This window comes from Bemisia tabaci, chromosome 5, assembly GCF_918797505.1.
Source record: "Bemisia tabaci chromosome 5, PGI_BMITA_v3".
Lineage (NCBI taxonomy): Eukaryota > Metazoa > Arthropoda > Insecta > Hemiptera > Aleyrodidae > Bemisia > Bemisia tabaci.
The window spans coordinates 34,424,110-34,712,467 of NC_092797.1; the positions used below are offsets into that span (position 1 = coordinate 34,424,110).

The 288,358-nt window shown below is 42.9% G+C and overlaps 1 protein-coding gene across 3 annotated transcripts; it reads right to left on the reverse strand.

Annotated features, from left to right (window-relative positions):
* Nucleotides 1-3,121: 3,121 nt before the first annotated feature.
* Nucleotides 3,122-225,211, reverse strand: Eip75B (Ecdysone-induced protein 75B). Of its 3 annotated transcripts, none has more exons than XM_019052057.2 (7): nucleotides 223,769-225,211; nucleotides 52,404-52,492; nucleotides 23,935-24,079; nucleotides 13,290-13,531; nucleotides 8,971-9,189; nucleotides 8,470-8,644; nucleotides 3,122-8,150 (listed from the first exon to the last, which is right to left on the reverse strand). In XM_019052057.2, exons 1-7 carry the CDS (start codon nucleotides 224,175-224,177, stop codon nucleotides 6,589-6,591), a joined length of 2,841 nt encoding a protein of 946 aa, XP_018907602.1. In that variant the 5' UTR covers nucleotides 224,178-225,211; the 3' UTR covers nucleotides 3,122-6,588. The 3 variants fall into 3 exon arrangements, with proteins under 3 accessions (XP_018907602.1, XP_018907603.1, XP_018907601.2); XM_019052058.2 differs by lacking the exon at nucleotides 223,769-225,211 and adding an exon at nucleotides 106,388-106,718; XM_019052056.2 differs by lacking the exon at nucleotides 223,769-225,211 and adding an exon at nucleotides 52,928-53,603.
* Nucleotides 225,212-288,358: the final 63,147 nt, after the last annotated feature.

Here is a 288,358-nt window from a genome sequence, read left to right on the forward strand (position 1 = left end):
ACTCATTATCAGGTGAACCCTATCATCGATACCATCTCCATATTTTAGCATGTGATTACACTCTTTTGTCAGAGGAACGACGATGAGAGCTTGTTTAGGAACATTGAACAGTCCCAAAATCTGTCGTAACGTCAAATTTTTAAATAAGCCATAAGTTGGGGAGAACTGAGGGGCTCGGAGGACAAGGCGCATACGTGCAGTTTTTGGAAAAATTGAGATATAAATGATTTCGAGTAAAACTGATCTTAATGCATGTTCCGCGGAAAATTCGCTCCCAAAGTCCAATTTTTAAGCATCAAAAAGTCAGTTTGAACTTTCTTTTCACCATAAGGGTCCATATAATTTCGAAACTTTAAACAAGTATTCCTCGGAGCAGGGCCGGATTTACCTACTTGCCGCCCATGGGCCGCTAGTATTTTGCCACCCCCTTCTCATTCGTTTTGAAACATCAATGAAAACCATCAAATGAACGTGCCAGCGGGGGAGGGGTGAATAAGACGCGTTTACTGGTGTTGAAAACATTTTTTTGGGAAAGCCCTGTCAACACTACTAGCAAAAGTTCACGGAACTTTGCGCGAAAGTTAAGTTTCGTAAACCTATCTCTGTGTGGACAAGGCCTTCCATTCATAAGAAATGAACGAAAAAATTATGAAAGAACAAACATAAATGTGGTTCAATGATTTCAACTTTCGCCGCCGCACCGCGCAGACCGCACCGTGTTGGACGCAATGCGTGAAGTATTCACGCAGTCTTGTAGGCGCTATGCGTCTCACGCTGATTGCACTGTGTTTGCCGCAATGCGTGAGGTATTCATACATTCTGGTAGGCGCTAATATGTGTTACATGCCGATCGCCGCGCAGAGGGCTTCTCCTTTTCATTTCAAGTCCTCGTCATCATTTCTCTCTAGGTAAGTCGCGCCGTGCCAGGCCAAATTGCGTGTTTGGTTTCTCTCTTAACTCGACTAATTAAAGGTGCTGCCTCTTGTATCACTGAAAGACGACAAAATTAGAAATTACTATACTCTCAGAAAATTAGAGATTTTGTCGCCTTTTTTTTTTTTTTTTTTTTTTTTTTTTTTTTTTTTTTTTTTTTTTTTTTTTTTTACAACGTTCATTTTTTTGCGTAGAGACACTCCCTTGTCTGACTGTTGCGCAGTTTTTATCGTCTCCTGAAAATTGTCATTCTTCCGAGATGGGTTGTTTTCGAACCGAGAGATTCGATTTCGCATTCATTATAAAAGTTCTTGAATAAATATTCCGTTAAATTTTGTTTTCTTTCTTTATTTTTTGACTGATGGATTGTTCTAAAGTTTTTCCTCCAACTATCTTCCATTAAAATATTTATTCAATTTTTTCAAGGAATGAGGTCGGAGTTTTGCGATGCACCCTGAAACCTTGTTTAGAGTTCCTCGCGTGCGTTGAAATCCCCATACTCAAAAGGTATGTCACGGAGACTTCAAGTCAAGAAATAGCCTCCAATAGCGTCTTGATACTTCGGCCGCAGGCTACTCGATCTATGCCTACATCGCTGCCATGATAGCGAAGAGAGCCGTAAGTGCATTTTTGTATGAGCCATGGTTATTACTTGCTCTTATGTGTCTCGAGGCTCATCCCGGTCTCCACTTACGGCTCTCTTCCTTAACACGGCAGATTGGATCCAGTTTAAGAGAAACACACCAAGTCGCATCAAGTTTGAGCCAAAAAAGAAAGGTTTGAAGCTTTATTCTTCCTTCAGACCCAATGCAATGTTCAGGACAAAGTTCGACGACTCAATTCAAGTTCGACATATGTTTTCTTAGCTTTAAATTTTTTTACAGGAGGAAGTAATTTACGTCCAGCTGAATTCAAAACTACTAACTCACGAATTGGTGCATTGCTGATATACTCAGTCCAGTTGATTAAATGCAGCGCATAAATTCCCTAAAGTGAAAACTTCTGAAGTTGCATGGCCGGAAAATGTTTGCCAGCTACGTTCTCTGTTCTCTTTATTTTCTGTCTCTTTAAACTTTCCATAGTTCCCTAAGTTTCATGAGTCTGCCGCTTGATTAATGTTCATGATAAGAAATTACAATTTTTCTAGAAAGTTTATTTCTCTTATGTTCAGTAATCTCATGCGGTATCGATTATCGATGGCGAAATTGCAAAAATGAGTTTCTCGGTTCACGCCGTTGCAGACTCCCTGTCAGACTTAATTTTCTCCATTTGTAACTGCTAATCGTAATTTTTTGAAAATTTCAGTGATATTTTTTCTTTTCATAGAGAATATTATGTGGAAACTTCAAGCCATGATGTTGGTTTGGTATAATTGTAAAAAATAAAATGGGAGCGGAGATTTCGAAATACGTACTGCATCCGAGATACGTATTTTCGCAATTTCACCTTCGATATTTGCCTTAAATGAGTGCTGATGTCACCATGAAAATTGTTTCATTGTAATTTTCTGCAAAAATAATAGATTTTGATGAGCCACTTAGAATTGTAATTTAATTGAATATTTGCAAACCGAATTAAAGGTTTGAGACTTCATCAATTTTTTTTTTCTTCTTCGCGAGCTGTAGAAAGTTTGGCTCACGGCATCGCTACTAAATTCTACGAAAATGATTAAATTTTAAGTTTCATTGTAGGTATGCTTTGGAGTTTTCAAATTAAAGAGTAAATTGAAAACATTTGCAGTGAAAATTCTCAGATTTTCAAGGCGAATAACCCTGAAAACAGGGGAAAGATGTAGAGGGATATAATGGACTTTTCTTTAACTCCTTTCAATTCTTTAAACTTTCAGGAGATAAGGACAGAGAAACTGTCCTGAATTCATCAGTGTAAAATCTTAGATTTTTGAGCTAAAAAAGAGGGTAGGAAATCAATGAGCTCTGAGAATAGTAATTTTGATAAGATGTAAATTCTTTCAAAATGAAATAAATCTTTTGTACTGTGTTCGGCTAAGATAAGTATTATTTTGCTTGAGTAGTAAATGCAATAGATAACTCTTTTAATTGCTGAGTGATATTTGGATATTTGTTAATTTTCAGATTTTCAAAAATGAATCTATTCTTACTCTCATACTATGAGGCAGAATTGATGCTTTTGTTGTGAGAAGGATTGGTAAATTGAAAATAACGAAAAATGCATGTTATAATTCATTTTTTAATATATTTTACATTATTTCAGACAAAAAGAAAGAAATATTCATACTTGTCAATACACATGAAGTTTTTAACACGGACAACCTACCGAAAAAATATTCATTCCAATTTTAGTTAACATTTATATATGTATATGTGTAATTTTGTTAAACTCGAGATTTTGGACTTAAAGAAAATGAAGGCAACAGTTTCACAGAGCTGTCCCCTGTAGATGGATTGAAAAAAACGGTAGATACGAAACAAGAGAGTCTTGAATGAAAAGAGGTTGAAAAAAAAAGAAACAAATAAAATGCTCTGCAACAAGTAGTGCATGTTCAGCATAATACATTATTACTAAAAATTATCACGGGGCTTAACAATTTAGGACTCATAGAATACTTTCACTGAACAACTAAAATCAATCATACAGAGAGGGATGAAATTGAAAGATGTAAAAACATGGAAGTAAAATCATTCCGAGTCAAAAGAGTGTCGAGTAGATTTTAAAAAGTTGATAATTTGTTTTTTCCGCCTAATATATGTTTTCATGTATAAGTGTAAAGGGATTTTGGTTTAATAATCTTTTTTACATAATTTTCACAACAAATGTGATGACAAAACGGACAGTAAGAAAATCTACACATTGTGAGAGCATTAATTAAGTGCACCTTTTAGGTTACCAGTTTTGGGATGTGGCAAAAAGGGCTATTTCTGAACTGAACAGCTCTGCAATAATTTTGATTCAGACATGCATATTTATAGTAGATAGTTCTGAATTAATGAGAGATTTCATCAATACATGGAAATTCGATCAAAACCTAAAAGGTGCATTTATAATAAGCTTCATAAATTAGACAGCATCTGCAATACTATTGTAAAAAATGCAGTTTTTTCGCATTGAACAGCACTTTGTAACTTTTGAAATGACATATGACTGACAAAAGAAGGAGATGTTATCGATGAAATTTTTATATAAGTTGAGACAGAAAAATGGACTATCACGATTTCTTCCAAAAACTTTGTTTTTTCCCACCGCAATCAGGAACTTTATTGAAGTTAAAGTTTTTTATTAATTAAAAAAAAGAAAATAAATTGGCAAGTTATACAAAAAATACTTTAAAGGAACGAAACAGCGTGTTAAATGGTAACTAAAAGAATCAAACAGTGTCAAATATTCCTAAAATGAAACTTTACGAGGTAATTCGCACCTCGTCCTTGGTTCAAGGATTTTTCGAGTTTTAAGTTGTATGATTCCTTATAAAACAAAGTGATTGGAAGATGCTGAAAATAGGTATTATTAGTAGAGGTAAATTATGTAGGGTATATACACACATATACATGCATACACACACACTCACGAGAATATAAATGGTAAATAAAATTGAGAACTAAAATTGGTTATGAAAGGTCAACGACTGGATGAATTATTGAGAAAAGAGGACAAAATTGTCCTGAAATTGTTTCCATCAATCAATTAACAAGTAGGTATGATTTTGAACTATACATAAAAATAATTAAGTCTTCATTACTTGACATTTTTATTTCATTTTAAATATAAATTGCAACTCAATTTATACACATTGTACTTAAATAACTATCTTCCTTTCTTTAATTTCAGTCAGTCTCATGTCCTTAATTAAACAAACTAAGTTACATAACAATAAAGCTAATGCAAATACGTACAATAACTATGAAAGAAAATGAAGAAAACAAAGAGATGAAAATTGAAGGAGTTGTTTTCTTGTTCACATAAATATTTTTTTTGTCTGTTTTTCTTTTTTTTAAAATGATTTTTTCAATAATACACAAAGGGGTTTTCAAACATATTTACAACAACAACAACAAATGGTTTAACTACAGGTATCAATTTTTCCACTATTTTAAAATTTTGTTTTCAACTTATCCTTTATTTTTAAAATAAAGCAAATTGAAAAACAAAATAATAAATAATTATAAATAAATTTTTTACAGGACTATTTTTCTTAATTATTTCATTATTACAATCAGTGCGTTTTGATGCTCCCATTTGATTGAATAAATTTCTAGGAAATTTACTTCAATTAATATTTACAAAGAAAAAAAATTGGTAATTTTGAATTAATTTTTGCAATGGACAAGAAACAGCCAAACACAATCATAATTGGAGGATATTTTATATCCTCTTCGAAAGGAGGGAAGGATAATCATATTACACACAAATAACTATTTTATGACTAACTGGGTTTGCACCCACAATGATCTTAATTAACGACTTTCAAATGGTTTTTTACAAGGAAAGAAATGAACACGGAATTTGGGATTCCTGTTCTTCAGATGAAAGAGGAAGTCAGATGGCTGCATCAAATCCGGTATCATTTTAGAAAGAAAATGTATGTACATGAAAGTTCATTTTTGAATTTCAAATGCTGAAACAGCATGGAGAGAGAATTGAAAGTATTTGGAGACTAATGTCAATAGTAATTGAACGAGAGGTTTAGGGTGCTTGAAGCAAGATTGAGGAAAATTTCAAAGGCAAGGAAAATGTCGATAATTATCAACTATTTTCAGACCAGGAGGTGGTTATTCAATTTTGTTTCGATTACAGGACAGTATCGATAGTTCTTTATATCATCATGCCATTTGTAATATAATTTTCTTCCCCTCTCCAAATAATCAAAATCGATGCAAAAAGAGACCTTCATATTTGGTAATAAATTAGGATAATTAATTTTGGTGGCACACTTACTCTCATACAAACACACATACACAAACATACTAAACGCAACAATTACCACATACTTAAAAACTAAACTTTATACAAATAATGTACAGTGTTGCAAATTGGTCCTGAAAAACGTATTTTTAAGTTAAAATTTCATTCTGGTTGTCTTGCTTCACTAAAGCTATCCTTTAGTTACAATCCAGTTGTTACTTCATTTATATCATCACTTTAGTTTAATTGGAGATTTTAAATTCAATGTACATCTTAAAATTATTAATTTTCCTACATACGTTTTTCAATCGAGATCGAAAGCAACTTTATAAATTATACATAATCAAAATTAGTTCATGATTTGTACCCACTTATTCATTGAATTTGAAACTGAAAAGTTCATGTTCTTTAACAACAGTTAACTTTCCTCGTTTTAATTCATTTTTAATATACATGCCATGATGGGCTTTGTACTATCATACAAACACAATTTAGAAAACGATTACACATGTAAATCAATTATTCATGATACATGAAAAAATAAAGTAAAGAGATTGATTTCAAGGGAAATGCAGAGAAAAATACCAATCAACAACAAAATCATGATTTAAAATTGATAATATTTTAACCATGAATAAATAAAACTGATATGAATGAGTTTCTGTATTTAACTCTGCGAACTTCTAGATATGTCAATACAGTGTTACTTTGAGCATAAGTACCACATGTATTCTTCACAGCAAACCAAGGAAGTTAAAAGTTATACAGATTTAGCGCCTAGGCTTCCATCTTTACAATTTTGTGCGAATTAGCAGATGGAGGTCGAGGGGATGACGGAGGAGTTTTCTTTGATAAATTTAAGGGTTGCTGAGAGTTAGCAATTCCAACTTGCAACTCAACAACGTTACTTGGGGTAGGAGATGCTGCTGGACTTGACATCCGCAACAAAGAGGGTGACGTTGAGGATGGAGAAATGGGTGCTGACACAGACTGAGGATGCAAATGTCGTTGAGATACAGAAGAATGTTCTATACTGGGTAAGGAAGATGCTGAGGACAGAAGATGATTGTATGATGGTGATAAGGAGGAAGGAGTTGAACCACGATTTGTTGTTGTAATTACACTTGTGTTGTTACTACTACCCCATCTACTTTGATGTGGAATGTTGTATACATTAAAATTAGCACTAGGAGCTTCACCTCGCATGATGAAGTTATGAATGATATCTGTCCTTTTTAGCTGCTCAGGTGTCATTCTTGGCCCCTCCATGAGGGACTTTGCTAAGGTTGAGTGAGTTGATGACAATAGTGACGACGATGAAGAAGATGTAGTTAAATGATGGTGTAGCTGTGATGATTGGTTTTCACTTGGATGAGAGTGACCATTTATAATGATCATGGGCTCAGCTTCTGCTGAATCTCTTGCACCATTACATACATTGTTCCTTAGAGCACGGAATTTCTTGTGAGGTTTGTAAGCTTCGTCCATTAATGAGTTGGTATCATACAAGGGAGGAGCTTGCAAGACTCTCTTTAAAACGGGCATATCTTCTACGATATGATTATGGTTCTGTTGATGATGGTGATGGTGATCATCTTCTAACGACGATCTAGGACTTGAACAGACGGACGTAGGAGCACTATTCGTTAATTTATCTATTTTTTCCGTGCCGGATTCGATTCCTGAGTCACTAGGAGAATCTAATTTCCGGAAAGAAGTTCGGTTATTGCTACTATTTACATTGTTACTTACATTACTACTGTTAATGATGTTGACGGATTTGATGGTTAAAATGGTAGATTTGTCATCTTCTCCGGAGGTTGATCCGGAGTTTGCTCTATGCCTATGAGGACAGATATTACCAGCTAAGGTTGCGGCTAACAGAGGAGCGTTGGCTGCATGTTGGCTTGTTACATTATGGTGAGGATAGTCGTTCATCTCTCCGGAGCACATGGATTCTGTGCTGGAGACAGAGCCTAGTGGACTCTTAACTTCGTCCATTGTGACGTCACTGGAAGAGGACCACGAGGAGGAGCCTACGGGGCTTTTGCTGCAGTTCTCTTCCTCTGTAATGGAAATTCCCCACAGCTGCTGCTGTGCTTGCTGTTGTTGCTGCTGCTGCTGCAACTGCTGCTGTTGTTCAGTCATTTTAAATGCTAATAACTTTTCTGAATGTAACGTATTTAAAGTTCGGAGATCAGCGATTTTCTTCATTAGTTCGTGGTACAAATTACCTGTTTGCATTGTCGAGTGATTTTGATTGACTACTATTTGTAATGCCATCTTCAGTTTATTTTGCATTCTTTCTATCAGTTCGACGTTTCTCAATCCTGGTCGATCTGAAACAGAAAAAAAATCACACTTTCATTAGATTTTAATCTTGATAACAAAAAAGAAGACATAAAGTCCAAGAGGAGGAATTCGTAAGCTATTAAAGAAGAAATATATTTACTGGGATAAGATTATCAACTCACCATTTGAAAATATTCTGCACGAAGGATTGAAATAAAATCTTGGGAAAACATTTGATTGAACTTCTTAAGAAAACGGTAAATTTTTAGTTTAGGGGATTTTCGTGATTGAGATAAAAAAATTAAAAACTTGAAAGGCAAAGAAGATTAAGATAAAAAATATTGCAAAGAAAAAATGTAAACTTACCAGGAGCAATAACGACGATGGAGCTAAATAGACCGATTTCAGCATCAGACAAGTGTAAGGAATTTAGTCTTTCAGCAAAATCGAACATACTATTCATAAGAAACCGCGCATTAGGACTGTTGTGGACAGATTCTCTTCTTAGGACTTGTCCATTTAGGCAAATCATACTGTTATTCTGTAACAGAAAATAAAACAACACAATTAGCATTAATTGAGAAAATGGATTGTACTTGACTTTTTTGGACGACAGGTGATAGAAATGCAATCATTTGGAAAGCCAGTGTAAAATTGAAGTCAGAGGAGAAAATTGATGAAAAGCACGTGGTAAAAAGGAACTGGTAAAACAGAGTGGGCTTGCATTTCGAATTTTCTTTTGAAGTATTTTTCGTGTTTTCTCAATGCTTTTTATACTAATTTTCGATTTTTTGATGGAATTTATGGATATTTGATAGTAGGTATGAAAAAGATAGGAACAATAAAGAAAAAGAAATTTCAATTTACCTGAGCATTAAACATACAAGCGAGGCGAACGAGTAAGACCTCGAAGACGCCTGCTTTGAGGAGTGTGACTTGGTCATCTTGAGGTAGCAAAGCAAATCCAGGTATTCTTTTGGCAAACTCTACGACACCTCTGATGGCAGGTGAGAATCTTTTGGAGAAGTCCTGAAGAAGTTCTTGCTGACCAGTCAAAGGTTGAGGATTAGGATTTAGCGGACATGCCTGAAACAAACAAAAAATCGAAACCGTCAAGAAAAGAAATTTCAAAACATTCTAAAAACGCACAGCTACAAGTTAAACAGCGTTGACAGTCAAAAATTATCCACTGCAATGAGCAATGAACCACGTGGCTTGTCGGCGGTGTCCTGACGCGAATCGTTCGAGCCGGAGCGCTTCACCTTGAATATGATTTCCTCTCCAAGAGCAAGGTCGACAGGTTTATTGGGACCTTCTCAGACGGCTCAGAGGTGAACGCCGAGGGATTCTCATGCCACCCGCACGGGCCCGGGGGCCCATAACATTGTTCACGCACCTTGCGGGCTGCATTGACCCCATGTCTAGACTACGGCACGCCAATTAATTCCCCTCCCCCCGTATAACCTCCTCCTCCCACCGCCTACCCAAGAGTCCCTCGCCGATCCAATAGGCCCTCCGTTCCACTTAGCCCCGAGGGCTGGCTAATACTCTCTGACGCTTGTCTCTATCTTTCGAACAGAGCAATCGATTCAGTTGGCGTAGAATTAGAAGCTCTAATACATGCTCATTTCGGATAAGTGGACCGAGTTTAACAGAAAGGAACCAAGCCACATCAGCTGTTGCCAAAATTACCTGGGCAATTCATTTTTTTATGAAAGAACGTTTGTGCGGATTTCTGTGAAAATGATAAGGAATTCGCTTCATAGCATGGAGAAAATTCACTGAAATTTGCACGATAATCCGCTCTACCGTTTTCATGTAAAAAATTAAATTGCCCAATTAAATTTGGCAATAACTGATGTGGCTTGGTTCCTTTCTGTTTAACTCGGTCCAAGTAATCAGAATGATGATACGAATTAAAGTATGGTTAAAATACTGCAGATACGAGAATAAACCCATTAACTTTGTGTGCTTCTATTGGAATCGAAACTGTGATGTTGCATGAGGATTTGAAGCGTATTTATCATGTGGGTGGTGAACGAGATTGTGAGGGTAGGGATAAAAGAAAACCCCGAGGAAAATTGTTCGAAAATAATATTTAAATTACCAGGGAATCGTACAAAAGTACTATTCATTTCTCTATTTTTTACTTGAAAAGAATGCAGACATGTTAAAAGGCGTTAATCGGATTTTTTTTTTATTTTCCACATTTTTTCTTCTTTTTCGGTACACGATCTTACAGGATTTTATTCGTCTCATTCAAAACAATGATAATCCCTAAAACTCAGTGCAAGCCTTGTCAAATAAACCAATTCCCAAAGCGAAAGAAGAAAAAAATAATACGAATTGGCAACGTTTGAAATAAAATGACTCATTTGGCAACACTGAAATGAACTGGGAAACTTTTATTCTCTTTTTACCCTTTTTTTCAGAATTCAAAAGCATGTATAAATATGCATGCAGAGAGACAATACTGACTCTACCGATTTATTTTTTGGGGGGGTTTACTTCCCTATAATTTGTCCCTACGAGCCTACAACCAAAAAAATTCCCCATATAATAGTTGTTTACACTCCCCCTCCCCCGCCTTTCCGATTCCAAACGAACACCTAAAATTAATTTTTCTTCCTAACAGAGGGACATTTTTAATTCAATCAAAATTTGACAAAACGAACCTTAGCGTGTACGTGAGAAGGCACCTTATATCACTCACACACACATATACACTACGTTCACGCGGGCACTTGGACGGAAGCGGATCAGACCGGACTTTCCGGACACGGGATTGGCAACACAACCGATGGGAAAACTACACGAAAAAACTGAAAAAACCAAGAAAAAGGGACTCGAAGGAGGGAAAACGCCGAGCAGACGTGTATCGGGGAAGCGACGGCGGAGCACTGACTACTGCATAGCCGCGGATGACAATGGCCAAGGCTTCCTCGATATTCCTCGATAATCGCCGAGTTCGAGACTTGGAGCCGCGAGCAGGGGGAGCCGGCGCGGGCGAATATCGCACGGATCGCGGCGAGCGGGCTGAAAAATGGTAACTTGAAGAATTAGGGCAAGGTGAATCATCGAGCAATTTGAGTTGAGCTGGGTGTCAAGGGCTCGCGGCGCGCGGCGGCGGCGCGGCTGGGCGTCCCGACGCCGCGCCGAGCGTCGACACACCGACTTGAATCGATCGAAGCTAACCTTGCAACGCCGAGCCGAGGTCGTTCTTTCCTTTCCTGAATCGCGTAAGTGAATCCGGCCGCGGTTGCATTGCCGCGCTTTTCTGCTACCGTTTTCACATGCCCACACTCGGCGCGGCTCTTCCGCCAACCTAACCTCACGCATCTCGACCGCGACCTCCTCGAAAAACGCCGACGGCCGCGAAAAACGATCGAGTGGGACAGTGGCGTGGCGTGAATTGCGATACATCGATTTTTATGCCATTTGAACCTACGGTGAAGAATCGATTATTAAGGTGTTCGCTGCGAACACCCTGTTTATCGATCCTTTTCCATAGGTTTATACTGCATAACAATCGATATATCGCAATTCACTGGAGTGGGACGGACCCGCGGATCGAGCTAGGATCCCACCGGATTTCCGCTAACTGCACTCGTAACTCGGTCACTCCACTCCTCACCTTTCTCGTCGATGACTCTATTGAGGTTAAGTGTAAGGCTAAGGTTACACCCTTAACCTTCCTAACCTTAGAGGCCGTCCGTTAGTGACGTCAAGGACTGAGGGGAGGGGGAAACTACATGAAAATTGTTTTCAAAAGATGGTGGGAGGGATAAATGGTACCTGACATACCGCCGTGCTAAGGAAGAAAGGCGTATGAGCCTTCAGATGTTGCCAACTTTCATTCGATGGATCACGCATTTTCTTGGAAATTTGGGAACATTTTTTTTTTATTTTTCAGGGAATTTTGTTCGTAAATTGATCTGAAGTGTCCGAAAATTTTAAAAAAAATATTCTCAAGATTAGATATTTTCTAAGAGGGAATTCGGCAACATTCGAATGTTCTTGCGGCGTTTTTCCTTAGCACAGCAGCATAAGGGAAGGAAGAGTAAAAATATTTTTATTCCAAGAGAGGAGGAAAATTACTAACTGGGCGCATGCATGAGAAAATTTAAAGTAAATTGTCCGAAGAGAAGGATGATCAAACAAACGTACCCAGAGAACAAAATTGTCTGAAGAGGGAGAGAAAATTGGAGACTGAATTGAGTTTTGCGAGCGGGCGGGCGAACGAACGAAATGGCCGGGCGCGAAGGAGAGCAAACGCATGAATGGCCGAACGAGAGAAAACAAAAGTAAAATCGAGGGAAATAGAAAGTAATGAACTCATTGAGAGCCGGAGAGCAGCGACTCTCACTGCGACCAAATTTTTACCACTGCCCATTTGTCACAAGCGTAGCTTTCTATAGGCGCCGCATTATTTCCATCGATTTATCACGGCCCACACGATTCGCTGCTCTGGACATTTTCCTAAAAATGCGACGGGTTAGGAGGAAATTCGCTGTGACTCGTTGCGATAATCGGCGCTTAACACGAGGGAAAGGGGCACGAAACCGAAGTAAAGTGAAGGCAAACCGCAGTAAGAGTGCGTTGCGAACGGAAGGCGCAATGAGATAACTATTCGTGCTCTCCGGTGCGTTTTTGGCCTACACTGTGGAAAGGAAGGCGCGTCCGAAAGACGAAAAGAGACATGTTTTTCGTGGCATTCGTTTCTCGTATTCCACGTTGTTTTCCCAGATTTTTCTGGGCATACAGATTTCTTCTGATAAGTCTAGGTTTTTCTCAAATTGCTAGACACCCTGCTGGGCAAAAAAGAGGGCAACTCTGACATTCTAGAAGAAAAAAAATTGCTAAAACCAACCAATATTGCTTTCACTGGAAAAAAGTCGCTTGGATCTGGAGTCGAGTCTCTTAATAACATTGACAAAAAAATAATCTTGATTCAATCCAATTTTTCATTGAATCGAACAGCCGAGCCTCTTGAATTAGCCGGCTTTTCTTTGGATTTAAAAAAGTCCGATTGAATAAAGAATATTTTTTCTTGTCAATGTTTTTAAGAGCCTGGACGCTAAATCCAAGCTAATTTTTTTCCCGTATTGGCAGAGGACCTTTCAGATGCCCTTCCTAAAATAACGCCCCGAAATCGAAAAAGATAATATGATAAAATGTGAACTCACCAGAGTGGGAGGACAGGCGGTGTACTCGGGGTCGTCGCGCGCCCTCTGGAGGAGAGGCGCCACCTTTTCCCGGGTGAACTCGCACGTGTCCAGGTGGGCGGTGACGACCGTGTTGAGGAGGCGCTGCTCGTCTTCCAGCTCGGCGGCGACGGCTTTTTCCTGCGACCGCGAGTTGGTCGACTGCTGCATCGCCGCCAGGATCCGCGCCTTCTCCCGCTTCGGCACGCGACCAAACCGGACAGCTGCAACACACAAAAATAAACAACGACGTCAGAAAAACACGCAAGGAAACACAACACAAAAAACATTCAATTTTCTGTAAGCATGGGACGAATAGTTAGGGAGCGAAAGAATGCAGAGAGGAGGAAAAACCTCAAGGCGCAGTGAGATAACTATTCGTGCTTTCCGGTGCGTTTTTGGCCTAAACTCCTAATTGAAGGCGAACCGGAGTGACAGGGTCTGGCATCCTGCGTCGCGAACGCAAGGCGCTTTGAGATAACTATTCGTGCTCTCCGGTGCGTTTTTGGCCTATAGTCTGGAAATGAAGGCGCTTCCGAAAGACGGAGAGAGAAGTATATTTCGTTATTCAAAATCGTTCAAGTTCTGTTATAAACGAGAGCTTGAAATTACCTGAAATTATTTTCCAGCGTTACAATTTTAAAAGGTGATGATATCTAATTAAATCATTACAAGAAGGTCCCCGATTTGGATTTGTCGTTCAGTGCGGCTTCATAAAGAATATTAAAATGGTATTGAGACCAATATTTACTTTTCTTGAGACTACTCTTTGGAAAACTGTCAGGACTAGGTTGGTTTCTGTTCAGGGACATGGGTATAATTCAGAGCGTTTAAAACGCTTTTCAAACGCGATTTTCGTTGCATTACTCGTCGTAAAGTGACGTTTAACCGCGTGGGCATCGCTTAACTAGACTGTATCCGTTGATGACACGGAATTTTCGAATCGCTGCCAAAATCAATAACCGGCGCAAACAAAGCGGAACCTCGTTGCATTATTCCCAACGGTTAACCCCAAGTTTATTGCGTCCCCCGCGGGGACCAGGGGGCGCTGCGACCCGAGTCGATACACGCGGCCGCGGAGGCTGTAAACAATATTCGCGCAATCGTTTCTCGATAAGGTCTAAAAATACGCGCCACAAGTTTAATGCCATAATTGACCTTCGATTAGAGCAAACACTCGGGGGAGTACGCGGCTTTCAAAACGGCCCTGTTATTTTCGATCGAAAAGAAACGCGAGGCCTGCCTCCGACGAATCGACGGGCCTACTCGAAACAGAATTAAAAAGTGTCGATTGAATATTCTCCGTGAGGAGGTTCTCTCCAGACGCGACTATAAATACCGGATATGTAACCTCGCTGGGGAAAAAACGATTGCAATGACCTAATACGCGCTTTTACGGACGGCTCTACTGCCAAATTTTAATTTCTGCTCCAGAGCCCAGACTCCCGCCGCACGGAACGAATCGGATATAATTGGGAGCTTTTACGTACCGCATCGAGATCGACAGAAAGTTTCGTCTCGCCGAGTTTTCTCTTCGGTGGAATTAAAGACCGCTGCCGAGAGAAAGGAGGGCTCCCCAAGTGCCAGCGTTTTAGTTAGCAGCTAGACACTTACTAGTCATCTTCCCTCCTCGTCCTCCACGCGAAAAAACATTCATTTCAAAAAAAAAAAAAAAAAAAAAAAACATTCGCTCTACCTTTTACTCAAGGGGCAAATCTACGCCATATCCTTGAAATAGTGGAGAAACAGAAATTGCCAACATTATTACCCGAAATAAAAGGATAGCTACTGCGGATTTTATGGATATAAATCGGCGTTTAAAGGATGTAAATTGTATGATTAAAAAAATCAAATGGACCGATGAGATTTTGGATGATTCCCTCGCTCCGATCCATGGGGAAGCTTCAGGCCGCAGCTGAAGATACTATCCACACAAAATTAGATGTCAACCAGCGCTACCGATCCCCATCTATGCGCAGCGATTGCATTTTCTCGGAACGGACCCGAAACGGGGGAGAAATAAGGACAATCGCGGGACGAGAGGTGGCTCCCGCGGGAGTTGTAAGGACAACAGGAGCATTCAAGAGGCTGATTCGAATCGACTGGTGCATTCACGGTCTGGTTGGGGATTAGGATTACGAGGAGGACCTCTGTCTGCCGGGCGGCGGGGGCGGGGGGCCGGGGGGTCGCAGGCGTTGGGCAACGGGCAATATCCGGACTGGACACTTCAAGGACGCACCCGAAAAGAGGATCCGGTTGCATCAGCCACCTCAAGGCTGCACGAAAGCGATCGGGGAGCCTCTCAGGGTCTTCCAGCTTTCTTCTTCTTCGCCAGGGGCCACCTGGGCGCGCGCTGCACCGCGACGACTGCTATTAATCGCGCTTCTTCGTCGTTGAAAAATTGGAGCAATGCGAGTTGGAATCTCCTTTCGGTTGCTAGAATCGAGGGGGCTCCGCAGAGACGAGAATTTAGCCCGTGTAGCTGAATTTTTGTCCAGCCCGTTCAAAAAATTCGGACGAAACTCTTGCATCTACCTTTTCCTCCCTCACCCAACAATAGAGGGAAGATTTCTAGACGTTCTGAATCGTTGCAAACTCGAAATTCCTGATGAAATTTTCAAGATTGTTGCGAGACGTTTTCTAATTATAGGGGTTTATGTCAAAAAAGAGGGGGTTGTATCAAACTTTAAGGTAACTTTCGTCCGCCATAGTGTTTTTTTGATGGGGAGGGGATAGATGCAAGGGGTTACTATGTACTGACAACTGATTGTGAGAGAAACTCACGAAATATTTCCAGGGCGTGAAATCTACCGACCGCAAACCAAAACAGAGCCCTTTCCGTATCCCCGACCCAAGACTCCGGTCCGAACATGGACCACAGCTCGGTCGTGTCGTCTTAAGAAGGTCAAAAACGAGATCTGCACCCACGAGGGAGCGACACGGGCGGAGGCGGCGGGCGCGGGGAGGGGGGGCGGCTGGAAGAAAGTGAAACGGCCGGCATGGAAAGTAAAGTTAAAGACGAAAGAGATAGTTCTGCCGATTGTTATTTTTATTATTTTAGTAGGTCATGTCATGCGGCCGCTCGCTCGCTCGCTTTGCGTTCGTGGAGAAAGGACCGCGCCGCGACCAGGTGTCGAGGCTCGGGCGCGCATTTCGCTTTCACTCGTCCTCCGCGTTGCCGGATGGATCCCGACCTCCCATGCAAGTTGACAACACTGTTTTTCGTCCATTTGGATCCATGGTAATAATCGATTTTGGACAAGACAGCTGGGTTCGAGAGATTTTAATGCATTCAAATGGAAGAAAGGCGGTGTTGTCGACTTGCATGAGTCATGGAAGAAGGCTCATACTGTCCCTCATGCTGAATAGGACAGTATAACGGAATGATCCGTTACAAAGGCGATTTGGAAACGGTTTTCCTGCCTTACGGCGCCAAAACTGGGCAATTCGGGAATTGCATCGCATTTAAAACGAAGGATGCACGCAGCAACGGGATATAGCAGCTGGTATACGTGCCTGCACTGAAAAGTTATATTGTCTAATGGAAAATCGCTTAAAATTCTTGTAAGAAAAAAGGTTTATGAGATTTGTATGTCCACAACAGTTTAAATCAGTAACAAATGGCTGATGCCTACGTTATCTAATGTTAAAAATATTTAGTATTTCAACCATATTTTGCGATGAGGAATCGCTTTTTCTGGCTCATTGAAAAAACAACTTAAGTGTCATTAATATCCCGATCCAAATATGTGCTTCCTACGAGCTTTTTTTAATGATTTAACTTATTTTTTACTTTTTTTTTTTTACGCGCAGTCGTTACCGAGGGGTTCTGGCAGGAAACAGACGAGATGTACTCTTTCACATTTTTTCGTATTTTTTTCTAATTACATTCTCTCTCAGGGTTTCGAACAGATAAGATAAGTACCGGACGACCGCATGATTAAGCGGGCGCCGTTGTTATCCCCACTTCGGAGGTCAGTAACCGCGCAGGACACTTCTGAAGATAAACACTTCGACTTAAGGGTGACCTTTCGCTAGAGTTGATGCGCGTTATTTCTTCAATTTTTTTTATTTTCTATTATCTTAAATGGAACTTTCAAGTGAGTAGCTCATTGCCAGAATGCTCTCGAGTGTCGAACTGTTAGATGAGCACTTCATGCACTCCAATCGCGGGAGTCATCTAATCGAGTTCCTGAACGCGCTATTGAAAAAACTCTAAGACTCATGGAGAAGTGGCACAGGGAAAATCGCAGATGCTGGGAGGAAAAGCGGAAAATCGGATGAGAATGTACAGCGAAAGTTTCAATGGCAAAGCGCGGCGAGATGGATGCAGAAAGGAAAACAAACAAGGAGGAAATGACGAGCTGCTAACAATTGCACCGAACAATCATGTGGATACTCGCTAACTGCATGCAAACGCAACGGCCTTGGATTTGCAATTTTATCGGGCGAGGCGTAAAGACGTGATCGAGAAGGGGAAAACTAATCGTGAAGCGTATGGAGGCCTGTGAGATTTAAGACCATGATGTGCGATTAAAAGTGATAAAACTTTGACTTCAATTTTGTAATTTATGGCACAAAAATTTCCTTAGATGATTTCTGAGGAGTGATAATACACGTCGAAGGCACGGGCATGTAAGAGCGCAGAAGTATGAAACCAGCAACTAGAGCATGCTTTGAAGGAGAGGGAACATTTTAAGACAGAATTTGCGCAAAAAAAATCGAATATTCATTTTTAATGGTCGCATTTTAGATTCGTCCCTAAAAGTTTGGCGGAGAGCTTAATGATAAACGTCAGTTCACCTTCAAATTTAACGTAAAAAGGGGAAGTTAACCCCTGAAATTTGTTTAGCATCTTCTATACTTGTAAAAAGTTAAAAATTCAAAAGCGAGGACCTGCATTTTTAGGTAAATGTAGGAACAGCAATTTGAGGGCGAACTTTCGTGTCTTTAAATGTGGATATGAGATAAACTGAAAAAAATAATAAGAAATACGTACGGGCATTATGGTAATTAACGACACCATTTAAGATCCCTTTCAGAATGGGCAACTCCTCATCCATTTCATAAACACTTTTCAATTTTGGAGTAATTTTGAATGATTTGAAGAGAAAAACGAGAATGGAACTAGACGGAAATTGAATTTGAGAGAGAACTATTCTCAAAAGCGATAGACAAAATAAAAAACGCAGGAGAAATAAAACTGGTAAAACGACTCGAAAATCAATGTGGTGTGAGAATGAGGGATGAACTTAGCACGAACTTGGAACTTCCGAACGAAAAATTTCCGTCTAAGCAAACAACAATAATTATTACACTAAACACATATCACAGAAAAGAGACGAGAGAAAATCAATATGAACCTCCAGTTACGACGGCGAGGGGTTGGTAGTTGGTACCACACGGATTTCGACACAGGTAACAACGCACAACGATCAACAAAATATTTTTGGTAAGAGGAGCTTTCGGAACTCGGTCTCCGCCGCGGCACAAGACCTCGTCGCACACACGAGCTTTCGAGAGCGGGGTATCCAAAGAGTGCACAGATCACACGGGCATTCCTGGCGAATCACAAACACCCGAAACCGACGCGATTTCGAAAAAAATCCAACCGTAAAAAAAAAAGTCGTTCGGGACGCTAACGAAAATTCACAACGTCCAAATTCGCGGGATCGCGGCGCTGAGAAATCGAAACGCAGGAACTCTCGAATGGTTATCCAAAGTGAACATAGTTGGAGCGACGAAATTTCGATTCACGGTGCACTACGGGCTACTGATAGAAATCCCGCGGTGGCACCATCGTTGTTGCGGCACCGACAGCGACACTGACGGCAGACGGCCTATGGCTAGAGGAACGTAAACCGATATTCGTGACGTCAAGCCGTGGCGGGAAACGACGCCCCCCCGCGCTCCGCCGGCTCGCCCCTTCCTAACCTTGAACTTGGCTGGCTGTGCCCGCGCCGCCGACCGCCCCTCCCCGCCCCACCTAGCGCCACCACCGCCGCCCGCCTACCATCGCCTGCAACTGTCTCACTCTCTCTTTCGGATTATCGACCTATATTGCAACTCCTCTCTCCTCTCTCTCCGTACTCTCTCGCCCCTCCCCCCGCCGATTCATACGACATTCATTCATTACTCCATCAAATAAAACTGGCCCTCCGCAAGGGCCTCCGATCCCAGGACCTCGTGGGATTGCACCATAGTGCCTCAATTTGCGAGATGAGCCGACATCATATCCAAATTGGGCGGGGTGGGTGCTCGCCTCACCAATGGAAAATCACGGGTTAATCATCGCGCCGAATTTCGAGAGGACATTCAAGGAGACGCGATTCAGGTGGTTTGGAGAAGTTTCCGAAACTTATCTCGAAATTAAACAAACAATATCAGAGCGAGCCGCCGATTGTGAGAATGCATCGCGGTGGTTGTGAGGATGATTCAGCTGGTGCTCGTCCTTAATCCAAGGTTGGGGTTTCTTATCTACGAAACATGAGCAATCGCAGGAGCATTCAAAACGGAACTGCGCGATGATGAAATGCGACGTCAGTATCGGTTTAGAAAAAAACAATATCGTCATTAGGGAAACTCATGAGAAGTGCCTAAGAGGAATTTGCAGAGCGCTAAAAATGATCGCCAATGGATCTAACATTTACGTTTTCGATGGAGAAAAAAAAGTGACCACACTCCAGATAAAAAAATCAGGAGTGGGAGAGATAGGTCCAAAAAATCCCTAAGCTGATAAAATAGCGTAAGTAATAGAAAAAAATTATGGAAAGGAAAAAATAGTTTTGAAATTACTGACAGACTGAATAGTTAGAAAAATGTCATCTTGAAATTTTGATTTTAGTATGCATTGGTAAAAGCATTCGCTCAAAATGAACTGAAGCATTCTTAAAAAGGGAGGGAAATGAAAGTAAATATTCAACGCAAAGAGCGCAAATTGAGGAGAGCAAATCAAAATGCTGGCAAGGAACATTACGCATTAATTCTCCATACACTCACTCGAATGAGAGAGCATGAGTGAATTGAGAGCGTGTAGAGTACAGCGCTCGCCGCGAGAGGGCGCTGCGATCATCGCGACGAGAAGTTAGTTCAGCGCTTCGTCGACAGAGCGCAGGAGATGCCTGAATCCTACCGCGACGAGAGTGATAACAGCGTGCCGCGCCGCGCGCCGCACAGAATCAATGATTCAATAATCACAAGGTGCTTGCAGTGTGAGCACACTGTCAATATCAAAAACTCGATTAGTTTCGATGAAAAATGACACTTGTCTAGAAAATTATAATTTTACTTTTTATCATCTCCTTACTTCAACAAGCTAACCTCTTTTCGAACTGAACCACTAAAATTTAGGCAAGTGCTTGATAGAGTTCAAATTGAATATTAATATAATGGCAAAAGTGCCATTTAGGTAATGCAAATTGAAGCCCTCAATTTTTAATTTTATATAGCCCAACAGCCAAGCACACATGAAAAAAGATAGATTTTTAGATACATGATTTTTTCAATATTGGCCAAAAGTTATCAGGGGATCTGAGAAATAATTAAAATTATCAGAATGCTGTGGGGTTAAGCTTCATTTACAAAAAAAGTAACTATATACAGCAAAAGATAGAAAAAGCGTGATCAATTAAAATATTAGAGGCAATTTAATTTGAGAAGAATCATAATAAAATTATTTGCAGGTCTAAATCAAGGCAACAATTAAAACTTGAAAAATTCAGGTTGTTACTGGCTCTGAGAAGTGAAAAATAAGCTTTAGAATTTCGTAAGTTAGATGATAACAAAATTTCAAGCTCAAAACAATTGATCCGATATGAAAATCGTCGGGAACTTGAACGCACAAGTAGAACGAGTGCCGCGCCAATGAGAAGCGCCTTCAAGGCGGCGTGGATACCACTAATCGTACACCTAGATACATTTCGATATACTTTGCTGTGTTTAGCGCATAAGCGTTCAATTGAAGGCGTTTTTAGTGCCACGCGCGCGCCAGCTGCTCTATCATTCCGTTTCTATCCCAGTACGATACCCTTTTGAATTTTAAACGTTCGTTATTGTGTTGGCGGAGGGGATTTCTTGTTATACCCTTTTTTTTCTCTCTACCTCTTTTACTAATTCTATGAAAATGGTTCCGATAACGATGAAAACGATATCATTGAAAATGAAATAGATCAATGCTGGAGAGAATTTTAAAAAACTGAATTTACAACTCTAATACTTTTTTTCACTTTTTTTCTCTCCACCCCTTTTACTAATTCTATAAAAATGGTTCTGATAACGATAAAAACAATATCATTGAAAATGAAATAGATCGATGGTGGAGAGAATTTTTAAAAACCTGAATTTACAACTCAAATTCTGCTGATACCAGACATAAAGTGATACTTATAAATTTATTTACAGAGCGACTTGAAGAACTTTTCCGCAGTTACGGATGAATTTTAATCCTTTGAACACAAGAAGGAGCATCCTGTATGCTTGTAGATTTCTATTACATTGAGAGTGTTTCTTTTTCAGCCGCAACCTCTGTTTCAATTTCCTACTTTGAGCCACGTAACCGCTTTGAACAGAGGGTCATAATTGGATCAAGGGGGCACTTCCCAGGTGCAGTACGGGCCGGAGACCATCCCGAAGATGCAGGAAGCAACCGTTCGCGCCGCGCGGAGAAACTCGAGCGAGAAAGCTCGAAAACGCGACCGCGCTCGTGACGAAACCGCGCGGGAGAGAAAATCCCGGAACCCGCGGAGAAATCGGGCCCCCCGAGATCCGCAAGGTGAGGGCGAGCCGCGGAAAGGTAAACAGAGGGCGATGATCGATTTACGGGCGCCCCGACCGAACCGGACCGGACCGTTTCCTGCTCCATCCCGGCCCGGGACCCGGAGAGATTGAGGAGAAAGTGGGCCCGCTTCTCCGCGACATGACACGGCCGCGCGTTACATCACGGCGGCGCGGTTACATTACTTCCGTCACTTTCACTCCTTTACCTAATACATCTTTGCCCCTGCGCAATGCCCCCTCAGCCCCCCCCCCCCTTCGGCGAGTCCCCCTTTACCCGGTCGCGTCTGCTAATTGCAGCGGCATCCAAATTCGAGTGTCCGACTTGGTGTCTCGTTTTACATGTGCACATAACGCGTCAGCCTCCAATGAGGAGCACGGGGGGAGGGGCGGAGGGCGGAGGGGGGGGGGGCGGGCGAAGGCTCCGGCCCGAGCGGCGCGCGAGCGCATTTCGTTCGGCTCGCGAAGTAGTTCACCAGTTCGTTCACACCGGCACATATTCCAACTCTTACACAACGCTTAACGAATAACCTCCAATCTGTTTGCCACTCTTAATTGCGGTCGAAGGCAGCTCGGCGCCGCCGCCGCCTCGCCACCCCCCCCCCCCCCCCGCCTACTTTGAGCCTTCCCGTGTCCCAGTCTGAGTCCAGCGCCCTGAGCCCGTTTCGGCGCGGATAACGCCCTTTTCAGCGACCTAACCGTCGTCTTCCGCTGTGGCGCTCGCATTATGTCTCATCACCAACCCTTTGGAAAGACACCTTAGATGGTTCTTTCGATTTGCATTTTGCGATACAATGGATGGGAAAATGACGAAAGTTAGACCGGGGGGGGGGGGGTGACTTTTATAATCGTCCCGTTTTGCTTTGTTCGAGATTATAATTAAAATTATGAAAATTGATTATTGATCATGCCAAAATTTTAGGTTATGTTTACATTGCTATGGATCATAAACATGCGATAATTGGGGGGGGAGGGGAGGGGAGCTGTAAACATACAATATGCGGGGAGGCAGTTTTCAGATTCACGATTCCCATTGGTGATAAATGATTACGCTTTAATTACTGATGGTTCAGGGTGATTAAGAAAGAAAATGATTGAAAAGGGAGAGAATGGGGTTCCGACTTGATGACTCATTGGACTTTACCATTCTATCTTCAACGTAAATAAACAGAGCTAATTCATTTCCAGAGGCCCGCTAATCGGCCAGCACCAATCAAGGAAAGCATTCAAAAGCTTATCAAGTGAAGTGAGAAGCGTTGAAAATCGTTGTGAGATTGGTTGCTCCTCCACTTGGAAAATACACTCTCCTTAACTATTTATGTCGTGCTTAGAGAAAACACTTAAGGACTAATTGTGTTGCTCAAATGGATCATCTGTATCAAATATTGAACGTTTTATTATTTTTGAATGGTAATTTTTCATTGGAAACTCCATTTGTAATGTGTATTTATGGCTGATTCTGATGACTAAATATCAAAGGGATTGAATTCATCAGGGACAAATAAAGTAGAATTTACGAAGAGAATGAGTCAGGAGTAGTTTTGAGTTTAACTAACGCATTTCTTCTCCTGTTAAAAGCTCAAAGTTGAGAAAAATATTTTAAATTTGAAAATGGACGTGGAGCTTAATATCCATGATTGAGTATCATCGGTGAATATAACTCCGAACCTATTTTTCAGGATCGATCTTGGTTCCCCTAGGTTAATCTGAGTCCATATTGTAAGTTTTCTGACTAACGTATCTGATAATGCTAATAAAATGTTTCAGCCGTGCCATTGTTTATTGTTCAGGAGTAAGGGCGCAAGATGATCCAATTGCGCGAAAAATAAAAGAAATGAAGAAAATGATAACTCACCATCACGGCTCATCCCAACAGCGATGCATTTTTTCAGGCGGCAGTATTGGCATCTGTTGCGGTTAATCCTTAGGATGGCGCACTGTTGGTTCTTGGTGCAGGGGCGGTACTGGATCTTCTGCTGGATGCTCCTCCGGAAAAATCCCTGCGAACAACGATGATCCTCGTAATGACTGTCGTCCATACACAACTCGTTATCGGGCAACACATTTTCAATCTCGCGCCTCAGACGCGACACTTTCTTGCACCTGCCCACCGACCGGACGGGGGTTTTCTCGTCCGACTTAGGCGGCATCGCCAAAGATTTGGCCAACAACGACTCGTTAATGTTTTGCGTCAACTCCTGGTACTGTTCCTGACATGCTGGCGACATGATCAACTTGATGATACTATCGTACACGCATCCCATAACAGACGGATTTCGAGGTAGCACGACACGAAACGAAGGGGAACACTTAGAGGTACATGTCCACCGATGGCACTGGTTAGAGATATCACAGCGGATTTGGTAATTTGAGGGGGTGAGCTCTCGGGTTGAACTCAGCGGACGAACGCGCGAGGCGAGCGTACGAGCGAGCGAGCGAGCGTCGGGAACACGACTGACACTACAGGGAGCTTCGAGTCTGGCTACGTAAGTCGCTTGGAGTACAGTTAGCGCGGCTGCCCGGCCTGGCTCTGGCTGCCTATCGAGTGACCCAATTTCGGGCTATTCACCCGCCTCTCTGTTTTCTGTTGTTGACGACCTCAGGACGGCCCAGCTCCAGCGCAGCGCGGCTCATTTTGCGAAAGTGAGAGTCAATAACCCCTCGCGGAGCGGGCGCGCATTCGAGTGGGGGATTATGGGGAGGGGGCGACCCCGGCCCCCCCGCCTCTCTGTGTGTCTCCTTCTAGAATGATTCCAGAGCATTGCCCTCCCGCCAGAGTTGAACTTATTGCGTATGCTGTGTGCGGTAAGGCACTCGCAGTCACCGCTTGCCGTCCAAAATGCCCCAATTTTTCCAGTTGTATCCAATAATATCCCGCGCATGTGCTCCAACACGTTTATCCGGCTATTTATACCGTTTTCCAACACCTCCGCGCACACCCCCTTCCCTCGGCTCACACCTATCCGAAACTTAGGGATGCCATACTGTTTTTGGGTAAACTTCGAATTAACTGTAAATTAAAGCTTTTAAAGTAAAAACTGACCCCAAAAAACCCAAGTTGTACTACATTTTGCGATCAGGAGTCTCTTACTGACTTATTTAAGAAACATCATATGCGCCATTCGTTTTCCCCAGCAGATAAGTGCTTTTATGAATGGGCCAAAAATGGAGACTTCATAGCGTGAAATTTGGTCGGTTTAGCCATAAATTTTTTAAAAGGACTACAAAACTTGCGTACTTGCTTACTTTTCTGGTATCTCCGCATTTTCCTTTAGGGACCCTCGATTGGACATATTTATGCTAGAGGGAGCTATGCACAAATCGAAAGGAACAATGAGGCAAGCATAAGCTATGCATGTACAAAAGGTGTCATTTTCATTGTATTCATTTGTATATGGCTCCTTCCAGCATAAATGCATCCAATTTTACAGAGTATGGTGGAGGATTTTTTTCCTTTTTTTTTTTGCGTGTATTGAAGAGTTCCAAAGAAATTCTTACAGAAACAAGAAGATCCCAACCGAATTATCTCGTGGAGATCTAAACGAAAGGATTTAGCCACATCGTTAATTCTGAACGTAATTTTCGACAAGTCATTCTGTTGCTGTTACATTCATCACTTTCAACCGGGAAACAAAGCGGGACGGAGACAGGTAAAAACGCAATAGCATAAAAATGCAGGTAAGCGAAAACCGAAGATAAAAGTGAACAAAAAACAAAAATGGGACCGCGGTCCGTTTTTACAGGGTTTGCCGCGTCGCGTCAGTTGCTCGTCGAAACCCAGCTGTCGATTTCTCAAGGTCGATTTTGGATCATCCCTCTCCAACCCTCAAGTTTTTATCCGCCCTAGCGATCGTTCGGAACCTGCTTCCCTTTTGATTTCGATCGAAACTCGCACCACTCTCATTTTTATTTCCTTTCTTCGCCCTCAATATTTTTTCATCCCTCGATTTGATTTTTTTTCTACCCTCGCATTCCGCCCCTCACCTTTCTCCACCGATGAAAAAAAGGCAACATTTCGGATGGGGACTGCGCAGTTTATAACACCCGGTAAAGCACATACGATATGGGCTCCATCGATATTTTCTGATGTTTCTTGATGGAGAGGATTCGGAAATAAATCGATTAGGTTTAGTTCGAGTGCGCAACCCTGATGACACCTTTCGCGCCGAATGCCTTTCCCTCCCGGGGCAGAAAAAATGGTTTTGAATTCAGCAGTTGGAACTTGTTGACGCCCACTCATATATAGATAGGTTAGGGCTGATTTACGACTGTTGAAACTGAGCGGAAAAGAAAGTGTCGGAAACACAGGAATCTTCGGCGGCTCATTTTAACCTGGACAAGATTCTCACGTAAAAATGACGAATGTTCTAAATCGTTCAGGCTCAAAAAATATTGCAGTTCCCGAGAAGTATTGCAAAATGATGGCTGAAACCTTGAGCATTGTATGAATGGATGATCAGTCCAGTTTTACTGGTAAAATTTCGGAAATTTCTGCGATCAGCAATGCGAAAAAAAAAAAATACAGAATGAAATTTCTTTTTGCAGAGAATTTTGTAAAATTTCCAGGAAAAGAGTTTACCTCGAACTCGGATGCTCGACTCGTGATACTTTTCTTTTTGTTTCAAAATTCAAAATTTAGATTTTCTATTTCTTCTATGGGTTCCAGAGTTTATTGGATAAAGTAATCATGGAATTTAATATTACACAATTGCATAAAATTTTGCATCTGCAAGTGTCTTAAAATAATATAATATAATAATTAAAGTGCACGATTATGGCAACGGCGTGATGCTATCAATGCATTAATGTCCTGAATTTCCGGGCTCGATTTAGTTAGATTGTGAAACTGGCCAGTCACCGTGATGATAACGCGCCTACATCCATAATTTTAAGGAAACAATAAAAAATTAATGTCTGCAGGAAACGAGTTCTAAGTAGTCCTATTCTTTCGATCGATTTGATAGCTTCGGCTAGGAGTACTTGAAGTACGCAGGTGGTGAGTAATGTGCGCGGGAAATTTGGGTCACATTTCGGTCACTCCCATGGGTTCCACGAATCTTTTCCGAGCGACGTAATAAACGGGGCGTTTGTTTTAAGTATGAGCGAAGCCGAGAGTTCAGTGCTCTCTGAAAAGTGTTTTAAGTAAACACGCCGCATTGCAAATCGGCCTCGGGCTCCGAACGAAAACAAACGTCACTTGAAAACAATTTCTTTCCGCTCTCCTTTCCCCGTTCGGCAAAAATTTCGGGTGAGTGACTTCTCCGCTTCAGAGAAACGTTCAGCCCAACACTGAAAATAATCGGCGAACAGTCTCCTCCTTGCTCAACCGCGAGTTTCGAAAAAGCTTACGCGCTTGAAAACCTCGTGTTTTGGAAGTTCGGAAAGCCAGAACCGAGATTAGCCTAATTTCGCAATTCGAGAATTCGACCGACTACGAGAGATTTTTTCGTGGGAAAATGTTTCAGAACAAGAAAGCAAAAAATTTCGAACTGATGAGAAATTTTTCGACCCGCCGCGACGCTGACGAAGCATCGGGCACATTTTCGTTGTGTGCTTTGCGATGCATCGATTGATCTACCATTTAAACCTGGAAAAGGATCGATATACAGGGTATTTACACCTCGATAATCGATTTTTTACCCCAGCTTCAGATGGGAAATTATCGATAATCGATCATTCACTCCTCGCCACTGGTCAGGCAAAAAAATCCCGATGAACAAGCGACCAACGTGACGATAAAAAAATAGTGTATTTTCTTCGGAAAATACACTAAAAAGGAAAATTCCAAACTGTAATGTTTTCTGGCATCAGGTGCTGAAAGCTTTCGAGAATTTTGACTCAACGGTCATGATACTTCAAAAATGTCAATTTTTTTTTTTTTATGAAATCCCCTGTTTTCTACGAAACTTTTGCCTCATCTTTTCACAGTTTGACTTTTCCCTGTTCTCGGGGTTTCAAGTTCTGTCTGAAGCGTTGATAAAGCGACCTAATTCTGAAAACGCCGATGAGTTTCCAGCAGAATCCCGCTACAATGTAACAATGCGAGCTCGAATGAATCATTGCCCCCACCCACATGGAGCGTTATTTTCGACGAAAACCACGTTTAAAGGACAAAAGGAGGGAGCAGCTGATAACGCTGCCCCGAGAGAAGTGCACGGGGCGAACGAACTGGTTCATTGGTTCAAGTACTTGGCTCTTATCAAAGCCACATGATAGTATCAAAACGCTCATAAATAATCGAACTGGGTTGAGCAAGTAAGTTGAACGAACCATATTGAGAGATGATAATATTCCCTTTTTATCTCGGCTACCTCTCGACAGTCCGGCCATCGGCGCCGGATTTCTCGGATTAATCGAACTTTCATAAGTTGTCAGGTGATGCAGTGAAAGGACCATTTTCAACGAAAATTTGACAACGTTGCGTACGCGTTGACGAGGCGCGGCGCGCGGGTGGGTCATCGCTCGACTCAAGGCCCAATTCAACTGTTTTATTACTATTCTTAAAAGAGAAAAAGGAAAAAAAAATCTCTCACACACACTTACACACTAATGTCTTTCAGATATGTTTTCAGGGCTTATGAGTAATTTTCCATTCCATTTTTCTTTTGGCTGCTGCTCTTTCCACGTAGCCCTTGATCCGACTATTAATCCCTCCTTTCTAGGTAGTCATAAAAGCATGAAAGTGCAGGGGTTGATGGTCAAAGAGAAACTAATGAGACGACCAATACCTCGAAGCAGTGGGTCTACTTTAGTCCAAGGAGCTTGAAATTTTGTCATCCGATTTATTAAAGTGTGTAACAATTTTAGGTTTACGACACATCAAAGAGCAAAAATAAACCGGTGGATACGTTCCTCACCGATTTCAAAGAAGCCGATAGCCCATAAGATTTGGTTCGCATTAACGAACGATCAAAGTATAGATCGAATCAAGGTTGCATGCTTATCAAAGAGCAAACACGCCCTAATTGAGCACCGTTTTTGAAGAAGAGCATAATGCAACATAGAAACCCTGAGGCATTTACGTGCTTCTTCGAAGTAGCTTGACGTTCTAATACTTTGAGCCGTCACCGGATTGAAATGTCTGACAGTCTTAGCGCTCGCTTGCTCCGTGGTCGGATAATCCCGGATTCGAGGGCGATTCTTAGCACTTGGCAACGCTGGTTTCGTACTTTTCGATATAAAACAATCGATATTTAAGATAGAGAATTGCCTCTGTAAACGAGGTCCAACGCTTCCACTTTATACAATCTAATCGAGGGAGGAAAAAGTTTATTAAACGCTATTTTCCATCTAATGATGCTTGATGAGTAACTTGTTGAGCATAAAATCCGCCGATTGGTGAATGTTGAGCACTCAGCTAGGCGAGTTTTAGTAAATTAGGTTAAGATTTCTAAAACTACTGCTCAACCCTCATCATTTGGCAAACATCGGAGCTTTGGCCGTATACAACGTTTACCCTGTAGGGTAGATAGCAATGCGGTATCTCTAAAATGTATTGTTTTCCGTTTACAGTGTGAATGGATTTAAGTGGAGGAAAAATAGCAGTGGCGTGGCGTGAATTGCGATGTATCGATTGTTATGCCATTTAAACCTATGGTAAAGAATCGATTCTTAAGGTGTTCGCTGCGAACACCCTGTTTATAGCTCCTTTTCCATAGGTTTACATGGCATAACAATCGATAAATCGCAATTCACGCCACGCCACTGAAAAATAGTGCTGCCAACTTGGGAGAATAGCCACCGCGAAAGAGCGACGAGTCATAAAAGAAGACCAATGAAACGAATCGACGAGCGAATGGGAAAGGAGGAAAACTTCCGAGGGGACGGCAGGGGGAGGGGCGGGGGGTTTTAACGAGGCGAAAAGTCGCCGAGTTAGTGAGTTAGTCAGTCAGTCAGTCGGTGCAGGATTTTTCAGATAAGCGGAGCCCAGGTCATTCCACCCTGGCGAACGGCATGAAATAAGTTTACCTCCGCGAGTCGAGTCGGGTCAACTCGAGACAAAAGGGTGACCCGGCGGAGGTCGTCAACCCTGGATGCAGCGAACTTGCGCCGCCCGCCCCCCGGCCCGCTGCCGCCGCCCCCTTCGGCGAGTCCCACTGCATTCGCGAGTGGAGCCGCGGTTTCCTCGCTGGAGAGCTTGGCTCCCGTCCTGGCCACGTCCACGGGTAATCCGGATTAATCCGATGACTGATGGTCCTTGCATCTCCGAGCTGCCAGCAGAGCTCTTCACAAAAACCCGATCGAATATGTAGACTTGGGCTCGGAAATAGAGCCATTGGGGGTCAATCGTGTTGCTTTCGAAGCTCACGGACACGTAAGGCGAAAAGTTCGAAACGGATAAACCTTTATGATTTTAAACGGTGTCGAAAATTACAAATTTGGACGATTTTAACGCTTGAATCTTGAGAATTAGTAAACCAAACTCCATGACATAGTTTCGAAATTTCCACCTCGATTTTGTGCTTGTTTTTTTCAACGAAGACTGATTTCAATAAATTTCCTTAAAATTTAGAGAAATAAGGCATGAGAGAAAATTCTATGACATTTCAGTTAATCTCTCCTTATGGGAAATGCTTAAAGTTGTGCTCTGCGCATAACACTTGTAATCTCTATGCAGTTTCTTCGGCACCTTAGTGTTCAACGCCTTCCCGTAAGGTAAAGTCTAATTAATCACATCAAAGTTTTTGAAGTTGATTGAAGAACTTTTTACAGAAGGTGAACAAATTTATGAAAAGAAAAAATAAGTTGAGATTGTATTCTCGGAGCAAAATCTCCAAAATCGATAGAATCCTCCATTCAGACTTAACTTTGAGGCAGTTCGAGATTAAAGTTGCGGCACCGAGAATTCTCTTATGAACGGCGGTTTAAAAACATTTCCAGTGCAAGGAGTATCCATTAGAGGATCCGAACGAAAAATTTTCTCGGTGCGTCACAGGTGATAGCACGACACCGGAATGAACCCGGCCCGAAAGGTGTGCATCGGCCACGGCGCGTTTCCCGAGAAAGCATGAGCAACGCTCTCACCTCTCGGCATCCGTGCACCAGATGGGCCCGGCCGGAACTTCCGTCGCGGACGGTCCACCCTCCCGGGGCGCGGTCGTTGACCCCAGGTCCCGGGATCGGATCCCGGAGAGCTTGGAATTCCCGGAAACCGCCGCGGACTCATTCCGCGCGGCGACGCGTTATTAGCGCCGCCAAATCCGAAATCGCGGGCATTGCGCACATGCGAAAGGGCAATGCGCCACTAACAGGCCGTCGGCCCCGCCGGGGAGGGGGATGGGATTTACGAGAGCCGGGTGCTGCGTCACCGCGCCGACTCGTAATCAGCATAAGTTACATACTACGCCGGACGCGTAACCGTCACATGGTGCGACGCCGACGCTCATTGGTCGTCGGTGACGTCGGCACGGGACGGCAACGGCGCCGCGGCGAGGGAATTCCACTGCGCAGCCCGGTGACATCACTTCTGACTCTTGACTGCGGGCGGGCTCACCAGATCGCGCTTCGGAGTGACGTCTTTGGCGAGGCTCGACATTCTGAACATTTTCCGGGGTCTTCGGACTCTTGGGGGTGAGGAAGGTGAGAAAAGATAGGCAAAATTAGCAACTGTCCTGAAATGACGTCAGATACTTGGGGGAGAGGGGGGTGACAAAACTCTTACGCCGAAAGTGAGGGCGGAAAGGGATTTTTTTCAGAAGCTCCAAGAAAGTTCCGGAAAATGCAAAAGATCCGGAAAATTTCGAGAATTTCTCAGGTTCCGGGAAAAATTCAGGAAAATCTCAAAAGTTCCGGAATTCGGAAGTAGTTCCGGGAAATTGGAGCACTGATCTGACATGAATCGAGAGAGAGGGATTAAAAAATGGAAAAAACGCTGACGGCATTTACTAGTGATAAAAACTATCCAAACGTCAAGTTTGTACCAAACACACCATAGTTTTGATGTTTATGTACAGTACCTGATGGGTTCTCATACGAATTAACTTGATACAGTACGAGCAGGAAATCACGAAACGCTCGATAGATGACGTCATCCATCGTTTTTTTCTGAGGACCACCACACGCTTCAGAGTCGCCGATTTGACTCGTTGCGAAGACGTGCCAGTTTTGGTACCGACTTTGATTGACGGATCGAGGTGGGAGCGGTCCGCGTAAAGGCAGAGCGTGCCAATTTCTGCAACGATTCAGCAACGCCGATGGATGGTGAGTCGTGATGCAAACAGGAAAAGACTGCGTCCATCGATGACTAACCCGCTCCCATTAGCGCCGTGCGATGCGATGCCGCGTAACCCAACCGCGCCGACGGATTTGCGCCGCTCCGAAAAAGGACCAAGCTTATCATCATAGCAAAGCTCCCACTGGAGCCCAGTGGTGATGCTCGAAAGTAGGCTAAATTGATTTTACTCGCGTTTAAACCATTACAAATATCGATTCTTAGTGAGGCAGTCTAGCTCACCTAATTTCGATTGTTTTGTATACATTTCAATGGACGAAAAACACCGTTGCCAACTCTTGTGTATCACCCCTACTGAACACGAAGAGACGAGATCATAGACAGTGGAGTCTTGAAAGTTGGCAACAAGGTTTTCATCTATTTATATGTATGAAAAACAATCGATTATTGACGAGGCAGAAAATCGATATGTTCAATGTATTTAAATGGAGGAAAAACATTGTTGCCGACTTGCTAAGTCATCACTGATCAAAGTCATCCCGAAAAATCTCCCTTCATTTTTTTACCTAATTGTAAGTCCTCAAAGCGTGGTAATTTCCTCATCGAGCCCCAAATCTGCGACTTGAACATAAAATTTTCATCGATTAATGAAGTCATTGATAAAAGCCTGATTTCATACAGCACGCCACGGAAAATCCGTTGCCGAACGGCACGCACAAAAAATGAGGGTTGTTGACTCTTGGCGCGGGAAAGCAGGCTACGACTCGAATTCGTCGCTCTGCGTCATTCATTCGGCGATTGTTGACTTATTGTGGTGTAAGAAACCAGGGCATGGCTCGGTTTCGTTGCTCGCCGTCACTTACCCCCCGATCCGATACGTTACCTAGCCGTCACCCGTGCCGTGGCGCTAGAAACCGGGGCACGCCTCCGACGTGTCCCTTGACGTCATTAATCTATCCCCGACGTGGGAACTTCGATTCCGCGCCCGCTTTACTATAGACGCTATTATTGAAACTTCAAAGAATTGCGATATGTATCGATTTATTCTCATTGGTAGCATTGAAAGAGGCTTCGTTAATATTGTTTTTTGGATCCAATTCGATGTAATGGAGGATCCCTATGATGACGTCACTACAAACAGCGAAAAAGTGTGATTGTCGGCCAAAATATACGAGAAAGCTTGACAAAAACTGAGTTTGGAAATTGGCAATTAGAAAGGGCTCCACATGTCTAGATCTCTACCACTATCTCACCGGACAGAAAAGTCACTTGGATATGGAGTCTAGACTCTTGAAACTTTGACGAGAAAAAATACGATTGATTCAATTGGATTTTCGCTCAAATCGAGAGCGAAGACTCTTAATTTAAGCAGATTTCTTTTGGATTCAAGCAAAAATCCGATTGAATCAAGAGTTCTCCTTGTCAAATTTTTTAAGAGTCTGGACCTCGGATCCAAGTGACTTTTTTCCCCTCCAAAACTAGAGGTAGAGTGGCTATTGGAAGCCTAAAGACTTTTAATTTAAGCAAATTTCTTTTTGATTCGAGCGAAACTCCGAGTACTTCTTCTTGTCAATTTTTTAAGGTGTCCATACTCCGGATCCAAGAGACCAAAAGAAGGGGGGGGGGGGGGGGGGGCCAATACCAGGAAAGTCTATAACTCGCCGACCATTCAGAGAGCGGTGAACTTTTCCTCCAGTTAGAGGATCGAGATGGCGACACTCTTCCTATTTAGGTGTTCTAGGTCTCCATTTTCGAGTTCTAATTTCTCGCGGGCGACGAGCGATTGAGCGCGTGATGATCGGGACGCGGCGACGTTGACGCCGACGCCGACGGCCGATCCGAGTAATTTCGGTCGGATCTCCGATTCTGCGAATCCGCTCGGAAAGCTTCTCAGGGTCCGAATGTACCGGGGCGCTCGGGTTCTCGGAACCCGCGAATCCCAATTAATGCTGTTAGCCCGATGAATGGGACTCGACTTTGGGCGCCCCGCTGGATGTGCAGGTGCGGACGCCGCCGCCGCGCCGCATGAGAATGGCCCGACGCGACTCCTTTGTGCGTCGAGGACGTTGCTCCCACTCGATTTTGGCGCCATGCCGCTCAGACGCAACGTTGCGCCGTCGATCATCACTCAACGCTCGACGCTCGTCAAAGCTCCGCGAGACGGGAGCCGTCAACGATGCTCCGGTCACAAGACGCGCGAACACGGGACATCAAGTTCAAAAAATCTCAGACACTTTGTGAGCCACAGCTTCAAGTGATGAATTTTTCTTCTGTTTAGCTTGATGCACGAGATCATATCAAACTTTCAGACAAGACTTAGGAGCATCATTTTAGGCATGAATTTGGGAGCACTGGAAAAAGGTCTCTGGATCCAGAGCCCAGACTCTTAAAAAAATTGGCAAAAATCATCGTTGATTTAATCGGATTTTTGCACAAGTCAAAAGGAAATCCACTTAAATTAAGAGACTTGGCTCTCGATTCAAGTGAAAATCCGATCGAATCATTGATCCTCAAGAGTAATCTTTCATGCCGATTTTTTTAAAGAATCTGGACTGAAGATCCAGGAGACTTTTTCCAGTGCGGGCAAAATTTCACAAAATTCCTGAGCTACAAGAAAATTAATGAAAATTTACCAACTTTTTCAACTTTAAGTTGCAACGATACGGAGATCTATTATATTACAGCGTCATCTAGTCAACACGCTGTGCCTTTGAGATTCCTTTATTTTCGAAAGTTTTACAAAAATTAATGCCTCAAAGGGTATCGGTCAGGAAATATAATATAAAAAAGTGGTGCTTTCAATAAAATAAGTCGATACAAAGACTCGAGAAATCGAGCGAGATCGTGGCAGGCAACGGCGAGAAACCCGCGAGGCGTCAGCGCGGATCGCGACGAGGAAGCGCTGCACCCGGTCGGGCGGCGATGCAAGCGATCCATCATTGTTATGATTTTTCTTCTCCGCGAAAGGCCGTGTCGTCGTCGGGCAACGGCCGGCGCTCGGCCACGCACACTCCGGCGCGGCGACGCCGTCGCCGTCGGTGTTGGTGCGCGACCCGCCGAGTTTATTTACCTTTCTCGGAACCCGGGGGCCGCGGGCGGATCGCGACGTCGGATGACGCTCCTGCCGTTTCCGAACAATGAAGTGAAACCCGAGACGCAAGACGTCCGCCGATCGCCTTGACGTTAGCGCCATCGCGACAACGGGACCGCTACTGATTACTACGCTCCCAGCTCCAGTCCGAGCACGATTCCAGGAAGAAAAGTGAGCATTTCTCATGATTTGGACGAGTAGGCGCACGGCCTTTATAGGGACGTGCCTTATCGCAATTAATGGTTTTGCCTTGAAAAATTTATTATATGAGTAACATAGTACGCTGGAAAAAAAAGAAAGAAAGAAAAAAAAAAACATTGGATCTGGAGTCCAGACTCTTGAAAACATTGACAAGAAAAAGGACTGTTGATTCAATCAGAATCTAGCTTAAATCAAAAGGAAATCCGCTCAAATTAAGAGGCTTGGTTCTTGATTTAGGCTTAAATCTGATTGAATCAAGAGTATTTTTTCTTGTCGATGTTTTTAAGAGTCTGGACTCTAGATCCAATGTGTTCTTTTTCCAGCGTAGACTGCAATGCGCAAAAGAGGGATTTTTCCCCTTTTTTCTGGCTCATCCTCCCTTTTTAATCCTCGAATCGTCGTTTTACAGACGAAGGAACGATACTCGATTCCAAGGCTGTAAAATTCAATCGAACAACTCAATCTTTTACGAGGAAAAACGGCGAACTTTGTGACTAAAATTAAGGATACTTTTGACCGTAATCAAACGAGGAATCAGAGTTGTTTTTAATGCATGCCAGTTGTAATTTAAACGGAGGAAAATAACGGTTAATGGAAGACAATATGACTACAAAGTTGCAGTTGCAACTGACGATAATTAAAGAGACACAAAAAATATGCAAGTCTTGTTTTAACAATGCATGAGTCGTATGAACGTATTCCATCTGACTCAGACTGCACTTTTTTTTGCATAATTACAGTGAGAGAGGGAAAAATTATTACTTCTAACGTTTTTTTCGATTTTTTGTTGGTGAATATGTATACGTGCGGCACATGACATTTTTACAATATTCTTTTTCTTTTCGATGATTAATCTTTTATTGTTTTAAGCTTCTGTGTCTCCTTTCATGAGCAGAACAATGCTTGCAGATTACTCGAACCGATCCCGTTAGACCAGAACTGAGTGGGCTTAATCTGATTCAAAAAAACCAAGGCTGCCCACAATCTCGAGGTGGTGGAACAAAGGAGGAAAAAGGAAAACTCAACGGTTGCGCAATAATATAAAAACACCGAAATTTCACCCAAGGTCGATCGCTCCACCATGACGATCGATCAACCCTAGGATTGGCAAAAGGTCCGTTTTTACCCAAATCATTTCGGCGAATCAGATGGCGGCTAACTGTTTTTTAACCTCGATTAACAGGTCGTTCTCTCCTCCGATTGTTTCGCGAGGCGACGACTCATTGAACTGTCGGCCCGTGCCCTTGACGTAACAGGAGAGCTGTGTCCGCAATTCTTTTTTACCTCGTTTTGTGCTCACAAATAGACCTGTCACGAGTGGGTTTTGAAACGGGGAGAGCTCACTTCGATTCCGAGGAATCGTTGCGCATTTGTTCCCCGTTTTTCCCCCTGCGAAAAAAAAGGGAAAGGGCCCGAAGGCCGCGCTCGCGAAAATAGAACAATGCCTCGTGTTTTAGGACAGTTAGAGATCGCGCAACGGTAAACCCGAAACCTTTGTCACCGCCTCCATCGGGACTCGGGCCCAGGGACCTGCTTCCAGGGTTGTCGATTTTTCGCATTAAAATTAGCGACTGGGTTTCGACTTTAAACCACTTATTGTCAAACAGAGTGCATATGTAGGAGGAGTTCGAACATGTCAGAATATGGAACTCCTAGGGTCCAAAGGGGCAGCAAACCTTCTAAATCGAAAAATGTGACTGCCAATTTCCAGATCCCAATCTCAAATCAGCAGTGCCAAAAATGTTCATAAATGAGCTTGAGCGTCCTTCCACAAAAATGAGTGAATTTGTGCAAAAACTAAGTTAAATGCGTGCTTTACAAACGACGGTTCGTAAGAATTGTGATAATGAATCACTCTGGATCATTTGCATTAATAGGTTGGTTGCCCTTTTGGGCCCTAAAAGCTCCATGGCCTAATCTCAATTATCACCACTGGGGTTAGACCCTGGCAGAGCGAGAAAGTCGGGGCCGGTGGAAATGGGGGCCCGGGGGGGGGGGGGGGTCATCGAGACTATACCTGATTTTCGGTTTGTTTCTCCTTGAAAACATGCAACAGGGCTCTAATTTACATACGTGGATTCTTCGAAACGCTCAGAAAAGAGCTGGTTGTTTTTCCTTTCACACCCATAATCCTTTTCGATGCTGTTACGACGACGGGTCGAAGAACCAACAATGCCCCGTCCAGTCTGCGAGAGGAGAATCGCTCGCTCGATATTCGATAAGCGAGAGCCCGATGACTGGTGAACTGTGCGCTCGGCGTCATTATCTCTAATGGGCGATTAATTGCCTATCAAAAATAGTAATAAGCCGGGCGACGGGCTAATGACCTCTGCGGATACTCGTTATTCACACTTGTAGAAACTGGAGCGAGCCGATAATAGACTCGTGAGAAACCGATAGAACTTTTCCACGGAAAAAAAGTCCCTGTTTTCATTCGGATGAGCGTGCGAGACAAAAGTCGATGAGTCTGATCACTCCACTTACTCGAATCGCGTTTATGAGCTGGGTTCCAAAGATAGATAGATAAATATTGATCTTCGACGTTAAAGGAAAAAATATTACACATTAATACAATGAGAGATGATACAGTGAGCGCTATATTCCTCACATTCGTTTTGTGTGTATTTATCTGACTTTTAGGTTGGCTCTCTATTAAAATTCCATGCAAAGGGAAACCTTTGCGTAAGACCTAATTATTGTAGGTGCCATGTCCGCCGCAAGCTCCAAAAGGCAGTAGATTTTTTGAATGATTTCTTAGTCTGTATAGTATCGAATGCTCGATATGTATCGATTTAATCCTATTGAAACGATCGTAAGAGCTTGGGTTTTGCTGTAAATTCGATTTCGATTAAATCGATTTGGATCCAGACAATAACCTAACCTCTTCCAATCCTCGATCGAGACTCAATCGACACCGTAGTGACGACGCGTCCGATTCAATCAATGGACGAAGCTCAAAATCCATCTTAAACCTGACCGAAATTCAATTAATCCCGTTGCAATATCGATTGGGATCCAAACAATGCCCTAACCTCCTCCAACCCTAATAAGACTTGGTCGATTCCAAAAGTGACGTCACGTCCGAATCAATCAATGGACGCCTTAAAATCGATCTTTAAACTGACCGAAATTTAATTAATCCCCGTTCCAATTGTGAGGGAGCTCGAAAGGGGGGGGGGGGGGAGGACCCCGGGGATCACGTTCCGAGGCGCTGGGCGATAACTGGGGCTCGCGGCTGGCACAAGAGCCACAGACATGGAAATCCGAATCGGGAGCTGGCCGGAGTCAACGTCCTGTGACGTCACCCGTCCCAGTTAGCACAAGACAAGTAGAGCCGGCCCGCGCTTGTGTCATTCAACTTATCTCCTCGATTATTTCTGCGCGCGGCGCGGCGCGGTGCAATGCACGTTGCACGAAATGCAACCGGGCCCCCGCCCCCCAGATGCGCTTGCCAAGTGTTTCAGCGCGACGCGGAAGCCGCCCCCTCCCGTCGCTCGGGGAGGGTATTTTAAGAAAATGCAGTCTCCGGGATGGTGAGGAATGCGCCGGCTAAAAATGCCCCGGTGCAGCGTGACTGCGTGAGCGCCGGGAGAACTTGCGGGGTTGGAGCATTCTTCGGAATTTCCACGACTCTGATTTCATTTCGCTCTTCGTTTCCTGGTGCTCTGACCTGACGCGGGGACTGGAGGAAACTCGGGACGATGAACTCTCCGTTAGAGTGGTGATCCATTTTCACATACGTCAATCGAGTATTTAGACTAAAGTAAAAAGACAAAACTCTGGCAGGTATGGCTGGGAGAACAATGAAATAATACCCGACTTTTTCCATGATAAATAAAGAAAAGACATGCTTTATAAATAGTCTTTAAGAATATTAAACTTTTGGCAACCTTCGGGCATTCAAGTGGCACTTTTCCTGGTACGGCATTACAGGTAAGGGTGTTCCACATGGATGAGCTGTAAAAAAAGTTATTTCATGTGCTTCCCCTGCTAGAACCAAAAGAATAGGCTCAAAATGGTACAAGCAACTATTACTGCTCTAAAGACGATCACATTGCCTATCCAATTGTTGAAGGCGCTTTGGTCTGAGAGAGCGTAAAGCACTGTGTGCGGCAAACTCAACGTTTTCTCCTTTCACTTCCTAGCGTTTTTAATTAAGATCCTGCAAAACTCATTCCGAGATGACGTCACCGGTGGTCTTGGATAATCTCTGGGGAGATTCGCGAGCCGGAAGGAACGGCAGCGGAGCAGATTTCATTACCATCCGAAAGTAACTCGGCTGGACCGGAGATGACGCCGGAATGGACGGTGCGGGGCGCCGGCGTTCACGCACGGGTGAGCAGACCGTCCGACGAGAGCGAGACCGGAGCCAATAGCCGATAAAAGCGAATCGAACCAAGGACCATCAAAAACCGCGTAACGAGGCGGTTTTCCTGCGTGGAAGGAGGACCTCGCCGAAAGCAGAAGATCGACACGTCCGGAGAGAAAATTAACATTAGAGAACGTCTAGATCCGGAACAAATTTACTATGACAAAATAAGAGTTTCGACCATAATTTCAACATCATTTTTGAAAATTACAACATCAGTGGTTTGATTCATTGTTTCAAACAGAAAAATCCATATGCCATTTCACAATTTTTGCCTGTTAATACTAACATTAAAATTTGTATCAAATTCTCTCCAAACTCGTTGGAAGGTCTTAAAAGAAGCTCATTTATTCTCATCAAAAACTCTAGTTTATTCTTTTCTTCAGTGTGTCCAACCCTTACAAAAAAAAATAAGTCTTATTAATCTGTGCGTTTGATTTTTCGGAAGCATACCGGTCTGGAAGCGAATCTCTAAAAAACTAGAAGGTATGAATGTTAATTCTCGATCTGAGTTTTCGATATGCTCACAAAATCTCGCTCACACCATTGTCAGTACGATGTTGATGACCGGAAAACGAGAAAAAAATCAATATTTAGGGGAAAAAACCGTCAGACTCATTTCGAAAAGAATTTAACACAAAAATTGTTTGAATTGGAGCGTTGTCCGAGCGAGCTAGGGCATCGATTCTAGATCAGCACCGCATCGCACAGTTCGGAAGAATCCGACGCTAATGGAACATGAAAAAATCTCGAAAAAATCCATCAAACCCCTCATTTTGAACGTATCAATAACGAACTGCGTAAGGGCTTCGGTTAATGACTGATTATAGACCAGAAAAATAATCCTCGATGAGGCATCTCCCGACGAATTTTCGAATCCCGTTTCTGGGTCGTTAATTACCGACTGTGCGGCGGTGATGTTTTGCTAATCAGCGGTTGACGCGCATTCGCAAGCGGTGCTGAATTCGAGGAATGCTCGTTCTGTATCGGAGACTGGGTTTCTAGTCAGAAATCCGAGCGGATTATGTAAATATCTACGAATATGAGATTACTGTTTTGCGTACGCGCTGCGGGTTTCGAGCGTTTTCAAAACAGATCGAAAATCTCGACCCGAAACTGGACTAATGAACTCGCCGCCTCCAGAGTCGAAGTGGAAACTGCTGGCACGAGCCAAGACCGCGTTGCCATTCAATGGCCTCGAACAGCTTTCCAATTTATACAAGACATACAGTCTCAAACATCGGTCTATTGGAGACTGAATGTCGTGGGGACACCGCAACAATGTCCCCTTGGTTGCACCTAAACCCGGTTGAGAGAACGATGTCCTAGGAGGACAAAAATGTAGAATGGTACGTAACTTTGAGAAAAATAATTCACCACAGAAATAACGAATGATCGATTTTTAACGTCAAAATTTTGATCATGATCGCGAAGTTAGATCAGCGCTATTGTAGTAGACGACGGCTAGTTGCTGATTGTTTAAATAGAATAAGGAGTAGAAAATGGCAGACTTAGGGATGGGACTTCCAGAGAAACTCCAATCTGAACTACATTTTGCAATTAGGAGCTACAATTTCCAGCTCATTGTCAGTCTAGAAACAACGTATGTAACTTCATTTTTCCCTTGCACACAAGTGTTTTTTAAAGATGAGCATAAATTATAGTTCCTAACAGCAAAGTTTAGTTCAATTGGACGTATTTATGCTTAAAGGAACTATGTCACACGCAACTCCTATGCTCATAGTTCCTTTTAGCATAAATGCGTCCAATTGTTCCCCTGCAAAGGTTACAAATCATGAGCAGCACTGATAAGGGCTCATAGATTGTTCCATCAAAGAATACCTCGATTTCGCTGGGAAAAAGATAGCCGACTTGGCAATCCTGGAGACTAGTCAATGACCCGGGTGCCAAGATGCTCGATTTGACTCCGCGCAGGGCATCGGGTGTCGGCTATTAGGTATTCGGCCCGTATGTCGCCGGTCGCAGCAATGAAGAAATCGACCAAGTCGGACACAAAACGTGGAATATTAAATAAAAGACAACGAGACCTGCGACTGCGAGTCGCGGCCACAATCGACCGTTCCGATTGACTATGAGCCGGGCCGGGCCGGGTTGCATAAATGATCAGGCCTGCCAACCCTGCTCGAAAGTCGAAACCACTCGTGGCCAAGCTCTGCCGCCTTGCGTCACGGAAAATCCGGATCCTGCAGGTTGCCTAAGCGACCTAGTTGCGGTCCCAATTCGAAAGGAAGTTCACCACGCGTACGGCCCGGGGTCGGGAAACGGATTACACGGGGGACACCGAGTACGGTCCGATGATGGATCAACCTGTACGAAAATGTGATTCTTTCACTCTTAAAACACCGTTCGCTCGCTGAGTTTTGGACTGAGATTAACAGCGAAGGGCCGCTCACAGTGCTCCCTTGACACCATACCAGGTCAACGCGCTTTTCGGAGTTTGACCTGAGGAGAAATCATAGGGCAGAAGGATCAACTTGACAAAAGTTGGCTCGTGTCGCCACCTGATAGAGCACCTTCTTCTAATTAGCTCAGCCATCTTAGGCTACATATGGCCGAAAAGAGGCAGATTTTTGGCTGTTGTTGAGGCAGAAGAGGCACTTGTTTTGCAAAATGAAACGCTTTCAATTAATTTAAGAACTCTTTCAAGCGTAACATAGAGAACACCCTTTCTTGATCGGGTTGTTTCCGGCTAGGTAGGCAACAAGTGCAGCAAGGGGTGGCTGGTCATCAATTATTGGACTGCATTTTGCAATTAGGAGCTACAATATCTGGCTCATCGGAAAAAAAACACAAATGTGCATAGGAAAACTAATGGTATATACGTTGTTTCTAATCTGAGCCCGAAATTGTAGTTCCTGATTGCAAAATGCAGTCTAATTGGCCCTCAGAATGCAATTTGCTAAACATTTTCTATGAAACCTCAATACAAAATTCCATCGTAATGTTGCCAAAAGGGACACTCAAAACCTTAGAAGCGTGTACCTCTATTCAGTTTACATTGCTTCCATATCCAGAAGGCATTAGACTTACACCACGTGCCTCCAGGCTGGAGAAATGGACCTTGGAGGACGAGAGGACGAGCGCTCCTACGCTACACGTCGCAGAACCGAGGCGGGCGGGACGGGGCAACTGCGAGGGAGCCATTTCCCCGGGACCCATCTTTGATTTCAGCTGAAGGCCGGCCGGTCGGCCGCTCGGCGGTCGGGATCGGTCATCGGGATAAGTGGAGCTCGGACGCTGGACGCGGCGGCGACGTCGACGTCCGTCGGAACGGTGTAATTACCGCGTCCCTCCCCGTCCGCGGCGATGATACAACAGCGAGAGAAGGATCGAGAAAGAGCGAGATGCGCGGTCCGCGATACGGGGAAATAGGCAACGAGGAAGAGCCGACGCGGCGGGCGGCGGGGCGGGGAGGCGCGCCGCGCCGGGGCATACGAGTGCAATGACCCGTTTTACGATGAAACAGTAATATAACCTCCCGGCTGAAGTCTTGCATCTCAATATTTTTATGTTTTTTCATCGGTACCGTTAGCCACCGTTTGCAGCGCTGCATCGCCCCCCCCCCCCGCCCCCTCCCGCGCCGCCTGCCGCGTTGCACTCTGCACCTTTCCGCGCGGTGGCTACGACCGCAGCGGCGTCGGGGCGCGCTCCGACGGGGCGCAGGGATCGGAATCCGGGAGGATGACATCGCTCCGCGCCCCTCCCGCCCGCCCGCCGGTCGTTCGCGAGCGCTGCCCTCGTAAAAATTGTGCGGGTTGACCTGCGATAATATGGTTGCGGCACTGAGTGAGGGGCTCTCCTTGCGGCTGAACCGTATTAGGCGAGAGGATTTGATCTGCTCGGATCTACCGGGAACCGAGGTATTCTGGTTTAAATTGTCCTGCAATTTTTGGGTTATGGTAAATTTTGGCATTTTTGGGTGGTGAAAAATTAAATGGGCTGGTACAAATACGGACTTCATAAAAAGGAAAAGGTAATTGAAAGCAGAGAGAAAATTTTACCACGTGAAAACGTACGACTTGCGATTTGCACTCATCAGTAGGTTGTCCTGCTCCCTTCGAATATTTTTGGTACGTCCTTTTTATTGAAATAAATGGCCATATTGATGCAGAAAAATACTTTTTTGCCATGTAATAAAAAAACGTAATGCAAACATTTTGACGTTGCCAAATATCTTTATTCTTGGATAGAAATGTGTGAAAAAAATCTCTGAGAATCGGAAGAGGAATACCGCAACTTTCCCAGGAAATTCGCATTTCAGGAATCAAAGAACATTTAGAGGCTCTTAAGCCGTTCTTCCCAAACATGACAAGGTAGATAAGTGATTTTACAATCAAAGCTCATAACAATGCAAAGGAGAGCGGCAAGGAGGGGGGGGGGCGGCTAAGCGAAGACGCGGCCGGCCCCCGCTGGAGCGAGTTGGAGACGAAGATGATAATGGAGGGCAGGTCATAAGGTAACCGAGGCGACCATGCCCTCATTTCGGCGCGGATTCAGATCACACGCCGCGGCCGGCCGGGGACTTTCACACTCCCATTGGCCAATTTTTCGAGCGCGCCCGACCCGGCTCGTATCAGAAATCTGCGGATCGACTAATTATCCCGGTCCGCCCGTTGCCGAACGGCACCGCAAATCGCCCGCTCCGGCTGTCGTGTGGGCGAGTTCTTGGTGCGATGTGGCGGGCGCCCCGATCGGTCCGTCGCTCGGCCGTCGGATTTCCTTGAAAAATGAACCTTAATCCCTTGGGATTTGCTTTAAATTACGGGGCGATCTGGCAATTTCGTCCCTGTCCCTGCCGGCGCGGCCCGAGCAGAAGGTCTTTACCGACTGTTAATGAGTCGCTCTCGTTGTGTCCACAAGCTCCGTGATTTTTGCAACGGGTGGCGATTACTTCACGTGGTCGTCGGGAACGGCGTCGTGTCTCACGACGCTGCCCCGACCGTTGAACCGGTACGATCCACAGGGCCGCAACAACCTCCCGCGCTGAGGGAAAACGCCGTAAGAAACATTCGGGATTTGCCAAATTCCTCCTGGTAAAATATTCAGTTATGAGGAAAGTTCAGAGAATTTTTCTTTGAAATGTTTAGATAGGTGTGTAGAGGGTAGATAAATCGAGAAAAAGCTATCGGGATCTTCAAACTTTCATAAATCAGAGGCGATTCTTACCCTGACTCATCGTTCCTCCAACTCGCACATGAACATTGGTCTCTCGGGCCGGATGCCACGAGGATGTCCGCCCCAATCTCCCTCCCAGCGGACCGATTATTGAAATTGATAGACAAGGCGATAGACAAAGAAGACATAGGGAGTATGGAGCTATCCTATTGGTTGAAATGGGTGGTTCCTATAGACTAAGGGAGAAAATGATGGAAGAACTACAGGGTATCTCGTGGGTTGCCGTTAGTTAGTCTATTACCTACCTCCTTCGTCCATAGCGGCCACCCGTTTCCACCACTGGATCTCTCCGTATCTCTTTTGACTTCTTTGTCTATAGCTGTGTCTATCAATTTCAATAATCAGCCCGCGGGGGGATTAATCATTGGTTCGAGCAATGCAGATGAGATCAATCCATGAGGTAGCTGATAATCGACCGTCTGTTGGCGGCGTCGCTGAAGATCAGCTGGGAAAGCCCGCTATCCAAGCTGGGAAAACGATGCGATGCGATCGGCTCGTCACCGGCCGCGGCCTCGGCGGAGCCCAAGTTCTGGATCGCGGACGGGACAGCCCGGACGGCGGGCATTCCTGCGTTCCCGCGTCCGTGCCATGCCGTTATTCCCCGAGAGATCCTCGTCGACGATTGCGATAATGATTGTAATGGCCGGGATCGCGGGGATGCCCGCCGTCGATAACCGATCGGCTCCTCTGTTATTTGCCGTTTCCTCCGGGGCATTGTTATCACTCCGCTTATCTGCCCGTGTCGGATCTTCCTTATCGCGTCGACGCACTCCTTCCGACCCACGCCGCGGTTCCCGTGCAGGGAGAGTATAGCCGTGTCTGCATTGCTCTCCTATTGGTTAACCGGTTTTACACCTCTCGTGCGGCTCTAGGGACCAATGTAAACTAACTCGACTTACGGGAATCTGTGACTTTCAGGGAGAAATGAATGATAGCGTCAAAAACACGCTTAGTCTCCATCTATTTTGTATGCATTGGGCCCTATGGGCTCCATAAAAGCTTAAAATTTGCAGACCAATCAAAACGCGACAGTTTTTCTACATTAAAAGGATTATAAGTGGGATGCTCTTCCTATGGCTTTCACCCACGCTCACTGGACCCTTGATATAATTTTCACGCCAAGAATTCGATAGTGCGCTGCCTTTGATTATTGGGGATATGCAGCTATCATTCAAAAGTTATTTGACATTCCCTGGCGGTTTGGTGACTTTCCTGAAAAATTTAAAGCTCTCAGAATTGTGAGCTTTCTGGAGCTTTTATGGGTCGATACTGGGTCTTGGGGACGCCGACGGTACCCCCGGTTGACCTCACACGGCATTGCCCCCGCGCCCAGTCTAATGGAGCCGAGCCGCGATCCATTTTTCGGCCCCGCGAACAATCGCTTAATTAGAAGGTGCAGTTTCTTGAGCAGGTTTCATTGAGGGCGCGAGCCCCCGCAGTGCGTATCGGTTCTTTGATTGCTTGCGTTCGATCGAGGAGGCGCGAATGATTTTCATTGAGTCCCCTCGCTCGACGTCTGTGCTGTTATGTCGTGACAATGACCTCTCGCAGTCATTGAGGAGGCTCGAGGAGCGCGGGAAGAATACTCGCACGCTTGCAGGCTCGCACGTTGCCGTTTCTGGCCCGATTCGCCCTCACTAAAAAAAAAAATCTCGGTGTATTTACTAAGAAAAGGGTAAAATTACCAAGAATTCAGGGTTCTATTTGATCCCAGTTTTTTTTGGGTAAAATTACCAATTAGGGAATTGGTAATTTTACCGAGAAATCTCTGTAAAATTATTGAACTTTCTCGGTAATTTTACTGGACCTTGGTAAAAACGCCAATATTTTTTATCGACTATGGTAGAATTACCGAGATAAAATGGCAAAGTTACCGGGAATTGATTACCAGTAAAAGTGGTATTCTTACCTGGGAAAAACAGTAAAAATACCGGTTTTTAGGTAAGCTTACCAGTCTGTCTAGGTAAAATTACCAATAATTGGTAAAAAAAGTGAGATGGTAAATGTACCAACGGACCTTGGTAAAAACGCCGAGAATTTTTTTTCAATGCTCACAGACCGGGGATATTCGATGATTATTTGTCGTTTTGGCAACGTCGGGGGGAAGTCGAGTGCAGCGGGGGAGCATTCCGCGCCTCGAGGCGGCGTTTCAATGGGGATTCGTAATTAATTAAAAGGACTAATTCCGAGGAAAATAGAGACGGTGGGGATCAAGTAGGACGGGGCATGCAAAACGACGTGACGTGGGGACGTGATGGATGGCAGTGCATATCACTGAAAGCTCTTGAATACGTGGGTAAAATGATTCCTTGACATCGCGCATTTTTATTTAATTACTTGGTGATTTATTCATCATTACAAAATAGCGGTCATTCGGAGAGCTATATGTAGCACGCTTGAAGATTCAGTTCGGAATTCGATCAAAATTAATGAATGAGAAAGAGAGAACTCTCAATTTGTGATGGATAGGTAAATTCTATATTATTTCATTATTTTTTAATCATTTGGAGGAAATTGGTGATATATTTGGTCAAATTAATGAAAATCTTGGTTACGGGCTTAACTTGAATACCCTCAGGCTTGAAATAATACAGAGCATTACTTGTTAACAACTGATAACGAAAAATCCAGCCATCGCGCTGACGGTTGAGCTTCCACAGTTGCAAAAGAGCGAGTGTTCGCACAAAGAACGAATCGAACCAAGATTTTTCATCTGAAAATCAGGTTGTCCGGTTTCCGAGTTTATCAGAGCATTTTATGTTACCCAACGAATCAAGTTACGATTTCGGCAAACAAGGGCTGCCTGAAACTTATTCATGAAATGTCCTCCCTGCATGAAGCTAATAGCTGATTACGAGTTCTTCTTCATGAAAATCAGTTCAAATCTACTCGGGGAACAACAAAAAGAGTAGAAATGAAGTCCATCAGACGCAAAATAGCTGAACAAAGAACAAACGAACGCAGCGCTCGGAGAACAGGTTGCAGAGCGCCGGTCGAGATGAAGACAATACAGAAGCAAAAAAAAGGCACGCTTCGCAGGTAAGGGGTCGCACAGAGGTTCTTAAAATTTATCTTTCCGAATATTATCATATTATACGACGGTCCTTCTGGTAATGTTTCAGACATATTTTTGGAAAAATTCCAGTCGACCTAAAAGCACGGAAATAATGGTTGAGCTTGTCGGGCGACCAAGTTCGAGCTGGAAATCGCGGGGTCCCACTGTGCGGCTCCAGGTGAGTTGGCGAGGCGCTGAGCGAGCGGAGGGGGTACGAGGCAATGGCCTACAGTACCCGGCCATTGACATCGCCGCTCCCCCCTGCTGCCCCCTCGCGAGTGAGCCTCCCCCCCCCTACCCCACCTTCGCGCCGCGTGCAACACAAACAGCAGCCCCCCTCCCACCCACGTTTCACGAGAGGTTTCGCATCGGACTTCCAGCTCCAGATCTTCCTCGGCATACCGTCCGAGGAAAGTCCTCACATATTTGTGCTGGATTGAGGATATTTTCGAAAAAAGAGGCCATATCGCTAAATCGCGTGAAGGAAACATTTATATGAAGTTTCCGTTCAGACTTTCTGACCACTGACCAGACTGGAGTCTAAATTTCGATGTAAATCACTGACAGTGGCCAGAAAGTAATGATGGAAACTTCGAGTGCCTTGGTCTCAAACGTGATTTATCGCTAAGGGCCCTTTCCCCGGATAATTCGTAAGTTTTGAAAATATTAACACCCTCATTCGTTGCTTCAGTTTAAAGCAGATTTCAAAGGTTCAACTCATCTTTTCTAACTTCAGATATGGAAGCGATGGAAATGTTAATTTTTTTAAGCGTCCCTACTTTCCTAAGAAAAAGCAAACTGGCGTCATGAATGGCTCATTGTATTAAAGAAAACATGATGATATCCATACCCTCTTCAGCAATCTCTTATCTTGCGAGAGAAGTTTCAAAGCGTCCTCTAATACCATGTCTCATATCTGGGCGCAAATAATTTTTCAGAGCCGCAAAGACCGTGCAGTTCTCGCTAAAAGTTTTAAGAGGCCAACTGCACGTTGTTCAAAGATGAGAGGAGGGAAACTAGACTCAAAGTACCCCGATTTCCAGTCTCCTTACACTCATCTAACAGCCAAACTTAGGTTTGGTAAATTGTTTCATTTTTTAAACTTGATAAATAATTGATTCTATTTGAAGTTCAATTTAATTCATGACACCGATACTTCTCTTCCGAGTTCCAACAAGTCGCATGGTAACATTCACCAAAGATGAGACCACTTCATGATAAGGAATTCGGCGAAACATTAAATGAGTGCGATATCAGCAAGCTAACCGATTACAGGGTTGCCAGCCAAATTATTTTTTTCCATTCCCTGACTTTTCCCTGACTTTTAAGTATGGATCTGACACAGTCTGTTAAAGTGAAATTGATCCAGTTGATCCCGCAACGCAAGCCCGAGACCGCCCGCGCCTAATTCCACGAAAAATCAGAAAAATCCCTGACCAACACCGAAATTCCCTGACTTTCCTTGACTTTTCCCGGTTGATTTTTTTCCCCTGACTTTTCCCGGTTTTCCCGGTCGCTGGCAACCCTGCAATTATTTAAAAAAATAAAAAATTACCAGTACCGATCCGCTTTTCTATTCTGGGACAGCAACGGTCGAGCCACAAAGACAGGCAAGGAACGACCCGAGCGTGCAAAACGGAATGCATAGATGCACGCGAGGCAGCAAGGAAGCGGCGCGGAGACAGCGCGAGAGGGGGGGGGGGGGGCACCGATGCGGCGAATCGAGGAACGACAAAACGCCGGGTGAAATGCGAAAGGAGGGACGCGACGGAGCGGGAGCGCCGCGACGCCGGGCGCACGGATGACGTGCGGGACGCGGACGGCGAAGAAAGTAGTGAAAGCATTTCTCCGGCGGCGCCCCGCCCCCGAAGAAAGCGGTGCCGTAACGAAGCTGGCGTAACGGAGCGGCGAAGAAAGTATGACGTCACGCCTTTCCTCGCCGTCGCTTTGTTGCGCTGCTTCGCGGTGCGGCCCCGCGGACCGCTGCACGGTTGCGGCAACCGGTTCGGCTCGGCTCCGACGTCGTTACGTCGATCCGCACCCGCACGCAACCGCCGCGCAGCCTTGGCCTCAACCGGTTGCGACTGTCCTCGTCCTGGGTCTCTTTTTCACGTCTGCAAGACATTTTAAGGGATGAAAATCCTCATTTTAAGGGGAAATAGCGAACGAATCGACTAAGATGACTTGCTGGAATGGATATGCGCTTGAAACTTCCCTAGAGAAAAGTCTTTCGGACCTGAAGTCCAGACTCTTACAAAATTTGACGAGAAAAAATCCTCTTGATTGAATCGGATTTTTTCTTGAATCAAAGTAAAATCCGCTTAAATTAAGAGGCTTGGCTCTTCATTCAAGCAAAAATCCGCTTCAATCAAGAGTATTCTTTGGTGTCAAATAATAGAGGAGTCTGGACTTTGGATCCAAAAGACTTTTCTTCCAGCGTTCCATGTAAATCTCAGCGTCGATTAGACGTATTTGAAGTGAAAAGAAATATGAACAAATCAATTAGATCAAAAGGAACCGATTAAAGAAGATTTGCATGCTTCAGAGTTTCTTTTGATTCAATTCTTTTGCACATACTTCCATTTAGCAAAAATACGTCAATAAAAATTTTTGAAATTCTCTGTTCTAGATTTAGCGATTCGAATAGTATATTTGGACTGAATTTCGCAGCACTTTAGGAACTACAATTTCTGGCTCATAGATAAAAACACCTATCTGCATAGGGAAACCAATCGCACGTATATTGTTTCTAAGATAAGCCAGAAACAATAGTTCCTAGTTTCAAAATTCGGTCCATTTCATGAGGTAACTAATGCAGCCAAATCGCCTTCATCTAGAAAAGAAGGCGGTCCCCAAGTAAGAGAGTTCCAGCGTACGGCTTGCGAAGTAAAACAGTTGGTCTTGTTTGTAGCAACTAGACTGCTCCGAGGTACTCGTCTCGTTAAATTCGCTTGTAATTTTGTTTATTGACGTTGGAAGTTGTGCGCGTAGGACGTCACCGAGCAACTTTCCTGCCGTGTCGTTGACTCCAGACGTTGGCAATGAGAACCCGTCGACCAGTCACCTGCTCGAACGGTTGCCAAAATCGGCGAGTTGATCGCGCGTCAGAACCCGCTTCGACGACGATTTACGAGCGACTTTTTCCGACTTTCACGAGTCCCCGCCTCGAAACGAAAGTTACGTCACCATTTCTCCGATTACGCCTTGATGTAAAACGGCTCCCGATAAAAGATGCCGTCGGATATTGTGTTTCTGGCCGGCGCTGGTCGCCATAAAATACGACCAACTCGGGTTTCTAATTTGGTAAAAAGTTGGGCCGTAAAGGCGCGTCATAGCTGGGGTTGTATCTCATCAAATGAAGTATCTCATGATTTAAACTTGGGTGCCAATTTAGCACTTGTTTTAGCTACAGGGAGCTTTCATACTACAGATGTAACGGTGGTTACTTTAGAAAAGAAACTTGCTACTTTTTTTTTACTTATTCCATAGAAAAATAATGAAAAATTGGACGAGATGGAAGTGTTGCAATTCAAACAATTTGACAGTTTTGACGAGGAACACATTGGTAACTCAGTAATAATTATAACGGATATTTTTTCAGTGGAGTCGCAGTTTGAAACAAGCTTTTGGACTTCCGAAAGTAAAGTGAGCGTAAACGTTAAAAAGGATGCGACAGTTTGATCCAAATATTTTACAAGACTATGTATTTCGTTTGCGGCTTTTCTCAATTTTTGAAGTTTTTTAATCGGGAGATTCTTTTCTCTAATAATTTTACAGTTCGTCTTCTTCAGGCTGACCATAATCTGATAAAATAGAGTAGCTAAAAAGGTTCTTCACTTTCCATCGAGCCAATTAGTACTTGTAACTTGGAATTATAAGAGTAATATTAAGTGTTCTTATGAATTTAAAAGAAAAACATGCAATGCTGAAGCTAGTGGCGTTACAATTAGTTTCTATGCAAGTTTCAAATTTTGGAACGAATTAAGACTTTCAAGTCTAAATCTGAGGAATGAAAAAGTCCGTTACAGCAAAAATGGAAACTCACGACTCGCAACATTTAAGAAACTCAATTCGACCTAGACCTTTTCGATAACATTTCCCTTGCTTCATGTATCATTTTTCTGAAAAATTTGTTTCGACCGATTAAAGTTCTGGTGCTCTCTTCGGGATTTTAAAACACCAAAATTCAGCATTGCATGGACTGAGATCGCTAAGTTCGAAATCAAAGTAAAGGGTCTTACCTTGCAGCCCTCGCACGAATGGACGCCATAATGGAACCCTGAGGCTTTGTCACCGCATACTCGACATAAAACAGTTGTGCCATCGAATTCTGGAACAGACCAAAAATATTTCATTAAAATCTGACAGGAAAGCATATTTGCTACACTTGTATGCTGGAAAGAAAAAGTCCTGAAGAAAACACAAATCGTCTTTTACGGCTAGGTGATCTCCTGCTTCTATAAAAGCAGGCATACCTACATGCGAGGATAAAATCCACTCTTAGTGTTCAATAACAGGTTTGTTATGCATGAAAAACAACCACCAATGATAGTTACTTCTGGTACTTAACAGGGCGTATTGACTCCTCATATTGAGGATATTTAAAGGGAAAACAAGCATGAAAAAGTTCGTGTGAATTTCGCAGGGGAAAACCTTCTTCTGGAAAGAAACTTGATTCATCGCGATAATCCACGCATGACTTTAGGAAAGATAGCGCGATGAGATTAGAGAGAATAGATATTTGATTTTAGAAGAGGAAACACACCGATATTGAGGACAGGCTCGTTGGAGGACAGACACCTCGTGTCCATGAGCGAATCGGGGTGGACGGTGGTGTTGGGCTTGCACTCCTCATCGTCGGAATAACTGATGGACACGGGGATTTGCGGGATAACGTGACCTTTGAACCGAACGTTGGGCACCGGGGATTTGCGGACGGGGCACGATTTCATAAGATCCATCGAGGTCGGGATCTCCAGCTCGGGTGGGGACTCCTCGACCTTGATCCTGGCGAAATTGTTATCCACACAGCTAGTGTTGTTATTGAGGGGGCGCGCGATTCGCCCGCACGCACTGCTAACATCACAGTTGTCGCTATCACAGAAATCACTGGGGTTTTTCACGTAGTAAGTACACATAACACCCGGGGGCGACCTTCTCTGGGTCTCCCAGCTTCGATCCCCATTGACGTTGTTGTTCGAGTCACCGGGGTCAAGTTCACGCGGAGGAAGTCCACCGGACTGTTATGCTCCGAGAACAACATTTCGAAACACTATAATCCAACACCGGTAAAACTACCATGTGTAACGACGACACAGAAAAAAACACAATAATCCAAGAGGTTAGGGAAAAAGGCACTGGTAGATCGCACACACAAAACCACGGGGAGCGACGAGCTAACAGTAGACGGAGCGGACGCGTTAACAGTGAAAGTAAACTGCGGAGAGGATCGGACGAGTCGACGACGCGTACTGAGCGGAGAACACTGCCAGTCAGAATTCAAGTTCAAAATAACTACAAGGTTCACGGTCACAAGCGCTCAGCGCCGCTGTACGAATCTCGTCCTCATAGGTTGTAAACTCTGCCGCAACCCCCCCTCGCCGTCCCCCCCCCCCCTCCCATCCCCTTGGCCGCTTCGCGGCACCCGTCCCCCGCCCTCACCCCTACGCTTGCTTTCCGCGCGGCGTTGCCGGCTCGGGGGCGGTTTTCCGCCGGGAAATCCAAAAAGAACGGCGCGAGAGGGAAATTGCGTTCGTGTGAAAGCCGTATCCCGCTGGGAGATTGTTTCAACGCTCTACGAGCGTTGAATTGTTGCTTTTCAATGATATAACGTACTACACCCGATTTAAAACTCTTTGAGATTTTTCGGGATTTTTTTTTCGACGATGGAAATTATTTTTGAGTGAATGTTCTTCCATTTAATTGCTTCATGGTATCTTGATAGGCAAAAAAATTGCTGTTACTGGTTTAGGACTGATTTCAGCTTTCATCCCCACTTTCAATTATAACTACGGTGAAAAAGAAAGCTTTACACGAAACATTTTTTATCCATGTGACTATATGAACTGTAACTGCTGTAATACGTGCGTTTTTGCCTGAATATGAATCGATTTCAAAAATTTGCCCGAATATAGAGGCGTCACTTGGGGAGGGTAGAAAAGGCTGTTGTCTCATTCCCCAAAATTGTAAGTTGGCCTCAATGCAGGTCTATTTCGGCCAGTTTGGCTCAATTTCATGCCACTTTTTTTTAGATTTTCTGAAGTTTTGCCACGTCTTGTCTACACTCGTTGCCCTGCCCCAATGATGTGCCTCAAATATAACCCCCGTTTAGGATAGCATGCGAGGCTAGTTAAGGGTAGAGTCCCTTTATACTGAGAGTCAAGACAACACCCCCTCGTGGAGTCACAAACGGGAAACAGAAATTGAACGTTTTTTATAATCTTTGATCGGCCCATTCTCAAATTCCTTTCTCCGTTCCTTCTCTCATTCCGTTTGTTCCTTGCCGAACCCGTAATTTCCCGGTCCATTCCAGATTATAATCTTTGCAATCGGTGAAAATGTAATCTTTATTCCCGTTTGTGACACTGTGAGGGCCTAAAATACGGAAACCAATCAGAAATGGTTTCACATTGTCTTGACTCTCAGTATTAAGGGACTCTCGTTAAGGGTGACCGAGGCCTCCTCCCTTCTGGAGCCAGAAATTGCGCCTAAAAAGAGGAAAGGGAGGGGGTAAGTAGATTTTCCCGACTCGGCAACCGCGTATCCACGTTGTAAAAATCCACACAATATCAGTTTCCCCGTTGCCCCTCGATCGGCGGCCGGATGGTGGGGCAGAGCCCGCGATCCAGCCGCCCGCGGTGCCGCTGGTCTGCGGGGACCCGCAGGAGGCGGCGGGGCTCGCTCGACCGAGAAAAAGCCTCGATTTTCTCATGAAAACTAAAAACACCCATGCGGCTGGAAGGCGAGGGCCTCCCATTGGCCGCGGCTGGGGAGCCCTCGGTCTCCCCGCCCCCGCCGAAGCTGAGTCGCGCGGATAAACAAGCTCCGTGCCCCGGTCGAGTGCAATAACCTTGACTGACTGGAGTCGAACCAAGGACATTCACACTCCCGGGTTCCCCACCCTTCGGCGACCTATCTCGCGCTTTGTGCTTCGTTCGCGCCCTGCCCCCGGCCCCCCGGTCCGGTGTTCGTTGACTTCGAAAAATGGGTGGGGCGACTCCGCGACTCCTCGGCTCGATTTAGAATAATGATGCCCCGATTGTTATTACGCAAGCCGTCCGCGCCTCCGTCCGAAAGAAATCGAAATCCATACTTAGGACCGGCTCGGCCGCTGCCAAAATATCCTAGACCCACCTTCCTCTCCTTCCGTAAAGTACCTCCATAGCGAGAGTGCGAGCACTGGAGAAACCACTTCTGATTGGCTCGGCCACCCCCCCCCCCTTAAAAGAAAAAAAATGACCGACGTTGCATGCAATGCCAGGAAATGAGCTTTCGTTTGTGTGTATCACTGTTAATTTCAAGTACACGGGACGAAACCAATATTAAGTTTAAGAATAAGATTCGAACAGACGGATTCAAACAATTCGGACTCATGACGTCGTTCCTCTGGTGTAAGGGCGTATCTCAGTTTCCACGTTGGTCCTACTTCACAGATGAATCCATGCTTTCCAGGGCTCTTGTGGAAATCAAAATGCGCCCTTACGTCAGAGGAGCGATGTTGAGCTATTTGCTATTTGTTTGACAAACGAGATCCTATTGGACAAAATTATTGTGCAAGTCGTTCGATAAAACAAACAGCATTGACGAAGACAGGGCTGGGAATCTACTACGAAATGTTGAGCCCCCGAAATTAACTTCTATGCATTAATTTTTTTCATTCAGATTTTGAAAATGGATCCAATTGATAAACGGTTCTATAGATTTACTGTCTCGGCCTCAACCGCTTCGATCCAGAACAATGACGATGTTAATACTGTACTATTAATACTATAAACAAAGCAACACAAATTCGGTCGTTCACTTGAAGAGAGATAAGGAAGGTAAACATGCGGTTATCAGACGTCACGTGCTCCACGGAGCTCGAAGCTTTTTTGGGTTCACGATCCGATCAAACTAAATAGAGGGTAAAATAAATGAATTCATATTAAGTATGCCTGGAGATAAGTATACCAAGGATCCATGCATAAAAATCAATGCTTCATTCGGGACAGTGGAAGGGAGGAGGTCTTGAGAAGGAATGATGGGAGCCGTTTTTAAGCCTTCTTGAAGCTTCCCTGACAAAATGAAGATAAGAGCCAATTTGATCAAAACTGGATTTTAAAAAAAATTGATTGAGAAAAAAAAGACATAAGTTTATGGAGAGGGGCTGCGGAAGATCCTCAATCCCTTAATGAAGATCTACCTGGTTGAAGCTCAAAAATAGGTCCCCTATCAATCCGCGGGGAGGGGCAGCTCAGTGGCATGGCGTGCTTTGCGATATATCGATTGTTATGCCTTTTAAACACATGGAAAAGGATCGATAAACAGGGTGTTCGCAGCAGCGAACAATCGAACATCTTAATAATCGATTCTTTACCGTGCGTTTAAATGGCATAACAATCAATATATCGCAATTCACGCCACGCCACTGGGACAGCCATCCGACCGAAAGCTCGCCGTCTGGACGAAACCCAAAAATTCGATTTTCGGAACTAAGTTATGAGACCAGTGAGTCAGAGCTCGACCGAGTGGTGGTTTGATCTGGGTGGTGGTGGTGGGTCGGCGGGCGTTACAGGTGGTGAGCGGGGGCGGGGGGTGGGGGAAATGTGGATTCCGTGCAATTTAAGCCGGGGGGGGGGGGGTCGATGGGGGGCAGGAAGGGGGCACGCGGGCAGGACGCAGACGGGGTCAACGGGAGGCGTTGAACCACACAACCAGAATCAATGTGCGAGGCTTTTAGGTCACTCACCTACAATTCTTCATAGCTCACTCGCTCACTCGCTCGGATTCGCGGATGAGCGCTTATCGCCATCTCTCTCTCTCTCTCCCTCGTCCGCGGCAGGCGTGCGCCATACCTCCTCCCGATGCTATTTATTCCCTACTCCCATTCTAATTTTCCATCGCGTCCATTCTGATTCTCGGTCTCGGGGTCTGACCGCGGCGTCGCCCTCCCCCTCTCCCCGCCCACGGCACCACATCCACCGCGGAAGACGGGGGAGATGGGACCCGAAAGCTCTGAGCCCCTGGAATGCTTCCTGGGTCACGAGATTTCGATAGGAGCACGATTGCGTCATCCGCTTGCGGTCATCAATGGGTCATTAGCGCGCGTCGCAGAAAGCGTGTTTCGAGGATGAAAACTAAAATTGATGGAGTTTATGTCACTGCGTCATAAGATATCGAGGTGTGCTCGGAGGGAAAATCTGGATGGCGTCATTCACAGCATTGCCTGCCTTAAAATCCTGGAATTGCATTTTCCGGGAGATTCAATGTGCATCAGAGAAAAAACGGAATGACAAAGGGAATGGGTTGATGCAGTGACGATTTTCGAAAGTTGGCAACACTGTTTTTTCTCCATTTAAATGTATGTAGAACAATCGATTCTTGACGAGGAAGCTTGTCTCACCTGAGATCGATACTTATAATGGCTTTAAATGGGGGAAAAACAGTGTTGCCAACATTTGGGGATTGCGACAGAGTTGATGAAACATTGCGAAAAAAAAAACCCTGCGAACTACGCTACCTTCACGCCGAGTTGTGACTCGATGGCCCATCGTGTCTTAACTCTTCCTCTAGAGGAACTCCAGCCTTTTCACCGGAGTCTCATCAATGATTCGTGTGGATGGACCAGAAACTAAAGTAAAGCCCTCGAAAAGCACCCAGGCTCACTCAATTACATCCTAAAACGTACCGTCGTTAGACAGCCGATGGACAATCTCTTCAGCGCGAGACGGCCAAAAATCTCGCTCGGTTCCATCCTTGTTCCGAGCACCATTTTATTTTCGTTGGCCGCCATGCGCACGGAGCTGAAACCGTCGGCTCTCGGGTCGGGTTATGCAATGGAAGCGGCAGTTTACCCGAGTGAGCGGGGAGGGGGGGGGGGGAGAAAGATGGCGGAGGAAAACGCCGAGCGACAGGTAGTGGGGAGAATGACCGTAGTCGCGGTTCGCGAGCTCCAACAGTCACCTTGAAAACGGAGCACCAGCCACCAGAGCCGCTCTCAATTACTCCACATCGACGTCGAAACCGACTCGTTAATGGAGGGCTCTCGGGGGGCCGGGGGGGGGGGGGGCACCGGGAGGGAGGGGAGATCCTTTCAGGTCGATCTCCGGACGAAGGAAAGTCGGAAACGGCGCCGACGTTTTATGACGCCGTCCGCGCGGCAGAAAGACGTGAACTCCGATGGGAACCCGGGGGCGGATGGGCGGTTTAGGCCGCGGCGAGGTAGACGGTTTCGGCGGTGACGTCGCGGTTTCTGAGAACCAATAAAACTTCGCCTTCGCCGGGCGCGGATCGAGATGGACCAATTACGCGCCGGGACCGTTGGTTCTGTGAATGTGACGATGCGTTAACTTTTCCGGCGCCCATGAAAGTTGTTTATGTCGCCGATGAGCGACGGCTGCCCCTTCAGGGTGTCAAGACTGACGGTATTTTTATCATTGAGGAGCTGTTCTTTGAAAATTGGATGCTTTTGCTCTGGACACGGCGTTCATACAGAATGGGTCTCCACACAAAGTGTGAATAATAGCATAATGCATTACATAATTATTCTTTAAAATTTTACGTAAAAAGCGTTTCATGCGTCGAAAGATTTTAAAGTAGACTCGAAAACAAAATATTAAGGTTTTCAAGTAATACTAGTAAAATAGTATTGTATCGATCCATCACAATGGATTGAAATGGTTAAAATCACGTTGAAAAGTTGACTTCGAAGCTTGCCTAGATGTAAATCGTTACCTAAGTAAAAATATTAAAGTAAAGTCATGTGATTTATTGTTTTAATTCATACCCCTTCTTGACGTCTACTATTTTGAAACACGAATTCGAGTTCGTAAGTCACTGTATTATTAGAGAGAGTGTATGATCGGCATGAGCACAGCCAGGGAAAAATAAGTTGTCAGTTTCTGGGTTATAGTTAAGGCCACAAAAGAGGAGCGCAAAATGATATCATTATAAGACAGGAAGGGGCAATATAGGCCTAACATCGGACCTTGAAATTGCCTGCCCATTTGGGTACCCAAAGGTTCAAGTCAAGGACGAAAACTCGTGGTCAAAGGCTGCCGCTGACTGTTGTTTTTCAAAAAACGAGGCACGAAACACAACGAGAGAACGGGAGAGTTGCATCGATCTAGGTCAGCGCTAGGTCCCTTAAAAAAGACACGATCGTTTTATTGGCCGGTCAACCCCGAATATCACACGCACCGACTCGCTTTTCTAAAAAAGATATTTACAACCCCGGAGAGGTGTATGAATTATTGGAGACGCGCAGACAGACAGGCAAGCGAAAAAGGGCAGAAAGGGACCAGCGAGGGCGAGGGGCCTAGGAACAAATATTTATTAAAAACCTTGAAAAGAAGAAAGGGAAAGTAAAAAAGAAGGGAGGGTGGTGGTGACTTGTGTTGGCCTCAAGGTTGCCAGCATAATGTTACACTGGCTGTTCCTTTCACGGCCTGGCCTTTTCTTTCAGCGCGCCCTATTTAACGCTCCTCATAAACCCCAACCTTTTTCCGCTCTTTGGTCTAGACGCGCCCTCTTACTTTCGTTTGACCATCGCAACCTTTTTCGTCCCCTCCGCCGCGCGCCGCCCCCATTTTCATTACCTCTCGCCCTCACTTTTCCTTTCACTTTTCGACGGGCAGAACCGATGGATACCGACAAGGCCCTTTTTTATTTCGGGCTCGCCTCGCTGGAAAGTGGAACGAAACGGGGTCTTTGTCCGCGGTCAGGTCGGAGCAACAGAGCGGCCTTTGAGGCCAGCACTGCGTTGTCAGAGGGCTTTCTTCATCCCTCTGCCTCGGTGAAAAACCCCGCGTTTTAGGTCACCACTTGGAGACGTTTCGAGGGCACGGACTCTATCAATCTTCTGCGCCTTTGACAGGAGTGGTAAAATAGACATGTTTTCGCAAACAGATCATACCCGACGCTTTTCTTTCTCTTTCGCTCTGTTTGACTCGTGCCGCTAGCCCTATATTTTGCAACGGAGCGGATCTGTGTTAGAGCGTGGCCGTTTAAATCGATGCTCAAACGAGACAAATCAAATTTCTGATGAGCCCCAAGCTCCTCAGTAATGCTCCTGCGCCAAGGCTCATGGGAGAAGCGACATGTTTCCTTTCTGCACAGATTGTCTCGTTTAAAAGGCCTTTTCGGGTCGCTAATGATTGACAATCAATGCGACGTACGGTTCCACAACCGGTATTGGATCTTTGCGACTTAATGACGTAAAATTGGCCGAAATATCTTAGACAAAAAGACACGTCTAGCCAAAAGTGAGAGCTACAACAGTTTTGAGGACATCCTTATCGTTGACAAGATAATCAAAAGCAATTTGCACTACATTTTGTAACTTGGATCTACAACTTCTGGCCCAATTTAAAGACGACGAAAATGCCGGTTAGTTCCCCTCAGTAGGTAAGAGTTTTCTTGGATGAGCCAAAAATAGTAGTTCCTTGTTGCAAAATGAAGTCTATTTCTGAGTCGAAACACCGAAAGACACGGAAAAATCGTGTTAGTATCAGATCCTACGGATCATTTGAATGTATTTGTAATTACAAATAAAATGATTTACTACAAATAAAGTAAATAAAAAAGAGCTATGAGTTATGAGGCACAAAAATACTATGTACATATTCATTTTTTATTGAACTCGATCAGATCCAATAGTAGAAATACGGCTGTACGGCGTTGAAACATATTTTTAAGAATTTTAGACAACTTATTACATGGAAGTCGTGGTCGATGAGCAGGGCAGGAGAAATCTCAATACCCTCCAAGATTAAAGAGATCGAATACTTCAGAATTCTCAGTCCTCGTTACAGAGAGTCTTTCAATGAGAAGTCGATAAAATGTGCATAGAGGACTGCAGTGTTGCACAAATCACCGGCCATTCATGGGTTTAACATGAACTTTTCCGATAACTCATCGAACGCTGAGACCTGGCGCGCGTGTGATATGCCATCATGTCAAGCGCAGTCCAGGGCTCAAGCTCAGGGTTCAAAGCACTGGTATCACCCCCCCCCCCCTTCGAGAGCCCCCCTCAGCAGGGGAATTCTCTTGGCCCCCATCTGCCGACGCGGGGCACACATGCTTGCACATTATGATAGCCTCGGCCGTATGGCAATTCACGAGAAAACTCCGCAGAACTTGGCACGAGTTTGTATTCAAATTCAAATCCGAGGCCTAAAGAATTTCAAATTATAATTTCCATGTCCGTCATTTGCTTGCAACACGACCGGCGATCAATTCGAAATTCATCAGATCTTGTCAAGAGTCAACTCATCGATATCTGAGCATTTTGTACGCGACCATTAGTTGAAATTATGCACGTAGTCTTCGGTCGAAATTATGTATGCAACTATCGATAGATATAGATTATGCACGCGGCAATTCATCATAATTCGATGGGGAGGGGGCGGGGTAAAAATTAGAAAATCCTAATTTCTCTTGCTGTCAGGATAATAAACCGTGTACGAGAGGGGGGGGAGAGGCAGGGCAATGTTTGAAACACTGGAAACAAGTTTCTTGGATCAAGAGTCCAGACTCTTGAAAAATTTGACAAGAAAAAGTACTCTTCATTCAATTGGATTTTAGCTTGAAGCAAAAGAGTGTCCGCTTAAATTCAGAGCCTTGACTCTAGATTTATGTAAAACTCGAATTGAATCGAGAGCATTTTTTCTTGAAAATTTTTTTAAGAATCTGGACTCTGGATCGAAGAAACTTTTTTTCGGTGAATTTAATAAAAATGTTCTTTGCTTAAAACATGAAGCTTCATTGATGCTCAGTTCTTTATGGATAAACTTGATTCATTTTCTTTCATCCTTCATTGAAAACATTACATTTGGTGTTTATGGACACAGTAAAGGGTCCATAGAAGGGACGCAGTCTTTTAGTGGCCCGGTGTAAATTTTTTTCTTAAATCGCAAATTTTCCAGATAGACCCGTTTGAGTCATTACTCAGAGCAGACAAAGGTGCGACAAGGCCGTGACTCGTATCGGTTATGCAAGCCTTCACCTCACAGATATTTTTCTCTCTAGTTACGCGACCACTACATAGCCAGACAAAGCCAGATTCTACTGAAAATTTAAAAAAAGGCCGTCCGAAATGCTAGGCCTAATTAGCATTAATGTAACGCAGTAACGCTGCAACACCGGCGTTTTTTCGCCCGTTTTCCTGCGACGGCATCGGAACACCCACGGCGGGCTCTTTGTCGAACGTCGAGGGACCCCAGACAACGTTTTATTTCGAGCGGGCAAAGTAAGACAACCTTGAACCGGGCGAAAAACTCAGGAACGGGGGAAAAGAGGCGAAACTATGTGGCATTGAACGAGCCGAACTGCTCCCGGTTCGATCGAGAATAGAATGGGGAGAGAGGAGCGAGCGAGCGAGAAAAACCTACGCGGAATCGTCATAAAAAAAGCGAGTCGCGGCGACGCACAGTGGATCGAGTCAATTTATGACTAAAACTGCAAATTTTGATGTTTTTTTAGTCATATTTCAAATTTTGAGGGGCGCTTCTGGAAGAAAATTTTGAACCTTTTTTAGTACCTCAAGGTTTTGTATAAACGGAGTTATAAGCGTTTAAAGTTTCCAAATTTTGTCCGACCTCTCCTATTGACTCGATCCACTGTGCGGCTCGGCGCGTGGATTCGCGAATCGCGAGACCTTGATGCCGGAGAAGTTGGGTAGGAGAGCAGGCAGTCGCGAAATGGGGGCATTGACTTTTGCTTATTGCGCGGGAATCGAGTGTCGCGAAAACAAAATCCATATAATCTCCGGGCGTAGCGGAGGGGGGGCGGGGGGCTCTCGTCGGGTTCGATAAGACGGGGAGGGAAGCCCCCGCCCCCGGGGGCGAATCCAGACGAGTCTTTCCGATAATCCACGATGAGATCCATTCGAATTCGAATCTAATTCAATTATCGGCGGGGGGATAAATAATGGGATATCCGAGTGGTTGACGGAATAAATTGTTCGATCGGGTTAAATTTAGAAGAGGTCTTGATTTGTATATATGGTGGATTATGAGGGGGGCATAGGCTGTAAGTTGTAAGGTTATGTGGCCTAGACTGCAGAAACGCATCTTAATGATTTGCTGCGTGGGCTAAATGCATTTAAGAAAAAAAGTACTGAAACCAAGAATCCAACCGAAATGATGGATTGACCTGAGAGAGAAGAAGTTTTGATCTTGCGATCGTAATAGTTGCCTGCAGAGGGTCGATTATTGGATCGATATCGAATAAACTTGATCGATAAATCCCTATACGGGTAATGTTTTTAGTTACTAACTGAAGAGGAAAATGGAGGCAAAACCGCCAATGAACTCGAAAAAGACGCCTTTTAATTTTTCTAGGCAAAAAGATCCCTAGTTGGAAAATAATGGTGATATCTTTCAGAACAATGAGTACTCATCATTCACTTCTCAAATACTATTTTAGAAAGCATTCTGCTATCGGGTAGCATATGAAGAAAATAAATGAGACCACAAGATATTAACTAATTAAATGCTATTCAGTCTGATTTAACTCAGAAGTTTCAACATTTCAATGGTAGAACCAAATCATCAGCAAGGCAATGTCGGTAATTTCTCTATCATAAATGATAAAGAAAGATCAAAATAATGAAAACAAATCCAATTGTCGGTGTGTAGAGAGAAAAGAGGCAAGACGAGACACCGAGACGAGTGAACCAAAACTAATTCCAGTAATTCTGTAATTAGATCATGTAAAATTTCAATCCACTTTTCAAATGCATTCTCTGACACGGCCGTCAATTAGACGACATTTTCCGACAAGTAAACAATTTTACGGCAAAACTTAATCTCGGCGCAGGGCGCGAAACTCGGGGGGCACGAGACACGAGGACAAAGCGGCACGGGAGGGGGAGAAGGGGGGCAGGGTGGGGGCGCTGAGCGGTTTATGAACCCAACCAACACCGGCTAATTTTAGAATGGCTGGAAAACTGTTTCAGCGGAGCAGTCGGGAGTCGGGCGACTTAAGGGGCGGAGAACCGCCCCCTCCCCGCCGTCGGGCTTGTGCCCGAGGTTGACGAACGCCAAGAATTTCAGTGATTCATTTTTATTCATTTATTTACTTATTCGAGACTCGGAGAGACAAAGGGGGAAAACGCTCCGGCCTGAATTTTTTGCGTCCGCTTCCTACGAGACCCAACTGGACGGAGAAGGAAAAAAAGAAAAAAAAAGGTGATCGGCCAGCGGAGGTTTGATCGCTGACCGAATCGTGGCATGATCAATGATTAAGAACGGCGCGTTCCGATGAAATTATACAGGGCGTGTTCCGAGAGCCCGACCAACAAAACATAAAAGGAGAAAAAAGGGTTTTAAATCAAGTTGTTTTGAATAGAGGGTGACAAGGCTGAGCGATTCGATTGAGGAGGTCATCGGCTTCTCCGAGATCGAAAGGGTCCCGGGGGATGAGAAGAATGGGGCAGTTACGCAGAAAGTGAAGGCGGAATTCTTTCGGGGCTGAATTACGCGCTAATGATCCAACTCGCACCATTTACATCGACCGATTCATTAGGAACACCCTTCTTCGACGCAACCTAACGTCATTTGCCTTGTAAAGGTAGCCAGGACAACCTTGACCACTGGAGGGTGTCTATGCGACCGTGGCCAACGCTTTACACCCTTTTTTCTATCCTTTTTTTGTTTACGCTGGTTTTGTTTACACAAATACATGGAAAACAGGCCTTCCACGCGTTGTCCACTATGGCCAGAATCAACTTCCTCGAGGTGTTAGAACAAAAGGAGTGTGGGGGTACGATCCCTATTAAATCTTCCCCTTTTGAATGATTTAACAAACGGAGGACTTCCGATAGCCACCGATGTGACTGGACTAGGGAAATGTCACCCCTTTTTTTAAATTGGAATTAAAGAAAAAAAATGTAAACTACTGGTTCGCTGGTTTTACAGTTACACTGAACGGACGTGAATGCTTGTAAGCAAAACAAAAAAAGAACAGCAAAAGAAAGAGTCTGATCGATTCCAAAAAAAAAACACTACATGGAGTGTAAAACTTCATGAAAGAATCCGTTCATTCTCAATTAAGAGAATTGATTGGGGCAAGACGGGTGACAATGTGTAAATAATTGTTTACAAGAAAGTTAGAATGTAAAACTCTACCTTTCAACCAATTTTCTACCTGTCTACCAGACTTTTTTTCTTCTTTTTGAAAAGATTACGAAAGGTAAAGATGTTGAGGATGGAACTTCTAACTTGTGAAATTCCAACAAATGTTTAGAATTTTAAATGTTCGATACCTCAAGATTTAAACACTGGACTTTCTCAACAGCATAATTGGTCTACATTTTGTAATTCCGAACTACAATTTCAGGCTCACTCATAGAAGCACACACCCGCACAGGGAAACTTATGGCACATGCGCTGTTTCTAACGTGATCCAGAAATTTTAGTTTCTAATTACAAAATGCAGTCCAAGTAAATTTAGATCTCACTACGCTTTGTCTTACGACCAGGCCTTGACGAAGACAAGACACAATGCAAACCAGAAACGCTGTGAGGACTTTTCCAAGACTTTCCAGCGTCTTTGCGTCGTAGCTGATTAGAAACCTCTACCCTTCGCCGACAAGGCTTTGAGGGCATGAAACAGCACACGCAGACATTCACACGATCTTTGAAAACCCGCGCAAGTCGCAATTTTCTCAAAACCTTGCAATCGGCACGCTCTGCATTGAAACGGCCGACCAATGCTTACTCTCGCCAGAGCTCGATGCTTACTCCAGCCAACGCTCAATGCTTACTCTTGTTACACAGTACCGCTCTAGGAGCGAGGCTGGCACGGAATTTCCACGATGAACCAGTTCAACGCGCCGCTTCATCAACAACCCGCGGCCCGAAGAACGAGAAAATTCGACGCAGAAACGAAGACGACTCGTTAGGCACTTGGCAGGTGAGCCGTCGAATTGCGCAGAGCCAAGATGTAACCTCCGGACAGCGTTGTCGTTCACCCGAAATCCACCGCGGACGAAGGTTAGAATTTCGGGTAATTCTGCGACTGGGGACGGGAATGATGTCAGAGAGTGACGGTGCTGGAACCCTCGGCGCGACCTGACGATGCCGATGCGCGGTGGAAATTTCAGACGCAAAAAAGGGGGAAAACACCCCCCCCCCCCACGGAGAGGGGGACCGCTGTTGGCTGTGCGGAGCGTGAGGTCATCGGGGTATTAGCCACACCGGAGGAACAATGGGGCTTAGCGGGAACGGGGGCCGCGGACCGGGCGTTTCGGTCCGTCGCCGGTCCAGTTTCACTTGTTCCTCCGCCGAGTCCTGCCCGTTACGGTCCACCGAAGCTGCAATCGACAACCTTTCATGCTTTAATTCGCCCCCCACCGCCTCGCCGATACCCCCTCCCCCGTTGGAAAAACTCGAAGAGAATCCCCTGCGTCGATTTCCTGATTTTGTTGTTGGTCTTATTTTAACGTGAAAGGGGGAAGAGACTTGCGGGAAGCCGTTTTTCTGGTTCAAATGCCTGTTACCACGTGGGTAAAAAAAAGAAGAAAATACGCCTCTAAGAAAGCATTTATCTCAATGCTGTTCTTCGCCCATTCCCTTCACTTACCCCCACCCCCCTTCATTCCAGGGCATTTTATCAATTATTTACTTACTTTTCACTAACTTTTTATTAACTGATTTATTTAACATACGAGCTCATCAATTTTAATACCACTATTGTTTAGGGTTTAAAACTTTCCGCTTGTTGAGATCACTCGAAGTTTTCAAATATAGTATGCATAAACAAGAGTCTTTCAAAAAAATTATTAATATCAAAGAAGCAAAATTCGGTGCTCAAAAAAAGGCAGAAAGGAAAGCTTTGAGTTATTTCTTCATGGAATTTTTAAGGTTTTCTGGCGTCCCTCAGCTTTTCTTTTCCTATTCTTTTCAGAATGACTCTATAATTTAATTTAATTTTTAGCTCAACGAGTTGCGCATCAATCATTATGGCGCGAAAAATTGCGCAGCTCTCCAAACTTAACTTTTGCTTCGCCTGACTGAATTTCTTAGATTGTTAATACGGGGTCTCCTCTCTACTATACCGTCTCTGGACCCAACGCGGATTGTCAGAACGGTCCATGAACATAGGTGCGGGGCGCGCGCACCCCTGGACCAACTCCAGATGGTATCGCTCACACGAGGATATCGGCGCAGAAGTGAGGGAACGCTTTCCTCAGATCTCACAAACCGTTAACGAGCACCGGGAGCACCTTTCCTTTAAATTACCGACACTTCCTGGTGGACAGCTCGCAGGTCCCGTTATCCCTTGTCCGAGCTCCGAGGAGCACAAAAGATGAAGGTGGGGAGGGCGCCCAGACTCCGACAGACACGCGACCGGGAACACCCCGGATAGGGAGAAAAAACTGGAGGGAGAGTGAGATACAGCGAGGCGGGTGGATAGAAATCGAAATTGAACTTGAAGATCAACAGCGAGGGAGGTCGCGTGCCATCGGGGGGCGAGGACCTTAAGGTAACGGGACTTTCACCCTTCGGAGCGAGCCGGGCATTACATCACGGTTATCGTTCACCATCGGCCCGTGCCCGGCCCGGCATCTGCCGCCGATAAAACTCTTATTTAATACTCTCCGTCGATAGGTTAGGTTCGACGCCCCGAAAATCCCGGGACCTAACGGAAGTCGTACGGGACCGTATTATATTACGTAATATAACTTCCGTCACAACATTATTATAAAAATATGTAAGGAAAGCAGCCCCGAGACAATGAGTTTACTTTTTCTTTCCAGCTGTTGTTTCGGCGGCGGCGCGCTTGCTCGTGCCGCGGCAGTTGGCTGGCCGGCGCGTTTGTGTATCGGGTTTCAAGATCGCCCCCCCCCCCCCTCCCCCAGCCGGGGCCAACTGCAAGCGCGCACCGCACGGGTTCGATCACCCTAGGGGTCAGGCCCCGCGAATCCAGACGCCCCGCAAAAAAAAAAAAAAAAAAAAAAAAAAAAAAAATCAAAATATAAAAATCATCCCGAGAAAAAGGTCGGAAGTGTTCTCCTGCGTCTGGAGAGCGCGTCGGCCGGCCCAATTTACGGGGTCCACTATTGTGCGCGGGTAACTGTATTCCGCACCGATGGGATCCGAAATTGCATATACACCTCCGACTCCGTTATACCGTAAAAATGTCCGAGCAACAACTGGCGATGCAACAGGCTGCCGTGGTCAGCTTGGTCGATTTGCCCTTCAATTCTTTCTCATATTCCTTAATTTATTTGTTATTTCCTTTTTTTCGATCTAATTCAACCAGTGATCAAAAGGTTCAGAATAGCGGTTTGGGCCGAGGTTGGAATCGAAGGGAACATAAACCTGCTTCGTCGGGAAAACGAAATGCTCTCACAGCATGACTAGTTGGGTGGTGTATTCTTACCAGCCCCGGCGTATGAACTAACCTTAGTAGGTTCCAGCTGAACGATACTGATCTAATTTCCGAGTTTATGCTTGATTCTTCATGAAGTAGGATCCTTAGGAGAGGAAAAAGAAACGAGATTTGAAGATATTTTTACTTATTTTTTAATAAAACGTAAATTATGCAGACCAATCGAAATTAGTCTCCATGATAATAAAGGGAATGCTCACGTGAAAGATGGCATCTAAAATTAAACAGGCATGCACTTAAGTAGTACCATTACGGTATCGCGGGAGAATGAATGGCGTTCAAACGTGAGGGTAAGGAGTAGAGGCTTCAAAACCGCGTCTCAAAACACGGATTTACTTTTAATACTGTCTTAGTTGGGCTCAATTCGAATAAGTGACTATTTTGGCGGTAAAGTATGTTTGTAGTATACACGAAAAATTGAAGGCGAAATACTTTGAGGCAGATTTTTTTCATCTTAACTTCGCTACTCTTCTTTTTTGTGTTGTGAGGATGTCATAATTGGGATCAATTCGAGTTGGCGACTATTTTAACATGTAGGAATAATTGTAGCATACCCGAAAAAATGAAGGCGGAACCTTTTCAGGATCACTTTGGTTCGTAAAACTTACATTTGAAACCCTTGATGTGCCTTTTTGGCTACATTTTATTCATGAAACGTAAAGTTTGAAGCCTGTCGGGTCTCAGCGACTGTAACCTGTCGTTTGTTTACTAGTTCCCGACGACTTGGACTTCCTACTTAGGGCATTGGTATTCTATGCAAGACCCTGTCGTTTCCTCCCGTCGATTGGGTCCTCGGCTCCCGGATCGTGACATTTGACCGGAAACTGGTCTACCAGGGGACATTGAACGGAGTGCGAGCACCGGTGGAGCTGGACGCCCCGTTGCCGAATTTACGGAAAATCCCGAATGTCTCCCCGGGAATCATGCGGGGGTTGACGACGGGGTTCGATTCGGCGCGGGCACCGTGAAACCGTGATTCCTAGAGGAACGGCGACGGCGACGCGCGGCCGCGGACGGAGGCGAGCGTCGGGCGCGGACACGGCGCGAAGCCGAGGAGGAGATGATAAAGGAGGTGGAAAACAACAAACAAACGGCGTAGCTGAAATGATTGAGATAGGTCGTTAGCCTAAGACGGAAAAGAGAAGTAAATTCAGTCACACTTATTTCATTCTTACGCCGGATTTTTCGCTCTTGCCTCTTGCCTCATCCGCTCCTTCTGCCTTTCCCTCCGAGTCTTCGCTCTTGAGCTGGAGGCCACGGCCATCGCCCCGTGTCCGACGCAGTGTTGCCGAATTGGTCATTTTGGTGCTTTTCCAACCCAACTTATTATACCTACAATAATTTATGACCACTGAGAGAAAATTCGTGATTTCTACCAAAAAGTTTGAATTGACAGGAAGGACTCTTAAATGATCTTCACTTCTCTTGGCGGACCGAAATTTCGGGGCTCATCACTAGATTTCCATCTAGTGAAAAAAATTTCAAACTTTACTGATTTCCTCTGCCTCTAAAGTCGAAATCCCATGCCGTATTCCTTGCTTTGCTTGGCCTCCCGAAGGAAAAAGAAAACCATGAGTGCGTATTCCTTCTTTCCATGATTTTTCTCTGTTTTTCTTCGACTCAGCGAGAAATTCAACAGCCACGTGAATACGCCCATAGAAATACTCGTAAATACTAGTACCAGCTACTCATTTTCCTAAAGATCATATATTGCTGGACGGTCTAGTATTTACTACCATTCTTTTCATCTGTGTGGTCCGACTCAAGTGACAATATTCCCCGACCACGGTTGAACTTCAACGACTTTACGTTGAACTTTCCTAGTTTTTCTATGATTTCCTGACTTTCACAGTTTTCCTCTGCCACATGCAACCTCGGCCAGGTCAACGATGCCGTTGAACTTGCGAGGTCACGTCGAAACCTTCCCGAAGAGCGCGAATTTCCCGGAGAATCCGGCAATCCCAGCGTGAACTTCAGCCGGTCGCCGGTCGGCCGTTCTCCCTCTCCCGACGTCGGCGCATCGTCCGACCGACGCCATCATCGCGCGTCCTTTGTCGTTCCTTCGTTCCCGCGCCGGAGGCCCTCGTCCCGACGCCCCCTTCCCCGCCTCTCGCGGTTCCCGACTTCTTTTACTTTCCTCCGGAGCTCCGAATTCCTCGATTCGCGCTATCCCCCTTTATAACTGGTTCGCGCCGGCCGCGGTACCGCTACGGAGTAATGACGCCGCGGCGCAACGGCCATGTCGTGTCGGCAACGGCTCCGACAGGAACCCCCAGCTATTGGCTCGCGTGCATTTGTGGGGAAAGTATGGACGTTCCTCAAGTGCCAGTACATTGCCATGTCTGGGCCGGTCTCTGATTGGTTCATTATTTAGGCTTAACGTGAGGTTCGGAAGGACCGATGTGAACGGATCCAATCAAGAGGGATCCGTGTTACTCAGGCAGAAATGATTGATGCTGAAGGAAAAGAGTGCATGAAGGGTATACATTAGCCATCAAAGTTTGCTACAGAGTTTATTTTAGAAGTTGGAAGACAGAAAAACCTGATTTGTCACCATCTTTTTCGATCACCTCGGTCGAAAACTGGGAGGGAAGGGAATCTCTGAAAGCCTAAAAACTCGCCGTTTAGAGAGCAGCAAACTTTTCCTGTGGTAAACTGCCAACCGAAGATTGCTGAGAGGATTATTATTGATTCACGCAGCGGCCAGAAATTACTCAAACTGTATGTATAAGCCGGCTTTTACGGGGCGCTAGGGCGCTCTGCGACGCCTACCCGCATTACTCAAACTCCCTGGTTAAAAACATCCTCTTTTCAACTTTCAACTCTAGAATTCCTGTGCAATTTGACTTTCCTGAGAGAGAGCAGCAAAACCTTCAGTACGAATAAACAAGATACACCGGAAATAAATAGATGAGTCCAAATGACGTGCTTTTGGGTCTCATTTTGACGAAAATGTGGCAAATAATAAAATTACGATGGGTGACGTCATCCATTGCGTTAGTGCAAAGCGCGATTTCCTTCGCCTTAAATACCAAGCGTTGGACACCGCATTGGATGACGTCATCAACCGGGTGAATGGAATGACGATGTTTCCGTCACAATTGGTCGCAAAGACTTGGCGTTAGAATACGAGGTCTGTTAGATTAGAAACCGGATTTTGGTCATAACTAGCCCACAATGCGTCCGAATTAGGTTTTCTTGAGCTTTCCTGATAGCTGGAAATATACTTAAGAACGCTACGTTCACAGATTTTGTTTATTTTGATCAGTGTTTATTCTGTGTCATCTTGAATACGAGTAAGTCAGGTGCGTTTTGCGATTTTCAGCATGCGATCACTGATAGAGCAAAGACTCAACATTTAATTTTGTTTTAAACTCGGTATACCTTGTACCGAAACTTTTGGTATGCTAAGTAAAGTTTACCAAGATCATTGTATGAGATGTTCCCACTGTTTTGAGTGGGTTAAACGATTCAAAACTGGTCAGGAGTTCGTCGAAGATGAGGAGTATGGGAATCGACCCTCAACGGCAACTGACATTTGTCACGTGGAAGAAGTGCGGGCAAAAGTGCTCGAAAATGGTCGTTTCGAGCTTGTTGATCTTATGATCATGTACTGATTTCCAAGTTAAACAACCAAAAACCCAATTCTACGACGCACTAAACTGACCCATTATCTACGTTCCCTTTAGCGGGTGTCCCAGAATCAGCGCAGGTAACTGCGCAGTTGCGCAAATCGGGTGCGGGGCAACAGCTCCGCCAAAACAAACCGCAGGGTTGCCAAATAGTCCGAGAAAAACTATTTCAAACGCTAGGGATGACGTTCAATTCGGCAACACGGTGGAGGAACCGCGAAGAGGCGCGGGATTGGTCGCGGCGGCTTCGGGTCACGGAGCAGCGAAGAGAGCCGAAAGTGGAATGGGAGGACTCGGCCGGAAAATGGTTGTTTTTCGGGCACGGTCCGGCAACGCCGCGTGAGGACAGGGAGTCGAGGAGGAGCCGCCGAGGAAAGTAATACCTGTTACGTGGATTGCGCCACCACTTTCTCCGGAGTCCGCTTATTTGGTAACTCCCGCCCGCCGCCGCCGCCGGGACTGCCGCGGCGAGCCACTTTCTTCGGCGCGACCGCGCGGTCTGGCTCGGCGAGGCGCGGCATTTGCCCACTGCTCGCCCGGCGGCTTTTAATGAATTTTCTCCGCGCCGAGCGCTAATTAACTCGCCGGCTTGATAACGTGGAAATGGAAAACCTGCCGGAGACTTCCTGGGTCCCCCGACCGCATACCGCGGGTAATAAAGTTCGTCGCTAAGCAGGGAGGCATACCCGTGTTCGCTGTTGCCATTTTGCGGAATTCGTTCCGGAGAATTTTTCCGGAGCTTGCCCGATTAATATCTTTACCCCGACCTATACAGTAGCGTAGCGTGTTTTGCGATTTATTGATTGATCTACCATTTAAACTGATGGAAAATGATCGAGAAACAGGATGTTTGCAACGAACACCTGAATGGTCTATTCTTTACCATTGCTTCGAATGGAGAAATATCGGAAATAAATATTTTATTGGGGAAGTTCGACGACGTCTGAATAGGTTGTGCGGTTTTTAGGTAAGGGTGTAGGAGTAGCAGTAGGAGCTCTTCCTTATTGGCTCGGCAAAGTGAAAATGCCAAATTCTGAACTTGCTGCTGAACTTTCGCAAGTTTTATTGATCTTGCGAGACTGCCAAGTGTAGTTAAGTTCTTCCTGCAATAAAGATGGACACGTGTACTTTCTCCACTGGAATTTATGAGGAAAAATTTAAACCCTTTGCCTGATTTGTCTTGCAAATGCGGAAGTTAAGTGCAGGGGAGTTTTACCAGATTTTTTTGACGATGGATTTTAGGGACGCTCCGCAAAGTTACTGATAGCATGACCAATGTGTGTGTGGAAAATTTGGAATGGAGTTCAACATTTTTTTTTTATATATGTTTTTTTATTTCCTTTTTTTATTGAAATTTCGTTCTTTTTTTCACTTGCTAACGTGTCAGAACTGTCTGACTTTTTTAACTAAAGAAAAAAATACATGCTGATCAGTACGGTATGTTGAATTTTTTAAAATTTAAGCTCTCCTCAGAATCGCTCCATAAATTTCAGCTCCTGCCACTGCTCCGAACATGTGATTTTCGTGTGCCCCATTTCACTTCGCAATCGGAAGTTTTTACATACATTTTTTGTCCCCATCCCGTTGCGTCGAGACTCGTAATGTGTCGGCGAGAGAAAAAAAAAAAGATAGAAATCTGAACGCGACCTCATTAAAGTTTTGTGCCGCGATCGGAATTTTGCAGCATCGCGAAAAAACTAACCCAAATAAAGGAATAAGTGGAATCCATTTTGACTTTTTTCGTCGAGTCCCTAGTTTTTCTTTTCCTCGTGCTTTTTTGAAAAACGAAGGGCACATCACAGAAATTGAGGCCGCTTTTTGCGTGGTTCGTGGCAGGCGAGCAGTTGAACGGCAGACGTGTTAAGTGCGAGCGTAGAGAGGAAAACATGGCGGTAGTCAGTGTTTTCACGAAAGCTAGTAGCACGTATGAGAGGTCACAAGATTCATTGACCCGCCTATCTTGACGCGCACAATGCTTTTACTATTTACTACTAACCGTTCCGCTTAATCATTCGCCGCACACCTCGTGGAACATGAGGAGGACGGTAAAAAGGAACGAAAAACGAATGTGGTTCTCGACTTCCCGTGTGCGAGGGCTCGTTCGATGGGTCGACTCATAAGTGCCAATTTTCCTCCTTTCTTTCTCTCGTTTTCATTCTCGCTTTTATTTACTCGCCAAAACGCTGTACATCGCTTTTACCTATTTGTCTAGATTAGTGCACACTTAGGAGACTCGTGTTGTCTGTATTTGCCGTCTACTGATGAAATACATCCGATGCTGTAAATAACCTAGATAAGAGGACAAGCTGCGGTGTAGAGTACAGAAAACAGTGTTGAACTCACTCAAATGATGCAAATTTTAACTATTTTGATTGAAAATATTTCACTGACAGGGGACAATTTCTTTCGGTTCGAGCCGTATGAAAAACATTAAAGTAAGGAAACATGCCTCGATAACTGACACAATGTCTTACACTTGGCTACAAATTCTCGCCTTCAGAAAAAGTTTATGTTTTCTTCAAATTTGCAGACTTGCCACAAGGTGCAATCCCCAAAGAGTAACAAATGGACTGCATTTTGCAATTTGGAACTATAAATTCTGGCTCTTCTGGAAAAACACTTGTAGGCATAGGGAAACGAATGGCGCATACGTTGTTTTTAAACCGGGCTTGAATTTTTAGTTCCAAATTGCAAAATGAAGTCCAAATATAATTCTCAATTTAGTTCTGAAATCTGATTTTGTGTCCTATAGAAAAAACCCAATTCAACCCAGTTGTGACGGATTGGTCCAAAACGAGGTTTTTTTTTCATCAATTTTCTCGAGCGCTGAACGAAACAATCAACTGTCGGTCCCAACAGTCAACTTTGAGGGTCTTTTGCAAGAGATCGTTTTGAGGTTGAGGTAAAAGAAACGGTCGACAGAACGGAGGCGGTGAGCGTGGATTGAACTTTTCTGGTTGTTGAACGATAAATGTATTCGGAGGTTTTTTAGGCCACGGCCTAGAATACAGAATGTACCGTCAATGAATGCGAGGCAGTTGAGTCCGGCTGGAGAGCCGATTATTAGGCCAAGAGGACATTTCGTCCGCGGACAGCGCCGTATCTGCATATGAAGCTGGGTGACTCAACGCACCCGAGTCGGGCCTGAAATAAACGCCCCTATAAACCGAGACACGCTCAGAAAAAACCGCAGATTTACGCTAAGTTCCCAATCGAGGTAACGCGGTTTTCTACGGGCGTTAAGCCGGGATCGTTAAACGGCGGTAGCGTCGGTGGTGGGCGAGAGGTCGCAACGCCACTCCGCGACTCTACGGACGGTAGACAGTGACAAAAGATGATTTGTCGCCGACAGCCCACGCTCCGAGATGACAACACTCAATAACCAGTGGCGTGGCGTAAAGGATCGACTATCGATATATCGCCATTTGAAGCTATAGTAAAGAATCGATTACTAAGGTGTTCGCTGCGAACGCCCTGACAATCGATCTTTTTCCATAGGTTTAACTGGCATAACAATCGATATATCGCAATTCACGCCACGCCACTGTCAATAACTCATGCAAACAAGCGCATACAATGCGCGTGCTGAAAGTGCAACTTTCATCGGCATTTGAAACGTTCTGGAGATAAACGAAACGGGGACTCGAATAAGAAGTTCTGTTTGATCTATGGACCGATTTCTCTCGCGCAAGAATCAATGGAAGATAACAACTTCCGACACGATTTCATGAAGGTTTTTAGGCTCTGTTGAGAGACCAACACGAACCACAGAATACCATAACATTTTGAGTTGCCTTAAAATCCCGCAACACGGAGAAGAGTTTTTGTTCCGATCAAAAGGAACGTTCGGTGTGTAACATCTACACTATTGTACCTATACTATACTATAGTATTCTTTATTGTACAGTATAGTAAAGTATAGTAATCTATAGTATAGGAGTTACGCACAACTTTAATTACGGTTTATCCATGAGAATCCAGGTTCTCAAGTCGCAAATTCTTGTTAAAATTCGACCAAGCAGGAGCCGAGATATTTGTTGAGTCCAGGTCCGCCATCTTGGATTTTTAAATTTTGAAAAATTGACCAAATATACGAATTTTCCGCCCACAAATAGGTACCTCCTAGCTTCAAGTTTAAAATCGATCGATACGTGAGCCGAGGTAGCTTTTACCAACAAAACCTACAATGCGACGAAAATTCACCGAGAACTTCAAGACGGACAATTTCATGAATTTCCCTGTAGAGAATAATACATGCATGAAGAGTAATTTTGGAGCTTTGGACTAACTTACGTCATCGCTACATTGGAATATGCCCGCGTTTTATGATTCCGATCGATCACAAAGCTCGGGAACCGATTGCAACAGAGCCAGGGTTGGGTTAAGTTAGGTCACGCAACTAAACTAACTCCGCGGCGAAGCGAGAAGTATCACTCGAATTGAAGGTGCCCCAATCTTGAATTAGTACGCACTGTTTCTAAGACTTCGATCAATAGAACTTTCCGGGCTCTTGACATCTTTCGAGGTAGCCATGCTGCGATTAAAAACGCGTATGGATAATTTGATGTTGCCAAATTTCTTCTGATTAAATATAGATTTTCTGAGAAACTTGTGTAATTTTACGAAAAGGTTTATTTTCAATTATTTAGCGCGCCTTTTGATTTAGTTCAATTGTCTGCGCGCTTGGCAATAATTTCTAATTTAGCTTATTGCACATTGCTGGGCTCCTCGGTCTACTTTACCATAAAAAACCTGGGCCATATTCCCAGAATCTAAATAAAGCGGACTCATCTATCAAGTTCGACTGAAAATTAAAGTTGATGATTAATGCGAGAGAAAAGTCAGAGCTTATCTAGCCAGCTCGGTATGATGTGAAGTAAAGTACCTTGACTGGTCGGTAGAAAAGTGAACGACCAAAAAGTAGTAGTAGATATATAGTTCAAGAGAGAAAAACCTTAACAAGCGTTGGTGACAACCGTAACAATCAAATCGACAGTAGATGTAAAAGAAAAAAAAACAATAAAAGGCCAGATGCAGGAGTTAAATGTTAACGACAGTAAGATAAATGAATTGTGAATATGCGAGTGAAAAGTACGAGTGGGCAAGCTGATGCCATGGATTGCGTTACGCAAGTGTGCTGATACGGAGATGTTGCCAATTCTGAATCTGAGAGAGGCGGTGATTGCACTTGGACGCGATCGCACAGAGGATGAGGAGTTGAGTTTTGCAGACAAAATTGAACTCTACTCCATTGCGAATTGAAGTAAACTGGTGCAAAAGATTCCAGAAAATAAGGGGCTAGGTAGGTAACTATTCGCACATGACGGTAGGTTTTTAGTCTATACTCTAGTTTAAAGGCGAATCTTACGCTTGCTCACTCTCACAATCAGTAACAGTGTGCAACTCAAAAATTATTAGCACAAAATGATCCATTGCTGCGCTGAAGTAATGAGGGGTAGAGTAGGTAACTATTCGCGCACAACGGTTGGTTTTTGGTCTATACTCTAGTTCGAAGGGGAATTTTATGCTTGCCCGCTCTCAGCTACAGTAAAAACAGTGCGTACTGATTCAAGATTGGGGCGCCTTCAATTCGAGTGATACTTCTCGCTTCGCCGCGGAGTTAGTTTAGTTGCGTGACCTAACTTAACCCAACCCTGGCTCTGTTGCAATCGGTTCCCGAGCTTTGTGATCGATCGGAATCATAAAACGCGGGCATATTCCAATGTAGCGATGACGTAAGTTAGTCCAAAGCTCCGAAATTACTCTTCATGCATGTATTATTCTCTACAGGGAAATTCATGAAATTGTCCGTCTTGAAGTTCTCGGTGAATTTTCGTCGCATTGTAGGTTTTGTTGGTAAAAGCTACCTCGGCTCACGTATCGATCGATTTTAAACTTGAAGCTAGGAGGTATTTGTGGGCGGAAAATTCGTATATTTGGTCAATTTTTCAAAATTTAAAAATCCATGATGGCGGACCTGGACTCAACAAATATTTCGGCTCTTGCTTTGTCGAATTTAATTCAAACGCAAATCTTACTTTTTCATCCGTGGCAAATCGGATTCAGTTGCCCCCTAACTCCTCACTTTTCCTTTGGTTAGTAGGATCATTTTAGGAAAATCGCGGAGATAATGAAATGTATGCTTGATAGTATTTCAGTAGACTATATCCGAATGCACAGGAGGTATTTATAGCACCCTTCCTCAGTTTCATCACCACTCTGGGATGAAAAATTTCATGAAAAATGATGATTTGAAATTTCAGTCTATTTTTCACGAAATTACGGTAAATTTTTTCAAATTCGAGGCTATCTGATACCAAATTTATCCTCCAGCACAAATTTGGAGCATGTTGTTCGTTTGTGCGCAGCGGCCGCGGTCCGTGGAGTAAGAGGCAGCGTTGCCACATCGACCTAGTTGCGGTTCGCCAGCCCGACCCCCCTGCCCCCACCTCCTCTCAGAGCGCGACCGGAGCAGAGCAGGCCATTCAACTGAGCAGTGGGTCACTGGCCGGAGCTAGGTCAAATCACTTCACTTCTCATATCTTTTCGCCTCTCCTCTTTCGCTCGTTCGCGCGCCTCGCCTCGTCTTTCTCCTCTCCTCCACCCCCCTCTTTCCCAGAATCTGCATCTCTCTCCCTTGCTCGCTGCTCGGTCTCCTCCCTCTCTCTCGCTTTTCACGCGCCGTCCTTCTCGCTGCCTTGTTTGTTTCGCGCTCGAGACATCACCCTCTCTCCTCCTCTTTATCCTCACTTTCGTGCTCGTTATTGCTATGCGCCTCTCCTCTCGTCTCTTATTTTTGCACCTAATATTTTGTAATTTTTCCTGGCTCGTTCGTTTTCGCGCGTATCGGGCGCTTCAATTTATTTGCGGCTGCGAAAACATGGAGGCTCGAAAACGAAGTGGGTCTAAAAAAAACAACGCTAACACGGTGAGCTACATTCCTCCGTTGGTCGCGGGCAGACTCGGGGATAGATAAGCCAGTTTTGCCTCATGTTATTATTGTTAATATATAAACATTTCGCCTATTTAAATGGCACACCTTAAAGCTTAGTTGTAATCCTTTTCAAAAGGCGTTGGTTCCTGCGTATCGTGAACATGTTATGACTAAAAAACTTAACAACAAATACTCGACCAATTTGAAAAATTAAGTTAGAAGGTCGTAAATATCGGTAATCGATTTAACAGCCATAGGCTTGATGGTAGGTAGTTGCGCGTAGGACGGAGCTGCAGTTTGATTATTGATTTTTCAAGAATTAGTCAAAAAATAGTGGGAGATTTCCCGCGGCTCTGACATATCCCCGAAATAATTTTCGAAAGCATCTACAAACATTTTGAGTCAATTTCGTCACGAATAATTACTAAATACAAATGGCTTTCCTTCTTCTTCCCTCCGCCCCTTCCTTTTTTCTTCCTTCCTTTCTTTCTGCTTTTGTTCTTCCTGTCTCTCTTCCTTCCTTCCTTTCTTACTTTCTTTCATTATTTCTTTCTCTCTTTCTTCCTTCTTCTTCCTCATTTTCGAGCAACCGGGGAGGACGTTCGCCCTTAACGCCCCCATGTCCTCCAGGACTATATCGAACCGAATGACATAACCTCCTCCGATGCTACCGATTACCATAAATCGATTTCCACCGCTTTTCTGCGCGAGAAAAGTGAAGTCACCGGAATGGCTCGAGCACCGCATCGGAGTCGGAGGCCTAAACCGAGACGTGCCCGGAGCCCGGAGCCCGACGCCATAAACGGAGAGCTTACGGTCGACCTGGCCCGCTCCGCCACCACCACCGTTCCGACACGCAGAACGGTGGTCACGACTCGGGTTTTCGGCCACGCCGATCTTCACTTCCGTCAGGAATTAGCGACTATTGCGACGCAACAGCGAGCGCTCCGGCTCCAGGTCTCGACTCAATGGAACGACGGGCAACGACGTAGAAAAGTGAACTCTCCTCGGGAAAATAACAATGCCGCCGCGAGGCGGGAGCAGAGAGAGAAAGAAAGAGAGAGAGAGACCGGTGAAGGGTCGGTGAGAGCGAGAGAGATGGCGCGAGGAGGCGACGGCCGAGGGAAGGAGCACTCGACGAAGGGCAGAGTAACGGTTTGAGGTTAGTGCACTAAGAGCTGTGACGTCATTCGCAAGTTGGTACACAGCGGTGTGCTCTCCTTGCTCTATTCTTCGTTTCGACGACCTGCAGTTTTCCCGCTGATGCATCTGCACTGCATATCACCGAGAGAAAAAAGAGTCGTCGAACTAAACATTTTTAACGTCAGAAATTGGTTAAACATGACAATGAAATGTGCTTTCTTTGAGTTTTCCTCATTTTCACGAACAGCAGAATTTTTCCAATGATGTATGTCTATTTTTCACTGCGTTTCATGAAGAGAAACAAGAGTCGATAATTTAAATATTTACGACATCTGAAGGTAGCGAATGACTCCTTGGTCAATACCTTATGTGAACAACCTACAGTATTTTCCCACTGGTGCATCTCAACTGCATTATACGGACATAAAAAGTTGCATTGAATAGAACAGTTTTGACGTCACAAATTAGCAAAATCAGCGAGGATCTGGAATAAAGATTCATGATGTTTCATCGATGCATTATCTTCGATTGATTCATGCATATTGATGAATTTCGTCACTGATCTCGTCTCGGAAAAGGTTTTAATTCCGCGATAAATCAAAATTTTATCTGATGGGGGGTTGAATGATCGATGAACTCATGCGAGCTGATGAATTTACATTCACTGGTTCACAGAAATACACCGAGGTTCATCTTTCTTAATCGTTCTGAATCTATCATGATAAAATCTTCACTTGAAAATGAAAATTCAATCGAGGAAGTGACGTATAGGACTTCCGCGAAAGTGAGACCCGAATACGAAATTTCACTGAGGCACTGGTGTGGAAATCATGAGATCAGAAATCGGTATCAAAAATTATTTCCGCATATAGTTTTGCAGACATTTTTGTAGGAGTCCCTGATGATATATGGGACTTAGACGAATGACAGAAAAACACTTATTTTTTATACACTGTGAGTAATAATCACAGCGAGTCATTTTGTCCGAGTTAAGTTGGTTTTTTAACCAGTCAGTAGTACACACTGGGATCACATTGTTCGTGGAAATTGAGTATTACAGCATGTATCAGTGAGCTCGAGGAAGAGAAGAGTGACAGTTGAAATTGAATGGTCATCGTCTCTTTCCATGGCCTCCACGGCGCGAGAGATAAATAATAGAACCCAAGTGTGAAACGGACATTGAGAGGAATGGACTCCAACACCTTGCGCGAGTGAATCGTTTAGATAGCCAGTGAGATGAGTCGATTGCGATTAATCGATGGCTCGTATCGATAATTGGATATTACTCGCTAGTTGCACAAGTACATTGACAGTGTACAGAGATGCAATAACTGGACAGCAACAAGAGTAGTAAACAAGGATTGTGAAATGTAAACACGAATTGTTGCAGATTCGGCTCCGTTGTTTAAAAACGTTTACCAAATGAGCGCAGGGCACTGGCTCACTTTCGCGTTTCAGAAATTGAGTTAGCAGTAGTCGGACAACTGGTTAGACTCTCTGTCTTGAGATAAGAGATGCGGTAGGATTTATAAAAGGAATGAGATTATAAAATAGTTTTTGGGATAACGTTCCTCCGAAAGGACTATTCCGCTATCTTACTTTAAAATGAACTAAAAATTGTTTCGCACAGCAATCAGAGGACTTAATAGTATGCAAAATGATTATTGCTTGCTAGAAATTGACAGGATATGGTAGAAGCAAAGAAAAGAAAAGAAAGAAAAAACCATTCATAGTGCTTAAAAATTTAAGAGGCTGAATTCCGCAAGGACGAATTTCACTGAAAACATTTTCGGTTATAAAATTAACTTGTATGAAAGAGTGCAAAGGCAATTTTGAGTAAATCATGATTAAATTCTTCAAAAATTAGTCATTAGGCTGATATATTCTTGCAGGTGTAGCTATTCTGCCTTTTAGTGAAAACCGAACATTTAACATTAAATGTGAGGACCTCTCGGCACTAGGTAAATAAACAGATAAGCTTTTGGTTAAAAGACGTCGAACTACGAGAAAAAGCGAAAAACAAAGCAGAAGGAGGCTAGTTGGGGAATAACAAACAACAGGACCATTTGAAAAATAATAAAAAAACCGATAAAATTAGGAAAAAGCGTCATTAAAAGGATGATAAGACTATTGTTCATGACGTTCGTGGTATCGTCAGTCCACGTCCAGCAGGTGAAAGAGGTCGAGGAGTTCCATCAACATCGCGCGCTCTGCAGGCATTGCCATGAACTAAGCTACGTAGTTTCTTTCCGATTCCTACAGAGTGCACGTCGGATGCTCTGCAGACCCAGCAGCGGTCGCTCCGGCTCGCTCACGATGAACTTCCCTAACCTCTTTTGTTCCACATTACATGGATACAGTGTATTGCCGATTTTCGATACGTAACACAAAAAAAAGTGAACGATAATATGATGGTGTTTTTTTTTTCCACTATCTGGTGGAAATCTTCGATTTCTACTAATGCTTCAACTTTTCATAAATTATAAACTGTTCGCGTGTATCTGTGGAAAATACGAAGGAGGGTGAAGAATTTTCGACTCTTCTCGAAAAAATGTTGTACTCAGAGTAATTTAAATCCCTGCAGTTTTTCACATTTGGTTTCAATGATTAAGAGAACTATTGGAGACGTTGCTGATGCTGGTGAGTTTTGAAAATATTAAGAAAATAAAGATGATATGATTTAAAAAAATAATAAAAAATTAAAATAAAAATAGATAAATAAATAATAAATATAAAGGAAATATCTTTTTCTGGTAAAATGCGAGCACTTACTCACCATTGTGAGCTGAATATTACAGACAAAAAACCCAACGGAAATCGCATTTGGAATTTACCTGAAACAGATAAAAGAACGAAAACATTAGATTCAGTAAAATAGCATTATTATGCGGAAAAATTGAGATAAGCCAGACTTGCGGTTAACTATTAAAGAATATTCACAAATTTTCAAAGTTACTTGGGCGTCCGCAACGCAACCCCGAGATTTAAATGTGTCACTGCCAGCCTGATGAGAATTATCAAGATAATTTGAAGGAATGCAATCCAGCAAAAAATTGGAAGCACGCCGGCTTGATTATGAGAAGAGGATTGAACCATTGGACCACATTATCCAATGAGGATTTTAAGTACTCTGTTTTCTGTACTGTACTTTCTCTCTTATGAAGAGCTGTGTGTCGCGAGCGCGCGAGGGCCGAAGGCAGATCTCAGATTTCGCCCGCGAAATCTAGCGTATGCAACCCGGCCCACTGTGGAGTTCAAATAGTTGTATGTTGCGCCCAAACCCAACTTCGCACATTCTTCCATTGACATAAGCGTTGTTTAGAGTTGAAAGAGCGTTCCGTTATCTACGATGTTACAAAAAAGACTCAGATTTGATCACATTCTTTGCTCTTTCAAAAACAAACAAGGAGTAGTTCTCGTGAAATGAAAGAATAGAGAGTGAAAGTGAGGGGAGGAATTGATGAAGAGTCACAAGACCTTGGAGCTGGGTAAACATCAGTGTACCGCTACATCTATTTGTGATAGGGGGTTACAAATAATCCGTGCGATCAATTGTACATTTCCCGAAAAAATGCTTTGTTTTCTTAAGTCATTGTTATCTTCATTGCAAAAAAAGAACTCTTGCTTCAAAGAATTTATAGAGAAAGTGCATACTTATCTCTTTCTTTCTCTTTCGTTCCCATTCTTATCAGGAGCTGAAGATAAATACGAAAATTTGAATCCAAATATTTATTTCAAGGAAAAGAAAAAATAAAAGACCCGTTTCAAAGACGAAGAAAAAAGAAAAATTAAACCTCTCCCTCTAATTCAACTCGGGAATAGAATAGTGTTCCGGGATATCGCTTCTGCACAACACAATCTTAACTGATTACTAAATGGACGGTCTTTCAAATTCAGATTTAGTTTAATCATAGTATAAACTGATGAAATTGATGGCGAATCTCTTAGAACCGTAATTATCCGTTCCGCAATGAAACAACCGATTGAATCCTGAAAAGGCCCAAAAACACAATATTACATCTTACTGTAATTTTCAAGAAGGTAACAAAATAAGGTCGGCCTGGCTAGAATTTGGGTCTGTTCGTTGTGAGTCGAGAGTCAACGCACTGAAGGATATTGTCAAGGTTGTTATTATCTGAAGGGGGCTAAATATGCCAAGGACTTTCGGCTTGATTACGCTGTTCGTGAAAGAATGGAAGAAAAAAAATTCCAATTGTTGATGAAAGTTCTGATGCGTTAAAATGCAGACCGCATAGTAATGATATTTTCTTTTCTTTACTTTCAAAATGTTTGATGCGAGCAACTGGCTAGCGCTCACTGTTCAAGCAAGCGATAAACGAGCTTTAGGTACACGTTTTATGACGGGCGAAAAAATAAATGCATTTTTTTCAAAAACAAAGAGAGTTAGAGGAACGGGCATGACGTGTCTAGATGAAGTTTTCAAGCTAAATCATTTTCATGCAACTTCCGTCAGCCGCCCCCCCCCCCCCCCCCCAGTATCAGATCTTCATAGCAAGGTTTTTTCCCTTAGCTTTAAACATATGTATTTGATATTGTGTTAACATTTCGCCTATTTACTAATATTACTTTGTACCCTACAATAATCAAAGACCCGATCGTTATATGTTCGTTTCTTTCCTTCGTCGAAAAAAAAAAACCAAAAATCGACCCACATACCGAAGGCTCATGTATACTACGCTGTGCTGAGGAAGAACACCGTATGAAACTTCAGACGTTGTCAAATGTCTGATAATGTACAAATTTTCTGGGAAACTTATTAAAATATTTTTGTAAGTTTCCGGAGAATGTGGTACGCAATTTAATCTGGAGAAAAAACGCTAAAAAAATGTGGCCCAAACTGTGTGTGACAAGAAGGTTGATTAAGAAAAAAATTTGGGAGAAAAATACTCAACTCACAACTTTCCTCAAAATTAACATTTGACCGGGGAAAATTGGCAACATTGCGATGATCATACGGTGTTTCCCCCAGGACGAGAGCATAGATAGGTCACTCGGGGGGAAGGCTCCGGCGAGGAGTCGCAATGATTCAGCGTCAGCGGTGAAGTCATCGTCGCGGGGGTTAAACTCGAGGTAGCTAAACTGGGGCAGCATAACTGGGTCAATAAACTCTGTCTGACCGGAGCCAAAGCTCCCAAATCACAATAAGCGCCAGCGAGCAGAGGATCGACTCAGCCGCGCCTGTATTGACAAAGCGAAGCTCATAAAAATTCGATGATTTATGCTGAGCTAGGACGGAATAAAGATAGGAGCCAGAGAGAGACAATAAACGACTATGACGGAATAATTAACGTAAGAGCGCTCCGAGAGAGCGCGTCGCCGCTCGGGCGGCGCGGGTGCGAGAGAGACAGAGGGATGGCTTACGTTAGTGGCGCCGCCTGGTGGCTACGTTATGTAACTCCCAGAGGTTGACGACCGGCTGAACTAGGTCAACTCGGCCTTGAGACCTGGGCTAACAGCGCATGCCTGCTCTGACACCATTATGGCGAACTGACTTCTCTGCGTGGCCCGACGAGCAACCTCCCCCGGACCCAACGCTCATCCCCCTCTCCCCCTCCTCCCTCCCACCACCCTTTCGTCGCATCTCGCTCGTGTGCTCGTCATTGCTCTAATCTGCCGTGCTAAGGAAGAACGCCGTATGAGCCTTCAGACGTTGCCATATTTCCTTCAATAAAATTTGATTTTACCAAGAAAATTTTGAATATTTTCCTTTCAATTTTCAGACATTTTTTTTTGCGCAATTTAATGTAAACTATCTGAAAATTTTAAGGGAAAATATGCACGACTTTCCTTAAAAATACATGTTTTATCCGGGGGAATTTGGCAACTCTCGAGTGTTTATACGGCGTTCTTCCTAAGCACGGCAGTAATCCGGTCGTCACTTGAATAAATCACGAAATATGATTTTTTTTTTCAGCCAATTGCTCGGTGCGATTGCCAACGATCCTACGACCGCATGCGACAAGGGTATGCAGGACTGGATAGTGGGGAAAGACTACTTGACCCGGAGACAAAAGGTCGTTGACCCCAGCCCTATTTCCACGTTCCCGCGTCGAAAGCATCTTCAGCCGACGGTGTGGGCGACATTTGCAGCGAGGATTATGAAAAATATTTGCAAGTACGGAGCAAAGCCGATTACAACAAAGTTGTCGGGGCATCGTTCCAGCAAATTTTTTTCATACGCGACCAATCAGCCCAGGGGTGAATCGAGAAATCAACGGAGCTGAGGAAAGGAGCTTATGGACTGGAGGAGACTTAATTTTTGCCGTGATCTTCCGAGGCATCTCAAAAATGAGAGCATCGATGGGAAGAAATGATTCACGATATATTTTTAGCTAATTGCTTCTTTTTAAAGAGTAATGATCAAATTACTTCATTTTCCTCTTGTAAATGGACTGCATTTTGCGATAAGGAGCTACAATTTCTGGCTCATACATGAAAACACTTATCTATGCAGGGAAACTAATAGCACATACGCCGTTTCTAAACTAAGCCAGATATTGTAGTTCCGAATTGCAAAATGTAGTCCAAATTAACTCCTACACGGGATTCGCAATAGGAGACCATAATTTCTAATTCTTTTCAGGAGAGAAGAGTTTCCGATACGGATCGGTGGTTTGGTTACATAGATGAGCCAGACGGAGGCAAGGCGTGAATAATCGATTATCGATAATTCCCCATTTAAAGGTATGGTAAAGAATCGATTCTTGAGGCGTTCGTTGCGAACACCCTGTTTATCGATCCTTTTCCATAGGTTTAAATAGCAGATGAATCGATATATCGCAAAGCACGCCACGCCACTGGAGCCAAAATTAGTGGTTTCTTGCTGGAAAATTAAATCCATTCATGCAGCGCCGCAGCTTTTCTGCTCCCGGCTTCTCGATTTGCGTGCAACGAACTGTCAAGATTGGAAATGAGAGAGGTGGGCTCGTTACGTGGAGCGAAAGGACAGCATCATCGGATGAGTTGTAAAGGAATTCTATGAGCATCACTCATCGCTAAAATCATCACTTTCGCTAACGCTGAGGCTCCGGCTCCAGCGGTATAACGTAACGAGACCCACCTTTCCTTGCCGCTACGGCCGCAACGTCTCGCGTCACGCCACTTTCTCGACCGCCGTCTCAGCACTTCTCCTCCAAGTTGTCAAATTTATCAAATAAATAAATGAAAAAAGAAATGAAATAAACAAAACCAGCCTAAATTGAACTAGCCGTTTGGAGCAATGCTATATCTCTCCTGATCAAGGCTTGTTTGAAATTAATGACATTAACAATAATCACGGCACGCTTCTATTGGTTCAAAAGTAAAACGATTTATGCCGAAGAGTTGGATTTTGGACACGTATAGTAAGTGCGACGATACATCATTACAGCGCTCTTGTCGTAGTTTTCCGCGTACCATAACAGAATCTAAGGGGAAAATTGAGGAAAAGAAAATCATATTCTTATGAAATTTAGAGCTGCATATTAGACTCCATTTAAAGCCTACAGATAATCTTCCGGTGGGTTTGTCTTGAACTATAAGGAAGCATTTTCGAGCCGCCACCCCCCCCCCCCAAAAAAAAAACAGAGAAAGCTGGGTTGCGTCCAGCCAAGTGCTGGAAAAATAATCGTTCTAATTGTCATTAAAGAGCGATCTGGCACCGTATTGATTCAATGTGAAATGGTGAGAAAAGCTAGGCATGTACGATTCACGAAAGGACTACATTTGGCGATACGCGAAGCTCAAATTCTGGCTCAGTTTAAAAACAACGCATGAACCATTGCTTCCCCTATGCATATAAGTGTTCTCACGGACGAGCTAGAAATCTTAGTTCCCATCTTGCAAAGTGGAGTCCAACTATTCAGATCCTCGAGCCGACAGAGGCGTACAAATCTACCGGCCATTCGACCCGAAACCCGGTGCGATCCGAAAGAAGAGCAGGTTTTATTGGCAGCAATCGCTGGGCACCGTGCTTCCGCGCTCGAAAGCGAAGTTTATAGATCGGGCGGACCAGATTTGATGGGTAGCTACTCTGCCGCGCTGAGGAAAAACGCCGTATAAACCTTCAGGCGTTGCCAAATTGTCTTCAAAAAAAACACGAATTTCCTGGTAAACTTATGAATATTTTCCTTCTAATTTTTCGGAGAATATTGTTTGTATTTTGATCTGAAGTTCCCGAAAATCTCAAGGAAAAATGTTCATATCTTCCTTCAAAAATAACTATTTTCCGAGCGGAAATTTGGCAACCATCGAGTGTTCATACGGCGTTCTTCCTTAGGACGGCAGCACTCCTGGCGGTCGTAAAGCCCGATATTTACAAATGCGATCCGAGACAGCGTACCAAACTGTTGCGCGGGCGCGGTACTTGTTGATTCGAGGCGTCTTGGCGAGATCGGGACACGAGAAAGCTCCGTTTGAAAGGAAGCCAAACGAACGACATGCTTACAACCTAGGCCTCACGAAAACCCTTGTGCATGTGTAAATGCATTACATGTGTTCGCTCGTCGCTTCGGCGATTAGCGCTGCGATGACAGATGCCTTCCCTTCGCACTTAAAACATAGATACGGTTTTTTTTTCCGGTCTGGATACCGTCGTGACGTGCTTTGATACGATGTAAGTTCTGGCAAGAATAAAGTGTTTCCGTGAACTGTAATGATTTTTTTGCAGCTTGAGGCAAAGTTTATTCGATGACAGTTGATTAGAGAGAAGGAAAAACCATTAATAGAATGGTGATAAAAGAGGAGAAGAAGAGGAGAAAAATGCAACTGTCGTACATTCATCGTCGGGACTACTTTTAACTGGCTACTTTCGTCCTACTCTATTAATTGAGCGGAGAGACTAGAAAAAACGAAAATAGAACCGAGAACAGTTTCAGTTTTGTTTACAAAGTGAGCAGGTTTGATGAAATCATTCCGATGAGCTGATAAGTACTGATGATAAGGTTTAAGGAAAGATAAAATTCAAAGCCTACTTTTACATTTAAACTATTCTTTATCGACTTTGTAATATTGACAAAAGAAACTGTTGGGCTGGTAAAACTCATGAGCACTCCCTACTTACTTACTTTTTTACTGCCTTGCGGATAGAGGAAGTCAAAAACAAAAACAAAAAAAACAACAAAAAAAAATTCAAAATTTGACTTAGTTTTTTTCCTTTAAAGTTCATTTCAAGCTCAGTAGACTTACTGATTAAAAAACTAATGCTAACGAGAAAAATCGCACAATTTCCTCTTAAAATTTACTAAGATTTTTTAGTACGATTTTGCACTGAATTTTGTTCTTGAAACGTCCATTAATCATGGATACGCCAGGTGACAATTATATCAGTTAGATTATAAAACAAAGCGAACACTCGTGAAAATATTACTGGGTTGTAGAACATAGTCTATCTACCTACTTAAAACCGCGGATAGAAACACTACTTTCTAGATGCACCCAGGGCACTAATTTTAATACCTATGGCCAACCGATTGGAGCGCCCCAAAAATAACAAAGAAGCCCGGGTGGCAGAGGGAGGGGAGGGGGGGTGGCGAAAAGGAACTATGGAATATGGATCCGCGAGCCGTGTGACGTAAAGCACTTGCACAAGTGGGCGAGCGTGTGCTGCATCGCGGCGCGCGGTCGTTGACCCGTCTTTCGCGGCAACCCCCCCCCTCCCCCGCCAGGCTGCCGCTCCCAGCGCGCGATTTCTGCTACCCTCCGTGTGTCAACATCCACCCACCCTCGGCGCATGCCCCCTCCCCCGACGATGCGATGTGTTCGATCAACATATTCGCTTAAAATTTTTCTGGATCCTTCCTCGAGGATGCACTTAAAAATAGCGTCTTCGTTCGGGTCCTGATCGCGAATGCAGTTCATCTTCGTGGGTCTCCGATCCCTTTTCTATCCCCCGCCCCGACGAGGAAACGGGGACTTCCGCGTTCGGGGTCGTTGAACCCGACCCCACTTCACCGTTCGTAATTAGCGCGATAAGAGCTTGCAGTTTATTGGACTTCGACTCGCTTCGTGCGATGAGTTATGCGACACGAACACACTGCCAGAAGTAAAGAGAGCTGTGTGAGTAAAAGAGAAGAGAAATGACGCGTTGAACGCTGTATTTTTAGGTTATTTTTCCTCCGCAAGATACATTTTTCTTTTCCGTAAAATTTCTTTGGGGTATGATTTTGCGAAATATAACATTTGGAACCACAAGTAATTTTCCAAACCATCCAGGAATTGTCAACATTTTTGTTTGCTTCAAGAGAGATAAACTAATGCTTTCATTTCTATCGAAACAAGATCCTAATCACCCACAAATCCACTTCCCTACCAACAATAAGCTTAGTGTTTACTTTGTAACACGCCGCAGCTCTAAAAAAGAACAACATTTAGAAAAGAAGAAATTTATGGGACAATAATTGCTAGTTCGCTAAAGAAAAAAGCTCGCATAAACTTATTTTTTCGAAATTCAAAGACTGTAGCGATTGGGTCACACTTTTTGAAAGAATAAAATCACGGTGGAAGGCTTATCAAACCGAGTAAAAAATAGAAGAGAACACAATTTTACCTGCAACTTGCAGCTTTTCTTTCACTCCCATATATGAGACGTTTACTGGAAGCTTTGTTCGTGAAAAAGAAGAAGGGCGGAACTGATAATTTCAAGAAGGAAATTAAAAATATCGTTGCGAGCGAGGTAAAATTGAAAATGAGTCTACGGATTACGACGAAGTTAAATATCACAACAATCGAGCTGCAGTCGGAAAGTTCACGGCCTTCGACAGGAAAAAGATACAATCACTTTCCCCCGAACGTGGATGGGATATCACAAACAAGTTCCGATCGGCCGAGCGTCAACAAACAAAACGAATTTGTACTAAGAGATGAACCCGGGACGAATGCGCGCGAAATTCGAAATGGGCTCGCGAACGTACAAATATCACAGCGGTACCTTGAGAGATTTGGCCGACGAGGAGTTGTATTGCAACCTGGGAGCGTTTTGGCGGGTAACAAATCAAATTCAACAACTAAATAGACTTTGAGACGAACTTAACGAAACGCGGCTAAAAATCAACAACTATTTCCTTGTACTTGGCGATGTAAACAGTGTTTTTTTTTCGAAGGCGAACTACGGATAAAGCCACTTGCGGGATTGTATTGACGATTCTGGTAACTTTCGGGCGACACTTGTCGGAACGAACTAAGGCTAAAACGATAAACTAAAAGGTACGGATGCTGGCTGGACCGTCTCGCGCGGGAAATGCTGAACACCTAAAAAACGAGGAGAGCGCGGGATTTGTTTGGAGTCCTGAGCAGAGGTAAACGAACTGAGGGGCGAGTTCCTGCAGGATAGTCCAGGAAGGCAGGGTTGAGTTGAATGACCTCGCGGTCTGCTCGTGATAAGGTCGGGAATGCCGGCATGCCTCGTACATTCATAAAACGCGGTGACGTCACGGCTTCCTGCGCATGGATTTTGGAGCTTCGAGCTTTCCCTCTCTCGCCCGTCTTCCCGCGATACGTCTTTCTCTCTCTCACTCTCTCCGCTCGGGGCTCCTCCTTCCTCTCGCTCCCTCTCCCTCCCTCTCCGACGTTGCATCGGCGTTCGGTGCAGCGAATTTTATCGCGCGAGTCGAGTGCGATTGCGCCGAAAACGGGCGGAAATGCAATTAAAGAAAGCTCGACCGAACTCGCGGATAAAGAGCGAAAAAGGAGCGGGTAATGAGCGCTATGCGCTCCGGGCTACGGGGCTTAAAATGTCGAGCGGCTTTTGAGTCGGGATTAATTGGATTGCAATTAGAGAGGAAAATGCGCTGTCCATTATCGTGACCCCACGTGGAAGAATACTCGTTTTCTGCTTGAATGTGTCTATTTTAGATTGAAGAGAAAATCTGCTCCGAGGCTATTCGATTGAAACCCTTCCGGAAAGGTATTTACTCGTTCAAAAAGAGGGGGCTGGAAAAAAGAGGATTCCTTGGAAAAACGTCCGTAAAAAAAGGAGAGGAAAAAACCAAGATTTTTACGCTCCTTTGGACGTAGGAGCGTTCTTTCCCTATAAGACGACATTATTATAATGTGGTAGGATCGCATCTAAGAGTTTACGATTCAAAATGCGATTTTCCTCGATCGTAATCCTTCGTTTCCTTATCAGTTATTAGAGCCATTGAACGATCCAGAAGGGGTGTAAGAATCGACTTTTCCCACGAAAGTCAAACGCGAGGAATGAGAGCGCATGAGAAGTACAGAAAGGCTCCGAATGGCTCTTCAAGAAACCACGGAGTTTGGCTCATCGATAAAAGCATCTACATGCAAAGGAAAACTAATGGAGCATACGTTATTTCTACTAACTAGAGCCAGAAATAAGAGGAGAGGAGAGATTTATCGCAAATTTCAGCTAAATTACGCTAATTTTAAGTAAATTGGAAGTCTCTACGGACTGATAAGACCTAAGTGTATCTCCGACAAAAAATTTCACTCCAAATTCCAATAAAATGATAACAGAGCGTAGAGTGAAGCTAAAAAGCAATGAAGAGGGGGAAAGAAAGAACAAAGATGAGAGAAGCATCTCGAACAATTGGCCATAGGTAGTCGGGTAAAAGCGCTGGAAACAGAAGGCGGAAAGCACGGTGCAAGCGGGCTTGCCGACTTGCTCTAAAAAGGGGGAATTTCCCGGAGAGCGGGAACCCGGGACTCGGTTTTCCGGGACGAGAAGGGCGCGGCGGCAGCTAGGGGGTGCAAGTTCCTACATTGGCGCGAAAGTAGGTCCGAGACACAGGAGCAGCAGCAGCGCCCTCTTTCCGCCCCCGCCGAGCGCCCCTCCCGCTCGAGCCGGGGACGAAAGCGCGCCCGGTTCAGATCGCGGGGTCGACGACCTCGCTTCCCGCGCTATTTTCCGGAGGGTTTCCGATTTCAAAACAAACTCCGGTCGAGACAATGCACTCTCCACCCCCCCCCCCCGCCGCCGCCGCTGCCCTTGAATCGATAATCAGCCGTCCTCCTCTGCTCCTGCGCGCTCTTTTTGAAGCTGGGAAATCATCCGGGGCTATTTTTCTGCATTTATTAGGGGTGGAAAAAACACTCGTGATCTACACTGAGGGATTGAAAGCGTTAAGTGGAATATGGGATATGCTAAGATATTGAGTGTGACCACTCTCGAGACTACTTCAACCAATTTTTTCACCAAAATTACCCTATTTTTTCACAAAAATTACTCTATTTGTCACAAAATTACCCTATTTATTCACAATAATGTTCCTGTTTTTTTAAAGAAAAATGTCCTTATTTTTTCACAAAAATCTCCTTATTTTTGCAATAAAGTTTCGGTATTTGTTTTACAAAAAATTCCCAATATTTTCCGTTTCGCCTACGACAACTTTGACAGTTATCTGTTGCACCTCACTGAGATTTTTTTATCGCTGAAATTTTCTTGCAAGAATGAACGTTTGAGTTGGTACAAAATGCGGAAATTTAAGACAGTTTTTTTGCATTTTTTATACAAAAAAAAAGGAAAAAAAGAAAATTAATAATGAAATCAAGCTCCAGCAGTGTTGTTCGTGCGAAAAAAAAAAAACATCGTGGCGCAACTGATGTTCAGATCCAACGCCTTGAGTAAATACGCTCAGGCAGCTGCTGTGTACAAATCATCAATGCAGTTCATTCAGTTGAACAGACATTTCTGTACCGAACAGAATGTCAGAGTTGTTCAAATAAATTTTCAGGGTTAACGATGACGACAAACGAAAAAAAACGTAAATATTACTGAGATGATTTCTTTGAAACATTCCACAAAATTAAAAAAAATACATTATCGAGCTACTATAACATGCTGCACAAATGTGAGCGAGCGTCAATGTCGTACGTCACATGCAAGACCGAGGCTCATTTTTATTTGGGGCCCCCGACGGCCGTGCTTATGCTAAAAGGAACTATGTGTACAGGGTTCGCGTAAAACATAGCTCCTTTTAGCATAAATCCGCCCATTTCGCATGCAGTTTGAGCAGGACGTCTCGTCTAGCGAAGGACACACTCCCCGATAAGCGCGTGTCGAGCACATTTTTTCGCACGCACGACGCCCAATTGTACAAAGAAAAAGATAAAAAAGAAAGATTGAGTGATGGGGCGATAATTTCCCATTGACCTATAAATAGATGACATCCTTATAATACGCTTTCGCTCCTTGATCCACTTACGGTGCCTGCGAGGTTTTCGTCTCGACCACTCGAAGCCTCAAGTAGGCAATAATGAATCGAGACGATACCGCCGCTTAATTTGATTGATAACGCATCCGACCTCGGGCTTTGACCGATTGTGCGCCTCCTCCAAAGTCGAGAGCCTTTCGGCGCGTTAAGTCCCATGTTTGCCACTTTCGTCCGGACGCATGACGCATACTCCCGTCCTCGGCCAGTGGCGTGGCGTCCATAGGTCGCAGTGTTATACTGAGAGTCAAGACAATGTGAATCCATTTCTGAATATGGTTCCAGTAATTTAGGCCTTACAGTGTCACAAACGGAATAAAGATTACATTGTCACCAATTGCAAAGATTATAATCTGGCATCGGACAACGGCATGTACGGGTTCGGCAAGGAAGAAAATCCTGTGACGCTTGGTCCGCACCGGCTACCGAACCTGGATGATCTGCGTACGGTGAGGAGAGAGAACCTGGGTGCAATGATGAAGGGGCAAAGAGAACACGAGAGAGGAGAGGCACCGGCGCGCGGCGCAGAGCGGAGCGTGAGCATTGGGTTCGGAGACGAGTGCGGACCGCGCTCGCGGAGGGAACACAGCAGGGAGAAAAGGAAGGGGAAAAGAACGAGAGAGGAGAGCCGCTCATCATTCCAGCTGTTTCCTGTAGCAGTGGTCCGCAGGGGTTTGCGAACCGCCGAATTTTCTCTATGCCGCGATTCGCCCTCCACTTCCCCCCCTGTGCGGGACGCATCTCCCAGTTTCACAGTCTCCCTCTCCCACCTCTCTCTGCAGGTGCGTGTTGCGAAAATACGTTATCATTTGACAAAATAAATTACAGGAAAACGATCGGTAAAAAGATCAAAATTTCAATGACAATTTACCGGCAAAATTTTCACCAGAAAGGGTTAAAATCGTGTTCTTGCGGCTTCATTTTTTAAAAAGTTTCCGGGGGAGGCCCCCCGAACCCCCCTTTAAGGAAGGGGATTGAACCTTTCAATCCCCTAAAGTTGACAAAATTCCCCCAATAAAATATTTGTATTTGAAGGAAGTTACGTAGATTGCTCCTTGAAACTTTAAAATACTGAAGATCCGAATTGAGAGTAAAATTCTTCAAAAATGTTTATGGAAAGTTTCCTGGAAAATTCTTATTGTATCAAACAAAATTTGGCAACGTCCAATGACTAATAAAACTTTTTTCTTTGGCACGAGGGCATACGGGGTGTTTATTTTCACCGTGATATGAAAGTTCTGATGGATTTAGAGACGAGTTAAAACGCGCATCACGGTATAGTAATAAAAGTTACATAAAAAAAGAAGTAATTCTGCTATGGAAATTATCAATTCTCATGGTGGTGGAATTGAATTTCTGTCCACCCACCCTTTTCAAGAAACAACGTGTGGCACGTGGCGAAGTTAGAAAAATAGGTTTAGGAAAGTTTAAAAATAGGATTAGGTAAATATTAGAACAGCCTTGGTGAGGTCGAACCTTAGTGGACTAAAGTTGCTGAAAAAATCCAACGATATTATGAGGATTCTAAAATAGGAGTTTGATAACACACACAGGAACTAACTTTTACTCAGGTAATTAGTAGCACGTAACAAGAGTAATTGCGGACAGATTACAGAGTGGCTATATTTTATCAATATCCTTGTCTACTTTCCTGGTTACTTTACAAGTCCGCGATGACTTCGTTTTCGAAAAGCGTGGCAGTTCGAATTTCGCGAACCCTCCCACGGCTATTCTGTTATGATGAAGAACTTTTCAATAGGCTTTCCTGCGAGTGTCAAGAGGTCGCAGCAAAATATTTACCGAAAAAACGGGCGAGAGAGTTTCGCAGTGTTTACTCTCTTCACCGCGGCGCGAAATTCGATTAGTTCGGATCGCCATTATTCGCGATGAGCCACTGTCCGGGCTGATCGAGTGTGGGCGAGCTCGTATGAAAGGATTTGAGTTAGCCTTCGGGAAGGGATGATAGATATTGATGCGAAAACTGTGTAAGCGCCCGGCGCTGTTGTCACATCTTGACAAATTACTCCTTCGATCCTACATTCGTCATTTTCTTCGGGCTGTTGTCACATCTTGACAAATTACTCCTTCGATCCTACATTCGTCATTTTCTTCGGGCGAAATTTCGAAAAACTTGAGCTTCTAGGTCATTAGAAATGCCCTCAAATCTGGGAGCTAGGCATAGCATCACAATTAATCAGGAGTTCTACTTTGCCTGGCGCCTTGCACCGAGTGCCCATCGCGATTCGGTATCGGTGCCGGAGATTCAGAGGTACTGACCGAACGTCTTCTAGAAAAATTTTAAATTCTTTAAAAAGATGGCTGATCAAATTTAAAATTGGAATTTGCAGTTTTTTCTGGCCCGATTTTGAGAAAACTAATAGGAGACAGAAGTTTCTTGGATCCAAAATTTAGGCTCTTAAAATAACTGACAGGAAAAAATACTCTTCATTCAATCAAATTTTTGCTTGGATCTAAGAGACTTTTTATCCATGCTTCTCAGAGAGATGAAAAATGATTATTCTAAAACGTATCGATCCGGATATACAAGACGTGGCACGTAAAAAATTTCCACCCCATTTTTGGGCTATTTCGTCCTTTTTCTCTGACGTCCCCCGATGTATCCCTGGCCCGTTCATTCTCCAGACTTTCCAATTTTGTCCGGTTTCCCTGACTGTAGCCATCTTGAAAACCCCTTAGGGGGTAAACTTTCAGAAACTTAGACAGACGAGTCAAATCCGGCAACAAGGCCGATGACGTGAAAGGAAAAGCAACAGAGGCAAGTGGCCGGAGATGGTTTCGCTGCGCCACCACAGTTAGGGAACGCGCGAAATAATAATAAAACGCGAGCAGGGCGGCGGGGCGTGGGGGGAGGCTCGGCTCGACTCGCGCAGGGACGAAGACAGAGACGAACACCGCGCGAGCGAGCGAGAGAGCGACGGGTCGGGGCGGCGCGGAGGGTGAATTCGGGGCAGGGGGATGAGAGTAAATTGGTAATTGGTGATTCGTAATCCGGGCGGGCGTTTCGGGTGCAACGAACCCCGCGTCCTAACCCGAATAAAGTTCACGCCGGCCATGAGGCGTGCGCGCCATCCGCGATCGAGGACTCGGGAAACAGGGACACCCACGCATCGCACCGAGGTCGCCCCCGCCCTCCACCCGCTTCAACCTGAAGGAGTCGGCCCGACCACCACCCCCTGAGCGACCCGCGCGGCCCGGAGCCTCCCGACAGGTCAATCAACCCTCGCGAAATAGGTCACGATTACAATATCCAGCGGGATAAACCCCCGGCCCCGGTTTGTATCTTCCCCGTGCTCTGCTCCTGCTTCCCTCGCGCTTGTTTTTTATGATTATCATTTTTACGCCCCGGATCAGATCTGATTATATTCCCGGGCTGGCTCCTGTTGTGGCCTGGCGAGTCGGATGGATTAATCAACTCTCTTGCTATCCTCCTAGGCTACGGACTGGTGTTTTCCGCGATGGGGTGTAATGTGGCGATCAAATCAAATTATCCCTTTAATTTTTTTTTCCATCCCGCTGCATGAATTTTCGAAATTAACGCTGATACTGCGTTATTTTTTCTAGGCCTCGCTCAGCGCTCTGCGCTTTAATCAGCTCGCTTACTTACTCGTGCAATCGTGCATCTCCCTTTGTAAATGGGTTGTTTTTGTTTTAAGTTTTTTTTTTTTTTTTTTCATTTTGAAAGGTGGCCTACAAACGTGCGTTTATCGCCATATTTGGTAAAAACACATGCTATTGAAAATCAAAACATTGAATATAGATACATCGATGGTATCGATCGACTACGATGGATCGTGGATTTTTTGTTGTTGTTTTTTTTCCGCGCAAGGGTTAAAAAATCATCGGCTTATACATTGTAAAAGAAATGAAGCTAGACTACGTATTTCGCTATTTGAAAAAAAAAATAAAAAAAAAATATTTTTTGCGATTTTATCATTTATTTGTTTGTTCAAGTACCAGGACTGCGCATTCAGCACTCCAGGCAAAATTCACCGTTTCAATGCCTGATTCGGCATCGAAGCTTTTGCAACCTCAAAATACAGACGGATCTGTGTGTAGTGTTGTGTGCGTTTTGTACTCCCTACTTGTTGACAAGTCGAACTACAAACCACTGTTTCGCGTCCGTTGGCCGTGTATTCAATTAGATGCTACACTGCTACATTACCCAACTTTTGACGCAATACCTCTGACTCTGAAACAATATTTGAAGAGTCTTGCCTGAAATGTGTAAACGTCCTTCTCTTACGGCAAAATGGCTTGCCTCCAGATAAACGGGCCGCCAAAGCAACGTTCAGTCAAGTTACAGAAAATCGACTCCATCGAATCGAATTAATTCTCCCTCTCCTCCTACATATCTCCCAAAAATTGTTACTGTCCTTAAGTTGTTTTTACAAAGTTGTAAATGAAAGCAGTTAAAGGATAGGAGTGTTTTTCAAAGGAAGAAAGAAGCTCCCATGAGTGCATTAAGACTGAAGCGGAAGAATTATGATTAATTCTCTAGGGTGTCTTTAAGATACTTCAGAGTTTCATCCCCTAAATATTTGATGGCGATTCGGCTGAAATTAATATCCTCATGTTCTCCCTGAATTTTGAATGGTAGCAGATTAAAGATAAGGGTATTCTTTAGGGGGAGGGAAAAATGTCCACTTAAACATAAAAACTTGACGGATGTGAGACAGTTTTAATCAAATTTTCGGAATTTTTCTGTTACTAAAAATTTTCATCCCCTAAAAAATTCCAAAAAATTTCTACTTAAACATAAAAAACTTGACGGATGTGAGACAGGTTTTATCAATTTTGCGGAATTTTTGTGTTACTAAAATTTTCATTCCCTAAAAAATTCCACTCCCCCGGAGCGATTCAGCTGCAAAGAAGCGACTATCAAAGGAGGTTATGTTTCCAATTGAGCCTTTATACGGAGTCACCCCCTATGACGGGTTGAATCACGACTAAAATAGCCAATTCAGCCTTGGCACCGTAGCCCCCCGGCTGGGCGGGCGGGTCAACACCCCTTTCCCCCAATTTCCATACGAGCCCGACAATTTCTCGGAAAAGTGCACAAAGGAGCTGCTGAAACGAGGCGACAGCCGTCCTACGCTCCGATGCGACAGGTCCGTCGAAACGACGTAACGAGGCGGGCGGAGAGAGAATGATTAGCCGCGAGAAATGGCGGCAGGGCGCTCTGAGGGGGGGGGGGGGTAGCGCCCCTCCCCCCGCCCTCCCCGGCGTCCTCGAGCTGCGGCCGCGACCGAGTCGCGAGGCGCGAGGGCAACGCACTCGGGATCTAGATATATAGGTCAGATTGCTTAGGTCTCACTTCAGCTCGGCGCTCGGATCGACACAACCTCCGCAGCGCCCGGCCAAACCGCGTATCTCCAACGGGGAACCCGGCGGAGGTACGCGGTTTGTGATCGTCCCGCTCGCCGGCCACCAACCTAATTCAATTATCAGTTTAATTTTGGATCGCTCTCCGAAACATAAATGTGATTAATTGTTTGATTGTAGTCTTTTATTTCCTAATAAGATACGCAAACAGAGTAAATAAACGGGAACAATGGCTGGTGGGATCCGGGCCGGCCGAGAGCTCTCGAATCTTCCCGGGCGGGCCGGAGGCGGAGGCGTCCCTGATGAGGATATCTCCTTCGAATTGGCGGGATTTATTCTTGTTTTATGGGCGGTGGTGGGGATTAAGCGCGGGTAATCTACACCTGGTCATTAAAACATTGATGATGAAACAGACGTAGCGCAAGGTACTCTGATTTGATTTAAAATAATTGAAAATTTTCACGAGTGAATTTTTTCATTTTTCCTTCAAGGCAAGGTAACACAAGATCAGTAGGGCTAATCCTCTTAAAAAAAAAAAAAAAAAAAAAAAAAAAAAAAAAAAAAATCATAAATTTAAAAAAACCTCAAATTTGATTTTTTATTGAAAATAACATTGCAAAATGGTTCAACAACAAACCAAGCTGAAAAACACAAATCTACTTTAAAACGAATTGTTCAATTTCAGTTAACATTTTGCAATTTGGAACTACAGTTGCTGGATCAATATAGAAACAACGTATGTACCATCAGTTTCCCTATGCAAATAACTGTTTTTTACGGACGAGACAGAAATTCTAGTTCCTAATTGCAAAATGTAGTCCAAGGATCAAAGCTTTGGAGAGTCTGCCTTAACTCCCTATCGGGCCCGATCATGGGCTCCAGTCTTCTAAACCTGATGCTCCACAGGCCAGGATCGGCTTAGAATCGTGGAAAACTACTTGGAAATTTTCTAAACTTGATAAAAACTCTTACAAAATGATAAAACCATCAATTCTTCGAGCTTCTCAGACCCCGTAGACGCCCCGGAGGTTCCGGTGGCCGGGACCGGAGCCAGAATCAGCCGGGGCGGGGCGATGCGAGCGGGAGCAGGAGCTGATTCCGTGCACTTTCGCTTCGTCATCGACGCCCGACGCCCGGCCGCGAGGACCGAGGCGCACGTAACGGCACTTTCACTGGCGGCGCTATCACTTTCACTTGACCCACAATTTATTGTTCCTCGGATTCTTCTTGCACGCTCCGCGAGTCCACGCACAGCCTCGCCGCTCCGCTCCGTCCGGCCTCGGCCCGTCCCCGTCATCGGCCGCCCCGCCATCCAGGCCTCGGGTCGTTCACCTCCCGAGCCCGGATTCGGGGCACCGTGACGTCATAACCTCCGCCCCCCCCCCCCCCCGGTCGGGCGCTCGCTCGCGCTCCGAGGACTACCTCTATGTGTAATGACGTCATTATCGGGGTCCTTCGGTTGATCGGATTTCGATTCCATCAGTTTGGAAAAAAACTCGCTAGGTGCTAAAGAAGAGGAGTCTCTGGTTTTTCTTGTCTCTCTTTTTAGATGGTATTCCTTTTTTTCACACCTTAATGATACGTTTACTGGCTCCTCCTTACCTCTCTTCAAAGCGGACGAAAAATTTCATCCACCTTCGTTCTTACTCAGTGCTTTACTCACGAAATTTTTTTCGGTTGAGTGTAGATTGTACGCTTGCGATACAATTTATAAAAAAAATGGATGCAAATGGGTGAGTATAAAAAGTAGAAGAAAGGATACACAATGAAAGGACGAAAAAAGAGAGAGAGAGGGGAGAACTGTGGAATGCCTTGGGATATTAAAGAATTTTCCTTATTTTGTGAACATTGAATGTGCATACCAAATTCATCATAGAAAATCTTTATTAAAAAAAAATAAAAAAAAGGGGAAAAAATGATTGACCATGTAAATATGTCATTTCAGCAAAATTTTACAATGGTTCTTGTAAGGTGTAAAATTTTAGAATTCACGAAAAACTACTGAAAATTCATAAAATTGATAGAATGAGAGGCGAAATTTTAAATGGGTAGAACCCCCCACCCCGACATTTTTCTTGATGAGGACTCTGCTAATTTTGCAATAGAGGGTGGGGACAATGGTGGCAGGGCAGCTGGCGAACTCGGAGAAACAAACGGAGCAGCTTTGGGAGAGAGGTCAGAGCGAATTTCGAAAAGTAGGTTTAGTAGGTGTGAATTTTAAAGAGGGACAAGGCGACTGAGCGTAAAAATTAAAGGTAACCGAGTCGGGAGTTCAACGGACTGGGAATTGGTTCACGTTGCAATCAGCTAGGTCTTTTTTCTCTCTCTCTCTCTCTAAAAGGGTGAATTGCATCAACAGCAGCAGCGGTTAACTCCGTTTCGAGGTCAATCGTCGCTGCCAGATTGTGCAGGGATCCATGAACCTCACACAGAACGAGATACAAAATCTCGCGAAACATGACGGCGGCGCCTCGCGAGTTTCACACAGTTGCCAGATCACGAGACAAAAGATGCATATTTCAGGAGGAAGATGTAAGAATTTGCGGCACAATTTGGCAGCGGTATCGCTCCAGCACAGTGCTTTACTCATACCGCTTGGCTACATTTTGTCCTGAATTAAGGTTAGCGCCGCTTGAGCCAGGCTCCCCACCCAGCCCCCCGCCTGCCCCCTAACTCCAGGCTCCGTAAGCCTACGGTCGAAGGCCTCAGACTCGCTTGCATGATTCGAGAGGCGAACCCACGAATCATCGAACTTGAAAACCTCGGGAGGAACAAAAGGCACTGCGGCATGTGTAAGGTGACCTACTAATGTTAACGCGCTCAAGGAAACTTTCAAAATTTTAACCGGGGGTCGGCGCGCATGCAGGATGGTTTCGAAAGGTAGGATATTGGAAAAATAGGTCGGGCGTCATTCGTTCCCGGCAAAGTTCAGGCAGGGTAAAAAAGGTTAAAGAAAACTGCAAAGCAGAGCTCGTTTCAGCTACAGCTGCAGCTTGGAAAGGGAAAATTTCACTGAAGGGTGGAAGGGGGGGGGGAAGGAATCTTAAAAATTTTCAAAAGTTACCGGGCATCCTCTGAAAGGGTAGTTTCGAAAATGGAGGGGGGTGAGGGGCGGGCCGATTTGTTTTTCAACCCAAAATGACGAATACAAGCGGAGAACTTAGGGGGTGGGTGGTAGGCGGCCGACAGAAACGATGCCTTCCCATCCTGCTGTAGGAGATTCTAAGTCATAGGAGGTTCCTTAGTAAGGGTTGAAATGTAAAATCAAACTTTTGATGGGACTTTGAATCCCTCCCCTCAGTCTCTTAATTTAGAAGTAGGGAAAAGGAAATTGGAAATATATACAAATAGAAAAAAAAATACGATTGGACCATATGCCATTGTTGCCGACAAAATTGTTTGAATAATACTCTTTTGGAGGAATCTAAAGACCACACTCTCGTAAAACATGTACATTGTGGTCTTAAGATTATGATTCCCTCATCACTGAAAGAAAAAGAAAAAAAATATCACGATGTTTCCATCCGTGATATACTGCATTGAAATGTCTGAACAAAGAGGGCATTTTACCTCGCTTTGTGGATCATTAACAAAGTGCGAGAATTTTTGCTGGACATTTGAGGGTCTTGACGAGTTGGACGAAAGGACCATGAAACGAGAATAATTGACCAGCTCATTTGACGACCTGTGATCTTGGCTTGTAGGCCATGGAGGCATAAGCATTGAAATGATGTATCGGAGAACAAGGCTACCTCATGCCGCGCCTACGCATACGTTTTGCATGCCTCATTAAGAATTGGGCATGAGTCATAGGAATCAAAGAGAGACTGCGGATCTTCCAATCTATATGTAAAATGTTTGAATCTATAAGTAAACATAAAAAAAAAATTTTTAAAAAAGGCCTTCATTTAATTACTGGATACTATGTTATTCCACCCCTTCCCCTCTCCACTAATGCCACGAAGCGACTAAGCATCTTGGTGGTGATAACAATCCACAAAATGTTAAGATAATTTTCCCTTTCATTCGCTAAAAAAATTAAAAAATAATCTAAAAAGTGTGACCATTTTTTCTTAAAAAATATATATTTTTCAAAAATATAATTTTTTTCAAAAAAGTGTTAAAATGGGAGAAATTTTTAAGAATAATTCAGAAAATTGCAAAAAAAAATCGAGGAAAAAATTGACAGAAATTTCAAAACAAAATATTAAAAAATTCAATCCTCATAAACTTATTTTCCATTTTCTCCCCATAAATTGTAACTGAAAAACGAGAGGCGCCGAAAATATAGGCGGAATAGTCCGCTGCAAAAGCAACAGATCCCATCGAACATGGCGGGAAACATGCGGCGTACGTCGACAACACATCAAACTAAAGGGGTGGGAAGGGGGGACGAGACGGGGTTGGAGCGTTGAGTGGAACAAAGTTATTACAAGGAATAAAGGAATTGAAGGCAATAATCCGCAGGGATGCAATGACTCGAAAAAAGTGTAAGTGACGGGAGATTAAGAAGAAATGTTGGAACGGAGCGGAGCGGTTGAGGGAGGAAAAGAGAAAGAGAAAAACAACGGGAGAAAGACCGTGGAGGGACAAACGGAGGATGAACAGAAGCGCGAGAGGGAGCAAGCGAACGATCGCGAGCAATAAGAGCGAGAGAGAGGGAAGAGTAAGAGAGAGAAAGAGCAAAAACGTCCAGAGAGAAACCCCAACCTGAATGCCGTTCATTCACCTAGTGAATATTGAATATAATCTAGGTTAAAACATAAAAGTAAGAACGAATAGAAAATAGCCTCTTATCAAGGTGTTATCTTATTTGCACAACTGAGTTACAATATATCCCGAATTCAGGTCACATAGACCTCGCGACGAGGCTAGTTCATTGCACTGTGTTCTGTTTTTGGGGTCACCAAGTTAGTGTGAATGTAGTCTCTTGCGGGTTGCCATGGTTACCAAGATAAATGACGTACAATCGAGGCCATTTCACATTCGTGCGAGGCTAAGGGGCAATGACACCGCCACAGTATTTACCTATTTTTTACGCTCGCTTTTTCGGCGAATTCGTTCGCTTTTTTTCGCTCTCCTTTGTATTGTTGCTTTTCTTTTTTCGTGTAAACACTCGCACACCCCGTGTAACGTAGAGTGGGTGTACACAGATAATATCAAAATTGTATTGTAATAAACCGTATGAGACGCCAATCCAAGAGGTTGAAAATCGAATTGCAAAAAATTTAAAACCTCCCACCCCCTCCCCTCCTCACCCCCCGGACTTTTTTTTATTTTTAACTATTAATCATTTTAATAAGAACAAACAATAAAATAGTATTTGTTACATAAATGGGGAAGAGAAGGGTTGCACTCAAAGAAGGACAATATGCATGAATTTTTAATTAACTGGTGGTTGGTGGTAAAAATCTGACCAGCTTTTGACATTTAGACCCCCCCCCCCCCCCTCTAAAAACAACCGTTGATTTCGTTCGCGTGGATCGAACTTGAAAATTTAGAAGTTTTAGAAGCGGTGGCTGCATACCTCAGTTTAAATTTTAAATTAAATGCCCCAGGGATCAACCCTTCTTTGCTGCGCTTCTTCCCTTTTCCGATTACCATACTGCGTGAAAACATTGCATACATTAGTGATAAACACTACCCCTCCCTCGGAATATCCATTACAAGGGACGGCTGCGCAACAGGTATTCACATTTCTCATAGTACACAATTGAAAGGCGAGCGTGGGGATGGAAAATAACTTGAGGCTCGCTTTCGGCAATGTTTACTATTCACAAATTAAACTTTCCAGCGTATTATTCAAGAATTGGAAACATGCAGACAAATAAAAACATCAAAATCAAAGCTAATATTGCAGCTCGGGTTGTATCATAATCGAAATGAGTTTCAGGCCTGTTCAAATTCTATTAACTGCCCTGAAATCCTCCCTATTTCAAAAATAATGAAAAATAGTGCAATATTGAATTAAAAAAACCTAAAAAGACGGATTTGTGGTCAGAATAAGCTTTTGGGTTTTTGACACTTAGTCTAAGTATCTGCATAAACTTTGATTTCAAGTTTCGATTTGGCACCGCCCCTGAAGCTGTAAGTGAGAGTATTTACGTTACATAAATAGGATGCATAATACGCTATGAATGGGGGGAACGTAGGTCCTATTTCCTTCTTAAATAAACATAAATACACAACAAAAACTCAATGATGATAAAAGTTGAACAATAACATTTGTGTGATCTCTCATGCAGCTGCAATAGGATTCGAAAGGTGCAAAAGATGACCAAATGAACAAATCTAAATTTCATGGGCACTTCATCTGCACAAAATCAATGAAAGCTCATCAAAAAGTCCGTTTAAGAAGGATGGGGGGGGGGGGGTTTGCCAAAGCTTTCTAATGTAAAGCGGAGCGTTACCTGCTAGAACTTGGCCTAAGAGATTTTCACAGTCTTGAAATAGGAGAGGATCGGTATTATCACAGGCGTTTTCATCAGCTTCCGGCTTGAAATTGACGACGGTCATGTTGAGACCGGGGTTGATCCTGACCGAAATCCACTACGACAAGGGGGGGTCAGCGCTCCCGAGGAAACATTATCACTAGGAGGTAAACAAAACGTAACACTAGATCTCGGTAGGCGGTGAGATCGTTTAGAGACGAGCGACACTAAAGCTAAAGGAACACTTGGTAATAGAAATAATTGAGAGTAAACACTAACGGATCACTGGCATTGTTGCGGGTAACTTTGAGCGTGTTGAGCGGAGAGTTTTGAGGTTAGGATTCGGGGAGGCACGTGACCGAGAGCGGAGGATGAGCGACGTCACCCGGGCGAGAGGGACGGTAAGCCAATGCACTGTGCTTGGCGCGCCGTGCGCTGGGCTCTGCCGTGCCGCCGTGGGTTCGCCGCACAGTGGATCCAAAAAATCAGACATTAAATTTTTGACCAAAACTGCAAATTTTGACGTTCATTTCAGCACATTTTAAATTTTAAGGGGTGCTTCCAGACGAAAATTTCACGAGGAAACCAACTTTTATAACCTCAAAGTTTTCAATAAACGGAGTTACGTGCCTCTAGAGTCCCTTTATACTGAGAGTCAAGACAACACCCCTCATGGAGTCACAAACGGGAATAAAGATTACAGAAATTGAACGTTTTTCGTAATCTTTGATCGGCCCATTCTCAAACTCCTTTCTCCGTTCCTTCTCTCATTCCGTTTGTTCCTTGCCGAACCCGCAATTCCCTGGTCCATTCCAGATTATAATCTTTGCAATTGGTGAAAATGTAATCTTTATTCCCGTTTGTGACACTGTGAAGGCCTAAAATACGGGAACCAATCAGAAATGGATTCCCATTATCTTGACTCTCAGTATAGAGGGACTCTAAGTGGATCCAATAAATCAGACATTACATTTTTTAATATAACTGCAAATTTTGACGTTTATTCCGTCACATTTTTAAATTTTAAGGGGTGCTTCCAGACGAGAATTTCTCGAGGGAACCAACTTTTATAACCTCAAAATTTTTTATAAACGGAGTTATAAGCTTTTATAGTTCCCGAATTTTGTCAGATTCTCGTTTTGGCTCGATCTACGGTGCGGCGCTCGCCGTTCGCCGACCAGCGGACGTGCCCGTTGGGATCCCGCGGGTCGGCGGCTCCCCGGCCGAGCTTACGCGCTCCCGCAAAAGTTCTCATAACCTCATGCCTCCTTGCCCCCGATGCCGGGTCCTGCCGCGCTTTCCGAGGACGGCCTCGGCCAACGGCCCCTCCGCGGGTCGCGTCCCAGAAATCGGCAGCCCCGCTCGGGCGCAGACATACCAGGCCGTCCCATATTTTACTCCAGGGCACCAAAAAAGGTGTTTTTTACCTCGAAATTTTAGAGGCGGGCGATTTTTACTTTCTCGCTTCCCTCGAGTAGAGAGGAAGTAATGTTTTTCTCTCGGCAGCCCCGTTCGGGGGCAGATATACCAGGCCGTCCCATATTTTACTCCGGGGCACCAAAAAACGTATTATTCACCTCGAAATTTTAGAGGCGGGCGATTTTTTTCTCTTCACCAAGTGGCAAATCCGTTGTTTCCCTGACGAAGGAACGTAACCCCATTCCCGGGTTGCAAAATTGACCCAAAAAGTTCAATTTTTTGGTGGAATGTACCCGTGCAATTTTCGTCTAAATTTTTTTCGATTTTCCTCGAGATCAGAAGAAAAATCGGTGAAATTTTCAGTCAGAAATTCCCTAAATACTCCAAAAATGCAATTTGCGACGGGAAATTTGGCAATACTGAAAGGTAGTTACGTTCAATAGTGAGGGGAAACGACAACTTCTGCTCAGGCGATGCAATCGAAACCTCTAAAATTATAATAAAATTGACCAAAGAGGAGGCCAGAACAAAATATTCAAACTTCCAATGAGCAAATTAAAAGGAAGCAAGAGGTCCAGTTTGATACCCTCCACAAAAGGAAAAAGTCATCAAAGACGATGTGAAGGGAAGGAGCGCAATACTTTTGCTCCCCCCCTTCCCCTGCCTTCGAGCAAAATCCCTGATAAAACACCTCTACAAGTGATTTTTATTTTGAAGTAGTGGGCATTGTTAACCTGTGAAACTTGCTCCGAATTCATGAAACTTGCTAAGACGGACGAACGCTTCTGAGCAGAACTCAGCGCAAATACAATAATCCTGCGTGATAACAAAATAGCTCGCCTCGAATAGAATTTTCTCGGTACAGAAATATACTACCGCACGACGTGCGTATTTCCTTCATTGCGAAAGCAAAACTCGATGAAACCATTTTTATCTCCTCACTCTTTATTTATTTTCGCGCTCGCTCCGGGCGACTTTTAAACCGCACGTGCCGATGTGCGTACGTACGAAAATACACCGAATCTAAAAATGCAGCGGACTGAAGGAGGAAGGACATAAGAACCGTCCGACGTTGCCAAATTTCCTTCCATAAAATAAGTATTTCTAGGAGAATTTTAAAATATTTTTCCTCCAAATTTTTCGAGGCATTTCATTTACAAGTTAAGATAGTTGGTTGAAAAAGTACAAGATAAAATATTAATTAGATTCCCTAAAAATGAACATTTTACGATGGGAAATTCGGCAACAGGGGTGCGTTCGCACGGCGTTTTCCCCGTGGCGGGAGCATGCGAAACCGGAGAGAGGGACCTTACGCACGGCGGCGGCGGCGGCGTAAACAGCGCAAATGGGTCAAAGAGAGGTGTAGCAATAATGGTGCGATCTACGGCTAATGCGAGCGAGCAGCCGAATTGAGCGATCAAAGAGTAAAGTCGGTCAATGCAAAAAGAGCCAAGTAAACTAATTCGGAGCTGAATTCATTGACCCGAGACTGGGGCGGGGCGGCCGCCGGGGCGACGCGCCGCGAGACGCGCGACGAGGTCTTAGATTCGATTTTGAAATTACACACATCATGACCATGTTACACCGAGCTTATGACAAAGACGCCGGCCAATCAGCATAAACCACTGCCCGCTCAGCTTCTCATCTCCCCCCCCCCCCCCTCCTCCCACTGCCTCAGCTCAAGAGCACGGTTAGCAGGACGTCAAAGTTGCCGGAGACTTTAAAAGAACTATACAGGAGACTCTTTGCTTGATTTTACTCGTTTTCTACTAAATTGTGCTCAAAGGTCGTATCTGAAAAGTTGTCATTTCTCTCACTAAAGAACGTAACTTGCCGATTTTTAGACCCTACATGGCAATGCGACGCACAGCTCAGCTGTGTACATATCTTAGAAAAATATTAATATAACCTGTCTGATCTTGTAATAATTATCCATTTTTGCGCCTGTTATTCTGATATTAAAGGCGTAAATACACACGGCGATTAAAAGATGAAAGCCGATGAAGAGCCTGGATTTCCATATATCGACGTCAATGGATCGAAATTCAGGAATGGGTCGTGATGCTTGTAACAGAATTTTGTTTTGATGTTAAATCTTGCAGAATAGCAAAAACATAGCGAGCTAATTTTTTGACCGTGGTTAAACAATTGAAGGTCGACAATGAAACAACTAAGACGCTTTTTCAAATTTCAGAGTCTTGAAATTTCCACTGCTGACTTATTTTTCGACGAGAAAGTATGACCAAGCATTTTTTCATCGAGTTAGTCATAACATACGTGCAGCCGTCATCTACTTTTCTCGCGGTTTTGTTTTGTCACGAGGAAGTTCAACACCATTCTATTTCGACTATTTCGTAAGAAGATCCCTCACGCTCTGAGGAGAGTTTTACAAAAGGTTTGAAGATACAACGTTGCTCAGTTTTTGGTGAAAAAAATTAAATACGAGAGGATATTTTAAGGCGACAGAACATGTCGTTACCTACGTTGAACACTGTAGAATTGCGTCGAAATAATGGTGAAAATTTTGTAGCTCGGTTGAAATAAATTTTCATACCTCTGGTGAACGTGTAAATATAACATTTCATCCGAGAATATTTGAGAATAGAACGGACACTCACCTGAAACAAGCAAATAATAAAATATCGTTAGACCTGTGACAATAAAATGATAAATTACGAAGTTCGGGGAAAAAATGAACATCACAGGTTCTGCTCGTTTAAGACGTGCCAAAGCGCATCGTATTGCTGAGGGGCAATTACGTGCATCAAGAGACGTGTCAAGAGAACGAAAACAATCGTAAATTCTACATGCTTCGAAATAAACTCAGTTCCGGACAGCACCTTGGCAAACTATCCGGTGATTCCAAATTATGACAGGAGAGAAAATATTACACACAGTTCAGGAAAAGCTGTCGAGAGCATGTCTAGAAGCATGCACCAATCTCTCGAAAACCTCGACAAACTAACAAAAGAAAAGGGAAAAGAAGCAGGAAAAAGAAAAAAAAGATAGACCAACGCATATTTAAACCCATGTATTATGCTACGGTAATAAAATAAAACAATACTTCCTCTCTACCCTATGGGAGCGAGAAAGTAAAAGTGTGTTCACTAGTGGGTTGAAGTCTCCCACTGAAAACAAGAAGACAAATTTGAAAGCTAAACCTCTGTAGGTAATGAAATTTGTTCCTTCTTGTTTATTAACAACGATATTTTAAATTTAAGTAAGATCCTGTAATCTTTTCAAACGATATCATTATCTGATCGTGTATTTAGCCCCCTCTTTCCGCCGCCTGTAACGCATATCATTCCTGATCCCGATTAATATTTGGTAGCGGTCCGCACGTTATACGAGAGAGAAGTTATTGCAATCAAAAAAATCAATAATACCAAATTAGTCTAATGATAACATAACGATGAAGCGGATGAGATCGGCATGGAGTAAGAATTGCGAGTAAACAAGTCAATTAGAAGCGATTCGACGTCACGCTCCGAGCGGAAAAATGACTCGCGACGGGATACCACTTAACGTGTCCTTACGTCGCGGCGTGGTATCGCGGCTAAATGAAGGCAAACTGAGACAATGACAGTCGAGTTTAGACAGTGGCTAATTCCAACAAGGTCGGGTCATACGACGGCTGAGTCCGCTCATTCGGTGTTGAGGCTACCGCGGATATTTCGTGGCTTGCTGTGTGTGTGAGTGCGGAGAGGAGGGGGGGGGGGGGCGCTCTTCCCACCTCGGAGACCTCCTCGAGACTTAACCGTGAGACTGGAGCTTCAATAATCCTAGCGGGCTCCTTGACCTGGCCTACCGAGTCGATGGAATATTGAAAACCGTCGCGGAGGTCAGCATGTGGGAAAGCTCTTGTCGGAGTGTGCGAGAGCTGAACTTGTGGCTTGAATTCTTCACGCCTCTTCGGAATCGCTTCCTCGTCTCGTGAGGAATGAAAATCAGTAATATTATCATCAGTAGTAATAGTCTTTTTCTTAAATAAGTACTTCAGTTTTGGCAACTTATTTTTCTAGTTTATGAATAGATAATTGGTTTGTATTTTACTTAAAGAAAATTCGGTAGTTAAGAAATTCGCTGATCCCATTAGCTTAATTAATTTATTTACTTCTTGCTAATGCGAGAATTTTATTCAATTATGAAACTGAGCAGTCGACTAGAAAATAAACAAAGTCTTTTCTGAGTCTGGTGATTATAGCGGTCAAAATAATCAATTATTTTCGAAGTTTTAAACGCTTACACTCTAGAAAATACCTGCAAAATTCTCAGGATAAAAACTTATCCAAAAGTTTACATTAGCCCTATAGGACTGGAATCTTTACTTTAAATTTTCCTGTTGGAAGATTTAAACAATGTACTTTATAACTGGACTACATTTTGCAATAAGTAACTACAATTTCTGGCTCATCCACAAAATCACTTATCTCCAACCAACAGTACATATGTTGTTTCTGAACTTAACCAGAAATTGTAGTTCCCGATTGCAAAATATAGTCCAATTGTTATAAGTATCAACTTTAAAAGCAAAGAGCGGAGCACTGAGAGTTCACGCCACGCGCCATCGCGCCTTCAATTTTGCACACGCAACGCGGACATCCATCAGGGACGAATAGTTGTATCGCTGCGCCGTAGTCAACGCGCATCCTTTCTCCTGCTCTATTTCCATACTGCGTTGGTTCCGTTTGTCTTACTTATAGTAGCGCTACAAGGGCTGCTTGAGCAACGGTACCGAAGATAGGAGTAACTTATTCGGGCCTCGTTTTTTAACTTTTCTCCTGAATCCGCCTTATTGGCAGCATAGGGCGCGAGTGAGAGCGCGAGGAAGAAAACGGACACGTTGGTGTAACATTGACGTTAGACAATGCAGCTTTTAGAGCCCAAAAAGGAAGCCAACCGATGACTTCAAATTATTTAGAGTGATGAATTATTACAATTACAATTGTTACGACCCGCCATTTGTGAAGAAGCTTAAACTAATTCATTTTTGCAGAGGAACGCTCATTTATGAATATCCTTTGCCATCTTAGTTTAATACTGGAATCTGAACATAGGCAGTGACATTTTTGGTGTTAGAGGGCTGGCTACCCTTTTGAACCCTAAGAGCACAGTATTTCGAAATGTCCGTACTCTTTCTTTCCTATACAGATACTTTACGTACAGCTTGAGTCTGTAACATAATTTTTCTAGTTAAAGTCGAATTTCGAGGTTAGGTATCGACCATCGCCGACCAGAATCCAGGCCCAGCATCCGAAACGTTCAACACCAGAAGTACATAAACAAAAGGGTCATTTTCATTAGCATATTTTGAATAGGACTCAAGACGGGCCGCGGGGGAGGGGGGGGGGGGCGTCTTCCGAGTTTCTACTCGCGAGTTAAACTCTCCTTCCGCGGCTCGGCCGGAGTGACGCGGACTGGTTACGTCCGCTCGGATCCGACGTTCGGATTGCGTGAGATCACTTTCGATCGCCGACGACGGCCGACCTGACGGAGGAGGCTCGTCGGCCGCCGTCCCGGTCGTTCACCTCCGTTCTTTCGGCATTTCACTTTTCGCCCGCCGCCGCCACCGCCGCACGGTGGATCGAGTCGATAGGAGAGCTCGGACACAATTCGGAAACTTTAAACGCTCATAACTCCGTTTATACACAACTTTATGGCTCTAAAAGTGGTTCCATTGGTTTCCTCGTGGAATTTTCTTTACGAAATACCCCTTGAAATTCAAAATGTGACGGAATAAGCGACAAAATTTGCAGTTTTAGTCAAAAATTTCATGTCCGACCTCTCTACCTCCGTTCTTTCGGCATTTCACTTTTCACCCGCCGCCGCCACCGCCGCACAGTGGATCGAGTCTCTAACTCGAGGTCAGGCACGATTCGGAAACTTTAAGCGCTTATAACTCCGTTTATGCGAAACTTCAAGGCTCTAAAAGTGGTTCCATTGGTTTTTTCGTAAAATTTTCTTCGAAAAGCAAGCCTTGAATATCAAAATGTGACGAAATAAACATGAAAATTTGGAGTTTTAGTCGAAAATTTCGTGTCCGACCTCTCTAATTGACTCGGTCCACTGTGCGGCGGAGCGCCTCACGCCGCTTTCTATTGGCAGCAGGAAGCGTCCGTCGTCCGCGGAGGCTCCGACTCGGACTTGGACGAAAACAAGTCGCGGCTTCACTTTCGTCGGCGGCCCCGGTCGGTCGACGACCACGATTCGGGTCATCGACGCCCGGAGAGATTCCGGTGTTTCCGAGTAGCACCCGCTGCCAGCGGTGCTTCCTTCCAGAACATTACCGCCAAATAGCATTTCATACTCTATAATAAAAAATCATAAGAGTAACGCACCTGAACTAAAACTTACGTAACCTAACTCAAAGGACGTGTTTATTTTTATTAGATATTAGTATTTATATATACTTTATTGTGCTCGATACTGGATGGCCTAATAAACAGGGCTATGCCCTAGTCGTTTGTGGAAGAAGAAGAAGAAAAAGAAGAAGAAAAAGAAAAAGAATGAGAAGAAGAAGAAGAAGAAGAAGAATGAGAAGAAGAAGAAAAAAAGAATGAGAAGAAGAAGAAGAAAAAAAAGAATGAGAGGAAGAAGAAGAAGAAAAAAAAAGAATGAGAGGAGGAAAAAGAAAAAGAATGAGAAGAAGAAGAAAAAAAAGAATGAAAGGAAGAAGAAGAAAAAAAAGAATGAGAAGAAGAAGAAGAAGAAGAAGAAAAAGAATGAGAAGAAGAAGAAGAAAAAGAATGAGAAGAAGAAGAAAAAGAATGAGAAGAAGGAGGATATGAAGGAGAGTGACGCGTAACGCATAAAGCCTTATTTCAATGTTTTTTAAGATACGGAGTCATGAAGAATATACCTTGATTGAATATTGCCTGGGCACTTCCTACTGCACTTTCCAATCGTCGGCCTATCTCTGTCGTATGTGGATGTCTACTGAAATTTAAGTTTGGATTATCCTGAAATTTAACGGATTTTTCCTGATAATTTCGACGAGATTTCCTGATATTTTGGCCAAATAAATAGACACTCGAGTGATTTAAAAAATCAGTATATTTGATGGAATGAATCAAATGTTTAAAAATGCTTCAAACCCTCAGAATTTCCTGATCCATGACCGATTCTCTTGACATTTTCCTCATTTTTTCTGAAATCATCGAATAACCTTATATTTTCCGGTTTTTGCTTCACTGCCACTAAAATGCATCTAAATGCAATGTGTTTTTTATCTCAAGCATTAAAAACACATCAGGGATTTTCCAGAAGGATTTCCAATGCTTGTAATACTGACCAGACGCTCAGGAACGGTCCTCACCAAGAAATCCTAACCTCAAAACTCCAGTTCCCACTCGCACAAAGCCGAAAACGGGCGCGGCTGACGCGAAGAGTGGTCAGACGTAATGAGGTCTCGGTGCACAGAAAGCGTATCATCTGCCGCTGGTCGGCTCTTTGTTTGGTCGGAATGGGGTCCTAACCTCAACGCGGGGCGGCCGCGGCCGGCAGGATTGTCACTTTCACTTTCCCCAGATACCAGAACTCCAGGTCAACGTCACCGCTCGCCGCCACGCGCCGACCGGTGCCGCACCGAGCCCTACGTCACCGCCGCCGCAACTCTTGCCGTAACCGTAGACCGTAGCCGTGCCGTAACCGCGGCTGCTCCTCCGCAGCGGTGAAAGCGGGCGGTAACCGAGATCCGCGGGGTCGCTGCCACCGGTGACGAAAGCTTCTTGAAAAAAGCTTCCGCCGCGGCCGAGTGGGAACTCTTCCTTCCGTTGGCTCTTTTGAGAGAGAGTAGTTTCTCTTTGGAGTGGTGCGGAGCCTGCCATCTGGATGATGGAAGAGAGAGTCCAAATGTCAAATATTTGTAACTCTGGTTAGAGTTTTTTTCCAGTTTTTTTTTTTATTGTTTTTTTGCTTTTGTTGCCTTAGTACTTAAGCCGATCCCTCGAAGTTCAGGATGCTGGATTACGTTTCTTTTGCCGCCTAATCATTCCACAATATTGAAAAGAAGAGAAAATTATAATAAGAACGCATACAAATATTCAGAAAAAGAAGAGGAGAGGAAAAATAGGGAAGAAAGTGGGAAAAATGTGAAAAAAGAAAAACAGAGAGATAATAAAGGTACAAAAACATGTTAACGAATGTGAAAGTGAAAAAACATAAAATCGAAAATATAGAAATGAGAAAAAAGTAGAGGAAATGAAAATAGGAAACAGTAGAAAGGTGGAAAAGGGCAAAAAGGAGTTGAGAAAATTAAAAGGTGGAAGGAAAGTAATAATGACATAAAATAAAGAAAATAGAGACGAGACGAAAAGAGAGAAAAAATTTGGGGTTTCCCCATTTCTATTTGTTTTGTTGATTAATGTTTTTTTTCATTTATTTCATATTTTTTGAAAAATTTCATTTTTTAAAGACCCATAAAGGGATTATTTTTCTCTCTATAAGGCATCTTCCCCCATTGCACTTTGTCTGGTTCCTTTTTTCTGATGCAGATTTACGACATCTTCCCTCAAAAAATTACACGTGATTTTGACCTCTCGTGCTATGAAAATTGTAGCATGAGTGATTTTTCATCTCGAGGACGATTCTAGAAGCTCGCCGGTCGCCGAGGACGTTGACACCAAAAGCCAAGGCGAGGCGAGAGGAGGCGCGGAGTAAGGAGGGCATCATAACTGCACTTAAGACAAAAGATGACCTAGAAGGGATGCAGGGAGCCCGAGAAGAAGACGGCGGAGGAGGCGGAGGAGACAAGAAGTGCCTTCAGGGTAATCAACCTGAAATGGGAGCAAAATTATCTCGAGGTGTTGAACGAGCAGATAAACAAACCGATTAAGCACAGGGATTAAATGGAAAGCCACCGAAGGAGAGGGAATAAAATAAAAAAAAGGGAAAACAAACACGATAAGGAAGCTCGGCGAAAGGAAGGAGGGACGGTGAGAGAGTGGAAAGTAAAAAGCACAAGCGAGGAGGGAATAATGTAAGTAAATTTGATACTGTTATCATTAAGTGAAGCAGTGAAACTATTCGCTCGGGTTGTTATGTAACCTCGGCCCCGGCCGGGGTGAATGCGCTGATACTAGGCCGCGCTTTGGTGGCCCCCTTTCCGAACCTCCCCCCCCCCCTTCCAAGGGCCCGGGCGAATCCGCGGCAGCGTTGCCGCTTCGAGCTCCTAAAATGCCCTTTTTATACGTGATTCTAGATATTTGGGTTGTGCGGGTGGCATCGCTGCGTCCACTCACCGACAACTCCGTTCATTTGCACAGCAGCGCAATCGTAGGGATCGCTGCTGTCGCTTGTCGCCTTAGAGGACACGGACAAATCCAACGACACACACTTTACAACCGCCCGACAAAAAGCGGTTGTGAAACGGGTCGGCCCGCTCGTCGGTATGGCTCGACTGCCTTTTCGAAGAATGGAGTGACGAAAATTTGTGTCGGGATGTGGAGGATGTGAGGATGGGATTGAAAAAAACTGCACAGGAATTTTTGACGAAATTTTGTTTTATTTAATTTTATTTCACTTCATAATTTTTTTTTCTTTCTTTCTTTTTTTCAGAAAAATAAAATTAAATCTTGAAGCTCAAGATAGATTTATGAACTCCTAACGTTACATCAACTCTGAGCAGCTAAATTGTTAAACTTTCTTGTTTACAATCAGGGGATTTTTTTTTTTCAAACTTAGAGTATGAGAGTGGACGAGCACGCTTTCTTAAATCCAAAAAGTTTGTTAAGGTTTTTTTATTTTTCTTTAAAAAAATTATTATTTCGATTAGATTTTGGCATTACGTGCATGAATCAAAGAAAACCGAAATACCAATCTCTATATCCATGATTTTGGAATGTTCATAAAAAAAAGGGGGGAAAAAATCAACTTTTGAAGTTCAAAAAAATTATTTCAATTTTCAGCCGATTTCGATGCATCTTCATTGATAACGAGCACTTCCAATTTTATTTGAAGATTTCGAAATATCACTATTGTTCCTGACATTCCTCGACGAAAGATTCAAAGACTGAGATTTCACAACACGCTCTAGCTAATATTTCAAATTCGTAAAATATCAATCATATCCGTCAATATCGCACCAATAATGAAGATCCACTCAACATATCGCCTATTTTGTTTTGACGTTTTTTCACCTTATTCCTAGGTATTACAACCGTCCGACGTCGGTGGGGGGGGGGGGGGGGGGGTCGGAGCCGTGATCTCAATGCCCGCGGAGGACGGTAAGGCCGTATGACGTTACCGCAGCCGAGTTGCGCCGAGCGAAAAGCTTACGGACGGCGGCGGCATCATTGCCAGATAGTGCATTTCCAAACGAAGTCTTACGAGAATTTATGCCGATTTCTAGCGAAATATGACAGCTGCGGGCGGCGGCGACCCCGTTTCGATATATCTTCAATGTTCAACGAGCGCGCGGGTTCAATACACTCTCTCGGGTCGCGCACCGACTGACGTCATCCCACTCTCCGTGCCCCTCCTCCCACCCCCTTCATCGCGCCCCCCAGTAGCACGCCCGGTTGGGCGAATCTCCCCTCGACTCATCGCCGACCCCCCCACCCCCCTGCGGCTCCACCCTTAGAGTGCGTCACGGGGCTTTTGCCGAGAGAATAATTGGGCACAAGTGGACATAAACTGGGGATCGGGTAAAGTGGGGCGGGGATTAAGCGGGCTCGAGTGGTTCGCCCAAAATCATGAGTGCATGCCTGAATTATATGAAAATGAAAGAGTTTAATTCAATATGGAAAAAAAAAAAAAAAAAAAAAAAAAAACAAATAAATAATTAAAAAAATGGGTACAATCGAGGTCCAAATTGCTTTTTCCTCCCTTTTAAAAACAACAGGTGATAATGGGGACGTTTGATCACGTCAGGGCCCAATCATCAAAAACTCAGGAGCCTCGGAGGTCAGGATGGATGAGAGAAACAAGGGCTAAAGAGTTTTCAGCGCTCCTCCGTGTGTTAATGGTTCAGCAGAAGGGTATTACGGATGAGGGAGATAAAAAAAAATCACAGTGATTACCAGAAAAACGCATATGAGGACTTATATGTAACAATGGCGGATGTGAAAAATTACGTTTTCGAAACACATTCAAAAAGCTATTTTGGCATCGAGAAAATTTTGAGAAAATACTTGAGATGTGATCTTCGAGATCTGTGCATTATGCCAGAGCCAAACATATTAAATTTTTGTGTGAACAAAACATTTTTTTAAGCGTACTTCTAAAAGGTAATTTTTTACATCCGCCATTGTTACATATGAGACCTCATATACAGTTGAAGATTTACAAAAACTTTCAAGATACAGATTAACTTTACGCTTAGATATTGCGGCCAAAGCTGAGTATTAGTGTTACATTTTTTTCGAAGTATATTGTGACTCTTGAGTCTCATTTGGAACGACTCACAGTCTCAGTTTTGTGTTTCTTATTTTGTCTCCTTTTTCTTGCCACTCAACTATCAAACCTCTTAATTTACACCTACACTCACCTCTAAGTGTCTCAGAGCATGTATCATACGGCATATTTTCATAAGTAGATAGGCGAGCCCATGTGGCTTTTCCTCAATTTGAGAGTAAATGGAAAAAAATTATGGTTCAAAGAGAAAAAATTCGGGGGTTAAAAAGAAAATAGAGGAGGTTAAAATGTGTATTTAAAACTATTTAGAACAAAGAAAGAAGGCATTATGACTTTGACTGAGAGATCAAATTTACTTTATGCGTCCACGCAGGGAATTTTCAGTGTGACTGGTTAAATAGAAGGAAAGTCGGATGTTAAAACATCAAGGATCTAATGCTTCAACTGATTGGTGAAAGGTATGAGGAAAAATAAATTAATTTCGAAAGTAAACACTTCTACTTTGTGAGTCTGAAATGCTGTCAGAAATTCTCTCGAGTACTACAAACACAATGCTGAGCGTTTCATTAGCAGAAAAGCCCGTGCCCCGGGATTATACTTGGTCTGATACTTTTTCAAATAAACAAAGTGACCAACAAATTACATGAAATTTCAAAGTCGAGATTTATTTCGTTGTTTTGTTGAGTCAGCGGTTTACGATTGAATTCGAGGTACCTACCAATCAAAATTTAGAACGAAAAAATTAAAATTGGCAAAGTGGCAAAATTATAATGTAACTGGTAAGTAGGGATTGGAATTTATCTAAATTTTATAAAAAGTACTGAAGCTTCGCTAATTCTGAATACTTACGCTCAGCTCAATTTCCTCTCAGATACTTCAAGTTAAGCATCATTTACAAAAAAGAAGAGAAAACCCAGGCAAAAAACCGAGATAACCGATTAAATTATGTTCAGCGTCCAAAATCCGATGGATAAATACAGTGAAATTAATTATGATAACAATTTATACACTTATTAACTTTAAAAATAAAATAAAGATAAGCTGCTATAAAATAGGACAGGGCACGCGTAAAATTAAGAAAAAAATCTATAAACATCCAAGACATCTAATTCCGAACGTTGTCATACACGCTTCAAGCATAGCTTTCACTTGCTGCCGGATAGATGCCGAGCTAAAACTCCTTCAATTTCAGCGGATACCACAAACAGTGCATCGTAGCCTCACGCCTCATAGCCGCTAAGTACAAGAGCTGGATCGCATTTTGGCCGGTATTCAGCATCTGACTGAAGTTAGTGCGCTTCCAAAGATGCAGTTTTTTCATTATCTATTAAAATATGAAAAACAGATCTAATACTCAAACACACATCTTTAGCCATGAAATTTCTACTCGCATCATAAGAAACAAACGAATTATACAAATAAAGGGCAAGTACTATTATTTACATCTTTCACTTTCGAAAACTTAAGCGAGTGTTTTTTTCTCCCTTTTCGCATTCAAGTTCCCTTCATATACGTGGCATTTACCCAGCTTGATTTCAGTAAAAATCTTAAAAGATCAGACATAAACGGAATGTGAGATTTATTTTCCCGCGTGCGACTAGAATTATTATAAAAACTCTGATAACTACAAAGTAAGTAAGGCAAAAGTTGTATCCCTCTTTACGTTTTATTTCTGCTACAGCAGTATTAAAGCGAGCTAGAATAGGAGAATGGGAAAAAGAAAAATAAATAAGTAGGAGCATCAGATCGGTGAACCAGATTTACTTGACTCCAAAGCGTCCATTGCCTATAGGTCACCGAAAGTAAGTTTAACATAAAACTTAGAGGCGAAGGGGTGGGTTGCAAAAGTTTGGGAGTAGAACAGAAACAGAAAATAAAATTGTCGGATATCAGAGAAAGAAAGATACAAACATGCTGAAAGTAGTAGGAAGAAGATAGAAATGAAATTCTCATTTTAAGGTTTAAACACATTTAAGGGTTGATAATGATGGTGCGTACGGTGAAATTACAATCTGTGAAACGGTGTAAAGAGATTCACAATCCGAGTCGCGCCAAGAAAGCAATTCTGAGAGCGAAAGAAAATCCTTACTACCATATGGTTAAAAATATTTACTTCATATTATAGTTACGATACGACGCCCAGTGAAGTGTAGTAGAATGCCTGCCATTAACTCATGATGTAAATCATGGAAAGCGCGAGACGGGCGCCTCGTAGTGAGTAATAATAAGTCTCGCTGAATGAAAGCAGAGTTCATTCAAGTAGTTCCGTTCACGGCATGTAGAGAGCGGCAAAATGCAGGAGTCACTTCGGAGACTTCAACGCGGGGCAGAAACGTAAGCGACAGCGGACGACGGCGCTAGGAGGAGCGCTCTTCGATCGCAATGCTAATAGTGTGCTGCTGCCTAGCGGCGAGAGCTTGAACTGCAACCGCGAGCCACCTACACAGGCAGCGCCACTGTCTGGGCGCCTCTGATTTGCCCGCGTCTTTCGAATTGACGCGCTTGAAATTCCCGAGCGTCAATACAGGTAATTTCAGCATGACGCCTGCTGAGTGTTTTTTTAAAATGTTTATCATGATAAAATTGAGCTATAGTTGAGCGTATATAACTAGTTCTTCATCGGCATTTTTACAAAAGAACAAAGACACACAAAACGTGAATTTCTTGTGTTGATTGATAAATTATATATACGACAATGATTCTATACAATTATTCTCGCGGTCTTTTAAAAATAGCGTGACAAAGAAAGAAAAATCTCATGTACTTAACCTTAACTTAAATTTAGAATTTAGAAACTTAATCGTTTCAGAATTGGCGTCAATTGGCGATGACCCGTAGGTCCGTCGTTTTTACAGTCAATAGCTAGATATTTGAGTAAATGAAAATTGAAAGATCGAATTGTAGAGATCTCGTCTTTTTCCTGTCGATATATCTGTAAAGTACTGCTTGTCTTTTCCCAAATTTTAAGGAAATTCCCGGATTGCTCCAGGTCTTCGAGGCGTTTTTCTCCTTGAAAATTCAAGATCGTACAAACCGCTAAGAACTCTGCCAGAAAAATTTCTCAACGTTCGAACACTATGGGGAAAAATCTCTTGAATCCAACACTGGAAAAAAAAACACATTGGATCTGGAGTCCAGACTCTTAAAAACATCGACAAGAAAAAATACTTTTGATGGAATCGAATTTTTGCTTTAATCAAGAACCAAGCCTCTTAATTTGAGCGGATTTCCTTTCGATTTTAAGCTTAAATCTGATTAAATCAAGAGTCCTTTTTCTTGTCAATGTTTTTAAGAGTCTGGACTCTAGGTCCAATGTGTTTTTTTTTTCTCCCAGTGAAATTCCAGACACTTGAAAAATTTCACAGGAAGAAATAATGCTTAATTCATGCGAATTGTTGCTTTAACCAGTAGGAAATCCGCTTGAATAAAGTGGATACGCTCTCGATTCAAGCAAAAATCCGATCGAATCAAGAGTATCTTTTTTTCGTCAAATTTTTTAGGAGTCTGGACTCGTTAGAGGGACTTTTTTCAGTAAAAGCTCACACGGCGCTTTTCCTCTGCACGAGATAAGTGCTGGCTTATCTAACCAATAAAAAGCCGCATAGCGAGAAACGCCCTCGAATAGGTAAGACACGAGGGATGATCTTGGGGGAGCGACTTTCAGTGTCTACTTCGTCGCGACGCCGCGAGGGGGCGTTGAGCGCGACGCGGCGGAAGGCGCAGACGCGCGCGTCGCGGTGGACAAGGAAGCGCCCGCGCCCGCCTACCCCAAGGTAACCCAAATGCGCCTCGACCTCAAACCTCCCGAGTTCAAGGGTACAGCGGCAAGTTCTCCCGACCACCCCACGCTCCACCCCCCGACCCCCGGCCCGCGCGTCTCTCCCCTGCGCTCACGCTCGCCTCGGACCCTCTCGCTGTCGCGTCGCGAGGCTGCCGGCTCGTTGAAGCTCGGTGAAGTGCACCAAGACAAGATGGCGCACACGAAAGGAATTGAATTTATGAAAAATTGAAAATTTCCGCACACGAAATGGCTAGAACTCCCGAAAAAACGCGACAAGAGAGGGCTTTATCAAATAGAATCGTCCGATATAGGCGCAACCAGATTCCAAAACTGCCGTGCTAGGAAAAAAACGCCGTATGAACTTTCGAGAGTTGCCAAATTTCTCTGGATAAAACATGTATTTTTTGGGAAAAATTATGCTTATTTTCCTTGAAATTTTCCGTTATTTTAGATCAAATTGTGGACAAAATTGTCTGAAATATTTCAAGAAAAATGTCAACAATTTTCCCGGTAAATTTGTTATTTATGAAGGAAATATGGCAACGTCTGAAAGCTCATACGGCGTTCTTCCTTAGCACGGCAGAAAAGTCAACTTACAAAGGCGAATTAACTAGCAGTTGAATTCGGGATCGGAACGTAACAGCGGCAGCGCAGCCCCGCAATGTTACATCGTCGCCCCTCTGACGTAAGAGCGTATCTCAATGTCCGTGTGAGCCCTACTTCGTATATAAATCCATGCTTTCTGGAGCTCATGCGGAGATCGAGATACGCCCTTACGCCAGATGAGGGACAACATGGCGTGTCCTCCGAGGGAGAATACGACCACGGGCGAAGCGAACACCTACGCTTCGATGTCGGGTGTAACGCGACACTCGACTCTCGAGAATCTTCTCGCCCCTGGCCGATCGTTTCCGCGGCTACTAAAACTTTCAGACGAGCTTTTATCGCCGCTGGGAAACCCCTCCGAGCCGACGGATCTGAGGTCGAATTCACGGACGGCTCTCAAGGTCGCCACGGCTGGGGGACCCTTCGAAACTTCAAAGGAAAACGACTCGGCTCGGGTTTTTCACCCTCAGGGCGAGGGGACAATTACAACCGAGTCCGAACTTGGGAGGATCGAGCGGGGATCAGTGTTTTGACAGGGTTGTGAGTTCACTGAAATGGCCAAAATTGTATTGGGCGTGCTCTTCGGGTAACGATGCTTCCTACTAAACGAAAATGACTGCCCAATTTCTGTCAAAACAATTCCTGAGTTTGGTTAGCAATATGTGAGAGAATAAGTGAAATTTTCACCAAAGCATACACTGGAAAAAAAACCACATTGGATCTAGAGTCCAGACTCTTAAAAACATCGACAAGGAAAAATACTCTTGATTCAATCGGATTTTTGCTTAAGTCAAAAACCAAGCCTCTTAATTTGAGCGGATCTCTTTTGATTTAAGCTTAAATATGCTTGAATTAAGAGTCCTTTTTCTTGTCAATGTTTTCAAGAGTCTGGACTCTAGATCCAGTGTGTTATATTTTTTCAGTGTACCTGACAGTTTCCGGGTGAAAATGCGAATTGCGGATGAAAATTCGCAACGTTGAATAATCACGGCGTTTTTCCTTAGCAAGGAAGCAAAGTTTTCATCCCTTGACTGCAAATACTCCTCATCGCGAAAGAAAAATGACGTCGGTGCATTCAGCTGAACGGACGAAGCGGCACGCAGCGCCGCATCGGCATCGCTTGAGAACGAATGCGCTGCTAGTTCGCCTTCAAATTTGGAGACGCAGCCCAACCCTACACCGAAGTTAATTAAGTTGTATCCACTGATTGGCTGTATTCAGAGTGTTTCTATGCATCCTGCGCACCTATTGATTACATTTGGGGAATTGTCAATCGATTTACAGGCAGGCACAGCCATGCTAAGAAGAAACACCGTGCGAATATTCGAATTTTTCCAAATGTCTCTCACTAATGTACTACTATTGGGGAAGTTATGAATATTTTTCTGCAAGAGTTTCAGATGATTTAGATCAAATTGCGAACAGATTTCTTTGAAAAATTGGTTAAAATAGTCAAAAATTTACCAAAAAATCTACGGTTTAACAAAGGGAATTTGGTAACGGCCGAGGGCTCATAAAGTGCTTACTTTTCTTCGTCTGGAAAACAACAGAATGCCGAAATGCCTTGGCTTTATCATGACCCCTGAGTATAAGCGCGAAAATTCCCCGCCTTTTCTCTCACTTTACTGAAGAAAAATTTACTTCGAGATTTCACGAGAAAATTGTGCATAGCTTCTGAAGGAATATATGTTTTTTTAGGTTTTACACCTAGCGTCTAGAGTATTTCACTACCGACTGCGGCTGATGTCGCACTTATAGGGGTTCTCTTTAGCATTTTGAGACGGGTAATTACCTTGATTTTCCTGAAAATTTTAGTGCCAACTCTTTTTCTTTGAGCAACTAATATCATAATTGAAAGGGGGGCGGAGAAATTATCACTGCGAAAGTAAGAAAAGCCTGTGATTTACGCAGTTTCACTTGAGTTTTTATGATTCCCTGACTCATTTCCGTTGACTTTCCTGACAATCAATAATTCCCTGAATTTCACCGGTTTGCCCTGACCTTAAAAATCCTGAGAACGGAAGCCAGTGCTTGAATTATTAAGACGCACAACTTCAGACGTTTAATAGCCGAAGAAAGGGCGTGTCAATGGTAAATATAGTCGACCGATTTTTCATTGACAGATTCGATGAAGTCAATGCCCTCGCATCACTCCTTTGTTTTTCCTGACTGGAAAAGGCGCCATAAAATATGACATTCACAACGACTCGAGGACTTAATTGACTATACAAAGTATAACAACCTATGGTCGTGCGCCGAAAATTTTCACGAAGATAATGTTTGTGATTGCGTTTAAATTATCGAAAAGAGCCAATATAACCACCTACGCCTGTCACGTCGCGGCTAAGATTCAAATTATTATTCATTAATTCTAATCTGACTCCCTCACGTTACTTCGCCGACTTTCGAGAGGCTCTGAAAATGTGATTTCCCAGAGGCAAGCGTTGGAAATGCAAAAAAGGAAGAAAAAAACGAGACTTACTCCACACAAAGGCACGCCCTCTTCGTGCGAGTAAATAAGGGGTCATGCAACTGTCTTTATTAATAAAAGTGAACCTTGATTTCGAGGTCTCGCCGTCCGTCTGAGTCTGGGGGGGGGGGGGGGGGGATATTTGTCAACTGACTCAAGATATCCTTCTACTTCTGACAAGACGCTACAGTAGAAGAGAGGCTTCATATTAAACAGATGTGAATGCGATATCGTAATTAAAGGAATCTTTTATTCTTTTGGGGGAAGAATATTTAATCGAACTACGGATGGGTTAATGCGTTATTGAAAGCGGAATCCTGTTCGGGGAAAAAACCTCGCATTCCATACAGTTATCGATTTCTGTATCAAACGCGACATTTTTTTTCAAACAGGATATTGCTTTCATTGCTCCGAATTCTGTCAATTTTTTTGTTTGGAATGATTCTTTAGGCGCACGTGTTGAGGCTATAATCCTAATCTTGGCTAAAAATTTAAAACCCGCCGAGATTATTGACGCATTTGCTGCAATATATCGCATAAACATATCGCAGTTCCACCGAGTCGGAAACCGCGAAAAATCGCCTTAAAATCAAATATGAGCATTGCAAGAGAGACGGTTCTCCTCCGTGAGTTTCCTAGATTTGGCTGTGCGGGTTGCATACACGATCCGCTGAAGGAGTCGTCGTGGAGCTATCGTATTCAGGATTGGAACCGAGGCGGAACATCGGCGGCAGACACAGTAAACTCAATTTCAGAATAGTAGAGGGTGGGAGTCGCGCATTTCCTATTCCGTCGACGGGTCTGGCCGCGCCGGTGAGCGGGAAGGAGGGGGGGGGGGGTGAGCGTCGCGGCGCGGTGCGCGGGACGTCGCGACGCGGCCCCTTATCCCGATGCCCCGCAACTTTCTCCGTTTTTCTGTTCATCCCTTCTTAATAACCTTCTTTCACCCCCGTGCAGTCGCTCCCCTTGCTCGCGCCACCATCTTGGATGCACCCCAACTCGGGACCTGGCGGCGATAGACCTAATCAATACTCCTTCGCTCTTTTCTTTTCCTTGAAGCCCTCCGTCGTTGTTTTCTGGGGCGTTTGCAGCGTGTCTGTGCGAGGCAGAAATTGGAAACATGACTATTTTTTGTAGCTTTTGAACGGCAACGTTTCAAAAAAAAAGAAAGAAAGGAAAAACAACACAAAAAAAAAACAGCACGTATTCTCCCTTTCCTCCAGTATTCCTCTTGAATAATATTCAGAACAATAAACAGGTAATAACCCACAGTTGGGCTTCATTCGGCAACTGTAGGACATTTCGCTATTGGGAACTATAATTTTGGCTCATATGTAAAAACTCTTAGGTGTATAAGGAAACTAACGCCACTTACGTTGTTTCTAAACTGAGCCAGATATTTTAGCTCCTAATTGCAAAATTAGCCCAATTAGGATCCACAATTTCTCAATCATTCTAAAAACAACACTAGTGCATTTGAATGTTCTATGCAGATCGGTGCTTTCATGGATGAGCTATGGATGAATTCCTTCATGCATGATGTATGCATCCTTCTTGCGGATATAATACATAAATTTGCGTGTGATGAAGGAATCTAGAGGAACTCAACTTTATATCAATAAAATGATGACTAAATATGAAACATTTGGCAGAGTTATATTGTAATATCTCACCCCCTCGTTTCGTGAAAGACAGAGTAATTATAAAGTTATGAGACTATTGACCGACTTTCCGACAATTTTTACGTGATTTACTTCCAATAATGGCGATATAGTATGGAAATTCCCCATTACGTGGCTTGCAGATATACTAGTCGATGCACTGGGTCAAATTCAGGTATTGCTCTATTTTTAAACGACGGTGTTCTCCCTGAGAGTCGAATATCATGTGTCGGAAAAAGTTCGTGCCAAGTCTGAAATTTTTCCTAGCATATAAAAAAGGCGCGATGTTTGTTGGTCAATGGCCTCCTCACAACGTCTCAAGGTCAAAATTACCACACAGTAAATTACGCCTCCCGTTGCTATCCTATAGCAAATCAGATATCGCCTGAAGGTCAAAATTAGCATACGGTAAATTACGTCTCTCATTACTATCCTTTAAGACATATAGTAAAAAATTATTAGTGATCTGTTCAAAATTTCAGAAGTTATTTCTGAGGCACTGAATTCCCGACACTTCTGCATGGTGTGCTCCGTTAAGTTCGCCTTGAAATGAGCATTTACGCCCAATGATAAACCTGACTTGGATGTCACTATATGTATAGTATCTGAGTTCAAATAATTTTATTTTTTTCTATCGAACCGAAAAAAATAATTATAGAATCAATAATCTTGTTACCTAATTGCCGCAAAAAGTGATGGAATACGCTGCCTACGCAGCCGTCAATTTTCACCGGATAGTGGAATTATTCTGTCATATTTTTTTGGCATTAAAATCAGGTAACAAGATGGTTAAATCTCTTTCTTCTCCATGAATACTCCCTTCCTTAATTTTTAACATTCCGTTAGTTCTCATCAGAGGTGGAGAATCGACAAGTGATCGAAAAAAAGGAAGAATTGGGCCGATTCTAAGGAGTGATTCGTAATCCAGGGATTTGCCGATGGCCCTAATTAACTCAAACACATTAATACTTTCTGCATGTACTCTGCGTCCTCAAGAAAAAAGTCGTAACTGATCGTTTAACGTGGAAACCGTTAAATCATACGTAATTTGTAGCTCACGTCAAAATGCGGTTACGAGCTTTTCCCTTCGAGGACGACAACGCGTTCGAACGCAGCGATGTTACCTCACCAGAGTTCCATATCCCGCCATCACCTCGGATCAAGGCTAACTTTTGCGGCTTCCTTGCTTATCGTCCCAAGGTGTCAAGAAAAGGTCGATTCCCACTCATCACCTTATCCGGATTCACAGTCCTGTGACGTCATAATGTTTGAGCGCTGCGCTGTGCGCTGAGTATGCCTATCACTTACTTTTAGCCTGGCCGTCATCCCATCTCCTAAAGGATGAACAGAATTTTTGTGAAGAATCGTCGACTTACTATCAATGAAGGCTACGCCTGTATCACTCGGCTTACCTGCAACATACAAGAAAATTCGACGAAATTAGAAGCAGATCAACAATATTTAAAAAGGAAATTGAGAAGTATATTATACATTTTAACAAGGAGGGGGGAAAATGAAAATAAAAGGCCGATCTGAAAGGTCGCGCTAATCGATGCTATGAAAATTGGCACTGGGAACACGGGCCTCTAGAGGCTCTCACGTAAAATAAGATCGCAAAATTTTTCGAAGAGATTTATTACAAATGTTTCCCTAGATGCGAGGCTGACAGATTTTGCTCTCAATAATTGAATACGATTTTGGACCAATATGGCCGGAAACCCGGACTTTTTCAATCAAAAATTGACTTGCAATCCAGAAGAGCATTTTTACCGGAATTTTGTAAACTGAACTCGAAGTTTTCAGTTTCTATCATCGTAGAAAATGTGATGTGCCAAAAACTTTGTTCTTGGGGCTGTTGTGACTTGAATGATCCAAAAACACGGAGCAAAGGGGGAATATTCCCTGATAATGTTTCATTTTTTCCGACATTTTTGCGTTGATATGTTGCCCCTGGGTTTAATTATTTTAGGTTTTTCTTCTTGAAGACACGAAAAATGTCCACGGAAACTGCAATTTAGAGTAAAAAGCAAAATGATAATTTCATCGGGCGCCATGCGCCACCCGAATGTACTTACAATAAAGCTCTAACCCCTAAAAATGGGGGTGCTGCATCAAAATCGCGCTTGAAAAATTGATGCTGTATTGATTCCTATAGTGGCATAACATCTTACTAAATTCACTGTTTCACCGTAGAACATCCTTATGGATCCAAAGAAAAGTGTAGGGGGTGCCGAGAAAAACTTCCCCACCAAACTTGCTCCCAAGATTTTGGGGTGAAGTTAAAACCCTCGCCAAAAACCATGGAACGCTGCCCTATTTCACTCAGACAATCTACCTGGCGGAACGACGTTTTGCTGAATTCGGGATGGTGCGGGAGGGCGCTAAAAATCTGCGACAAACGACGAGAGGGGGGCGGGGGCGGGCGCAGAGAAGTCGGTTGCACTTGGCAGTGCCACGATCTTGGTCGTCCGGTATCCCTGGCAACGCCCTCTTAACCATATTCCACCCTGTCTCCTCGCCCTCGCAGCCAGACAGGCGACCGGGGCGCCCGACGCGGGGAGGGCGCAGGCCGCCTCCCCCGCCCGATGCACCCGCCGCGTCGCGACGCCCCGAGCCGTCGTGCACAGAGGCCACGGACGCCACCCCCCCCCCCTCACCCACAATAGCCACACAAACACGCGAGATTAATGCAAAGTTGCCGGATTGTACGAAAAGGCGCTTCGAACTGCGTCGTAGTTTTCCGGGGTCAGTGGCTCTATTGTTGAGTCGATATCGAATGACCTTGATCGATAGAAAAAATTGCTAAGATAGGGGTTTATCGATCGGGATCATTCGATAACGATCCAATATTCGACCCGCGGTGCTCTGAAATACTCGGCCCTGGTGTAACCTTATTTTAAAATGGCGGGTCTTTCAGTCGAGGAGAAAATTCCAGAAAAAAGCGACATTTTGCAATGTATTCGACCCGTAAAATTGTTGCTACTACGTGAGGATAACACAGTATTTTCCTCCGTCACTTTTCATCAGTTCTCCAGAATAGTGACATTTTCAAAGAGGAATGTTTTCCGATAAAAAGAGCCGGTCGAGGCGAACCATTCGGTTTTTCGAGACCCGATAAGTGATTGAAATAACGCTTGCTTCCGTAGTTCTTCACAAAAAACCGTCCTTTTACGTGATTGGAAAAGTTTTACCCTTTGTGCTAGACTCAAGACCGAAAAAGAATCCGAGAAAGAAAGAGTTGCTGTACATGAATTTTCTGACGGTTCTTCCGGTGGAAAATCGGTTTCAGAAAGCGTGACGAAAAATTCCACGTGGGTGTTTTAAGCTGATGAATTAGGACATAAACTCGGTTTTCCAGAGTTAGATTTTTCTAATTTTCCGAAAGATTCAACAAAGCGAAAATTTAACGTAGGAAAATTTTTCTTATCGGGAAAACCCTCATGCAATACGGTGAAAATGTCATCATTCTCATACTCGTGCAAAACTAGAAGTTAAGCTTAACAATTTTAGCAATGATCGGAAATATGATTCAAACCAACACGACCGACGACCAATTTTTCCGGTCTGCTTCTATTTTGCATTTTCCTCTCTTTTTTCTAACATTCTAGAGTTCCCAGGCAGACGACCATCCTCATTTCTCGATAAAACTTATTAATTACTCAGAAGTTTTCCAAATTACAGCTAAAACGGAAGAAAAAATCATAGCGAGATGGGCACAATAGGTAGCGTGCAAATATACCAAGACTTGTACTTTTAGCGATGACAAGTATTCATTGAATTGTTGGCAACATCGCCTCGACCCGGGGCGCACCGACTGCATCGCTATTCGCCGTCCACCCCCGCAATATCCCCCCCCCACCCCCCGGTTCCAGACTTCCACTCACGCTACGCAAAGCTCTGTTCCTTGCCCTTCGCATTACAATGCCCTCTGCAAATCCGCAATCGCACCCTCGCTACGCCAACAGCCAACCCCCACCACTCCGTCTAGACTCCCGCTCGCTGCGTATAAAATTCACCCTCCGGCTTTTCAAACGTTACGTAAAAGCGGACCACCCTCACTTTTGTGCGAAATCCGGCCTTTGCAAAATAATCACGCCGGCTTCGGCTGGCTCCAGGACGAGGAATTGTATTGCAAATTATTCGCGGTGCCAATCATGTTCATGTGGACGTATTTCTGCCAAACGGAACTATGTGCATCAAGACATGAGCCCTGAGATCCACAAGAAAATTTGCATAACAAGGCTCACTTCATAATGCACATAGTTTCGTTTGGCAGAAATACGTTCATGTGGTGTGGAGATCCCTCAGAAAAGGCCTCGTCTCGTTCCAACTCTCACGTCTAAGTTCATGAAAGATTTAGAAACCTGATGTTTCTGGACAATACTTACGCTCCTCAAAAATCGCACGATTTAAACGTTTCCGTATCTTTCCTACCATTCATGACAAATTAAAAATTACCCTTAAAATAAAATTACCCTTTGAATAAAATTACCCTTTGAATAAAATTACTCTTCCTCACGGGATGTGCTAAAATTTCACTCACACCTAAGAATTTAAGACTATGGTTTTTAAAGCTCAACTTTCAACTCCTGAATTTTTCTTAATTCAATATTTCTCCTCATTTTTCCTTCAAGCTGACCAAAGCATCACATCGTGACATGAAATCGTGAGTTGCTCTTTGTTATTGTTAATGAACTTCGAGGAAAATCAAATTAAAAATATATTGATTCAGTTTCAAAGAAATGAGCTACTTTTAGAACAGGAATATTGACATGTTACTGGGTTTAATTTTATCCAAGTTGAATGACCTGTAATAGATCAAATTTTTTACAATTAAAGGAAAGCAGGTAACAAGTATAAGGGTAAAAAGAAAGGGCAAAGTTATGAAAAATTAAGTAGAAATAAAGGCAAGCTCGGGAGAAATCAGGCAAAATTGCAACTTTAACCGAAAATCCTCAACACTCATATTTCAAGCCTTCCATATTCTAAGGTATCACAGTCGATGTAAGTGCAGGCTGCAGGCAGTAAGTATGATGATGAATAAAATTAAAATTGCAAATATCGTGATATTCGTCGAATATTTGCGTCTCGCTTTGCAATGAAAATATTAATAAACCAAGGTTGTTGCCTAAGTCATGGTACATCCGTCAGGATAAGATTCAAACCACCGAGTACATAAAATTGGTATTTTTCATTGTTTAGGGGACCCACTTCAGCGCATTTAGTCATATGACACAGGAAACTCCACTCAAGGACTCAACTTTGGCGAGACGAGATACTAAAAAATCTGGCCCAGGAAGAAGGAAAAACCAAAAAAGTACCTCGAATTTGAAACCTCCTGACCCGAGTGACCCTGACACCATTCCTCTTATTAAGACAATTTTTTCAACACGAATTATGATATTGTCTACCTCTACACATCTATGAGATTCATTTCATATCGACATAAATATATATTGTTTGCTCGTAACTGTCTTTTGAATCCCACTTGAAGAACGAATTATTCGCATAACATCGATTCAATATTATTTTAAAAAAAATGGTACACCCTTGAATTAGTGATACATACGCTCCTCTTAAGCGTTAATACGGATCACCAAATGACTGGTTTTACTGGTTACAGAGCGCTCGCCTTATTTTTCAAAAATATTAACCTAGTGTTACCCCCCTCGTTTGTCCAACGAATGGATAAAAAATTATTTAAAATAGAAAACAAGGCAACATGAAATTCGTAGTGTTGCAGAACGACGCAGCCAGGTCGCATCCCCGAAACCATCCGCAGTGCACCCCGCCGCAGCTTGCAGCGTGCTTTGCGATATGTCGATTGATCTGCCATAAAACCTATAAAAAAGTATCGAGGACGTATAAAAAAGTATGCGAGGGTGTTCGCAACCAACATCTTAATAATCCATTATACTTGACAGCTTCAAATGGGAAAACATCGATAGATCGGAAATCATGCCACGCCACTGTACCGCCGGCATGACACAGGGCGCGACTAGAGTCCCTTTTAGAGAGAGTTGAGACAACTGGCTTCTGGGTGTCACAAACGGGATAAGGATTACACAAATCGGATGTCTTTTGTAATCTTTGATGAACCCATTCCCAAATTCCTGTCTCTGTTTCCTCTCTCAATCTATTTGTTCCTTGCCGCATCCCCAATTCCCCGGTCCATCTCAGTCTTTACAATTGGTGAAAATGTAATCTTTATTCCCGTTTGTAACACCATGGAGGCCTACAATACAGGAACCAATCAGAAATGGATTCTTATTGTCTTAACTCTCAGTACAGAGGGACTCTAGGCGCAACTTATGCAATGTGCAAATTCGCGTCTCGGTCGTTCGAGACGGCGGCGCTGACCTGATTTCGGTGCACCGATCGAACTGTCTAGCCTCCCCGGAGGAGGGGCGCGAGGGGGTTTAGGGGATGGGGATGGGGGCGCGAAGCGATGCGACTGAAGTAGTGGAATCCCCCCTCGCCGCGGCCGCCGGTCTCGCCGGGCCCCAGACTAGGTCAACGTGCATGGGCTTGCAGCGAAACGCGACGGGCGGCGAGGAGAGGGCAGTGGGTGGGGGCACCGGAAGGGTGGAGAGTGGGGGTGGGTGGTCGCGTAGTCTGCCGAGTCCCCCCGGCTCGCGGTATTGCTATTCGCGTACTCATAATTATCGCCGCATTGCCAAGCTCTTGGGGTTGGTTCCGAGCTGGAGTCTCCTCCGAGAGGGAACTGCAAGTTTTGATGCAAGACGCATGCCATCTAGTTGATATGAGTAGATAGCGTCAGGAATAACTCCATGGAACTTTTTTTTCAGCATTCTTAAATTCAAACGAGTTTGCCTCAATTGCACTAGAGGAGCATTCACTGGAAAAGAAAAGAAAACACTTTGGATCTGGAGTCCAGACTCTTGAAAACATTAACAAGAAAAAGGATTCTTGATTCAAGCAGATTTAAGCTTAAATCAAAAGGAAATCCGCTCAAATTCAGAGGCTTGGTTCTTGATTTAAGCTTACATCTGATTGAATCAAGACAAGAGTATTTTTTCTCGTCGATGTTTTGAAGAGTCTGGACTCTAGATCCAATGTGTTTTTTTTCCAGTGTTTGAAAACATTCATAATTGGACGGGTTTGGCCAGCACCCGCCTAACTACATCAAAAGTAGTCGAGATGTATTTTTTTACGGATAACTAATTCATGAAAAACTTAAAAAATCCATAAAACCTTCCGACTTGAAATTTTTTCCAAGTATCTTTTTTAAAATGTAATGTAATAATGGACGCATAAGTACAGAAAATATAAAGGCGGAATAGTGTTCGATTCTCTATTCAAAAAGTGGAACACGAGGGGAAATCGGGAAACGTGAAATGCAGCTACGACGATCCTGATTATTCGTCCATTGATTGAAATGTAAAATTCCAGGGGACAGGAAGAGGGAACGGGAGAAGCGACGCCTGACTCCCCAAAAATTATCAAGAGCTTAATGATGATACATAAAACTTTTAACCATGATGCAACTTCAAGCCTGGAGTGTGATTAACCCTAATTGCTAATAATTGAGGAGCTTTCAGGAAAAAAGGCACATAGCAAAAAATAGCGTTTGAGAAAAATGCATTTTAAGTTTCCATCATTAATTTCTGGCCACTGATGGTACCTTTCATCGCAGCTTGGACTCCCGATTTCGAACGAAAGTCACTGTCAGTGACCGTAGAGTAATGACCAAAACTTCAAATGCATTTCTCTCAAACGCGATTTTTTGCTACGTGCCCTTTTTCCGGAAAGCTCCTCAATTGCGCTGGATTTTCGGGGTTTAGGGTCTAGGATCAAGGGTCGAAAAGTGCCTGACGTCATTTAGGTCCTTAAAGGTCCCTAGGTATCTGCATTGATGTTCGAACTAATTCACGTGGAAACAGAAATCAGTGACTCGAGGATACTTTGGACTTGAAGCTCTTCTGTGACTCTCCTTCTGGGAGTGCACGGCAACCCTGACGGGACAACTGGAAGCTCGCCGCCATTACTGCGCTACCCCTGGTGCCGTACGCAGGGAGCCCGGGTCTGCGGCGGGTGCAGCGCGGGAGGGGGTGGCCGCGGCCGCGGGGGTGAGAGGCGGAGGTGGAAGCGTGCACCGCCACCCCCAGCCCGTCGCGCGCGGCGGGCAAGGTCTTTGACTTTGAAAACGCTGGCTACACCCTCTGCCCTGTTTCTTGCAACTGCAAGGCGCGCATGCGTCGCGACGCCGGCGGATCGACCTTCGAGCCACCTCCGACGCCCCTGTTGCCGAATTTCAGGAAATGATCGGGGGTTTCGAGGGAAAATTCCAGAAGTTTCATGCCTGGTCCTTCTCAACCAAATAGCATGTGCAATTGCAAGCCGTGATATAGACCGTATTCGATAACGGTTCGATGTATCGTTTGGTTCAAAACAATAGAACATAACCTCAAACCAAACTAAAAGGATTTAAGTTGGAAAAGCTGAAAATGAGAAAATTCCTAACGATTTCACATTCCATTGGCATTTGGTACTCAAAAGAATAAAAAATCTATTACATACGACCCGTTCCCTCAGATTTCTGAATTTACTTTTGAGGCAATGTTTAGGTTGTGAACCAATCGATATCTATCCAATCTCACCCGTTTGATGTATCGAAGACGATCTATTGTATTGACCTGAAACCACCTTGATCATTGTTTACTGCACTTAAAAACCTCTTTTTGACACGATTTCAAAGAGATTTCTGGTCACGGAAGTTATGAGAAATATCTTGGAATTTTCGCCTTAAATTTGAGAATCACGTAATATTTTTTTTTAATTATTTCATATAGGTATGCATATTATTTTAAAAATACTGAAAAAAGTTTTGTTAAATATTTTGTAAGAAAATATTTTAGATTACGATGTTATCGACATATTGTCAGTATTGTGTAAATATTTCGCCAATACTAACAGTAATTACCAATATTTACAAAATGTTATGTCTTATCTGGGTATATTCTCTTCGGGGAGTAGAAGGTTTTGGAACCGTACCTGGATATATTAGAAAAAAAATGACGGGGTAAAAGGGTGGAGGAAAAGTTCTATTCTGCGTTTTGTAATTTACAAAAAAGGTTTAACTCTACGTCACGAGTGCGTGTGTTTGAAAAGAGAACTTTTTTCTTTAAAAAAAAAGGGGGGGGGGAAGGGGGACGAGAAAATAAAGCGTCTTGTAATAACTCTAGAGGGCTAAAATACACTAAGCTAATAGCCTAAATGTTGATCTTGTAGTTTATTCCAATCTTTGGGAGATCCATTCTCGGTGGGTGCCACGAATAAAGGGTTAAATTTGGCGATCGTGCCTCACCCCAGATTCAATGGCAGTAGAGCCAGTGCGCCGGGATGAACGCAGCCATAGCATTGGGGGGCACGGGGGCAAGGGGGCTCCTAAAATGACAGGGTTCGGCTTCGCCGCGACCCCAGTACCCCACTCCAAAAGGCCCTGTCTGCCGCGGAAAATCGATACCTACAACCGTCCCTGTTTGAAAATTGCATGTAGGCGCGTGCATGGAAATGCACTGCAAATACAGCGCACTTCGAGAGCTTCCACAACAACGCTACATAATTTAGAAATGTGTATTCTTCCATATAGGATCCGAGAAAAGGTGATGATATATTTCCGGTGCTTATTCATTTTGGTCAACTATACCGGCGAGTCCATTATGAAAACTTAACTGCCATTTTACTAAATTATCCTGATCAAGAAGTACACTGGAAAAAAAAAACACATTGGATCTAGAGTCCAGGCTCTTAAAAACATCGACAAGAAAAAATACTATTGATTCAATCGGATTTTTGCTTAAATCAAGAACCAAGCCTCTTAATTTGAGCGGAGTTCCTTTTGATGTAAGCAAAAATCTGATTGAATCAAGAGTATTTTTTCTTGTCAATGTTTTCAAGAGTCTGGACTCTAAATCCAATGTGTTTTTTTCCAGTGTATAGCATTACAAGACGAGGCTAGGTCGATTGACACCGAAGAAAGTATCAGCAAGTTACGAAATTGACTCGCAGGTGCTGCATGCAACTATTCGTGCTCGACGGATGTCCGCGTTGCATATACGATTGATTGAAGGCGCACTGCTTACAGAAAAGTGCAGCGTCTAGCAGAATCGCTGGTGAGGTGTTACTCAAACATATATCTTCTTTCCAGAAACCACACGGTTTTAGGAAATGCACGCGGTTACTCGTATACATTGCGGCATATGCGGATTATTAACGGCTGCAGCTCCGCGTTTCAACCCAACCGCGGCATTTCAGTTCCCCCTGAATAACTTTTTACGCAGTGCTGCATCATCGTCCGCACTCCATGCATTTTTGAAAGGTCATGAATTAATTCTCGGATGCGAAGAAGTTATCTTAGACCGAGCGGGCTTGCGGAAGGGGTCTGGAGTCAGAAGTGAACGTGATGATGCGTCCACCCCTTGAACTACCGGCAGAGGGAGGAAGGGAGGTCTGAGCCACTCAGACAAGGCACTTGTGTCGTGCTACAGAAGTAAGTGCACTACATGTATGAAACCCGGTTAGCACATGCTCTAAAGTGTCTGAAGGCTCATCATATAATGCACTGACTGCTCTACGGCATACTTGGTGCCTCAAAAGCTCCTGACTCGACCCTTTTCCGCCTCGGCCTTTGAAGCCGTACGCAGCCTTGAAATTCACCATCGACCTCAACCGACCTAAATGGATCCATGCGTTTAGGAGATATCATCAGTGAGTGCTTTGCGATTAATCGATTGATCTGCCTTTTAAACCTATGGAAAAAGATCGATAAACAGGATGTTTGCAACAATCGATTGATCTGTCATTTAAACTTATGGAAAAGGGTCGATGAACAGGGTGTTCGTAACAGACACCTTAATAATCGCGATTCTTTACCAGTGCTTCAAATGGGGAAACATCGACAACCGATTATTCACACCTCGCCACTGGGTACTATGACTCATAATGTTAAATGAAAAATTAAGAACATGCGCAGTTCAAATTACGATGGGTAAGCTCCTTTTCTCTTTATACATTTCCTAGATTAAATATTGGATAGATTTAACGAGAACCAGGCTAAAATTATTTTGTGCTAGATTTTTTTAAACAGAAAACTACGCAGCATTCAACTTGAAATTGTGTGAATAAATCCCTCATAGTTCCAAACCAAACAACGGCGAGACAGTCAAGTTTTTACATCAGTTCAACCTTCAACCTCGGTGGGATCTGCGCTGAAATGTTGACGTGAACAGGAAAAGTTCCGTCCAGTGTGTGTGACGTTCAAGTCGGCTTAAATATTTCACATTCTGCGTTGGTGAAAACTTTTGGCTCTGTGGCAAGACCACCAAAAAACTTCATTTCCACAGAGCACAGAGCTCTCACTTCGCAGAATCGGCTTATTCGGACTGGAAATAGGTTTGGTACAAAATAAATCTAGAAGTAAGGGATGACGTTGGTGATATTTCTCTCTGCCCTTGACCGCCCGCATGTAAAATGCAAAAAGGTTAGGTCGTAAGCTCGAACTACCCAGACTTGAATTTGGAAAAGAAAACAGACGACAGATCGAACACGGAAGAGCATCTTCCTGAAAAATGTTTTTTTCATATTTATCAGATGAGATGATGGTAGGAAGAATCAAGGGAAGAGGACGCTTATCATCCCCGCTTGGCCTTCAATTAGTGTGTGCCACAAAGGGGATTAATGAATTATTAGTGTGATTTCAAATTATGCAGAAAATTGTTACGACCCATTGTTTGTATACGATACTTATTCGACTAAATTTTCGCGGGAATCCACACATTTTTGCGGAAGAACGCTCATTTATTAACATTTTATCTTGGTCATCTTGGTTTAATATTGGAATCTAAAGATAGGCAGTGATATTTTTATGGGCTAGAAGGTTGGCTGTCCTTTTGGGCCCTAGGTCCTCCATGAAACGATCTGTCCATACTCGCGGGAGAAAGGTCATCGTTCATTTTTTTGATCATTTTTCAAAGGTCATTTTTCAGCACAGCCCCCTCCCCCCATGAGCCCCCGCTCATAATCCGCGCCAGTAATGTTGCTTCGTGGGACTTAAAACCGGACAATAACTTACTAATCTCGGGAAATGTTGCGATGCAAAACTTGGGAGAACTCGAGGACAGATTTCCTCGCAGGAAAGTCTTAACCTCGGCCACCGAATCCGATCCTAGCTCCCTAAAACGGCGACGACCGAGCGAAGCTGGAGTAGGTCAAAAATAGCCACCCGAGTTCCCGTCTCGGAAATCACCCTAAATCGAGACATCAGGAGGTTGCATTACCGATATTACGACGCGCACTCTCTCATCCTCTCCGGATTAAAAATAAGCTGTCCAGCAACGTTGCCGAGAGGAACTTTAATGGCTTTTTAAAGCACTGCACTGAAGATTAGAGTAAATGCATGCTGTAATCATTATTTAGACTGAGTGTAACAGAAAGAAACCAAGCCGCATCAGCTATTGCCAAATTTAACTGGGCAATTCAATTTTTAACGGAAATACGTTTGTGCGGACTCCTCTAAAAATTTCAAGGAATTTGCTTCGTAATATGCAGAAAATTCACTTAAATTTGAAAAAAAAAAAAAAAAAAAAAAAAAAAAAAAAAAAAAAAAAAAAAAATCTACGCAACCGTTTTTATGCAAACAATCAAAGTGCGCGATGAAAGTTGACAGTAGCTGATGCGGTTTGGTTCCTTTCTGCTTAATGTAGTCTATTTATTAATGGCATATTTAAATCTCTCGCGCGGCATTCAAAAATACAATTGAAACTTCTACTTTCTTGGCAAAAAAAAAGTATCTTAATCAAAGTGCTCAATGAAAGTTGACAATAGCTGATGTGGTTTGGTTCCTTTCTGCGTAACGTAGTCTTTATGAATGGCATATTTAGATCTCACGCGCGGCATTCGAAAATAAAATTGAATCTTTTACTTTCTGGCAAAAAAAAAGTATCTTGGAGGAACCATACTTTGCACAAAAATTACTCTCAACAGAAGTGAATAAACAGGATCCAATCAATGTTTCACGCATGACACCGAGTTGAGGTTACACTTGCAAAGGCCAATCCAAACGCCAAAACTTCAATTTCGGAGAGAAACTTGAACCTTTCTCCCATGTACACTGGAAAAAAAAAAAAAAAAACATTGGATCTAAAGTCCAGACTCTTGGAAACATTGACAAGAAAAAATACTCTTGATTCAATCGGATTTTTGCTTGAATCAAAACGAAATCCTCTTAAATTAAGAGGCTTGGTTCTTGATTTAAGCTAGATTCTGATTGAATCAAGAGTACTTTTTCTTGTCGATGTTTTTACGAGTCTGGACTCTAGATCCAATGTTGTTTTTTTCCGGTGTAGCCAACGAAATTCAGCTCGAGTTTTGAATGTTTGGAGCGCACAGTTTGACAGCGACGATTGTGGGGAAATTGAGTGTGATACACCGCACGCGAGATCGAGACGGTGGGTGGAAAGAATATTCGTGAGTCATAGGAAAATGCTTGGGACGATCCCGCTGCGATGGGGACTTCCTTGATTCACTCATCCCCTTAGGAATATTCCGTTTCTCAGGGGCTTCGCGATCACTTTCTGGCGTAATTTTTGATCATTGTAATGAACTCCAAGAATAGAACTCCAGAAAAGGCAAATTAGCAGTGAACGGTTTACTCCTTTATACGGTTTAGGGTTCATCCTTTCCTTCCCCAAAAACCTCTTTTTTGAAATCATTTGTTTAAGGGTTATGCCATTGGTATACGAGGAGCGTGATTTTAGGTAAAAATGAGTGGATAGGGGAAAGGAGACCTCGTGACATTTTCTATTTCCTTTCCTTCTCTTCCTTTTTACTTAACTTAAGGAAAGAAGTCATCAATATCGGTCCGTCAAAAAATCAGAGCAGGAAGGGGAGTGAACCTCATTCCCTCCTGGGCCTTAAAAAGACGTCACGCCACTTAACTTATACAAAATTTAAGACTACAGCAGAGTTTTTTAGTTGCCTCGCTCTTCCCCAACCACCAAAAAAAACCCAACAAACTTTTCACACCGTGTGGGAGCATTACATGTCTGTCTCAGCGTGGATGTTTCGTGATGGGGAACGTCAACATCTCTTTTCTCTGAATTTTCCAGAATGATTGTTAACATTTTTCTTATTTTTTATTCCTCTTATTTTTAGCGTTTTTTCCGATGAAAGCACACCATTCATATCTATTTTTTTCCTATGCCAACCGTGCAGTCCTTTTACACGATTCCGAATCAAAGACTACTACCTCCACACTCGAGCTATATTCGCTACTCCTAGGGGATATTCTAAGGTGCATGTTGTTCAGAAAAGGTCAATCAGGACCTGCAACTCCCAACAGAGCTTTTGAGGTACATCGAGTGATACTTCAACATCCTTTAAATTCAGAGTTGCCACCTAACCTAGAAAATGAAATTCCCTGACAATTCCCTGTTTTCCCAGCAAATTTTGGTGAAACTCCCTGACAATTGAAGATATGCCAAATGGTTTAAAAGACATAATTAGAACAAATTTTTAGGGCAAAACTGGTTGTCCGAAACGTTAAGCTAATTCTGGAAAGCAAATAAAGATGACTTAACAATTTTCCCTGACTTTTTCGTCATTTTCCCTGACATGTCCAGGTTTTTCCTGACTGTGGCAATTGAAAACGTTCAGAATTAGAAAATAGACCTCGCTGTAAAACAACGTCTCCAATGAAGACGACAGTGGCAGTGCCTGCCGAGAAAACCTTTGAGCGATTTATTTACTTTTGATGCTACTCACTGTCGCCTTCCGATGGGAAGCTCGCATCCAAGAAATAATTGACAGATCATTAAACTCGAGAAAAATGTAGACACTGCAGAACAAAACCAGGAAGTCACTTCTGCACCGAGGAATTTCCCTTCCCCACTGGCAGAGAAGAGAATCGGATCGTACGGTCAGAAGAGAGAGAGAGTTAACCGTAAGAGTTACGGAGACTGCGGAGTTACGGAGAGAGTTACGGAGCGCGGAGTCATTAGAGGGACCCGCGAGTTGCGCGAGAGGATGGGACGGAAGAGACGGGCGGAAACAGGAACAAGCGCATGGTTGCCAGATCACCACTCTTATCCACGTAGCTCCGTAATAAATATGCGTATTTTCAGAACGATCTGGCAACATAGAACGAGCGAGGGGTCGCGGTAATACTTGGAATGCGACTGGCGACTTGCGATGACGATGACCGCGAGTCGCCCGCGGTCATGGCTGCCGCGTTGCCAGATTGTGCCGATGAAATGGGCGAATTTTCCCGATAGGAAACCAAGAAACTGTTGACAGATTTCGATGACCAGTTAATTTTTTTGTTTTTTTTCCCCAAAAAATTGGATGTAACAATTCTCTTGAAAAGTTCGCAAAAATTCCTCTCTGCGGCATGAGGGAAATTCACTAAAATTTTCGAGAGAATGGTTAAAACTATAATTCCCTTGTAGAAAAAATGATACAATGTTTTCCGGAAACAGCTAGTGTCACTTCGTTTCATTTTGAGAAACATTTCCAGAATCAATGCCTTTATCTTGGAACAGAAACTTCAAGCTTCAAAGATAAGTTTTTGAAATTTTAGGGTTAAAATTGACTGTCGAATGAAACTAAAAGATTTTGAAAATGACATGACGTGAGAAACTCGAGGCGAAAAGTAAGGAGCCTTGAGACCGACCAGACTTGAAAACTCTTCTAGAGTTTATGTACATTAAAATCGCCATGAGTCAGACAATTTTTAACAAAATTTCAAAAGAAGTGTGTTTCTTATATGAGGAATTTCAGAATTTCATGTGCAGTAGATGAAACTTCGAGCTTGGTTGGAACAACAACTTGGGAGGAAAATCCGATAAAGAGACGGTAGAGAAAAATGCCTTCAAATTTTGCGCTAGGCAAAAAGTCCCGCCTCGATGTGCTAACAGTTTTTTTTACGGAGTATCTACGCTCTTTCGGCTAGCCTCTCTGTAAATGGAGATTATTGCGAGCTGAGATAGTTTCACGACGCATGGAGTTCAGCAACAGGAGAACTGACATTTTTACTAGCGATTTCAACATATTTCACAGAAAAACTAAAAATGACGGTCTTACATTTCCAAAATTGTTGCCACAGCTGGGAGAAAAGAAATTTGGTACCAACCTGGAACAGAAAAACAAATAAACAGATCAGTAATCGCATGTTTGAGTAGGCGTTTGTTTGTTGAAAGCACGAGGTCAATTGACGAAAGTTGACTAAAAGTCCTGCGGATCTTCTCGAAAAAAACTCGATCAAATATTTGCACACGTGTGTACCTCAAATCTTCGGATATCCGCGTGTTTGCCTCGCGTCACATCAAATTTAGCTCCGCATAATATCTAAGAGCTCTTATCCCAGTATCATACTGAATTAGCGCATCCCTTACGGAAAGTATCGTAGATGCGAGAGAAACGAAGCATTAAAGGACATAAAAGTGAGATGTCGATGCAATCAGGGATTTTCCCCCAACCATTCAGTTTAAGCGGTTAAATGGGGAGAAGGCCATTGATTAATAAAGCTTCACGCTAAAAACTTTCCACCTGTATTACAACCGGTAATTTTTTGTACCTATCACTTAAAAGTAATTTTAAATGCACAGAATTCTAACGAGGGTCAAATAACTTTCCATAACATTAAGTCCCAATTCTTCAAAACGGACCGCGCACAGGAAACTAAGAAAAGCTGCAAGAAAGCCAATATCTCTAACCAATAGGACTTTGAGTATACCTACTCCTGGTCTTTCGATTAGGAACTACAATTCCTGACTCATCTCTAAGAACGCTTATGTGCGTAGGGAGAATAATGGCACAAACTATGTTTCTAAACTGAGCCAGAAATTGTAGTTCCATACTTCAAAATTTAATCCAATTGCCTTATCTTTAGACAGCCTTTACCTTTGGTTTATTTACAGTATAAGAATTAGGTTAGACCTGTTTTTCCTTTATTTTATAGGCTATATAATTATACTTTTCTGACGTGCCTTCACTTCTCCACCTCCTATTGACGATCGGGGAGGGGGAGGAGGGAGCTACGGAAGCCGGTAGTGAGGTCCAGAGGTAGCGTCGCGTCGTGTCGACTGGGTCAAGGCGTTTCGCGGCTCGCGGATTCGGAAGTTCGCGAGCGCGTAATGTAGGTGATATACGACCGGGCGTCGGGACGCCTGCGGTTGAAGGCGTCTCGACGCGGCAGACGTAACGCACGTCACACTCACACGTCACGATCGCCGCAACCCGCAGCGCAGCGCCGCGACGCCGCCGAACGTCCCCCGCTTTGCTCGCTACAATGTCACATTTTAAATACTGCGGTGGGCGAATGTCAGTGTCGCACTGTGGTTTTTTCCCCATCTCGTATTAATAGATGGAACTACAAAGTATGGTGAGAACGAGAAACTGAGTGACACTCGATCGCTCCTTGAATCGTCCCTCACTTGACATTTCCTTGAAATCGCACTGGGGAAAAAAAAACACATTTGATCTAGAGTCCTGCAGATTCTTAATAACATCGATAAGAAAGAGTACTCTTGACTCAATCAGAATCCAGCTTAAATCAAGAAGCAAGCCTCTTAATTTAAGCGGATTTCGTTTTGATTCGAGCAAAAATCCGATTGAATCAAGAGTATTTTTTCTTGTCAATGTCTCCAAGAGTCTGGACTCTAGATCCAATGTGTTTCTTTCCAATGCGTCTAAAATTTCAATCGAAAAATTTCAAGTCGAAGTTAAATTAGACTACACTTTGTAGTTAATTGAAACTACAATTTCTAGCTTAGTTTAGAAACAACTGAACCACCATAAGTTTCCCTATGCACATAAGTTATTCATGGACAAACCAAAAATCGTAGTTGCTAATTGCAAAATGAAGTCCAATTTATTGTAAATCACGCTTGCGTTTGAATTCCAGCATTAAAGCAACGCGGGGACTGTTTCGTGGAATAATTTCTCGCATACGATTTGAAATCGGCGAGTCATTATTCGGAAAGCATCAGAGTTAATTTGCAGAAGTTGTGTAATAATGTAAAGTATGAAAAGATACTTAGTTTGATGACTAGCAAATTTAACCCTTTTCCGAGTTTATTACGCATGTAATTGGCCGTCATTCCTCTCACCGACTCACAGGATGCGTCCTTGGTGGGATTTTGTTTTTCGGCTCAGATTTCTTAACATATTTTCAATGTGTGTCGAACTTTGACACAGTGAGCGGGAAGGGACTGGAGCGTTGCATCTCCTAGCGCCACGCATGGGCGTAGCGGGGGAGAGGTCGGCGCAGACCTTGATCATTTTGCGTCATGGCGATAGTTTACCGTTTACGCTGCGTCGAACCTTTACAAGGATCTTCCTGTATTTTGCGTACCGTGGCGACGTTGCCTGCTTAATGAGATCTACATTGTATCAGAAGTGATTCTAGAGGGGGACGTAAACCTACACCAGGGCTATTCTGCCGTGCTAAGCAAAAACGCCGTATGAACCTTTGAGCGTTGCAAAGTTTCCTCCGATAAAAACCGAATTTACTGGAGAAATTGTTAATATTTTTTCCAAAATTTTCGGACAAGTTTGTACGCTATTTAATCTAAAATGTCTGAAAATTTCAAGGAAAAATATGCATGATTGTTGTAAAAAATACATGTTTTATCAAGAGAAATTTGGCAACTCTCGAATGTTCATACGGCGTTCTTCCTTAGTACGGCAGTATTATTGACTTTAAATGGACCCATACACATCCAATAGACATTATCTATACAGATTGATGTGCTGAAGACTTCCATTGCACATGAAATTATGGGGAGGGGAAAAGGATGAGACAAATCGAAGACACAATGAATTCTGCTTTATATTATAACGTTCAAGAAAATAATTTTTAAGTCGTGTAAGTAGGCCATACGATCCTGTTTTGATTTAAGCATTGAGACGTCCAGCGGGAAAATTCTAACTACAAACATAGATTTCAGAGACCACGCATTTAAAATGACAATCATCAGTCAGAAAGGACCATATCATGTTGCTTTTGCAAAAGCAACATGATATGGTCCTTTCTGATTGATGATCGTCATTTTAAGGACCGATAATAAATGCTAATTACGACGTTCCTGCGGGTAATCTCGAAAGCATAAGTCTCCACCATGGAAAAAGAGAGTCTCCTTACTTCAGAACAAAATTGATCGACACGCCAAACTGACCAAACAATTTGAATTGTCATCTAGTTCGAACAGGCAACATCGGCGATATTCATCGAATTTCAAATTTATCGCACATCACCGCCGCGCCATACCGAGTAAAGTGATAATCAGCGAGTAATAATGAGATGCATTCACCAGAGACAGCGGACATTCGTCCTTGCTTCGCGGGCCTATCTCGGAGTGTCACTTTTACTGCTCGGATGCGAACAATACGAAGTTGGAGCACCCAGCAATGGCATATGCTTGAAGTCGTACATGGGCAACTTCTGGGCCCTGAATCCTAACATCTCGTTCATTGGCTGGGAGTGCGTCATAAAAGTGCATCAAAGAGAGTGCAATAGTCCTGAGTGGTGATAAATATTCGACTCAGAGTGTCTTCCAGATGTAAACTGGATCAAAAATTGACTCAAAATAGAATCGTATCTTTTGTCAAATCGACTAAAAATTAGGTTTGGAGCTATTTAATTGTGATGCACGAAAAAAGAAAGATTGGGAGCACTAGTTTGTCCAGCAAGTGGTCTGAGAACCAGAACTGTAGCACTGGCTACAAGATTCCTTGGATAGCTTACGATGCTGGAAAATCTAGTACTCACTACCATTACTTATTAACCGCGTAGTACACAGAGCTAAGTATCTCAATTTAAGTGGGTTTCCTTTGGATTCAAGCAAAAATATGATTGAATCATGAGTATGTTTACTTGTCAACTTCTTTAAGAATCTGGATTCTGAACCCCACACGGAGAAAAAAACCTCGTGCGTGGGACCCGAAGTTTAGGTCATATGGATCTCTAAAGTTTTCGGATTAAGCGTCTAATCTTAACACTTTAGGCCTAGCTGTCGAGGTTCGGATCACACATCTGAAACTCCAGTTCTCACATCTGAAGTACTTCAGATGTGAGAACCGAAGTTTTTCGGATGTGAGAACCGAAGTTTTTCGGATGTGAAAACCGAAGTACTTCAGATGTAAGAACTGAAGTTTCAGATGTGTGATCCAAAACTCAGCAGCTGGACCTGAAGTGTTCAGATGCTCAATCCGAAACTTCAGAGATCCATATGACCTAAACTTCGGGTCCCACGCACGAAGTTTTTTTCTCCGTGCAGAGCCTTTCTTTCCACCTGTCACAGTTGCTTAGCGCCCTCTGACGGCGACGCCCGGCACTTGCCTCAGAAACTCCTGAATGGGACCTGAAGTGCGGTAATCGTAACCGTACGGCGTGACTTAAGGTCACTCGAACGAGTATCGGACGCGGACCGAACCGAACCAGTCCGGGCGCGTGTGAGCGGCGCGGGGTCTGGTTGTGACGAAATCCGAGCTCGAGACTCGATCATCGACGTCGACGTCACCGTCATCGTAGCGCCAAGCCGCGGCAGCTAAACAATTAAAACAGGTCTGCGTTACGCACCTAATAAGTACCGCATAATGTACACTGTACGAGTTACTCATTGAGTTTGGCTCGCTGAACGCAGACTTCGCTCCGTTGCCGGGTTTTCGGAAAAATCCGCGTAGCCTGCAACTCATGTTACGCATTGTGCACATGATAGAAGGTGGCCGAGTGATTTGAGCGTGGCTGGATTGCAACGTTGCGAGATCTCCGCGGGCGATAAATGTGTACCCGTCATCAGGGGCGTCATTTCAGCCTAGTCGTGGGGTGGGGGCAAAGGTTGTTCAAAAGAGGCAACATTTTGAGGGCTTTGGGAAAATAAAATTTAACTGAGAACTTTGACGAAAATGAGTTGGCGATTTTGCCTACGCAAACTGTTTCTTTCTTTTGTTTAGTTTTTTTTTCCAATTCCTTATGAAAGCGCAACCATGACGCTGGGGTGCAGAACACATTGTGGAAAAGGTAAAACAAAACCTACATAAAATTAAAATGTTTCAAAGTTGTTTGAAAAATTTAAATTTTGCTTCTAATTTAAAACGATTTTGAGAACAAACCGGATTACTTGTATATTACCTCGAATAAAATCGACAAAGATTTAACTTTTATTCCAAGCATTGAATTTTCAACCACCATCGGTCCCTTTTGAAATGCAGCCACGAAGGAACGAGCGCTTGTTTTAAAATATTTAATTCTTAAACTTCTAAAGCACAATGGAAGAACACGTATCGTCGTGAGGAGATTAAAATAGCGTTAAGCTTATCAATTCATCATCAGTTTTTAGGGCAAAATAACAGTAAGTGTGAAGGCAGCAGGGGGAAAAAACAAACAAACGAATCCCACTAAAGTGGCCGCGATGTGGCAGAGAGAACAAGAACAGAGGCTGAAAATTACGGAAACGCGAAAACAAAAATAGTAGCAAAATTAACTAAATTTAAAGTGAAACATGCGACAACCTTGGTTCGATAACACAAGCTTGCCGCTTGCCTGAGCTGGATCAGGAAGAACCTTGCGTTTTAGACTCAACTACTAATGTCAAGGTTCTTACTTCTTTTTCCTCCTATTCTGATTCCAGGCCAGTCTCAGCTACGTTTCGACGCTGCAGCTCGTTCGCATACGTACATACGCGTACAATTCGTTGCTCTTCAAACGTAAGGACTTATCTCAAATTCCACTTGAGCCCTGTCGTTCATATAACGCAATGCTTTTTGGGGCTTACTTGGGGATACAGATACGCGCTTACGCCAGAGGAGCGACGAATTTGACTCACCGCCTGCCCGTGTCAGACAATCGTTCGCCCAAATTTTACCTACGGCGTGCCTCCTGAACTCCGAAACGTCCAGTGTTGCCACGATGGACATTACGCAATGAGAATTAAGACTGAATCGGCTGACATTCAAAAGGGTACTGGGTCATCATCGATGTCGTGATGATTCAAATTGGATAGGAAAAATTCTAATTGGACTCTGTTTCCATATAGAATTCAATCGGAATCAAATTTTGTTTGACCATGAAAATGATTAATGCTGGGACCTGCCTACAAATTCGTGTAAAATAGCGCTTGGTGGTCGTATACTACTGTCCTATGGGAAATATCGGCAGAGGTGATGTTAAAGTCAGGGACACGACTTTCCAAAATGACAATACCCGGCGACTTAAAGAACCTTCCGAAGCGTATTTAATGTTGAAGGTAAACGTCGACCGACATGGACTTTTGATGTGAAGGAATTAAGAGTCATACGGAAAAGAGTAACATTCGTATTTAAGATTTACAAAATGTTCAGAGCTCTTGTACCGAGGAGTATTTTTTGTTTATTTACTCGTTTTCAGGCACTAAAATTTCATTTGAGTTTTTGGTGACCAAAAAAAGAGAAAAAAAATGAAAATCGCTGTATGGGGAGGGGGTTGAAGAGAGCGTTACGTAATTTTTTTTTTTTTTCTTTTTGTTCGTGTTAAAGGATAAGGACGTATTTCACAAAAGAGGGGTCGAAAAATTCGGAATTTAGCGTTATGAGTTTCATGAAAGTTTCCATACTTTCAATTTTTAAATACTGAAGTGTACTTTCAAAATACTCAGGATTTTCACATCTTACTTGTATGATAGACTATGTGTGCTAAAAATGTCAGTGTTTCGTTTCGTAAAGCATGAAACTTCCAGAACGGTCAAGAAAAAAAGAGGTCTCTATGATGAAGGAAGAGGAATCACGCAACCGCGGTTGAAACCGAAAAGTGAATTTGAAGTGTGGGCGTTAGTACTAAAATTGGCAGCAATGTTGTCTGCAACCTTGGGCGCGTTTTAGCGCGCAGAATATAGGTGACTATTTGTTTTACGACCCAACGCCTCGGCGTGTCTGTCGAATGTGAGTAATCTCGAGACGCTTCGGCAAAAAAATTGCCGAAAAAGAACGTGAGATCGCAGATAAGATAGACTGTGTCGCAAGACGAGCAGAGATGCTTCGCACAGAGCTCAAAATGGAAAAACACGGATAAGTGTGGTTGAACTTACGATACGTAATCAGTGCACACAAAGGAATATTTCTAGTTTGTTTGATGCGCTCATATACTTGCAGAATGTCAGTTAGGCGTGATTTTTAAAATTCCTTCAAAATGTTTGAGAAAGCTCGTGGACAACATCACGATTCAATTACGCCGCATGGAAACCATTACGATGGCGAAAATCGAAAAAATGCGGATACGTTGACGCCGCAACGTTTCAAAATCTTGAGTTATGTTTTATTATACATTTTGAATAAAACTAACTGAATTACCTCCTTGAATTTTCCTTGAATATTAGCGAATGAATGAACATGATAATATACATAAAATTCCAAGGAAAAATAATGGCTGGTTTTCTTCACAAAACATTAAACATGAATAGCAATTTGCACAAATATTGAATTGAACAAATATTGAATTGTACAAATAATAGAAGTCGCAATCAGAGATATTCACATTTTGAGTAAAACTATCGATTGACTAAACTATACATACTTCCTTTTTCCTTTTTTAGAAACTGAAAAATTCGAACGGAATTGGGAATGATTTAGCCATTAACTTTAGTTGTCAGATTTAATAATGTATATGCCTGTATCAAGTAAGTTTCGTTTCCATAACAGGAAACTTAAATAGAGCCGGTAACGTCGGGGTGCTCACACGGACGCACTTTGAAGAGACCACAGTAAATATTCCGAAAGGAACATGCGTGCAGAGAGACAAAAGGGGGTGATACAACTATTTGAACTCCTACGTAGCCGACATTGCATAAGCGCCTGGTTGAAGGCGCACTGAATTTTACCCGACGCACGCATGTATTGTGCAAGCGCAGAATTGAAGAGGTTACGATTGGTACATTTTGAAGATTATCGCACCGTCTGAAGAAGTAAAAAAAAAATAATCTATTCTCAATTGTTTATCGTGCTTGACAGCGGGAGTAACTTCGTTAGTTTCTTTCGTTAAGTCAAGTATGGTTCCTTGATCAACAATTTTTCAAGTTAAACTCGTCATTTTTGCGTTGAATTATTTACTACTCACTGACTGATCCACCTGATATTTGCTTTCTCTGGAGAGATACCCTCCCCAGAACCAAAAATTTCACGGATTCGTTCAAATTGAGTTATATTTCAACAATGGAAGTTTTCCCACTCCCTTGTGTTTGTGAGACTCAACTCGTGGGGTTTCTCGAACCTACTGAGAGCACAATATTGTTGAGTCCACGATGAGTTGTGCGCGTTCCTTTTTTGTGCAAAACAAACAAACCTCGTTTTGTGTGCCAAGTTGTGCGACGACGTACATGCGACAGGTACAATGAAGGTTTTTCTTTAAACGGTTGAGCCTTGAGTTCCTATTCCAATGGAAAATTTCCGCGAGAAACATAGCGGTGACACTGACATAGAGCCCGGAACCCACTCGCGCTTTTTCAGGTCTACGTTGTAAAGTTGAGACGTTTGATGAGTGGGTGAAACCGAGAGGGAAATAAATCTATGAGTTGCTCTTCAGAATGATCCGAGTGAACCTGGCCAAACTGAGAAGAACATGTAATTAAGCTAAAACGACTCGAAAGTTGAGATAATTGATATTTTTGCCGGTTAAATCTCAGGCCTCCCAAAATTTCTTATTCATATGGGGAGCACATTTTGCCCCTTTCTCTCTCTTTTTTTACAACCTCCATTTGAGGAAGAAATCTCACTTGACTCAACTCAATAATCGACGATGACACAGACGAGATGAGGTGAATCCCGTTTAACACTTTCAAAGTTATGCCAACATTCAATTTTTTTTTTACAATGATGAAGAGACTTGAGTGCTTCTTGATTTCTGTAAATAGCTTCTTTTTTTTTCATATTTAATGACCATCCCATTCTCGCAGCAAACTTTTACTCAAAGATGTTAAAAAAGACTACTCTTTGTCTATCTAAATGCGTTACAACATGTTACTACACGACAACCCTCCACCGGTTTTGGAGAACTAAGGGGTCCGCCCTCTGACCGCTTCGCCGTTCCACCCCCCGAGGCGCTACGCATCCCATACGTTGTGCGTTAGGCGAGTGAACTAGAAGCAAGATCGTCACGCCTCAATTTCAAGAGACTCTAAAATCGTCTGGCTACTGCATAACAGGTGGAATTTCTCGCCGGCAGACTGACACTGACCGAGAGACGGAGTGATCATGGCCAGAGTGTTCGGCGGTTCCGGCAGCGGGAGCAGTTTAGTTGGTCGTGAACTCGGAAGTGATCGACCTGACGCGGGGTTGCCGTTCCGTGACGTCATTTCGCGGGCCTCGCGGCGCTGGACGGGATGACGGCGGGGCGCGGCGACCCGGCAACGCTGGAGGATCGACTCGGTTGGAGGTTATGGTCGCGGCCACCGCCGCCGTTCGAATGTCGAGGTCTCGCCGCTCGCGTCCCGACGCCGCGGTTCCGCACGCCCGCGACAGCGCAGCGTCGCGACGCGATTCGCGATTGCGATTCCCGCGCCCCCGCGCCGCGCCGCGACGACGCTCGTATCCGACGTCTCGCTCATCCTCCGCAATGGACGTGGATATTAACATTTACAGCGCTGCAGTAAGGGTGAATTCTCGGCTCCAGCGCAATTTGTGCTCACTGCGATCGAGCTATTTCACTCTTTTCCCTTATTCAGAAGAAATTGAGGCGTTTTTCGGTAAAAAGGCCTATGAGGCACACTGGAAAAAAACACATTGAATCTAGAGTCCAGACTCTGAAAAACATCGACAAGAAACAATACTCTTGATTCAATCGGATTTTTGCTTAAATCAAGAACGAAGCCTCTAATTTTGAGCGGATTTCCTTTTGATTTAAGCAAAAATCTGATTGAATCAAGAGTATTTTTTCTTGTCAATGTTTTCAAGAGTCTGCACTCTAGATCCAATGTGTTTTTTTTCCAGTGAGGCATCGAATGCTGCTAAGATTGTGCAACGTAGTTCTCTCGTTGTAAGTATCTTATCCGACAGTTCTGCTATGGATTTTTCCCTGAATCTGCTCTGAGTTTTTCCTCAGTACAGTATGGAAGTAAGTTAGAATGTGAATGAATTTTATCTGCTGCGAATGCTATAAAAATTTCCACGATCTTAGCAGCATTACAAGCCTCATACGCCCTTTCACCGAAAAAGTCCTCGATTGAAAATCAATCTTCAGATTCAATCGTTACAGAATTTCTTCACCAAAAATCACGCTGGAAAAAAAAGGATGTTGGATCCAGAGACTAGACTCTTAAAAAATTTGACAAGAAAAAACACTCTTGATTCAATCGGACTGTTTGAATCTAAAAGAAATCCGCTTTCATTAAGGGACTCGGCTCTCGATTCAAGCAAGATTCTAAGTCAAGGGTATTTTTTCGTCAAATTTTTTAAGAGTCTAGACTATGATCCGACAGGCTTTTTTCCAGTGCGTCGTTCGGAATTAACGAATAGAATCAAAAGCGCTGCCTCCATTCCGTGGTTTCCCAGACGACTGACGAAACGCAACTCCATTCCACGGTTGCAAAGGCTGGATTAATGAAAGGTTGTTGAGGGTTGATTTTCCTTCTCTTTTGGCGAAGCCTCCACAAACTTATATTCCATGAGATCTGAAAATGTAATTCGAACTTGAAAATAATCAATTTCTGACGGGAAGATACTTCTAAACATCAAGCGATTATTCCCCGATTAAGAACCACAATCATTTCAGAAACAATAGCCTGACACCATTTGGAACCTGAGGTCAAGGGATCCATTATTTTACCCAGATATTATGGTTGCGTGTATTATTTTGCGTGCGCCATCTTAAAGGGCTTAATAAAAGAAGGGTGAAAAAAAACCTTGCCAGGACCTGAATGAACTGCGGCGTTTTGCGCTAATAATCCGACGAAACAAATCCCTCACCAGAACCGATCGCGCTCAGCGCCGCGACTCCATCAATCACTTTCATCCTCTCCAAATCCGGCGGGCCAATTAAGCTCACTTTCGCGGCTGCGGGCCGAACACTACCGTGCGGTGCGTAGAAACAACGCGGCACGCATAATCAAATGTTGCCAAATTTCTCCCGGTAAAATATTAATGTAGGGGAGAGAAGTTAGGGAAAATTGTTTCTTAAATTTTCGGGTACCTTTTTTTTGTTTTATGAGAGAATAAAATTCTCGGACAGAGTGTCTAGAACTTCAAAATAAAATCGCTGATAATTCCATGATTCTCATGACTAAAAGGTTAAAAGTTCCTGAGTATCTGCAATTATCAGAAAAAGAATTCCGCAATGATTCTATGATTTTCGAAGACTAGGGGTACGATATTCCCAAAATATCATGCGTTGCAAGAAGAAATAAAACTCTGAAAATTTCGTAGTTTTCGGCACGAATAGAAAGCGAATGATTCGAATCGGAAGCTTTATGTTTTGGGGGATACTTTCTTTGAGTTTCGAATACTTGAAAGCAATCATCAATAATTGACAGACAATTTTTTTCCCGATTTTCTGCAGAGTGCCGGATTTTTGGGGCAGTTAAAAGAAACTTAATAATACAAAAAAAAATCCATGAGCAACACATTTTTGGGTAAATTCCATTATTTTTTTCCAAGGTTTTTCTTAATTAAAGAAAGTTCGTTGGTAATATATCAGGTGCTACACACTCCGCCTCGAAAATTCAACGAATAAAATTCATATTATCAGGACAGAAAGTCCGTCATAATTCGAGGGAAAATTTGACCACATTTTGCAAAAAGGAACCACAATTTCTAGCTCATTTTAGAAACAACATATATGCCATTGGTTTCCCTATAAAGAAAGGTGCTTTTATGGAAGAGCCAGAGATAGTGGTTCCTTATTGCAAAATGTAATCCAATCGGCAACGTTGTTCACATCCTCTTACGGTGTTTTCGCTGAGGACAAGCGAACAGATGTCGTACGGCGCGCGGCGGAGTCTGATCTATTCCTGTCTATCTGGGACTGGGTCCGTCTGGAGTCTGGAGTCTGCAATGTGCAGAAAGGTGGGCTTGCGAAGGGGTAGCACGGGGTCGGGGCCCGGGGGTGGCGGATAGGTGGAGCGACATCTGCCCTCGGAATATCGGCCACAGGTGCCAACGCCCTCGGGCCGTGAACCCGTGAACCGTGCCCGCCGGTTACGTCAAGCTAGGTAAGCACCAAGGTTAATGTAAATACCGGGGATCTTCCCACATCCCGCACCCCGATTTTCATCGTACGTCGAGCGAGCAACTGCTCCCGTGCATCGCACAGTGCATGTTCAGTGCGCTAGTTGCGTCGGTGCATTCTCGGTGATTACTTTTCGTAACCGTCACTTTCCCGCATGAACACAAATGAGAAAATTCAACGCTAAATCTTACACTTCACGGTGCATCCACAAACATCATAGAGAACAAAAAACAAAGGGGCTATTCATGAAATATATGTACGTTAAGTTAATTTTCGGCCTTTTCAATCCTCCTCTGCCCTTTGTGACGCTTTTGCGATTTAGGGTCCCTATACTTTCACACGCTAAACCAAAATGGCGTGATGCTTTCCTCGACCCTACTCCTCTCCCTAAGCATTACGTATTCTATGGACGGCCCCTAATCTTGCTAAAATAATGGATCCATTCGAAATTGTTAGCGAAAAAACGGCTCCATTGCGCCTGAAGGCACATTTCAGCTTTTTCTTTCGAGAAAAATCTGCTTTGAAAACCTTGAAATAAAACGGAACTTATGTGAACACAAAATAATGCATTTGATTAGTTCGATCAAACTGTCAATTTCTGCGTTCACATATTGGCAGCCTGTTTGGGATTTACGAAAGAGATCTTTTAGGTATTCACAGCATGGAAACGAACCCTGACGTCCAATTTTTGACGTGATACGACAAAAAATGATTTTTTAAACAGTTTTCAAAACTTTCTTCCTAAGGCACCCCTATTTTAGAGACAATTCGCTATGAAAAAATGTCTACCTCGCCTTGCATTGAGGACTCTTTCCAAAATTCTCGAAATGCTGAAATTCCCTTTTCTCCCTTTGCATCGCTTATTTTCCCACGCGGGAGTATCCAGATCCTGGGTATTGCCGTGCCACTGTGCAATGGGGGCAAGGTCCCAGCAATGTTGCCAGGTAGTCCGATGAAATGTGGATATTTCACACATAGTCAATTGAAGAAAAGCACTGAAATTCGAGAACTACCTGGCAAGAGTGGGTCCCGGGTCCCTGGCCGCGGAGCTGGAGCGGCCTCCCAGGCCGGCCGAGGCCAACATCCTTCGCGTCGAATGTTGACCTTGCATCCCAACGCCTCTTTGCTTCATCCCTCACTCCGAGTCCCGAGTCCCTCACCTTCCCGTCGTCAGCGTCAGCCTCGCTTGAATTAGACCCCTTCCATTTCCTCACCCCCTCCTCCCCGTCCTCACTCGACCTCCACTTTCACTTTCTCTCCCCGACCTCGAAACTTTTCTTCCATCGTTTACTTTCCGAAACCCTTTCCGTCCCCGTGGCTAAATCTGAGCAGGGCGGGTGAGAATATTGAGGGGAGTTTTACACATACTGCTATGCTACCGCCGTATGAACAGTCGAAGGTTCTTCCGAAAAATACTTAATTTTGGGGAACACTGGAAAAAAAAACACATTGGATCTAGAGTCCAGGATTTTGAAAACATTAACAAGAAAACATACTCTTGATTCAATCAGATTTTTGCTTGAATCAAAACGAAATCCGCTTAAATTAAGAGGATTGGTTCTTGATATAAGCTAAATTTTGATTGAATCAAGAGAACTTTTTCTTGTCGATGTTTTTAAGCGTCTGGACTCTGGATCCAACGTGTTTTTTTTTTCCAGTGAAACTTATGAAAACGTTCCCTTGAAACCATCAGAAATAGAATTTTGTAAAACATTATACTTGTGAAAATGTTCCCTACTTTTACAAAAATGGGATTGTATCAGGAAAAATTTGACAATGTCTGAATGTACATACGGCAATTCTTCTTACCACAGCGGCACACTCCTTTCAGATAACTATTCACATTGCGAGCAGACAAGTGGTGCGATTCAACAATGTCTTCTTCAATGTCAATGTCATGGTCAATGTCAAACATTTCTATCCACGTGTGAATTTGCAATACTCCTCCCAGAAAGATGATTCGAAGCACATTTTAATCTCCTTCTTCCATTTCTTTACTTGGACAAATATTTCATTAGTAATAAAAATAACTTGATGCTCATTTCAATGAATATTTTATGGTATAAATATATTTCTATCACGAATATTAGGCGGCAAAAATTGGTGTCAGTATTATTTTTTCTCCTTTCAAGGATGAAATTTGCACGATGGTGTCGCCTACTCAAATATGAAACGATTAATACATTTCGTGATTTTATTTGATCCTACTTACCGAGGCACCGACATTCATAATTTTTTTACGAGCTGTACGTTACGTCACGCAACGGACGGCTCGTGCGTTTTTTTGCGCTGAAAGGTCCGTTAACTAACGTTTCAGCTTGAGTGACTCCACCCATTCTGCTCACAAGGTTTTCATTAGTTAAATCTATATATAGGGCATATAGTCAAATTAACACAGGGAATTTAAGGGCAAATTCGCCGCGAGAGGGCTCCAATGATGATAATTTTCCTCTATAGGTGATGATTGAAAAATGACTTGTTTGGAACGAACGAGGTGTCTGTGCCTCAAAAAACCGCATTGCTTATCGAGAGGCTATGAAAAATACCCGATCAACCAATAAATCGTCAATATTTAAAATGTCGGTGATTTTTTTGCGATAAGACAACCCAGCTACACGACGAGGCCATGCGAACTGCTGACTAGAGCAGGAAGAAAACACAGACTGGGTAAACGCTGAAGTTGAAATTACGTAATTTTTACGTCATGCGTGATACTGCTATTCTTCACATGCTCATAATGAAGTTTTCTGGTAATTCACCTTTCAGCTGTTTCTCCTGTTAATTTGTGTAACCACTTCTTGAGATAGAGGAAAACGCCGCTCGACTAACTGCATCAACTCACAACTTCAAAAAAGGAATGTGTCACTCTGAAGAGACCTGTCCTAGGTGACCAGGTTTTAAGCATTTTGTGCTACTATTTCCAATTTGAGAGTCATTAGAAAATTATCCGTAAATTGGCTTTGATTTTTAAAAATATGTCGTTAAAGTTTTGAGTACTTAGATTTAAAGTATGGAAACCGTTGAAATCAGTTGATAGAGTATTCAACTTGCGAGTTTCAAACCCTATGAAAGCCAGCATGCCTGAAGGAATCAGGTATGCATTCTCGAATGCCAATCTATTAAAGATGATCAATTTACGGATCTGACATCGAAGGGGAAAGGATTAAGACGCAAGGTCATCCTTCATCGCTCCGAATTTCCGAACGCAAGTTAGGAGTGTATTTTTTAGGTAAAATAAAAGCAAGAGTCGAGAAAAAAAGGATCCAAACTCGCTGAAAGGGAAAGTAATGGAGATCACGCACCCATAGAGAGGGAAAGTAGAACGAAAAGATCATATGTTTCCTGGTATAGATCTAATTCGACACCGGATGGGTCCACAAAAAAGGGAGAGGAGTGTGTTCGGGAGAAAAAAAATCGAAACAAACACGGTTAATGTGCTGCGGGAGGAACAATACGGTTTTAAATGTGAGGGAGCCCCCTATTGAATTATCTCCTTGACGGAAGAAAGGCAACAAAACACACGTTACTGGCCCGTGAAAAAAAAAACACAAAGAAGCGACGCGCGACCCACGGAGGTGAGGTTTAGCAACCCTTCTTGGGTTACAACCTCATTTCACTTTTGGCCGTAAGAATGGGATTCACTTTCAATTTCGAACTGCAGAGCCGATGAGACGCATTCGAAAAGGTCGGTGCAAGAGAGGAAACGATTGTTTGAGCGGATTATGAACTCTGTCGAAACAAAGAGGCATAATCTTCACGGCACCGGTTCTGACGTCACTCCCGCGTTCAGATAGAGGGGAGGGGGGAGTCGAAATTAAATAAAACAAAAGTCAAGCTGAACCCTTGAATTCTGATTAGAATAAATGAATAAAGAGCGGTCGACGTCGCTCCTGTAACACAGGTATATGTTAGCGTGTCATCCAGCGCTGCAGAAAGTGCGGTGACAGTTACCACATCTCTGTCAACAAACACTTCCTGAGAAACAACCGACAATGACAACGACGAACAAATATATCGTATCGCATTCATTAACTTGAGATTCTTCTTGAGATGAAATAAATCTACCGACGAAACTGTAAGTCACGTTTGCAGCGAGAAGGCGAAGGGGTTTATTAACAACGAGATCAATGTAACTTCAAAGTTCGATGTAGGCAAAAACAATTCCGTTAGGTGCGAATAGTTGCTGAAGATTGCTGATCACTTTGCAAAGAATTTCATTGAAATCAGGGGGCATACTGTCATGCTAAGGAAAAACGCCGTATAAGTTTTTTGGACGTTGCCCAAAGTCTTCCGATAAAACATTTTTTTTGGAAAACTCGTCCATTCGATTCTTTCAAAATCTTAAAGAAATAATGTTCGAAAATCGATCAAAATTAAACTAAATTTCAATGACAATACTATCCATTACCCCTCTCCATTCTTTAACGACGGAAATTTGGTGACATTAGAAGGTTTATATGGAGTATTTTCCAAGCAAGGAAACACAGATAGTTACTTGGTGGAAATGCGGTGTCTTTACACCTTTTATTTTATTTTTATGGGCACACCAAAACACAAAGTGCCCAAAGATGAAATTAAGCAACAAGTAAAAGTGAGCAGGAGGTTATAGTTTGGATACTTGCAAATCCATGCAGCAAATTCAGAGCAATCTTTGAGTAACCGACGAAGAGTCAATCTACAAAAACTTTCAAAATAAACAACACCTAGAGGGAGCATCTTATAAGGTTGTTAGACCCTAGAGGGACACCCCTCTTTGAGTGACGAGGGGGGCCGGTAAGTGTATCAGTGAATAGACAGAATAGCCATCACAAGCGCCTATTCCACGAAGTGACAGGGTCACCAAGTTTCTTAAAGAATCGTACATTTCGCGTGAAGAAAGCTAGGTAAAATCGTCCCTCTCCTGACGTTAGTGCGTACCTCGATTTCTGCATGAGCCCCAGGAACCATGGCTTTCCATGTAAAGCAGGGTTCACGTGGAAATTGAGTTATGCCTATACGACAAAGGGGCGACGAAATCTGGCGACCCGGCGCGAAGCACAGCGTGCAGGAGGCTGCAAAGTTGAAGGCCACCGCGGCCTGGAACCAGGGGAGAGGGCGACGGGATGAACTGGACGCGGAGGACGGAGCGGCGGAGAGAATCATGAGAACCGCGGAGGAAGATTGAAAGCGGTAAAAGCGGGGGGACGTTGAACCCCGGGTCCCATGCCCCGTGCCCGGAGCCCTGGGTTCGCTCGGTGGTGGCGCGGAGTTCCGACTGGGAGTCGCCGATAACAATGGGACGTATTTATGCTGAAAGGAACTATGTGCATAGGGATAGCGTGCACCATAGTTCCTTTTAGCATTAACACGTCCAATAGATCCGCGGGTCCGGACCAGCCCGGTCGTCCTCCCGGTTGGTTCAATGACGTCTACGGGTTCCGGGATCCAGACTGGGAAACATCCTTCGGTGGACGACGGCCGAAATCAAACAAAATCAAATCGAGTCTTCCTGGATTTGGATACCTCTTTGGTAAAGCTCAGGGATGGCCAAGGAAGACTGCCCTCTTCCCGGAAAAGTTCGAAAACAGCGAAAGAGGAAAGTCATCTCTTGGAGGTTACTCATACTTCCCGCTATGCGACCCAGGACACTCTGCGCCCTCGGGGATGGAAGGGGGGGGGGAGGGATAAAAAATTAGATAGGTGCCAAAGTTATGACAATCGACCCCATGAATCTCTGCAGCGGCCTATGATAACAAAAATAACTAAAATTTATATTTGTGAAAGGAGAACCCACAATAGTGTTACGGATTATTAAGAACCCTAGATCGTTTTCCAAAAATACAGAGAAAAGGGAGCTCATATAGCTATCGTTGTCCGTCGGTAGCTGCAAATATAATGAAAATCGGCCTGGAGAATAAATTACTACAAAACATGAAAATTTGTGGAGTCGTGGAATAAGCATACATGATAGAGGGAGCACAGAGGGCTGAAGACCTAGGACCAAAGGCATTCAGGATGTAGACGTTTTTTAGCCAACGTGCGTAAAAAGTTCAACTTGAAGCTGATATCTCATTACCAGCTAAACTTTATACGCACATTGGCTAAAAAACTCCAACATCCGTCTTACGACCCGTGCGTTTACCGCAATCAGTTCATGCAAAGTCATAGTTCCAGATTAGATAAACAGCATCCCTGCGAGTCACCACTGATGCGCTTCAATCCCGCAACGCCCTCCGACAGGGTCCACTGCGTTGCAGCAGACTCGAGTGAGAGTTGAAAAAAAAGAGGAAGCACTCGCCCCGGGGCGCGGACGAAGCGGAGGGAGCGAAAGGAAGACGAAACGCAGAGAGCGAACGAGAGCGAAGATAGGTAGGTTGACACGGGCCCGTGCAGTTCCGATGTTACGGTTGCAGCTCGGCTCGCAAGCTGCCAACGGGGAGGGGGCCCGGGAGGGGGGGGCTAGCGGTGGGAGCATTCGCCTGGAGACCGCGGTTCACTGAACGGAGTTTTGATTGAGTCGAGGGTCGAGCACTCGGCTCGGCTCCGGCCGCACAATGAAGATGCAATAATGCCATAAAATGCACTGCAACGCCACGACGACGGCCAAGACGCCGCCGACGGGGACGCGGGACGGGGGCCGGTGCAACGGCGCTGCGCGCGGTGCGGGATGCGGGGCCGCGCCGCGCCGCGTTGCAATGCCGAATTGACTCGGTTCCCGCCCGTGGACGAACGCCGGACGTCGTTGACGCCGACGACGAGACGTGACGCTGCGGCGACGAGCGAGCGGTTTCTGGCCCTCCGCGTGTGCACATCCTCATTTCTCATGCTCGGCTACCGCCATGGCTGCTAAGAGAGACCGCTCGAGTGAGGTAGCGCATTTCAGGGGTTAAAACACACCGAGAGAGTGTCGACCTAACCTCAAAAAATGAGGCCTCCGAGATAGCTTGAGAGAGGCAACACTATTGAGGGCTGAAAAAACACCGAAAGAGTGCAGGCCTAACCTAACAAAATGGGGCCTACGAGACTGATTGAGGGAGGCAGCACGTTTCAGGGCTGCAAACACATCATGAGCCGACCTAACCTGAAATACGGAAGACCTATGAGACTACTTAAACAAGACACACTTAAAAAACACATTGGATCTAGAGTCCAGACTCTTGAAAACATTGACAAGAAAAAGGACTCTTGATTCAATCAAATTTAAGCTTAAATCAAAAGGAAATCCGCTCAAATTAAGAGGCTTGGTTCATGATTTAAGCAAAAATCCGATTGAATCAAGAGTATTTTTTCTTGTCGATGTTTTTAAGAGTCTGGACTCTAGATTCAATGTGTTTTTTTCCCAGTGCAACACATTTCAGGGTCAAAAACACATTGAATAAGTACCGACTTAGCCTCAAAAACAGAGGTCTTGTATTCAGTTTAAGAATAATTTTAAATTAACCAAATAAAAAATAAAAACAAAGGGTGAGAAAGTCAACATGCCGAATTCCCTGGATAACATTGATGGATGTTACTGGCGACATCTCGTAGATGGAGATTTACGGATTGCATTACGCAGCAAAAACGATCTATTTCCATTAAACGCATTTTAAAAACAATGGACGTGTCATTATTTTTCCTTTGCCGGTAGATTCTTTAGCGAATAAGCCAGAAAGCGACTTAAATCTTATCCAAACGGATTTTACCCGAGTGTCTTACATGAATGAACTAATTTAACTTACGTGATAGGAAAGATCGTTATAAAGGGCAATCATGACCCATTCATGAAAATGCAAACTCACCTGAAACAAAAAACAAAATCAAAATCATTAAAATTCGTAGGAATTTTTGAGAACAAGAATAAACATCTTTCTCCCGTAATTCACTTTCCTGCCAAAGAGGTGGAGCTAAATTCCCGAGAGCCAATTTTACGATTTTCGGGAATTTGATAAACCCCTCCCCCCTCCCACGAAAAAGTATTTACCAAAAATGCAACTCTCCTGGCCCACTCAAAATTTGGACCTCTTGAATGAAAAAAAAGGAGCCTACTTTGAAATCATTTCACCGAGCAACAGCGCTCTCGTGTCAACTTGATAATCAAAGCTGTGACCTTTCTCCGGAGCCGAGGAAGGACTATAATAGACCACGTGCTAACCCACTAAATGTAATTCCATATCTGAATCGGTCGATGTCATAACCCAACGAGACAATTTCGTCATGCGCCCTGGAGTCCATAAGAACACTAGGCATCTAAGGTTCACGAGATTAATGGGCATGTTTGATTTCAACGACGACCGATTCATCTATATTCGACTGAGCTCGAAGCGTCGCTGTGCTGTATGCGGCCTTATCTCTTGGCACAGGAAATAAACAAATAGCTGATAAAAAAAAATTTAGTACTCATTAGCCACGGCAAATACCAGATGGTAATGAACTTTTCAAGTGCTTAACCTTGAACGATAGGAGGTTCAATTCGAGGCCATGCTTCACTTCTCACGCGCTGCTCGCTGCGGTGAGCCGCGTTGATAAAGGAGACGAAAGGCTAAATCGCCTGTCATAAATTTTGATTTGAAAAAAGGCATCGCTTAATTTTGAGTGGAAAAACACGGGTTTTGAAGCGATGGGGCGCACTAATGGTTATTGAGTTGATACGGTTATTTCCAGTTCATTTTTGTAGAGTCTCAGACGCAATTTCGAGGTTACTTTCTTCCCGGTACTGCAAGAAGTACGGAGGGTTCAATCGTGAGAAAGTTGTAAATATTCCTGATTGGTGCAGGATGCGGGGGGCTCGTCGACTGAAACCTTGGTCCCATCAACCAGGCCTCAAAATTACATTTTTGATTCATCGGTCGAAAAAAATGTTTGGAATTTTCTGAACTGAAAAAATCTGTTAGGATCAGGATAGCGGATAGAGATAGAGATAGGATAGAGTCAGGATAGGATAGAGTCAGGATAGGTACATCAGGGCCGGATTTAGGGGGTGGCCGCATGGGCCGCGGCCCATGGCGGCAAATTTAGGGGGAGGGCAAAGTTTGAAATTTTTTTAAATGTAGGTATAAAAAAAAATCGGATTCAGAAGAAAAAATTACATACGAGAAAAGGCGACAAAATCTCCCCTTTCCTGAGAGAATAGTAATTTCTAATTTTGTCGTCTTTTGGTGATACAAGAGGCAGCACCTTTGATAAGTCGATTTAAGAGAGAAACCAAACAGAGACGGCGCAGAGACCAATGATGTCGAGGACTTGAGATGAAAAGGAGAAGCTCACGGAGCGGCGGTCGGCATGTAACACATATTAGCGCCTACAAGACTGCATGAATACTTCACGCATTGCGTCAGACACAGTGCGGTCAGCAGCGGTCGGCGTGAAATGCATCGCGCCTACAAGACTGCATGAATACTTCACGCATCGCGTTAAACACAGGGCGGATGTAGCAGCGGTCGGCGTGAAATGCATCGCGCCTACAAGACTGCATGAATACTTCACGCATTGCGACAAATACAGTGCGGTTGGCGCGGCGGCGGAGGTTAAAATTATTAAACCACATTTTTGTTTGTTCTTTCATAATTTTTTGGAAGGCCTTGTCCACACAGAGATAGGTTTACCTTTACGGAAATTAACTTTCGCGCGAAGTTCCGTGAACTTTTGCTAGCAGTGTTGACAGGGCTTTCGCAAAAAAATTGTCGAACAAGAGTAAACGCGTCTTATGCCTCCTCCCCCCCTCCGGCACGTTCATTTGATGTTTTTTATTGATGTTTCAAAACGAATGAGAAGGGGGCGGCAAAATACCGGCGGCCGATGCGCGGCAAGTAAGTAAATCCGGCCCTGCGACAAATCGCCATTAAATTGCGCCGCCTTTAAAAAGCACAACAGTCCAGTTGATCTGCGTGAAACCATGGCTGGAGCATCAAATATTAACAAATGACGTAGTCTTGGGGGACTCTTTACAGAATGTTACATTTCCGTTCCAAAGATAGTAGCGACAAAATTCAGACCTAAGCTCGCTTTTAAAAAGCGAAAACGTCCATTTGATCTGCTTGAAACCATGAAGCATCGAATATTAACAAATGACGTGGTCTTTTGGACTGTTTAAAGAATGTTTCATGTTGGTGCCAAAGTAAGTACCGACAAATTCGGGCCTAAGCTCGCTACCAGAAGATGACATAACATGTAACACACCGATTATTATTGGGCCACATCATCGGGGTAGACCATCACTTCACTTGAGAGGAAAAGCCAGTCGATTACCGGTGGCCAAGTTTTTGGACAAATCGCCTGGCGAGGGGGGCCTTGCGGCGCGAGATTCGGCGCGGAGAAGGCAGGCGGAGGCGCGGCGGGCAGGTATTACCGGGGCCCCGGACTGGTACTTTCGGTTTCTCTCGGTGGGCCGCGGCGAGGCGGTTGCCAAACACTCGATGAACTCCTGCGCGGTCGCGGTAACCGCCGCGCGGCACCGCACCACCACCGCCGCCGCGTCGCTCGTTGCCTGACTTGCCTGTTGGCTGATTGTCAGTGCATGCCGTTGACCTGCAGCCGGTCGTTTCCCTTTACGCTCCTCCGGCCGGCTTGCCATATCCCGCTCCAATCCCCACTTTTCCCTCGCCGTTGGTCTACCTTCGTAAGCCAATCAACTGCGAGTACTTTTCGTTTCACACGGAGAAAAAGATTTCGTGCATGGGACCCGAAGTTCAGATCGTGAGGGTCTCTAAAGTTTTCGGATCATGAAGTTCTGAAAACTTGAAGTCGGGCTGCGAAAGGTCATTCTTCGGGTCGCTACTCTGACATAAGGGCGTAAGTCGATTCCCACATGAGCCTCAGAGAGCATGGCTTTATTTGTGAGACAGGACTCATGCCGAAATTGAGGTAGGTACGCCCATTAGTCAGAAGAGCTACGATCTAGTGTGCTTTGAAACTTCGGCTGAAACTACAATGAAGTTAACCAAAGTACCGAAGTACTTCAGATGTGTGACCTGAACTTCGGCAGCTGGACCTAGCTCGAAATGACCTGAACTGCGAGTCCCTCAGACGAAGTTTCCTTCTCCGTACAGACATTTTCCGAAGACAAATAGGGACTCTTAACTGGTATACCGAAAATTGTGAAGATTCTAAGGTACATTTAGCGATTCTGATTTTTTTTTTTTACAGTGATTAGGTAGAACAAAGTCTCACGTCATTTTCACTTGTTGTTGAGCTTCAGATCGAGCGATATCCGCAACAAAAAAAAAAACTTCCTCTACCCGCGAGGGGAGCGAGAAAGTAAAAATATAGTTAAATATAAACGACGCCCCGAACTAAGCCCAACCAAAAAGAAGGGTTTATTCCGGCTAATGTTGCGACCGTGTTTTCGGGTTCGCTCCTCGACGATCGGCCACGAGCATTGGCGCATCGTGACGCGAACACCGCGTGCCCCCCCCCCCCCCCCCCCCCGGACTGGACCCCCACCGGACAGTGTTGCATGCGGCAGCCAGGGCAGCGATAGTGAGTACACGTGTAGCGTTCGCCCTCGCCGGCCGTGGCCGAATCACTTGGAGATCCTGTGGACGACCGACGACCGGCCAGCCGAACGTGACCTCCAAAGCCGAAACCGGGGTCCCTGGAACCGTCCGCGTCCGTGGAGGAAATGGATTCGTAAGCGCATCGCTGGGAAACGGCCTTGACACTCGGATGAACAAATAATGGAAGCCCAAACTTGTGTTTTCAAGCCTCGTTTTCGGCTAGAGACTTCTGCGTCTTTTTGGACACTTCTTCAAGTGGAGTTTTTGACGCAATGGGTAGCGTTGAACGAACCGGTCTTATCTGCTTGGAGCCTTTACGAGAGGAGTCTATATTCAGGGTGCACAGGAAAAAAAGTCTCTTGGATCCACAGTCCAGGTTCTTGAAAAATTCGACGAGGAAAAATACTCTTGATTCGAAACTTGTGTTTTCAAGCCTCGTTTTCGGCTGGAGACTTCTTTGTCTTCATGGACACTTCTTCAAGTGGAGTTTTTGACGAAGTGGGTAGCGTTGAACGAACCGGTCTTATCTACTTGGAGCCTTTTCGAGAGGAGTCTATAATCAGGGTGCACTGGAAAAAAAGTCTCCTGGATCCAGAGTCCAGACTCTTGGAAAATTTGACGAGGAAAAATACTCTTGATTCGATCAGATGTTAGCTTGAATCGAGAGCTACATTGGAAAAAAATACATTGGATCTAGAGTCCAGACTCTTAAAAACATCGACAAGAAAAAATACTCTTGATTCAATCGGATTAAAGCTTAAATCAAGAACCAAGCCTCTTAATTTGAGCGGATTTCCTTTTGATTTGAGCTTAAATCTGATTGAATCAAGAGTCCTTTTTCTTGTCAATGTTTTCAAGAGTCTGGACTCTAGATCCAATGTGTTTTTTTCCAGTGTAGGCTTCTTAATTTAAGCAAAAATCCAATTGAATCTGGAGTATTTTTTCTTGCCAAATGTTTTAAGAGGCTGTACTCTGGATCCAAGAAATTTCAAACGATTATCCCGCTCGAGTCAATCCCTTCTGATTTCATTCTACGTCCAACAATATTGCACATACGTCTTTTTTTAAAAACCCTCAATCCCAATGTAAATATATAGTGTGCTTAGTGCTCTCCTAATGATCATTGATTTTACGTGTACATGGGAAAAATGTTGAGAAAGAAGGGGGACCTCGATCCTCTGTTGTTCCCTCGGGCCATTCTTATCATACATTTTTAATTTACACGCCGATGAGAAGGTCAAAGGTCACTGGTCAGTGTCACGCACACACGAAGAAAAGCCTTCGATTTCAGGTGGGAAGTTAATTGAAAGGGAGTCCGAACGGATGACCTGACCTCGTACTACACTCCTAAGTAAACGAAACTTTTAGGCTCAACATCCGAGACGCTACTTGAAACTCTCGCTTCTTAAAATTTCCTTGAAAGCGATTGTAGCGAAAAAAATGCTCAGATGTTATATGTGAAAAGCACTTGCGGAGATGAAAAGTCGGGAAAGTTTCGATTAGCCTCTAAAAGTTTCAATTTTGGTTTCAGACTTCCACAGAATCAATTCTATAACCACGCGTTAAGCGTCTTTTCTTACTTTTTCCAGGCTTGAGCCCAGAGATTTTTGAAGGGCAAGTGATGAGAGAACGAGAAAAGATGTGTAGAGGAAAAGAGAGAAATTTGCGGTTAGGAATTCTCCAGAATAAATTGTGTATTCTTAATCAGGGGACTTCTCTTCTTCCGGTACCTATCTTCCTTTTTTTTCCTCACAACCGATTTTTCCTCAGATCCTGATGAAATCGGGATTGAATCCTGATTGACCTCAAATCCTGATAGAATCGGGAAAATCGAGAAAATGCTGGATGCTAGACACCCTGTACCACACTGGAAAAAAAACACATTGGATCTAGAGTCCAGACTCTTGAAAACATTGACAAGGAAAAATACTCTTGATTCAATCAGATTTAAACTTACATCAAAAGGAAATCCGCTCAAATTAAGAGGCTTGGTTCTCGATTTAAGCTTAAATCTGATTGAATCAAGAGTATTTTTTCTTGTCGATGTTTTTAAAGGTCTGAACTCTAGATCCAATGTGTTTTTTTTCTAATACTACGAGGCAAATTCCTTAAAATTTTCAAAGGAATCCGCACAAACGTTTTAACTTGTGAGAACTCAAATTGCCCTGTTAAATTTGGCAATAGCTGATGCGACTCGGTTCCTTTTTGCTTAACGCGGTCCAATTTTTCACCGTCGATTGCGTAATACTTGAACTACCACTAAACTAGAACTTGTTGAGGTTCGCCAAAATCCCAGCGAAGTGCGGTGGCAACATCGGTCACATGAGAGGCCAATGACGGTCGATGGTGACAGCCATGTTCCCCGACGTGAGGATGACCCCCCGGGGGCCCCGCCCCCCTCCATCAAAGACGACGACCCCACTGCGTCCTCCGGTTCGTTCGGATGCATTTCACGGCACTGCATACTCCATGCACGTTGAACGCTGCCCCGAGCCAAGCTATCCGTGTGATTCTGACTATGCACTATGCAGCGCGGTGCCGGGTCTCATCACTTGAAGCCTCGTCGATGAGACGATGTTCTTGAGGAAAACGGAGTGAGGAAATGGCTGGTCGACGATAAGACATCCCGGAAAAAGCAGAGGATGTTGAATGGATTGGGATGGTGTAGATATGACTTAAAATTCGGTTCCGAGGACTTCCGCTATACCATACACACGTTCAAAGATGCTTCCTGAGAGTTCTGTTTTTCTGTGACCCTCGCTTCATTTCTGTGTTTTCCGTATTTTTAGCATTGACAGTGCATCCAAGCATAATCGTATCATATGGAAAGTAGTATGCGTTAAAGGGAAGAAAAAATAGAAAAAACACGGTCATTCTACAGTTGCACGATTGTAATGTCATGGGAATTCGCGGCTGCAGAATTGCATAGGTATTTGGCCATGGGCGGATCTTGGACATTTCGAACCGGGGAAGGGGCAAAAGGGGGGTGCAGGAAGTCCCCCAAACAATTTTCAAAATTTTAAAGAATCTAATAGCAGTCAGAGTCAATTTTCCATAAAAAATCACGAAAATATAAGCGTATATTTCCTTTTTCTTTCCTCCGTTCCTTCTGTCTTTTTTTCATCATTTTTCTGCCTCCTTTTTTCGGGCGAGCAGGGAAGGGGACAGCAGTTTACAGAACAATGACTCCAACCAAAATTAGATCTTAATAAAGGCCAAGTCTTTTTTTACGTTTACTGAAAAACGCATTTCTGTCAAGAGTCAAATGGTTAAATAAATAATCTCTACAGAGCGATTGACTTTTTAACTCGCCACTGATGAATCCATCTACATACTCCCAAAATGCCCGAGTAAAAAAGGAGAAGAAAAGGTAACCCGAAGAGGTCAATGGAATATCAGAGGCAATAAATCGGTTCCACTTTCAGTTTCAAGGAAACAACAGGATAGACAATGTAGACATTCACGGTAAAAAACATAAACAAAACCGTGAAGTTGTAACTTGTCAAAATACCTGAGTTTTTCGAGATTTTAACAGGCGCGAAAGGTTACGCTATTGAGACGCATCGAGTCTCCTGTAAAATATCCGGAAAGGTAAGGGCAGCGTTTTGTTCCGACTCAAAAGAGTTGGATACCGGTAGCTTCCGTCCGACCCTTGTGACCGTATATAATTACGCGCGTCCCGACTGACCTTGCGAGGTACCCCTTGATGATCGGGGGTAGTTTGGGGACTCTTACAAAAGAAGCCCGTGTTTAAACAGCAGGAGTGGTTGCCGGGTTTTAACGTTGATTTACAGATATTCTTAGACTTGGTTTTGCAGGGAAGGCGATTTGGCCACCGCGGAGGCTGTGGAGATCGGTCGATGGCCGGGCAGCCTTTCATATTTAAATGAAACCGGTGGTGGTCGTGGAAGGGTGGTGCGGTGCGGGGGTGGAAAAATGTGGCGGGGGTTGCGTCATTCTTCTAGACTCCAGGCTCGGGTCAAAGGGTGCCTCGCGCGACCTTAAGTTCGTGGAAACAGAGTGTGCGCGCGAGGCTCGAAAAGGGATGACCTTGAAACCTTTGAGAGAGGTTTTGTTTGGATAAATCCGATGGACACTTAGCACGAGTGGCCTGTATAGGGGAAAACAGTTTGTGTGATAGGAAAAGTAAAAAAAAAATCTTGTTTCTTATTCGCTCTCTTCTAGTAAAGACCAGTGAAAAATTAGCGGGTGAGGGGCGAGATATGTGCAGTGTAACAATTTCGAGAGAAAAAGAAGGTTAAGTACAGGAAAAATTGCACCGGATCTTTTACGACTTAAAAACGATTTAAACTGATGTGAGATTAAATATCAACTCGCCAGACATTCCATTCTAGAGAGAAGGAAAACTTCAAAGACTAAAGCCACTCAAAATTATCAATGCGACAATTCTTTCCTGAATGGCACTAAACGTGCTCAAGCACCAGACCCTTCAATAATGATTATACCTATGTAAAAGACTTTCTTTTGGAATGATTGAAGGAAGGTGAATGGTTTGAGAATGATAAGACCTGGAAATAAAACGCCGATTCTTTAAAGCAGAAGTTTCCTATCAAGAGGCGTATGGAATAATTTTAAACTATGCTAATTTTTCGGGGAATTTCGCCTAAAAATCAATTTCATCAAATTCGTTGTATTTTTCCTGGATCAACTCTTCAGAAAGTAAAAGAAAGGTCAAACTCTCATCAGTTGAAAAAGATAGACAAAACAACCACCAGAGTTTAATCACTGTTTTCCCTAATCCCCCTCTCGGGAACGACTATATTGGTCGAAATTGTTTCTGAAGCAACAGGGAAACGAAAGCGAGGCTTAACTTTTTCCAGTTCTATCAAAGCGCTGAGGAAATCGCATTTTTCAGTTTTTGATTACTATTTATTTCCTTTGATAGGTAGGTACTCGCCGACGTCAAATAATTCAGTTGTGTGGCAACTTGAGATTTTTTCGCAACTATGTGGACGCACGAAAGTAGATCAAACAAAGACCTAGTTGCTCCAAGTCTCAGCGAATTTCACGAATATTTGAATTTCGTAAATCTTGAGGTTTTGCAATCAAAAATAGTGTTAACAACGCCTATGGAAGTACGTTTGGAACATCAATTTTTCTACTGAAATGTAAGTACTGGAAATGTTCATGCAATACATGTTTTGGGGTAAGAGCATAACCAAAAGGTGTGCTGTACTAAAAGGACTAGTGACTCTAAGGCATTGAATTCAAAAAGTTCACATCTTAAACCACACGCCAAAAGTTGAGGGTTTTAAATGTTTGGAATATGTGAGTTTTAACATGCATTAACTCAATAGATTTTGAATTAATTACAATCGTTATGGAGTTAAACATTTAAAGTCCAAACTTCAGAACTAAACCTTAGCCAGATAAATCTCGTGAATCTTCTGAGAAACCAAAAGCTACTAATAGTGGACTTGAAAACCTTAAATATTCTCATAGATTATCTCTTGAGATGATCTCATACTGCGGATGAAAAAGCAATGAATGAGTAGGACATCCAGAACAATCACTCCACTCAGATTCGAAACAGATACACTCTCATTCTATGGTTTATGAGGTTCCAACTCGGACCACAATGTTCTGGCGGCTGTGGAGTAGACGCACTTACCACAAAAAACGCAGTTTTTTTTCCTGTAGAGCTTTTTAAAGCGAACATATTTTTAGCGACGATCGGATACTTGGAAACGCAGCGTTCGAATAGACCCTGCCTAGCTTAATGACCCAGTTAATCTGCCATACGGAGGATCATCGTCGATGAATGATAGGAACTGTCGAGGGTCGAATTTCTAGTCGGGCACTTGGCATTCTACGTACTCGGACCGCCAAGTATTCAAAATGTATGAGCGCGCTGGTTTTCTCGCAACTCTTACGACGGAAGTTGTCAGATTTTGCCGAGACACTAAGGACTTGTATCAAGGTAGTGTGGATTTCAAAAGTTGGGGCACTGACAACCTTGCTTGTGAAGGAGGTGCTTAGAGGAGAAATTTATGGAGGATAAGTTTGTTGACTTCGTCAATCGTTGATGTTCGACGTTCGCAACTTCTCACTTGTCAGAATGAGGCCCAGCGGCCTCGATACTGACTTTAGGTTGTTGAAATTAAAAAAAACAAAAAAAATTAAAAAAGATAAAGAAAAAAAGTAAAATGAGAGAACTGCTATCAAATCACGTGATATCACGAATGCATTTCATTTTTCTGACATGCAGGCCACCGCAAGCGTTCCGCGCGTACACTGAGGGCGATGGGATGGATTTTAATGAGAAAAATCGGATTTTTGAGAGTTTTCCATCGTGTAAGAGAAAATACTCGCTGTATAAAGGCAATAAATATTGCGTCACGTAAAATTTTAGATTAGACGACGATAATTTCCTTGTCACGATGAAACTTATTTATTTTGTTTTTGACGACATAAAGATTATCTTTGTATGTAAGGAGGGACTTTGGCTAAGACGAGGTAATTTTAGTGGTCACAACTGTAATTTAATTGACTGCAGCAAGTCGTTACCTAAACGCAAAAGAGTTATTCCCTGCACAAAATGATAACTACCGGGAAAAATGGTTACTTAATTACATTGTGAGGAGTCCGATTTACGTAGGTAACCCCCCCCCCCCTCCCCATGGTATCTTCCCCTTTTAATCCGATTTATCTTAGTGCACTACAACTACAGCTGCGTTGACAACATGAAGCAAACATATTCGTGTCTTGGATAACAATAAAATCTGTAGGTGATGTGCTTAAGCTTGAGAGGTCTACTGGTACTCGAATAATGAGAAATTAATTTCACAACGCAGGAACACTGCTCCAAAAAAGTTCATTCATTCGTGATCCGTGAATTCACGCGGCGCGCATAATCCCTGGAGAAACGTCGGTCGGAAGAAAGTTCAGCGCGCGCTGCACTTGCGTAATGCATGGCGCAGCGGCGAGGAATCGTGAGCGAGCGCGCGGCGGCGAGCGTCCCGAAAATCCGCGCCATGTGAAAGGAAAAGTGAAAGAGAAAGCGCGATGGGGGGAAAGAAAGCGAGAAAGGATGGGAAAGGCGGGCGCGCGAGATGAAACATCAAGTGAAAGTGTTGATTGAAGTAATTCGTTGCAACGTAATTATTGCAGGAAATCCATTTTGAAGCGTTGCGCGTTGCGGCTCGTCTCACCGCCAGCCGCGGTCGAGGCTCGTCAGATGGCGCTCGAGTCGCGTCCACTAGGGAACAAAATCTTAAATGGCGGTGTCATTCGATTCATCGATTTTTAAAGATCAGAAATCACTTGACTGTTGACTCCAATGTTTCGTATGTAACAATTAAGAATCGGGGCACATTTTACTTGAAGAAAAAAGGTATAGTCTTTAAAACTTTCCATTAAAATCTGTGTTTTCAAAGGTATCCTTAAGATCTGAGATATCCAGTGCGAATGCTAGCACACTCGATGTGCTAATCCTGTAAAGAAAAATCGAAATTTGGCGCTACTCGCTGGAGATAAAAGTCGTAAAATCATGCGAATAGTATCAAATTTCCGAAAGTAAAATAAAGTTTTTTTCAAGAAAAGAAACGAGTGTTCCATTGAAACTTTCAGGTTTACTACAAAAATTACTAATTAAATTCTGAGAAACGTGGACAGGGAAAAATCGTCCAGTTTTCTTAAAAAGCCGCATGTAATCGAAGGGGAATGGGGTAATCCCCAGCAGCCTCGATTTTGAGAGTTGGCAACACTGTTATACCTCCATTGAAAAATCCATCAAATCCATTAAAAATATCGATTTTAGGTGTCGCCACCATGAATCGATTGTTTTTCGTACATGTAAATGGAGGAAACACAATGTTGCCAACTTTTAAGAAACACCACTGACCCTCAAAGTACTTATTCGGAGTTCTTCCTCAGCTCAGCAGCACTCGACTTCTCGGTAACAAAGAGAAAATCTCTGCGAATTCGGGCTGGACGACCAGGACCCGCGCGGCGCGGCGGAGGGGCCAGCGACCCCAGACTCCCAAAATTTCGAGCTAGACACACTCAAGGTCTCGGCCGCCCTTGCTAAACGAGTCTCCCGGCCCCCGCGCGCCCCCCTCGTACCGCGGTTACGTCACCGCGTTGCCGAAATCGCCCACCTCGCGGCTCCCTCGAAAGGCCACGCCGAGGATCTTCCGGCAACCTCGCCGAAGTTGCAGGTCCTTACCCCCGCCTCCCGGGAGCTCATCCTTTGTTGCTCGGGAATTTTTTTTCGGGGAGGTCGTTCATACCCACGCGACCGGGTTCAAGCAACTTCGAATTAAAAGTGACCGACCTTCTTGCAGGACCTCGATTTTCGGCTGTCTGTCTTCGCAGAACTGATTTCGTGCTGATATTGCCCACGGTCGGACGGATCCGGAGGTTTTAATTCCGCCGTCGAGCGGAGGGAAATTGAACTCGGACACCCTATAGTGAGTCACGAAGGAAGGCCAAAGATGGAAATAATTTCTTGGTGGTCATTACACCTACCTACGATACTTAAGGCGACCAGTGGGAAGAAGGAGAAAAATGGAAGTGTTGAAAACGAATTGAGACCCTCCACTGGCCTCTTGGCGACTGACGGGAACTTTTTCTTCCGGGAATTCAACATTTTCCCGTGAACAGTAATTAAAACAGGAAGAGTCATCCGTCTTTTTGTTGGGTATCAACTACCTCTTTCTCAGCTGATAAACTTCAGGCAATACAAACAAGTTTACTATAGCATCGGCGAGTTTGCAAAACGAATTGCTTGAAATGTTGCTCAACAGTCAACGAAAAGGTTGATGAACAATGAAAGTAAAAGCTTTCAAATTGCCGAAATATCAGTGGAAGGCCTCTGAGAAGAGCAGATCCTTAGCCGATAGCGGTCCAGTCTGTAAGGACCCTCATGATCCGACTCTGTTTGCAAGAAAGGACAGGGCATATTTCATGTTTGGTTAACCAATGAAACGTAACGGAAGAAGTAAAGTAATCAGGGGGTTTTGGTTTGGTGGAAAGTTTGTCCATTCGTAATTCTGGGTATGAGTGATCGCTAAAGCGGTTATTATAATCTATGTTAGCTTGAGAAAGGCAAGATAGGGCTGAATTTTGGATTCTAAGGTCCTGTTGACCGATATTGGAACTAGTTTTCTTTTCCAATTCTACAGGAAAAACAGAGGAAAGTTCTTGACTTCCTTTCACAAGAGGAACTTTATCTTTGAATGCGTATAAAACGAGAGACTCCGGGGTTTGTTAGACATTTTCTCATATAGGAGAGCCACAAATGATTTTCCGTCTTGTTAAAGAATAGAGACGATTGAAGAGAATCTTGACAACACAGCCCTTACCGAATGAACTCTACTCTAGAATCTCTACTAAACAACTTGCGTAAAAAAATAATGGGAGAACCTTTTTCTGGAGATATTACGCAAAGAGATATCAAACGTTAAAAAAAATAATAAAAATTTTCTAATTAGCGGTCCAGTATTGGAAAAATACGGTTAATTAAAAACGGAGAAAATTGTCATTGATAACAATAATTAGAGTTCAAGTCTTGATTCGTGTAATTAAGTAGTCTTTCTGCGTAGATGAAAATGAAAGGATTCGAGGCTATCAGTTCAAACTCGGGGCGCCCAAAAGGGCAAGCGATATCGACAGTGATAAGCACTGTCGATTTCTTTATTTTTAGACTTAAAAGTCGGTGAGGCGTGCTGAAATGACGATAAAACTGTAAAGAAATGCCAAAACGTAAATGAAAAACAGCAGAAGAGCAAAAAAAAGGTTCTCACTCTGGTAGATATGAAGTGAGCGACAGACAAATTCCCTCTCTAACCGCGATCCATTCCGAGCTTGGCTTACGTGGAAGTTTATTCGATTGCAAAACTTGGATCAACTGAAATTTGGCCAAGGCTGGTCCAAAAACATCCCAGGAAATCTTGATATTTCGTTTTTTTTTATCTTTTCGATGACACATCGAGGACAGATATCAAGTGACTTTTCAAGAATCATCTTCAAATACCAATCGCGCGAGTGATTTCCCAAGGCGGTAGGATAAAATGTGCTGGAGTGAAGGTATACTTTCGAGAGGTGCCTTCAAAATTACTCCTATCGAATGATGCTTCCACAAACAAAAGTACAAGGTGATTCTAGTGAGGTCGAATAAGCATTCAATTAACCTCGGCAAGTATACCTCCTTTCCAGTTAACTGCCGTTTTCATAGAGCTTTCAGAGCGCGCAACTGTTTTCATAAAACGATTTTTATGAGTGAAATGAAGTAAAAAACTTGTTAACAAAAGACAGTGACATTTAGATTAAGTATGGGGGAGTATTTTAGGCACTTCATCCAATTTCTACCGCGAAATAGTAAAACCCAGGAGACAGCAGGGAGACAGGGGTGTTTAATTTGCATATGCTTTCGACATTAAATTTCGAGCTCGAAGTTTCTCAAAATTGGATAAAAATGCAATTTTTTGCCTGGCGCAAAGCAGCGAGCAGCGAGCCCTTTTCGGGGTTGAGTCTGAGGTCATTGCCTATAGGTTACCTTTCAAAAGGATACAGAGGCCCTATAATCGTCCACCATAGCATAAGTTTAGAGTTTTTCTTCACTCTCCGATTCCCTAACTTGTTTCGCTTTTCCGTAACTCCAAAGCTTTCGGATTCTTTGACTTTCCCCGACCTCCAAACAAAATTATCACTTAAATCTTTTACTTTTGATTCCGATGACTCGTACTTATGAGCTGTCGCATAATTCCCTGACTTTTTTAAGTTGCCTGCACTGATAAAAATATTTGTGCTCTTGTGTTTTTTGTGAAACATAGAAAGTGAAGCACGAATCAACCCACATTTTGAGTTGATTTTGGTACAGTAAGATGAAATTAACAGAGAAAACAACGAAGAGACTATGGGAAACCTCGGACTCAACCGAAGGCTTGGGTTATGTCGTGTTTAACTTCCCTTATTAAACAAACTTTTGTATTGAGTTTTCTGACTGTGAAACTTTGCAGGTTTTTCCAGACCACTAAAAACCCTAAGTTTCCCAGACCGCTAAAAACCCTACTGCGTGAACCTCTATCTTTACGTCGTTGAAGCAATCGAATTTCAAAAACGACACGAGGCTATCCGGCTGATAATTTCGAGGATGGGCCTCAAAGAGACGAGCGGAGAGGCTGAGGCGGAAAGAGTCCAGGGCGACCTCGTGGGTCGCGGCCGGATTGGTTTTTCGACACTCGACGCGGCGCGCCGCGTCGAGTCCCAGGGACTTGGATTATTCATGACTTCCGTCCCACTGTGTTCTAGGGAGCCGGGAGACGTCGCTTGGCATTGACATTGGGCCGCGCGGCTCGGGGCGGCGGGGAGGGCGGGCGGCGGCGGGCGTTAAGTTTGGCGGTCGCGGCCGCCGGTCGATAAGATACGATATTCCAATGAACTCTCGGAGGCCGGGCCCGTGACGCACATCGCGCCACGCGCCCAGCCGCGGCTCCGCGCTCGCGTTGGACCCACTTCCAAAAATATGTCTTCCGCGCTCGAGGCGGGCAGACCGCAGCGCGCTACGCACGCTAGGGTAAACACGCAACGTGGAAGGAATACGCGTGGTGGTGGTTAATTAATTACAGATTTGTTTTCGCTGACCAGGGGTGCGAAAACCGCTACCGAGCCCACATTTAGACTGGACAATTCCCATTTTCCTCCCGAACGAAAATACATCGGCTCCAATTTTAAACCGTAAAGGGGAAAAAAGGTGCGTAGAGGGAATTCACCTCACAGTTTGTCATTCCTCTGATGTAAAAGCGCATCTCGATTACCACGTTAGCCGTTATCTCTACGTAACTCTGTGCTCTCCGGGGATCATGTGAAAATAGGGATGTCGCCTTAATAATGGCTGTGATCTTGGAAGATTTCGGAAGTGTTTCTTTTAAAAAAGAGCTTCTTGGGGGCACCCTGAGAAGGATTCCCGATCAAAAATTGCAGGGTTTTCGTTTTCTTTCTTGTTTTGCGTAGCCCGCTCACGACTTGCCACAATTCTCGGATTTAAAGATTAGGCATTTTCCGACGTTCCTTCTGACGTTTTGAAAGTAATCAAAACATGGAACTATGCTAAAATTTGGTACATTGAAATCGTAAACTATTTCTACTTTCTCAGTGATTTGACACCAAATTACACAGGGGTTGAAGAAACCGGACAAGGGGAAGATGGTGTAAAATTTTACGTTAAACGCTCTGGGATATTCGAGATTTGCTTACACACTTATTACTTTGACTCCGGAGAATAACACACGACGCCATATTTTCGGGGCTATGTGGCGGATGTGGAGTCTGCGCGGGTGACAGGGGTGGCGGTGACAAACTATGCGGACGAATTTGAATTTACGTCGCACCTCCCGCCGAAGCGGACAGGAGCAGCTAAACTTGACCGCCAAACCAATTTGTCCAGTCCCTCTCGAACGCAGCGCGACTCGGACTCAATGTCACCTAATCCCACTTCGGTTTCCGCCTTCTTTATGTTATGTCGCCCGCTGCGAAAATATGTCCACGCCGCCATTTTTCCTCCTACAAACAAAGGTAAAAGTGCGAATTTCAGCGCGGAATTCGCAAACCTTGTGTAGGAGTGTATCACTCCAAACACAATTGATCGACAGCTCTACAGATCGGTGGGCAAATCGGACTTGCGGGGTTCGTAAATGACGTCAGCTTCTTAGGGGGACGATAGACTATGACTGATTGACAAACCCCTTTGAAGGAGGGTGGAAAAGAGAAAAGGGATCTGACATTATAAGGGGGTGAAAAAATCTACAAATAGCAGACGTCATTTTTGGACGGGCCCTTTTACCTTTAAAGATGAAAAGGACAGTTTTAGCCCAAGTCCACTTTGCCTAGTTTCCGTCCGCGTTTTTTTTTCTTTTTTTCTTTGTTTTTGACGGAATACGAAGCAATATTCTACTCTACGTGCACTTTGGCGAATGAATTCTTCAGAAGTTCATAGGAGTTTTTTAATTGTCTTTGGTTTTGACCTAACACTTGTAAACTCCTTGTAAGAAACTTTTAAAAGTACCGAGGATCTTGAGGGGGGGGGGGGGGGATGAAGTTGGATTGATCCTGAATAAATCCGACCAGATGTCACAGTACACAGATTTGAAACATCTTATGACTGCTTTTTGCAGAAAGGCACCAAAAAGCACTGCGATGGTGCTATGATTTTGCAACTTTTTATTCCATTGAAGAAACCGAGAGCCGCTTAAAAACTATATTTAAATTTCACTTGTATTTTTTATGTTCTTGTACAGAGAGAAAAGACTGTTGAAACTTTCAAGTTTTCCTTGAAAGATAAGAGTAATTATACAATCTTGGCAGTGTTGCTCTTCATGAACTTCAGTCCAATTGCAGTAAAGTGCTAGCGTGATTTTTATTTTAGTGCAGGCAAATGTAAAATTATTTACCTGAATTATTAAATTATTAAGGCATCATATACCATAAATAATTTTGATATTTTTGTTTTAAATCTTTCCAAGACATAAAAAAAGAACTCACTCACCCTCTAGAGTAAAGTACAGGAATGACATTTGAAATTTACCTGCAACAGAAAAAAAATACAGTTTAGATAAAAATATTAATTATAAATTTCTGAGTGAGACTATCTTTGCAAGACCTTCAAACTATGCGCTTAGTATAAATGAAAAGCAATAATAAACTGACATGGTAAAACAAAAAATTAGACCCCACCGTGTAACTCAGAGGAGTCAAGTGAGAGCAGTGAAAACGGCATGAATTTTGTGTATTCCTTGCTAGGAATGTAGAGAAGGGGCAACATTACTGCACGCAACTATTCGTGTTTCTAAGCCGCTCATATTGCCATTGCGGTTATTGAAGGCGAACTCGACAGAGGAAGAGACAAGTATTGAAGGGAAGAATTAGCATATGTTGAACGAAAATTCGGAGATCGAAGAAATGAAAAATAAAAGAACTGAAAAAGGGAAGAGAAAATGCCGAGGAAAGGGGTAAAGGGGGATGAGAAGTAGAAAAGAAATTTCGGAGCAAGGCCGCCCCGAATTAAAGAGAAAGAGACGTGAAAAATGAAGTACGGATCCGGGCCTGGTTCGGGACTGGTTCGGATTCGAAATAATTAAGAGAGTTGGGAATGGCTCTCACGTCCTGAACTGATCTGTCCCAACCATAAACCGCGTATCTGCATACAATTTCTGTTGGACTTGTGCGTTTTTTCCTCGGCGGGGCAGAGATGACCTCGCTCTTCCCTTGCCCGGGCCCGGAGCGCGTAGGACTTTCCCTTTCACCTGCCTCGGAGCCGGAGCCCGGGCCCGCGCCACAGAAATCGAAACTGATCCTCGCCCGCCCAAAAGCGACAACACGTGACGTCACGAGCAAACCTGATCTGTTAAACCAGATCTTTTTTTCGCGGCCCGGGCGATGAAAGTTAAGGCCGACGGCTTAGGACTAACACCTTGCTCGCGTTTAACGACTCATATCGCTTTATCGCCGCGATAATTTAAAGAAATTCGGAAAGTTAAATTCTCCACTCGAGATTAATTTTACTTTCGTTTCAGTATCACAAGTTTAAAGTTCGATATCCCCGCTCGGCGAGGTTAAGCTCTGCAGTGAGCCAGAGTTCGACCGTTAGTTTACCGTATTAAAATAAAATAAAACATATTAATTTTAATTAATTAATAGGTAAAAAATTTGCATGAGGCTGAAAAACTTATACACTGAAAAAAAAGTAGTTAGCGTTGACAACTAATTTGGTAAGTTCTCGCCAAGTAGAATCAAAATTAGGCTTCAGAACTAATTTATTGTACTGAAGCACCAATCAATTCGCTTCATACGCTGACTTCACTTTACTAGAGCGCGAACCAGAATTGGAAAACAGCACTAGCTGTAAAATTAGCGCTGTGGTAAGACAAATTCACCTTCGGGTCAAACTAATTCGCCCTCAACACTAACTGCCACATTGTCAGAGTCGGACTGGCGTAAATAAAGTTAGGCAGCTACTAGGATTTTGGGGCCCCTGACGTAAAAACTGGGCCCCTATGGGGGGTCTGGGGGGTCGCCCCCCAGGGATTGAGGGGGGTTCGGGGGTCCTCCCCCGGAAAATTTTGAAAATATAACCCCTGAAAATAGAAGTTTTAGGCTCTTTTCGCATTGAAATTTGATAAATAGCGCCTCCGAAAATGTCACCTATTTTTTAGATATTTTTTGAAAAATTCGGCGATTCCTCTTGTTGATAAAGAAGCACATAACCTCCTCAAACTTTTACGCAGGGGCCTCTGCTGGTATCTTTTCAGAGGCCCCGCCCCTGAAGTTACCTTCTCCCGGCTGCAGGGCCAGTAGGGGCGTCTCAAAAAAGAAGTCATTTTAAAGTGAGTAACCTTCAAAGACCGGAAAAAAGAGCTTTCGAGACCCGGAAGGGCCCCTGAAAGTGAAACTTTTTTTTTCGAGCCCAGGGTCAGGGGCCCCTGCTGACATCTTTTCAAGGGCCCCAGAAGTGACCTTCTTCGGGCTATAGGGGTCTCAGAGAAAGAGTCATGCTGTTTAAAGTAAAAAACCCTTAGAGGCCGGGAAAATATAGCTTCGAGGGCCGCTCCAGGGCCCTTGAAGCTCATATTTTTCGATCGCTGAGGGGCCCTTGCTGGCATCTTTTCAGGGGCCCTGAGGTTACCTTTTTCCGGCCGTAGGGGCCTCAGAGAAGGTGTTATGAGTTAAACCCTCAAGGACTGGAAACAACGAGGGTTTTTCAAGGATTCATTTCATTTATTGAAGAATAAATTCAAGGATTTTTTTCAAGGATTTTTCACTTTTTGATGGATTCATTTCATTCATTGAAGAATAAATTCAGGAATTGTCGGCTCAGGGGCCCCGACGGGGCCCCTGAGCCGACAATTCATAGGCAGCGATCGCTGCCTAGCTGCCTTAGCCAGTCCGGCCCTGCACATTGTCCGTTACATTTATTTAGTTTCGAAAAAGTGGCGTCGGTACAACAGCCTCAATCGCGTCAGCTCGTGAAAATCAATTAAAATGTGAAATTTCGGGCTCGTTTGACAATGTAATTACTCCCGGTATGATTTATAGTGTCCTCTCTTTCTTGAAAACGTTCAAAAGCAACATAAATAAACCTGTTAAGGTTAGAAATCGTCTGTTCGATTCAAAACGTAAACAAGCATGATATTCGTTGGAGTCGTCAATCTTCTATATTAAATTGCGATTAAAGCGTTCCGCGTTCAGTTTATATTTTACGAAAATCTGTGAACTTACTGCTTACTTCTATAGTTCGTGTTCTCTCGTAATTTCAAAAGAATATCTCAAGTGTTCGGACGAGATATGTTTATTCAGTGTGAACATTCGCTACCGTTTCATGTGTGAGTGTGTGTCTCTCTAAAGGATAATTCTGTCTACTTGCACATACCTATGGGATATTCCTTTCCTCTGTCGTTCATTTGGAACCGGTCAGTTGATTTTTACCTCTCATCTTTTAAGAAATCTTCTTTTCCTGAAAGTATTGTCCAGTTATCATTCGCTAAGCCGTTTTCTCCTCTCTCAGTTTTGAGGTTAGGTTGACCCAACCCTACCGAATGCGAATTAGAGTAGCGGAATTAGTTTCCAGCACTAATAGTGGTTAGTGTACAGAAACCAAAAATCATGTGTGTCCAAATCACACAATTTGAGTTAGTGTATAGAAACCATTTTTAGTCATCTGACGCTAACTCATTTTTTTCAGTGTATCATACGAGGAAGGAGCGATTCCTCAAAGGTGACAGTGCCGATTCATACATTCAAATGCATGTAAAATAATCGATATTTTCGATACTAAGTGAAGCAGGGCGCCTCGTCAAGAATCGAGTATTTACGATGGATCGCCACGAATTGCGCTGGTGGTTAACTACAAAATCAAACATAAGACTGCGGTAAAAATATGGCTGAAAAATTTAATACAAACAATTTTTTTGGGATTGACTGCTTATAAACCGACTGTTTCATATAATTTTTCAAGAAAATATTTGAGGTTTTATGAATGTGACATATTATCAAGTGTAGAGATGAATTGTGTGAAATCATGCAGTTGACACGTCTTCGGAGTTTTCACCCATCTTAACAAAACATGATGCAATGCACAAGCCTCGGGCATGGAGACATCAGTTTTGATCCAAATTAGATAACGCTCTCAGGATAAAAATAAATACATGCGCTGAAAAAAATTATTTATCGAGGAGAGGAATGAATCAGAAATGATAGAAGCCGCCATTAAAATCCAAGTTCATGGCTAACTAAGCGTCGCGACGATTTCATGGTTGCCGAATTTCACGGTAAAAAAGACGAACTCTTCCTCATGTTAGGGCAAAAAACAATTTTTTATTTTCGATCATTTCCATGAAGCAAACTCAGACTTAATGCTATTTTCAACATACAATCACGTGTTGGGTTCATTTCAATTGGGATCGGAGTCCGATGTGACAACTAATAAGTATAGATGACTACATACGGTGAATTACCCGGTCATTGATATTATAAATACCTAGCGAGTTTTAAAGAAAACATTAGGTATCAGAAGCTGGAGGCTCAATGGGTAACATTGGGTTGATGTACGATTGAAGACCTAAAATTATCGATCTTAATTGAAAAGCGAAAAAGAAATCAGTAATGTAGTAGAATATGTTCGATATCTAGATGTTTGTTTACTTCGGTATTGTTCCACTTCAATTGAGGACCATGCCGGAAGAAGGGCGTATGTACAAGGTTCAGCGTCGTTAGAAAAACGCATTTGAAGATTTGAAATGGTGTCCCGAAAAATGAAATGCAGCAGTTGGTTAAACCAAAGTCAATTCTCTTAAACTAGATCCTACACCTTTGAAATCCATTAAAAGTTTAAAAGAAATAAATAATTTGCCCTCTGTAATCATTGGACAAAGTAAGCCAGAGATACGCCCTTCTTTCGGAATCCTTGTATGTACGATAAAAAAGAGGATCGTTTTTCTTCGATAACTCATAAAGTAATGAAAAAGAAGAAAATCGGGGAAATGACTTTCTGCTAATACATTTCAGTATTCTTACGAGCCAAAGTTTTTAAAGATCGGGTCACTGGTTGCAGAGAAACCCAGCTTTTTCTGGGCGCACTTGTGATTGCTGAAGACACTAAATTCACTACTAAGTTGATTTCCTTCTTTTGTATCTCGTGACAAAATTAATTTAAAGGAAATCAAAGAAAACGGTTTCTGCAGAATTTCTTCAGCTTTCTAACGAGCTATAGTTTTTTAAAATCGGAGGTTTATTAGCGGAAAAAACTGAACTTTTCCGGTTGCACGTACATGAGAAAAGTGCATTGCACTGAAAAACAAGCAGTGAACTCCAACACAATGTGTTGATAAGGCGCGTCATTAACTCGCACATATCAACCCCTTTAGTTTTCATTTACAGAGATTTTAAAAAAGGCAAGCAGCACAACAAGAGAATTCACGATCCAACACTGCAAGGTCAACGACGCATCTTGACGAGACCGTGTATTGTGAATCTAGAAAGCTATTCGAACAAATTTAAGTTTTTTGATCCGCCTCAAGCAAAATCTTATCAGATTCTTGAAGAAAAGTGCTACGGAAAAATTTAAGCGAAGAAAGGAAAAATTCTGTCGAATTCCTAGAAGATAAAGTCGATTTAAAGGTATTTTGGGGCTAAAATACCCAAATCACCGGTATTATAAATCCCGTTATATTATTGAAAAGAAATTGACTCGATATAAATGCAATTGTATTAAATATGTCTTGATTTTGTTATTTTAAACGTCTTTTCATGCAAAGAAGCTCAACCATGTCCATGCTTTATTCATTCATGAATTGAAAGTAAGCAATCCACATCCCGAAAATCTACCGATTTGCCGTAAAAAATCGCAGAAACTTGATATACCAGGTCGATGTACCCACTCTTTGAATTTACCAATCAATTTAGTGAGTGCACGTAGGTATGTGAAAGTCAAAATGCTATAGTCATTTTGGGTGCATTCATTTTTCATGAAACAATTGTAAGTAATTTCAATCCCGAAAAACCATAAATTTCCCGTATAAAATCGAAAAAAATCAAAATATGTCGACTCCCTGACGTGAAAATTGAATTCTACGTGTGAAAATACTTATGTATCGATATGCTGAACAGAATGCCCGCCTCTCCTCGTAATGTACAAACCGTTCCTATACTCATCTTAAAATTGTTCTCAGAGCTTTGTGTTATTATCAGCTTCCATTTAAACCCCGGTTTGATGGCCGAATCGGCTGCCCAAAAAGCAAGCCATTTTTGAAGGGCTCTATGAGAAATTCGTGATATTATCAGCTCTCAGGAAATCACCTCATGGGTAAAATTGCTGATATAAATCGAGTGCTTAAAATAATCGTATTCAAGAAACTAAGGCATTAAACTATGGAGTCAATTTCGTTTTAATAATATAACGGGATTTACTTGTCTTCAGGTCAAAACTCATACAAGGAAGCCCCTTGCAAGAGGCTAATTTTTTGTAATTTCACTCAATTTTTTCTCCTTTTTATAATTGAATTGCTTGTCACATTCTGAGGTCAATCATATTAAATTGTAATTTATACATTCCCCCCCCCCTTCATTTTATTTTTTGTTTGGAGAAGTTTTGTTGATTTCTTCGGATTTCGAATACTGTAACTTCTCTTCTATTTGGCCGATTTTTATGAATGAGACCTCTTTTAATTCGTGTTTTAACGGAGAGTAAGGAAAAAATTGCTAAAAACTCGCGAAACAATTTTTTTTGAAAATTGGACGAATCCTAGCGTGACGGTGAAATGGTTAATGAAGCGTAAGTAATTGGGCGAGAGGCTGAGGATCCCGGCATCGCTTGGCAACCGTCATTAGCTATTGTTCGTCGAGACGCCGACGCAGTGAGCAGGAGCGTGGGAAAGAGAGGGGTAAGTGGATTCCTGTATGAGCCACGTTTAGCTAATGGTCTAATGAGTCTCGAGGCTCATCACAGATTGCACTTACACAGATTGCACTATCAGAGCACGGGTACCAACTTTTGGAAAGTATAACCGAGGTTACAGATCTGTCAAAGCAACGTTTTGAACAAAACGGAGGAGTTAAATTCTCATTTCGAGAGTGCCGACCTGCTCAGCCATCCTCGAATCAATTCGCTTGATTCTGCTTATATATGCATATTTTAAATCAGCGCGTCGCATTCTTAGGCTTTTTTTGAAAAAACCAAGTAACGTAGACTCTTGGTATTCACTGCACATAAACTAATGAGCCCCAGAATGAGAAACAACTTTAAATCATAATTATTGATGGATAAATAAACTTTTTACACGCTTTGGAAAATCTCAGAAGTTCGCGGTAGTCACTTTTCGGTAAGGAACTAAGGGACTCGGTTATTGTATCGAGCAGGGTTCGAAACGATCGCAAAGGCGGTATACTACGTATACGCGCCAAAATGAGTTAGCGTCAGATGACTAAAAATGGTTTCTATACACTAACTCAAATTGTGTGATTTGGACACACATGATTTTTGGTTTCTGTACACTAACCACTATTAGTGCTGGAAACTAATTCCGCTACTCTAATTCGCATTCGGTAGGGTTGGGTCAACCTAACCTCAAAACTGAGAGAGGAGAAAACGGCTTAGCGAATGATAACTGGACAATACTTTCAGGAAAATAAGATTTCTTAAAAGATGAGAGGTAAAAATAAACTGACCGGTTCCAAATGAACGACAGAGGAAAGGAATATCCCATAGGTACGTGCAAGTAGACAGAATTATCCTTTAGAGAGACACACACTCACACATGAAACGGTAGCGAATGTTCACACTGAATAAACATATCTCGTCCGAACACTTGAGATATTCTTTTGAAATTACGGGAGAACACGAACTATAGAAGTAAGCAGTAAGTTCACAGATTTTCGTAAAATATAAACTGAACGCGGAACGCTTTAATCGCAATTTAATACAGAAGATTGACGACTCCAACGAATATCATGCTTGTTTACTTTTTGAATCGAACAGACGATTTCTAACCTTAACAGGTTTATTTATGTTGCTTTCGAGCGTTTTCAAGAAAGAGAGGACACTATAAATCATACCGGGAGTATTTACATTGTCAAACGAGCCCGAAATTTCACATTTTAATTGATTTTCACGAGCTGACGCGATTGAGGCTGTTGTACCGACGCCACTTTTTCGAAACTAAATAAATGTAACGGACAATGTGGCAGTTAGCGTTGAGGGCGAATTAGTTTGACCCGAAGGTGAATTTGTCTTACCACAGCGCTAATTTTACAGCTAGTGCTGTTTTCCAATTCTGGTTCGCGCTCTAGTAAAGTGAAGTCAGCGTATGAAGCGAATTGATTGGTGCTTCAGTACAATAAATTAGTTCTGAAGCCTAATTTTGATTCTACTTGGCGAGAACTTACCAAATTAGTTCTCAACGCTAACTACTTTTTTTTCAGTGTGTTATTGTCGTCGGAAAACTGTTAAAATCCGCTGTTGCTCCTTATTGAGTCTGGAGGGTCTCCAAAGGTGGTCGAACATTCAATTGGTTACGAATTGCACCCATTGGATTCTGTTTGTCTAATATCAATTACATCTTGCCCTCCCCCCCCCCTTCCAACGGTATGGGATATGCTGTGTTGCCAATCGTCCAGAAATGAACCTTATTGGTATAGCGGTTTCTTCTTAAAATTATTGTCTTTTCTTTGGTTGTCATTTTAAACTGTGGAATTCCTTATATGTTTGAACCGAGTGTTGCTTAATAATTTGATACATTGTCCGTAAAAATGAACTTTTCAATGGCCAAACCTTCATCACCGAATGCTCCAATTTTATGAGGATGGAAAATGCGTCGATTTAATCATTCAAAAAAAAAAAAAAAAAATGCCCCTATAGAGAACTTTTCTTGTCATTTTTCAAGAGTATCTGATGAAAATTCTGTAAGCTCTTGTCTGTTAAGCTTCATTGATCTTATAATGTTGCCAAATTTAATTAACTCTCAGATAAGGTACGCCCCTTGACCGCTTCCCACTCCAACCCCCCAAGCGCTTCGTCGGGTAATCATTTTCAATAAAAAAAACCCATGTTGAATATTCTGTAGTTGTTCATGCGACAGATTTCCACTTTTATTGATTAAAAAACTTAAGATCTGTCCGATGTTGCAAAGTTTCTGCAATATTTTTCGTAATATTCTCGAGAAGTATACGTTCGCGCCTGCGAGTAAGGTGGCTGATATATGTAGGAAGTTCCACGCTGCGGCGCGTCATCACAGCAGCCATTTGGGAGATTTCACTATCGCGTACTTGTGTATCTTACATCAAACATACATAGAGTCACGAGAATTTGTTTATAAACTTGCAACTCCGAACAACTCCGAAACTTAAAGCTTCGGACTGCATTAACATTACTAATGTAATATGTGCAATAAATCGTAACTCTCACATTTCACGTTCTGTGATGTACAGTAAATAAAAATGAATAAATAATCATTCTATTCGGCTAAAACTATTCCTTCTAATGAGAACAAAATGGAAGTGACACTTCTTTCACCAGAAAACAGGTAAAAATCCATATCACGGAAGGCAAAATGTGTAAATAAGAGGAGAAAGTTCGTTGGCCGGAAGAAGGGCGTATCTTCGGTGTACTTTACAGGTCAATTATTCACGTAACAAATCGACAGATTTTTCTCAAACTTGGAGGATACTCTCACTATTCGACGTAGAATCAGAAAAGCAGAATGTTGAAAAAAGGGCGTATCTCGAGATACGCCCTTCTTCCGGCATGGTCTTCAATTAATGATCCAACTTGACGATTCAAATCCGTCGCTACCACTGGAGCTACCACTGAAGACTCAAGTTAAGTTAGCTTAGGTCACGCAACTAAATCAGCTCCGGAGCAATGCGGCAGGTATCGCACGGAAATGAAGGCGCGCGGCGCGGAAGAGCTAAGTCGCGCAGATTTCTTCGGGTCGGGAGTTTATGTTTCTCTCCTTTTCTCTTTGGTACACTGTGTGCGGACAACAAATCAATATCATAAGTCGACAAATGCGCAACCTCGATTTCGACGTTGCAAATCTGCATTCATATTTTCTTTTTCTTTTTTATTTTCTTTTTTGTTTATTATTTTTTAAGTTAGGTCCCGAGGCGGAGGGAGCATTTATGTTTGAAAAATGTTTTGTTACAGTCTTGTTATACCGCGGGCGCTGCATTTAAACAATACCCTTCTCAGTTCCCTATTCCTAGTCATCACTCAACTAATTATTTTAAACGGAAAGACATAAAAACGTTTTCTCCCGCTTCGATAGAATGTTCTTGGAAAAACTATCGAAATTTTTTCTTGATTCCTTGGTTGCTCTCTCCTGGAACAGAAAAACCTCCTTAACTGTATACTATAAAATATTTTACCAGATAAAGTAAGATATATTCAGTACGCGAGAAAAACTATCCCCAAGCACGCTCCCCCGCGTCCACGAGGGAGGATGGAAAGAGACTCATATGGAGGAAGTTCCATTAACACCGCGACGAACGCGACCCCTCCGGAGAGGCTACGACCACCATCATTATGATCTGCGGCGTCTCAAGTGGACTGGTCCTCTTTTTATAAATGACCTTCCTTCTCCAGTATGGTGTCAATTCGTTCTGAGGTCAGAGCAACGCCCTCGCCCCGCGAGTCAAGGGCTCCGACGACCATTGTCGCCCAACCACCCCCAAGACAAAACGAGCTTCGTTCCTGTTCCGATAGATTATCGACGCTTTCTTTACCCGGTCGGGTACCCCCAAGAACAAAATCTTCCGCCGTCAAGAGGTTGTCATCACCCACAATGTTACGATACGTGATGTGCTGCACTTCGAAAACTTGGGCGGCGAAGTTCTACTCTCACATGGAAGCTACAAAGAGCTTCGATCGGATCGAAAACCACATTCTCCATTTCAACCGAGCTGGATGGAAAATTTAAGATGTCTTTCGACCCAAACTTTTCTGCCTCGGAAACTCTTTGAGAGTTTGTTAGATACGCACATTATGAACTCACAATCATGATATTAGGTTAATTCTGTCGCGATCTCTAGGATTACTTAAGAGATCGTCCCATAAGCCTTTGGGTCATGTCCAAATTCTTTCTTGAAATACGAATTTTCTAGGAAACGTGGGAATTTCCTAGAGTTGAATACACATTTTGATCTAAATTTTCTGAGAATCGCAAAGGAAAATATGAACAACTTTTCGTAATAGTAAGTATTTCATTCGAAGAAATTCAGTAATATTCGAATGTTCTACGATATACTACCTTCGTGTGACAATGTTACTCTCCCACTCCATGTGGAAAAACGCCGCGAAAGTTGTCGTAACTACCCCTATAGAATATTTATATTTCAGAAAAGTTAAAAACTGATTTCTCAGGTAATTTTAGAGAATTATAGTCGCAAATTGTATTTAGTGCGTATAAAACGTGAAAAAATACTCTAAATTAGTCTCAAATTTAAATATTTCATTGGAAGAAATTTCGAAAACATTCAAATGACCACTCAACGTGTTTGCTTATTGTTAGCCCGACGGTAAATCTTCAGTAATTGTGTTGAATTTTTCCCTAGTTAAGATAAACTTATCCTTTTGTATACGGTGTGTTATGCCTCCTTGAACCTCTCTGAGAAACAATCGAAACCATTTGGACTTCGATCAAGAGGGAAGGAGGTGTTTAAGAAACGAGCATCTACACCCCTGTGAGGCAATAAAAAAATTAATTTTCATGAACTGCATGGCAATGTGGCTTTTTAACCACTCCACTTGTTCTTACGTAAGACAATTAGTTAGTACGAAGGGGATTAGAACAACACCCAGACGTCTATTCATGGTCATCGGTCGACGGGCACTTGCTGCCCCTTTTTTAAGGGTCCGTTCCCAACAGACCCACAAGGCACTGTTCCGAGGCCTGTCTGGCTCTTTCCGTCTTCCACCACCTCACATGAGCTGTCGGTGATATACTCACGCTCACACTTACGTATGAGATCGCTACGTTAAGTATATCAATTAAAACATTTCACGCAGATGAGACTTTTAGAAATGTTTATTTTGATGATAACGTAACAATCAGGGTTGCTACAGAATTTAGAGAATGAGATTCCCTGACATTACCCTGATTTCTTTGGTACATTTTGGTAAAATTCCCTGATAATTGAGGATATGCTAGATGCTCAAAGAGACATGCTTTGAAATAGTTTTCAAGCAACATTTTTTGTTCGAAACGTTAAACCCATTCTAGAAAGGAAATAAAGGTGACTAGACCATTTTCCCCTGACATTTTCGTCATTTTCCCTGACTTTCTAAAATTCCCTAGCATTCCCCAGTTTTCCCGGTAATCCCTGGCTGTAGCAACCCTGAACAAAGTTTGGACGACGTAAAAGTGCGGCGAGACCAAACCTCAGAAATCGAAAGTGTTATTCGAGATGCGGCGAGAAGTCAAATATTGTCAGAGAGCGAAAAATTCCGGGTTTTCGACTATATCGATTTTATCCACACAATGCCGTGGTCATCTTATCGTCTCCGAGTTAATGGGGCACAATCACTGTTATCAGCGTGATAGCGTACAAATAAACCCAAGGTTTATTGATGCATTCAATTTGACAAGGTTATCATACATTTCATAACGCGGTGCTAAGCGGCACAGCGATCGTAGACAAAGGTTTACTTCCTGAAAGCGTTCTCACTTTCGGGGGAAAGGTGGTCAAAAGCGTGGCCAGGTCAAATGCGAGTATACTAGCCAGATCAGACTGACCATATTTTTTTTTAGAAGTTTGCCAGATGTACTAACAAACTCAATTAATGAGTAAGCGTGATATAACGCTCAAAATAGAAAAATAAAAAACCAGAGAAGGCGGGTTTTTTGACGATGTCGAACTTTAATTTTTTTTTGTCATATTAATCCGGCCTTTACCTAGCGAAAGTAAAATTTCTAAGAAAATTGACCCAACGAATTCTTAAGAGGATTGGTGTTACTTAAGCACTACATAAATTGAATTTTGAGCGGTCTAACAAATCACAAGGTAATATTATGGACTCTCTAGTCACATGTTTCCTAATACGTGAGCTTTCATCTTTCATTCCAAGTAGAATATTAAAAATAAGTACGCAAGAAATGGAAATTAACGCCTTTTTCTTTTTTATTTGTCTGGTCTTCTCTGAATTGAATTTTATTGGCTCAGACAGATTCACCAACCGATTACCACAAGGCTTTTACGTATCATTAATTCATTTTCATCAATCGTTAAAAATTTAGGTTAAGTATAATTGAAAAAGAAAGCACAAAATTGATTCTTCAGGGACAAAGGTTTGAAAAATTGATTCTAAGATGATTATCAGTGGGTCAGAATCGATAAAAAAAAAGTTCACGGCTAAAAATCAACGATATAAAATTACAGTAATTCAATTAAATCTGTATTTGTTTTTAGATAAGACAATTTTTCAGAGAAGCGAGATAATTTACGGCCAGACCTCTAAAAAACCACCGGAAGGGCCTTGATAGTAATTGAACAATTTTGAAGCATAAACTACGTTATAACGTGTGCCGTTCCTTCTTGAAGGAAAGACATTTTTACAGGTAGCCTTGCAACTGGAACTGGATTCCATCATTTTTAAATGACCAAGAGTGGCCTGAAATTAACTTGGCAGACTCCTCGTACCAAAATCTTTTTTTATTTTTTTTTATTTTTTTGTGTGTCGATGAAAAATTCAACATTAATTTAACCTAGTACATGGTCTGATGCACACTGAATCGATTCATATCTTTCTCCCGTAAAACTCATGTACTTTTTTCAGATATCGTTAGAGAAAAGGAAAGATGGCTTAAAATTGTGGACTCAGCAACAATGGAGGTATCCCTCAAAAAAATTATGCGCATGAAATTGGTTTTTTGCCTCAGTACTTATTCCATGCGACGTTAACACTTCTTCAAATGATGTTCAGATGAAATTATGACGATTTTTTTCCTTATATCTGACTTGAATCTCGTATCCCCAATGCTAGCCGTATTTTTAAATTTATGTGTCCCTGTAAGAAGTGTAAGAGTCATCATAAACTATGAAAGACAGTGTAGATACTAATAGACGTCACCAACTGACGAAAGAAGGAAAGAGATGCAGAACCCATTTCATTTACTTTCCCTTTCTTTTAGAAACTTTTAAACGTAGGAGAGAGATATAGGAAAGAGGGTCGAGGATTGTCGATAACAGTGGCGTGGCGTGCTTTGCGATATATCGATTGATCCGTCATTTAAACCTATGGAAAAGGATCGATTAACAGGGTGTTCGCAGCGAACACCTTAACAATCGATTCTTTACCACGGGTTCAAATGGGGAAATATCGATAATCGATCATTCACGCCACGCCACTGTTCGATAACCAAAAATAGACTCCACGAATCGAGTGGCGTTTGGAGAAAGGCGAGACAATTTTCCAGTCAGTCCAGTACGTGTGCTCTCTTTGTCCCCGTGCGACTTGCGAGACCATTCTGAAAATTCCCTCGTGACACGTGCTAAGGTCAAGGTCTCTCGAATGTATTCCCCGGAGACATTTTTGCGTATTACTAATGGAGGTAAAAATAAAAACCGCGCGATCAATATCGCATTTCTTTTCGGGTGCGAATGAATTTATGGGGCACGCTCTCACTATTACTTATTCATTCGTTTTGGATTAAGCGAATTCCCACCGGTCGCCTCTGTTCGCCTACCGCGAACGTCTTCGGTCTTGGGTGCGCACGTTACACATTTTTGAGCGATCTGCTTGACGCACCTTCATGACTGGCAGAAGTAAAAAATAGTTTTTCTTTCAGAATTCCCTCGCGCATCTACATGCGTTCACATCAAACTAATGCAATGATTGAAATAGTGAACATACCTGCGTAAAGAAATGGATGAATACGTAAAATGTTGATCCGATTTTATTATAAGTAAGGTGAAGGATTGCCCTTGCGCATTAATGCTGTCGTATTATCAAGCAATTGAGGCGGTGGGTGCAAATAGGGCATTTTTCTAAAAGGGTTGTGGAGGTTGGGAACCTCCGCTGCTATAATTTATAATCTGGGAAGGGTAAACTTTTTCGGTTTCAACATTGGAAAATTAGAGTAAATTCGGTAAAGATACAACGAATTCCATACATTTACTTTAATAAAATGGAATAAACTTCAGTGGAGATTCTAGGGCATTTTTCAAAAAGGGTTGTGAAGGTTGGGAACCTCCACTACTATAATTTATAATCTGGGGAGGGTAAACTTTTTCGGTTCCAGCATTGTAAAATCAGAAAAAATTCAGCAAAAGATACAACGAATTCCATACATTTACTTTAATAAAATGGAATAAACTTCAGAGGAGATTCTTAGGCAGGGAATCAAGAAAATGGCCTTTCTGCACCTAGTGCGCCAATTACCTGCCCACCAATATGCAATGTCTTTCATGTATGAAGTTCATGCTAAAAATTTACGCAAAATTTTCACATTTAAAAAAGAGAAATTGAATTTTAAAAATAACCGCAGAATCCTCAGTTTTCGGGCAATGAAGGGTGGGAGAGGGAAAAAGTTAAAAGTTGTCGAAACTTTTGACATCAAAGAAACTCGTGCGAAGGAAAATTCGCTAAGATTTCCCTTTCACCCCAGACTTATCCCAGTAATTGAAACACCTCGTTCACTGGTGAGAGCTGGATTTCGAATTGTTCACAGCCGATTTGATTAGCGCCGAAGGTGTCCCAATAACTGTCGTCCCTTGAGTCAACACATCGGTCACGCCAGAGCAATGAAAACCTCGGCTGGAAAAGCCGGGAAAAAGAGGAAAAAGGGAGGCAGGGAAAAAAGCGAGTAATATCGAAGTCGGTGAGGAGTGCTCGAGTTTAACCTTCAATGATTTCGGAGCGAGAGAGAGCGTTGCGACCCGCGGCCGGCGAGCGAGTGAGATAGGTCGCTAACCTTGATGGCAATGACATTGTAATGCTCGTTTTATTTAAACCACGCCTACGTCAACTGACGCGGGGGCTCACGCTCCCTCTGTCTCGCTCTTCACAGCTCTCGCACACCGACGCACACCAACGCACGCACACATCGCTCTTTTCTCCCCCATCTCGCGGCGGCGCACGGTGGATCGAGTCAATGAGACAGGCCGGACATGAAATTTTTGACTAAAACTGTAGATTTTAACGTTTATTTCGTCACACACTGGAAAAAAAAACACATTGGATCTAGAGTCCAGACTCTTGAGAACATTGACAAGAAAATGGACTCTTGATTCAATCAGATTTAAGCTTAAATCCAAAGGAAATCCGCTCAAATTAAGAAGCTTGGTTCTTGATTTCAGCTAAAATCCGATTGAATCAAGGTATTTTTTCTTGTCGATGTTTTTAAGAGTCTGGACTCTAGATCCAATGTGTTTTTGTTTCCAGTGCATTTTAAATTTCAAGGGGTGCTTTCAGGAGAAAATTTCACAAGAAAACCAATGGATCCACTTTTAGAACCTCAAAGTTTTGTATAAACGGAGTTAAAAGCGTTTAAAGTTTCCAAATTTTGTCCGACCTCTGCAATTGACTCAATTCACTGTGCGGCGGTGGTGGTGGTGGATGGCGGCGGCGATCCGACCGAACCGTCTCGGTGGCTGACTTTTGACGCTCCGGTATGGTTGCAGCATTGCAGTCATGCACGCCATGCACACCGACCCGATAAAACGAGTAATTGCTATTAAATCTGGCAACGCAGCTATCCCGACTGAAATTTGTCGTTCACGCAGTGCATATTACAGCCTTGCTTTAACCTAGCCTTCGGCTGTGTCGTGCATATGTGCTATGATTACCGACGTTGGAAAAAAATGGGGAAACAACTTTCAGAAAACTCGATAAGCCATACTTGCGGAAGCGTTGGGATACATGTGGGATTAACCAAGCTGTCAAAGTAGGTACAGTGAAACCGTTGGCAGAAAGAACCGATTTTGCTTACTTCAGAAGCGACATATCTTCCATCGATTTCCCTAAGAGAGTAAATACTTTTTTTTTAGCAAGTTAGTGTAGTTAAGGACGCTCGTAGAAGGTGCATTTTTTAGGTTTCTAACAGTATTTTCTCGCCATTTAAAGCCACTGTAAGTAATCGATTGGCGAGACAGAAGTCATTATAAATATAAATTGTTTTACGCACAATTAAATGGAAACAACCATGATTACTGCAGACCTGATGGCGCATGGCGGGTATGACTAGTTCTGCCATGCTGAGGAAAAACGCATGAATTTCCGAATATTTTCAAATTTTCTTCGATAGAAAATCCATTGTTTCATAGGTAGCTTCTCACGCAATTTCCAGAATAACTTGATCAAAAATTTACTAAACAATTTGAACGAAATATTTCACAATTTTTTTAAAAAAATGTGTATTTCATTGGTAGAAATTTGACTAAGGTCGAAGGCACGAAAGACGATTTTCCTGAGCGCGGCAAAACAAGCGTCCACCATCGTGACCTACTGAGACTCTGGCTGCTGTCAGCCCGCTCAAAAAGACCCATTTCCTCGACGGGGCAAAAAGGACAGGAAGGGCTCTGGACCAGGGATGCCGAACTGCGCAGACTCCGCCGCGAAAACTCGAGGGGAAGCAGAATTCTTGCACACCCCGCTACCCTCTCTCTGGAACCGGAGCCACCCTCCTACCATCATCGACTATTTTTTATGCACTCCCGATGCTCGAAATCAAGAGTAGATGCGGGATGAATAGGTGGAAGGTTAAATGCTCCGACTCACCCTTCACATCGGCCGAGTTGGACCTTTACTTTCCTTTTCTTCTGTCGTCTGGAGTTCAGGATTCCGATCGCAAACCGTCACACAGTAGAACTATGTTGGCTTTTTCCTCGCCAATTTTTTTAGACTTTTGCTTCATTCAATTTCGACCCAAACGGCAATGAACAAAATTTGGACCTTGAAAACAATGAATTCATCGGCAAAAACGGAAGTAAATATGGTTGCTTATCTTAATTTTAAATGGTTTCCTGTACTTATGCTGTAATTTGACGATTCGAAGCGAAGTCTTAAACAAAAATCACGATCTATCACGTGTTCCCACCAAATACAAAGAGTGATCATGCTGCTCAGCATGTACACGGAACAAAAGAAAAGTTTGTCGTTACACAAAATATCCGCCAGACAAATTGATAAGATTAAAAATCAACACCTTTTATCATGGAAAGCTATCGGAGCTGATAGCAATGTGTCATATCAATTTTGAGTGTGATTCATTTCCGGGGTTTTGTAATACTGACCCATTAACAAAACTAGGAGTTCTTCAGGATCTGTATCTCATCATTTAATTTCTTCATCTCATGAAATTTCATTAGAACTTTCCGCTCATCAATATCACGCAAGGAAACATTTCTTAGAGCTCATTTTAATAAACTTGGTCTGTTCCTCTGCATGCTATAAGACAAAAAATTCTGTACAGAGGAACCTTCATGGTAACTTCTCTTGTTTCTTGATATGATTGTGCATGAATGTCTATTGAACCTAACAATATTGTTACACATTTTATTACGCATTATACCTTTTTCAACCAAATCTAGAGTCATTACATGTTTGATAAGATTTGGTAAGAGGAACTTAAATGCTTTCGCCTCACACTAGAATGATTGGAGACATCTCATCAAAATTTTGGTCAGATTTACAAGACAAAAATATTTATTATCAGGCATGAGATCAGTGAGGGAGACAGATGCACAGTCTTAGTACCACCTGACGGCTTTTACCAGGTTTTGAATTTCCAGTCTTTAACACATGACAGCTCGACGAAGCAAACGAATTCAACCCTCAATTAATACGTTGAGGTTAGGATCGGGGTCGATAGGTTTCGACTGTGCGGCCGGCTGTAGGGGTTGGGGTTGGACCGGAGTCTGCAACCTCGGGGTAGTATCGAGGAGGGTGGCGGACCGTCGAACCAGTTTTACCTGCTACTCTCGAACCATTGACCTAGTAACATGCATTCTGCGACTGCGCGCCGCCGGATTAGGCAAAGGCAATCCTTTGTATTCGAGTCTGTGCTTTTATTCTTCTTATTCACTCTCCGCCCCGCTTGCGTCAGATCGACCCTCCGAGATCCATGCCGGTCCATTATGACCTCGCAACCATCTCCTCCCTCTGGACGTGGTGAGGCATTCCTTCCTCTCCTGGTCTTGTTTTTTTTTCCACGCTTTACGCAAGGCTTCGTCTTCCTGGCTGTTGGGCTAGGTTGGAACTCCCAGCATCCCTCGGACACGACCCGCTGGACCAAGATCAAGGTCAATGTCGTCCTCGGGGGTGCATAATTAAATCAACATTCTTATTCACTCCTTGTTGGCGCTTTTAACCAAAGCTCTCAAGCATGGAGACGACTTTTTTTTGTTGGCGATAGTGAGCGAGTTTCAGAAGTTGCCCATTACTTACTTGCACAATGATGTCGGGGAGATAATAATTGAAGAAAAAAAAAGGAGACGAAAATTTCTAAGATTCACATCAGACTCGTGACTTCCTTTACACTCTTGAGACTGCTGTTGGATTTCAAAATATATTCTTTATTTTTAGCCGAAGTTTGCTTACTGTAGGCATTTAATTCGTTCGGTTTCTATTATCCCTTGCCTTTCTTATTTTCCGGTTTACCCCCGATAAAACCGTGATAAAACCGCGAGTGAAAATAAAAAAAAAACTCCGTAAAAATATAACAATTATTTCCTTTAAATCGCACTGATTCCAAAGAAACAACCCTTCCCCATTCCTCTCCCTCTCTATCTTCCGAATGAAAAAAATCCTGCCTGTGCACTATGAATCAACATTACTTGTAACTAACGAGCTCCCTTCCGCTATAAGGGCCGAAGCGATGTAGCACGTGGGTGATGATTCAAAAATTTAAACAGCAAAATCATCATCAACCAGAGATCCTGATAATAACCGAATGATAATTGATCTCTCAAATCTTCAGAGATCACAATGTCTAAAAAATAGAAATTCGGATAGTCAGAGAGCCTTAATACATAATTTATATGCAAAATTCGAGACTCGCTTCAGCGATAGTAAAGCCACTGATAGACAAGTTCGACTACTCCTCATTGAAAAGCAAAAAAAAAGGAGAAACCGCGTGCTTTGGACTCTCTCCGCGCCTGTGAGCTTTGAGACTCCGTCGTTGCACGCGCCAATGCGCCTCGATAAACCGTAACGCAAGAGCTTTAAGCCCGCTGCTGCGGCGGGCGGGCGAACGGCGAGCGGGTGCGTAGAACGCGAAGTAAGAGCGGGCGCAACGTAACGCAACGGGCGGGCGATACAAGATGTAACTCTTTTCACTTTTATCTTTTGTCACTTTCTTCTCAGCGCCTCCCCCCGCCCCCCGCCGTCGCTGCCCACCTGAACGACTCTTTCTCTCGTTCGACCGGTTCGAGCGTTGGTGTTGGCGTTGCACGCAACGTAACGCCAGCTCGCCCGCCCGCCAACTCCTCCGGCTTGCCACGCTTCGGCCCCGAAAAGTTTTCATTCACGACCCAGTGTAAATGGTCTGCGTCTGGGTCGGGTACTATCATTACGGATCCCCGCCAAATGCCGTTTCCAGGCCTCTCATTGGCTGGCGAGGTCTTTCCTGGCGATCGGCGATCCTCGATTCTGCTAGTTTTCTACTGCGTTACAGTGTTCGCGCGGTCGACTGGGCATTTAACAAATCGAATCTAATACCATAAGACGGGTCTCTTCAAGAGGTTGTTGGCCCCTTTCCCCAGTTGTGATCTTATGCGGATCAATAGGTCACATGGCCGAAAAAAGAAGAAACACGAATTCCTGCTAGGTGGCGTTCCTACACTGTTGGAACTCTTTGAGTGAAATTCACTCCGGATCCAATTTGGACTCAATTTACCAGAATTTATCTAACTGCATCATATTTTGCGTAATTTCTTCGCATATTTTATTTATTTACGAGAAAACCAAGCAACATTCTGTCATGAAATTGTACGGATATACCATTTTTACTTCAAAAGAAATTTACATAAAGAAAATTACGTTAAGTTTCAAAGCTCTATGTTGTTTCCTATTCCTGGAAAATAATAAAACTTGCGGGGAAATTAATTGTAGGCAGTGTGATGAGCAGTTAGGCTGCTTCTGGTTAGATCTGTCCGCTTGGCTCCTAAGAAACCCGAATAGTTTGAGTACAGCGTGAACCCCGCTTTATAAGAGCGAACTCACTCCGCAAAAAGAGTAGATTTCGATTCGCACTCGCCAACCCTCGGTTTTTCTGGGGGCAAAGTTAGTAAACTCTGGCGTGAAATGCACTCCGGATTTCACTATACGACATTTTTAATGGTATACCATCCCGAAATGCAATCTCACACCCGAAAAAAAGCTTAAATATACTGAAAAAGCGTTCTTTCTACGGGTGGCTATCGAAGAACTTTTACAGAGAAGAGAATCGACAACCACGAGAAGAGCCAACTCGTTGCTCCTTCATCGAAACGACGGCGTGAGAGTGGCTGCTTCTTCGGCCTCGGCGCACTTTCTTCGACGCTGTTTGACTTTATACCTAGTTTTATTGACGTCGTCCTTTGCGGCCGTGGCGATCCTATCACTCCGATTACACACGGACGTATGACCGACAACCGAGCCGATAAACGGGTGACGTCGCCGCGGCACCGTTGAGCTGACGAGGCCCGTAATACGTTCATTGATGGAAAGTCACAGCGGTATCTGATGTGACGGCCACGTCTCGATAGTCGTTACGGACACGTAACGAAACCGTAATGGATCGTATTCGCTAGTGGCTTGATGTATCGTTTGCTTCAAAACAATAGAATATAACCTCAAACAAAAATATTAGGGTCAATGTTAGAAAATCTTAAGAAGCGGAAATTCCTAATAATTTCACTTTTAATTGCAATGTAGTACTCATAGGAATAAAAAATCAATCGTAATCGTAGGAATAAAAAATCAATCTCGAATACCCATTCTCACAAATTATTCGATTGATTTTTGAGGCTATGTTTACAAGTTGAGCCAATCGATATTGATACTATCTCAGCGATAAAACACCTGTTTGATGTATCGAATACGATCAATCGGGTTGCAGGTGCCCTAGTCTTTGCTGCAAGAAGAGGTTCACAGATGAGTGGGAGGGAAGGGGTCCTAGGAGACTAGATCCTACCTCCCGCAACAAACCAATCATGTTCGCACTAAAAAACCAAATTTTCAAAGGGCTAGCAATTTTGAAAAGAAATCAGCAGAAAACTAAATCCTTAACGGTTCTATGATTTATGTTACCATATGCGATGCGAGAGGTTCCCTGACAATCGGGAATTTTTTCAAACATATGTTCCTGACATGAAGTTGAATTCTTGATGATTCCACAAAAAAGTCTTTGATCGACAAATTTTTCGCGAAATTCTACATGACATTTTCCCGTGATTCCCCTGATGTCACTCAAAATTCATACTCAGTCCCATTTTTCCAAGTAACTAGGTAGGTACCCTAATTTCTCACAATTTTTATAATTTTACAACGGTCGGATATGATGGGCGTGACCTACGGATATACCTAGTGAAAGAAAATACTTGTAGAACTGGGGCCCCTTTCCGGGTACAATCCGCACACCGTGTGGGAAAATTCCATAGAAAACTGAAAGCTTTTTGTACGGGCGAGCGTGCTTGTTCAGTACAGACGAGCCCATTTCTAGGGCTCGCCTGCACAGCAGCCATACGAGATGAATAGCGCGTAAAAAAAAAATCTATTTGGAAAAATGTGTGGCAGTCCTCTAGTTGTCGAGCGTATCAAAAAAAGCGTTCCTTTTATCTCTCTGACATTGAAGTTGCAGTCATCTCGGTCAGAAAGCTGTCTGCGTGAACAAGCCTGAACAAGTTCACCTAGCATGAAAACAAAGGCCTGTCTCATAAAGTTGCAGATTACATTTTTTTACTTAGAACTAAGATCATTTGTTTGATTTTTCCCGAATATTGATTCGAATGCACTGATGATAATCATATTTCTGACATGCATACAATGCAGTTCAGTCTAGGTACCTTCATTTTTTTTTTTCATTCTCTTTGGTTCTCTACGTTTGTCCTTATATTTTTCTGAATCGTAAAATAGATATTTAAAGCATTGATTTCAACAAACATTGCTCCAAAATCGACATTCAGTAGCTCATTCGCCAGTTGCAACAAAAAAAGTTAAAACTAAAAACTAGGAATGAGAACAATAGTCGTTATAAAACATGCATTTTCAATGCAATTATATCATCTCGAGTTTTGAAGACAGAAAATTGAGTTAAAATAGAACCTACTTATACCTACTTATTGTCAGTAAAGAAGTAAAGAAAAAAGAATAAGTGAAAAAATAGCTACTTGGATGAAAAGATAAAAAATAGAACACTTAAATCACCTACTTTGAATGACTGATGGCTTCGGTTTATTGAACAATGTTTTAAAGTGAATTTCATAAGACATAGAGAAGCTATAAAATTGTGTTCACCTGATTATTTAGAGATTAATAATTCGGGTAAAAACCATACAGCCGTAGAAACCAATACATTAGAATATTAAATTTTGCAAGCTTCGTTTGTCTTCGTTACTTCATGTTACCTATTATCTTTTTTTTCTTCTCTTTTTTATAAACTTAACACATTTTTCTTCGACACGTTTCATGTGTGCCCAGAGTGTTGGTAAAACTTCATCCCCCCCCCTCCCCCGAGTTTTCTCGGTTATTCATTTATCATCTATAAAAAAAGCCCTTCGACTCCCTGAATTTCCAACTTTGATCATAGTTTGGTCTGATATTCGATGGACCGAATTCCATTGATATTGGGGTCGTGGGCAAGTAATAACCTCCAAATGAGCCCACTTTATTCAAATTTTCGAATTATGACCCAGGGTTTTGTAATATTGCGTGATGAAATTGTGAATTTACTCTTAGGTATAAATTATTTTAATTTTCATTCTAGAACATTTTTCATTCTGACGATATACAAGGTTGATGTGCGTGATTTTCGCGGCTACCATCAGACAATAACCTCTAGATGAGCCCACTCTCTTATTAAAATAATTGGAATCGACCCGAAAGGTATCTTGTCACTGAAAAAAAAGTATGGTAAAATCTACCATAAGTCTACTTGATTTTTACACAGTGATACTATTCAGTAAAAATAACCAGAATTATAGTAGTATTCACCAGAACTCAGGTGATACATACCATAATACGGTAAATACTACCATAGAGTCTGGTGTTTATTACCTTGCTTGTATCACTATATCATGAGTATGGTAAAATCTACCATCTTTTTTTTCAGTGTGGGGGCTTGACTGCGTCTCCGCCAAGGGACGTCTATCCTCTAGACGAGGGCTCCCATGTCTAGCTCATGTATCATGTATCCAAACAAAAAGTGCATTAATTCGCCTGAACCGGCATCAGAGCTTTTTAAAAGGGGTAGCCGTTCACTGTCAGGGTTACCGCGTCAAACACCGCGCTTGACACGGTGTGAAGGCTCTGTATTCAGTCTCCGTCCAAAGACCAAACTCCCCTGGATCCTTGAGGATATCCTCGCCGGTTCCAGTACATGCCATCGCGGCGGCCCAGACCAGACTCTCAGGGGTGAAAGCACTACACGTCGACGTTGCCAAATTTGACCAGAAATCATGAATTTCCCCCTTAGCGCAATCGGGAAATAGGCCGAGCTGGCAGAGCACCGCCGAACTATTTTTAATCTCTCCTTTACGCTTACATAAATAACCTCTTTCCCTCCTAACACACACACAGACATACGACGAGCGTTACCTCTGACTTGACCTCTTCAACGCTCCCCTATCGTCTGGGTGGCTCATCAGTGGAAGATCAATGGTCTCGAAAGGCGTTCGAATGTGAAAGAGTTGAGCACGGCGCGTGGAACGTCTTCAGGGCCCAATTTAGGTCTCATTCGTGGCTATTAGACTACTGCTGACACTTAAAAATTACGGGTGAAATATCGAGAGACCGGGGTAAAAGAGGTTTCACTGCTCTAATAAGTTAACTGGTTTAGTTCGTCCAGCCACTTGACTAGGGGGAAGTCGGAGCTTCGACTTGGATGGAAAGTGTAATTTTAAAGCATTGTTCAGCAACGAAGCGAACAGTAAAAAATGTGTGTTAAGCCAACGGAATCAACCAATATCTCCCCCCAAATCAAAATCGATGTCAAAAAGAGAAAAAAAAGCGACAATCGAGGTGATCAAAAATGAGGAAAACAGATGATGGAACCTTAATTTTCCATTAAAGATAATTTAAACTTGCACGAAAAATGTGTTAACACGCACGTAGCTAGACAGGGAATTTCCCTTCAAAAAAAAAAAGAAGAAGAAAAAAGAGTCAGGAGGACTTAAAAAAATTAATTTTGAGTGATTTACATTAGAGACTACAGCATCAGCTACCAAGCACTTAGTAAATCCACACGTGTGAGAGTAAATATTTTAAACAAAATTGGGATTGAGATGATCGAACGACAGAGTCTGTCTACACGGAGAAAAAAACTTCGTGCGTGGGACCCGAAGTTAAGGTCATATGGATCTCTGAAGTTTTCGGATTGAGCATCTGAACACTTTAGGTCCAGTTGCTGTGGTTTGGATCACACATCTGAAACTTCAGTTCTTACATCTGAAATACTTCAGATGTGAGAAACGAAGTTTTTCGGTTGTGAGTTTTTCGGAAGTGAAAACCGAAGTACTTCAGATGTAAGAACTGAAGTTTCAGATGTGTGATCCGAACCTCGACAGCTAGACCTAAAGTGTTCAGATGCTCAATCCGAAAACTTCAGAGATCCATATGATCTAAGCTTCGGGTCCCACGCACGAGGTTTTTTCTCCGTGTACATGTCGTTCATGTGTACTTAAATCTCGTCTCTACGAAGAGTGACTCAATTTTTGTCGGCGAATATTCCCAAAATTTTGATAAAATTTTTGGAAAATCGATAAAATTTATTGTCTCCGGGTAATTACGAATCTAATTGATGCATTTACGACGGATTTTTCCGTCTTTAGATGTCGCGTTCCACGGTGGATCTGTTCCGATCGATGAGTGGGCGTTTGGAAACGTTAGCAATCGAATCTAGACGAATCGGAAACGAGAGCGTCTTAAAAACGCCGATGAAAAAAAAAAAAACAGAGGAAGGGAAAATATGCGGCCGGAGCGATGTGATGCAATTAAAGAAACAATAGTGCATGGCGGCCGGGTTGCAGTTGCAACAACTTTCGACGACGACGAGCGATTTCTCCTCGACGAGCATCACTTTCTCGGTGAAAACAATCTCCTCTCGCGGGAGTCGCGGGTCTTGGACCATCGCTCGCGCGCCCGAACCAACCGAGAGCTTCTTTCCATGCCGTCACACAGTTTGCCGTTATCGTATTCGATAGTGGTTCGATATATCGTTTGGTTCAAAACTATAGGGCATACCTCAAACAAAAATTTTGGGAGCTAACTTAGATAAGCTAGACAAAAAGAGGAAATTCCTAACAATTTCACTTTTCATGGGCATTGTAGTTCTCATAAAAATGACAAATCAATCACGAAAACCCCTTCCAATATAGATTATTCGATTGACTTTTCAGGCTATGTCATGGCCATGTGGAACCAATCGATATTGATAATGTATGGAATAAAATGAATTTCGTCCGCTAGAGCAGAGCTCTAACCTGCGGCCTAATAGTGAAGTGAATGATAGTGTCCAAAATTCATTTCGACCAAAAATAGCTGCAGTCCCTAGAGCATCAACGGTGGGACCCAAAGAAACCCTTAAAAATTTAAGTCAAAACGGACCGCGTTTAGCAGAAAGGAGCCAAGTCACATCAGCTATTGCCAAATTTAATTGGCGCTTTAATTTAAGACATAAAAACGGTTGTGCGGATTTGTGTTCAAATTCCAGAGAATTTTCTGCACAGTACGAAGCAAATTTTTTAAAATTTTCAAAGGAATCTGCAGAAACTTTCTCGAGTAAAAAATTAAATTGCCCAGTTGAATTTGGCAATAGCTGATGTGGCTTAATTCCTTCCTGCTAAACGAAGTCCAAATGTTGGACAGCTTTCAGCAGCTTTATATAGCTTTGACGGATCCTCTTCCTACATAGGCGCTTCACCAAATCAATTAATGCGTTCATATATACTGATGAACTTTCTCATCATTGGATACAGTTTCTGAAACTATGTTTCCCACGACACTGAAATCGAATCTATGATAAGTAACCGATTAGGTAATAATAAAGCTATCGTTAAAGGCTGAATAATACTGGCATCCATTTCAATCCGCTCATATTTTCCATTGTATTAAGTCATCGACGCTCGTGTGTGGGTAAGCAATAAGTGGACACTGCCAAGGGTAACGAGTCTCCGACGGTTCCGGCTAAGTTGCGATGGACGGTTCATTGCGTTTTGTTCCAGCTCCACGCTCGGTGCTACGTCACGGGAAATCGATATAAATCGATACATTTTCAATGCTTCCATTGAAAGAGGTAAATCAAGAATCCTCATTCGAACGTCAGCGAGTGCGTTTTGCGTTATTTACAGAAAGCCGGCAACGCCGCTTGTGGAAGCGTCTTAACGTCCGCATAGTACATACAAGCAATGAGAGTGTGCTGCAACCGGGTATCATAACGCCGACTTATTGTTTTACAAACATGCCGCATTGGACAATCCCGCGCGGAGGAGTCATTTACCAATATCCATCGCTGCTCTGTCGTGCTAAGGAAAAACGCCGTATGAAAATTCGAGAGTTGCCACATTTCCATTGATAAAACCTGTATTTTTGACAAAATTTATGCATATTTTTCCTTGGAATTTTCAGATATTTTAGATTGAATTGTGCACAAGATAGTCTGAAAATTTGAAAAAATATTGTTCAGAATTTCCCAAGTAATTTCGGTTTTAATCGGAGGAAACTTGGCAACGTCTGAAGGCTCATACGGCGTTCTTCCTTAGCACGGCAGTGCTGACAATACTGACACACTAGTCTCATAAACTCGGTCGCTTCCGATGTGTTTGTTTTATGTTTACGCCCAGAATTGGAGCGAATTAAGCTGGGCCGTAATCAGCGATGAATTCGATCTACTCCCCCCCCCCCCAAAAAAAAAAAGAAAACCGCTGGATACATTTGAATTTTAACGTCAACGCTAATCAAGGCTCTTCTCTAAGTTCAGACTGGAGGTTGTATCGATGTCTTTTCCAGCCACCTGATTGGTCGGTGATGCAAGTCGGCGAAATCGATGAGCCTCTTTGCAGCCTCCAGTTTGAACGTATGGATAAGAGCTGTCATGAACCGCAAATTGAGGAGAAGCGAAAATTGAGGTGAATTTGTGAATTTTTTATTAAATCATATCGACGATTCAGTAGGCGTTTTGGGGGTAAAAGGGTTGCTATAAAGTAGCTTGAGTAACTTGAAAGTTCAGTTTTGACATAATTTTAATGTTGATCTCCTATTGTGGCAAAACTCAATGATTGGGAAAGTATTTGAAGCAGTTTTTCTCTTGATATTAAGAGATTTCCAAAATTAAGTACGCTCCAATTTCTTCTTCATAATTGATTTTTCAGGGCAGGTTCCCACGCGTATTTTGGAAGTAGAATTATAATCAAATTATCAAAAATTACTGTAAACTACGAATAAATGTCCATTAACACAATACAGAAATAGTGACAGAAGCTGTCATTTTTGACGGTATACTACGTAGTTTCCCAAAAACTGATCTGCCGACGAATTATTGAAAGGGAATTGAATGCGTTAAAGATCTTTATTTCTGTCATCGGAATAGTAGGAGACGCATTCAAGAGGTTCGCAAATTGAGACAAGGCTGAAAAACTGCTTTAAATTTTAAGACTTTTATTGAATTAGGTTGGTTCGACTTGATCAATTTTCAATGCTTCAGATTGCGAGTAGGTATAATAGGAGTAAATTTTATCTACATGCACTTAACCTTCGGTAGAAGGTTGACCTTCCAAAAGAGGCCAAAATGGCGGAGCGACTGAAGCCGCATGCAATTTATTGCCCGAACCACTGGGAATGACGTCTTCGTCTCGACACTTGACGTCATAGGTTGAATTTACATCGTGGTTGGGTTGACAGGCTCGAAAATACCTCGAAACCTTAATAGTTTTGATGAGACAACGATGCCTGTGTCGACGTGAAACGAGCATGCTTAGAGGCCCTGCAGTTAGGAATGCACACGCAGGTACACACCGCTAGAGAGGGGAAAGAGCCTCGCCAAAAAGTGGTGTTTTTTAGCCCCTTTTTTTATACCCGAGTTGGTCAACCGGACAGTGCTCAAATGAAAGCCTATGGTAAGGCAAACTTCCATGCAAAGTTTCAACTTGAAGTGACCCCTCGTTTAGGCTGTACAGCGTTGCCAATTTTTCATTTTTATGCGCTATACTCAAGGAATACTGGATTCATCATGGTTGAACAGACTAGTATACCCGAGTTGGTCAACGGGACGAGGCTCAAACGAAAGCTTATGGTAAGGCAAACTTCCAGGAAAAGTTTCAACTTGAAGTGAAACCTCGTTTAGGCTGTACAGCGTTGCCAATTTTCCATTTTTATGCGCTATACTCAAGGAATACTGGATTCATCATGGTTGAACAGACTAGTATACCCGAGTTGTTCAACGGGGACAAGGCCTAAACGAAAGCTTATGGTAAGGCAAACTTCCAGGAAAAGTTTCACTTTGAAGTGAAACCTCGTTCAGGCTGTACAGCGTTAAAAATCTCGAAAAAACCCTAATTTTATGTTAAAAAGTTAATAATAAATTGGCAACACTGCCGCGAAAAGTTCACGATGGCCTTTAGTTGCGCTTCTATTCGATCTCAGGGTAGCATTCAGCTCGTAGACCGATGCACTAGTCTGTTTAATTATGATGCACTGGACTATTAGTCCTGAATTCCTTGATTTTAGCACATAAAAATGGAAAATTGGCGACGCTGAACAGCCTAAACGAGGTTTCACTTCAAGTTGAAACTTTGCATGGAAGTTTGCCTTATCATAAGGTTTCTTTTGAGCCTTGTCCCGTTGACCAACTCGGGTATACTAGTCCGTTCAACCATGATGAATCCAGTATTCCTTGAGTATAGCGCATAAAAATGAAAAATTGGCAACGCTGTACAGCCTAAACGAGGTTTCACTTCAAGTTGAAACTTTTCCTGGAAGTTTGCCTTACCATAAGCTTTCGTTTGAGGCCTTGTCCCGTTGACCAACTCGGGTATACTAGTCTGTTCAACCATGATGAATCCAGTATTCCTTGAGTATAGCGCATAAAAATGGAAAATTGGCAACGCTGTACAGCCTAAACGAGGTGTCACTTCAAGTTGAAACTTTTCCTGGAAGTTTGCCTTACCATGAGCTTTCGTTGGAGCCTTGTCCCGTTGACCAACTCGGGTATGCTAGTCTGTTCAACCATGATGAATCCAGTATTCCTTGAGTATAGCGTACAAAAATGAAAAATTGGCAACGCTGTACAGCCTAAACGAGGTTTCACTTCAAGTTGAAACTTTTCCTGGAAGTTTCGAAAGCTTTCGATAGGCTTTCATTTGAGCACCGTCCGATTGACCAACTCGGGTATAAAAAAAAAGGGGCTAAACTCGGCGAGGCTCTTTTCTATCCAAGTGCGAACTAAAAAAGATACGTTAAAAGCCTCGCTTCTTTGCAAATCCCACTACGATTGCCTACTTAGACTTTTGCGTAAAAGCAACAGTATCAAAGCGCAACCGTAAAAACCGCGCAAATTACAAACTATTGTCATGTCACATAGCGACTTGCCTTCAATAGGCTCTTCATCAGTTTCACATTGTAATACGAGCGAAAGAGACACAACACTTCGGAGCCAAACTGATAGTACTAAAATCGTGATACTAGAGTGAGAAGACGCCAAAAGGGGTGTATGCAAAATCGACAAAAATTCCCCCCTCGTGGATGTTGACCAATTTTCAGTATGTAATTCCTCACTATGGGATACGCCTTTTCCCAAAATTTCAAGGCCTGAAATGAATTTCTTTCCGCGTAGCAGCGTTGCCAAGTTGAAAACTGTCGAGTTCCATATCTTTTGAACGAAAATAGATATTGAAGTGCGGTTTGCGCTAAAATTCTTCAAAAACTGCGTTCTTTTGAAATATGTACTCACTTTGATCGTTTAGGTAATTTAAGATTGCAATGATGCCATTTTTTACACTTTCTTAAGGGTCAATTTTTTTTCAACCCTAGTACATCGTCAAATGCCGGATTCTCGATTCGAAAAAAATACTATTCATTGTATTATTCGTACTTTTCCATTTCTTTTGATATATTATAGCTCCCAGGGAAACGATTGGTAACGGAGATATGATCAATCTAAGTTTACGCTCCGCGCGCGCCGACTGGAATCCGGGCGCCGCTCGCCGCTCTGAGTCGTCTGCACACTCCCTTCCTTCAGCTTCACGTGGTCAATCCTACGTATTTTTTTGCGTACTTTCCATTTCTGGCCTTTGAAAGAGGCTCCGATGTATTTTTAGGGGCCTCGCGGTCCATTGTTGCCATTTTTTGCTCGTATTTAGGGTTTTTTCCCTACTTTACTCACAATTCTACTGTAAAACTTAATTTAAACGGAAAACTGTGTGCGTTGAAGGAAAGAACGTAAAGAAAAAATAAAAATTCATGTATACATTTTTCCTTCGTTGCCGAATTTTCGAGAAAAATCGTACCAAAGAGCCAAATATTTGAAAAATTGGATAAATCCCCACGCCATGGTTTATGAAAGTGGGGCACAGCTTTCATATTGACGTACCTACGTAACAGATCTTACCTATCTATACAACATATTAAAAAAGCATAGTTGTATTTGGATTCCCACGATCTGAAAATTGTCCGGGATGTCACATTTTGCGACCTTTTCTTATTTGTAAGGTAGATCTTTTGAATGTTTTTCGACCTTTAGTCATCCTCCATGGGGGTTTATCGTTAGTATTTTTGCTGCCATTTTAGCGGCTCTGGTGCTTGCACTAGAGCTGCTATTCCGGACGGTCCCAGCTGGGGAGTATCATTGGACCATGTTACATTGGAGAGACCGCGCGTTGGTTAATGGGAATCGGCGCCATTTTCGGCTATGTTCCTTGTCATGACTTTATTTTATTGCATATTGTTTTATTGTTAGCCAATGCTATGTTGTGTAGTGTATTTTTGGAATCATGGTGATATAGTCAATAATTCAAAACTTGTCTGTGCTTTAATCTCGTGATGGAAAAAATGTGCTTTACGTTCAAAATTTGAAAATTTGAATTTTAAAGTTTTCGCGGTTAAGGAAGCTCCAACCACTGGGTTGGAGCTTCCTAGTCATATTACTCGATATCAGCTGATAGCAAACAAAGGTTACCAAGGAAACCGTAAACGTCTAATGCCGTCTGCCCACGTAGCAAATGGGAGGCGAAAATGGAAGTCATCAGTGCATCGTTGAGTGTTGACGCCCGATCCCATTTTCAGACATGTTCACACGTTTTGCTTGCAAAGAAAAAAGGCGGCAAATCAATTTTTATTATTGGACCAATGAGTGTTCTCCAATTTGAGTTTGTAAACATCGTGGTTTCTAGGTTAGGTTTTTGGCTGTGTGATAAATGATATTATGCCGTCTTTGATTTTGTTAAAATGACTCGATATATGTTATTTGATAAACGATTGGAGTTTTGATAAAGTAAGTTGATTTGAATTAAAAATTGTGTCCTTAAAAAATGGATGATGAGGTGATTTGGTTAACATGGGCATTTGTGGTACTTGCGGCGTATTGGGAGTTTGTATGGAAACGACGTGGCAGTAGTCCACACTTTTTACAAGAAACTATTTTGTACAAAGTTCTGTACAAATTTTACACTATTTATACAGTAATATAATACAAAAAAATTATGTACTTTATCACAACTCACATAGCTTCAAAACAAGATAGAAAATGATGGATGCTCAGCCCCGACACATCGATGATCGCGAAATTTGCGCGGCCCGCGCAATTTTCACGTTCAACACTCACCGATGCACTGATGACTTCCATTTTCGCCTCCCATTTGCTACGTGGGCAGACGGCACACAACTACCGTGGCCATCGGGGCGATTATTGAAATGACATCGACTCTATGTCGCCGCTTACGACAAGACATATAGCCCTATCTTAACCGTGTAATATATCGCAATTCGATATTCAAAACCATTACCTACAATTTCAGATATAAAAATGCAAATTTTTTGCAGCCTCGCTAAACGACTTATCAACCTTGCATTCCAAAGTTTCTTATCACAGGGCTGTGAAAATATACAATCTAATAAATACAAAATAACCAAATATCTAAAAAGACAAAATTTCAGTTACAGTCAGTTTCAGTCTTTTGTTGCACAAACTATTTATTTGACAAAAAAATAAGATGATCACTCAATTGAAAGAAATTGGCGCCCAATCACAACGACAAGTTAAAAAAAATACTGTGGGAGAAATTTTTTAGGATGCGGACCTCCAAAGAGCCTTCAAAATTAAAAGTATACAACAAGTGATAGTGCCATGCATTCTGCATATCAAGGGCCAATACACATTTATACACCGGCTACGTAAATCTGCTAAGTTACAAAACATGAATCGACAGTTGTCGGATTGTACATCAGTGACAAAATGTGTCTAGGCCCTCATTCTTGACTACAACTACTGTCGCCAGAGCCGCTCTCCGACGCGAATGCGTTGGAGCTTCCTGCTTGTTTTATTTTTCTAATATTGCTGCGCCTCTGATAGAGCTTACGAATAAGAAATATGAGAAATATAACTTTCTTTAGACGAAGCCGATGAAGCTATTAAAAACTTTGAAACAGTTATTCTTTTACCTTCCTGTTTTATTTCTGATAATTTAGATATCTATCTTTTGGTAGATATGTCAAATTTGTTACAGGAGACTTTTTGAATCATACAAATTATGATGGGAAATTTCATCCTTAAACATTGTTCTTAAAAGTAAATCCCCCCCCCCCTCTTGGTCTGCAACATGTCTAGAATTACGAGGAGTTTAGAGTCTTTCGAACATTTTGACAATTTCTTAACCCATTAAGAAATTCTATCATCATAAATTCATTCTCTTGTCTGATCATTACAGTTTGGAATATTTTAGAGATTTCAAAAATGAGGACAGTCGTTTAAATAAATTGACGGAAAGATTGGTTATGATTTGATTATCGAATGTAAGACTTATGAAATTCTTAGATGAAAATCTTCCGAAACTTCGCTGTTTTCAAATTAAAATTGATTAGTAATTCTGATAAAGAGATTTTTCAACTGTCAAATGCTCTAAATAACATTAACTTAATGATTTTAGGCTTACAGTAAAGGAAAGAGGAGTTACATATTTTTCTAACGAATGATAACGCTATGGTCTCGCAGGCAATAATGTGCTTTATAGCTTATCATAATCAGAAACGGTTATTGCTACCCTATTTTCCAACCACTTTACGTAATATTCCATACTTGTTGAAATAATCTCCGAATGTTCGAAGGACTCTACCGACAATTTTACTAAAAGCGCAGAACAATCAAAAACAGAATTTTGATAAGAAGAGGCAACAAATTATTTTTCAACCTAGCGATAAAGTTCTACTTTTGAATGATAATGTCCCAAAAGATAAAAATAAAAAGTTAAGCCGAAAATATGTTGGCCCTTATAACGTTGTGAAAAGGATGAATGATCTGAATTATGTCATCAACATGGAGAAGTTCAATAAAGCAACGGAGGAAGTCGTTCATGTATCCAAATTAAAAAAGTTCTACGAGCCCTTTACGACTTATTCTCTTGAAAAAGACTGAAATTTTTGAGTCATACTTTTTTTCTTAATTCTTCGTTCTACGTGGACTTATTCTCGAGTAAGGATTGTGATAACAAAATACGAAGAAGGGAACTCATTTACGATTTCCGCTATTCAATTTCCGCTTTCAAAGAGTTGCTCTCGTATTTTTAGTTATTGTTACTTCTCTAGCCAACGGGTTCAGTTCTAGTGATTTTTGCCTTAATTTTTTTTTTTTCTCAATTGTTCTTTTTAAAAAATGGGAGTTGCAAGCAACGACGTTAACTCTTCAGTAAACGATTCTAATAATAAATGGTACATTTATACCTTTACGCAAGATTTGATTCAGAATCTTATTTTATTTTTGGTTGTTCTTGCTGCGATAGTATTTTTCTTAGTGAAATGGTGCACAAAATTAAAGGCACATAATCAAGCTGTAAAAACGGAGCTAAAAACTCTACGACGTGCTCGGGGTATGGCTGACATTAATAGTCCAGTCTAAAGAACTGTAAGTCTCCATTTCTTAAAATTTCCTTATAATTTTTTAATGAACTTTTGATTATTCTCTCTCATTTTCTTTTAGCAAATAATTCGCCTTCCCTTTTTATGAATCGGCAACTTTTGTTGCGTTCCACCGTTTTGTGATGACTCTTAAGGGAATTGTTAAGTCAGTAACCCTGCTTCTGGGCTGGTCGTTCGCCCAAAAAAGAGGAACCCGTACAATTCTTTGGCTTTGGAAGGTACCTTCACGGAATAATGACTGTGGTGTTGCGTTGATTTCTTTTCCTGAGTCACATCTATCGTTTGGTTCCCCTCGCTTTTTAGGCGTTGTAAAGTTTTGTAACTTTTACTGGAGCAATTAAGATGAGCATCATTGTCAGAGAACACCGCAAAGTATTGTTACAGTGAATTGCAGCAACTTTAAGGTGATCGAGTTATTTGTTCAAACTAAGTGAATCTGTTCACTATTTTTGTGAAGTGGGATAGTAAAGGCATCCCCTGAAAAACAGACGCAAATGCATATCAACATGGCACCCGATTTCAAGGGATTGCGCGAACGACTGCATTTGTGATCTTCCACGTAAAAATAATGTCAATGGTGAAACTTTAAAGCCTTAGTAATTCGCAATTTAAAAACAAGCGGGAAAGTTCTAATACTGTCGTATTAGAAAAGCGCTCAGGTGTTAGTCAATGTATTTAGTGAAGAAAGGAAGTATAAACTCCGTCGACTTGGCTGGGTAATGGAAATAAAACATCAGCTGATAGCAAACAAAGGTTACTAAAGAAACCGTAAACGCGTTTTTTCGTTTCCCGAAAATGATAGTCACCGTTAAGCTCATCAGGCGCGTTTTTTTTAGGCTTCATTTGAGTTCAACGATCAATTTCGATAAGAATTACTCTACCGCTAAGAAATGTTCTTATAGACAAACGATCGAAACTACCTGCGCATTACGTTAAAAGCGTAAAATACGGTTTTCACAGCTTAATTTATTTTAAAACTGGACCCCCCCCCCCCAAAAAAGCCTACACATCGATGAGCTGGTGAGTGGTGCGCCATTTAAACGAATCAGCACTAGTATACTAGTACTCTAGAGGCAAGTCGAAATCAAAAAGCGCTGCCTATCGGCTGAGCGCTTAATATAAATATCTACAGGGTTATCCAGAAGTCCGGGACCCCCCTTATAACTTTTGAACAAAAAATGCTAGAGATTTGAAATTTGGGGAATGTTCCTAGGTCAAAGGGAACTACTTTTTGGCGTACCTAAAATTTTGGGGGGCGCCCCTCCTGAGGGGGGCGGACCCTAACTTTTTTTTTTCAAATGGGAACCCCTATCTTGTGATACATCATTCGAAAGGGCTTAAAAAAAGAAAACTTTTGGCGCAAACCGATTGTCGATACCTCAATTTTTAACAAAATGGCGGCTCATTCAAAAGTCTGGGCCTCCGCTCATAACTCATGAACAAAAAATGCTAGGGATTCGAAATTTGGGGAATATTCCTAGGTGAAAGGGAACTACTTTTTGGCGTACCCAAATGGCGGCCCCCCTGAGGGGGGGCGGACCCTAACCCTTTTTTTTCAAATAGGAACCCCTATCTTGTGATACATCATTCGAAAGGGCTTGAAAAAAGAAAACTTTTGACGCAAACCGATTGTCGATACCTCAATGACAAATCAGGAAACACGATTTTCAACTGGCTGAGAGCAACGCACAGGAAATCTGACACATTCCGATTTAAACTTATTTTCCCGCCATTTTTCGGCCGCCATCTTGGAAAAGCTCGGGTATTTTGCAAATCCAATATCGTATTTGTTTTTTTCGTGCTCGAAAACCTGTGGAAACCAAGTTTCAAGCGAATACGTCGGTAAATAACCAAAAAACGCATTTCCGCCATTTTGTTAAACGTTGAGGTATCGACAATCGGTTTGCGTCAAAAGTTTTCTTTTTTCAAGCCCTTTCGAATGATGTATCACAAGATAGGGGTTCCTATTTGAAAAAAAGGGTTAGGGTCCGCCCCCCCCTCAGGGGGGCCGCCCCCCAAAATTTTGGGTACGCCAAAAAGTAGTTCTCTTTCACCTAGGAATATTCCCCAAATTTCGAATCCCTAGCATTTTTTGTTCATGAGTTATGAGCGGAGGCCCAGACTTTTGAATTAGCCGCCATTTTTTGGCAGCCATTTTGTTAAGAATTGAGGTATCGACAATCGGTTTGCGCCAAAAGTTTTCTTTTTTAAGCCCTTTCGAATGATGTATCACAAGATAGGGGTTCCCATTTGAAAAAAAAAAGTTAGGGTCCGCCCCCCCTCAGGAGGGGCGCCCCCCAAAATTTTGGGTACGCCAAAAAGTAGTTCCCTTTGACCTAGGAACATTCCCCAAATTTCAAATCTCTAGCATTTTTTGTTCAAAAGTTATAAGGGGGGTCCCGGACTTCTGGATAACCCTGTATGACCTCGTCTTTTACACGCATGGTATCAGATTTATTTTTAAATTTTTGACATGCCCTGCAAACCCAGAGACCAATTTACTTTTTTTTCTCCTCTAAATAAATATTTCATCTAAAATAATTTCTCATATTTCTCGAAAATTTTTTCTCTTTATGTAAATTGGTTTTTAGCTTGGCACCTTGTAATTGGCTTAACTTAAAGTAATGATGTAAGACTATTGTGACTACTTACCTCTTTCTTTACAATTAATGATGTTTATCCTATGTGATAAAACATCACCATGTCTTTGCTTTTTTTTCCAGATCGGAGCATTTCCATGCTGCTGATAGGTCAGTCGTGGATCAACGACTCTGGCAGTAATTCCAGAGGCTACACGGACGCTAGGGTCAATCCAGGGCGTTGTACCCGCGGCTGGCCTACCCGGAGCATTTTCCGGAGGGCTCAGAATGGTAAAAAGAGTAAAATATGACAAAAACCACAGAAATTTTGGTACGGATTTTCCCTCATAAAGTCCATAGGTATTGACGATGTCAGCCATGCCAGGCTCGAGTTTTGAACAAGGGAAAAATTTATTTTTCTCTTGTTCCTTGCTCAAGGTGGCAGCCAATTTTTCTTCCCCCTTTTCCCTAGCCTTCCATGAGTTGGTATAATCCTTCAATGGGGCGTTGAAGAGAGAAAAATTCATTTTTCTCTCTTGGATGCCCCGTTCACGGAGTGCGAAAGGAAGAAATGAAAATCGAAGCGACCTTCTCAATGAAGAATGATATTTTCCTTTTTTTTGTCAAAAGTAACAGTTCAAATTTTTTTTTTTTTTTTTGTAACTTCTGTTTCTCTTTTTTTCCAAGCGTCTAATATGAAATTTTCGATTTGTTATTTTCTTTTTTTGTTCCAGTTCCAGTTTATAATTTCGGCAAATGGCAACAATGAATCGTTAGGCCCTTTAAAATTCATCACAAGCAATTTATACTGCCAAAAATGAAAATTGCAGCAAAAATACAAACGATAAACCCCCATGGAGGATGACTAAAGGTCGAAAAACATTCAAAAGATCTACCTTACACATAAGAAAAGGCCGCAAAATGTGACATCCCGGACAATTTTCAGATCGTGGGAATCCAAATACAACTATGCTTTTTTAATATGTTGTATAGATAGGTAAGATCTGTTACGTAGGTACGTCAATATGAAAGCTGTGCCCCACTTTCATAAACCATGGCGTGGGGATTTATCCAATTTTTCAAATATTTGGCTCTTTGGTACGATTTTTCTCGAAAATTCGGCAACGAAGGAAAAATTTATACATGAATTTTTATTTTTTCTTTACGTTCTTTCCTTCAACGCACACAGTTTTCCGTTTAAATTAAGTTTTACAGTAGAATTGTGAGTAAAGTAGGGAAAAAACCCTAAATACGAGCAAAAAATGGCAACAATGGACCGCGAGGCCCCTAAAAATTCATCGGAGCCTTTTTCAAAGGCCAGAAATGGAAAGTACGCAAAAAAATACGTAGGAATGACCACGTGAAGCTGAAGGAAGGGAGTGTGCAGACGACTCAGAGCGGCGAGCGGCGCCCGGATTCCAGTCGGCGCGCGCGGAGCGTAAACTTAGATTGATCATATCTCCGTTACCAATCGTTTCCCTGGGAGCTATAATACAGGGTGTTCGAAAAGTCCCCTCCCCCCCCTCTAACTTTTGACCTAATTGAGGTAGAGATTTGAAACTTGGAGGGTGTTCCTAGATCAAAGGGAGCTACTTTTTGACCCCCCCCCAAAATTTTGGGGGGCCCCATTTTGGGGGGGTTACGGACCCTAACTTTTAATTTTCAAATGGGAAGACCCCCTTTGTGATACCTCGTTCGAAAGAGCATAAAAAAAGAAAATTTTTCGCGCAAACCGGAAGTCATTATCTCAAACCGTTTCAAAATGGCGGCCGGTCAAAGTTCCAAATGGCCGAAAATTGGCACCTGTGCTATTTGCACATGGATTTGCTTGAAACTCGGTATCTGGGGGTATTTTGGCACGAGAAAAACGAATTTGACGTTAGATTTTCAAAAAAACCCTAATTTTTCAAAATGGCGACCGGTTTAGGCTCAAAGTGGCCGAAAATTTGACAAACTCGATTTTTTTGCCAATGGATTCACCTGAAATTCGGTATCTGGGGTATTTTGACCCGAGAATAACGAATTCAACGTTAGATTTTTAAACAAACCCTAATTTTTCAAAATGGCCGCCGATTAAAGTTCAAAATGGTCAACAATTGGCAACCTCGACTTTTTGCCGATAGATTCGCCTGAAACTCGGTGTTTGAGGGTATCTGGGTGGGAGACAAACGAATTCGACGTTATTTCACCGAGTTTCAGGCGAATCTATCGGCAAAAAGTCGAGGTTGCCAATTGTTGACCATTTTGAACTTTAATCGGCGGCCATTTTGAAAAATTAGGGTTTGTTTAAAAATCTAACGTTGAATTCGTTATTCTCGGGTCAAAATACCCCTAGATACCGAATTTCAGGTGAATCCATTGGCAAAAAAATCGAGTTTGTCAAATTTTCGGCCACTTTGAGCCTAAACCGGTCGCCATTTTGAAAAATTAGGGTTTTTTTGAAAATCTAACGTCAAATTCGTTTTTCTCGTGCCAAAATACCCCCAGATACCGAGTTTCAAGCAAATCCATGTGCAAATAGCACAGGTGCCAATTTTCGGCCATTTGGAACTTTGACCGGCCGCCATTTTGAAACGGTTTGAGATAATGACTTCCGGTTTGCGCGAAAAATTTTCTTTTTTTATGCTCTTTCGAACGAGGTATCACAAAGGGGGTCTTCCCATTTGAAAATTAAAAGTTAGGGTCCGTAACCCCCCCAAAATGGGGCCCCCCAAAATTTTGGGGGGGGGTCAAAAAGTAGCTCCCTTTGATCTAGGAACACCCTCCAAGTTTCAAATCTCTACCTCAATTAGGTCAAAAGTTAGAGGGGGGGGGAGGGGACTTTTCGAACACCCTGTATATCAAAAGAAATGGAAAAGTACGAATAATACAATGAATAGTATTTTTTTCGAATCGAGAATCCGGCATTTGACGATGTACTAGGGTTGAAAAAAAATTGACCCTTAAGAAAGTGTAAAAAATTAAAAATACTACCATAAAAAATAAATTAATTAATATTAATTAATAATCGTTTAGGTAATTTAATTAATATTAAATTACCTAAACGATCAAAGTGAGTACATATTTCAAAAGAACGCAGTTTTTGAAGAATTTTAGCGCAAACCGCACCTCAATATCTATTTTCGTTCAAAAGATATGGAACTCGACAGTTTTCAACTTGGCCACGCTGCTACGCGGAAAGAAATTCATTTCAGGCCTTGAAATTTTGGGAAAAGGCGTATCCCATAGTGAGGAATTACATACTGAAAATTGGTCAACATCCATGAGGGGGGAATTTTTGTCGATTTTGCATACACCCCTTTTATTAGAACGATTGTACCGCCGCCATCATCCTATACGGGTGAGAGCTCACCCAATTGTGTGCGATAAATCTTTAAAAATCTCCCGAGACCGAAAGTGCCTTTTCAGCGTGGTTGCACTTCATAATCCCCCACCCCCTTTTCTAAACGTCCGTCAGACGCGAAATCTCGTAACCCGGTGCTTCGAAAAATTGTTCCGAACAATTTTTCATTAATTTTTTCTGATCCAGAAAATTGGCAACATTGTTATCCGCTATTTAAACCTGTGGAAATGTATCGATTCTGGGAGGGGCCAAGTGCTCCGACAAAAATCAATTATGTAACATAGGTTTAAATGGAGGAAACCCGGTGTTGCCAATTTGTTTGATCAGCTTCTAAATCATCCGAACTGGGTTCTTAAAATTCGCCGATTTTTTACCAATCCCTCTAGACCGCTTGAATCCATTTCAGGAGGGGACTTGACTACGCCCCTGTAAGACGTAGGGCGTAACATGCCCCGTAGGATCCTACGGAGGAACTTAGAAGACGTTAAAGAAGGTAAGGATTGTAAAGCTTCAAAATGACTATATAACTTAAAAAGTCACGCTATTTTTTTAAGCTTTCCATTTCATCCCATACCCATTAGACATTAAGTAGACATGCTCTTCACTAAATAATTGGGGCAGGATCATGCTCACACAAGACCCTAAAGGAGCCTCACTGAGCAAAGTGTTTGAAGCTCACTGCTCACCGTCAGTAAGTAAGTACTAAGGAGTAGCTTCCATAGGGGGAAAAATGTATATGTATATCGACGGTGAAAGTCGGCAATCACATAACTCGTTTGCGGTGTCTGAAAATCTCCGCCTCTACGTCATTTTTTTAAAGGAGAACAAATTGATATTATTGCTTGAAGTTTCTGCAGAATTTTCTTCGCATTGAGAAGAAAAATCATGACAGTTTTAAAGAATTGCCGTTGAGTAGTTTTCCATTTAAAAAATAAAGTATGACAGGAAGTCTGCGACGTCGCAAACCGAGTTATGTGATTGCCGACTTTCACCGTCGATATGTAATGTATATGCGTAGTCGCGCCCTAGGGGCTGCGATTCGTCGCTCCCCTGGAGAAAGGGAGTATCTCGATTTCCACATTAACCCCAGAAAGCACTAAGTTACATGTAAATCAGGGCTCACGTGGAAATTGAGAAACTCCCTACCGTCAGAAAGGCGACGAATTCTGATCCGAGTATAGCTTTGATGACAAATCATCATCTTCGTCAGGAAAGTAAGTACAAAAAGCGGTTACTAATAAGGGCTATTCCTATCAGGTATTCCTTCAGGTAACTTCCAGTTCTACCTGAAGGAGAGTCTTGTCACTGATTTTCAACCTCTAGTTACTGAACAAAGACTACTTGCCAAATAGTGCATTAACATGATTTGTTCCCTCATATCCTACATCAGGTTGTACCTAATGTCTGGGAACCCTTGCCGAAAATTCAATTGACAGCCCCTTGCAAAGAGGAGGGTGCGGGTGGCGCGGTCCACAACCCGAGCCCAGGTAGTTAAGTCAGGCTCTTCGTGAACTAGTGAAACGCGAAGAACCGGAACGAATGTTTTGTCTGAAGTCCTAGTTGAAACCTAACAGGCAGAAAAAGCACCAGTTGAAAATCAGCCCGTTAACAGCCTCTCAACCAGTAGTTGTAAACTGACAAGACACACCAACCTCTAGTTGGACCTTAACAGACAGTCAACTACTAGTTAAATGATTTGACAGGAATGGCCCTTAGAAAAGCTGGACCTTAAATCGTAAGCTTTCAGTGAATATTCGATAAGTACAATCACTGGAGGAGGTGCCGAAAGGTGCGAACCCTCTCGATTGAATCCCCCCCCCCCCGGTGGAAAAGTAATTTTTCACGATTTTCTGGAATGTACTACCTCACCCCTCACCCCGGATCAAAAATTGATCTAGATCACATACTCCTCATTATGATGTATCAAATACTTCATGACCGCTTAGACAAGGTCGAAAACAAACCACCATTTTACTGGTCCCGATAATATTTCCTGGACAGATTTTCTAGGAATTCTGATCAAGGGCGTAGCCCGGGCCTTAATCCCCCCCCCCCCCCCAACTATGCTGCATTTGGCTTCATGATGACAGAGCACACCCCCTTGAAGGATACCTAGATGAACACTTGACCCTGCGCATGCAATTTTTCTAGCTATGCGCTGCGCTGAGAACCGTGGTGGAATGACTGAACTTAGACTAAGAAAAAGGACACAGTGAAGATTTCTTACCTAAATCGGGGATGGAGCTGGAGGGTTCTTCATGGGGTTGATGCTGCTTGATGTGGACCCTTGCAGGAGGCGGGGGTGGCGGCGGCGGGGGGCGCATTATGACCGCGGACCCCCCGGGGGGCGAGCAAGTGGACGACGACACCAGCGGAGGTGCATTCGGAATCCGAAAATCCCCATTACTACCACCGTTGGTAATGACCGACCCGTTCATGCGACCGTGGTGGTTGTGGTTACTCGATTGCGGAGTGATATGGGCACTACTCGGCGAGTGGTGGATCACGCGGATCATCTCACTGTTGGACGATGTCACCGATGACGAAGTCATTGTCGGTTGCACTTCTTGCTTGATTTCACAGATCCGAAACATCGGCACGTTTTCCTCTTTGATATCGCGAATAACCGGAACCATTATCGAGTGAGCCAGACTGACAACCGTTGCATACTACACCAAAACAGAGCCCGGCCCGCAAATCAGCCAAAACGCTACGCCAAAATCAGAGACGCACACAACACTCGCAAATAAGCCGAATAAGACGAAACCGAACGATCCATACTAGCTTGAAAGGGTCAAGCAGAAAGTTGTATTGCACTGATCGACGAGCGGTAGCACCAAAACAAAATCGAAACGAAGGAGAGAATCTGGTTTCTGATCGCGGGGTAATCACTTTCACTAGGACCGAGTCGGTGGAGTAAAAGTAATCCAAATTCCAGGCACTGCACAAGTAAATCCGTTGGGTTTCACGAAAATGTATGGTTGTAGAACGATGAGAACTTTGTCAAATCCAAATTTGATCGAAGCACAAAAATGATAATAAGTGGGTAGATCCGAGAAGTTTAAAAATAAATTGCACTTGGTTACACTAAATTAGGTTCAACGTTAATGATTAATAATTACGATAATAAAAATATTACGAAACTGAAGGGGATTAATTAAGCACGCGATTAGCACGGGGTAAGTAAATATTGATATAAAAAACGATAACAAAAGTTAAATCCAGGAAGGCGATGATAATAGCACAGTTTTCTTATCACTGAATGGAAATGTAAATAAACAAAATCAAATGCTCACTTGGCGGGGTTGGATATTTAATAAAACTAGATCGTAACGGGATTACGACAATTTTAATAAATGCGTACGATGGTAAAAAATCACGAGGGATAAAAATATTATCACCGGAATTATCACTGACGAGGATCGGCGAAACAGCGGCGAGCAGAATATCCAAGCGAGATTCGATTCGAAGTCAAGAACAGACCAAACACAACACCGAATTTGAGAGAAAAGCACTGTGGAGTCGACGAGGGATCTATTGATTGGTTATAAAAGTGTAAAAGAGTCGACGAGACAACAAACTGGGCCGGGAGAAAAAACGAAAACAACGTGCGGCAACCCACTGCCTTCTCCAAAACGTTGCTGTGTTGAGACTGAGGGCAGTTGAATTTCAGCATACTCAGAAAGAGGCAGTGTTGGCCTTGTCCTTGAATACGGCCCATGAACTCGCGCCAGCCGCTGGGTCGCAGAGGGGACCTAGGAGAGGGGAACCTCTGCACTTGCGCTAACGCAATTCGAAAGTAGAAACAAGGCCACTAAACTCTCTCCCTCTCTCTCGCTCCCTCTGCCTCCCTCTCTCCCTCCCTCTATTATGTTACTGGTCTTTCGCCGTCCCGCTCCCGCGCTGCTCCAAGCTGCGTTTTCTGTCGCACCGCGCGTGCTGCTCCCCCGAATGACGCGTGCAAAATCAAAAGACTTATGCCTTCATTTTTTCTTTCCTGGCCCTACAAATGTCCTCGCTGGAATTTTTTTTCTCCCAGATGATACACAGATGTTTTTCTTCTTTTTTGTCTCTTGTTTTCATTTTTTACTCGTCTCATTTTTAATTAGATGTCTGTTCTTTTTTTATTTTATTCGTTTTGCTTGTTCATTAGAAATTCTGAGCAACCCTTAACATTGTTGAACAAGAAAGAGACTCAAAATATGCGTTAAAAGAGAAGATAATCTTTGATGAAGAGTTTTTGGACTTTGTTTTTTTAAGGTTTTGTTTTTGGAGTTCATTTGTTTTCTTTAAAAAAAAAAAAAAAAAAAAAAAAAAAAAAAAACTGTCCTTTTTGACGCAATATTCTACTCAATTTTCAGTTTGGCTAAATCGGCTTATTCGACCCTCCTCCACTCCCTCCCCCTCCACACCAGGAAAATCTATAAACCTCATCGTTTAATTTTCTAAATGTGAACTAAATGATTAGTGGCAAATATGAGATAAGAGATAAGAAAAAATGAGTGATCCAAGCAATTTTTTTTTATTTTAAAATGAAAGAGAGGCTAATGAGAGGAAAGAGAGAACAAAACAAAAAAATCCATTGAAGAAAATATTAAACTAAAATAAAAGCACGAAAAGGAATCATCAGGTTAATACGACAAAAGTTTCCAATTCAAAAAATACGTAGGCAAGCGTTACGTGACGCGTTGAAACTCTTACCCCGTAACGTACGGGTGGCATTGGCTCAGGTCCCACTTTCCGTTACGTATTTTACGAGGCGCTGGCGCCCTTATCTAAATAGTCCCGGGCATCGGGAAATTTTCTATTACTTTCTCAGGGCATGCTGATTTTTTTCTTTTTTAAGGTTTTTAAGCAGCCGGATACGAAATTCCGAGTTTACATTGACCTAACTTTACGCTCTACTCACCTCATTCTGACTTTCATTGGGAGAAAATCGAAAATGATAAGCATCCAAATATCTCGCAAAAAAATGAGGGGAAAAAGAAGAATAAGAAAACAGGTTAACACACCGCTCCACCGATCAGACCTTCGATCCTCCTGGAGTAATCGCGACATCTGAAAGTGATACCACTATTCGACCACACGGGAGCTCGGGTTGCATACACTGATGACTGAAGGCAAACTGACAATGAGGGAAAGTCACCGCTCCCTGTTTTATCCCTGCTTCCTTCCTGCAGCAATCGTGACATCTGAGTTCGATGCTGCTATTCGGCCATTTGGGAGCTCGTGTTCTCTGAAGACAAACTGATAATGAGCTTAAGTCAGATTTACGAAGTTTTTCAAAGTTTTCCCTGTTGATAAAAAATTCCCTGATAGTTCTCAATTTTTTAGGTTTCTAGATGCATTTCGGTGTATTTTAAAAGTATTTCTCGTCAAAGTGTACGTGTTTTATTTTTGAAAATTATGAAGAGAGCCCCTGCACTCTGTCTTCCTGTGGGTATGGATGGAGTGCCCCTAGGAGTGCAGCCATCGAATTGTAAGATATAGAAAGAATCACAGCTGACGGGAGACGGAAAGACAACGATGGAACTTGCGAAATTCTTTTTCAATTTTTCATTTTATTTTTAGTAAACGAAGGAACGGAAAACACTGCCGGTACGTAAAATGCCGTATGAAAGTCTACATTTTTGTAGGTCTTCCGGATGGGCCCTTCTTTATAGCGCTAAGGTTCCCCTGAAATCTCCCGTCACGGGGGTTTCTTGATTAGATATCACATCACGTCAGACAATTCATAAATTTGGCACTGTACACAAGAACTTATTCGATAAGATGGATTAGTTGCTCGGGGTAAAATAACTTTTTTAATATAGTAGGTTGCTCTTTGAAATGGGATATAAACTAACTTAAATTGGTATGATCCAACTAAATACTAAATAAAGGGAGGAAGCTAAATGCACAGTTTAATGCCTAAAATTTTACCGGAAAAAGTGTTATGGTATCGATCATTCAGACTGCATTCTGAAATAAAGAACCACTATTTTTAGCTTATCCATAAAAACACCTGATTGCTGAGGGACATTAATGGCACATTCGTCGCGACGTCCCTAAAATGAGCCAGATTGTAGCCAAGGGACAAAATGGACATCACTTTGCAACAAAGGACTGCTGTTTCTATTTCATCATAGCGACGACGTATGTGACATTAGTCTCCCTGTGCAGTTAGGAACTTTTCATGGGTTCCTTAAGGTTTTCAGTTTCGACCTAGGTGTGAATATCAACGCCACACTCTTCAGTCAGTGAAAATTTCCAGTACGTCACCAGTATCTCTGATTCTCAAGTGAATGCCATAAAATGGATTGTCAAAAGTCAGATTCTAAACAAAGGTGCTGGGGAATTTTTAGCCCGCAGCTGTCAGTGAAACACGGCAAAAATTACTCTAATCCTCACTTTCTGCCACAATGAATCGGACACCTCGCTAAAATTATATTCTCACCGGATTCCACACTAACTTGAACCATTTACGAAGGCGAGCCCCACATCTTTTAATGTTTTTACGCGCCTCCATTAAAGCGCGCGAGAAGGAGAAACGTATAACAAAAAATGATAATAAAAAAATTTAACAATGAATGACTTTCTCGTCCGACAGAAAAGTGAACTTGAAGCGCAAGCTCGAGTGGCGCGACCGGCGAAGGAGAAAAAAAGAAAAAGTTGGCCAAAAAACCAAAGCTCGCAGCTTAAAGATGGCTGTGGGAATAAGTGGGCCTGGAGGGCCTAAGTGTGTGATACAGCGGAGGTGAAAGAACGGGCGAGGAATGGGGAGGGGGGCGTGGGGGCCTGCAACCGTTGATAGCTGCTAAATAGTGATTACGTGAAGACAGCTACTTTTACGAGCACATCATTTACCTTGAGAAATTAGTTAACAGTTGGCATCACTCTTACTCCGCTCCGCTTTGCAGTGAAAGTATTTTGATCAATCTGATTATGCCGGTTGCAACTGGTGCAGCAAGTTTACGTGGGGAGAAGAGGGGGTCTTCTCTCCACCCACTGCCCGAAGGGATCGCCTGTCGGTGGAATGACTGACCTGCCCCTCAGATATTGTCGATCCATTTGACTTTTTACTGGCAAAAAATGTGTGGGGATTTTTTCGCCCTTGAAGATGTGCGGATTTATGGGCAAAACTAGGAGGGGAATCCCGGGAACTCATCTCCCGCTAATGTAAGGAATTTTTGGCGAATAAGCGTCTTTTATCGTTGATAGTTTATCGCAATAAACTTCTCAGCAAGATCAGCCTAAGATTTATCTTGAATCGACTCAATTTTTCAATATTTTCCCAGGCAGGCCTCCTGAACTACTTTGGGGATATGAAGTTACGGGAGTCTCTCCAGGCCAGTGGCGTGGCGTGCTTTGCGATCTATCGATATTTCCCCATTTGAAGCTGTGGTAAATAATCGAGTATTAAGGTGTTCGCTGCGAACACCCTGTTTATCGATACTTTTCCATAGGTTTAAATGACTGATCAATCGATATATCGCAAAGCACACCACGCCGCTGCTCCACGCCCTCAGATGAGGCGCCCTTCTATACCCTCCCCCCTCAAAAAGTTCAAAGTTCTGCCTATATAAGTAGTTTTACTTCACTGCTGTTCCAAATGGAATGAATGAATCAAAATAATATAAGAGCTAAGTCGTATTTTTGGAAACGGTGCTTTTGGAATAGTGTTGAGCGCGAAAATTGTAGCACACTGCACACTGTTAAAAAAAATTAGCTCAGAGCACGACCTATATAAGGAAGTCGCTCGGAAGTCACTCATCGCTCAGGGCCAATTTCCACGGAGTTGAAAATCTCCGACGTAAGTATGGAAATGCTGAGCTAAAGTAACTCAGGCATAAGGACGGGCTGCGTCGCTGGCGACTGCCCTCCCCTTACCCCTGGCATCCGTCTCATACCCCGATCCGTTTCCCCCCTCTCCTCCCCTCGCTCTCCTCCCTCCCTCCTCCTCCCTCCCTCTTCTGCCTTTCCCTTCCACCTGTAACTGCAATGTATGTTCTTTTTTTTTGAAAAGATGTGAAGTTGTACTGCAAATCAAATCATGTTTGAGGAACTTTCGGGCCAATATCCCACAAATTCGGAGCCAAAGTGTTTTTTGAGTTGCAAACACGCGACGGAAAATCAATATTTGTCATAGCTGAACAGCTGTCTCCAGTAATTTCGAAAACGCTTTTAGACAAAGAAAAGTTTTATAGATATTAAGTATTTTGTGAACATAAATTCAGTGTAAGCTTAAAAAATAAATATACACGATAACAGAATTCTAACTTTACTGGACGCCACGCCATACCCATATAATCAGGCTTTGATGCCCAAAAGTATCATACGAGCTAAAAAGAATAAATGACAATTTCGTAGAATTATACTGCAAAATTTTATTCAATACACCTGAGGTTTTTCGGCATACAGTGCCATCTCCAGACGCATAACGAACCTTCACCAAGGAAACTACAGATACTTGACAAGGAAGTACAACTAAAAGCAAATAATACATTAACGGGAGCAACATGATGGTTTTAAATAGGGAATAATCTAAATAAACTACCATGCACATGCAAATCAACAAGCGATAAGGAATGAAGCGATAAAAGAGAAAGAGATACAATTTTGCAGTATAATGGTACGAAATATGTATTTTTCCTCTTAAACCTAGTTTCATAAAACTGCTGCCCTTACCGGCGTTTTCAAAATTCCTGGAGGTAGGCTATTCTACTAGGACGAATTTTTATTTTCCGTCGTGTTAGGAACTCAGCGAACACTTTGGTATGGGATCCATGGGGTATTATCCTGGAAAGCCTTCAAACAAAATTTAATTTGCTGTACACCTTCACGAGTCGCAACTAATCACTGTTCACGCAAAAGCCACTGGCTGGAGACTGACGCCGTCGCAGTCGTGAATTCCAGAATAAGATTGTAACGGTCAATGCGCGTTGATGATGCGCAGAAAATTATAGCTCTGTTTCTTCTTAAGTATCTTAAATCTGAGTGGAAAGTATCTCTCCCGAGCATATAGCTGTCTTTCCTGGAGTGACACATGCTACAAGGAGCTTCCCATGCCAGAGCGAGCTATCTAACTCACCGCAAAATTTTGTCACTCGATGCTCCAGGCAGGATAGCTCCGTAATATTTTACTCAGGCCACTCAGGCCAGAATAATTTTTAACAGTGCAGTCAGAGCAAGCGAGGCTGTATTCATCCTGCATTACGTAAACATCATGAGAAAGCACATTTGACATCGGTAAATAAAAATACTGACAAAGTGTAAAACATGAGAATGTCACCTTCAAAATAGGAAAAAAAAAACTCCCGCGTTATATTTTTACGTCCTGGTGAGACAGGTTTAAAAAAGTCATTCAGCTTGGTAAAAAAAATGCGATTTTCTAAAACACTATTTGAACTCGGTAACTTGCTACGCATTTGTAATTTCATTAATTTTATTGCAAATTTCAGCTCTGTATATTCAGTTTTCGTGAGATTGCTTTGGCGCTCCTCTGATGTCCATCTATGAGAACTGATTAACTTACAAAAATTTAACAGATTTTTAAAATCGTCCAAATAATACGTTCTTACTCTGCACTGCACTATATTTGCGTACCTGCAATAAAACAATTCATTGAGGCAGCTTTCAGGTTCCGGTTTTACCGTTAAAAGAAGATAATGCAGAATAATCCGAACCCCTCGGCGCGGGGCTCCTTCATTTCCGAAAGATACTTCACGCACTGCCGCAACGTTAGTTTAGTTGCTCGATGAAACAAAATTTAACTTTCAAAGACGTAGCGTGTGATTTGCCCAATAGGGTATGGGGAAGGGGTTTGATGAAGGCATCAAATAATGCCGGTAATTTTGAAAAAAAAGGTGTTTCTTCATTTATTTTAGACTTAATTTATCCGCCTAAAACTGGAAAGATTGTATTTATTACATGATTATGGAATGAAAAAATAGAAATTGCGAAATATTTATCGAACGAGACCTGAAGCAAGATTTGAGTTCATATAATAAATGGAGCAACCCTGTCTCAGGACATCAATGAAACGCTTTCCTAATGTCTCTTTCGAAATGCATAATTCCAACTTAGGCCGGAAAAAAACGGACTTTCTCTTTAAAAATTCCGGCGCTGGGTTACCCAATAACTTAATGATTTAATGCCCCAGATTTCAAGTTTCTTTAATGAAATTTGAAAGTGGAAATTCCAAAAATCATAAAAAAAATACCCTTAAATTGACAAAATTGCCCGTGTAAAGGTTCAATGTGATGCAGGGAGATCCCCCCCCCCTTGTAGTGCGTTCTTCAGGCACTGGACCAGAACCACTCTGCCTTCTTCGATAGATTCCCCATGTTTTAGACATTCGTCAATCAAAGTCCTTATTGCCTAAAAAAGATGCAACTGTAGGAAGGCTGTCTTGCCTTGTTCGAGTCTCAAGCTTGCTACCAAACATCGCATTACGTTAGTATGAATGCAGAGAAGAAACCCATGTCCTCTCGAAAATTCTGAATAAATTATTCGGTTCATGAATGCGGTGGAACTGTTGAACAGATCGGGCCGAGTCTGGAACGCGGGAGCCTTGAACTTAGCGTGAACATCTGTGACGAGCTAGGAATGGTGAAAAACACACGAGAATTAAAAGTATAACGAGATGGGCCGGCACATCTGTAGGTCGGATTGAGCCACGGTCCCACAGGCAGTGCGCGACATAATTATACAGCACAGTAATCACAATCATCATGGTATTAACAATGCATTTGTTTGAGTCTCTGAGCAAACTTCATTCTCAGCCATCATATATTGCGCATTCCACTCCCTGTGGAATGGTGATCATGGTGTCAACGATCATTATGCCAACGAAACTTATTTTTGAATCAAAAGTTTGATTTTGGCTGTCATTCCCAACTCTCCTCAATCGAGTATCTTGGCCGTACGGGAAAATCCATCCTAAAAAAATGGTTGCTGATGCCTTATTTTTGAATTTGACTTGCACGTGATTTTGTACTTGTTGTTGACACCATGATTATAGGTCATACTTACTACTAGTTTTAACGATATTTACTGTTTTTTTTTGCAACATTTTACTGCTTGAGCACTCGATGACACCTTTAGATGTAAGTAGGGGGAAGAGAGGGGATTGTTGTCAACCTTTGATGTTTATCTATTGCTACATCTATTACCAATAAACTCAAATTAAAACGATTTCTACAAGTGGAAAGCACAGAATTGGTTTTAAAGCTGAGTAAATACACCAAACCGTGTGATTTGAGTAAAACGCACGGTGATACACGTAAAAAACCCTCTTTTTCCGCCCTTGTGCTTTATCTGCATGCAACGCCTGCCTTGTTTTTTTATTTTATTTATTTTATTTTATTTTATTTTATTTTATTTTATTTTATTTTATTTTATTTTATTTTATTTTATTTTATTTTATTTTATTTTCATCATGGCGGAGCTAATCAGCAGTAAATCTCTAAGTGGCTATACTCGCTCTATAACACTGGGAAAAAAAACACATTGGATCTAGAGTCCAGACTCTTGAAAACATTGACAAGAAAAAATACTCTAGATTCAATCGGATTTTTGGTTGAATCAAAACGAAATCCGCTTAAATTAAGAGGCTTGGTTCTTGATTTAAGCTAAATTCTGGGAGAATCAAGAGTACTTTTTCTTATCGATGTTTTTAAGAGTGGACTCTACATCCAATGTATTTTTTTTTTTTTTTTTTTTTTTTTTTTCCCGTGTAAGGTATTTTGTACCCAGTCGCGCGACCAACCTCGCATCGCGCGCCGTCAGTGGAACCGCGGCTTCAGGAGCCGAATCCTCGACTGTGATCGTGACACTGAATGACGAAGTCTCCAGCCGGACGACCTTGACTTTGAACTATCGGTGCGCTAATTATCATTCGCCGCAAGCTCGGTTTCTCGTGGCGCCCCCGAAATTGATTTGGCCTCTAATTTTCCTGGTTAAATATTTTTGTAGCGGGAGGCACCGGACGTTTGGCTCGCTTGACCGCGAGCCACCGCGCAATTAGTATTTTCAACATGGTGACGTGCTTAGAAAAATAGCGAAGACTACCAAGCTGACTGTGTAATCAGCGAAGGTTAGTCACGTTCGGCAAATCCAAATCAGTTGTTTTCAAAAGGGGATAAGTTGATTTTCCGATGAGCTTTTGTTTGTATGAATTTTTTTGCGCATCAGGGATCTTGCTCAAATGTACGTAGTTAAGTCAATTTTTAACCCAATTCCCTCCTTCAAAATAGCCAGAATCAAATGGACCGCGTTACGCAGAAAGGAACCGAGCCACATCAGATATTACCAAATTTAATTGGGCACTTCAATGTTTTACGTGAAAACGGTTGGGCGGATTTTTGTGCAAAGTTCAGTGAACACTGGAAAAATAAACACATTGAATCTAGAGTCCAGACTCTTGAAAGCATATTGACAAGAAAAAATACTCTTGATTCAATCGGATTTTTGCTTGAATCAAAACGAAATCCGCTTAAATTAAGAGGCTTGGTTCTTGATTTAAGCTAGATTCTGATTGAATCAAGAGTACTTTTTCTTGTCGATGTTTTTAAGAGCCTTGACTCTAGATCCAATGCTTTTTTTTCTAGTGATTTTTCTGGGAAGTGCAAAGCAAATTCTTCAGAATTTTCAAAGGAATGCGCACAAACGTTCTATTGTAAAAATTTAAATTGTCCAGTTAATTTTGGCAATAGCTGATGTGGCTTGGTATCTTTCTGCTAAATGCGGTCCAAGTATTATTTACAGTCCAGCATTGGCGCATCTCGTCAGTCGCGCCGAACAGAGTAAATCAGTTGTTTCCAAAAGGAAACGAGTTCATAATCGGACGAGCTCTGGTTTATTTAGTACTTTTCAGAGCATATACAAAAATGGACCATAGGTCTTTATTGAAAATAACAAATTCGGTTTTTACTTGCTGCCCGATTCAGACAACGTCGGTAAAACAACAGTGCCATCATCAAGCATCGTTTTTTAATGCGGTGTTTGATTTCTTTCGCGATTTCAGGCTCGGTCTTCGTAGAGGATTGGAAATGTGTGGATGTATCAAGCGACCAGACTACCTATTTTTAAATATGTTGAAAATTACGTAAGACTTTTTTGTGACACATTATGCAATCAATGTCAATTCGAACTATGCGATTATCTAAAAGTATCCACCAAAAAGTTGATTTTTACGCGGCACTTGAACTTTATTTTCCACGTTTTCCTCGTTTCTTTTGTTAGTGCACGCGGCTGCGTGAGAAAACTCTTACATTTTCCCCCTGTGTTTTATTTATTCTTCACCTCTGTGAATCGCATCCGCAACGTAGTGTTACCTTATCCTGATAACGGTGTCTACACCTTCGGAAAAGGGAAAGAAAAAATACGTGGATAAGAAAGGAGTGAGAGTGAGGAATTGATGGGGAAAAATACTTTTAATCGCATGTTGCCTGCGTTTCGATTGCGAGGAAAGTCAAATATTACATAACACATGCACATTCTTCATTTTTGGACACCCGTCTTCCCCTCGCGACGCGCTTGCAGTAAAAACCTGGACTCCATCAATCACAAAACTTTGAATAGCCAGACCGCAATTTTCCTCAGCTTTCCGAGACTCGCAGGATTAAAAAAAAATGTATCATCTGCCTCCTATACCCTAGAAATTAGAAAATGTGGCTAGTAGAAAATAACTTTACGACCTGACAATGTCCTTGCTTCATTCTACGAAGTTGCAAGAAAAGAAAATGATTTTGAAATATTTTTCGAGAACTATTGGTCAAAATTACTTGAGATCTTGTGTACTTCACCGAGTTTTGCGTCGACGTATAGTGTAGTCTCCGAATGCGTGTGCGCGAAAGTTCATCTTCTCAAACTTCATCGGCGAAAACAAAAAAAAAACATCTCTCTTGAACGCTTCTGTGTGTTTTATGAAGTTGTGTTGCTATAGGAATACCTCCGTGTGTTTTCTGCCCTTTTAGCTGCGACTTAAAGATTTCAGCCGCAACGGTTTGTTGTGGTCACTTTTGTATCCGTGACCAGAAGATCCATAGTAACGGACCATCGTGTCTCATTATTTTAACAGTGTCCCTATCAGGGCCGGATTTACTTACTTGCCGCCCATGGGCCGCCTGTATTTTGCCGCCCAATTCTCATTCGTTTTGAAACATCAATAAAAACCATCAAGTGAACGTGCCGGAGGGGGAGGGTTGTATAAGACGCGTTTACTCGTGTTGGTCACATTTTTTGCGAAAGCCCTGTCAACACTACTTGCAAAAGTTCAGGAAACTTGGCGCGAAAGTTAAGTTCCGTAAAAGTATCTCTGTATGGACAAAGCCTTCCATTTATAAGAAATGAACGTAAAAAGTATGAAAGAACAAATTGACCGCACTGTGTTTGGCGCAATGCGTGAAGCATTCTTACAGTCTTGTAGGCGCTATGCGTTTCCCGCCGACCGTTGCTGACCACACGTCCGCACTGTTTTTGACGCAATGCGTGAAGTATTCATGCAGTCTTGTAGGCGCTAATAAGTGTTACACGCCGACCGCCGCGTCGAAGGCTTCTCCTTTTCATCTCAAGTCCTCACCATTATTGCTCCCTGCGCCGCGACGTTCCAGGCCAAATTGCGTGTTTGGTTCCTCTCTTTACTCGACCAATTAAAGGTGCTGTCTCTTATATTGACAAAAACGAAAAAATTAGAAATTACTTTACTCTCAGAAAGTGGAGATTTTGTCGCCTTTTCTCGTTTGTCTTTTTTTCCAGAATCCGATATTTTTTATAACTACATTTAAAATAATTGCAAAATTTGCCTCCATGCGGCCACCCAATAAATCCGGCCCTACTAACTAGCAACCCGATTATTGCATTCATGTTGTTGCGACCATACATTATCTTAACCATAAAATATATAGCATTTTGATGTGTTATCGTGCGCTTAAAACTTTCAATAACCGGCCCGCTAGTGTACGCTCAGAACTGTTTTGCGCTGAATAATAAGTTTTTCGCTAAATTTTACACCCGAACTACCTGCTACAAGTGTAATACAAAGACAACATGGTAGCCATATTTGACCGTGTAATGTGAATCAAATGGTTTGAGAGACACTTGCAACGGATCAGCGGATTTTTGCACGGCGTCAGGGAAGGGTTCGTGCTAGGTAATTGAGAAATGCACACGACGCGACGGGCTAAACTGGATCAAGTGAGTTGCGAATGCAAATCGTCGCAGTGGAACAATGAGAGAAATTAGACTTGGGGATGCGATAGCGTCGCACGGCGGCGTCGCGTCGCGCGCGGGACAGCGATGGACGGTAAGCATGATGCACGATGCATGGCAGCCGTCTGCTCCTGTAAAACCATGCACCGACCGACATGCACTGCGTTGGGCGTCGGGACGCTCCTGCTCGCCAACGTCGTCGCGTCGCGTCGCGTCGCGTCGGCCCGCACGCAGAAAAATCACGGTTGCAGGGACATGGCGGGTTCCCCGCCGAGTGCACCGACACAACGCACTGTGGGAACAATTTTACGAGCAAGATAGACTAAACACTGCTGCTTTGTTACTCAAGAAATTTTCGAAGACTTTTGAATTCCACAATCTACTTGAAATGACTTGAATGTCTCCGTTATGACGGTGGAATCCCTCCCATTTGCAAAATCGAGAGTTGTTGGAGAACAGTAAGCGTCGAGACATTAACGTCATTACTAAGAGGGCAGTATCAGTTCTAAGACATCTCTATGAAGGAGCTGTACACTGGAAAAAAACACATTGGATCTAGAGTCCAGACTCTTGAAAACATTGACAAGAAAAAGGACTCTTGATTCAATCAGATTTAAGCTTAAATCAAAAGGAAATCCGCTCAAATTAAGAGGCTTGGTTCTTGATTTAAGCTTAAATCTGATTGAATCAAGAGTATTTTTTCTTGTCGATGTTTTTAAGAGTCTGGACTCTAGATTCAATGTGTTTTTTTCCAGTGTACTTACTTTTGTCTTGTGTGAAATTATATGCTTTCTAGGCCTAGCTACAGGCTATAGACTTTTCCGTACTGCCGCGGAGTCCGGAAAATTTAAATGGACGTGAAAATCTACAAGGGAAGGGACCGAACTGTGTTGGTCTTTCCACCGTAATTACTTAAAAATATACTTGGGACAAATCTCTGCTGCACTTCAGTCCGAATTAACGCTTCTGATTGGCTGGTGGTCCGGTTTGGGCTCATCGATTAACGTTATACCTCCATATGAATGACCCGTCAAAATTCTACTCTGTAGGAGTCTAACTCGTCGTGAAATTAAAATCTCTCGAATAAAGATTAAACAATTATGGACAGCTCTTCAGAAAAGTCCACCAAGTATTGTCACAATAAGCAATCCATCGTAAAGCTAAACATGCACATAGGAGTTTTGAAGCGGAGGCATCCATCAGAATGCTTAAGGTGATTCGTCAAGCTCAAGTGACGTGGTCTAACTGGCATGCGATACATCGCATCTTTTAGGTCAAAAATCTCGGCAGATTTTGAAATTTCAGCAAAAAAAGGACGATAGCTACTGCGCATGAGCCTAAAGAACCATTCTAAACCCAAAAATTCAGAGAAATGAAAGCAGAATAGTGTTCGGAAAAAAACCTCGCATTCGATACAGAAATCGATAGCTGTATCGAATGCGAGGTTTGTTTCCAAACACTATTCTTCTTTCATTTCTCTAAATTTTTCCGATTTTTGGGTTTAGAATGATTCTTTAGGCTCATGTGCATGGGCTATCGTCCTTTTTTTTGCTGAAAATTCAAAATCTGCTGAGATTTTTGACCTAAAAGATGCGATATATCGCATGCCAGTTCGACCACTTCTTTTGAGCTTGACGAATCACCTTAAGTATACTTAAGTGCCTTGTTTATAGGTCCATTCTGCATCGAAAACTTACCGCTTCAACTCATTAGTCGAGTGAGTCGGGCAATCCGCAGCCTGACCCACTGAGCTTCACGAGGAGCGTCGAGACGCATCTGGACGGCGAACATGCAAAATCAGAGTGTAATTATGTGAATGCGACTGGGATTTAATGTCAGCGTTTGTTTCTGTTTCCTCGGTCCCCTTTCTCCCCTTGGCTGCCTCCGTCCAAGTTTTTTTTTAGGTTCAAAGTTCAGCTCTAAGTTTACTCCCGGCCGCGGCTACCGCGCGCGGTGCCAAACGACCGCGCGGCTTTATCTTCACTTTCCAACGAGCGTTTTTTCCTGTCTCACCGCCGCCACCGCCACCGACTTCTGACTTTTACTTTTCTCTCGGATTGTTCGCCTTCTCTCGGCCGGGCAACTCTCTCCGGGGCCCCCTCCTATTGTTCGGCCGCGCCGTTAGCGCCTCCTTAATGCACGAATCGTGTTTTTCGAGCCGGAATATTCGGAGTGCAGTTGCGCTCCCAACGGACCGGTCGAGTTAATTGGCCTAGAACCTAAAAGTTCGGATTTGTGCGAGCGAGTTGTCGCTGGTCAATAGGTAACACGTTGGAAATTAGGAGAGTGGATCACCGGGTCGTGTCATGAATACTCAACTTTTGCAGGCTTACTGTGTGAATAAAAGAGCATAAATAAGTAAAAAAAATGGGTATAACAAGGCTAAAATAAAAAAGAAGAAAAAAAAGGAAAAAGGCAGGACGTTTCGAGCCGCCACAGGCTCATTTTTGTCTGCTAAAAAGTAGTGAAAATTAATGAAATATTGAGTGGCGACCCAGTCGTCATAACGCAACCAAAAGACGAAGAGATTCTCCATTGGTATCTTGGCAATGTTAGAAGCTTTTATATGTACTTTCGAGACTCCAACATCCAATTGTTGCCCTACCCACCACGTGGATGTGCAACAACGTGTTTGGTTTTTCATTTCGCAAATATGCCAAAGTTTTGCGAACTTGCTGGCAAAACTGTTTGGCAAAACAGGAAGAATCTTCTGACTTGAAATGAACCGATTGATCCAGAATCAACTTCACTGCATTTCATACTTTTTTGACAGAAAACTAAACAATAAATCTCCGGAAAATTTCACTCGCGAAAAATCTGGTAAGGTTCTTGATTCTGATCAACCATGTTGAGATAACGCAACGATTCAACCAGTGGTAATGCATGAATGATCGATTATCGATATTTCCCCATTTGAAGCCATGGTAAAAAATCGATTATTAGGATGTTCCTAGCGAACTCCCTGTACATAGATCCTTTTTCATAGCTTTAAATGAAAGATCAATCGATATATCGCAAAGCACGCTACGCCACTGGTTTCAACCTAGCCTCTCAAAAAACCTCTAGAAAACCTCGGTGGACGATAAAGAGTTTCATAGAAGAATAATGGTCACTCAACTGTAGACTTATGTAATTATGCGGAGCTTTCTTTGCGACTGAAAATTTAATGAAAAACTTACCCAGCAGAATGTCAGGAAGTTCAAGTGCGTTTCTACTTAGTGCTTATTCTACGAGCAGTCGGCACCTCATTCACACCTCAGCCGGGCCTCAGAGGGGGCCTCGGTGGGAGACGCGAGTTACCTTGAGGATGAATCGAGAAAAACAACAAAAATCGAAACATGAAAACGGAGCTTTCGTGCGAGAGGAAATTAGGAGAAAAGTGTCGGTAATTAGATAATAACTGACACAGAGAGGCGAGTTAATCCTTCAAGCGGGACTTAATTGATTCATCTTGGCGTGAAGTGCGACCCGCTCATAATTTGACAAATTTTTGCACACACCAACGCGACGCATGCGAGGTGTGGGTAGGTGCAGAGTCATTTAGAGGTTAATAGCTGCAATTCTTCACGCTCCGTGGTCGCTTCAGGCGGGCTACCGTGCATCGCGCGCCCGCGTTTTCAAATAAATCACCGCTCCGTCTCCAGAAATAAATACCTGGAGAGGCTTCTCTCAGTTCATTGCCAGGAGGGGTGCAAGTTTGACACGCGTTGCAAACTTGATGTTGCCAGACCGGGGTCGAATCCTTTTGGAAGTGTAAGCGTGAACTGGACAAAAAAAGTTACGGGCTACATAGACATACCATCTGTTCCGGGCTCAGTAGCTGAAAGTTCTAGGTGCTGGACCCGTAGCTTTGACTGCTCTAGTTGCCACGGCCGGAACTTTTGGCCTCTGAGCCTGGAACGCGGTCGGTATGTCTGTCTATATAGCCCGTATGTATGGCTTCGACGGCCGGAGTTTATTTTTCAGTGTGCGTAAACTTTTATGCATGCGTCATATCTATGTCTTAAGTGCGACAATACGTATCTTTATTGCGGTTTTTTCAAAATCTCCGCTCCTAGTTTATTTTTCCGAAGAACAACAAGTCATCTGTATATCTTGAAATTTGTCACCAAAAGTAAAGGAAAATTAAGGAAGTTTTCAAAAATTTACATCGACTGGGTTTCTAAGGAAAAAATAATGTATGACCGGAAGTTTACAACGTCACAAACAAAGATACGTCATCGCACGCTTCAGCCATAGATATACCGATAGTCATATGAGGCAGTTTCTGAAGTTGTCAGACGAACGGTCCAGTATTTTCACTGAGACTGAAATTAAGAACACTTTGCTTCTTTTCTAGAGTGTAATCTTTGAAAAAGTAAATATGAATTTTCAGTTGAATTTCAATGACTTTATGCGATTGAATGAATATTTACGTCAAAATTATGCAGAATGTCGTACGATACGAGGTATTTTCAATTTAGACCTCTAAATTTATCAAAAGCAAAGTAAGTGGTTAAATCCAAGAAGAATTGAGGGGCTTGGAGGACAAGGCGCATAAGTGCAGTTTTTGAAAAAATCGAGATATTAATGATTTCAGATAAAACTAATCTTAATGCATAGGTATTCTGTGAAAAATTTGCTTCCAAATTCTAATTTTTTAGCATCAAAAAGCCAGTTTGAACTTTTTTTCCACCAAAAGGATCCTTGTAACTCCGGAACTTTAAACACGTATTTCTCGAAGTAGCAAAAACTGCACTTATGCGCCTTGTCCTCCAAGCCCCTCAATTCGAAATTCATAAAAAAAAAAAAAAAAAATTGGAAAGCTACGTGAAAAACACGAAAACTTACTAAATCTTCGAAACTGGACCAACTGCATAGGCATTGCAGTGATCCGTTGGCTTTGAAAGAGTCTGCTTTCCCATAGAGAAAAAAAAGGAGGTGTTTGCATTCCGGGCATCTTGGAATTTTTTTGATGACGTAGGTCGGTACAGCGACGTTTATCATAGATTTTCTTGGAAATGGTGTAATTTATGGAAAAAAGTCATTCTATAAAAAGTGCTTGAAATTATATCATGAGTTGAAACAATGAGTAGTAAACAAATCGGACATTATGGTCCATTTTTCATATTTCGAACTCTGGATTTCGCTGGTCAGGTTGTACCGACCTACGTCACAGGGTTAACAAACCTCAAGATGCAAACACCTTCTTTTTTTTCTCTATGCTGCTTTCCCTAATTTTTCAAAGAAAACGCTACTGCGGAACCCAAGTGGGCCTCCTCTCTTTCCAAGCTTTCCCGAACTAGTTTGTCTGTATGACAACACGGCCCAATCGGTACATACAGCATCCTGCATCATACATGCCTTGTCACCAAGACGAGAGAGACCGTGCCATGCCTTCAGCTGCCCAGCGGCCATGCTGCACCCATTTGTCTTGCCGTGCGCCCCTAACAAGCCTCTCCGGCGCAGCGCGGTGCCCCTGGCCCTCCCTGGCCGGACACCGCACCGGTCGGCTTCTGTAATAATTACTTGCAGCTCACTTTCTTCTGACTATGTCACGTCCGACGCATGTGGTCATCGCCGGTGAATGATGCTTTCCACCGCCCCTCCACCGATCAACTTTCAGCTTCTGTCGCTCCCGTCCCGTTGGAGGCAGCTCGTCCGGTTCCTTACGTAATGCCGTCATCGCCCGAGCACTGCAGCCATGCAATTTGTAGTCCCTTTCGTCAATGCAACCCGTGAACCACACGCAACTTTTTCCTCGTGGACTACTAGAAGAGAATTGCCGATGGCTTTGGTTCTTTTCCTTTCAGAATTCAATGCATCGAAAGTGCCGAGAAACGAGGAAAAATACTTGTCGATAATCAAGAGCTGAACTCCACGGTTTGATGACTTGCGGCTGACGTTTGCATCCATTCGTTTCTCGGCCTATTTCGTTCGAAAAATACTATGGTTGGAGAAAAATTACAAAGTTTATGCAAAGGAATAAGGAGAAAAAATAAACTTTGTGGTGCGGATCCTTGACCCATATAGGCCGGTGGCGTGGCGTGCTTTGCGATATATCGATTGATCTAACATTTAAACCTATGGAAAAATATCGATTATCGGGGTGTTCGGAGCGAACACCCCACTAATCGATTCTTTACCACAGCTCAAATGGGGAAATATCGATAATCGATCATTCACGCCTCGCCACTGATTTAGGCGCGCGCCTTGTGCGCCCATATGTTAAAAAGAGCCCCAATTTAAAATGGTGAGATAGCCCACTCACCTCTGCACAACATTCACCAATTGAAGTCTGCTCATATCATCAGAGTATTTTACTCATTTCGTTGTTAGTGGAGAGATTTTGCGTCAAGTATATCAATTATAACCTTATTAACAATTATGTCCTCTCGTAAAGCGCTGTATTTTGAACAGATAGCACCTTCATAATACATGAAATTTGAAACCAATCACTTTTTGGATTTTAAATTTTTTTGATGCGGTGATGAGTTTCTCAGATATTAGACATCGCAGATTCAACAACTGTCCTCGTTATCAGCTGGATTTTTCCACAAATGAGTCGGCCAAAAAAAAGCAAACAGACTCTGCTGACTTTCTGCCGAATTTTTACTCGAATCAATAGGGATTCAACTGATATTAGCTCCAAAATTGAACATGGCCCGAGTAAAAATATTTTATGCATTGCATTTCAACGGAAAAGCCCGTCCAATAACAAAGGTGTAAAAACAAGTAAGATATCTGTATTTGAACGAAATCAGTTAAATTGTGACCGGAAATCAACAAGAACCATACAGTTCACCATGAAACGATTTTAAATGCCATGGCGGAGAAATCGGTGCTAGCATACAAATATTATAATCAGTGATAGTATCTCAGACATGGGTGTTGTCCCTGTTTTATTCGAGCGTGAAGTCGGGTGAAAATATTCGGAGCAGAAATAAGGTAAGCTCAAGTAAGTCAAGTGGTCTCTGAACATCGGAGTTTCCGGTCTTTGTTATACCCGATGTCCCATTCTGTTTTCACCGGTACAATCGACTCGAGTGACTTGGATCTTCGGTACAATTTAATCGAATCTCACATAACTGGGCCAGTAAGGCGACATAAAAATTCGTGAGCTTTTGAATATATAATTGACGACGTTAGTTCGACTGAGTGTATGCCACATTTCCCCCTAAACATGAATATAAGCCACAAGCGCATGATCTTAGTGGCAGCAAGCAAGGCATTAACGCCTTGAGTTATAGCAGAAGTTGTCATCTATACATTCTGTGGTAAGAAATCTCTCGGACCTATTCGCAATATTGTAGGTTTGTTAGTTAGTTAGATAGATACACGGATTAATGAAGGAAATGACAAAAACTAGGAAGGATTTTAGCAGGAATGTCTAAAGGAAAACGATTTCATTGTGATGTAGACTATCAGAGCATGGAGGTTGACAATGTCATGGTATACGACTGATGAAACCAGGGCCGGATTCACCTACTTGCCGCCCATGGGCCTCCTAGATTTTGCCGCCCAACTCGATAAAACCATCAAATGAACGTGCCAGCGGGGGAGGGGTGCATAAGACGCATTTACTCGTGTTGAACACGTTTTTTGGGAAAGCCCTGTCAACACTACTGGCAAAAGTTCGCGAAACTTTGGGCGAAAGTTAAGTTCCGTAAACCTATCTCTGTGTGGACAAGGCCTTCCATTCATAAGAAATGAACGAAAAAATTATGAAAGAACAAACATAGATGTGGTTCCATGATTTTAATTTCCGCCGCCGCGCCGCGCAGACCGGATAGTGTTGGACGCAATGCGTGAAGTATTCACGCACTCTTGTAGGCGCTATGCGTTTCACGCTGACCGCACTGTGTTTGGCGCAATGCGTGAAGTATTCATGCATTCTTGTAGGCGCTATCCGTTTCACGCTGACCGCAATTACCGCACTGTGTTTGATGCAATGCGTGAAGTATTCGTGCAGTCTTGTAGGCGCTAATATGTGTTACATGCCGATCGCCCTGCCGAGGGCTTCTCTTTTTCATCTCAAGTCCGCGTTATCATTTCTCTCTGAGTCGCGCCGTTATAGGCAAAATTGCTTATTTGGTTTCTCTCGTAACTCGACTTATTGAGGGTGCTGTCTCTTGTATCACTGAGAGACGACAAAATTAGAAATTACTATACTCTCAGGTAATGAGAGATTTTGTCGCCTTTTCTTGTTTGTAATTTTGTTTTTATAAATCCGATTTTTTTTATACCTACACTTTAAAACATTGCAAATTTTTGCCGCCCCTTAGATTTGCCGCCATGGGCCGCGGCTCATGTGGCCACCCCTTTAATCCGGCCCTGCAAAACAGTCAATATAGTCAAAGAACCGAGGAGGTCCAAATATTCTAAACAGTCAAAACGGCCGCAACGGTCAAAATGGTCAAGCCACGGCCGTAAAATCAGCCGAAACGCTTTCACTTTTAATGTCCTCAAAAAGATTTTTTCTCTTGTCAGCTCGTTTCCATCATTTCGGAAGATTCACCGATCGGTTCCCCAACACCATACCAAAACTTCTTTCGTGAGATTTCGTTCATAATTGTTAGGAAGTACCACAGTACCAAGGACTTTCGAGGGCAAGCGAAGTGACTCACTGGACATGGACCAGTATGGTGCAGCGGTGCCAAATAGAGTCCCTTTATAGAGAGAGTTGAGACAACGCGGCTCATGGATGTCACAAACGAGAATAAAGATCACACAAATAATCGGACGTTTGCAGTACATAATTTTTGATCAACCCAATCCCGAATTCCTATCTCCGTTCCCACTCTCATTTCATTTGTTCCTTGTCGTACCTCCTATTCTCCGGTCCATTTCAGTTAATAATCTTTGCAATAAATGAAACTGCACTGGTAAAAAAACACATTGGATCTAGAGTCCAGACTCTTAAAAACATCGACAAGAAAAATTACTCTTAATTCAATCAGAATCTAGCTTAAATCAAGAACCAAGTCTCTTAATGTAAGCGGAATTCGTTTTGATTCAAGCAAAAATACGATTGCATCAAGAGTATTTTTTCTTGTCGATGTTTTTTCAGAGTCTGGACTCTAGATCCAATGTGTTTTTCATAAATTTAAATGAGAATAATCCATGCATAGTGTGCAAACATTTTAAAATCTCGAGTTGAAATATGCTGACTCCCCGAGTTTAAATGTAAGAGACACAGAGCGGAGCGGCGTGCTGCCACTCGCGAGACACGCTCCGGCGCCTACAAACCTAAAGGGATACTTCACGCATTGCGCAATGCTTGAAGTATCCCTTTAGGTTTGTAGGCGCCAATGCGGTTCTTGCGCTGGTCGCTTTATTTTTTTTCCAGTGTGTAATCTTTATTCCCGTTTGTGACACTGTGAAGGCCTAAAATACGGGAACCAATCAGAAATGGATTCCCATTGTCTTTACTCTCCGTATGAATGGACTCTAAGACTTTCGAGCGCAAACCAAGGGAGTCCCTGGACATGGACCAGGATGGTGCAGCGGTGCCAAATAACCCGAGGACCAGGGTTGTTGAGTGTTGATGCTGCGGCCGACGGAGTTAACTCGCGGTTGGCCATGACCGAGTCAGGAGAAAGGGAATCCTCCGGCTCATAACTCTCACTTTTGTTGCACGCCCGCTGCCCGCTCCTGCTCCTGACGCGGGTCACAGCCGAATCGAGTCGACCAGACCAAATGGGATCTTTCTTCACTTTCTCCGTTACCGCCGCCGCACCGCCGCACCGCACCGCATCGCAGCGCCGTGCCGCGGCCACTGTCATAATATTGAATTACATCTTTCTCCTTCTTTTTTACTCGGGAGTAAGTTTCCGTTCCACGTTCCACTATCTCTTTCGTTTCTCCCCACCCACTCCTCCGCTCACTTCACACGAAAGCGCCCGCTGTTGTCCGACCGCGGGGAAATCGCGTCTTTCTAATCTTGCTCCCCTAAAATTAATGACCGTCTATGGGGATCCAAGCAATCTGACTTTCCCGGGTGAGTTACCAAGAATTTTCCACCTAAAACTCACTTCGGCACGCACATGGACATTCACGAGGTAGATCTGCTAATAAGGTCGGAAAAGACCCACATCGATATAGGTCTCTCGATGTGACCCTAGCTTAGTATTCAAACGCATCTGTAACAGCCTCACACAAACCCTATGCACATAGTTCCTTTTAGCATAAATACGTCCATATTACCTTCTCATTGGCCGTTGAACTGAATGTTTTTCGGAAAGTGCCTGCGGGATTTATAGAGGTTATTCTCTGTCATTGTGAGACTTTGTGTGGGAATTCAAAAGCTGCATGTCAAGTGTTAGACTTCAGAGGCTAGGGGCGCTTTTGGCCACCCAGACTAGAGGGTGACCTCTTTTGAAGACCACAAAAATGACATCATACGCAGTTTCTCTCACACTATTTCCTTCTCTCTTTCCTTGATTTGTAGGTGAACAGGAGGGGCAATATCCAACTACCCCTTCCCTTCGATGGAAGAAGCTCAATTTTTTGTTCAAAATATCACCCAATGACATAAATACAGATATTAATTGAGAAAGTAAATAAAAGTAAAAGCAGGCTATTTTTTATTTTATTTATTTATTTTTTATTTTTTAATTTTTTATTTGGGTTCCTTCCTCACTCTTTAAACTCATGTTAGCACAGCTTGGTGGTAAACACATGCCTCCAACTTAAATCTAGAGGCCTGAATCTAAAGTGAAAGCCTTTCTCTCGACGTGCTCGGATCGCAGCGAACGCAAAGAGCATCTTGTTAGTGGATTCGGCCGAGGTTTGGTATACTGACCTACAGTGCAACAATGGGGCCTCGCTTGTTGTTTATACCGATTTCAACTGCCGGAGTCTTTCGGTCACTCCGACGCTTCCACGCCGCACGCGAGATAGCGGCCATGGCCACGATTTCTTCTCACGCCTCGCCTGCCATCAACCAGGGCTTATCAATTCTGCCGAGTAAAAATGGCCCCTGGCTTAACATCTGCTTAACATCCATACAAAAACCGAAGTTATGAGTTAAAGTAAGGATTAAATTTCGAGAATGGAAACGTTTCTTCATGATCTGCTAATGTGGTGAGGTGCGAAGTCACAGTGTGCCATTCCACCAGTCCTGGTTTGAAAAGGGCAAGTATAGATATAATTGAATAACTTAGGCTATCTACATGCATGATGTTTTTAATCTCAAGTGTTAAAAAAAACCGCTATTATCGAAGGAAACATTGAGTAAAATATTTAAAAAAAAGAGAAAAATTTCTGTTCCTTTTTTTATGATTATAGAACTTTCTCTTGGTGAAGATTTTTGTAAAAAAATGATGAAATGACGGTTGCATGAAATTTTCAAAAGAATACCACTGATAGCTTTCAGAGAAGTTTCGCTCTATTGAATAAATTCATGTGCGCACGTGTAGTCTATTTTTTTGCATAAGGAATTAAATAACAATTTCTATCTTAGAAATATATCAAAATGACTGAGGCAAGTAACAATTAGAGCACTTAATTAAGACCTGTTTCAGTAGGTTTTCACTTGAAAGGCGTTGTATATTTCAGGTTTGTCGCTAATTACTAGAGGACCTGTATGCAACTTGTTTTCACCTAAAACTCTCTAAACTAGATTTCCTACTTTCGGGAGATAAAATTACAGGAGATAAATCACATAAATGATGCCTAGTTGCATTTGAGTACAATGATAACAATGTGCCAGCAGTCTTATCACTTTAAAACTGAAAAAAGAATGTAGATTCTTAATTAAAAAAAATTGAAATGCGTGATTCCGCTCAATTTACCTCTCAGTTTTAATTTTGAACTGTCTTGCGGCGTTCAAATGAAGTCCAAAAATAACAATGCAAATGTATGAGAAAGGAGTACAGGGAGAAAAATTTTCCATAGCACCTTTAGAAACGTCCATATTTTCCTCATCGGATTTCTTTTCGAGATAATTAGAACTCCCACGTGTCCATAGATAGGCTTTTGGTCGTCGTGAAAAGAACCCCTTTGGAACACAGTCTATTCTGCCGTGCTAAGGAAGAACGCCGTATGAACATTCGAGGGTTGCCAAATTTCCCTGGACAAAACATTTATTTTTGACAACATTCATGCATATTTTTCCCTGAAATTTTCAGATATTTTAGATTCAATTTCGTACTAAATTATCTGAAAATTTTGGAAAATTATATTCGCAATTTTCCCAGTCAATTCGGTTTTTATCGGAGGAAACTCGGCAACGTCTGACGGCTCATACGACGTTCTTCCTTCGCACGGCAATATCAGGTTCTCTGGGAAAGTAACTCGATTAATAGGAAAATATTAATAGGGCGTTCCTAGATGCACTAGGGATTTCTTCTCCGTGTAAATAAAAGAACACCATTTAGTGTTCCATACCCTATTCCTCCAAAAAGGAGACCGATTACCCGTCTTATTCAAGGCAAAATGCGAAATGGAACATGATGTAAAAGGGTTAAACTATTAAACAGCGCCAGTTTATCACGTCGCAGATTCGTCGCAGAGAGCAGAACTGCCTTTTACGATGAACCCTATCGTGCCAATAGCTCCATGCTTTGCACGGCTCTCGTGAAAATTGAATGACGACCTTTTCCTGAGGGGAGCGACGAATTATGATGCCTCAGACGAAGGCGGCAGACAGAGAAGCAACGGGTGTAGACATGCGGAATGAGTCAAGGTCTGAAACACTCCAGACTAACCTTGCGTCATCCTGGTGGTCAAAATAAAAGACTTGCGCAATGCGAATCGGCATCAGACATTTCTTCTCGGAAATGAGTCGTCCCATGATTTCCATCGCGCCCCCGACCGAATCGTGAATAAATCCTCCGTTCTCTGGTGCACGGAAATAGTGGCATTCCGATTCGTTCATTTTCATTAATGTCGGGTTTCCGCTGCATCCTGAAAAGGAAAAGAACCTCTTTCGGTGTAGGGGTGATTTGGATCAGGCAGTCGGAAATATTATGATTGCTTCATGGAATGCGATGTGAGATTGAGGACATGGAGACATTTTCGTATCTATTTCACAACCACGTATTCTATATGAATTTTTAAAGAAAATTTCTCAACATTTTTCAATTTAATTTAGGAGTTTTCTTTTTTTTTTAAATGAAAAAATTCTCTTATTTTTTAGATCTTTTTCTTGGATGTGCGTGTTTCATATTCAAAATTTGGAGGCGTTTCCGCCTTTACAATGACTAGACTGAGTTGACTGCAGCGCTTTGATGCAACTGTTCGTGTTCCACGGATGTGCGTGTTGCATGTTCAAAATTGAAGGCACTTTCGATTTTCTCAATTCTTCAGAGCTGCACGAGACTCGTCAGTTGTAGCACTCTAACAACATAGAATTTGTACAGGGAGAGCAGTATCACCTGTTACACTCAATACTAGAAAAAAAAAAAAAATTTCATTTTATAATTTTAATTCCGGTGATCGTAACAAGACGTGAGTAAAATATCTTGGTCGTTTACTCCACATTACTTTTACCAAAGATCACGATCATTTTTACGTCGTCGTTCATTTCCTCCCTTAAAATCTTGAATGAATGTCTTTCTTTCTAACTATGTCAAATATTTTTTACGGATTAATTTAAAAAAAAAGTTCACACAAGCAACCGTGATTCTCGAGCATTTCAATAGGACCAGAATAATCATGCGTTATCAGTGAGTGTTCTGAAGACTTAGGACCTCACCCCTCCCCCTCCTGACAATGACACGAGACGTTCCCGAGCAAAATTCTCATCCATTCCAACAAACACCCACAACAGTTGCGTGGCATAAATTTGTCCGAGCGGCTCGCGACAGCGCTCCTGAAATTCGTTCCGAACAAGCGTAGATAAAAGCTCGCCTTTCACTCCCGCGCGGGAACGGGCGATCGCGATCGGTCCGAAAGTTTTCTCTTTCACCTCGGGTCGAGGGGCCAGCCAGGGCCCCCTGGATTCGTGGTCGAATTCCCCAAACAGCGCTCGTGAGTCCCCGGCAAATTGGGAGGCGCCGAATAAGAAGGGGCAAAAAAAGGCTGGAGATAAAACTAGAAGAAAGTCGAAAGCTAGGTCGCGCGCTGGACTTGGAGCGCGAAAGAGTGAAAGTGGTGACAGAGCTTAAGTATCAATATGACATTATAAATCGTGATAGAGTGGTAATGATTCGCGAGAGTTTCACTTTCAGTGTCCCCGCTCCGGTCGCCCCTCGTCGCTGCCAAATCGTGCATATTTTACATTGTGTACAAGCTGGGTTTCTTGTGAGATCTGGCGACTGCGCACTCCTCTGGGGCCATAACCCCCTTGCTTAACACGATTTCGTGATCGACTTGTGAATAAAATGAAAGCTTTTGGAGCACCGCGGCTCGCTCGTTCTGGACCCGGGGGGGGGGGGGGGGGGGGGGGGCACCTGGAACCGCAAGCGGTAAGCGGCTCGCTCGCTGCAACAATTGATGAGGCGACAAGCCGGCTGCCTCGTCTAAAACGGTCCATCCGATTCGGCCCACAGAAATGTTGTAACGATTGGTTTGACTCCCTCATAGAGGTCATGTACTGTACAATTGCCTTCATTCTTCTCCTGGATGCAGGTAAAATTACCGTCTGGTTCCTGAGCCCTTGATAGATGCTTCTCACTGGCTTAAAACGATTCGACTCTTCTACTGTATATGCTGTTTCTGGCTCGTTCAGGTGGAGACTCTTGATAAAAATCTGCGATATAACTTTCAAAATTGATGTTTTAGCAGTGGTTCTAATTCTAAAATGTTGTCTTTTTCAACTGCTCTTCAAGTTTGAAAAAATTTCTAACCAGCTGTAAAAGATTCCCTAAAAGTACGTTTTGGAGTATTTTTACGTTACTGGTGAAAAATGCGCACGAACACACGAAAAATTAGCTTCCACGGTTTTTTTAACCAAGATCGAAGGCTCTCCAAAGTATTCCAGGGAGAGCCCACTGGTTTGAAGTCACTGATTTCGTGCCTGATTCCTTTCTCTTGAGAGAACAATGTACCAGGGTCTCGATTATCCGCGCTTCGGAATATCCGCGGTTTTTTTCGGTGGTTCCCTGGCGAGGCTACTGATTCTGAAGCATATGGGAAAGATCGCAAAATTACAATTCTATAGTGCAAACCTCTATAAAACGTATCAACCAGCAACACTGTTTACTTGAATAACTATTTTTAAGGTAAAGTTTTCTCATTCTTGACTAAAAATTATATTTCCGTCTAATATCTGACAAGTTTTTATTAGAACCTCTCAGGACACAGCCTTTTAGATCACACGATTTGGCCAAGTAGCAATCAGTCTCGAATTATCCGCAAATTTCGATTATCTGCGGGGGCTCCAATCCCTGTCACCGCGGAAAATTAAGTCTCTACTGTATTTCACCGATGAATGAACCTCCCTCAGAGTACGCACCTTTTTTTTTTCTTCTTTTTTTTTTCCATGTACAACACGAAAAGAAATCACGAATGAGTCCAGCTATTCGACGCGCATGGTACATAATCCCCCCTCCCGGGAGGGGGAGGGGGGTGCGGAGAAACATCCATTTGTGATGCGCACCGATGCAGTCCGAGCGATAGCCGATGATATCGCGAAAGTGAAAGTGAGTTATGGTCCTCCGGTGGCGCGCGCGGCGGAGCCAACTTATAATGGGTCTAATCGTCTAACGCTGCGCTTTGTATTTTTATCGCCGAGCCAGTTTCTCGTTACCTGTTTTCCTCTCCTGCGCGGGAATGTGCTCCAACTAACACTGTTTACGTTAATCGAGCAAGGTCACTGTTATGAGAGAAATAGAATCGGTGACTCACATGCTGCTGTCTTGCGTTCGGCTCGGGTCTCAGGCTCAGGATCATTGCGAAGATTCTCCTCGACTCGAGAAATTCAAAGGGAAACGAGTGATAGCGGGAACTTATATAAATGAGTAAAATGAGAGGATATTTGCATGATATTTTTATTTCGATGGATTCGCTCTGGAGCACAGAGAAGCGTTGGCGCAATCTTGTGAATTTTTACTGATTTGATTTGATATAGATCGTTTTCGATACATCAAATAGGTGAGATTGTATCGATATCGATTGGTTTAACATGTAAACATAGCCTCAAAAGTCAATCGAGTAATCTGAGGGAACGGGGTCCCCTCAAAAGTCAATCGAGTAATCTGAGGGAACGGGGTTTTTCTGATAGATTTTTTATTCTTATGAGTGCTAGATGGCATCGCAAGGTGAAATGGTTAGGAATTTTCTCATTTTCATCTTTTCCGGAAGTGCTGAAAGTTTTGTTTGAGGTTATGTTCTATTGTTTTGAAACAAACGAAACATCGAACCACTATCGAAAACGATCTATAGAGAATAGATTGTAAAATTTTAAACTTTAGGATTTTGAGTTGTAATGAAAGATCCATTTAAAAAGTGGAAGGAAAACATGGTTAAATAATATCAAGCAATCCAATCTGAGAAATATGTTGAAGTATAAACAAAAAGCCTTTATCGATGATGAGATTTAACGATTTAACGACCCCTAACGATTTGAATCTAATTTTTTTTCTTACTTCTTACGTCTGTTCTTTTTCCCTCATTTTCTTCCATATTTAACGCTTTCTCTTTATTTGAAAGAATGTTTTTGCCTTGAATTCAAAACCCCTACGAGCAGGCGAAGACGCGGATGCGCGCCTTCATCTGTGTAAGTATGCAATTTGAGCTGCGCAGAGTTCAAAATAATTATATCGCGCGTTTGCTGGACTGCTCCCAACGGATTTCGATTGTGTCTACATAGGTACGGACCTGTTTTATGACAGTCATATGGATGTCATATTTTTAACATTTATTTTTTATTTTTATGGTATTTTCTGTAACATTCCCCCTTCCCTGGGAAACTTATTGGTACTGCTCCATTGCGATCATTACAACGAAAATCTTCCCCCAAGATCCAGTTAACTACTACTATTTGATAGATTTTATACAAAATGTAGGGAACTTTACCTTCCATATTTCCCATCCCTTTATATACTTATCAACATTTCCTCACACTGCGAATGCCCCTATCAAATTGGGTTTAGAGTCCAAAATTCTGTGCAAACATCAACATATGGGAAAATTCAAATATAAAAAAAATTTTCCACGCTCGTTTTTTCGAAAGTTCAAAGTTACGAAAAAAGGTAGGGTGGAAAAAATTTAGGGATTGTCAAATTTTAAAATTATTTGTGGCGCACAGCTTATGAAAGTCTTCGTCCATGCCAGGTCTTCGTAAACGAGATCTCGTAAATCTTGCAGTAGCTGTTTTTTTTTTCTTTTTCTTTTCTTCTTTTTAACATAGAATTATGATCACTTTGCTCATTGAATGATCAAAAAGCAAGTCATCTCCTGGAAAATCGGGAATCATAGTAATGATGGCACATTAGCACGAAGTTGTTCGGCCTGCTGCTTTTCCCACTGTGTTAAATTAAGGGAACGGTCCAGCCCTTCAAATGTGTATGATCAGAACAAATTACAGCCCAAATCGGTCACTAGGCTGGTTATTTGTACTGATAATCATCGTAACTCGAGGGCTCAAGCCTTGAGACATTCTCCACGACTTAGATGGAACGATGCGATGGCAATAATTCATTCACTCAGAATGAGCGACGCGGATCGAGCACTGAAAAGTTCAGTCGGCAACGACTGAATGATGTACGCAAACATTGTTGCTATGATGTGAAAAACATATCCAGACGCGTTGACTCCGATGAGAAGCGCATTTTTTGCACAACCTGGTGATATAGTTGATAAAGAGCGTGTTGTTGTGGAGGTGGGGCGCCATTGCTGTCTAGTTCACCGAGAAATCGTGAGAAATCTCGTGTGTGGTGTATTCTTGGCATTGCATGGACTTGAAAAATACCTATTAGCTTCCGAATTTTTGAACCTTTAGCTTTTTTAGTGTGATTGTGAGTGTGAGGGGTCTCTGATTTCGAAGGAATCGGAGTAGTAATGAATAGAACCGGAGTAAAAAAAAAGTTTTACGAACCGTTGGAACTGAGAACCCTGAAAAGGACTCCAAAATTAGGATACAATATTCGATATAAAACTGACGCTATGCCGGATGCGAAGGAATTTACTTTCCGGCCAATATGTTGAAATCAGTCCATAAATAGTAGAAAGTATGGAAAAATTCATTTAATAGTGGCAATTGAGAGTTAAAAATTGGCCCATTAAAGAACATAATGAAGTGTTAACTCAGGTTTGAAACCAATTTTGTGCATAAAATTTGTAAAAACGAAAAAAAAATTAACTTGAACCTATATTGTGACGAAGTAGATAACTGACGCAGCAGGTGATAAGGAGTAGTTCATAAAATACGTAACGCATTTGTGGAAGGGGGTTGTGGGAAGCGTTACGCTATTTTGTCTTCAGGTGTCAAAGGATAAAGGCTCACGCCGCAAAAGTGTTACGAGAGCGCTAGAACTGCTAGATGGGGTCAAAAAATCTTATGGCTAGCGTTAAGAAGTTTGATGAACAATTTAATCAGCTAGAGCACATACTAATATGACAACTTAATCTAGGGAAAAGCTGCAACAAACATCTAGTTGCAACAACAACAGGTTGCTTAATCTTCGGAGATTTTATGTTAAGAGGTGCATGAACGGCCCCAAACGTCGAAGATTGGCAACAATCCCTTCTCACCTAGAGTCGTCTCTACTTCATTTCTATGGCAAGAGTCTCCATGAGAACCCATAAGTAACCATTCTCTCCCTCCTCAGGTATACTTTACCAGATTTATATGCACGATTTGTCTCCGCCGTGCTCGCCCCGACTGTTTTAAGGTTCAAGAGCGAGGCCAGAGCCGCGAGGCCTTGCGGTGACCGAGACATTGCGCTACTGCTCGCCGCGGCGCGCCCGCCCCCCGCGCCGCCCGTGCCCTGCCTCGGGGGGCCCCATCCCACGTCGCGCCACCGGGAGCAGGGCGACCCGCCACGGCCGAATCTCGACCTTGCTACTACTTGACGCCCGCCACCGCCACCGCGTGTCAAAACACCGACAGCGACGTCCACACCGCAGTCTAGACTCGCCACCAGCGACCGTACCGCCAGCAACGCCCATCCAGCCCCAGCCGCAGCCGTTGGGTCCCTGCGAAAACAAAGGCGATGGAACTGTGGCTCTGGGCCAGGGTCGGGCTGCCATCGGGGTGCGATCAAGAATTTGCGCCAATGGGCTTCCAATACTGCCGTGCTAAGGAAGAACGCCGTATGAAACCTCAGGCGTTGCCAAATTTTTTTCGATTAAACACGAATTTCCTGGTAAAATCATGAATATTTTTATTTGGATTTTTCAGATAATTTTGGACGCAATTTCACCTAAGTTCCTGAAAATTTCTAGAAAAAATATTAATAAAGTTCCTTAAAATAAACATATTATTGAAGGAAATATGGCAACTCTCGAATGTTCATACGGCGTTCTATCTTAGCAAGGCAGAATAGCCCTTCAGTCAAACTTAGTTTTCCTCTGAAACTCAGATTTTACATTGACTTGGATCGGTTTTTGCAGAAACGCACCAAGTTGCAATGCAAGAAGTTTGAATCGAGAACGAGAGGTTTAGTTAAATCCCTCCTTAAGGGACCGTTCATCAATTACGTAACGCTCTGGGGAAGGGAGGGAGGGGGTCAAGGAGAACTTTACACCACTTTATTTTTCGGTTTTGAGGATAGGGACTTTACGTCACAACGGCGTTAAAGGTTTTGAGGGAGTGGGGCGGTGAGGGGTCAAAAATGTCGAAAAAGTGCGTTACATAATTTCAATGGCAAGGCCAAAGTTTAGCAATTATTTTTACGTTAATATGTTTTTCTCGGATTTGAACAGTGGGTTGGAGGAAATTCACAATTGGTTTATTTCAAACCTACCCCTAAATAAAACTTGAATTCTGTTATACCCCGTTCATTACCTCCCTCCGAGGCATATACTCGTGCTTGTACATTAGAACTTTTCTGGGAATGCCCGGCTAAAATTTACATTCCCTGAAAACTTCATTAGAGGTACAGACAGATGCATACACACACAGCGATCACACCTTTCTGAAAATCCACGTAACCGAGAGCTTTATCGAGCACTTTCTCGGAAATTCCCGTTTCCAGCATTTGATTTTCCCGGGAATGTTTCATAGCTCGGTTTCCCGGCTCAAACTTCCTGTGCGGAGGATTCATCATATTAAGTTAGGAGCCAGGTCGCCTCTCAAAAACAAGGGCGTTGAAATCGTGCCTCTTCTAGCCTAAAGATCCCATGCTGCATGCAATAATGATACGGTGCATGTAAACAAACCTGGTTAAAGACGCCTCTCATAACGCCAAGACTCGACCGCGCCTCGAACGACCAAGTCAAGAGCCGCATCGCGCTGTTCCACTTTTACTTTCCATCCAATGCTGCCGAGTTGAGGAAAAAATGCCGTATAAATATTCGGAAATTGCGAGATCACCTCCTATAAAACAGGATTTTCTTGCGATAGATTGTGTATTTTCCCCCTATAATTTCTCAGATAATTTTAATCGTTATATTGTGCAAGGCTACCTGATAATTTCCAGGAAAAGTATTCATACATTTTCACAAAAATAAATATTGTATCCACGGAAATTGGGCAACATCCAAATTTTCACACGGCGATTTTTCTCAGCACGCCACAATACAGCTCCAATTCAACAGTGACGCGCAGTTACAACAATCGTGGCATCCCGCACGGTCGGCCTATTATGAGATATCAAAATCGAATCTGGGCTATAAGTGAACACGTGTGTTCATTATAGCATCCGGTGTGTAGCCGAAATTTTTCAATAAGGGTTCGGATAGGTGGCCTAAATTACAAAATTCCGAAAAATCACAGAGGAGTTAACTCTCAGATGCCGAAACCGGAAGCTGCATAAAACACGTGAGCCGCGGTCGCGAGTTGTACCGGTCCGATACCATACGTACGAGCTACAGATATAGGTCTACAAATACACCGTAAAAAAGAATCAATCATCAAATTTTAAAGAAGAAAAAAAATTGAGTGTCATCTCAACCGAAGAATAGGGGGACTGGAGGTACGAATTTCTAAACTTTTCTTCCAAAGCGGAGTGACACCTCGTTGGCAGCATAGAGCGGAGCATGCAAGTACACGCCACGCGCCTTCAATTTTGCGGACGCAACACGGACGTCCATCAGGTACGAATAGTTGTATCTCTGCGCCGTCGTCAACGCGCGCCTTTTCTCTAACGCTCTGTCTCCATGTTGTTTTGGTTCCGTTTGTGTTAATTGTGTTGTAGTGGTGCTTTGAGGGCCACGTGAAGAACACAACCGAAGATAGGAGAGACGTAATCGGGCCTCGTTCCTTAACTTTTCTTCGAATCTGAGCGACGCCTCATTGGCAGCGTGGAGCAGAGCTTCGAGAGTTCACGCCTCGCGCCATCGCGCCTTCAATTTTGTGTATGCAACACGGACATCCATCAAGTACGAATAGTTATATCTTTGCGCCGTCATCAACGCGCACCTTTCCTCTTACTCAACTTCCATGTTGTGTTGGTTTCGTGTATTTTATTTGTAGTGGTGCCTAAGGGGTTACACGTGCAACACAATTGAAGATAGGAAAGATTTAACTGGGCCTAGTTTTTAACTTTTCTTCCGAATCTGAGCGACACCTCATTGGCAGCTTAAAGCGGAGCATAGCGATTTCACGTCACGCGCCTGTTCATTTTGCGCATATCGACCAGAATGATTTGTGACATTTATTCATAATTTTTTTATTCACATTCATTTTCTTTGAATGTTTTAGGGTTCGATTTATCGGTTCAACCAGAATCAGTTTAATTTGCGTTTTGCGATGATACCCCCCTTTCAAATTTACCCCCCATACCTTCCGTGGTGACCATCCACACGGAGAAAAAAACCTCGTGCGTGGGATCCGAAGTTTAGGTCATATGAATCACTGAAGTTTTCAGATGCTCAATCCGAAAACTTCAGAGATCCATATGACCTAAACTTCGGGTCCCACGCACGAAGTTTTTTTCTCCGTGCACACCTCGACCTGCCTGGGCCATTTGTCGGGCCAGACCGGCACTTATGTAGGGAATCTATTCGTCTCTGGCGAGGTCACACGGAGTAAAACGTTCAGTAGCTGCAGTGTTTCCTCTCTAGTAAACCCGCTAATCGAATATCGAGGATTGCGAAGAGCTTCTCAACGGTTTATGACATTAAATTCCGAGACGTCTCAGCTCCCTACAAGCGGGACTCAAAGGAAACCCTGGCCTCGCTCATCAAACTTTACCCCCCGATGTCAACCGAGTCAAGTCAACTTACATTAGAAACTCGGGGCCTCGGGTTGCGTACGCTCGCGCCATGCGAAATCGGAGACAGCTTTCACGAACACAGAAAAATTACGTAAAGGGCGTTTTCGGAGACCCGTAACTTACACGTGAATGGGACGTAGGACAAGCGCCGGCCGTGTAACAGATGTGCCACCGTCCGACGGCTCTGACTTCACTCCAAGATTGCCGCTTAACGCTCATGCAGTCGTATTGCGGTGCTAGGGAAAAACGACATTTAGTCAGTGGGCCGTCAGTGTACTCGTGTTGGATACATTTTTGGCGAAAGCCCTGTCAACACTACTAGCAAAATTTCACGGGACTTGACGCGTAAGTTAAGTTCCCTAAACCTATCTCTGTGTGGACAAGGTCCTCCATTTATAAGAAATGAACCAAAAAATTATGAAAGAACAAACATAAATGTGGTTTAATAATTTTAACTTCCGCCGCTGCGCCGCGCCGCGGTGATCGCACTGTGTTTGGCGCAATGCGTGAAGTATTCATGCAGTTTTGTAAGCGCTAATATGTGTTACATGCCGACCGCTGCGCCGAGGGCTTGTCCTTTCCATCTCAAGTCCTCGTCATCATTCCTCTCTGTGCTGAGCTCCAGGCCAAATTGCGTGTTTAGTTCCTCTCCTAACTCGACTAATTAAAGATGCTGTCTCTTGTATCACCGAAAAACGACAAAATTAGAAATTACTATACTCTCAGGAAAGAGAGATTTTGTTCCCTGTTCTCGTGGATATTTTTTTTTCTGAATCCGATTTTTTTTATACCCACATTTTAAAAAAATGCAAAGTTTGCCGCCATGGGCCGCGGCCCCTGTGGCCACCCCCTTAATCCGGCCTTGGCACCTGGCCTCGCCAAGAATCGATACATTCCATAGGTTTGAATCGGGGAAAAACCAAACTGTTCAATCAAATGTTGCCGATTTGCTGGATCCTGCCAATGCTGAAAAATTAGTAGAAAAAATTTACTGTCTCAAATATTCTAGCATCAAGGGAAATCTGGCAGCATCTAAAAGCTCATACGGCGTTTTTCCTTGGCGCGGCGGCATAGGCAGAACGAGTTACGCGGAGCCGCAAGTGTAATATCTGCAGCTAACTGGAGTGGATTGGATATTGAGTAACTAGCGCTGCAGTGATTTCTAATTTGTGCACAACAAGTAAAAGTGGTGAGACTGGAATAATTATTTCTAGGTCCCATCGCCGATGACACGGCCGGCGCGGCGCGCGGGATCGCGAGTGGAAAGTGAAACTAGAAGGTGGTCCTGGCGCGCTCTGGAAGTTCGTCCGCTCGGAGCAAAGCTGATCGTGACATAATAAACCTAGCTAATAACTTATCTAGTATTACTCGGGTACCCTGACCCTCGCACCCTATTCACAACTCCGAACCTTCGTGCGGAGCCTGATCGTCGTCGATCGGTTCGGAGAAAGTGCAAGTCCAGGAAAGCGAGTGCAAAAAACAATCCGAGTAGTGGGATGTTGGAAAGTTCAGACTTTTGATCTCCTCGGCCTTTCTCTCGTCCCTCCTTTCCTTTCCCTCGCCGTTGGAGCCTTTGATCTGTGGAGTTGGCGGTTGGAGTGGCGTGGCGTCGTCCTTTGCTTTCAGTGGCGAGGCGTGCTTTGCGATTTATCGATTGATCTGCCATTCAAACCTGTGGAAAAGGATCGATTAACAGGTCGAAAACCTTAATAATCGATTCTTTAACATAGCTTCAAATGAGGTTGTATCGATAATAGATCATTCACGCTTCGCCTCTGTTTGCGTTTCCTCCTCTCTGACCGAGGCCTTGTCACGCGCATCCTACTTTCCTGGCCGATGCAATGCTTTATGCCTTTATCCGATTCCCAGGGGCATTATGAGAGGGCAGTCCTCGGTTTGACCCTCTCATGTTCGATGTGATTGCGCGTGGGGAGAGAAAAATGACATTAATAAATAATGATGGAACTAGAAAATGGCTTTATCTCAGCTTGGGACGTTGACAACTTTCCAGTCTCTGTCACAACTTACAAAGGATGGTTATCCTTCCGATCCTGACTTCTTTTTGAGGATGGTTAACCATTTATAATTCTGAGCTGAGCATGGTTTTTTAAAAGCCTGAAAACACTTCTTAAATTAAGTTGCATAAAAAATAAAGGCCAAATTATGGTATGATCAAAGAATTTGCAGCATTGCGATTAAATCACAAGGTACTTGAGTTTTTACCATTGATTTTTTTTCACAGCAACAAACTGTACTTCGTACATGGCCTGAACAATGAATTCAATTTCAAGGTGAAATAAACCACCAGAACCCCCGCTTTCTCGATGAATTTTAGAGGTAATTACTTTGCGTTTTGACATATCTCATTTGTTACTCCTCAACATGATTCCAACCATCGAAACACACGTGTTTGACATATCACACACTCTTCAAAACTAAACAATCGTGTAGATTTATCATCATCTGAAAAAATTTGCGCCATTGTAATCGTCTGAATACAATTCGGAATCCCAACGGCGATACGACGAATAGCAGCTTCATTAGACCCACTCTCAATACAAACCAATCCCGAAAACAGGTTGTCTTCCCAATTTCCTATTGCAAATGAGTCAATTCGAAAGAGAACTAAAATTTCGGACTGTCACGAAGGCGAAAATCTCTGGAGTTACTCACGAACAATCAGTGGCGTGGCGTGAATGATCGATTATCGATATCTCGCCATTTGAAGCTACGGTAAAGAATCGATTACTAAGGTGTTCGATGCGAACTTCCTAATGATCGATCCTTTTTCATAGGTTTGAGGGGCGTATCGATCGATACATCGCAAAGCACGCCACGCCACTGCAAACAATCGCATTTGCTCATCAACATATTGCCGAAAATTGCGAAAGCTATAAAAAACCACTAAAGTGAGACTCTGAGACAAGACCTCGAAACTCTGAGGAGGGTGACACACTGCCTCGAGGCCGAGTTCAGGTTCAGGGTCACCGAGGATGAGGCCCGTAGATGTGTGATAATGGTGCGAGCGATGCGTCATGTGGACTCACCATTTAACGCCGCTCAGTCGCTTGCCAGTACCACATCTCTCGTGGGGGTGGGGTGGGGTGGCTGGATCTCCTCTTGTTTAATTAGGCGGGTTGCTCGGGCACAGCTTCGCCGCCGCGACGCGTCAAGTGCAGGCAGCGTCGCGGTGCAGCGCGGCCGAGTGCGGGACGGAATAGATGGAGTGCCATTGCCTCCTCACGCTGCCTTCGGAGCACAGTGGGATTTGTCTAACTTGACCGAGGCTTGAATAGGAAAATTCATAATCCGCAAAACAAAAGAGAGATGGTTACCAGGGCCGGATTTACTTACTTGCCGCCCATGGGCTGCCTGTATTTTACCGCTCCCTTTTCATTCGTTTTGAAACATCAATAAAAACCATCAAGTAAACGTGCCGGAGGGGGAGAGGCGTATAAGACGCGTTTACTCGTGTTGGTCACATTTCTTGTGAAAGCCCTGTCAACGCTACTAGCAAAAGTTCACGGAACTTGGCGCAAAAGTTAAGTTCCGTAAACCTATCGCTGTATGGACAAGGCCCTCCATTTATAAGAAATGAACCCAAAAATTATGAAAGAACAAACATAAATGTGGTTTAATAATTTTTAAATTCCGCCGCTGCGCCGCGCTGACCGCACTGTGTTTGGCGCAATGCGTGAGGTATTCCTACAGTCTTACATGCGCTATGCGTTTCGGGCCGACCGCTGCTGCACGCACTGTGTTCGACGCAATGCGTGAAGTATTCATGCAGTCTTGTAGGCGCTATGCGTTTCACGCTGCCCGCTGCTGGCCGCAGCGACCGCACTGCGTCTTTGGCGCAATGCGTGAAGTATTCATGCAGTCTTGTAGGCGCTAATATGTGTTACATGCCGACCGCCGCGCCGAGGGTTTCTCCTTTTCATCTCACGTTCTCGTCATCATTGCTCTCTGCGCCGCACCGTTCCAAGCCAAATTCCGTGTTCGGTCTCTCTCTTAGTCTTAACTTCACTAATTAAAGGTGCTGTCTATTGTATCACAGAAGGACGACAAAATTAGAGATATGCTCTCAGGAAATGGGAGGTTTTGTCACCTTTTCTCGTTCGTAATTTTTTTGTCTGAATCGAATTTTTCCTTATGGCTACATTTAAAAAAATTGCAAAATTTGCCGCCATGGGCCGCGGCCCATGTGACCACCCCCTTAATCCGGCCCTGATGGTTACCAGCTAAGGCTTCACTTTAAGTAAGGTGAATTTAATTGATCCAGGAATCACGGGAATATAATCTGATATTCTATACAAAAATTCAGTAGTTACTGAAGCATCACAATAGAATTGAACAGTTTATAAAGGAATCCATTCGATCATAATGGTGTATTGCCAATGAAATTTCCATGGATCAGGCTGGATACAATTATTCGTGCTCTACAGATGCGCGTGTTGCATATGCAATGATATGAAGGGGCGCTGATTTTTCTTATTCTCGCAGGCATGCTGATGTTAAAAGGAGTCGATTTTTGCCATGTGTGTGTATCCAAGACTCACCATAGGCTCCAGGTGGTTAGGTATTTAGGCACTTGGGTGCTTTTGGGTTTATTATTTAGTAGGCTGTGTCTGATCGAGAAGATGCTATGCATGTTTGATAATATGTATTCCGGTATTCGACTCCAAGGAATCTGAGGAAACTTGCATCGTCAATCATCATTAGGCGAAAAATAACTGACTCTTAACTTAACTTTTACCTTATTCGTTTGCATTTCTTAGATTAGGGACGCAGAGTCTAGATGCCCGAATTTTGCCGGTTCTTCCACCGTACTTAAATATATTTAGGACGAGTCTCAACTGCACTTAAGTCCGGTTTAACGCCTCTGATCGGCCTGTGGTGCGGTTTGGACTCATCGGTGGATATTGCACCGTCATTTGAAAGAACCAACAAAATTCGGCCCTTGAAATAAATTGTCTCTCTTTACCTTATTTAATTACGCCCAAATTTAAACAAGGGATGAAAATATATAGGTCAGGAGCAAACCCTTCATAATTTTAGAACAGATCATACAAATCGGTCCCTGGAATAAATTGTCGCTTTTACGTTCCTTATTTACAACAGTCTTTAAACAGGGGATGAAAATACAGGTCAGGAGCAAACCCTTCATAATTTAAGAAAAGATCATAAAAATGGAATCAATCAATCAACCAATTAAATTGAATGGAGTTCATTATTGTATGATTCAAATCCAAGTGTTGAGAAGATAAGTTCCATAGTGCGGGGGGCCGAAAAGAGTTCTGCTTTCTCGGTGACTTGGGCTCTCTGTCAAGGACCGCGATGCCGCGTCGCGACGCATCGTGCGGCGGAACGGCGCGCGGCGCGGCGCGGTGCGGTCACTTTCTCCGCTCCGCGGCCAGCGCCGCGCCGCTCCACCGCTACTCGACTCTCGCCCTTTTTTGAAGGCGGAGTAGAAAACCAGCTGATCCGCTCACGTTTCTTTCGGGGCCCACCGCTCGGACATGCACTTTACCGGCCCAGTTTCGGACTTCTTACAATCAGTGTCAAAAGATTCGGATCCATGAATGGGTCAGTTGCGGTTGCGCGTGTTATCACACCAGTGGCGTGGCGTGCTTTGTGGTATATCGATTGTTATGCCATTTAAACCTATGGAAAAGGATCGATAAACACCGCAGTGAACACCTTAATAGTCGATTCTTTACCATAGGTTTAAATGGCATAACAATCAATACATCGCAATTCTCGCCACGCTGAAAATGGAACAAGAGGAAAAAGTTCGGTTGCACGCGCCGTAGTACGGTGCTTGATATTGGCCGCACTGCACGGCTTTTGTAACCGTAAGCTCGATTCTGGTAACCTTATCCTCTCAAATCATTAGTGATTATTGGAAGTTGGCAACACTGTTATTCTTCCACTTGAATCCATTAAAAATATCGATTTTGGGTGAGGCAAGCTGCCTCAACAAGAGTCGATTGTTATGCCTACATTTAAATGTACGAGTCTTGTTAGTTTTACAGCTCGGTTTCAGGAACCAAAACTACGGTCACATTGACTAAATAGTGCGGTTGATGTGTTGAAATATGCTGGGCTAAACTCAAGGCCGGATCGAGGGGGTGGCCACATGGGCCGCGGCCCATGGCGGCAAAATTTAGGGGGCGGCAAATTTTGCAATCTTTTTGACATTAAGTATCAAAAAATGAGAGAAAACAATCGGATCCAGAAAATGAATTACAAACGAGAAAAGGCGACAAAATCTCTAATTTCCTGAGTGTAAAAGTATAGTAATTTCTAATTTTGTCGCCTTTCCGTGCTACAAGAGACAACACCTTTAATTAGTCGAGTTAAGAGAGAAACCAAACACGCAATTTGACCTGGAACGGAGTGGCGTAGCGGTCGGCATGAAACACATAGCGCCTACAAGACTGCATGGATACTTCACACATTGCGTCAAACACTCTGCGGTCAGCAGCAGTCGGCTTGAAACGCATAGCGCCTACAAGACTACATGAATACTTCACGCATTGCGCCAAACAGTGTAGTCAGCAGCGGTCGGCGTGAAACGCATAGCGCCTACAAGACTGCATGAATACCTCACGCATTGCGCCAACACAGTACGGTCGGCGCGGCGGTGGAAGTTGAAATTTTTAACCACCTTTATGTTTGTTCTTTCATAATTTTTTCGTTCTTTTTTATAAATGGAAGGCCTTATTCAAACAGGGATGGGTTTACGGAACTGAACTTTTGTTAGTGTTGACAGGGCTTTTACAAAAAATGTGCCCAACACGAGTAAACGCGTCTTATGCACCCCTCCCCCACCGGCACGTTCACTTGATGGTTTTTATAGATCGTATTCGACAAATCACACAGGTGAGATTATATTGATATCGATTGGTTCAATATGTAACCAAAGCCTCAAAAGTCAATTTAGAAATCTGAGGTAATGGGTCTTATATGATCGAATTCTCTCGAGTACCAAATGGCAATGAAAAGTGAAATTGTTAGGAATTTTCTCATTTTCAGCTTTTCCAAATTAAATCCTAAAATTATTGTTTGAGGTTATGTTCGATTGTTATGAACCAAACTATACATCGAACCACTGTCGAATATGATCTATTGATGTTTCAAAACAAATGAGAAGGGGGCGGAAAAATACAGGCGGCCCATGGGCGGCATGTAGGTAAATCCGGCCCTGGCTGAACTGCGTTATATATTGAAAATACTAGAATGAGAGCCAATACGCTGTGATAATACATAATTTATACATTTATCACTCACATACTTATTGTAATGGGTTATAATAAATGCCGAGGCCTTTCGGTTTCACAGAACCAACATCTCAAAAAACTATATCAATTTTGTAGAAGGATTACGATTGACTCCTCACGTGAAACCTTGCCTGTATTTCTAAAAAGAAAGAAAAGAAGACAAAAAAAAGAAGAAAAATAAGTATGCCTAATGAATAATCTGTGACGATAAAAGTGTATCAAGTCCATCAAATTGAGCAGTATAACGCCTCTGCCACTGAAAAACGCTTTACTCACGAATTCTGATGGATCCCTGTATGCCGCTTCATTCATCTCGTTTCCCATTAAACCGTTAATTGTATGTTTGCATTTTACTGCCGCCTAAGCATTTCCATTCACTTAGAGTATTGGCGGTAAAATGATCAAGGTTTCAATATCGTGCCCGGATTCCTAGAACCGCTTTGAATAATCCTTTCCCTCAAGGTTTTCTGAGGGAATTTGCGTTTTCCAGGTGAAGCGAGCGACATTCTTTCCCGTCGATGCAGCGGTAGCAGACACAGGCGCTAGACAGTGGCGTAGAGGGTGGCCTGATCAGGGTCGACATAACCTGAAGGTTAACGAGAGCAGGACACGGGCATGCCGCTTGAGATATTATTCAACCGGACGGTCGAGGAAGTGTTTTAGGTATCGGTTTACCGCGAAAACCATTCTCAAGCGTACAATAATGCGAATTACCGCCACTGGATCCACCCTCAGGCTTTCCAAAGGCAAGCGAACGGATGTTTGACAGAAAAGAATGTCGGTTTTTAAAATTGAAGGAGCAAAGCACACGAGTAAGTGGAAATTGGATGGCAACTTATTTTAACAATCATGTCAATTTCTGTACATTTCATTTCACTCTGATAACTAGATAATGGAAAAACATACCTGAACAAATAAAATCGTAGACTTACGAAAGATTTAGCACAGATATTGATTAAAGAGCAAATGAGGTCATTGGTGTCCAAGTGCAATAATTAGTTATTCCTTTAGATTTTGAAAAATTAAACCTCCGTGTTTGGAAGAAAAGAAGAAGAAAAAAAGCTTTCAGGTATTAAAGCGTTCTTGATTTAAGACGCATAATTTCTTGGATGAAATTCGCGAGTCTAAAATATTTGTATTCGTTATCTTTCCGACGTGCATTGCTCATGGAATGTAACCTCCCGAGATTTATCTTTTGCAATGTATTCCTCTTTCTTCAAGGCGAAGTTAGACGTGAATAATTCACGCGATGAGGCCAATAAAAGGTGATATTAATATTTTAACAACAATCACACCACACTTTTCGGAGGGACATATGCTCAAAGCGAACTTCGTGCTACTCCTCTCCCCCCTCTCCCCCCCATTCCTAACATACCAAAGCTCAAATATTGCTACAAAGGAGACGCTAAGTTGCATATCGATGGCTGCAGTTGGTAACGTATTTCCGATTGCCGATGCGAGTCTGCGCTTGTGTGTTATTATTATAAGAAAACTAAGGAACTAGCAAATGCTACCAGTTTAGCACTGTTTTGCACATAACTCTTAAATAAAAAAAAAACCTCTCAATGCTGATAGATGATAGATATGACTGGTTTGGTCAAGGCTGTCCGATTATTATCAGCACATTAATTGTCTCTTTTTCACCCTCCTCTCCCTCTCTTCCCCTCCTCATCTTACACTAGAATAAACGAGCTATACTCATGTGTAATCCTTATTTCTGACAGAAAATGACGTTTATGTAAGAACGATATTTTTGATTTTCCCCATTTTGCCCTTCATGTCGTGCAAAAAGTGCGAGGTCACAATAGTGGGGTACAAGGGGCCCCACTGAAATAGGGCATGGTAACCGCTTGGTCTGGCAGCCTGTCTGCCAATTCTGGTCGAGAGGGAGGGAGGGGGAAGGAGGGGGAGTGGATGACGTTGAGGGGGACAGCGAGGGTTGAGCCATGATGGCTCACTGTTTTCACGGTCGTCTGGGATCACCTGCCACGCACGCCACCGCCACCCACATACGCGGAAACACCGAAAAAGACCGTCTCCGCCACCGTTACAACACACCCAGATCGATGGCGCGTTCACATCTCGCAACTCGTTTCATTGAGAGCAACATCTCGCCAATACGAGTCTTCCTCTAGACAATGACAGCGTGGACTCGAACTATGAGTCTCTGGTGAAAATAATCAGCGACCGACACCCAAACTTAGTTACCAATGATTGATATTTGTTTGAAGCAGCACATGATGCTTAGTTTCGTATATAATACCTTATCCAGTGATATATTCGTGCAGTAATAGCTAATGATTTTGATTCTATTTTAGGCACTATGCGCCTTACAGCACAAATGATACCTCCTTCCCGCCCTGCACTTTAGAATCTCCCCGTTTTGAGTCAAATTTTGAAGAATTTGGATGAATTTTAGAGGATTCTTCTATGTTTACCCCTCTCCAAAAATCCTCCAAACGACGCTCTCTCCGCAATATCTGGCTAACATGACAACTCTAGACACGGCTAGAGCACCTACATTGGACGAGTACGGACAAGTCATTTTTTTAAGTTTAGGTCATGGGGCTCGCAGGTCCCAAAAGGATAGCCAAAATGTGAATTTACTATATCCAGAATGATTTATTATTACAATTGTCACGACCTGTCATCTGTAATACACGTATCTGCCTTAGATTTTGCATAAATTTACTCATTTTTGCGGAAGAATGCTAATTAATGAACTGAGTAGTCTGATGTTTGAATCTGAAGATGGGCAGTGACATTTTTCGTGTCATAAGGTTGGCTGCCCCTTTGGGCCCTGAAGGCATCATATTCTGATATGTCCTTATTACTCTCTCTATGTAGGTACTCTAGATCTGACGAACAAGTGTGGATTTTGCTAGAGCATCAACATCTAAAAATAAGGGTCATTTGAATATATTGCGGCGGATTTCAATTCGAGAAGGCCTCTCGATTAGAATTCAGTGCAATGACACCGAGTTGGCGACAGGCTCGACGGTAACATCAACTCTGCCACGCTAAGGAAAAACACCGTATGAGCCTTCAGAAGTTCAGACGTTGCCAAATTTTCTTTGATAAAATACGAATTTATGAGGGAAAATAATGCATATTTTTCATCCGATTTTTCAAGTTATTTTGTTCGCGATTTAATCTTATATACCTGATATTTTCAAAGAAAAATGAGCGCAACTTTCCTCAAAAATACACGTTTTATTAGAGGGGATTTGGCAACGCCTGAAGGCTCATAAGGCGTTTTTTCTCGGCGCGGGAGAACTGCACTGGACGCTGACCCGCTCAACAGCGGCGACCTATGCAGAAGTGCAGTCGGCTCATAAATAAAAGATTCGCACGAAAACAATGAGCCCTCGGCGAGGATCCGGGACTCAGGAGGAGGCGAAAATGAAAATGCTGATTTGGAAATGTCAGTGGGAAATATTTCGAGTGACTGCGGCCGAGCCGCGGAGCGAAGGCTGAATAAATTGGGGCGATTAACCGGTTGGACGGTTTCGGCGTTGGGCATGCCGGTCTGCGTCTCGCCGGCGTGTCTGCGCCGTTTCCGCCCGGGTCACCCCGCGTCGCCCCCGCCCCGCTGGCTGCCCGGCGGCCCGGCCCGCGGTGGATCCAACCGACCCAAAAACGCCAGAAACCGCCTGTTTCCCCACTCAATGAGCCCCCAGGCCTAGACTCTCGTTGTCCGATCGAATTACAGACGAGGCAACGAGGGGCTCATCGATGACCCAACTTTGCACCACTGACCGATTAAAAGGCTCGAGGTGTCGTCGATGACCTCTCATTTCGTCGTTCCTCGGACGTAAGGGCGCATATCGATTTTCATATGAGCCTCAGAAGGCATGGAATTATATGTAAAACAGGGTTCACGTGGAAATTGAGATACAACCCTAGTCGGAGGAGCGACGCTTCGTGTGTAGTGTGTACCCAGTTCACACAATGAGGATGAGGGCTGAAAATTAGAGTATGTGGTGAAAGTGAAAGTATGATCTGGAGCAGATGTAAGGGGAGTTGGGGGGAGGGGGGCTCCGAGACTCCGGGGCTCCTCCACCGGAAATCTACTTGGCTCCATATACAAATTTTTAGGGATTTTGCAGCGTGACATATGTTCCATTTTTTAAGTTGAAATTATACTTCAGTTGATTTTTTGGTTGGAGCAGTTTTGCTCCTGAGACAATTCAATGTTTCAAAATTTGTCCTTCAAGTCCCCTCAGACCCACCTTTTGAAACTAAGGAAATTGCCCCTATCCCCAATTTCAAGCCAAGGAGATCCCCCAGCTCTCCTCGATGGCATGACTTTCTGTGGCCCTCAGACCCTCCTCGACGAGGTGCCTTTCTACCCGTGCTATTGGCGTGTTCATCAAAAAGCCCCTTGAAATTCGCGGGAGATCGCGCGATTTTCAGCCGTGGATGAGGCACGGACGCGACAGCCTTCAGTTCGTTTGTACAACATCGATAAATTGAATATGAAATCGAGTAAAGAGACCCTCAAATTTACAAAAATATGTCTGTCGAGCAACGACCTTAAAACCTCATTTTCAGCTCCCATTTTCAGCGTGTGAACGAAACATTTGTTCATGTCACTAGAGCCTTAAATAATCAAAGTATCCCTTTTGTTTGATGACGTCCACTGACGTGAGAGAATCCGCCGATGGCGAAGCACTCAAGCTGCACAATTATTTCAACATCTGATCATAGTATTCATAGTCAATAAGTTTTTTTGAATTTTTGCACTGCATAAAGGAGAGATTAGTTACATGGCCAAACCACGAATGACGTCATTTTTACAATTTGCGTGTTTTTTAACGTCTGTTAAGACTAGATGTTAATATCTCGCCAAGCCATTGATCCTTGAATTGAACCGCTTTCCACGTAAAATTTCATAGAGGAATTTGTAAAATCTGGCTTATATGTATACTTTGTCTAGCGGTACAGTCTGCACGGTCGTCACATTAGTCAAATCGTTGAACACCTGAAAGAAGCAGTTGAAAATTCGCCAGATCGGATATTTTTGGATCACCGCGGAAGGGAATACTCGTATTTTAACACTTCAGCTCGCAAAAAGAACCCAAGTCGCGGTGCGGTAAACGTCCAGCTTATGGTGTTGCTCCTCTGACGTAAGGCCGTATCTCTATTTCCACATGAACCTCAGACAACATAGAGGTATACGAAGCCCAGGTCTCGCATAAATATTAAGGTACGCCTTTACGTCAGAGGAGCGAAGATGGGTACCCCAATCCGTCGGGGGACTCCCACTCATCCTGCGGCGCAGCGCGCCGTCGCGCTCTGCGCCAGCAACCCGCGTTACAGCATTGTGTCACACCCTGCTCCACTGCTTTATGCCGCGCGTAAAGCTGGAGGCCTCGTCCATGAGCCTAATGGCCTTAGATCCAATGTCACTCTAACAGCCCTGCGTATCGCACACTCGGTCAAATTCAAGCTTAAAAAGGCAACAGCAATTTTTATTTATTCAAAACATTTCTAGGGTCCGCCCTTTGGCTGTTCAACGGCCCGACCCCTGGAGATTTGTTTCACTGACGTAAGGCTTTCCTAATGAGAATCGTCGAGAAAGTTTGAATAAAATCAAATTTAGTAACAAAATTTGGAGCACAATGACTTGATGATGAGAAGAGGATTGAGCAATTGCACTGCATTTCCCGATGAGGATTTTAGGCTCTCGTCACATCCAAGTGCAGCAAAGTAAGTATTATTCCAGCCTTTCTCTCCATCGAAAAAATTAATTTAATTAACAAAATTTTCTGTTGAAAATTCATTTCGTCATTTTCCATTACTTCCTATGGACTTGGAATCATTCGACAAAATCCCTTGTAACTTTCTCTAGGCACAGTCAGTTAACAGAGAAAAATATGAAAGACAAAATAACGCGAGCTAAAGTTATCTATAGTCTGGACGATTGTTAATGATTAATTTAGATAATTCCCTTTAGGTTAGCCTCCAGGTGTAGGCCCTACACCAACCGTTGGATTTTGTGTGACATTCGCAGTCTGCAACGATGCACTTCTCAAATCGCCGAACGGACAGACAGGAATAAATTAGTGCGCAGTTCGAAGCAATTGAACTCCAGAACGCGCTTGCACAACTTACGTAGAGATCCAAGACCACCAGCCATCCATTTATTGAAAGCACACCTTAAACTTAGACGGGAATGTTGGTTTAGGGCATAAACTTGTAACGTTTTAAACCCTCCTCACAGTCAAAGACATGTTCCTCGCAACCGACCCTTGGCTCACCTCTTTGTTGATCTTGAATTGAGAAGAATTTTGTTAAAAAATAATAATTCAGAGTAAATAATTTTTTTCTGATTTGGACCTACAATGAGTAGGTATCGGAGCAAAGAGGAACCAAGTACTTTAACAAGCACGGGGCTCGTTTTTTGGTTGCTTAAAAAAACCTCTCCCCCCTTCCCCTCAAAATATAAAATTAATTTTCGAGCAAATTTGATTTATCTGGAAATAAACAAACTAACAAATGCCTTGTACTTCAATAAATGTATAATTTTGGAACGGAAACTTTTCATTATGATAAAAATAAAAGAAATTCTACAACTTGCAGTACCCTTGATTTCCAAAAAACTCAGTTCCTCTCTGCTAGATTCGATCCATTTCCTCCTCAATTTTTTTCATGGGGCATTCAGAGGTAAGATTGGTCAAACAACTGCCGCTTGCAAAATCCAGGTAGTCAGCACCTGCAGCAGGGATAACTGCTAACCGTGACATTTTATTCGTCTCAACGTGCTGACCGCGATGTGATCGTACTTATTTTACACCACGATTGGCATACAGGACGAAGAATTTTGCAAAACTTGCGTATTTAACTCTTTGTGCTTACCCTTTTGCTGATTGTCTGGTTTTCGAATCCTGCAATTTATTTTTGTGTGGAGGAGGAAAACCGAAACCCCCCTATTAGTATCGAAAAGGCAACCATTCATAAAACTAGACTAAATACTCGACATGTGACTTAGAATATTTTGGGGAGAACATTTCAGATTTATTTTTATTTTCCCGCGCATAGATACTTGCAGAAAACTTATAACTGGGAACTCACTCGTTTTTGAAGAAACTAGAAAGTATAAAAATGGACTATACTCGATTTCAAAGCAGATTCGTTGCCAATATTTTCTGTTAATCAAAATGTCATTCCTCGTCCATCTATACTCAAAAATTGCGGGATAATACGTGGTTATGCATGAACTTGTCCTGAGAGATGGTGATTAAATTGCAAGGTGAATCGCAGTTTATCGTGAAGGAGTACGAGTATTTACAATGTACATCAACTTTTAGTGAATTTCTCAGTTACGATGGTGAACATGAGAGACAAATATTTCTGAAATGTAGTTGTTACAAATGTAGCATAAAGTAGTATCACTGAAATGCATTTGATTTTGCATCAGGGCGACGGACTAGGCCAAAACCAAGCAATTTTTTCAACAAGGCATGGTTGCTGTTCAAGATTAAAAATGTGAATGGGAGGCTGAAATATCAACATTTTACTTTAAAAAAATAACTCTTTCACTTGAGCGAAATTTTACGTTGAGGAGGAATTTTTTTAAACTAATTTGTTTATGTTACTCTGGGTTTATTGCTCTCTGTTTTAAAGATACCTACATATTTCAATCTAATTATCACAGTAAAGCGGGAAACATAAAATATATAATATGTCCAAAACGTTCAATGATTTTCTCGGAATATTCATAAGCATTACGCGCATTTCTAAATATTTCCTCCTGTACACAAATATGGTTACTGAGGGCTACAGAATGGACTTACGCCACGCCATTGAATAAGAAATAGATTCAATTATCGTAATGAGCGACAGAGGTATGTGAACTGCAAGTTGGTCTATGCCGTCAGCATTCCATCGATGTGTCGCTCGAATGCTAACGTATGTTATTTTTTATGGTGAGTGTTTTGTTTCAAAACCATAAATGTTCTTCAAGACCTCCACAGAAATCGCATTTTTGAATAATATTCCAATTTAATATATGTACAGCATTGCGCAAAGTCATTTTATCTTAACATGTTACACCTGTAGAGAGAAAAATCTGCAACGAAAATTACTCTGCTTTACCTCAAATTTCATGCATATATTTCAACTCTGTCTCTCTCTTGAACTACTATTCACTTATTCAGACGGTGAAAGAAACATCATCATTACAATGCTAATTTTCAACACTATGCTGGTTGTATGGTATGTCACGTCTGCACTTGTTTCTTCAAAGATGCACGCGAATACCTCTTTGGAAAAAATGAGAGAAAAAAAAGTAGTAAAAGAGAGATTGAACAAAAATCTTGAAAGTAATTTCCAAGTGAATAATTCGGAAAGAGCGATTTTAATTGGCTTGATTACACATTCAGATTTTTGTCCCAACTCGCTGTCGTGTTAACCTGCAACGATGTTTCTTTTTTATCTAGGCATACTTTTAAAGACAATTTTCATTTTAATTGATCTCATTACCATCTTTTTGCTTTATTCCAATGCATCTCTCAAGGACAGCTCAATCTTGCGTAAGCCTGTCTCAAAATAAGACACACAGCCGTAGACAGAAGCGCGAGGAATAAAATAAACTGAAAACCAGGCAAAAAAACTGAGGAAAGGCGAGAATTTCCCTCTTTTTTTGTTTTCACTTGTGGCTCATTGTCATGCACAACGAACGTTAGTAGCTTGCAAGGATTTGGCTTCATTTATATTTATCTATTCACCCTGATTGCAATGATGTTAATTGAGGCAACACACAACACAGGATTCTCAAACCTGAGTTTATGTTAAATTCACCCTTAAAAAGTAGCCTCGGTGTAAATATTTTAGCGTTAGTTAGGTATTTGATAAAATTGTACGAATTGCGTATTTGAAAAAAAATACTCTAAAGCTATTCACTTTGTTCTGTTTTTACAACCACATAAAAGGCGGCAAGACTTAAAACAGGTAAAAAATCGTCCGTCTCTGGCTCTCTGGCTAGTCATTGAAACTAGATTAAGCTAAGTTGGCAAAATAAAGCAAGACAAAACCCTATCCCACCATTAAATAATCGATGTTCGATTTATAGTCACTGGTCAGGCCGACATAGATTTCTGCAATAATCACAACGCTGCTGGACTGAGGGAGCTGCGAATAATTTACGTGGGAATTTTACGCTTCGAATGTGAATTTACTTCCTGACTTTCAAGACAGCAATCTGTACACCTCTTCTCTCTCGCAGAATAATGTGGACTTACTGTTGTTTATTTCGAAATGACATCAATCATTCCGCATTTACTGATTTCTCATGACTCTCGTTTTCGGTATTTTGCTATTTTAGCTGAAACAGTGAGTTCGATGAAATTTGTTGCGTCCAAAGAAAAAAAAAGTTGGGTAGCATTTATCATACTCTGATTAGCGCAACCAGACAGTATGGTACCTTCCGCCAAAATTATCGTCACAATGAGGACAAATCTCGCTACTTCCACGATAATTTTGATGAAAGTTACCATACTCTCTGATTGTGCCGTTTATTAACCAGAATATAGTAAATGCTACATATTATTTTTTTCCCGCATCGAATTTAGAGGGAAATTTGTATTAAAAAATTTGGGCTTTACTATACTCTCATCGATAACACCACAGCAATATACAGTTTACGAACTCACCGTCGTCGCCCCTCAGACGTAAGGGCGTAACTCAATTTCGGGATGAGCCCTATCATCCATACAACTCCCTGCTTTCCAGACCTCACGTGAAACTCGAGATACGCCTTTACGTGAGAGGAGCGACATGAGTCACCTCGCCGAGAGTCCTCTCCAGGGGCAGCCCGCGCCCGGGGCTGGGGCTGGGGGAAGAAAAGCAGAGACACCAAGATGGCCGCGTCGTCCTCGGTATCGGTCGAGGCTTCAACCCCTTCGACCTTGTCGGGTCGGGACACGGCCACGCGGCGGCGGCGGCGGTGCTGTCTTTAACCTTGTAACTCACCACTTCGTTCTCCAGTCAACGCTCTGGATAGTGCCCCCCCCCCCCCACGAGACCCCTCTTCCTCCCCCGCATAAAGGCGGGCGCGCTCACGGTCCCCTCTCCCGTTTTTCCGAGGAGTCCACTAAGCTCCCTCTCGGCGCGTAAAGCCCTGGATCCTGCAACGCTTTCGGGCTCCGTGCGTTTCGGCCTCGAAGGGTAACAGATTCGGCCTTCGGTCGGTCCCCGATGTGTCTCGATACGTTCGTTCGTCCGATTCTAAAATTGTGATTCGATGAATTCTTCTTCTAAAATGCTGGAAAAAAATATAGGTCAAGTTGGCATCCTGAATGTAAAGAGAACAAAATGTACTCTCGATGCAATATTATTAGGTATACCTATCCCGAAGTTGAAGGGTGAAACAGATTGCGCATGAATATCTCTGAAAATTTCAACGGAATAATTCAGTTTTCAAGAAAATCGCGTTTCATAAAGAGAAACTTGTCGAAATCTGAATGTTCATACGGCGCTTTATCTAAGCACGGCAGCAGATCGTCGCTTCTCTCGCCTACAGGGAAGTACTTCCATTTTTACCTCATAGCTATAAAACGGATGAAGTTGCATGGGCAATATGACAACTCAAACAACAGTTGCGCTCTTACGTCACGGGAGCAACGATATGTTGTCTGTCTAAGCCTGCTCATAAAAAAGTGGGTTCAATGCCCTTACGCTGATAAGCACGATTGCGGTGTCTCACCTTTTGCCTGATCGTAAAGTTAACACTAAATAGGTAAGTTCCAGTGCTTTTAAAAGGATACAGCAGATCTGCCATCTCGATCCTTGTACTCAAAGTTGGTGATAGCAGTCTGAAAGTGTTCGAACTTTCTTGATGAGTAAATATAATCAGGTTTCATCATTTCGGCTCACAATTTCTCTTGAATTTGTGTAACCAGAATAGACCTAGCCTACTCTGCCGTGCTGAGGAAAACGCAGTATAAGCATTCGAATGTTGCCAAATTTCCTCTCAACAAATATTTATTTTCATAGAAAGTTATGAATATTTTTCCTTAAAATTTTCAGACTTTTTAGATCAAATTACGAACGGAATCATCGGAAAAATTGGATGAGAAATATTCAAAAATTTCCTGGGAATTCGTAATTTATCGAAGGAAATTTGGCAACGCCTGATGACTTATACGACGTTCTTCCTTAGCACGGCAGTATAGCCATGCAGTTAGGTTTGAGTATGATGATACGACAATGACCTCATTGTATGCGCCAGACACCCTGCTGATGACTCGCGACATTTACTTTTGCTGAATCAGAAGGAGAAATTATGCCGTACGCCGTCAAGGAGTCATTGATTCTCGGTGGTCATTTGGTCAATTCCGCTTTAATTGATGAGGCAGCGTCTGGAATCGCGTTATGCGGAAATAATGTGGACGACGTATTGTCTCTCGTTTGTTTGTGCGGGTAGTAAAATTTTGCTCAAATAGTGCTGTCGTCAAAGTTTTAACGTTTTCAAAAAATGCGTGCAATGTCTTTGTCTGCCCGCTGAGAGTTAGAATTAGTAAGACGTGACAAAAACTTACCGTCCACCCAAAAAAGAAAAACAAATAATAATAAATGAATTGCAAAATAAGTTTTCTGAGTAGGCACAGCTAGTTTTTCACAGACCCTCTTCAAATAAAACGTATAGTTTGACTGCCTTAAATAGAGAAAAATCGCCCAAATGAAAAGGAAATGGTGTAGATGGGATATCATTTGCAACTCATAATCAAGTATCTCGACGGATTCGAACCGATTCAGTCTAAATTAAAATTCAGTAGCCTAATTTTTCTCATATTTTATTTTTGTAATCGAGCTTGACTCCGAAATTTACGACTTATAAAAGTCGTAAATCCTATCGGCTTCTCAGTGGTGCCCCATATGGCTGGACTTGTCCGCTGCGTGAATGCCTATCCTTGCATCTATGACTCCACTAAATTGTGCAAATTTTAATTTGCTACAATTTTCCGAGCTATAATCAAACATCTGAAAAAAGGACTTCGCACCTCACAGATTCATGCTACGTAGTATGTCCCTAGGAGATTGCTCAAAACTACAGCGTTACTCGTGTGGTCCAAACAGCGCTCATAATTATAACCTCAGAATATTAATAAATAGCGGGGGATTCACTAATTTTTTCTGCAAAATGCTGCTTAGTTTTCTCGAAACGAAAAATAAGTCGAATTAGGCAACCTTTCATTGGACAAATTCTGGTTACCGCGCTCGAACTCCAAGTTGGCTACAAGTCCCTGGATGAAGCACCTGGCCTGAGTAGGTACAACCATATTAACATATGAGAAATCCATATTGCATACTTCTCCGGATGAAAGCGGGCACCATTGATAACACCGTTAAACATCACATACTTTTTTGCTGTTAAAAAACAATTGGTTATTCTGCATCCGAATAGGTTAGTTGCGCTGGTCACAAAATCGTGTTTTGATGTTTTTTTCTTGTAGTCTAGCTAAAAGAAAAAAGATCAGTCCAAGCAGCAATTTTCTACGTTCAATATTAACCGAGACTAGGATATTGCGCTTAGGAATAACTCAGTTTTTGACGTCATCCACCGCGGTAGTGACACCCTTGGTTTCATCCACCTTGGATTCATCGATCAGTAATACACACATACGCACTGGTTGCTGGCATGGCCGGATTTACCTACTTGCCGCCCATGAGCCGCCTGTATTTTGCCGCCTTCTTCTCATTGATTTTGAAACATCAATAAAAACCATCAAGTGAACGTGCCGGAGAGAGAAGGGTGCATAAGACGCGTTCACTCGTGTTGGACACATTTTTTCCGTAAGCCCTGTCAACACTACCAGCAAAAGTTCACGGTATACTTCGCGCAAAAATTAAGTTCCGTAAACCTATCTCTGTGTGGACGAGGCCTTTCATTTATAAGAGAAGAATGAAAAAATTTTGAAAGCATAAACATAAATGTGGTTTAATAATTTTAACTTCCGCCGCCGTGCCTCGCAGACCACACCGTGTTTGGCGCAATGCGTGAAGTATTCATGTAGTCTTGTAGGCACCGTGCGTTTCACGCCGCGCCGACCGCTGTTGACCGTACTGTATTTGACGCAATGCGTGAAGTATTCATGCAGTCTGGTAGGCGCTAATATGTGTTACATGCCGACCGCCGCGCGCCGCGTCGAGGGCCTCTCCTTTTCATCTCAAGTCCTCGTCATTATTTCTCTTTGCGCCGCGCCGCTCCAGGCCAAATTACGTGTTTGGTTTCTCTCTTGACTCAACTAATTATAGGTGCGCAGTCTTTTGTATCACCGAAATACGACAAAATTAGAAATTAATGAACTCTCAGGAAATGAGAGATTTTGTCACCTTTTCTTGTTTGCATTTTTTTCTGAATCCGATTTTTTTGTACCTGCATTTAATAAAATTTCAAAATTTGCCGCCCCCTAATTTTGCCGCCATGGGCCGCGGCCCATGTGGCCACCCCCTTAATCCGGCCCTGGTTGCTGGACTTAAAACACGGATAAATCAAGGGTGCCATTATTGCGGTGGATGACGTCAAAAACCGAATTTTTCAAAGAGCGATATCTCAGTTAATATTGAACGTAGAAAGTTGCTGCTTGGAAAAATCTTAGTAGGTTTAGCTCTTTTAAAAGAATCAAGCATAAAAACACGATTTTGTGACTAGCGCAACTGACCGATTTATTTGCGCTCGAACTTTTTGCGACGATAAATATAGCATGTAGGTCCACTCTCAATAAAATGGATGATTTTATTTCCTCCTCATTTCCTCTCAATATATTACAGAATGGTCCAGGCTTAAACGGCCAGACTGCAGGAGTGAGTTCTACGGGTCAAAATAAGACTTTTTTGTTGCTTAAAGTTTTTTTTCCAAAAGTGCCTCCAGGCGGAGCTACGGTCCCCCAAAATTTCGGAAAGTGAATCGTTTTGCCTGAATTTTGGCAATGGTTGTAAACCAAACTCTTGAAAATTTTTTATCTCCTGTACTTGTATGCCCTGGATTCTTAAATGATCTAAAAAAAAAAGAATCGAAAGCTCAATTTAAAAAGGGGGTGTGGAGGTGTTCCGGCTCCTTCAGCCTGGCCATTTAACTCTGGATCACCCTGTATGCTGAAAATTGCGATTGCTTTTTCTAGCCTTTCAACCCCTCAACTTGCAAAAACTTGAAAACATGAGTAAAGTTCATCCTCTTTAGCGAAAGCGGAGAAAGGAAAACCTCTCGACTCGAAGCAATTTGAGGCGCTCGTAGCGGTTTTATATTCTCCAATTTCGTGCCTTAAATTTCGACGAGGCGTCATTGAATGAGCCAAGAGAAGGATCACTTGCTCCGCTCGGCTTCTCGAGTTTATGAGCTTAGTGATAACGCGACCGAGGAGATAATAAAACAAGGTCAAACATAAGTCTACTAACCATCTACGTCATGGCGCGACGTTCAATTTAACGAGAAATCTTTTTTCCTCATTTGTTTACATATCGACCACTGTCACTGAATGCATTCGACTTTACTCGGTTTCGGATTCCATTTTCATTTCGTATTGCAATCAAGTCAATTTATTCAAAAAGTCGAAGCGAACCTTTTAGTGATAGGTGCTCTCAAAGCGTTTAGGTGTACACTGTATACAGATACAAAAACAAAATTAATAGAGCTCAGTGGTTCCTCGTGAATGATCGATATTTCCTCATTTGAAGCTACGCTAAAAAATCGATTATTAAGGTGTTCGTTGCGAACACCATATTTATCGATCCTTTTCCAAAGGTGTAAATGGCAGATCAATCGATAAATCACAAATCACGCCACGCCACTGATAGAGCTATCTGTCCAGAAGAAAAGAATGGTACTGTATTCCTGACAATGTTTAATCTCCGGCAAAGCCATACCAGATGTCCAGTGGTGCTAAAAATGAGTCTGGTACACGTAAACAGACGCATATTTTTAACACTGCTATGATATTTCGTTCTGATAAGTGGATTTCCTGGTGTTCAAAATATCCAGAAATGTAATAATTACTCTACAATTCTTTTTTACCTATGCCGTAGGTACTCAATTCCAATGCTGAATATTTTATCGCTCCAGGCAGCAAACAAGCAGACACCTACTAACAAAAAAAAAAAAATAAATAAAAAATGGCCATGTTAGGTCATGCAGCTGAAAAAAATACAAAGGCAACGCAATACACGGCGACAATAATAGTGTCTTGAAATGTGTAATACATTCTTGTAGCGTGCCATTTGACTGGTCGAACGTCAAACTACCTCGTCCGAGACCGAACCAAACCGAGACATTTACCTCAAGAGGTCCATTTATTCCACCCATCTTACCTGGCGCGAAATTTACGATACAGGTAAACAATCGCAAGGTCGTCGGGCGGGAATGCTGATCGATTCGGTCTTGTAAAAGTGGAAAATCGTGAAACGGAAGAAACCGACGCGCGCGAGTCCAATACGAAATCACTCTGAATTTTGAAACATCTCTCGGAAAGCGTAAGCCAGCGAGGGGAGAAAAACCAGAGGGAACTGAGGAGGGTGAGGGGGGGGGGGGGTCGGAGCCTAGGCGGCAAGTGGGAGTTGCGAGACATTGAACCTTGAATTTAAACTTTAAGAGGTCACAGTCATCGCAGCCATCGCTGACAACTCATAATGAAAGGAAAATAAAAAAAAAAAAAAAAAAAAAAAAAAAAAAAAAAAAAACGAGATAGAAAAAGAAAAAAAAAGTAATGTTAGCAGAGAGAACGAGAGGCGAGTTCGAAAGCGACGAAACTTATGCTAAAATGGAATGGTTCGTGCGTGGGGCGGGGTCTACCGAAGTGAGATGAAAAATCGAAAACCGGCGGGCCGCGAGAGAGACGCCTATTAACGAGTGAGAGAGATAAATTAGGGGGGGGGGGGCGATGAAGAAGGGAGCGCGAGACGAAGGAAAAAGCGCGAGTGAGAACGCGTCGCTGGATTCTAGTTTAATTTAGACGACCTTGACCGCCATTTTGTCCTTGCTCATGACCCACAAGTATGAGAGCCCAGATAAAGACCAACATTTTGTAATGCTCGATATTCGTTGTTCTGTTCCTTTACCTTTCGGCTCGTTTTTTTACTACCTTTCGGTCTTCTTTTCCTTCATTATCTCGATTTTCATTTCCTTTCGCGCCAGGTTTGGCTTGCATCTCTCATCGGCTCTACCATTTACCATTTCACGGGTCTACCCACCGCCTTCCCCCCTCCCATTCTCGCGCCAGTTTCAGACTCGAGAGCTTATGAAAGAGCCCAGAGTTCAACCTCCGACCGGGTATATCTGTTGCCGTATGGTAGTGAGAAGAAACGACACGATTAAACGATTGATTTTGCCTGTGTCTCTGCGTAAAATCGTATAATTTTATGAACACCGTCGCCTTTTTCTCTCCTTTTCTTCTGCTTCTTCTCTTTTTTCTTTCTCTTCATTGTAGCACTTCATAACTGATGTTCAGTACACGATTATCCAAGTGCTCTCTTCAATCTTTACGGTGCGATTGTGGTGCCTGTCGGCCTGTTGACAGTCTTTCGCAGTGGCGTAGACAAGGGGGAGGGGGGTGTCCAGGGGGTCTGGACACCCCCCCCCCCTAGCCTCGTTGATTGTACTTTTTTTTCTGCTTATGGAGGGCAGATATAAAATATCAGGGACGTACACAAATTGAACCCCCCCCCCCCCCTCCCCCTTCAAAGAACTCCTAGCTACGCCACCTGTCTTTCGTATATTGTGGAACCAAGAGTAGGACAATTAAGGCAAAAAAAAAAAAAAAAAAAAAAAAAAAAAAAAAAAAACCAACAATAAATAAACTTACATATTACAAGGCCCATCGGCACTGACAATAATCTACTGATTTTTGCTGGTTGACATGCAGATCGTTAATTTCTTCCATTCAACCGCTTACAATCTAATATACATCGCGGCCTGGCCAGGGGTGCTAGGGTGTTTTAGTCTGCTTCAGCATCCCAAAATTCTGACAGGAGGCTCAGGGGCTCCAGCAGGACTCCTGTAGGGGGTCTTTAAAACTTGAAAACCCCACATAAAGGAGGACCATAGGTTAGTGGGGGTTCAGGTATAGCTACGGGGGCGGACAGGGGCCCCACCTGAGAAGAGAAGCCCCCAAAAAGTATAAGGGGTCCAAGAATTTTCGAGTCATACCGACACTTTTGTCAAAAAAACTCTATTTCCACGGAAAATTGCCCTGTCGCGGTGAACCCACCCTGAGTTATAGTAAAAATGACATTCAAGGCGAATAAGTCCCAAACTTTCAAATTAAAAAAAAAAAAAAGGTACATCGGGGTTACAACTATTCACCATCTTCCGTCAGGATAAAACTATTTTTCAACATTCAATTTTTCGTCCTTTAATCCGGAATTCAAGGTATAGTGAAGTCTGGAAATGTCTATACACAGAGAAAAAACCAAACTCCCGTTTAGACTTGCACAGCCTTCGAAGCGTGCGCAATTCCGCCAAAATTATAAAACCGACAATATGCTGATTAGCTCTACTCACGACGCGTTTAACTTGTTCTGTCATTGAAATCATTAACGCCGATCTTGAACTCGGGTTGCCTCTCGTTGGATCTAAAAAAAATACTATGGCAGAGCAACATTGAACATGTTTAATAGGAGCTAACGAAAAATTTGCGTGCCCTCGTACTCGACTTCCGCGTGCAACATTGTACGCGGCATGATCCAAATCAACTCTGAACTTTTCCCTCCCGCGCACGCATAGCACGTGCTGCACGGCGCAGTGCAAGGTTTCCATTGACTTACATATATTTGGCTAGCAGTTGCCATATCGTGCAAAGTAGAAGAGATTTATGGCCTGAAAAATAAGATAGCACGGCTGGGCTTTGCATTTTTCGTCATTCGTGAAATGCACGCAGTGAGAACTGAGAAACTAAAATTATTGCTCGAATATGTTTACGCAACAAGATGATTGACTAGTACTGAGTTCAATCGGAGGGATGAAAGAGAGAGGATCGTATAAAAATTAAGTTAGAATGTCACTCTGAATTAATCCAACGCGTTAAAGAGTTGGCCTTATTACATTGGTGTTTCGAAATGAAATCTAATTTATGTAGACCAACTTTTGAAACACAGTAAAATTCAATGCTGAATTTTCTTCATTACTGTCAGTTAATACGAGTAGAGTACTATAGCTATGTTTGTAAAGTACTTTTTTTGCAGTGTCACCAATAATTTAATTTGGAATTTTTGGCACTAAGGTTCCTCTCCCACATGTTAGTTTAAGCCCTGTGCTGCACGTCGGCGATTAATATTTAAAATATTTTCCGGACTCTTGGGATGATCTGACAGGAAACATGTTTCTAAACCATTTTTAACACTTAAAGGACAATATTAGCAAACAAATACTGTCAGAATATTTTTAAAAATGTTCAATTTCAAATTTAATATTTAATTGATATTTACCGAATTTTAGGGGTGCTCTAAAATGACAGGAAACATGTTTCTAAACAATTTTTAATACGCAAATGACAATTTCAGCATACAAATACTGTCAGAGTATTTTTAAAAAATGTTCAATCTCAAATTCAATATCTTCCATAGTTTCCAATATTTTGCTTCCTAATCCACCAAAGAATGGGAACCCGCGCATTTTGGCAGCTGCTTCTCTTGGTGTTCAACCCTCGTCGCTCATTGACAGAAAGTCTGCCAATGAGCACTTCCGCGCTCGGAGCGCTGTCTGTGACATTCCGCGCCACACGCACATTGCATGTATGTATAATGAGCTGCGAACAACATCCGCGCATCCGAGCGTTCGACAGTTGTAATCGAGAGGGCCTTGATTTCGCCCGAGTGCCTCAAACATTTAATTTTTCAATCGCTTCCGGAATCGTCTGTGTCTTCCGACTCCCTCTCGCAACGACGAGCCATCCGCGTCTGAGAAGATGGAACAATGAGACCGGTGTACATTTAATTATTATGCTCAGTTTTTTCCTCGTCAAGCATCATCTTGCCAACAAATAACGAACCATCGTAAAAATCGCATGCAAGGATCCTTAGGAGCCGTTCATACATAGACTGATTTAGTGACTACAGCATTCTTTATAATATCGATCCCTCGGTTAAAATGTAAACAAACGTAGAACCTTGTTTCTGATTCGCGCCCTTTGCGCCATGGTGGTAAAATGTATCCAAGTGTTTCTTACAATCGAAATTTCTCGAGTTTAATGAGTCTTTAATTGATTTTTTGACTGGACCTTGACTAAATTTCAATAAATTAACTTAATAAACTCATGAAGAATTCGTATTTGAGGTTATGATAGGATGTTTTGGTTTGAACCAAGAGTTCCACTCATTTTAAAGCAAATCGTACGTTCTTTCAAAAGTAAATTAACGTATTTTTAGAGATGGATTTTTGAAGGAGGTCGGCACGAATTTCTTGAGGAGATCGGGTCTTTAATAGCATAGGGTTCGTTACTTCATGGAAGTCGAAAATGACATCGTATTTGACATTATAACCAAACAGGTTGTTTGGTATGGTCATTGGTCATATAATAGGATGACGAACGGAAGACTCCCGAAGAAAATGCTGGTCGTAACTATTAGTATTGCAACAAACAGCAATTCTCTATGGGGGAAAATTGTGTTCGAGTGTTCTTTTTCTCTCTCTTGAATACCAGATTTTAAGACACGTTGGCAAAATAACCAACTTTCCTATGTCCAAACGACTCGTGCGTCAATGCGCATTTTGTTGGCTTTTTTTTTTTTTTTTTTTTTTTTTTTTTTTTTTTTTTTTTTGTCATAGCGTGGTCATTTCTCCATTGATAATGGTGGCGTGGCTACCGTTTACGACGAGCACGTGTGTATGACGTCATGAAATAACGGAGATGACCCCTCGGGATGCCAACGATGAATGGAAAAAAATATAGTTTCATAAAACAGTGTGAAAGAAGGAGGGGTGCGGAGAGGGGACATTTTAAGAGTGCGGTAAAAGAAAGTGAATGTGAGCCGTGGATAGGTATGCGGCTCGACAAGTTTGTCCCAAGCCGAGATCAGTGTGGCACGACGCTCATTTATGAGCACCTAGCAGTGTATAGCGCAGAGCGATTTCACACCTCGCGCCTTCAATTTTACACACGCAACACGGACATCCATCAAGTACGAATAGTTGTATCCCTGCGCCGTCGCGTCGTTAACGCGCATCCTTTCCCTTGCTTTGTTTCCATGTTGTGTTTGTCTTACTTGTAGTGATGCTTTAAAGGCTACGTGAGTAATACAGCCAAAGATAGAGGAGACGTAGTATTCTGCCCCGTTTTTCAACTTATCTCTCGAACAGGAGCGACGCTCCACTAGCAGCGTTAGTAAAAACGCAGAGCGGATCATCGCGAGTTCACGCTTCGCGCCATCGCGCCTTCAATTTTGCACACGCAACACGGACATCCATCAAGTACGAATAGTTGTATCCCTGCGCCGTCGTCAACGCGCATCGTTTTCATTGCTCTGTATTCATGATGCGTTTGTCTCCGTTTGTCCTGCTTGTAATAGTGTTTCAACGGATACGTGAGTAACACAGCCAAAGATAGGTGAGATGTAATTCGGTCCCGTTTTTTAACTTGAACAAGAGCGACAACACACTAGCAGCGAAAGCACAGAGCGGATAATCGCGAGTTCACGCCTCGCGCCATCGCGCCTTCAATTTTGCACACGCAACACGGACATCCATCAAGTACGAATAGTTGTATTTCTGCGCCGTCGTCAACCCGCATCCATTTCCTATTCTGTTTTCATATTGTGTTTGTTTCCATCTGTCTCATTCACGCTGCTATACTGTTGATAGGATTTTGAAAAGATGTAACTATTCGGCTCCTGAGGTTACGCGCACTATCTCTGAATGTTGCCTTGTTAGGAAGCGGCGCTAACAAGAGTCTCCTTTGAGGAGAGATACGGGACGCCATGCTACCAAAATGCGTCTTCTTGTTTAAAAACTAAGATCCAAAGAGTGTTATTCTATACAAAGAACCGCCTATTGCCCCCATAGCAATGCCTTTTCATCTACGCCCCCATTTTTCTTGCCCTTCTCTCCTCTCTTTTCTCTCCTTTCCTCCTCGTTTTCTCCCTCTTTTTTCCTCCTCTCTTTTTCTTTGTCCTTTTACTCTTTCTTCCTTTTCCTCCCATTTCGTTTTCTTTTTCTTCCTTGCACCTCACGACAAATGAAATATAAACTTTGGATCATTATACTGAAATATTACTTGTAGCCGGGGTAATGTTAGATATTTCATGGGGATGAAAATGGACCCTCCATACGACAGGGATCCAATCAGAAAGTTTCTATCCTAATATCCTCGTCGCTTCTGCCCGTCAAAAAATCACGGTGACTTTCAATCGCCTGGATCGGCTTCGGGGAAGCTCCGGGTTATTTTATCACTAGGAGACGCAGTTTCCTCCTCGAGACGATAGACGAATACCGAACGTTGGGCGACCAATCCGATCGGGTTGACGTGTTTATTTTAGACCACTCCTTTCTGCGTCGTCGTCACCGTCATCGTCCAGGTTCAAGATCCCAGAGCTTCCAGAATGCGATGCGGCCGGCGCAGCGCAGCACGCAGGACGACGCACAGTGGATCGAGTCAATCAGAGAGGTCGAACATGAAATATTTAACTGAAACTGCAAATTTTGATGTTTATTTCGTCACATTTTAAACTGGAAGTGATACAAACAATAGGAAATTCCAGGAGGAAACCAATGGAACCACTTTTAGAACCTCAAAGTTTTGTAAGAACGGAGTTCTACAGTGCTCCCATTCCATGACCGTCAAAAGTTCCGGAATTCCTTCTAGATTTTTTCCGAAGTTCCGAAAAAGTTCCGGAAAATGCAAAATAAAATGCAAAAATGGCGGGAATTCCTAAAGTTCCGGGAAAAATTCCGGAAAATCTCAAATGTTCCGGAATTTGGAACTAGTTTTGGGAAATGGGAGCACTGGAGTTATAAGTGTTTAAAGTTTCCAAACTTTGTCCGACCTTTTTCTATCGACTTGATCCAGTGTGCGGCGCGGAGGCGCAAGGAAAGGACAGCGATAGCGATACAAATAAAAGTGACGCAAGGGTGAGGCGGCGGCGGGCGGTGCCGCGGAGGGAGTGGAAACT

Coding starts and splice junctions, on each gene's coding strand:
- Eip75B (XM_019052057.2), bottom strand. CDS start 224,177: ATGGTTCCGGTTATTCGCGATATCAAAGAGGAAAACGTGCCGATGTTT. Junction 13,532..23,934: donor TGTTGGGATGAGCCGTGATG/GTGAGTTATCAT, acceptor TGTGTGTTGCAG/CTGTCCGGTTTGGTCGCGTG. Junction 8,645..8,970: donor CTTGTATGTTTAATGCTCAG/GTAAATTGAAAT, acceptor TTTCTGTTACAG/AATAACAGTATGATTTGCCT.